The sequence below is a fragment of the Onychomys torridus genome, chromosome 19, assembly GCF_903995425.1.
Source record: "Onychomys torridus chromosome 19, mOncTor1.1, whole genome shotgun sequence".
In the NCBI taxonomy this organism is placed as follows: Eukaryota; Metazoa; Chordata; class Mammalia; order Rodentia; family Cricetidae; genus Onychomys; species Onychomys torridus.
In genome coordinates this window covers 28,880,218-29,168,575 of record NC_050461.1, presented here as the reverse complement: position 1 = coordinate 29,168,575, position 288,358 = coordinate 28,880,218, and the positions used below count along the sequence as shown (strand labels likewise).

At 41.1% G+C, this 288,358-nt stretch overlaps 2 protein-coding genes and 1 long non-coding RNA gene across 10 annotated transcripts; 2 read left to right on the top strand and 1 right to left on the bottom strand.

Annotated features, from left to right (window-relative positions):
- Positions 1–106,617: 106,617 nt before the first annotated feature.
- Positions 106,618–154,145, top strand: Samd3 (sterile alpha motif domain containing 3). Its single transcript, XM_036168683.1, is given in 11 exon segments — positions 106,618–106,696; positions 107,312–107,501; positions 110,664–110,768; positions 122,538–122,723; positions 123,305–123,389; positions 130,201–130,368; positions 145,896–146,096; positions 152,370–152,541; positions 153,580–153,687; positions 153,890–153,925; positions 153,928–154,145. Coding segments are annotated over 11 exon segments (1,548 nt in total).
- Positions 154,146–156,978: 2,833 nt separating this feature from the next.
- L3mbtl3 (L3MBTL histone methyl-lysine binding protein 3) lies at positions 156,979–262,696 on the bottom strand. 8 transcript variants are annotated; one of them, XM_036169057.1, is made up of 24 exons: positions 262,611–262,696; positions 258,464–258,540; positions 254,756–254,848; positions 239,445–239,562; positions 231,891–232,002; positions 231,454–231,528; positions 229,776–229,935; positions 228,436–228,565; positions 226,256–226,340; positions 224,698–224,789; positions 222,704–222,808; positions 217,552–217,687; positions 215,695–215,786; positions 213,163–213,314; positions 201,160–201,236; positions 195,290–195,375; positions 193,533–193,643; positions 187,902–188,016; positions 186,327–186,429; positions 176,511–176,660; positions 166,755–166,834; positions 162,008–162,450; positions 161,684–161,746; positions 156,979–158,778 (listed from the first exon to the last, which is right to left on the bottom strand). In XM_036169057.1, the coding sequence occupies exons 4-24, from the start codon at positions 239,544–239,546 to the stop codon at positions 158,635–158,637; spliced, it is 2,613 nt and encodes an 870-aa protein (XP_036024950.1). In that variant the 5' UTR covers positions 239,547–239,562; positions 254,756–254,848; positions 258,464–258,540; positions 262,611–262,696; the 3' UTR covers positions 156,979–158,634. The 8 variants fall into 8 exon arrangements, with proteins under 8 accessions (XP_036024950.1, XP_036024947.1, XP_036024949.1 ...); XM_036169054.1 differs by lacking the exon at positions 254,756–254,848; XM_036169056.1 differs by lacking the exons at positions 254,756–254,848; positions 262,611–262,696 and adding an exon at positions 260,941–261,027.
- Positions 262,697–262,725: 29 nt separating this feature from the next.
- Positions 262,726–269,363, top strand: LOC118570513. Its single transcript, XR_004943201.1, has 4 exons — positions 262,726–262,958; positions 263,636–263,874; positions 263,968–264,053; positions 268,991–269,363. It is a non-coding gene; the product is annotated as an uncharacterized LOC118570513 (long non-coding RNA).
- The last annotated feature ends 18,995 nt before the right edge of the window (positions 269,364–288,358 follow it).

The window sequence follows — 288,358 nt, the reverse complement described above, 5'->3', positions numbered from 1 at the left end:
TACTTGCTGCAACACATGAGTTAACATCTTCACAGAAAAGGGTAACAAGTAAGTCCAGAAAAGGGCACAGCATTAAGAATATAGCTTGTACCCTTTGTGGATAAAAGAAGAAAACCAAGACTATGACTGAGGCTTCTGTTACCATCTGTAGGCAGATCAGAAACAATAGCCTTGTCACAAATAGTTCTTTGTTCCCCTGTACAACATTTCATGTGTTTCTGCTGCTAGGTCCCAGGCCAGCCACCTCTGTCTTTCACAGCTCAGATGTCAGAGGTAAACATATATCTCCCCACAAGTAAAAAATGCTGTGAAGAAAAGTACAGTTTGGTAATGGGCTAGATAATGAATGACAATGAGTGACCTTGGGGTAGGAGGTAATACAAGGGCCAGACTGTGCATGGAATAAGGCAGAGACCAGCAAACATCTGCAACAGGATAGTTCAGGAATGGCCAATACGGGGGGCTGATCTTCTCAGAATTGTGAAGGCTGTCCCACATCTACTCTTGATTTGTAGTAAACCACTGTGTTCCTGTCATAGTCAGCTCCTAAAGGCAGTATGTGTTAGCTTTCCATTGTGGTAACAAACTGCCTCAAGAAGAGGAATATGTCTACTGATACTTTCTGAGGTTTCAGTCCTTCTCTGTTGGACCTGTGGTGGCATGGTGCAGCATGGATGGACCTTGTTGCAGAGATGATCTGGACATGGTTGGGATCAACTAGAGGGCCAGACTGGCTGAGCCACTAAGAGGGATGATGCCTCAAAAGAGGCGAGACACAAAAGGGAGAGTCTACTGACTGGCTAACTAGTGTTGTTGCCCATTGTAATTAACATGAAAAAACCAATGGCGAACTTTAAATAGGTAAATGACATAATCTTATCTATAAGAGGAGAAGGAGGGAGGGGAGGAAGAGGAAAGCAAAGCGAAGGAAACCAGAGTTCTTCCAGGAAGCCTAGAAGACAAAACAAAATAGACAAACAATCCCTCAGGACTGAAAAGACAAATGCAATTGAGTTTTAATTAGCATAAATCGTGTTTCCCCTAATATTTACCATTTCATGCTGTCCTGTCCCAATTTTGAGATGTTTCTGTAAATGTCACCAGGGTGAGATTCTTCTGTTTCTTCTCGTATAGTTTTGACCCTCCTCTTCTTTTCTTGCTCCTCTGGCTCACCCTGCTCTCCTGTCCCCATCCCAGCCACATGCCCTTCTCTTGTTGGGTGAATTTGTGATACATACATACAGAGTCTCCTTCACTCTCTGGTGGGTTTAGCATTTCTAAAAACACATATTTCCTAAGACTAACTGTGTCGCGCAACCACGACTCTCACCATTAGAGAAGAGCAGATACGTTTCAGTGTTCTGGACAACAAGAAGAACTGTGATAAGGAGCAATTGTAGATGTCCTTTGTGCTTGTCAGCAGGTGTCACTACTGTAGGTTGCATCACGCTTGGCAATGCACAGCCTTCAGCACCTTCAGCAGATAGACCGTGGGGTGCCGAGTGCAGTTCATCATGGAAATCACATGAGTCGGAATGATTGCTGAGGAGGCAGAGTCTTTGAAGGTGGGTCTCCAGTTCTTGGCAGTTCAAGTCCTAGGGAAGTGTGGCTCTGGAGTACCTCACTTTTAAAGAGAACTGATGTCTGAGAGACAGTTGGCAGCCTATGGCGTGAACGTGTTGGCTGTATGCCTCCTTCACGGTAGGGTTTTAGGCTGGTTATCCTGACCTCTCTGCACAGCACCTTCCACGCTCCCTTTAATCCTTGTCTCTCCCAAAAGGCATAGTTGAGATAGCTGGCATGTAAATAACCAAAAGGCACTTAAGACAGCCAATATAATTTTTCTAATAAATATAAGGATTACAAAAATATGAGCTAAAGAAGGGATAAAAGACTGGATGCAGTGGCATATATCTGTCGTCCCAGCTGCTCTAGAGGCTGGAGCAGTAGAGTCACTTGAGCCCAGGAGTTTGAGCATAGCCTGGGAAGTTGCTGAAGACTCTGTGTCAAAAGACAAGCCATTAAATTAAAAAGAGCTTGGGAAATCTCAGCCGAAGCCTCCGTGTGTGAAGGCAAATAAGTGAGTCCAAGCCATGTCATTTACAGTTCAGCCTTTATTTTCTAATTGTGAAGATGGAAATTGGGATTTATTTCTGGAAATCCATTTTCAACTATGGAAATAGAAAAACTAATAGCCCAAATTATATGTGTTAAATGTTGGTTTTCCTCTCCAGGGTTGGCAATCCTCCTGGACAGAAAACAAAACAAAACAAAACCCAGAACCAAGTAGGGGCTGCATCCTCAGCTTTATTGATGGTTCTGTGAGTACATTAAATGTTTCCAAAAGCTGCACTCCTCTGGCCCATATCATTCCGTTTCTTCTTTCTGTGCCACGAGATCCTCCGTTGCAGGCAGTTAAGATGAAGCAGAAAGGAAAGATGGCTGCAGACTAGACCACTGGCCTTTCCATCTGACCGTGAGCCGAACCTAATAAGAAAGGATTTACTCTCATATGTTCACTCTTTGCTGTTAGACCATAAACATGAGGCTATGGTGGTTGAAAGCTTCAGCTTCCTTCAACATTATGTTTAAAACTGTTAAGCAAAGCCTGGTGGCCTGGGTCTATGATCTCAGCTATGAGGGGAGCTAAACAGGAAGATTTTAAGTCTGGGGCCTGCTTGACTATTGAATGAGTTGAAAACCAGCATGGCTAACTTAGTAAGACCCTTGATGTTAAAGAGGACTTGACATACAGCTCTGTAGTAGAGCACTATGATGCCTTAAGTTCAATCCTTATGAGTGTTCAAACGCCTAAGTCTATGGCAGATGTTTAGCATACAAACCACGGCAGTGGGTCTCTGGAGTCCTGATTGGTAGAAAGTTGTTGATGAATATGAGGATTGGTGGTCACTAAGGGCAGGGCTCTGGTTTAATTTATACTACAGAACCTCAGGAGGGGTGGATGATTCCAAACCCTAAAGTTTAAAGTTATCTCCAGCCATTCTGTTCTGTGAAGGCCTTGTAAGCAAGAGTCCATTAAAATATCAGCAATTTCCTTACCATAGTTCCAACCTGGGTATGATTCACACAATGAAGCCGAGTAAATTTTTTTTTTTCTTTTATGAGCTGAAACTTATTCACAATTGCAGAGACTAGAAAGTTTGAAATCAGCACCCCGGCACCTGTCAAGGAACACCCTACTGCATCTTTATGTAAATGAACATGGGGACATAGAAAACATAGCAACTGCCCCCACACCCCATACCCCACCCCCACCAAGCTCATTATAATAGCATTCCTGAGCACAGACCCTATTGACTTAGACACCACCTACCAGGCTCAATCTCCAAACCCAAGCCATGGGGGATTAAGCTTCAACATGACTTTGGGAGGAGATAAAAATGCCAATGTGCGACTCATACTTGGGTTTTAATAAAAAATAAAGAAAGCTGCCGAAATCACTTTAATGGGCTTTTACTCATAAGGCCTTAAGATCCTTACTCATTAATATAGTTCTTTGATTTGAGTTGATCCCCCTTTCCTGCACAAATCAGCTCCATTAGTTTTTAATCAAATCACTGCCTAAAAATTTCTATGGCTGCCTATTGTAGTAAGATAAGGGAAAACAATCTAAATACTCAGCTTTACAAAACCACTATGCTTTTACCTTTCTAGCCTTTTCTAAGCCTCTTATATTCCTCATAGAATTGCCTTTCCAGAGTGTTCTGGAGACACTGAGAGTCTCCAAGTCCTTATTTTAGCATATGTTTATTTTCCTTTTGAGCTCTCTGGGTTCATATGGAAAGTCAGGAATGTAGTTGGAAGGTTTCCCATCTGACCCTGCATGTTGCAGACAAATCTCTCTCCCCTGTGGTCCCCCAAGTAGCGCACAAAGGCTTGTATTAATTATAACTGCTCAGCCATTAGCTCAGGTTTATTACTGACTAGCTCTTACACTTAAATTAACTCATAATTTTTATTTATGTTTAGTCATGTGGCTTGGTACCTCTTCTCAGTCCTGCCTTATTTTGCTTCCTCTGTGTCTAGCTGGCAACTCCTGACTCAGCCCTTCCTCTTCCCAGAATTCTCCTTGTCTGCTTATCCCGCCTATACTTCCTGCCTGGCTACTGGCCAATCAGCATTTTATTTATCAACCAATCACAGCAACACACATTCACAGCATACAGAATGACATTCCACAGCACAGGAAACCTAATCTATTTTGTGTCATTTGGGGAACACTAGCAATTTCTTACCTCCCAACTGAGAGAAGGGGATTTTAAGCTGTTTGTTTATTTACTCACTCAGTTAACACATGCCAAGGGCCTACCCAATGCCAGATGCCAGTTACCACAGGATTCAAAGGAATACCAAATCCTGCTGACTCTCTGGGGTGCCCATTCTCCATGTCTCTATCTCCCACAAATCAGGCACATTCATAGTTCTGTCTAACGGCTGTCTTAGGCTGGAGAACATTCTTTCCCTTCCCAGCTCCCGGCTGAGGGACGCCCTCACCAGCAGTACACGAAAATCAATTACAGGCATTCTAGAAATGATTAAAATTCCATTTCCATTTCTAAAATTCTATCTTCTTTCACAGTTTTCCTTGCACTCAATTTTAGAAAAGGCTTTCTCCTAATAGAAATCAATCAAGACCCTCCCCTCCCCGACTGCTCTATCTCTAACCTGGTCTAGATGTTCAAGGTTTGAAATCTACATTACCTCCCAAGGCATGGCTAATATTCATTTCTGTCTTGGTGGCTTTTCTATTGCCGTGACAAAACACCACGATCAAGGCAATTTAATCTGGAGACTAACGTGACAAGCACACGGCCGTAGGCATGCGTAACACTGGAGCCATTGCTAAGAGCTCACATCTGATCCACAAGTATGAGACAAAGAGAAAATTAACTTGGAATGGCAAGGGGATTTGGATACCTCGAAGCCCACCCCTAGTGACATACCTCCTCCAACAAGGTCACGCCTCCTAATCCTTTGCAAATAGTTCCGCCCACTGAGGACAAAGCATTCAGAAGTGTGAACCTGTGGCAGCCATTCTCCTGCAAGCAACCACGGTTCCCCTTCCTTTCACATTTTATAAAGCATCTTACAATTTCCCAAGACTTGAATATTTTTACTGTTGCAATTCAAGAGAGCTATTTAGCATCTTATTGTATGCCAAGAACACTTAACGTTGATTAAAAATGTTGAATTACATTTGAAGTTTACCAGGTAACAAATATTGAGTTTGAGAATTATTTTTCTTTTGATAATAGACTCTTGCTTTTTCATTGGAGTACAGGCATTTATTTTTCATATTATAAAATCATGACTAGATGATATGGTGTTTTAGATTATAAAAGACAGAAAATTCTTTGAAAAAATATATGCCATAATTTACATACCCCAAAAAATGAAGATTAAAAGATTAACTTTAATTATAATAGCTAAATTCATGAAAACAAGTAAAAAATCTCATGCCTCATGAATGGGTTGCTTAGCAATTACATTTTATTTTTTTTATATTAATTTTCTAAAAGCTGCTTCTCAGTTTATGCATGATAGATAAAAACAGCTCATTATGATTCCAAAACAATTTGTTCCTGAAGTTTGAAAGCAGTGTCTTGTTAAAATGAAAGGAAAAAGTTTGAACTCTTTCAGCCTGAACCATTCTGTTATTTATTACACACAAGGTCCTTTGAGAATCTACTGACAGTGATACTACAGTATCTTAAAAAGACAGATGCAGCCATATTCACCTTTTCCTCCCATGTTTGTAGATGGTTTACAGTTGGATGCCTGTCTTTGGACCATCCATTTATCTTTATGCCTACAGTTACCTTATCTAAAGGTCAGGACCATAACTGATGCTAAGGTCAAGAGACGTGTGCCTATGTTTTTGCTTGGAAGGAATTCAGTGCTCTCTTACCAAGGTCAGTTCATTGATAGAATTACTAAGAATAGTTTATAAATATTTGAACTTTATACAGCTAAATTTATAAAGGTATTTGGATGTGAAAAGCACATGATTCCATATTTAAACTTGAGGAATGTGATCAAAGTAAACAGAGAAGACAATCTAATATTGTCCTTGAGATGTTCGTTTCTGGAAAGACTCCCGAAGTCGGTGTCTTAAGAACCTGCTACAACAGCGAAGCTAGCTTCCACTCAAGAGTGCTATCCATCATCAGGGGACTGACTTCAGGATACCATACACTCCTCATACACCAGCAAATAGGAGCTACTTCCCATTGATGGAGATCTCTCTACAAACACATTCCTACTGTTCATTCCATGGCTGTCACAAAACCAGAATGCGCTCCTTCACTTTTATGTGACTTGAAATTTATGTGTTTCAATGAAAGCAAACTTCAACCACCCAGAATATACTTCCTTTACTTTTGAGGCAAGTAAAGCCCGATTTTATTTCCTATTTTATTCAATAAACCTGTTCAGTGTGTTCTTATGAAAGAAATTGGCAGACAAACTAAAGATTGAATTAAAAACAAGAACCATAGTAACTAGGTATTCCTGGGCATCTTCATCCTGAATCATTAAACTGCGACCATTTTGCATTGTGTAACTGTCAACTAGCTAAAAAGAAAAAAAAAAAAATCAATGTATGTGATAGTCTGTGTTAAAACAAAAGAGTGATAGATAATATTCATTATTATCATTAAAAATAAGAACCCTCTGTCCCTCCATCCTTTCTTCCTTACTCTCTGTTCGTTCTTTCTTGACAACAAGCTGTCCAACAGTACATCACCATTAACAGTGAATGCTTTAGACTCCAGTGTGAAAAGACTCAAGCACTTCAAAGTGCCTGAAACTTTATGTGCCCCACAAATTACTGGTAGCCATTTAAAGTCTCTAGCCCCACTTTTTGTCCCCAGTGGATTTCACACCTAGGTGACATACTCTGACTGCACTGGAGAAATCACACATCCTTGGAACAAGCAACACAAAAGACATCCCAGAGCCAGGGGGTGGTGGCACACGCATTTCATCCCAGCACTCAGGAGGCGGAACCAGGCGGATCTCTGTGAGTTCAAGGCCAGCCTGGTCTACAGATCGAGTTCCAGGATAGGCACCCAAACAACACAGAGAAACCCTGTCTCGAAAAAACAAAAAAAAAACAAACAAACAAAAAAGGTTCCAGAGACTGAAATACTCAAGGCATCTTTAGTTGCCATTACATGACCCCTCACAGCCCCTGACATTAGAAAACTTCACCCTAAGGAGTTTGTGGAGAGAAAAGGGCCTTCAATGGACATAAGCAAAACTGTAATTAGAATGTCCAATTAGATACGATCGAGTTTGCTTCATTTTAGAGTTTCTAAGAATTTTTTTGGTAGAATTACAATATGAAAATATAAGGAGATATGCTGATTGTATCCTAAGCAGGCTTACTTTGGATTTAATAAGTTAGCATGTATGGTAATCAGAATAATGCCTCCCCAGAGATGTCCACACCCCTGAGCTCTCAGGAACTAAATATATTGTTATATAGCAATGAGAATTAGTGTCTTAGATGAAGTTAAGGTTGCTAATTGTCTCATTCTGAGGTGTCTGAGACAATTTCTGGAATATCCCAGTGGGCCTACTAGGATGTACAGACAAAATAGGGAGGCAAAGACTCTGTCAGAAACCTAAAGACACTCTTCTTTTGGCTTCCAGGCCAAAAGACAAGGAAAACAATTTTCTCCCAGGGCCTCCAGAAGCCCTGCAGTCACCTTGTTCTAAGCACACATTTTGTAGCTATCTCTATGTTATAGATGAAGCCATAGTCCCTACTTTCCATAAGTTCAATGGAAGGTAGCATTATCTTTTTGGCATATTATTGAGTGAATCCTGTGAGAATCTTTCATAATACTGATTCTCATGCGTTTTGAGGTACTACTATATTAATAGGCTCTACTTGGACATACAAAGGGAGGGAGTTGGATCCAGAAATGTATGTGGGTTGAGAAGTCTGAAAGCTGGCATCACATCAGGATTGCTACTGAGCTATCTAGACTACTGGGTTATTTCCTTATTTCCTTCACATCCAGCCACCTGCTGTAGACTTATTCTTTATAAACCTTAGTTTCTTTTCTTTTCTTTTCTTCTTTTTTTAAAATTTTTTTTTCAAGACAAGGTTTCTCTGTGTAGCTTTGTGCCTTTCCTGGAACTCACTTGGTAGTCCAGGCTGGCCTTGAACTCACAGAGATCCGCCTGGCTCTGCCTCCTGAGTTTCTAAATTGAAGAACTGAAGAGGACAAAACGAAGGGGAAGAAACGGTCCTCACAGATGTCAGTGCTTCGTGCAAGCAGTGAATGCTTCTGACACTGGAAATCAGTATCTCCCAACAAATGTCTCAGGCTGCTCTTGCCGTCTTTGATGGTGAGACTAGCTACCACCCACTCTGAGGGCTTTATAACTGAGGCATAACAGCACAAATGGAATAAATCCAGGTCCCATTGCACTTGTGAAGTGGCTGGAAACCTGTGAGTGATCCTCACAGGGTTGTCTATTAAGGCGTGAAGTTCACATCTCACACCAAGGGACTGAGGTTTGAAAAGGAGCTCTTTCACATCCATATTACTACACTGTATGAAGAAGTCTATCCTCATCCCCTAGAAACTCAGGGCTTGTAGTGGTTATCTTCCCCTCCTGTTTTCTGAAACATCTGAGAATAGTTTTCTGTCCGTAGTCAGATGTTTCTCAGGTCCTGCCAAGCACCTGCTTATGGAATAGTCACTCAGAAGCTTATATTAATTATAACTGCTTGGCTATTAGCTCAGGCTTATTACTTACTAGCTCTTACACTTAAATTAACCCATAATTCTTATCTGTGTTTATCCCCACGGCCTGGCACCTTTTCTCAGCTCTGCCTTGTCATCTTGCTTCCTCTGTGTCTGGCTGGTGATTCCTGACTCTGCCCTTCCTCTTCCTAGATTTCTCCTCATCTGCTCACCCTTCCTATACTTCCTGCCTGGCTACTGGCCAATCAGCATTTTATGTATCAACCAATCAGAGCAATACATGTTCACAGTGTACAGAACGACATCCCACAGCACCTGTCTGCCACACAGACATAAGGAACAATGATAGCAGGTGCCCCTGACATCAATAGGTGACTCTTTGGGTGCTGCTCTCATGGCACAATGACCAGCATTTTTGATAATGAGATTGCCACCCTGACAGTCAGTCTTTCTGGGTTGTGGAGCATCTCTGGAGTACTACCCACTGCAGCAAGTCTCTGAATGCCTCTGATTAGAAATCACTACAAGGGGCCCATTTTACTTATGGCAAATATCTCAAACTCAAACTCACTGTCAAAAATCTTATTTTCCCCCACCAATAAATTCTTTACAACTGAAATTTATTTTCTTTCTATTTTTTTTTCAGAATGAAAATATCTTACAGACATACATTCCTACATACCAGTCTGAAGCCCTTGAAGATGTTATGTCATGCTTAAAGACAGATTCAAATATCTAGAATCATGGGACCAGGACTATCCCAGGTACACAAAATGACTTTTTAGAGCCCATTCCCTGTGGTGCGATGCTTTACTCAGCCGTGATGTGATGCGGCGGCAGGGGTTTGGGGGTTGGGGGGGCGTGTGCTTGGTTTAGCCCCAACTTGGTATGCCAGCCTGTGTTGATTATCCAAGGGAGGCCTTACCCTCTCTGAGGAGGAATGAGGGGGAGTGGAGGAGAGTGGGAGAAGGGGAGTGACAGGCAACAGGGGTTGGTATGTAAAATGAAAAAAATTGTTTTAAATTAAAAAAAATTAATAATAATAAAAAATATCCAGAATCTGGTAAGATGGTCCAGTGGTTACTATGCCTGCTACCAAGATTTAACCTGAGTTAGATTATTGGGACCCAAATGGTGGAGGGAGAGAATCCACTCCCACAACTTGTCTTCTGACTACATACATACATTATGGCATATACAGTCCCTCCTTACACACATACACACACACACACACACACACACACACACACACACACACACACACGATGTTAAAGTAAAAATACTCAAACCCCTGCTCTGCCACTCTGTTAGCCTAGGAATTAGATTATTGTTTTCATCATCTGAAAGCAGGGATATTAAAAACTATCTCCAAAGTGGTTTTTTGATTAATTAAAGACATAATCCATGTAAAGTACTCACTACATCAAATTAATAAATGTTATCTTTTTTTAATAGCCAATGCACAATAATCTGATGACACAGATATATGCTTGATAATGTTTATATATGTGAAATCTAGTCCCGTTAATGCTGGCCTAGTGGGTAAATGAATGAATAAATCTGAATCTGATCTGCCAGAGCCTGTGACACTGATTAAGTACACTGCTTCAGGACACAGGAAGATTCCAGATGTGATTGTGTTATTGGTGGTGGTTGGCTTAGGTTTTGCCATCACGTTTCTTAATGGGTTTGTCCTTGTGTCAGGTTATACACATTGATGAGTTGGTTGGCATGAGAGCTGGCCTTGGCTTTCTTTACAGAGTTTTCTGGTTTGTAGATGTATCTGTGCATAAGAGAAGGGAATCTACAACCTTGGCATCCTTTTCACTCTCCCTGGAGCATGACAAATGCACTAATTGTCTGCCTGCTGACCACTTGGCTCATCTTTGGGACTAGGAAAGCCAACTAGAGAAAATTGGCAGCTGAGAACCCAACCCTGTGTTGCCATCCAGCATTGGCCCATCCTCTGCAGCTCAGACACAATGATCTCTGATGATGCCAAGTGTTTTTGTAAATGTTATCAATATTTTAAATGAAAAGAGTGATTGATAAATAACACATGATTCTTCTAGCATGAGGTACACATGCTTCCTACCGCATGGCAGCCAATTTCTCTACTGCAAAAATGCTTTGCCTGTTCACATCCCGTTGTCTTCCTTGGAGGACCACACTGATGAACAGCATGCAAATGACTGCAATAGAAGCAGAATGTGTGCTTTGTTCAGACTCTACTACACACTGCACATGTGCTTTTGAGCAAGGAGGAAGAAACCACATAGCTGAATGTCTTCTGTGCACCTGTCTCTGACAAGATTCCATGTATGTGGGGCACTGATAAACCTCCCCAGTGACTCTGAATAATCACTCAGAAGCTAGATTTCCCAGGATTGCAGAACTGATATATCAAGGAATTCAAAAACTAACTTAGTCCTGCTGATTCCAACGCCTCTGTTGTTCCTACCACCACATGCTGTCTCTGGGACTTGGCCTGTGAAATAAAGTACATGAACTAAATGAGATATCATGTTTTTTTTTTTCAATAGAAATTGAAAAAACAAGATCAAAACTGAAGGTCCTATAGATTCCAATCCTTCTTCCCTTTCTCTCTCCCTCCCGTCTTCCTCCCTTGCTTCTTCTTTCATTCCTTCCTTTCTTTAAATTCTAAAGAATTTTCTTTAGTAACATACTCATGCCTTATGCAGAAGTATTTGCCATTCCCCAAGGTAGAAATCTATTTAATTGTGTTGTCTTCTCCACTGGTACAGTTCTACTTCCTTGGCTATTAAAGTGGAATAGGAAACAGAAGGCATTTGCAACACTCTAAACTCTTTGATATTCTTATAAGTATACCATGAGGTGATCAGAGAGAAATCAGTGTCAGTGGAGGTAATGGGGCAGCAGGGGTGGGAGGAGCCTTCCCCAGAGAAGGAAAAGGATGGAGTTCTACATGTGGTACCCTGAGTGTAGCATGCCAGGCAGATCCTCAGAGACATGGCCACATGTGAAGGAGTCCAGCTGTTCCCCTCTGAGATCGCAGAGACTATCTACCAAACACAGACATCATAGCCTTAGAAAAGATCCTGGGTCTTGACATGGCAAGGATACTGAGTGGCACAAGCTTGAAGTGGGACCACAGAACTCAGCTACTTAAAATGTGCACTGTGACCTCATATGAAATTACACGATTGAATTGGGGCTGGCAAAAATTTTTGGCAACACTAAAAAGCTTATAAGCACAAAGCAACCAAACCTTAGTAAAAAGTCAAGCGTGCCAATGGACATGTCAATCAAACAATCAGTAGTAGTCCTACTCAGCTGTAAGTCCTATGAACCACCAAAATGGCAAGCCCAGCAAGATAGTCCCAATGGTTCTATAGTGGCACTTTTATCTTGAGGGTAATCAGCAGCCAACTAATTGGACTTAAGGCTCACTCAGTGGGAGGGGATTTGTGCCTGGTACTATAAACCTAGGCAATACCTGTAACTAGTGACAGATGCCATGGAACCTAGAGGACAACTTACTGTTGCTGTTGCTATTTTTCCTAAGTCAGTATAATTCCTAACTGCATTCTAAATACTTATTCCTCATACCCATATCAGTATAGCTCTCATGCTTCCTCAAGCAACAACAACAACAAAAACAACAGCAAAAATTTCCTGCAACAGACAAAGGCTACTACAGAGAATAACAACTGGTCAAAATATAAAGGTGATAGGAGGTACCAGTCTCCATTTAGTACAAAAAGAACATGATTCACTCTATAACATCAAGGAATAGAGGAAGAGGAAGCTGAAAGATTATGAGAGTCAGAGGATTAGAACTTCTGTTGTGAGATAGTGTCTTCTAGACAGGGATATTGCCTCTATGAAATCTCAACAATAAGGTGGCCTAAACCAGACCAATATAATGACTGCACCGCTGACATGCCTACATGAACAGAGGAAATTTCATAAGGCTCCATCATTCTATCCCTCAATGAAAAGCTATACACAACCAGTGGCTGCTGAGAAAGGGAGAATCAGTTTCTCCATAGATGAGTTTTCTAATAGGTGGTCTAATTCTAAATGGTGAGCCATAGACACAGGTATATAAAAGCAACACTACATAGACTCAGTAGGTTACAGAGATTGTGTGTGTGTGTGTGTGTGTGTGCGTGCGTGCGTGCGTGCGTGCGTGCGTGTGTGTGTGTGTGTGTGTGTGTGTGAAACAATAATAATTAAAGAAGGGCTTGAATTTGGGAAAGAGTATGTGGTCATGGAGGGGATAAACGAAGGAATAGACATAATGCAAATAAAATATTCAAGTACAAAATTCTCAAAGAAGTTTAATGTGAAGAATTAAACATGTAGTGAAGCAGATGTTTTTGGCAGTTCTCACTCATGTTGCAAGATGTAATTCACCACAGCTTTTGTTCAGAATACACAAGCTGTATCCTTTGCACCACACATGTACAAATGACACACAACACCCCAAACACCTTGGCTCAGATTTGAAATGTTGGATATTCTGAAGTTCAGTGTTCTTACAGTACATACAAAGTTTTCTACTCTTGCAGGTAAGTAATGGTTTAATTATAGAAAATAAAGACAGTCATTCTTTAGCACATACCAAATTGTATTGCATTAAAATATTAGATTATAAAAGTTGCTCATCAGCCAGGCCTAGACAGAGAAACCCTGTCTCAAACAAACAAACAAACAAAAGTTGCTGATTGAGTTACTGATGAAGATTTCATTTAAAAAAATAGTTAGGTAAATTTTGTTTTGACATTAGGACAGAAATGGACCCAAACATATTTCCACCCTTTTGTACTGTGTATTTGTGCAAAGCAGTCTCTCAGCATTAAGTTACAAAAATCCAAGTATCAGTCAACTCTAAACAGCATTGATGATCTTCCATGTCCTGCAGCATCAAATGCTCATCCAAGATTTAATTCATTATATACAAATAAACAAGCACGCCCATCTCAATGATATATAAATTAGCTCTCATCTTTAATAAATGGTAAGGCTCTCTGGTGGGCCAAAGAATTATAAAATAAATGCCTTAGAGTTTATTATCAGTCAATGATTTATACAACTCTCATCTACCTATATAGATCCAAGATGGCTTAAAGATTTCTCTAGTGAAAAGGAGTTGCCAGTGGAAAGGGCTTAAGAAGCCCTGTGGAAGGAGCACATGATGAACTGGAGATACAGCACTCTTCCCTCTGTGTGTCAGCACTGTGAACACTTCCCTGATGTTCTACAGCATGACCAAGCTTGTTCTCACAGAGCAGGAACTTCGAGTAGGCCTGAAACTGATTTAAACTAATAAGTAAATGTGGTATTTCCTGCCACCGGTTTGCAGACTCAGTCATACCTGCGTAATACTGGTCATGACTCACATCTGTGTGTGGTGCATATGGAAGCTTTATTGAAACCTATCTTTCTTCTGCTTATAATCTCTCCCAGCACCCCAACCTCCCTTTTTCAAGGTGCAATTTTAAAAGGATTAAAAATGAGCTACTCAAAATTCTACGTGAAATTAAAATCAGCTTCCAGTAGAATTGCTAATAGCCCCAAGGCTTTTCTAACATTCTAATTGTAGTAGTCATTTGTGAGGCGAGCATACAGAGGAAGGTTATGATGTGCAGTGCCATTCATTCATACCCAGTTTAAAAAACATATTTCATAATCTTACTTGGGGGGCTATAAAAACCTAGATCTTGATTTAGATAGTGAAAACATGAATCTTTTCTTTATTATATGTGCTTCCTAACATGTGTATAATAAGCCCACTTTTATGTATTAAATATTATAGTAAAATAGTTTGAATGCTAAAAGTTCTGGAAAGATTCAGGTCACATTCTTAATATCTATCAATACAAAGCCTCAGAATTTGCTTCCTTGCTCTAAGAGAATATTGATTTATTCCTTAGCACTCTAAATCTCTCACCCTTTATACACACACACACACACACACACACACACACACACACACACTTGTGTATACACAAATACAATCTGCTGAGTCCATTTAGTGTTGCTTGTATGTATGTATATTTATAGATGAAGACTTGGGGTTGGATAACCTATTAGAGGCTTGTCTCCAGAGAAGACAGATCCTCTCTCTGACAAGAGCCATTGATTGCATAGCTGTTCATGTAGGTGTGGGACCTTGTGAAATTTCCTCCATGCACATTGGGCATGCCAACTGGTATTGTCTTTGTGCAAATCTTGCTTAGGTGGCCATATTGCTGAGGTTGCGTGGGTGAAGCTTCCCTGTCATATATGGAGATGCTATCTAGCAGCAGGTATTCTGGTCTCCTGGCTCTTACATCTTTCCTGTCCCTTCTTTCATGATATTCCCTGAGCCTTGTGTGCAGGGGTTCTGTTGTATATGTGTCAATTGTGTCTGGGAACCCCGTGGTCAGTTGTTCACTGCATTTTGACCAGTTGTGACTTTATTGCTTTGATGGTCTCCGTTTGCTGCAAAAAGAAGCTTCTCTGATGACGGGTGAATAGGTACACCTATCTATTGATAGAAGGATAAACATTTAAAGTGTAGTTAGGGAAGTTGGAGAGATGGCTCAGAGGTTAAGAGCACTGGCTTCTCTTCCAGAGGACCTACCGGGTACCAGCCTTAGCAGTTTCGAGGGTCTCGAAGGGCAGGGATGTCTGGCAGGAGCAAGAAAAGACACAGGAGTTGGTGCAAGTTGATGGGTCTTGTCAGATCTGGAGATGTGCATCTTCTCCGCCTTCTCCCAATCTGACTCAACCCCAGCCAGTACTTTATTCTAATAATACAAGGAGATAGGGGATGAGAAAATTCAACAGGTGATTGGGTTCTTCACAATAGTTTCAAAAGTTCTTTTTGGAAACAGCAAAGTGTACCCCATGTCCCTTGATTGCACATAAAAGTTCCCAGGCAGAAAGCCAAAGCATACCAGCTTATTCTTTGGCAGGTTAATAATTATCAGAACATCTGAGGTAATCACCCCAGAGGTTATCTACTTGCCATTTCTCAGAAAGCAGAGAAATACAAGCACTGGTTTAAGGTACCAGACAGCCAGCTTCCTCTCAGCTTAAGTCCTTCTTCATCACTCTGTAATTCATCAAGTTGTCTTCTAACTAGTTCTGGGCAACACTTGTCTTTTATCCCTTCTGTATGTCTCTCCATCTACAGTTTTCTGCCACCAGCCTTCTGGGTTTTTCCCATGACCTGCATAACAGCTTTAACTCCTGCCATTGTCACAATCTCAATATCATTTCTAATTTCATGGAAACCACTGAAGGAGAGAGAGAGAAAAATCATAAAGAACAAATAGAATGGGAGGATGATAAGAACCAGTAACAGTTGGATAGATGAAAACATGACATGCATACGCCTTAAAGTCTGTCCTCAGGACACAAGAGTTGTTTTCTCCCTGGCCCACAGAAGGCAGCTGGATAGAATATCCGGTGGGGCAGGCCTGGACTGATTGATGTCCTCACTCTCAGGTACCTCCAGCACAGATTCTACTGGCAACACGTCAGGCTTTTCATATGCCATCTCATGCAAGGACCCAGGTTCAATTCCCAGCCCTACGTCCCACATGGCAGCTCACTACTGTCTCTAACTACAATTCCAGGGGATCCAACACACTCACACAGACATACATGCAAGCAAAATACCAATGCAGATTATACACACACACACACACACACACACACACACACACATATATATATGTGTGTGTGTGTATATATATAAATTTTAAAAAGGCACTTAGGAAGTGCTGGTTTAAGAAAGTGCCAGTAGCACATTTTTGTCTAGGTTCCAGTTTCACTAGCTACAGGTTTGCCTCAGTTTATAGCATCAGGCATGGATTCCCTCCAAATGAGCAGCTTCGAAGTCTAATTAGATGGCTGTTGGTTACTCCCAAGACATAAAAACCATCATTGTGCCTTTGAAAGTGTCTTGCCATGCGGATCATTGCCGTGGTGCATAGGCTTTCCTTCATTGTCAGATGGCTTATTGCCTCTGGACATTATAGAAACTAGTCCTCAGGGAACAGTCTTCCAGGCCAGTTCCAGCTCCAAGTCCTGTGTCAGTAGGGTCTTACCTTCAAGTTCTGGGAAACAGCCAAGGGTAACAGCAATGTGTTGGGAGTCTCTTAGACTCCCCTGACCAGAAACTCAAGAGAGATTTTCCAGGCCTACCTGAGTGCCTTTCTTTTCCCATTTACAGAAAAACTTGGTTCTAAAAATCTATTCCTCCTCACAGCCTACCTGCCTTCCTCATCTCTACCTCTCTCCTCAGTTGACCTGGCTGCCGATTGCCACCCAAACCACTTGAGTCATCTACAGATGCCCTCCATGTTATCAAATTCAGTAGTCACTGCTGTGTTCACCACTGTCTTATTCAACGCGCTGCCACACTCCACTTACCTGGGTCTCCAGTCACCCCAGACGGTGTGTTGATCTTTTTCCAGCACCTTTTCTGATTACTCTTGGGTGCTGTGCAGCCTGGGACACTTCCTCTGACTTTACCTCTCATCTCACCTTTTTATTCCAGACTCCTGGATGTATCTTTTTATTTCACACTTTCATCTGAATACACAACACGTCCCACACACTTAACATTTCTAAAACACAACTCCCACATGTCCTCAGTCTTACTCAGTCCTCAGTAAGGAGCACCTCCTTCTACAAATGAAGCCACCAGAAGAAAAGCATGGGGGTGGTAACAATTCATCCATCCCTTGCCCTTCCCTTCCACTTCAAATTCCTGTCAACTCTACGGAAAGATGGCCAAGCCTATTTCACCTCTGCCCACCTCTGCCTTTATAGTGCTGACTTGTGTTTAGATTGTTCCTTTAGCCACTTAGCTGAGCTCTTTCTTATACTCCTATATCCTCATAGATGACCTCAAATGACAGCCAGAGATACTGTTGAGAATAAATTGAATCAAGTCACATCAGTTACGATGGAGAACTTCTGGTTTACTTCATCTCAGCAACTTTATCGTTGACTGCTCTCACCCCAAGCCAATCTGCTGCTTGTTCTTCTATTTATTAAAGCACGCCAACACACTAGCCCTTCATTTGGTCTCTTCTTATTGCTTCCTTGCTTGGCATAATTAGCCCCTAATCACTGTTGGGGTTATACTACTTTGATGTCTAAATATTGTCTCTAATATCACCTACAAGAGGATAACCTCACTACCTATATGTAAAAACATACATGCACAACAAAACAACCTCACTACATATATGTAAAAACATACATGCACAAACAAAACATAAATGCATCTTTATTATTAATTTTTTACCATTTCTAAAGATAGTAAACTATTTCAGTGCATAGTAAAACTTGATACATGTTATATACTTATTTCATCCTAAGATTGAAAAAATGTTTCTTGAATGTTTTATCCCCAAACCTTATTTTCTGTTTATAATCTGGCAGTGTCTTCTCTTTTACAATTATTTTTTGTCTTATTTGCCTTTCTGCTATTATTACTTTGGGCAGAAAATGTTCAGCCACATAGATAGTGAGTGATGATGTCAAGCCATATTCTCTTAATTTTAACAGAAACAGCTCTAGTGTGGCATCAATTACAGTGATATCTTTACTTTGGGCTCCATTCACACTTTACTGTTTCTGCTCATAAACTTAATGAGTTAATATTTTGGATTTGGCTACATATTCCTTTCATATACAACTGTGACTTGGATTAGTTTGTGTTCCCCATGACTTCAGTTTGCTTTCAAAGAAATAACCTATTTATTAAATTGACTTTGGCAAATTGCTAAACTTCTTCATATTATAGTCATATTTTTAGTATCAGTGCCAGAAGAGAACCTCTTTTTCAGATTCCTAAAAGCAGAAAGTGTGGAGGTGGTTTGAGTGTGTGTATGATGTGTGTGTGTATGTATGTTTGTGCATGGAGGGACATGAGCGTATTACTGTGTGTGTTGTGGAATATTAGTTGAAGATATGTTACATTTGTTTGTGCCATGGAATATTTGTTTAATGATGCAAACATGTGTTTCATTTTTTTTTTATGTTGCATTTGTTTAACTCTACAAAGCTGTGTTACCTTGCCTGACTACAAAACCTGATTGGCCTAATAAAGAGCTTGAATGTCCAATAGCTAGACAGGAGAGGGCTAGGCAGTGCTGGAAGACAGAGAAAATAAATAGAAGAATGTAAGACAGAGAAGAAAAAGGGGGCAAGAAAAAGAGAAGGAGAGAGGACACCAGGGGTCAGTCACTCAGCTACACAGCAGCCATGGAGTAAGAAGTAAAGAAAGGTATACAGAATAGAGAAAGGTAAAAGCCCAGAGACAAGAGGTAGATGGGATAATTTTTAAAAAGCCAGTTAGCAACAAGCCATGCTAAGGCTGCACGGTTATAAGTAACAATAAGCCTCCATGTGTTTATTTGGAAGCTGGTCGGTGAGTCCCCAAAGAGTAAAGAACAAAGAGTTAAAAAAAAAAAAAAACCAACCAACCAACAAACAAAAGCAACTATATGTGTGGTTGTAGAAGACAACCTTGGGGGCAGGTCCTTGCCTTCCCCCTTGGTTGAGGCAGGCTCTCTTCGATATTCACCTCTTTATACTTTCTTTCTAAGCTTTATACTCTAGGCACATCATGAAACCCAAGAGCTCCCAGGGATTCTCCTGTCTCTGTCTCCCAATTCCATGTAAGAATGTTGGGTTATGGATGTGCTATACTGCACATGGCTTTCTGTGGGTTCAAGGCATTCCACCTTAGGTCCTTACAATTTCACAGCAAATGCTCACTCATTGATCCATCTCCCCGTTCCTGGAAGGGTAATATTGGTTATCAGTAATATGTAGATAGGCTCTATAAGTGAGATGTTGGAAGACTCTCCTAGTACCCCAATGTGCCTTTGTATCTTTAAAAACAACAAAATAAAACTTAGTTGTGAATTTTAAGATTTATTTTAATTATTTTTAAGTGTGTGTGTGTGTGTGTGTGTGTGTGTGTGTGTGTGTGTGTGTATGAATGTAGTGTCTGTGGAGAGGCTTTGGAGCCCCAAGAGCTGGAACTATAGACAGTTGTGAGCCAGCTGACACTAGTGCTGGGAATTGAACTCAAGTCCTCTGGAAGAGCAGCATGTATACTTAACTGCTGAGCCACCTCTACAGCCCCACTACTGTTTCCCACTTACAAGCCTCTTTCTGGAATTTACCTCATCTCTAGATAACACCCCGTTTTCTCCTGGGATAACCTAACTTTCAGATAGCTATCTTGCAATGATTTAGCTTTGCTGCCCTTATTATGGTCACGGGGTCATTTTCCCTCGGTTTTTAGGACTTCATCTTATTGCCCTTCAGGACTTCATGCTGGGTGTTCAAGTCAAGTAGATAGCAAAGATGTCAGGCTGATGTTGCCACATCCCCAAATGAAAGTGGTTTCATAACAGAAGCGAGTGTGAGCAGCAGAGGCAATTCCTACCAGCTCTTTGTAACGCTGTTAATCTCTATATTTAGCCACTGGAAACAAAGCGATGGTAATGACAGCAGCTACCATCTCAGAAGATAATAAGTTAATCATGGCCTGACAAACTGAAACAGAACACAGAAACGAGTTAACAGTGATCCCAGTAATTAGATCACTGCTCCGTCCGTAGATAGATACATAAACGGATGAGAACTGAAGTCTGGACCCTCTTCCTCTCCCACACTCACCTAAAACGTAGGTCTTTTTTAGTTACTGTCTCTGTATTAGTTACTGTCTCATTGCTGTGACAAAATGTTTGGCCAAAGCGACTTAAACAAGGAAGGCTTATTTGGCTTCCTGCTCTAGGGTAGTCTCTCAAGCAGCGGGAGAGTGAAGGAGCAGCACACATGCATGTATAAACCAGGAAGCAGAGCACTATATGGATGCTGGTGTTCATCTTGCCTCCCCTTTGGATTCAGTTTGGAATCCTAGCTCATGACCACAGTCAGGGGTGGTTTTTCCCTACCTAGTTGAACCTTTCCAGAAACAGCCTCACACACATACTCAGCCATGCGTTTCCATGGTGATTCTGAATCTTCCTCAGCTAACAAGATTAACATAATACCCTCCAATACTCTCAGCCTTGTCTTGTATGCCTGCCATATTTCTTTCATATTCTCAACCCTATATTTCTTTCTTTCTTTTTTTGGAGGGGGGAGGCTGGGTTTCTTCTTATCTTCCCACTTCAGATCCCAAGTGGTTTTCCATATTTTATTCCAACAATTTCCTCATGTTTGACAAATCAGGTCAATGCTCTGCACAGAATCCTAGCAAACAAGGTCTGTGTTTGGAAGGACGGGAACCAAATGGAAGCCATTTCGGCAGTTCGGGTATGGCAATTACTGAAGCGAGCTTGGTCCTACAGCACCTGTGATACCAGTTCAATGGGGTGGGCTGACAGGACCAGCAGCTGAGAGGAGAGCACCCGATTTCAAGTCGATCCCATGGATAGTTGCCCGGGGTGGTCTGGGAATGTCAGCTTCATCCAAGGCTAATGTGACTATCTAGAAATTCTACTCTTATCTCTGAGGCCCTGACATCACGGCCTCATTCTGCCACCAGCAGTACGTCACAGTAGCATCTTTCTCCTAAGAGAAAGGAGGGACAGATGGTTTGAGAAGGTTTGAGACCTGGGCCTGTAGCATGAATCTTAAAAGGTCTTATTAATAAAAACAAACCTGGAGGCCAGTTATTGGGGTGAATACTGGAAGATTAGAGAAGCAGAACAAGCCTCAGCTTCTCACCTCGCCAGTTCCTCAGCTGATCCTGTTTCCTCAGCCTGGAAGCCTCTGAGTTCTCATCCAAATGGATGTCAGCTGAATTGCTGCTAAAAGCCGAAAAGCTTAACCAGCTCTAGTTCCTGGTCCTCATGCCTTATATACCTTTCTGCTTTCTGCCATTACTTCCTGGGATTAAAGGCATGAGTCACCATGCCTGGCTGTTTCCAGTGTGGCTTTGAACTCACAGAGATCTGGATGGATCTCTGCCTCCAGAAGGCTAGGATTAAAGGTGTGAGTGCCACCATTTCCTACCTCTATGTTTAATATTATGGCTGTTCTGTTCTCTGATACCAGACAAGTTTATTATTTACTATATTGGGGAACACAATATCACCACATGGGCCAGGGGTGCCTTTAGGTTGGAGACTGGGCTTAGCTTACTAGGAAGCATGGGTTGGCAAGGACTCAGCAGTTGTAAGGCTAAAGCCATCTGTCTTATGCCAGCAAACATAGCATAAGGTCATACAAATGCTGTAACATGAGTAAACTGAGGGCCTGAGTCCCCTACACAAGAGGCAGCTGTAGTGAAGAGGACTAGTCAACTGCCACAGAGTTTCACTTCAGGGATGTGCATCAGATCTGGAGCATGGACTACAAGGTGTATTCCAACCCTGTGTTTCCACAGCAGACTCAGAAAGGGAGTATAAAAATGGAAGAACACAGAGCACATTAGAGGGCCAGAGCTTTCTGGAATAGCTCATATTTAATCACATTTCAAGGAATCCATAATGCTCTCATTGATTTTCAGTGTTGACTTGACCACTCTCTACCATTTAATTACTTTTCATTCACATCTTCGTTAATTTCTTCTGTCTTTCCACATCTGCATGCTGTCTGTCATAGCAGGAGTATTGCAATCATGTCTTCCTTATAAACTCTGCGTGATTTGAGGAAGAATCTTGAAAGGGCTTGATAGACAGTGAAGTTCCAGACACACATCTTCCAGCCTGGCAGTTACTATAAAATCAATTCCATATGTATTACAAATATCACCTACGACTTGAAAAGCCTGCCCTAGGCTTCACACCAGGTTGGTCATTTAGCTAATTTTCATTTTGACACATTTTCAGGCTGTTTCACTAGTTTCATTTTATTGAAAGACTCCTCTAGTTTATTGTCCAAAATATTCTAGTTTCTAAATATAGAACATCCATCTCTTCAATCCAAAGTTTGAGTTCCTAAGTCCTGACTTCCTGGAGGAAATGAATGTCTTTTAAAAGCTATGAGTTTGACATTTAATGATAAATTAAATACAATTAATGTAGTTCTGGAGCTTGAGAGTGGTGCTGGTTCTTACTAGTGATTTTCTTTAAGATCAAGTTCATTCTCTGATTTGAAATGACTTTCCTATGTCGACACTCTGTATGACAGGGATAATGATATTTCAAGCCTGTACTTACTTTTCCTAGTGAAATCACTTGACTTGTGTTTATCTATCCAAATAAACTTCATGTTCCAGGAGCAGCAGATCCTTCTGAGGGAATGGGCATGTAGCTCAGGAACAGAGGGTCACTCAGCTCACAGTTTCTGAAGCACAGACTGGGAACAGGACCCCATATAAAGTCAAATGGTTTTCTTTGCAAAGAGGAGATATGCTGTGAGTTATAACGGAAATATCTGTTTAATAAGTGTAGACATGAGTTTTTAAAATCAAGATAAATCACAATTTCTAAATTTAGACATTGCAATTAACTCCTGTAGTTACTGCAGAGGACTCGCCTTTCTGGGTGACACATGACATCAAGTAGGCAGAACACACAGAAGGCCAAGTGGAAGGTCAGATACAGATGGGGGAAGTGAGAAAATGAAGTCAGCACAGGCCTACTTCCAGGCATCAATTTCTATAAAGTATAGTTGTTGTTTTTTTTTTAACAACCTTCTTTATTGCTAGTTGAGGTATATTGTGGAAGTTTCATGGAGGCAGCTTCTGTGTCATGTCTAGGTGACCCTACCTTGCAGCAGACATCCTGGGCCTCTGGATCTTACAATCTTTCCATTTTTTCTTTACGAGGTTCCCTGAACCTTAAGCGTCTAGCTTGTATTGTAGAACTGGGGGCTGGGCACCCCCCAGTCACTTGTTCTCTGTATTTTGACCATTATAAATCTCTGGAATAGTTTCCATCTGTTGCAAAAAGAAGCTTCTTTGATAAGGGGTAAGGACTTCACTTATTGTTGGTAATAGGTTGAGTATTGAGCACACAGTTAGAAATTATACTGGTTCAGGAAAAAAGGAGGTAGTGGGTTCTCCCCCTAGGATCTATGACCTGTCTGGCCATAGGCAGTTAGCTAGTTATCAGGCACGAATGCTCTCCTATTCCCTGGTAGGTTATGCAACCCCAGTGGTCAGCCTTTAAGCACATGCACACTTGAGCAACACTAAATGGATTCAGTAGGTTATGTATATTTATGAGTATGCATGTAACAATAATAATTACAGAAAAAGAGGTCATGAACTTGAGGGGGAAGACATAGGAGTAGCTGGAGGGAGAAGAGGAAATTATGTAAATATGGGACTTACATTCAAAGTTCTCAAAAATAAAAAATACATAATTTTTTCTTAATCTTTTAAGAGTGGAAGAGATAGCTCTGGTATTAAGAGCACTTGTTGCTCCTGCAGAGAACTGAGCTTTGGTCCCAAGCACTCATATCAGGTGGCTACTAACCCTCTGCAACACTAGTTCCAGGGGGATCTGACACCCTCTTCTGGCCTGCTCAGGCACCTGCGTGCATGTGGTGCACATACATACGCTCAGGTGGGCGTGCACACACACACATAAAATATGATGGAAATTATTAATGAATTTTCAGCTATTTTTATTGTGTGTGCTTTTGTAGTACACCGTGATCATTTGATAGAGGCATATGTGTTATGATTATATCAGGGCACTTAGCATTTTTTATCTTCTTACACCTATCATTTCTTCGTTGGAAAACTCCAAGAATCTCTCTTCTAGTTGCTCATACAATATAGGATAAATTGTTGGTAACCATATTCCCTTGAGGAAGCCACAGAACACTGGCACTTACTTCTCCTGGCTGTGTTTCTGCACTGGTTATCTGGTCTCCCTTCCTTCATCCTGACTCCTTTGCTTCCTGGCCTTGGGTGGCCACTGACCTCCACTCTGCCTCTATGGAATCATCCAGGCTTAGTTTCAGCATGAATTTCTTAACAAGAATACCAACCAGAATTAACAAATTTTTCATATTTATGGATTTTTGCCAAATTGGGATGACACTCTGTTTAGGGTGTGTGGGCAGCACTAACTGTTAAAGTCTCTCTTTCTAGTCTGAAAATAAGAGGGTTGCCTAATCATCTCAAAGGTACTTACCTGTAGCTAAATGTAGCCTACTACCCTAAATGGGTTTTTAAGGATTCCACTAATTATCCTAAAGAATTATCCTAATGTTTAACAACATTCGCTGCATCTACATATTTATATATTTTGAATTTTTACTTATTTATAAGGATTTATTTATTTATTACTATTATAATATGTCTGTTTTAAAATCATGCAAAATTAATATGTTCATAAAAATGTTCCAGGACGTTAAATGCCAGAGCACATTTATTAACTTATCCCTTGTGCAACTCATGTGTACCCTCATATTTTATTTCTTCACTTATTCATGCGTTAATTTAAATATTCATTGAGCATAAGCTGCCTATCTGGCACATAAAGGCACGCATGAAGCGGGCCACAAAATGCATGCTTTCTTCCCTTCTGGTCAGAAAAATTAACTCCTAATATGGTACCTAGTACTTATGACAGCAGTCAGGTCTCCTTCAAATACTGCAACACTCTATAAGACTGACTTTGCTATCCTATATTACTGATAACGAAAATGAAATCGAGAGAGGTTCAGTAACCTTGGCCGGGCTTGCACTGCCCAGCTGCTGAGTAATCATCCCCAAAAACAAGAAAGGAAAACTCACAAGGCAAAATATATTGTCCTTATATAGAAATTTAGGCAAATACAAATAAGTAATATAGTTCGAGGAGATGTTTTTCAGCATTTTTTTAAAAAAATAGCATTTAACAAGAGAGCACCAAGCACCCAATAAAGAATCTAGATCGGTCTATAGGAAGTGGGGTTCAGGGGCTATGAAAACTCCAAAGGAGGCCTCGGGAAGCCTGGCTCTGGTAAGGTTTGAGAAAGAGGTACCTAAGCCGTATTCTCTCATCGGCCTGTGTTTCACAACGCCTAGCATACACTTGTAGGGATAATCATTCTAGCACATTATTACATTGATGATGAACAGCAGACATTATTTGGTGTTTTGACTTTTCATAAAAGGCTCCATTGTAACCGCTTGTAAAACAGGTCTATTTTATGTCAATAGCTGTTCTCATGACTCTCACTGTTTGACTTCCCATCTATTATTTCACGAACACGTTCTATTGTAAACTTCTAAATGTCAAATGAAAAATCAGTAGCTTGAGATTCAACACGTCCATCTTCGGTTCACCTGCAAGTCGCGACCACACTGCCACCTAGTGGTTGCTAGCAGAGGCTTCCGCGATGAACAGAAATTCTATTCAAACACTGCAAACTCAACACATCTCTTCAGCTGGTTCTGGTTCGGTTACTTGGAATACACAGCTCATTTTACCACAGAGAAGATATCATGGGTGACTGTGAAGTTTCTAGTCTGTTCACAAAATCCCGCCATGGAACGTATACCTTCCGTGTATTGTTATCTATTGTTACAGGGGCAAAAATAAAAAAATGAAAAATTACTTGTGAATGTACCTGCTTAAGATAGCAACCATTTGTTCTTTTATTGTCCCCAATGGCCCTTTGCAGATGACCATCAAGATGCCCAGTTTTGCTGCAGTGATCCCCAAGGCCAGTGTGGACAGGGTTTGCTTGAGCCCATTCACGGAGCGGATAACAGCCCGGATGCGCCTGGTGGTTGATGGAGAAATCGTTTCCTTCCTTGAATACCTCCGAATAGATCAGCCCTGTGGGTTTCCAAAAAGATGGGTGTAGAAAGCTAGGAGAGTTTGCAAGATGGAAACTATCACGGCAGTGCCACCCTCTCACCCAGTCTTGTTCTGTTACTAGTCATAAGTCACCAAGCCCAGCTCAGACTCTGGAGAAACAGAATACACACGGTGGAGAACTCACTGGGGTCAACATAAGACAAACGATGTTGGATGAGGGTCTACAGTGCAGTAAGGAGCAGGTTCCTGAAGAAGGGTATTCATGAAGAGGGATGTACAAAAATGCATACTGTGAGACAGGAGCATTCTCTGTGTCTGCGATGAAAGCTGAGGAGGCCAGCTTGCCTGAGTCTAGAGAGCAAGGATTGGGTTATAGAAGCTGAAGTCGAGATACCTGGAGGTCAGAGACTGATCTGATTTATATTAATTAGACCAGTTTGAATTTTCCATAAATGGAAATGTGCTCGCACATAGATGGCAATTAGCATAATTATTTCAAGATTTATCTTTGCTATTGAGTTTATTAAGAGCCCATTGTTCTTCATGTCATTGTCTCACAGTCGATTCATCCACCCATCTGGAAACGGATGTTCCAGCTGTTTCTAGTTTTGGATAAAAATAGTAAGAGGCTCAGGTTGTTGCAAGTATTCAGATTTACAGATTGTCTATGTCGATATGTGCTCATTTAATTTGGATAGTTATATAGAATAGTGTAGCTACATCATACATTAGGTCTACTATCTTTTTAAAAACTGATAAACTGTTTTTCATAGTGGCAAGACCATTATGGAAAGAGAGTACACTGTTTCCATTCAATGCTGAGTTTCAGTCTCTCCACAGTCTTCTCCAGCCCTTGCTGTGGTCACTCTTTCTGGTTATCCGAGTAGATGGTTTAATTCCATCGTCAGACAGAGCTTGATGCTTTACCCTTTGTTCTTTATTATCTTGTTTCTTTTGTTGTTTTCCTATAGATTGGTTAAATTTAACACTACTCTGTTTTTATACTGTTCCGTAGTTTCTGTACATATAGGTGTTTTATTCTTTTTTCTCTCTTTGCCTTTCTGTTGGGGGCATTTTTATTCATTTATTTAAAGTTCACTGATTTTTTTTTCCTTTGCCATTTCAAATCTAAAAGTATTTTTGGCTCCTTTACTAAGATTTTTTTGTTTGTTCATCTTTATATCCCTTTAATTTCTTTCTTTATACCCCTTTAATTTCTTTCTCTGGTCTTACTGCACCAGCTATAAGCACAATATTGAAAAAGGATTGGGGAGAGTAAACAGCCCTATCTTGTTCCTCATTTCAGTGAGATTGCTTCAAGTTTTTCTCCATTTAGGATGATGTTTGCTGTGGGTTTCTCATATATACCTTTTATTGTGCCAAGGTATGTTCCCTCTAGTCCTATCTAGTCTTTTAGGACTTTTATCATGAAGGTGTGCTGGATCTCATTAAAGCATTTTTTTTTGTTTTTGTTTTTGTTTTTGTTTTTTTGTTTTGTTTTTGTTTTTTTTTTTGCTCCATAGAGATGATCATGTGATTGTCGTCTTTACATCCATTTTTGTGGTTTATTAAATTTATTAAGTTGTGTATTTTGAACTATCCCTCCACCTCCTGGATAAAGCCAACTTGGCATGGTGGATAATGTTTGACGTGTGTCTGTATTTAGTTTGCAAGTATTTTATTGAGCATTTGTAAATCTGTGTTTATGAGGAATACTAGCCTGGAGCTTTCTTCTTCTTGTGTCTTTACCTGGTTTGAGCATTAGAATGATATCAGCTTCATAGAAGGAGTTGGGGAGTGCCCTTTCTATTTGTATTTTTTCAAGTATTTTAAGAAGGATTGACTGTGAATATTCTTTCAAAGTCTGGTAGAATTCTGCTGTGCATCTCTCTGGACCTACCCTTTTTTTTAAGTGGGAAGATTTTATTACCATTTCATTTTCTTCATTTGCTATGGGTCTATTTGGTGAATCTAGAAATTCTTCCATTTCTTTTATGTTTTCCAGATTAATGAAGTACAGGTTTTTAAAGTATTCTCATAATATTCTGAATTTCTTTGGTGTCTATTTTAACGTTTCCTTGTTTATTTTGTTTCTGATTCTGTTAATTTGTATCCCCCCCCCTTCCACCTCCACTGCTCTTGCTCTCTTGGTTAGTTGAGTTAAAGATTTGTAGATCTTTCTTATTTCTTCAAAGAACCAGCTCTTAGATTTGTTGATTTGTGTTAACTTATTTTTGTATTATTTAAAGACACTTCACTTAGGCACATGTGACAGCTCCACAACGTTCCATAAACTTTGCTTTAAACAAATGAATATTTTAAAGAGATTTAAGTTATAAGAAGAAAAATGTTCTACTTACCTGTATATGTAATTACATTCTAAATATCTTCATTTCTTTGGGTAGTGCTGGGTTTCCAGTTGCTATCATTTACCTTCAGGTAAAAACTGTCCTTCACCATTTCCTGGACAGCAGGGCTGCTAGTATTTGTTTGCTTCAACTTAAGTGAAATTGCAACTTTTTTGCAAGATGTTTACCTTGTGAAAGAATTCCAGGCTGAGATTTTATTTTGTTTGATTTTTTGTGGTACTTTCAACATATTCTCCTATCATCTTCCTTTTGCATCAATTCAGTTAACAACCACGCCCTCAGCCTTTTCTTTGTTCCTCTGTATGTAGTATGATTGTTATTTCTGGTTGCTTTTAAGTAACTTAATTATGGGATGGATGGTTTTGTATGGTTTTCCCTATGTTTCTTGTATGGTTTTTCACTGTGTTTCTTGTCCTTGGGTCTTTTTTAATTATTTGACTTGAGAAATTCATCAAATTTGAATTTTTCAACAGTTTCAAAAATATTTTTTATACCTGTCATTTCATCTTGGGATTCAAATTCCCATATATTAGACTGGTGGAAATTTTCCACTGCCCAGTGACACTCTATTAATATTTTTAGAATTTTATCTCATGAATAGCTTCATTTTGGGTGGTTTTGTACTATCTCTTTGGATTCAGGAATCTTTTTATCTATGGACTCTATTCTCACCTGTTTCCATCTTTTTTTCAAATCTCATATGTGGTGATGTATGGTGTCCCCTAATATATTGTGCATCCTTATAAACTTATCTGGGGTCAGAGAACAGAATAGCCACTAGATAGACATAGAGGCCAGAAAATGGTGGCACTCACCTTTAATCCTAGCCTTCTGGAGGCAGCGATCCATCCAGATCTCTGTGAGTTCAAAGCTACACTGGAAACAGTCAGGCATGGTGATACATGCCTTTTTTTTTTTTCATTTTTCTTTATTAAGAAATTTTCTACTCACTCCACATGCTATCCACAGATATCTCCCTCCTCCCACCCCCAGCCCTTTCTCCCAAGCCACCCCACATCCCCACATCCCCCAAATCAAGGTCTCCCATGGGGAGTCAGCAGAGCCCAGCACACTTAGACTAGGCAGGTCCAAGCCCCTTCCCACTGCACCAAGGCTGTGCAAGGTGTCACACCACAGGCACCGGGTTCCAGAAGCCTGCCCATAGACCAGGCAGGGTCAGATCCCGATCCCCCTGCCTGGGTGCCCCCCCAAACAGTTCAAGCCAAACAACTGTCTTCCATATCCAGAGGGCCTAGTCCAGTCCCATGGGGGCTCCACAGCCACCAGTCCACAGTTCATGGGCTTCCACTAGTGTGGCTGGTCATCTCTGCACGTCCTCCCATCATGATCTCGACGTCCCTCATCTGCAGTATCTCTCCTCTCTCTTATCAATTGGATTCCCGGAGCTCAGCCTGGTGCCTGGCGGTAGATCTCTAGTGACACACGCCTTTCATCCCGGGAAGTGATGGCAGGAAGCAGAAAGGTATATAAGGACCAGGAACTAGAGTCTGTGAAGCTTTCAGGCTTTTGAGCAGCAGTTCATCTGAGATTCATTCTGGATGAGGAAACAGGATCATCTGAGGACTGGCAAGGTGAGGTGGCTGTGGCTTGTTCTGTTTCTCTAATATTCCAGCGTTCACCCCAATATCTGGCATCAGGTTTGTTTTTATTAATAAGACCTTTTAAGATTTGTGTTACACTCATACATTATAGTTTTTCTCTCCAGGAATTAAATTTAGGTCTTTTAAAGTTATATCTCAGCTTGGCAGTGGTGGTGCATGTCTTTAATCCCAGCACTCAGGAGGCAGAGGCAGACTGATCTCTGTGAGTTCGAGGCTAGCCTGGGCTATAGAGTGAGTTCCAGGAACTCGAAAGCTACACAGAGAAACCCTGTCTCAAAAAAAAAAAAAAAAAAAAAAAGTTATATCTCCATATCTATAACCAACCAATGTGTTTCAGTTCAGTTTCTTTTTTATTTTGTAAAATGTGCAATTTATTTTTATTTTATGTTCATTGGTGTTTTGCCTGCATGTATGTCTGTGTGAGGATGTCAGAGACCAGAAGTCATGAAACTACAGTTACAGACGATTGTGAGCTGCCATGGCTGCTGGGTATTGAACCTGAGTCTTCTGGAAGGGCAGCCAGTGCTCTTGACTACAGAGTCATCTCTCCAGCCCCTCCAGTCTAGTTTCTCAAACATATAGAATATATAGATTTTATTGTAACCATAGAATTGTCAATTATATTAATATTTTTCAGTGCCCTTGATTATTAATTTCCTGTGTCATTTCAGTCTCGTTTCTTGCTAGTTTGTGAGTCCTATTGTCCTGTGTCTACTAACTTTTCGATATGAGACATTGTAAAAAATGGCTATTTTGGATTATATTATAATCTCAAAAATAAAAGAAAATAAATCCTAAAGATTTTTAATTTCACTACTGTTGGTGTTACATGCTTCTTATAACTCTGACTATCTTGAAGTTTGCTCTGAGACACAGTTAGGTGAAGGTATATGATCCTTTCAAGTTGTGCTGTTAGGCATTCTTAGGCCCTGACAGAGCAGTGGTTAGTTCTAATGTGGGTCCCACTATGGAGACCAAATTCTTCTTTGTCCTTTATACAAATGCACAGTGAGTTAGGAGTCCTTCCACTGGGCCTGGTGGGAACAGGCTTCCTCTGTTCTTCATTGTATGTGGGCTCCAAGGATTTCCCCATCTAATCCTGTGAGTGCCTCCCCTTCTTTGGGAGGTTTCCTGACATGTATGTGCTGCTCACTTCTCAGCTGAAGACTCCACAAAGATCGTGTGTGGGGCTGTGGTTTTCTCTCTGGGTGGCCAGCTCCTCTTTGCAGCCTTTTTTTTTTTTTTTTTTTTTTTGGCTGCTAGAGTCACACTCAGTGTTTTAGGTAAGCGACATCATCCATTCAACTCAGTCTGTCTGGGCTGTTGCCTGTCTGCAGTGTGGATGTTCATATTGGGCTGTGACCTAAGATAGTTGTGGGAGTTCCTTGTTAAATTTGCATCTCTCCAGAGCCTCAGGTGCTTAGGAGCATTGGCCTAAGAACGGCTGTTCCATGTATGTTTTCCAGGTTTTTGTTGTTTCTGTAGAAGAGATGTCAAAGCCCTATCAATCTCTCTTGGTCAAAAACAGAAACTAAAAAGTCATTTATACAATAGCTATTTTGCATGCTTTGCATTTTTTTTGTCTTTTGAAGTTCATCTTTTGAGTAATGTAATATCAGCTCTATTTTCCCTGATTTTCTTAACACTCCCATTATTTCCCAAAACCCCCTACTAGAATAGTGATCAGGGTATATTCTAATTATGTGGTTTGTATGTATGTATTCGGATAAAAACTTTCATAGTTTTCATTATTTCATCAATACCAAAAATAGTACCTCACACATAATAGTTATTCAGCTAGGACTTTGCACATGCTCAATGAGCTAATCCCCCACTCTTCTTGGAGAGATGCTCATGGACAATCCTCAGTTCATTGTCAATCTGGAGACCAGTCTTCTCCTTATTGGTATTTCAGGAATCTAGAAAAGCATTGGGCTCCGCCCCTCTCTTCCTTCTCCCACCCACTTGCCTCCTAGTTCCTTGCTCATGGTTGCTAGGGGAAGTGATAACTCGTAGTAACAGTAAGGTAGATAGTTGGTGGTAGCTGTGAAGTAGAACCAAATGGTGTCTCCTGGGATTTCTCCTTCGTCCATCTGTGTGGAATTCTGAAATTATCGTAGCCTAGGAATCAGAAGACCCAGATGTACAATCTGCTTTTTTTGATTCTTGGCAGTATAAAGAAGAGCTATTGATTAAGCCCTGGAGCCATTTTCTCATTCATAACATGGAGTGCTCACAATCCATTTTCACAGTCTCTTATCTACAGTTGCATTATCCTAAAAGCTATGAAAACCAAATGTTCTTTCATAACTCACTTGACATGGCCACCTGACCTGTGAAATAACTAACGTGGAGCCCTTTAGAAATGTTTATGGAGGCCATTACGATTGTTCAGAATTCCCTGGGTTTATCATATAATAGACAGTAAAGGCACACAACTTGTCTTCGTTAAAACCAAGATTATGAATCACCAAATCTGGCCCCAGTGTACATACCTTAACATGGCATGCGTTTGGAGCACATGTTTGTTTTCTAAGAGGGCCACAGCCCAGGTTTGTGTGAGGTGTTCTAACACTGAGAATGAAAACTGTTACCACAGTGCCCAGACCCAGTTCAGCCGTGGAGAATATCAATGTTTTCGATCATGATCCCTTTGAGCCCCATATAAAGACACAGTTCAGCCCTGCTGAAAGAACGTGTGTAACCTACGGGTCACTCTACTCTAAAGGGCACACATACCTCCCTTTTTCCTCTTTTCCTTTTATCCCGGGTTCTGTGCATCCTTCCTCTCCTCCTCAAGTCCTACTGCTTCAAACTCTTGAAAACACAATGAAAGGTACAAATCCTCTCCCCAAGGACATCCCCTGAGCACAGCACACGCTGTCACAAGTACCGTGGGCAAGTCCCAAACTCCCCCAGGCCTGCATGGGATCCTGCTTTAGGGAGTTAATCATTAAGGAATAAAATTGTATCATATATCTATTGTTAGGTGGTGAATCGCTGTTTAGCAATACTTTAAAATCATTCCCAATTATTTCATATTTTTTAAACTGTAAAATTTTAAAATATGTAGACAAATGCAATCAAAGTAGCTACAAATTCTTCATAAATGACTATAACAATTAAGCACCCTCTAAGGACATGACCAGCTCTGTTTTTCACTGATTCTATTCTTCCTAACAACTTAAATTTATGTAATATGCAAATTTTATATTTTTACACATTATCCCTACAAATCCTCATGCATCTCTTGGGAATCAAAAAAGACATATTAACATCATTTTACAGATTTGAAATTATAATTTCAAAAAGGTAAAGTTACTTTCCTCTGGGGTCACATAACTTGATTTCTGAAGGTCTGATCCAGTGGCTGGTCACCATATCCAACCATCTTTGATGGAAAGTTATTCCTCCATATCCATCCTCCATCGAGTTGGACAACGTACCCCACATTTGAATTTGGTGTATTATATGGGAATTCATAGTCTACATTTCTGACACGATGGTGGCTCTGACCTTCTTTTCGTATCTCACATGTTGTTTGCTTTGCTCTTAGTTCATTCCTGTTAGTTCTAAATAACAAAATCAAGGACAAGAACATTGCATTCTTCTCAATGCCCACAAGCCTGAAAGTACAATATAACACAAGATCTTAGGGACTCAAATATTTATTTAGTGAGTGTGTGACAAGTAATAATTTTGAGTGTAATGGTATTTTAAAAGCACTGATTGTCCTTAGAATTTGCTGGGGAATATTTTCAGATCACACCTAACAATACCCTTAGAAAGCTTTAAAAAAAAAAAAAAAAAAAAAAAAGCAAATTTCATTCATATTACATTTAATTAATTTCAGCTGGAATATTTTCATAGGTTCCCTTTCTTGGGGAATGGTTAACACACACCCCCAGGGACATGGCAATTTTCCCAGAGCTAGCTCTATAAAGAATTTCCACCTGTCACTCCATTAATTATGGAATTCAAATTCAATATCCTCTCTGAGTCCTTCTTAGGTCTAAATCCCACCTGATCTCCTTGAGTCACGGGTTGGGCTTTATGAACAACAACAGGAGTTAGGCAGAAGGGAGTTTGATATGTCAAGAATACATCCAAAGGGGATCTCAGAGAGAAGCAACCAAGAGGTTCTGCTGATAGTAAATATTAATAACAACAATTTGAAAAATCTCAAAATACTCCAGGGGTGTGCTTAACTCAGTTTATAGCTATTTGAACTAGTTCCAGTGTTATTTTTGAGCAAATCCAACTGTAAGAATATACCTTCGGTTTTCTGAGTCAAGTTAAGACCTATAATCTTCATGCTTTTAAGGAAAGAGCAGTGAACCAGCATAGGTAACTATTGACATTTGCAAAGGTTTTTTAATGCATCTTGTCTTACTCATCAAGCATATCTGTTTTGGGGGTGGATCTTTTATTTCAAAATCTCTCCAGGGGTCTGTTTTCAGATGCAAATGTTGCTTTCTTGAACAGATGATAACAGTTTGGGGCAGAAAGAAAGAAAGAAAGAAAGAAAGAAAGAAAGGAAGGAAGGAAGGAAGGAAGGAAGGAAGGAAGGAAGGAAGGAAGGAAGAAAGAAATATGAAAACAATGTGCTTTGTCCCTTTGTTCCTCTAGCCTCTATCTTTATTTAATCAAGACCATTATAAGCATCTTCCCACCTCATCATTGACTTTTACCTTCTGTGTCTTTGCTCCTACCAAAACTGAATTCCAAAGAAGCATCTGGGAGTTCTGGCTACCCGCAGCAGACTAAACACACGTGTTTGCTGTTGTGCCTTTGCACCATTCCAAAATGAAAATGAATGTGTAAGAAACCTAAATCTTCAAATGCCAAGAGAATGAGAGAGTAGATAACAGTGGATGGGAGATGTCGACAAGGCTTTGGACCTGGGAAAGCAGATGGGTGCAGAGTCACAGATTGAGTGGACAAGAGAGGACTGTGAGCTGCTGCCTGAGAGGAAAGTGCTTCAGCTCTCCTAACGCTCAGAAAGAACTCTTCAAGATGATGGGTGCCCCTGAAAGTACCCATGGCGGGGCTGCAGACTGGAGGACGTGCTGAAAGTGCGCGTGATGGTCTGTTAGACCTGCAGATCTCCTCCCTGGGAAACTCCAAAGAGAGATTTTACAGCTGGAAATGGAGAGCCAGATGGCATTGGTGAAAGGCAATACAGAAAATGAAGCAATTAAATAGAGTGTACCAAGTGAAAGATAAGACTTTCAATCCCTGCCCCCCTGCTAGATTGCTCACAGCTGTATTTTTTTTTTTTTTAACTTTCTAGAAAGAGACAGTAGTCCCAAAGCAGTCAGTGGCTCTCAGTCCAGGAAAACATATCCACTAAGAGATGTTTGACAAGGAAAGGTGTTTATTGGTGTCTAATGGACAGATATAAAATGAGTGTGCTAAGAATTCTACAAATGCCTGGACCAGTCCCATACAACAGAGAATTGCCCTTCATATAATATTGGTAGCACCAAGGTTGAGAGTTCCTGGGCTAGACTGCTGTAATGGCACTTACCTCTAATCCCACTGATTTGGAACCAGAGGTAGAAGATCAGATTTGAGGCTGGTCTGAGCTACCTAGCAAAACTCTGTGTTTAAAAGGGTGCCAGGGATCATGCATTAAAACAAGGATGCTCCAAGTGTGATCCTCACACCAAAAGCCTCAGCATCACCTGGGAACTTGTAGCAAAGGACACTCTCCCTCCCCACATGGACCAAATGGCAGACTTTGGGATGAGGCTCAACTCTCTAGCATCTGTGATACAGCCATAGTCTCGAGAAGAGATGCTGAACTATTGCTCTGAAGAGACTGCTGCCCAGGAGAAACACCTTACAGCTGCTGAGAGTTGGTGACTCCTTGATGCTGACCTTGCTTTATGTCCTCTTCATATGCAGAACCTCTCCTTTGTTCCTTCCTATCATCTGCTCATGCCTTACTCTTTAAAAAGGAACAGTTTGCCTCAACAAAACGTATCTCACCCAAAAAATTTCCCCCAAACCTGTCCCTCCTTGAGTGATAAAGTTTAGCTAAAACCAACCTCAAGGCATATTAAATTGTGCCCAGTCTTGATATGTAAACACATTGTGACCTGGTCCAATAATACAAGTGGTTCTCAAACAATCACAGCATTCATGCTTCAGCCAACCACAATTGTTGACTGCTCAGCCTAGATTCACATTAAAGCCAACGCTGACCACAGCCAAAGCAGTCTCTGTATGCCACTTCCTCCTCTTTGTGCAGATGGTGGGCGGACATTCTGAACAATCTCTAGTCTGCAATGCCACCTTCTAACTGAAAGTTTTCCTTGCTGAAGAAAGCCTCACTCTTATGGTCTTTTCCTTTTTTCTTTTATCTTCTTACAATTAAAATGTTTGACAAAAGAAGGTGGGCTTCAAAAATAGGACACAGATCCAGAATAGAAATCTCAAAATCTGACTCACATTGCAAAAGAATAGCTTGATGCTAAGTTCCAGGTAAATGGTATGAAATCCCTCTCACAATCTCCTTCTCAGTGTAGAATTGGTCTTGGACATAGGAAACTAAAACAAGGCAAGATTCCAGTTCTGACTAGGAGAAGCTGTAAAAGGTAAGAAATACCTTATCTCGCCCTTTCCCCCCTAATATACAGTTTCTTTAGTGGAAGTTGTTTTCTGCTTTTGACAAATGTCTGACAGGTCCATGCTTTCATGATAAGACAAAATGAAGTCTCAGCTTGCACTCTGAATGTGTCTGCCAATGTATCAATCAACAATGCTGTGTTTGTTTGTAGAACGATATATCTTCCCCACTTCTGCTGAAAGAAAAGTATTTATTAGCTGTGGTTTTTCTCTCTGTCTTATTCTAGTTCTCCCATCCTTGTTAACTAGATTTTGTCTCCCCGGGTTTGGGGTGTGGGTGAGGGAGCATGCTATCTGGGTGTGATGGATGTTTCTGGCAGGTTCCTCTTCTCAAGAAGGATTACTTGTTCTCTTCATATCACTCTCTAGTAGAAATGGAACCAGTTCTAATTGCCGTGATTCTTGTGGTTCCTGTTGCTCCGGTGGGTCATCTAAGAAGATATGTGACCCTTCCTACATTTTGAAAACACCCAGGCAATTTTTTCCCTTGGGAAGGCCCAGAGCACTGCTTTCTGGACACACGATACAGACTGGGCACAGCAGCATCTGGGGAAGGACTTTGGACAGGTGTCCTCCTCTGGTCTTTTGGAAGGGCGCATACCCTTGCTGTGGTCCTAGACCCTTATTTCTCCTAAAATGTTATCATCTGTAAAATTTAAATGGTTTCCAGATAAACTCACGGTCTCAATTCTGGCCGTATTAAAGATGCTCTGCAAAAGGAGAGGTGGTGGTGCACAGAATGGGCCTGCTTCAATGTCATCTTTCTTATTCACACCTTTGCAGCATCACTTTGCCTGCAGTTACACAGCCAATAGTGCCTCAGAGGGGGGTTAGCACCCACACAGTGCTTCTTAATTTCCAAAGAATTTTAGCTTGATTTTTTTGTGTCTAAGTCTGATAAATCCAATATATTTCTTGGGCTACTGAATGTCTTACGTTGGGGTACCAAGCTAGCCAGTGAAGCGGAGAAAATGACATCAGCACTAATAAATATGCATTTTCAATGAGTCTTCGGTTTGTTGTTCTTGCAGAACGACTCAGATCCTTAAGCATTTGAAATATACAATCTACAATTGTAGGGCATAGGAATTCACGGGTGCTAAATTGTCGACATAGAGCACATTTGTGGTCTTTTTTGGATTCAATAGAAGTACATTACATATTGCCAGGAAAAATAATACAGCACCAAAATAGAATAAAATAAAAAACCTACAGAGTCCAGGAAATTGTGCTTCCCAGCTCCTAACTAGCACCATATATGTGCACAGAATATCGCAGTTTTTATAATGATATGGTATACTGTACTTTGCCTTTTTTTAATGAAAAGAGTATAAATATTGTAATTAACCAAAAGCTATTGTTAAAAGACAGAGAAAGTTAACATTGGAAAGCAAATAATTTCTTTGGTCCATGATGAAATAAAACATATAAAATATTTCTGTGAATAAGAATTCTTCCCATAAAGAGCCTGAAATTCACTAGAAATGAAATGATCTCAGGAGAAGATGCTGTGGGTATCTTTGAGATTACATTCATGTTACAGGTGCTACAGTACCCATCAGATATGGAGGCAGTTGTCATGGTGATGGCTTACATTTTTTGAGACAATGAAAACTGATGAACTGGGAGTACTTATCAGATAATTCTGAGATCATCCCTAATGTAAGGATAGAGAAACCATGAGGATGCTACTCTTATTTGTCTATGCATCTGAGGCCCATTTGAGGGTTGAATTTAGAACAAGAGGCTGTGCTGAACAACAGGCATTATCCTAATTGAATAAGGGAATTACCTGCAATTTTGCAAATTGGACAAAATTTTCTTTCTTTCCTCTGATATTTTTATGTGATTGCTTCCTGAACCAGAAGGAGAAGAGTGGGAGGGTTGAAGTATCCAATTAAGAGAGTGTTCAATGGGGAGATTTTACCTCCCTTGGCTTAGGCTTGGCAAGAGGCTGTCAAGGACAAGCACAGCAGCAGTGGAGATGAATTCCAAATCTCTCCTATCTCCTGCTTGCCTAGGCTGGGTACCAGGAGCCTCATCCTTTTCCATGATGTCCAGGCTTCTTGCTGCTCTTCAAGTCTTCTGCTCGGAAGCTTTGAGAGCTGTGACTTAGGTACTTCCCACCATAGTCACGTCTGTTGGGCGGATTTGGTTAGCCTGAGTCTAAACTAGTTACCTAGAATCTACTGTTTCTGAGTCTAAACTAGTTACCTAGAATCTACTGTTTCTGAGTCTAAACTAGTTACCTAGAATCTGCTGTTTCTGAGTCTAAACTAGTTACTTAGAATCTACTCATGAGCCTCTCAACTTATTTCGCCTGTCCCCATTTGAGGTCCAATGGGACGTTATCAAAATTGAGTCTTGGAATTTTGGCAAGGTGGATAAATCTCCCAGGTTAGCCCCAAATCAGGTTCTTCCCTGGGACCCTTCCTACATATAACACATAGTAATGACCATGAAATGGTTTGTGAACTTGCCAGATCAAGGAAATTAAGACACATTTATCAAGGACTCTTGATCCTCCCAGGGATTCAGTGGACTCAAAGGCCTGAGATTATCTTCCCTTCCTTGGAAGAGATGCTTTAATCCTCTGGGAACTGGATGGCCTTTCACTCCAGTTTCTCAAATGCCAGAACTAACATAGATCTAAAGTAAAGAAACCCAACTGAATGAAGGAAAATTCAAATAAAGCTGCTTGATTGCAGACCCGAGGTACAGTAGAGAATGGACAATTTCACCTTTAGAAACTTTATTTTCAAGTACCCTTTGGCTGCATACATTTCGGTCAAAAGATATGAAAGATATGGGTCTTCACTAGTGACTCAACAGTCGGCTTCTTGCAGGTCTTCATTTTGTAATAACTGTCTCCAACATGACAGATGCTAAGCCCTTTCAGACCAAAATCAATATACTCATATGGAATATTGACTTGGATGATTAAATTAAATGAGCATTGTCTCGCCACCTATTGTAACCAAACCTTTTTTAAAAAAAGGGTTGGGGATTTAGCTCAGTGGTAGAGTGCTCGCCTAGCAAGTGCAAGGCCCTGGGTTTGATCCACAGCTCAAAAAAAAAAAAACATTCTAACTTACAGGCATAATCATTAAGAGCCATCTATAAATTAATTTTGTAGTAAAAAACCCAATAAAACTGAACTGAGGATCATAGTTACTCAACTTTCAAAAGTAAGTTCTCTGTATTTCTCACATTGTACAGAACAATCCATCCATAAATATTAAACCCTCTTCACCTTTACTAAACTGCAAACCTGGGCCTCCTTGGTTGACATTCTAATTCCTCTCTTAAAAGAATATTTGACTAATATTTTTAATAAAGTCTTACGAGAGTGTTTACCTTTCCAGTTACTGAACATCTTCTAGTAATTAAAAACAAAGAAAGAAAAGATGGGGAATAAAAAGAAAACTCCAAATCTACCCTGCCCTCATGCTCAAAATGAAGCCAATTACTTAATTTGCAAGGATAAAAACAAAATAAAAATATGAAGACCTTTATTAAAAATTTTAAAGAGGCTAGAGAAATGACTCCATGGGTAAGAGCACTTGTTGCCAAACATAGCAAGCACATAAAGAGCCAGACAGGGTGGTGCACACACCTGTAACCCTGAAGCTGCGAGTGCTGGGCAGAGACAAGAGCGTTGTTGGGGAACTGGAATTGCTGGCCTCCAGTCTAGCTCTAAGCTCAGAGGGAGCCCCAGCTTCAAGATAGTGAGGGTGAGAATGATAAAGCAGTGTATCCAAGCATCCGTCACCTTCCTCTGCTCACATCAAGTGACACAAACATGTGTACAGATATGTACACACACCGGGGGGAGGGGGAGGGTGAAGAGATAGACAAACAGACATGGAGATGAGACAGACAGACAGAGATGGAGGGAGAGACACAGAGACAGACAGACAGACAGACAGACACACACACACACACACACACACACACACACCGGGGGGGGGGGGGGAATCAGTACAGCAGACTTTAAACTGAGTTCGGGGCCTTCTTAGTGTGGACCTGTGCAGGTCTTAGACTGCTGAAGCTAGCCCTGTACATAGCCCCGTCACCTCATAGATGATTTCTTGAACTTCCCAGATGCTTCCTTTTCTATTATTTTGATCATGTTTATAAAATTTAATCTTTATGAGTTCATAAATACCACAGGCTATTTAAGACACATTAGTATACATCTACAAATACAGAAGATACAAGGAAAAATACAATACAAATAATTACAGTCGTCCTTCGAGAAGAGAAGGAAGCAGGTTCAGCAGAGCACACAACTGTTGTCACACTGTGGAAATGGCACCATAGCAGTGAGCCAGAGCTCAAATCACTGGTCTAGGATTGTAGAAAAAGAAAGCACTTTTCCGGGTGGCTTATAGATATCTCTACCAAAAACTCTATGGACAATTAGTGCCATATTCACCAATTCATCGAGAGAATGGAAAGAAAAAGAACATTCTCTGGCTTACACTATAGATTTAACATACATCTTCATACATGGGATGGGTCATGTTCTTTCTCTGCATGACATTTTTTATTTGTTAAGTTGAAAGTTCAGCCTATATGTGCTTGCACTAGAAAGTGATCCTTTGGAAGGTGATTAGGAAAAGAGAACAGAGCCTTGTAATGACATTATTGCCCTTGTAAGAGAGATCTGAGACCAGAGATCCCAGAGAGTTTCCCCGACCTTCTAACCCCCAGGGAACCAATGAGAAGGCACCAGATACTGAGTCTGCAGCCATCTCCATCTCGGAATTCTCAGCACTCAAGGCATCGAGAATCAATGTTCTGTTGTTTTAAAGATACCCAGAAATACTATTTCTTCATCATAGTGTGTTTTACCTCTGCTGCTTCTTGATGTGAGCTAGGCTGGTTTTAATTAGTTCATCTTGCGTCGGGTTTTATGTTAATTGATGCTGAATACATTTGATGACACTGTTTCAATATGAAGTCATCAGAACAACTTGTGCAAAATTAAACATTCTTTGTGTATAAAAGTACTGAATGTAGGGCAGTCTATAACACGGGATTACTTACCTGCAGATGCTCCCAGATGGGTGGTTAGACTGTGGTTATTGGCTACTGGAAAGAAAATTTAGAGAGGAGAAGTTGGTGACATTCAGGGAACTTTATACAACTTTCTACAGAACCAAAACTCAGAATGTCGTGTAATTTTGAGTACTCATATCACAAAAAGTCAAATAACTCATTGCAAACACCAAAAGAAATCTTTAAAATTAGAAATGTTAATAAGTTTGTGATAGTAATGATTCATATTCTCTTCAGTTAAATACCAAATATTAAAGAAGGAATAACAAGGTATTACCTTGGTGCTCAAATATTAATTCTCCTTTTTGAAGAGTCTAAACAGCTTTATAAAGATAGACATTATTAACTAGAAGCAGAGTAAATTTCTTTTTTAAATACATATGAAGTGACTTTTTAAAGATAACTTTACAGTCATCTAAATGCTCCCTTTAAAAAGTCTTCTTCAAGACTCTGAAGAGATTTTTTTTTAATAGGTGCAAAGTATGCATAAAGCCCTTCATAGTCCAGTATGCAAATTTATTCCATCCTTTGGGTAATCTGAATTTAAATTAAAGAAGAAAAAGAATTGTTCAAAGCAAGCAATTACTTTAAAAATATGAACCTCCGATTGAAAAGTTAATACATTACTTTTGTTCCCTTTATCCAACTGTGGGCCTTCTAAACATATTTTAAATATCTCCCAATTTTTCCCAGGCTTCTTACTGGCAGAAGAGTTGAGACTTGGGTTAATCTTTTAATAGCAAGAAACTCTGGAGAAAATGAAAAAGTGGATATTCTAAAATATTCTGTGATCATTTCTGAGTTTGATAATTAGAAGTTCTGCTTCAAAACTAAATTATATGAATGTAGCCAATGAAATTCAGTTCTAAACATGAAATGAAACCCTCAACCCAAGTCAGAGTCTAATCACGGTGAGTCTCCCTAGTAAATAACCATCTCATCTGTATTAGTACAAGAGACACTAGCTTCATACTCATTCATGGTTTAGTAAACCCATGTTCAAATTTTGTCTTGAAAAAAGGTAAGCAGCAGATTAGCTTTAATAATATAGGTCACTTAACTTTTATAATTTTTAATTCCCTTTATCATTCCTATTTTCATTTTCTAAGCCAAATTAATTCTTAACTAAAGAGATCTAATGTGGGGACACTAAGAACCCACAGACCCTCCCACATGCAGTTATGCTAATGGAATTGGGAACTTATTAAATATGTAATTATGTGCCCAAAGGAAAACCCACAGTTGATTAATTCTGAGGGGAAAAAACAAAACAAAACAGTGAGAGTTTGAAATGGTAAAATCACTGGGGTATTAATAAAATCACTGATCAACAAATTGCATTTAAATAGTGCTGACATGCTCAAATGCAGGGAAAGAAACTACAGCCTTCTGAGATTACAACAAGGACTTAATGAAAAACGCTGCATGATATTACAAATCTACCACCAAGATACTGTCTGGAAGTCAGCATGACTTTGTAACTGACAGATGGCAAACTTTTAAGTTCTTTGTCAAGCTACAACATAAAACATGAGCTTGAGCAGTGAGGGTCAACTACCATCTTAAAAAGGTCAATTGTCTACACTTTTTATGAGCTGAGTTTTATCCTCAGGACTCCCACGGTGGAAGGGAGAATTGACTCATGCAAGTTGTCCTCTGACCTCCACACAAGAGCTGTGGCATGCATATTTGTACACACCACCATAAAATAACAGCAACAGTCCTTAGTGTCTAGTGATAATCATTTTTACCATGCATTTATTCTACACCACCTTACTCTGAACACAATATGCATATTGTCTAATAGATGAGGAAGCTGTGCTGTGGATATCGCTCTGTATAAATAAAATGCTGTTTGGCCAGTGGCCAGGCAGGAAGTATAGGTGGGACAAGAGAGAAGAGAATTCTGGGAGGTGGAAGGCTAGGGCAGAGAGACGCTGCCAGCCACCGCCATGACAATGAAGATGTAAAGGTACAGGTAAGCCACGAACCAAGTGGCAAAGAATAGATTAATAAAAATGGGTTGATTTGAGATAAAAGAACTAGATAACAAGAAGCCTGTCACAGCCACACAGTTTATAAGTAATATAAGTCTCTGTGTGCTTACTTGGTTGGGTCTGAGTGTCTATGGGCTTGGTGGGTGAGAGAGATTTGTCCTGACTGTGGGCCAGGCAGGAAAACTCTAACTACAAAGCTGAATCACAGAGAGGATTTAGTACTTATTCAAGGGCTCTTTGTTCCCCAAGGGCAGAGGTAGGGCTAAAGCTAGGCATCCTAACTCAAAAGTCCAAATACTAATCTTCATGCTGTATTGCAAGAGTTAATTTTATAGCCCTGACTAGGCAATTGCACATGCAGTTTGCTCATTATTTGGTATAAACAGTCTTTGTGCTGTTGTGAAGATATTTTTTAAAGATGTGATTGTTATTTAAGTCATTTAATTTCTATCCCCTCTTCCTATTATGTATATATGTAGGTCTCACTAGCAAGTTGAAGGCCTTGCAAGCAAAGACTTAGGTTCCCTTGGGAAGAAATGATTCTGCCTCAAGTCTGCAACCAAGAAGCTCTGTTCAAATTTTTAGACTGCAGTGTGGAACTCTGTAGCTATAGGCTTTTCTGCCTCCTGCCCAGTCCCATAGCCACTTATAAAACAATTACTCAGAGGCTTAATATTACTTATAAATGCTTGGCCTATTGCTCAGGCTTATTACTAACTAGATCTTACAACTTAAATTAACCCATTTCTATTAATCTATGCATTGCCACGTGTCCATGGTGTTACCAGTCTGCTGGCATCTTGCTCCTTGGGTGGTGGGATGGTGTCTATCCCTGACTCTACCCTTCTTCCTGTATCTCTGCTTGAATTTCCCACCTGGCTCTTATCCTGCCTTGCTATAGGCCAAAGCAGCTTTATTTATTAACCAATGGGAGCAACACATATTCACAGCATACAGGAAGACATCCCACATCACATATAATTCCAACTCTCCCTTGAATTTCCTGGCTGATAGCCTGTTATGTAGATTTCAGCCTGGTTGGCCTCATAATTATATGAGATAATAATTTAAAATAAACCTCTTTGAGAGAGAGAGAGAGAGAGAGAGAGAGAGAGAGAGAGAGAGAGAGAGAGAGAGAGAGAGAGAGAGAGAGAGATCCTATGTATATCTTATTTGTTCCATTTCTGTGTAGAACTGTGGCTAATACATGTGCATCTGTATAATCTAAAGATTATATTACATAACATTATTTGATTTAATCCTCTTTCCAATCCTGTGCTCTAGGTAAAATAACTATTGCAAAGATTTTTAAGATAAAGAAAATTAAGCCAGCACTGATGGATTATGTCCATATCATAGGGTTTAGTAATAAATCCTGAACCACTTCTGGAACAAGTGTCATGCTTGGCAGGTGCAAACATACTCCATTTGTTCAGGGATTGAAGTGGTCTGCCACATACCGAGGCCTTATGACCACTCTTCTGAAGAATCTGTTTGTTAAATCTTATTATTCCTTAAATGAGCATATACTGTTTGCCAGATAATTCAGAGGAAAAGAATAAAAGTTAATTAAAGCCATAGATAAATATCACCTTCCAGCTACTTTCCAGGGCTAATATAACATGCAGATAGACACATCTGTAGACAAGAAAATCAAGAAATCAAATTTTTCATGTGTTCATTCAGACACATATGGGGACATGACACAAGCTAGTCCTTCAAATGGTGACACAATAGTGTATGATTCTCAGGCCATGCAGCAGTGGATGTATGGTTAATGCCTACTACATATGTCTAGCATTGAAATCGATCTCAGTAACAACATTCTTAGCCTTAAGTTGATTCACTGTGTGACCTGTGTACCATGCTTTTATTGTATCTTTTATTGTATGTGAAATATCTCATTCAAGGTGAACAGTAGCAAGGCTCCCTTCAAAGCATGTCACAGTTAATACTACTGAAAAAGAGATTGCAGCGGGGTACATGGCCATTAACTAGAGAAACGGTGTGCAAACACTTTGAGAGATGTCATCTGAGATGATGTGAAATAGCTATGCAAAAAGTATTTATTAATGAGGTTGAAGTCACTCATACGATTGTAATCACAGCCCTTAGCTCTGCTCAACAATCTGATGCTTGCTCTTGGAAAGTTGTTCCAACCTGCTGAAGGCCTTAAGAGAGGATAGTCACCTGAAGAGCAAGGATCCACTTCCAGCCTGTCTTTGGAGTAAGACTACAACATTGAGTCCTTTCCTGCTACTCAGCAAGGTCAGCAGCATGGAACCTCCTAATCATCGACATCAGCACCCACTTTCCTGTTCACATCTGATCATCCTCTGCCCAAGGTCATTTTTTCACCTAGTTCCTGGCTTTCCTGCAAGAGGTGAATACATTTTTAATTTTATTTATTTAAATCAGTTGTTTAACACACGAGCAGCCCATAGGCAGAAGCCATTGGCTCCCAGAGCTCAAGACACTACAACTTCAATATACCTGTCATTGTTGTCTGCCGAACCATCTAGAACTCCTACTCACTGTTTGCAATTGCTTTCCTTTGTGTGCTCTACTTTTTGGTGGATTTTCAACAGTCAAAAGCTACCAAATTAAAAAAAAAATAAAATACGAAGTTCATATTCTTCCTAAATTACCACCTTAGTTTCTTCACTACTTCATATTTTTATAGTTATTTGATTTCTTCCATTTATGCTTGCTGAATGAATTTTAAAAGAAGAACAATGAAAGCAGGCATGCTAGGCACTGTGGGAACTATGAAAAATGTAAATATTTCTCCATTCAAAACAATGAGGGGGGTCTGGGGATACAGCTCAGAGGTAGAGGGTTGGCTGAACAGAGGAAGAGCTGGGATTTAATTCCAGAACTGAAAAAATACATTAAATAAAGATTAAAGCTGGACAATGGTGGCACATGCCTTTAGTCCCAGCACTTGGGAGGCAGAGGCAGGCAGATCTCTATGAGTTCAAGGCTAGCCTGGTCTACAGAGTGAATTCCAGAACTACCAGGGATATGCTGGAAAAACCCTGTCTTGAAAACCAAACAAAGATTAAAAAGACAAATATCAATAAATATGCATGTGTAAATTGATGCCATTATAAAATACGGTAAAGATCTGAATAGAAAAGAGCAGAGATTGTCCAGGGGTGTTCTAGGAGAAGAAACATTTAGATAAAGACACTAAAGAACATTCCTCAAACATTCATTTAAAGGTGGGGAAAAAAAGCAGTAAGAGCTAGGTAAGGAAAAACATATGAATATGAAACAAGGCACCTAAAAATAATTCAGGATATGAGCAAACAATTGGCAGAGAGAGAAATTTTTTGTTTGTTTGTTTGTTTGTTTTTCGAGACAGGGTTTCTCTGTAGCTTTGGAGGCTGTCCTGGAACTCACTTTGTAGACCAGGCTGGCCTCGAACTCACAGAGATCCACCTGCCTCTGCTTCCCGAGTGCTGGGATTAAAGGCGTGCGCCACCACCTCCCCGAGAGAGAAATTTTTTAAAATTCCTTTTCTAGGGGTAAATCAGATTCCATAAAGAAGGCAAGAAGGAAAAAATTGAAAAGGTTCACTAACATCCAAGAGAACATATGAAAGATACATTGACATCTAAACTGATATAATTTTCAGTTACAAGATCAAGAGTAAACACATGGAGAATGGTTTTCCAAAGGGAAACCAGGGCTGGAGAGATGGTTCAGCAGTTCAAAACATGTATGACTCTTGTAGAGGTCTTGAGTTCAGCTCTCTGATCTTGTACTGGGTCACAACCACCTGTATCTCCTATTCCAGAAGGTCTGGTGCCCTCTTCTGGCCTTTCTGGCATCCACACACCTGGCATTCACTCAATACACACATGCACATAAATTAAAACATATTTTTTTTTAAAAAAAAAAGGAAAAGAATAATTGAGGCAGAGACTAGGTTGTCATTGTGAGAGTACAAATGTTAGAGGTAATCAATAAATAGTACTTTTGGCAGCAGATAAACTTTTTATTGAATGAATTAAATACAGAGTAAATGAAGAAAATACAGTTAAATAAATATGTTTATGTCTTGTAAAGGAATCTGTGCAGTCTCAATGTCAAGTTTAACAAAGAGAGAGAATGAAAATGGGCCACAGTTTGCCTGGGAACACCACACAACTCTTTATTTTGGCATTTACAATTGACCTAAGAAACTATTCTGTTTTGAGGAAAGTGGCTCAGGATGAGCAAAAAGAGTGTAGATTCATGAAAGACATACAAATGTCCAAAGAGGCAGACAGGGTAACAGACATATCAACCAACAGGAGAATAGAGATATTAAATATTGCACATGCCTAATTTTTATAGTTCAGACTGCTTAGAGATGCAATAATTTCCTATAGATATCATATTTACATATATTTCATAACAGTTTAATAGATATTGTTCACATATATCTCAAGTCCATTTTATTGAATTTGACCTGTCACCAAAAATGTCCTACATTTAAATATGAATTTGCCTTTCAAGGAGCAAAACTCTGGCTCCAACCAAAGAAAGAAAATCAAACTCCTCCATCTATATTTCTCTTGGGTTAGAGCTGTCTGTCATATTGTCTTTTATTGCCATTTATCCTAAGACCAAACTTAATTCAATGCTACAAAAATTGGTCACATGCCGACTGGGTTGCACTTGCTATGCACAGTACAGCTTATTAAAAAAATGACTAAGACCATGAACAAGGAACGCCTCCAGATTCCTGATTATATCATATCTTTCCTCACTTATGCTCCCCTGGAGACAATTCACTGCTATAGGAATGGCAATATGGGAAAGAAAATACAAGTTTATGAAGGGAGTAAGCTGAGAAGAGATGCTTCTGAGCCTTGAAATGGAGATCTAGAATGAAGAGGAAGAGGGAGCCGCTGTGCAACTTCAAGTAGAAACTTAGAGCATGTCATCTAGGACATGAGAAATGAAGCAGATTCTTGGAGTTCATGACCTGGCCATTCATTCTAATCAGTAAACAAAATTAGTCTCCTCCTAAGACACCTGCAGCTATGTGAACACTACAGATGAGTTTGGTTTGCAAGGCTTATCTAGCTGAGGTTCTACGATGTGAGGTAACCCAGACATGCTACTAGTCTGATTCTCTTCCCAATGGTCATTCAAACAGCTCTCAATCATACTTTACTATGATAATTAGACATCCATTTCAGGCTACCTGCCACTCTCTTTGTCCGGTTGATCATATGAACCACCTCTCTGTTTGCCAGGCTGGTGAATAAGCCCGTCATCAATACTAACCATTTTTTTTAAGAAAAGAGATCTAATAGAGGGCTAATATCCAAAGCCTGTCATCAATACTAACTACTTTTTTTTTTTTTTAAGGAAAGAGATCTAGTAGATGGCTAATCTCCAAAACATAGAAGGAATTTTTAATTGATACAAAGAAAACAAATAACCCAACAGAATTCAACAGAGATGTCTCAAAAGAGGAAACTCAAAAGATGGAGAAACACTTAAAGAAATGTTCAACATCCTTACCCATCAGGGAATGCAGATCAAAACTACTTTGAGATTTCATCTTTCACCTGTCAGAATACTAAGGTCAACGACACAAATGACAGCTCATGCTGGTGAGGTTATGGAGTTTGGTGGGACTGCAAACTTGTACTGATACTAGGGAAATCAGTGTAGTGGTTCCTTGGGAAGTTGGGAATCAACCTACCTCAAGATCCAGTTACACCACTCTTGGGCGTACACCCAAAGGACTCTTCATCCTACTGTAGAGATGCTTGCCCAACCGTGTTCGTTGCTGCTCTATTCATAATAGCCAGAAATTGGAAACAAAATTGATATCCCTCAACAGATTAATGGATAAAGAAAATGTGGTACATTTGCACAGTTGAATATTATGCAGTCATTAAAAAATTAAAATCATGAAATTCATAGGTAAATGGATGGAGCTCGAAAAAAAAAATCTTCCTGAGTGAGGTAACCCAGACCCAGAAAGAAAATAGGGTATGCATTCATTTAGTTGTGGATTTTAGTTGTTAAATCAATGATTACGAAGCTACAATCCACAGAACCACAGAGGTTAGGTATAAAGTAAAGGACTGGGGTGGAGGGGCAGCAGGTAGATCTCCTGAAGAAAGGGAAATAGAAGAGACAGTTATGGATAAACGGGGAGGCTGAAATGGGAGGATCGAGTAGGAAGGGGGAAAGGAGAAGGAGAAGAGGGAGGGAATATGGGGAGAGACAATTAAAACTGAGGGCCATTAGAGGGACAGTATGGAAACCTACTACAATAGAAACTTCCTAAGATATATACACATAGGAAGGTGATCTAAATGAAATCATCACATCAACGGGAGGGACAGAGTCCCAACTGCACATCTCTTGTCACCAAATGAAGCTTCCAGTGCCAGGATTAGGTTACATCTAATTGAGTTTTTGGCCAAAGGGATCCCGTGCGAGTCTCCAAACAGTCCTGGCTGCTGCCGAGACTACCAGTTGCATTCTACAGAGTGATGGCAAGACCCCATTGCTGACGACAGCACGGACACAGATCACTGAACACGGAGAATTAAGCTGGTGCCTAAATAGAACCTTCACCCCTCTGTTCTAGTGTCTTTGGTACTCTGCAGGCTACTAAAGGAGAAAGGCAAACACCAATCCAGCTCTAACAGCTCCAAGCCCTTCGATCTACAATGGTGTCCTGCCTGCAGGATATGCTAGTGCACTGGTAGCATAAAGCCTGTGAAAGTAACCAACCAATACCTGATTTGAGTTAAGGGCTGCTCCATCAGATGGAACCCATATTCAATGCTGCTGCTTTTTTTTTTTTAACCGAGAACCCAAGATTAGATCGCCCAGGGACCAAGATAAACTATTGTTCTAAAGTAAATAAAGAAATAAAATTTAAAAGTATCCATAAAATGACTCCTAATGATATTCTGCTGTACATTAGACCAGTGCCTTGCTCAGCCATCATCAGAAAAGCGTCCTCTTGTAGCAGAGGGGAACAAATACAGAAACTCCCCAGCCAAACAATGTGCAGAGAGTGAGAGACCTTGGAATACTCAAATGGGATGTCTCCATCCGATCCCTCCCCTCGGTGCTCAGGGAACCTGTGGAAGAGGAGGAAAAAAAGAGTGTCAGAGCCAGATGGAAGACACCAAGAAAACAAGTCCCTTTAAATCAACAAGACTCATGGACAGATGAGCTCACAGAGACTGAGGCATCATGCAGAGTTTGCCCAGATCTGCACTAGATAAGGTCAGTCCTACAGATAAAAGGAGAAGTGGACACATGCTCTCACCCCTAACCCAGAAGCTACCTCCAACTGATAACCACTTGCAAATGAACATTGTTTTCTCTACGTGAGTTTCGCTATGGAAACAAACTATTCTTAAGGGTAGGCTGCATGCTCAGCAATAGATGGCTGACAGAAAAGTAACAACCACTTTGGAGGTTCCTTGTCTCATCATGTTATGTCGAGGTTTCTCCCCCATTTTTAACTTTAATTTTATCTTATTTTACTTACATATAGTTTTCTTTCTTTTTACCCTACAGGTCCCTTGCATATCTATTATTGCTTCCAGTTTAGCATTTTTGGGGAATTCCTGAGTGTGTGAATGAGTGGGTCTCTGATTCTATAGCTGATCCTTCTCTAGGTTCGTTTCCTGTTGCTTGTTTGTTTGATTCTAGTCGGAAGTGTTAGTTTTTGTTTTATCTTACTATATTTTATTTTATTTCACTATATACCTTAGAAGCTTGCTTGTTTTCTAATGAGAGACGGAATGGGGGTGGATCCAAATGGGGTGGGAGGTGGGGAGAAACCAGGAGGGATGGAAAACTTAATAAAAATGACTGATGTGAGGGGAGAAATCTATTTTCTACAAGGAAAAACACTTAAAGGGAATTAAATTATATATATCAATTCATGGATGAATTCAGTATTCTTTTCTTTGTAGAATTAAATTTAATTCTTTAAGAAGGAAAGAGAAGCCAGGTAGTGGTGGCGCACGCCTTTAATCCCAGCACTCAGGAGGCAGAGGCAGGCGATGTCTGTGAGTTCAAGGCCAGCCTGGGCTACAGAGTGAGTTCCATGAAAGGTGCAAAGCTACACAGGGAAACCCTGTCTTGAAAAGAAAAAGAAGGAGGAGGAGGAGGAGGAGGAGGAGGAGGAGGAGGAGGAGGGGGAGAAGGAAAGAGATCTGAGCAAAACACCACCATCCATTGATGCATCACCCAAGTCACGTTCTGAGAATCACAAAGTCTTGCCCTGCCTTTTTGGGTGTCTGCCATCTCAGCCCACCCTTTCCCCCTCCACTGCATCCTTTTCCCCGCTTACTGCTTTCCTCCTTGATGATTGCTGCCCCTCTCAGCAGGCTCAGGCCACCCTGTGCTGTTCCAGAGGACACAGAGGATGGAGGAAGCAGGAGGGACGCTGTTGTGAGACCCTGGCCCCCAGTTAAACAAGCCTGGTTTCAGACTTGCGCTGCCTTACCCTGAGAAAATCAGTTAATTACCTGAGCCTTGGCTTTCTTTAACCCATAAAATATGGTCACTACCTACCTTATTGATTTGCTTTAAGGCTCAAATAAAATAAAATCTGTTATAAGGACAGGTCTAGGCACCTGAGGTACTCATTCATTTTCATTGTGACACAAAATTCATGTTTCTAAAGTATTGCCTGTAAGGTCTCACATCTGCCATCCAAACATCTTCAAGGCCCTGCCATTTCTCATGGCTTTAAGTGTAAATATGGCATTGCACTTGATCTTAGCCCCAAAGGCTGCAAGTTAATAAATGAAAATGTCTCTCTGCCATGATCTCCAGAGTGGAAAGTTGGATTTGGTCACTGTAGCAATGCCACTGAATAGCTAATACATTCGTCTGAGACCAACCATCCTTTATCTGGAAAATTGATTTTTTTTTTAAGTTGTCACTGGGACAGAAAACACTCTAGGTGTCACGTAATAGAAAATGCTGCTATAAATGACTTTACAGGATAGGTACCCATCTGCTATACCAAAATTCTGGAGGTAGTGTTTCCAAATTGATCAGGTGACTCAACAGTGACAAGCCCTTCTCTGCTCCTAACTCCCATCCTCCACATAGTTTTCCTCCTTAAATATGCTCTCCTGGCTGGAGGTAGACTGAACAGAGTTCTCCAGAGAACACCGCTGGACTGCGCCATACCTTTCTCAGACCCTGCTACCTATCCCTTCATTTGTAAGTTACCCCACAAAATAAACCTCCCTTTTAACTACATGGAATGGCCTTAATAATTTCACCAATATTCCCCCTTCCACTTCCTCTCGCCAAACTCTCCCATATACACCTCCTTTATTTTTTTTCAAGTTCATGGCTTCTTTTTAAAATTAATTGTATGTATGTATGTATATATATATATATATATATATATATATATATATATGTATGTATGTATATGTATATATATACACACATATATATATACATACACACATATATGTATGTGTATATATATCCGGCTAAGTCTGTATAATGTCACTTGCATGTTTGTCCTCAGGAATGACTATTTGATATCAGACAGTCTTAAGGAAGACTACCTCTCTTGTTCTCAGCATCCCTTAGTTGCCTGTAGAGGCTAAGGCCTCGAGGGCTTTCCCCCATCCCCTTTGTCATGTGTATAGGTATCTTCCTTGTTCAGCTCATATTTAGGCCACTATGTTGGTGAGACTTTATGGGTCAGTTCTTCTGATCATGTGTGTGTTTACACAATCAAGTTCCGTTATTGAAATGATTATGTTGAAATTGTTAGTACATTAGTATTAATTTTAGAAACTAAAATGAATAATTCTAACCTTCGAAATAGTAATTATCCACTTTCCCTATTAGATACTATGGATCAGTTTTCTTGTATCTGTTCAATTTCCTGAGCTGGCAGCCATTGTTGTTGCCGTAGCTGGGAAGTGTTTTGCACTGTCCCACAAGTTTGCTTGTCTGTGTCCAGTCACCACCTGCTGTCTGTTCGTCTTCACACTGTTCTTACATCCTTAGGAGTGTTGTTTCATCAATTCTGTGAAAAATGTCTTTTTAATACCCTTTCACAAATGTTAGTTTGGGCCACTTATTTAAGACTACGTTAATTCCCCTTAGGGCTTTGCAGACAGACAGGAGAATTGTCTTGTAGGCTCCCTGCTAGCTGCTGGGTACACATCAGCAGAGTGTGTCTTTAAGGCAGTCTACTTTTTACTTTGACCGTCCTCAAGACCTTGTTATCTTTCTCTTTAGGGTTCTGAAACTGCATGCTTCGGTTTTATATGTGATATTTTAGTAGCTTGTGGCTCATAATATTTCTTTAGGGATTTCTATTTTTTACCAATTTTCAACATTCTTAGCCAATACTTTAACAAATATCGTTTCTCCTCTTTTTCTCTCAACTTCTTCCTTCTCATATTTCCACTGTAGAGCACTCTCCTTTCTAACTTCCATGACCTTTAATTTATCCTTTGTGTGTGTTTTTTTGTTTTGTTTGTTTTTGTTTTTTTTTGTTTTGTTTTTTTTAGTTCTTTGGTTCTCAATGGTGTATTCTGAGAAATCTTCTCCACCTAGCTATTCATTATCCTTTATTTAGTTGTAACTTGTTCTTTTTTAGGGCATCATCCATTTACTTTTTATTTTAACAAAGACTAATTTGTATTCTTTTTTAAGAGAGAGAGCATGAGTGTGTCACTCAAGTAGATGCATGTCATTGAGTGACCTGTGGTGGTCAGAGGACAACCTTGGGGTGAGTATTTGTTTGAGACACCATTTCTTTCTTGTTTCTCTGCTGCATTCACTGGGCTAGCTGTCCTTCGGCCATTGGGGATTCTCCTGTCTCTGTCCCCCTCCTTCTCCCTCTAGGAGTGCTGCGATTACTGACACTCTCACTACTGCATCCAGCTTCTACAGGAGCTCCAGGGATTTGAACTCTGGTCTTTGCACTTTCTCAGGGATACCCTCCGAGCCGTCTCTCCATCTTGATTATTTTTCAAATGTGCTATTTTTTTTTAAACAGCATCCTAGTGTTTTCTTATAATTTCAACCTATCGCAGGTTGAGCCCATTCTGTTTTGTATGCTCCCCCAGAATATTCCAGCAGCTGAGGTTACACTGAGGGCGTGCTTCTCTGAAAGAGTCTCATATTTGCTTTTCAACATGCCTGGTGAGTATTACCCTGGTGGGGCTACTTTTTATCAAACTTATTTCTATTAAGAATCCAGGCTTTGTGAGAAGACTGGATTTTTTTTTTTTCCTTTTTGCAATCACATGAAACATGGGCTGGGAGTTTGGTTTCTCAAAAAAAAAAAATGCCTTTACTTGCAGTTACACTTACACACATCTGTCTTCTTTCTGTACCAGTGGGTAGTCGTCAATTTTATTTACAATCCTTTTTTTGTGAGTATTTTCTTTGGCCTAGTATTATGAGGTTTCCCTATTTATTTTATTCTTAATTCAGCCTCCTCTCCTGACTACAAAGTTCTAAAAGCAGCTATTGGAAATATGAAACTCCCAGCCTGTGAATGAGCAGACAAAGATCAGAACCAAAAATATCCCAAGGCAGCCAGGGTTGCTCATGGTCTCCAACACTTCACTGACAAGAGATTAGGCCGCAACCCTTCTTTTATGCTCAGTCAAAACATAAACACACATATTTTATAGCAGTCATCTATTCAAATACAAATGTAAATATACATATTATATATGCATATTTACTTTATCATTGCTGTGAGTGAAAACAGCTTAGAGAAGGAAGAGGGTTTTTGGCTCACAGTGTGATGAAGCACAGTCCATCAAGGCAAGGAGTCATGAAGCAGGAGCTTGAGCCAGATCGTGTCCACAGTCAGAAGGAGAGAGCAAGGAGTAGGGGAGCTCAGCCCCTTTCTTCCTTTACTCAGTTCCAGACACAAGTCTACGGAATGGTGTCACCCATATTAAGAGTGGGTCTTTCCACCTCAACTAACCTATGTAGAAAATTCCTTAGAGACATGCCAATGGTCTGTTTTATGTGGTGACTCGAAATCTCAGTAGTTTGCCAATCAATATCAATTATCACACATTAAAACATTTTAGCATCAACCAAATGTTCCATCAGTCAATCTCTGTGTTTGTTTGGTATCCATCATTTGATGGCTACAGGCATAAAATTTTATACTTGTCTTTATCTTCTAGTTATCATCTTTCCTTTGTAGTGTCATCATTTTGGTTTGGCTTTGTTTTTGAGATAAGATACAACTCTCTTGTCCAATCTATCCACAAACTCCAGGCAATCCTCTTGCCTCAGATGATCAAATGTTAGGATTACAGGAGTGAGCCCAGCCTGTCTCTTTATGACTGGTCTATCTCTTTAATGCTAGAAATCTTTCCCTTTAAGAAATCAATTTTAAGATAAAAAATAAGACCAAACTTGTGTGTGTGTGTGTGTTTGTGTGTGTGTGTGTGTATACATGTACTCATGTGTGATTTATACCTTGTGTGAGTGTAAGTATGAGAAGCAATACATATGTCTCAAAGAGGGTTTTCATGAGGAGCTGCGTCCTGAACTAGGTAGAAGACACTCTGTATGTAAATACCTCAGGACCTAAAGGAGAACCAATTGTTTGGGTTCTCTAAGAAGGATTGTTCTACAGGAAGCTAAGCTAGCCATGAAAAAATGGCCAGAGTCAAAGTCTGGATCATGTAAATCCATTGAATTCATGCTAAGAAGCATGTGTTTTATCCTAAAGAGAATTAAGAGTCCCTGGAAGATTTCCAACAGAAAAAGTGGCACAATTTGTTTTCCTCTGCAGAATACCAATATGAAGAACAGGTGCAGGAAGGCATCACTGCACTGAGCCACGTGTCTGATTCTCCAGACTGTAAAGGACCAGATGAGGTCAATGATATCAGAGCAGAGCAGGGTCCTGATGCTAACAAGTGTGCCCAGGATACCTAATACCAAAGATGTACAAACCAAAGGAAGAATCACCCATGAGAGAAGTTGGACAGAGAATGTGAAGTTCAAGAGACAGAGGATGAATTATGGCCCATACAAACTATGGTGGAATCAAGAAACCCAGGTCAGCAAGATGTGGAACAGTCAATATAAATGAGCAACATGAAAAAATGAAGAAACTTGGTGATACTGTGGTGTGCTGTTTAAATAATGATACAGCTTCTGTTGCTTCCACTGTTCACACAAGATGCACACATACCCACTGCTTACTGTTAATTGCCTTTCTGACTGGCTCTCTGATCCATTAACACGACTGAAAAAAATCGTTCTAAAATACAACCAACAGTAAAAGTGGGCAAACAAACAGTGTATTAATAATGCATCATGTGTTTTGACTTGTGGGAGATACTTTTTCAATGCAGTATTTCTGTGTCTCTGTGGCTACAAAGATAGACCTATCATGCGGGAGCATGGCTGCAGTGTTCCTGCCAGAAGAAGCAATCTGGGCTGTCTTGATTCTCCGTTTGCTTTGTAAGAGGAGTCTGGCAAACCTCTAGATGCCCAGCAGGTGTTTATCACTCTGTTCCTACTCCAAAGAGAGAAACAGCATGAAGATGCAGTCTTCCAATTTTCAAGCAAAACCCACTTTATACCAAATGATGAGCTCCACCTGGTGACATTCCAAGAAGTGGATGGTGCTGCTGAGTTTTCGGGTTCTTTTGGAAGATGCAGGCTGTGTCTTCCCCTTCTTGGCAGCAGGACATGACTCATCCTAATTAAATAGGCAGTACACATCTAACCCTAATTAAATATCTACAGTGGTGCATGTCTGTTGGCCTTGAGATTTAAATACAAGTGAAATGACTTGATGCAGTAAAATCAAACAAATATGAAGTGATCCCTTGTACACTGATGATTCCTGCTGTGCTGTTAATGTTACAGCCCATTTTTATGCGAGTCATTATGTTGAAGTATATACTGCATGTATTATAACTATCAGACAGACTCTTGATGGCTGTAGAAATGACTGCTGAATTTTAATACTAAGAACAGAGAAAGGAAACAGAACTGGAGAACTGAAGATATCATCTACAACTCATAATCCAGTCAGTTTGGAATCTGTAATACCATGTCCCAGGTAGCTATAATCTACAACATTTTGCCAAAATATGATCATGAAATATTGCTATACAGGCACAGAATGAAATTTGGGATGCATTAAATTTGAAGCAGAAGAACAATACTACATGTGAAAGCTTAATTAGGCACCAGAAAATTGAAAAAGAACTCAAACAGTAGGCTGATGTCAAAGACGGGACTGAGGTTGCCCATGAGCAGGTGATATTCTGAAGCCTTAAGGGTGATGGCTGCGTGGCAACAGCAAGTGTGTGAGAACAGAGAAGAGAGCAAAGAGATGAACTTCTGGAAGGCACTGAGGAGGCAGCTGGTAGAAAGACTTAATAATGAGGGGTGTGGGGAGGGAGAGAGGAAGAGGAGAGGTTTTTTCCATCACTCAGACCAGAGTTATGAATGGGAGCCAGGAGGCCACCAGAAAGATGTGCATCTGAAAGTTCTCACAGAGTGGAATAACTCACAATGAGGTTGACTGGAATCTGTGAGGGGCTGGCTTCTGTAGCAGAAGAAGAAAAGGAAGATTATGGTAAGCTGGACAAGGCATTTGAACAGCAGAAAGAGATAGTGAAAAATAATTCATCACAAATCAAACAAGGAGATCCAGATGTGAATATACCATAGGAATATGTTTAGAAGAACAAGGCGGTGGGTTAATGAGTTCTTGCAAAGTGAGTATAAAGTCTCAGTTGTGTAAGGTAAGTCAATTCCAGAGACATACTGTACAACTTAGTACCTACAACTAATAAAGCATTCTGAAAATAAGAATGTTGTTAAGAAGTTGTATTTTATGCTATGTTCTTAAAACACACATATGTACACACACACACACACACACACACACACACACACACACACACACACGATACAGAAAATTTAGGTAGACACTAGATTAACATGACCATGACCATAGGGATGGTATCACACATACATGCATATGTTCAAACTCATCAAATTACACACATTAAACCTGGACATGTAGTTCCGTGATAGAGCATGTTCTTAGATAGATAGATATAGATAGAGCATTGTGGATTCAATCTCAGAAACACAACAAAGTGCAAATACTAAATGTATCCTTTTATATTAATTAAATCTCAATAAAACTGTAAGACATGAAAAAAATCTAGCAACAAGCAAAATGTGGTTGAATTAGGTTTTAAGCAAATAGAATATATAAAATAAAAACTTGCTTGGACAATTGGATTTTAGTTTATGCTGTTATTTTACATTACCAGATGAATTTGTGGGTTTTGTTCTACAGTGTCATAACTTGGCAGTGATAAGACAATATTCACATGTATGTGAAATGCATAATGATGCACAGAAGAGTGGACTACTATTTAAAAAGGAAAATGGGGATTTAAAAATTAATAATTGTCCTGTTTCAATGGTAGATAAATGGACAACATTTCATTTTCCCCTATTTTTATATAGAAATATTTTTTAGTTAAAAACAAAAGCCCTGAAGGAATGGACGCTAAGGATGAGGATGTTTATGTTAGTTTGCTTTCTGCTCTTGTGATAAACACCATGACCAAAGCAACTTGGAAAGAAAAGAGTTTGTTTGACTTCGACATCCTGATCACAGCTCATCGCTGAGGAAATTCAGGGTAGGAACACAAGCAGGAGCAGAGGAGGAACTGTGGAAGAAAACTCACACAAGCTTGTTCCCCAGGTTTGTTCAGCTAGATGTCTATACAACCCAAGGTCACCCGCCCAGCCCGGGACTGGCACTGTCCTCAGTGGACTGGACCATCTCACTTCAATCAATAACCAAGAAAACGCCACACAGACTTGCCTACAAGCAATCTGATGAGACTTGCCTACAAGCAATCTGATGGAGGCATTTTCGTAATTGGGGTTCCTACTCCCAGATGACTCCAGCGTGTGTCAAGCTGAAAAAAGCCAACCATGACAATACTCTGTCTCACCCACCAGACTTTTATGTTGTATGAATTTCCCTCAGTCTAACATTTTGAATCACCCACAGATGAGTAGCCATAATTAAAAGTTGAGACCCAATTATTTATGCCAATTAAAGAAACAAAAATTATTCTGGTGGTGCATGCCTTTAATCCCGGCACTCGGGAGGCAGAGCCAGGCAGATCTCTGTGAGTTCGAGGCCAGCCTGGGCTACAGAGCGAGTTCCAGGAAAGGCGCAAAGCTACACAGAGAAACTCTGTCTCAAAACACACACACACACACACACACACACACACACACACACACACATATATATATATATATATATATATATATATATATATATATAGAGAGAGAGAGAGAGAGAGAGAGAGAGAGAGAGTCTCTTCTTGCATCGAATCAGTCTACTTCATGAAACTTGGCAATACTTGATTACCAGTTCAGGATTATTTTCTCATCACCAGCCATTTGTCTTCCTGTAGTTTAAGGGAATATTTGTTTTTACAAATCAGAATTAGTGGATCTATCCCTGAGGAGCTAGTCACTCTGGGAACTATAAAGATGCAACTTATATATAAAGTAATTTAAAACACATTCCTCTATATTGTGGCTACCCCAATCTGGCTCCCAACTTTAAGTGCATATGAAGGAAATAGTGGATCTCAACTATGCCTTAATTTAATCTATTTAATGTATATTGATAAATCTTTATTTGCACAAAGGTACTGAGTATATGGAAAGGGTGACATTTCAAAATAGAGAAAAGATGGATATCTAAGAAGTAGAGATGGGATAATGGCCAGCAATTTAAAAAACAAATATAGCTCCCCTTTCCCCTTACTCTTCCACGGGAATAAATTACAGGCAGTCAAATCTTAAAGCATAACAGGACCAGAGAATTATTTATGACCTTAGAAAGGGTAAGACCTCCTAAGGCCAAACACAAAACTCAATAAACCTCCAAGAAAGGGGTAAATAATAAATTTGCCTACATAGACAATTGGGGATTCTGCCAATTTATTTATTTATTTATTTGTTTTTGAGACTCACCAAGTATGCTTACCCTAGGGATCTGCCTACTTCCACTTCCCCAGCACTGTGAGTACAATGTAGAGACTTGTTATCTTTAATGAGGATTCTGGGGATCAAACTCAGGTCCCCGTGCTTTCAAGGCAAGCATTTTACCAACTGAATTTTCTTCACAGTCCTGGAAATTTGGCTTGGAAAAGGTCATTTTCTCAGTGTCTACCAGTATCGTAAAAATTCATATCCTCTGACCGAGCAGAGCCACTTGCAGGAATGTTTAAAAGATATATCCACATTGATACTTTGAGAAATGTGACTTTACCATGAATCTTTACTGAAGTCTCATCTTTATATCAGGATGAATCCTAATGATATTGCTAGATCTGTTAGTAACGGGCTGACTACACAAAGGAGTACTTTTAGCTATTATAACGAATAAGATAGGTCTACATGTTGATGTATAGACCATCAGATGGGAAATATGGAAATGTTTGGGGAAGGGAATCTCTGAAAAAGTGATTTTTAGAGCATATGTTTTATATTTGCAAATGAACACAGTTTTGTTTTGTTTTAACTACACAAACAAACTCTTGCTTGTTTGCTTCTTACCTAACATCCCTAGAAGAGATTGTCAAGTTGAATACAAAGACTCTGACTTAGTAGCTGTAGTATGTACTGCTCTCGAAGAAGACCCAACTTCATTTCTAAGCACCCATGTCAGGCAGCTCACAATCCACTGTAACTCCAGCTCCAGGAAGATCTGACACTGATGGCTCCCCTCCCCAACCTGTGTACACACATGAGTACTCACATGCAAACCCCACACAGATTCACACACAAACACACAATTTAAAATAATTTAAAAAATAAATCTCTTTTTAGAAAAAAAAGAGATTTTCCAGGTTAATAAAAATCCAGAAAGCACTATGGGCTAACTTTTATGAATCACTTGCTTGAGAATTATTAAGATAGTTGGAGATTTAGCTCAGTGGTAGAGCGTTTGCCTAGGAAGCGCAAGGCCCTCGGTTCGATCCTCAGTTCCACATTTAAAAAAAAAAAAATGAAGATAGTCAATTCAGGTCTGGGGACGTGGCTCAGAGTGCTTGCCATTAAGTGTGAGGACATGAGTTCAAGTCCCCAGTCCCCATGCTGACTACATATATCATTGGTTCTATTCTCTAGACAACGTAGCCAGTATTTTTCTCCTTACTTTAGGAAACTACTTCTTTTAGCATCTCCAGATTCCATAAAAATAGAATTGGGTGAGTCTATACAAATAAAGTTGAGATATATATAATGTGTGTGTGAGTGATATGTGTGTATTAACTCAGAATAGGGAGGGGCACTATCTCACAAGCCTACCCCTCAAAATAAATTGTATTCTATAGTAAGTAGATAATAGCTGTTCGTGAATGCATTCTCGGACTCCCTGAGGATACTAAGGCCCACAGGGGTGTGTGTGTGTGTGTGTGTGTGTGACATATTTTTATATAGCATGTGCATTCTCCCATATATTTACAGTCATTTGTAATTGCCTATAATATGTAATTCCATGTAAGAAAGTGACATGAAAAAATGTTAAATGTGTTCGTTTAGGGAATGAGAAGAGGAAAGGTCTGTGTGTGTTCAGTAAAGATATATTACAAACTTCAGTACCTAGAAGGTTTAATCCTCCTCAGCACCTTTAGGCTCCTAGCTGATTGATAGATAGTTCATGAATGCTGACTACATATAACATAGGTTCTAATCTCTTGAAAACCTTAGCTAATGTATTTCTCTTTACTGCAAAAAAAAAAAAAATTCTCCTGGTATACATTTCAAATTACATGGAAATAGAATTGCACTGGTCTGTACAAATATAGTTGCCATATATATTAGAGATATAACTGTGCTCAATTCCTAGGCTCAAAGCTCTGTACCCATTAAATGCAGAATACACACAGACACTCGTATAATGTCATTATATCCCTTTCAAGAATCTTAATGGGGTTGATAGAATTTTAACACAACTACTAAAACAAAAAAAAAATGGTGCTTTCACATATGTTGTGATTAAATTAAGTTCATTCTTTCTTAATATCTTCTATAAATGCAGATTTCTTTTGGTAATGTTTAATGTAGCCCTATTTTTATATATTCTCTCATATATCTTTCTATAATAATTTATGGAATAACTAGTAAAATCTGCAAATAATATGCTCACCTGTGTTTAAGTTATGCTTTTTAAGAGAATTATCTTCCAATATAAAATTGCAATTAAAAATCTGCTTGCTCTTGTAAATTGGTATATCTATTTTGAGAAAGCAACGTGGGAGTGCCTCAAAAACCCTGGCACCACAATTCCTCTTCTGGGTCTATGTCTAAAGGAGCTGAAGTCAACGCTTTGGAAGAAGTTTGTGCTGCTGTGCTCACTGCAGCATTATTCACCACAGAACAATATAGAAACACTCAGGCATTTGGAAACAGGTGCATGAATTCTTAAATTTATATATATGGGAGAAAGACAGAGGGAACATATGGAATACTATTCTGTTTTTAAAAGTCAACAGCGTGGATGGAGTGAGACGATACTACACTAAGTGAATAAAGCCAGACAATGACGGAAAAGAGCTACATGGTTCTATTCATGTATAAAATCTAACAAATCAAACTTGCAGAAGTAGAGAGTAGAATACTGGGTACCAGAGGCTGGATGTGAGATGAGACTGAGGAAGAGAAAGAAGTTGAGTATAACATGAAGAGAGGAATGGCTTCTACAGACCTATTAGATAGTACGTCTATAATTGTTGATAATGTATTATATATATCATAAAACAGCTAAAAGAATAAAGTGATACACATTCATCAACACTGATATGCTAATTAGCCTGACTTCATCATTCCACTATCTATAGGGTTTAAAATATAACATTGTACTTTATAATAAATATATATATATATATATATATAGTTATTTGTCAATTAAAACCCTTAAAATTAATAGCAAAATTCTTAGTTATGAATAAGTAAAAGAAATTCGCTTGCCTTCAGCAGATGAAAATTTAACACAAAGATTTAGCTAATCAATAAACTTGTGCTGGGGCTAGAGAGACGGCTCAGTGGCTAAGAGCACTTGGTGCTCTTACAGAGGACTGGATTCAATTCCCAGCGCCCACACGGCAGCTCTCAACTGTCTGTAACGCTGATGACCTGACAGAGAGCACTGCACACACATGGTGCACATATATACATGCAGGCAAAACACCCATCCACATAAATATTAAAATATAAATAAAATAAATAAAAAATAAACTTTTCCTGCATGCAGTTTATTTGGGAAAAGAAAATAATTAAAAATAACCCTATTTACACACATACACAGAAACACACATACACACACACACACATACACACACACACACACACATATATATACACATATATACACACACATATATATACACACACATACACACATACACACACACACACATACACACACACACACACGCACACACATACACATTCAGTGCTTTGAGCTGGCCCACCCCAACATCTACCCCTGCTGGAGCATGAGCAGAGACAGGTCATGGAAAACCACAGCCGCTGGATCTCCGTGACTTGGGATGACAGCAGGATGTCCAAGAGAAGTCTGGTGAGGGTCCAGTACTGATGGTGGACCAGAAGCCAGAGGTTTAAACCAAACCAATGACCCACTACAATGAACATTTGCAAGTAAAGCTGTTTGGTATACTGTGTGACATACCACAGCTCCCAAGGCCACTCTGACAGAAGAGTATGTGGTGGAGAGGCAGGAAAGATGGAGGAGTGAGATGTTTTGTTTTATTTTTCTTTTGAGGGGACTGCTGCAAGGGTGGAGGGCAGACATGGAAAGACTGGAAAGTGAGTGGGACTGGGGTGCATGGTGTGAAACTCCCTAAGAATCAATTTAATTTAAAAATTTTTTAAAAAAGAACAAGAAAGCTAAAACCACTCTACTAAACACCAGAGGAAGCAGTGTCAGCTTTCTTCACAATGCATAAAACATCTCACTAATAGACATGAAAAATAATGTATCATACATTCTGTCAGTAGAATCCTCCCAAGAAAGAAGGAAAAGTTAATATACTATAATGTACAATAACAGGGATCATATGAACATGAACAACCATAACACACTGCTACAATCAACAGCTAAGAGGAGAAAATTCATGTATGGGAACACAAGACAGGATAATGGTACCTAAGAGTGATCAGTGGTGGGATGGGGAGGGGCTGGCTTCAAAGGTTTGGTACTTAGATGTGATCGACAGACATCTTTGTGTGCTTGATTGCTAGTTTGTAGGTGCATATATTTACTTTAAAATCCATTATTTTGCACATATGAAATACACACATTTTTCTTGTGTGTAACTTCAATAGACACAAAGGCATTAAAACGCAATAATTTGATAATATTTTGAGTAAATTAGATAAGATGATTCCAGACATAAATGGGGAGTACAGTTGGTATTAAGAAATGACAACTGTAGCTGGGTAGCAGTGGCACATGCCTTTAATCCCAGCACTCGGGAGTCAGAGCCAGGCGGATCTCTGTGAGTTCAAAGCCAGCCTGGTCTACAGGACCGGCACTAAAACTACACAGAGAAACTCTGCCTCAAAAAAGACAACTGCCATTAAGAACATACAAATTAGGACTTAGTATCTTTCTTAGTCAGCAGTCCAACTGTTGTCATTTACTGTGAAATCAATGAATGAAAACTACTTATGGGCATCTAAGTCCTCCACTATCTGTATACTGCTTTACACAGGTCAACGTAGTTGTGGGACTAAAAATCATAGACATTGGGACTGTTTTTGTCAAAACCATAACAAAATACTAGAGACTGGGTAGCTTAAAACCTACACATTCATTTTCTCACAGTTCTGAAGTTTGAAGAGCTGGTGCCAGTTTGGTTTCAGACGAGGACAGTCTCCCGGGCTCAAAGATTTCTACTTTCTTATGTCTTCATATGGTAGAGAAAGAAGGGGAAATCTTCCCGTTCTTCTAATGCTGCTACCCCATCAGATCGGGGGCCCTACTCCAGGGCTTTATTTAACCTCAATTACCTCTTAGAATCCAGGTAGAGTCACATTCCCAATACAAGTGAACCCTAAGTAAGGACAAAAAAGTCTCAAATAATTATTTACAGGGTGGTTCCTTCCAAAAGAATGTGAGATGCTAATTTTCAAGTATTTCTGAAATACCTTCATTCCATGCCATTTCATAAGTGTGAATGTCTTACATAATGATAGAAAATTGAACTCATCTATTTAATGGAATCTGGATCAGCTGGGACATCTGGTTTTGCTATTTAAAATAATTTGAAACCAGCAAATGTGTTGTGTTTTTATTGCAGTCCTGTTGCATTTATTTCAGTGGGGGGAAGAGCTTGGACAACAACATCTGTTTCCAAGAACACTGTGGGAGAAATGCACATAGACAAAACTGGCAATCGTGAGCAGACACATTGGGGACAGGGACTCCACTAGCTTAGAGGTGGAGTGATGTGCAGCAGTCTGAGCTAGAGCAGTTTGTGAGCAAGGAAATTTGTTTCCAAGAAGAGAGTCTGCAGTGAATAATAATGGCTGAGCATTCAAAAACAAACCCAGACAAACCAAAAACTCAGTCAAGATTGAGAGCAGAGCCCCTCACTGGTCTTGAAAACCTTCTGGTATACTGTTACACAGAGTAGCCTTAGAGTGAAACATTTAAAGACTCTAAAGAGTTCAGAGTGAAAACTGACCCACATTATAATGCTGTAGCTTTTGGCTACAGGAGACACTGCTGTAAGGTTCTCATTCCTAAATTGTGCTAAAGTGTAAGAAGTCTGGCCTTCCATGGTTAAGAAGTCTATGAATGAAAACAAGAATCCGTAAGAATCCATTCTCTCTCTGTTTGTCCACCTTTAACTTACCTGCTTTGTACATCTACCTATTCTCATGATTAGAAGCTGGTTGATTCCATCCTAAAGATGCACATACATCAAATGAAGAGGAAATATTTCTTCATATCACATACCACTTGGTTGTTGTTCTGTCTTTTAGACAAAATCTTCTCCAGATATGCCCCAGAAGCTTCCACTCAGCTTCCTCCAATAAAGGAGGTCACACTTCCAGGCCATTCACGAGAGCTGGGAAGGAAGAGACAGTCCTTATGCTGCTGGTGGGAAGAAATCTTTGTCATTGAGTACAAGAAAACATGACATTGCTGGGTATGGGTATGGTACCTACAGAGTTAACAGGAGCCTGGCTTCACCACAGATGAGCTGTGTGAGCTGAGGTTAGTCATCTGATACATGATTTGCTTGTGCATGAAAAGAACAAATAGTGTGCAAATTTTAAAACTGCTATAAAGGAGAATGTATTACACAAACCTCATGTAGACTGCTTGATATATAGCACATTCAGTAAATGATACTCATTATTACATTTTATTGAATTGAAACAGCTCTTATTAGCACAAAACTAGCAGGAATATACTCTTAAATGTTTCCTTATTCTGTGCAGGTTCATCCTCACATGGTTCCTAATTTCTAGGGCTAATGTTTTCATATACTGCTACACATCAAAAAGTAAGTTGTTACATAGAAAAATTCCTTAAAGTAATAAGTTGATAAGTGCTTGTATCACAGGGCAATGAAATATCACTACTAGAAATCCAAAACCATATTGCACCAAGAGACCTAATACATAGTGGATGTTTAATACTTGCAGGGAATGAATATAGGCTGGTGAGAACCAGTGACTTTCCTATGGCTTGTAGCTGCCTACTGCAGCCAAAAGGAGACTAATGACTTCCAAGTATTTATTTAATATGGGAACTGTTATGAGCTTCTTGTACATTCCCCTTTCTCCTGGGAATCATCTCAGAACATAAAAGAAAGTGGGTATAAAAGAAACCACATTCTCCTTTCTTCTGGTGCTGAAGACTGAGACTGGTCTGTTGAGCTGATGATCTACCGTTGAGCTGCAGCCCTATCCCAAAAACACATTTTAAAAATAAAACTGGGAGAAGCCAACATTTCCCAACCCTCAGTAACTACAAAGGCTCCTGACTCCAGCTGGGTTTGAACAAAGATCTTGAGAAGAGAAGAGAGAAAACCAGAGAGAGGAGGCTGAGGAATAAGCAGACACCAGAAATTCAAGAAATAAAGAAAAAGAGAACTACAATTTTTTATTTCAGTAAGTGTGTGTGTGTGTGTGTGTGTGTGTGTGTGTGTGTGTGTGTGTGTTATGTATGCATTTATGCATGCATGCTTACATGGATGTTGTCCTCAGTCATTCTTTACTTTATTTAAGCAATGTATCTGGATGAAACCTATTGACTACTCTAGCTAGCCAGCTTGTCCTGGGATTCCCATGTCTCTGACTCCTGAGTGTTGGGATTACAGTCACTACCAGGAAGGCTTTTATGTGAATTCTAGTGAACCAAACTGCAGTCCTCAGATTTACAGAGCAAGAGCTTCATCCCTTGAGCCATCTCCCAGCCTCCAGAGTGATATTTCTTGAAGATAGAAGTGTTAGCAGAATTGTCAAGGTCCAAAGGTGGGCCCCAGCCCTAAGTTAAGCTCAGTCACTGGTCTTAATGATGGCAATTAAAGAAGTGTAATAGTGGAAAGCAGAGAAAGGAGGTTTATTTAATGGGACCACATTGGTGAGAGAAACAAATGGGTCCGAGGGAAACCCCCCAAGTCCATCTTCAAAGTACTGACATGAAATTTAAGTTTAAATAGAGGGTAAGATCTAGGCATTACCAAGCTGCCCTGATTGCTGTGTGGTCCCATCCAACCAATTATCTGGCTCTCCGCCTACCCCTGCCTCTGTCCTGCAAAGTGATCTGGACAATTTTCAGAACTGTGTGAAATCTCTTTCTGGGCAACAGTGAGTTTCTCCCTTGGCTGACACTAGGCCTCAGCCTTTCCCTTCCCTTGGCATGAGATTCCTGAGAAATTCTACTTCCTTGAGATCTATTATTTCAATAGTCTAATAGAGAAAGGAAGAGGGACTTTATTTCTGCTAAGATGGTTACAAAAGGCTACAGTCAAAAGGTTCAGAAGCTGGCCAGGTGTGGTGATGCACGCCTTGAACCTAGCATTTGGGAGGCAGAGACAGGCATAACTCTGTGAGTTTAGATCAGCACAGGTCCACAGAGTAAATGAGACTCTGTCTCCTGCCCTCCCAACCCTAAATTTCAGAAGTTACTGGCAAGAGCTTTCTGTCTGTGAGGCACAGAGAATAAGGTGAGATTGCAAATTCATACACATAGCCATGCTGTCAGGAAGGAGTCTGGATCCAGGCAGAGGGAGAGTCTTCATATCGATTAATCTGCCTTCATCCCTTATATAATGAGAGACAAGAGTCTTGCAAACTCATACACAAAAAACCCAAACTCTAGTCTGCCTGGGATGGCAACTGAAACCACTGTCCTATACAATCTTTTTGCACATATTTTTAGTTAAAGTAGTCCTTCCAAGGACAATGGAGCAAGATTTTAGCTAGAGGATGATTAAAAATAAAATTAGTAGAAATAATGTTTAAAATTTAAGGTACATGAAAGTCACACCCAAACACATCTTCAATGAAGCTAACAATCTAATTGTGTTATACAACTGTTGTCTTTATTATCACATCAAAGACACGTAATTGAAGGAAGAAAATGATTTCTTTGGATTTCAAAATTAAAAATATTTGGATTTCAAAGAACACTATCAAGAAAGTTGAAAGACTCAGAAATTCCAACGTTATTAGTAATTAGTGTATAAAAAGATAAGTAATCTCATTTGAAAATAGACAAAAAATTAACTAGACATACCTCCAAAAAAGATAAACAGATGGCCAACAGGTGCCTGGAAGGATTCTTGACATTGTGGTCATAGAGAAAACGTGAATCAAAAGTAGAATAGAAGCTCATTGTGCACTCTCCATGTCCTTAAGCAAAAGGATTGACATCTGTGAATGTTGGCAAGGACGTTGAGAAACCAGAGCCCATATCCACTGCTGCTGGGAATGGAAAATGTCTCAGCTGCTTTAGTGAGCTGTTTGACATTTCCTCAAAAGGTTAAACACAGAGTTATCGTGTTACTACACTATTCCAAACTTGATTATATGCCCGAGATAAATGAAAATATGTCTACATTAAAAACTCACGCATGTTTATAGCAGCATTGTTCCACAGTGACCACAAACAAGAAACAACTCAAACGTCTATCGAGAGGTGGCTGTGTACAAAGTCAACAGGGAACTGTGTGATCCTAGAAAAGATTGAAGTACTGACTCATGCTATAGTGTGGATGGACCTTGAAAACATTGTGCTAAGGTTAAGAAGCCAGGAACAAAGGATGATGTATCCTCAGTTGTATAGCTTTTCCAGGAATATGTAAGTCTAAAGAGAAAGAAGGTAAATTGATTGGTTCTTGGAGAAATGATGAGGTTATGGAGAGAGAGAAAGAGGAGACTGTTCATGTAGGCAGTTTCCGGATTGAGTTTGTTTGTTTGTTTAGTTGGTTGGTTGGTTTTCTTTTTGAATGATGCAAATATTTTTAAATAGTTTTGTTTTTGAATAATGCAAATACTTTAAAATTAAACTTAAAGTTTTCTAATTCTTCATATGCAAAAAAGCACTGTACTACACACTTAAATGAGTGAATTTGATATTATAAGACACTTCACCTAACGAAGTTATAAAAAAAGGAGATCTTATTTAGTGAACTGAATTGCTTCTACAAGCCTGCTCTTCTCTGCATTTTTGCTGCTCGGAGAAGTTCCTTGTATCTGATTTTCTCTCAGATCATCCAGACTCAATTTGATCGTATTAGAACATGTAAGAACCAGACAACTTAGGGGCTGTATTGTGTGGGGGATGGGGGGGTTATACTTTTGTTTTCCTTGGGCAAGCATTAGTATTATGCCCAGTTCTATTCAGATCTTGTGTGTCTCTGAAAACGCTTCTTTAATAAATGTGCTCTTCCTCCATGCCACCAGTCCATCCATGGTGGTCTCTCTAAGCCACAACTCATGTGGCTTCTAGTCTGATAATGTTGAGAAATCAATATATATCATCATAGATCTGTTGACCATAGGAGGTAATCTTGCTCCAATATGATACCTCTTCTGCTGATTTCCTCTCTTATTGGTGCAGCTTGCATTTCATAAGAATGTACTAAAAACGGGGGCTGGAGAAATGGCTCAGTGGTTAAGAGCACTGGTCTTGCAAAGGACCTGAGTTCGATTCCCAGAACCTACATGGTGGGTCACAACCATCTGTAATTCCAGTATTAGGGGATCTGGCCCACTCTTCAGGCCTCCACAGGTACACACACACACACACACACACACACACACACACACTACACAGATGTACATACAAGCAAAACATCCAGACACATAAAATAATAAAAATTCTAAATCTCAAAATTCATCAATATGTTTTACATGTGTGTTTGTTGATAAATACCTGAGGCAGGAGCTGCTGTGCTGTCTGAATAGATGCCTTAGTCTCTAATTTCCTGCCTGAATTCAAGATGCAGAGCTGCCAACAATGAAATCACCTCTCCCTGCGAGGCTCCAAACACCATTCTTTTTCAGAAATTCAGCTCTACATGTATTCAAGGAAAAATGAGAACCAATTAAGAGAAAAGCTGCCAGTATTAGAGAAGATAATTGACGTGGAAGATGCACATATAGAGTGAGCGATGTGAGACAAAAGGAGCTGGGGTCCAGACCACACTAAGTATTTAGGCTCTGCCCCTTGGCCATCAACTCCTGGGAATGCTGACCCCGCCCCGCCCGCGCCGCCCTCCCCCCACCCCCCAGCTCAGCCCTAACCCTTCCTAAGGCCTTATCCCTGCTGTATTCTGCGAACTGTCCCAGAAGGGAAGAGGTATTCAGGAAGGGCGGATTTATGCACCATTAGCTTTAAAGAAGTTTTCTTTTGTTTCTCTTTTCCAAAGTTTCCAATCCTATCCTGTTTTTAAAAACTGATATTGAGCCTCATAAAGTATGTTCTGCGAGCCAAACTTAGATGGTATCTCCGGCCCCGAGGGCTGGTTTTAATCAAATTGAGCCCTGCTAGCCAGCTGATATCAATTTAAAATTTCTTGGGCAGGATTTGTTATTAAGGTTTGGGGAGGAATCTAAGCCAAGCAGCTTATAAATGGAGCTGGGGTCAGTTCTCCACGGCTTTCTCTCCCCTCCTTCCCTGTCCCCATGGGGATGCTGGCTTATTACTGCAGGTTTCTGCCTACTGTCTGGTCCGCGCAAATCTGCGAATCTCCCCAGTGTGAGACACTGTCCCACATGGACGGTCTATCTTCCTTCTACTTCTTTGCACACTGAGGCCCCTCCAGGAGCTAGGGAAAGAACAGGTTGAGGATGGCACAGGAAGGTATAGCGGGCAGACAGCTTGGCATCCCCCACGGTGGCAGCAAGCAGCTGCACTTCCTCTTAGTTCCTACCCTGCCAAATACCTCCCCTCGTTAATGATCTAGGTTCCTAAAGCCTTTGAAATGGTTTTCTTTCTGCATATTTTGGAACTCTCTCTGGGAGCTGGTGAAATAGGAGGAGAGGAGAGGGCAGTACTGGAGGAACAGAGCAAGAGCAAACTCTGCTTCGTGCGCCCTGGCTTCAAAGTAGACATTAAATGGCCGCTTATTAAGGCCACTGGTTGCAGTTCATGACTGACAATGGTTACCGTCCATAACTTTTCGTTAGTAAAGGAACAAAATCAAACCCTTTCAACTTTTCAGGTTTGATCATAAAAAATACTTGAGATGAAATGATCCATAGCAGTTCAAAACAGAGTGATCATAAGTATATGAGATGGGGGAGGGGAGTATATGAGATGAATGTTATTAAAAGAAGCCATGTGTAGGGATACTAATAGCAGCAAGGTTGAAATATTGCCAACAATTTCAACGCAGCGAAGAGCAATATAAAATGCTGCAGGGTGTATTGCACACTAGATATGACTCAAAAGCTAGGTCAGCAATAGTCATAAGAGAAACAGTAGATAAAGACAGAAGTACACTTTCCATTGGTACATAGCCGTGGTGCCTCTCTCTGTTTGAATATACACTTCCGGATTGTAGTCCATCATCAAGGGTCATTAGGGCAGGAGTTTAAGCAGGAACTGAAACAGGAACCATAGGGGAATGCCACTCAGTGGCCTGCTCACTGGCTTGTGCTCAGTTGGCTTTCTTATCCAGCCCTGACTCACATGCCTGGAGTAGGCCCTCCCACATCAATCATTAATCATCAATCATTAAGACAATCTCTCATAGATGTAGCCTTGGGCTAATCTAGTCTGGTCAATACTTCAGTTGAGATTCCCTCTTCCCAGAGAAATCTAGGTTGTGACAAGTTGACAGTGAAAACTAAAGGCAGTGTCTTCCGTTGTTGGTCCCATGGTTCAGTTTTAAATTCTTGGTTTTGAACATAACTGTGTTTCCATCTATTACAGTTATTATCCACACTGATGCTTACCTTGCACCGTCTTTGTTTGAAAACCTGTTCAGATTGGTCCTTGAGTCCTTGGGGCCTGATAACAATGACTTGTAATAACTCCTTCAATTTCTCAAATAATAACACATCTTGGGTTCACTTTATCAATTTCTTGCCTTAGGCTAAGCCATCAACCATTTCTCCAAGGAGACATATCTTCTCTGGAAATAGTATTTAGAAATCCTAAAGTAAATCCTAAACGTGCTCTTGGCTCTATGCCTTTTCAATGGTAAAAAATATTATGATTAAAGTAAACCATGAACTCACAACAGTATTTCCAGTGGAAAAATTACAAACAGGGGGCTTGTGCTTAGACATCCCAGTCTAACATTTATCTGCTTTTTTTTTGTAGCTAACATCCCATTTTCTTGCATCAACATAATTATCCACTTAATACACAATTATCTCAAAAACAAACAATATTCCATTGTACTGCTACCAGAGACATAATGACTGAGAACAGGTTATCATCTCTTTGTGCTTTTCTTGTTCTTTTTGTTTTCTAGACTTACCCGATAATAATTCAGAGTCAAAGGAGTGTGCTTTAAACCCAGATAATCCCCTGCCTCCGTGACTGTGCCACCAACTTTTGTTTCCTTTTACTGTCAAGTTTTTATGAGAGGATTTTATGTCAAAGATTTTGTTGTTGTTTTGCTTTTTTTGTTTTGTTAATTATTTGTTTGTTTGTTCATTTTTACATCTCGACTGATGTTTCTCCTCCTTCCTCTCCTCCCAGCCCCCCACACCTCCTCCCTTTCTCTCCAGGAAGGGGCAGGCCTCCCATGTTGCAGTGAGACTAGGTACCTCCTCTCCAAGGCAACCCAGTAGGAAGAAAGGGTTCCAAAAGCAAGCAATGGAGTCAGAGACAGTCCCTGTTCCCACTGTTAGGAGTCCCACAAGAGGACCAAGCCACACAACTATAACATAAGTGCCGAGTGCCTAGGTCAGCCTATGCAGGCTCCCTGGCTGTTGGTTCAGACTCTGTGAGCCTCTGTGAGCTCAGGTTAATTGATTCTATCAGTTTTCTTGTGGTGTCTCTGGCTCTCATAATCCTTCCTCCTCCTCTTCTAGAGGATTCTCCAAGCTCGGCCTAGTATTTGGCTGTGGGTCTCTGCATCTGTTTCCATCAGTTGCCAGGAGAAGACTCTCTGATCACAGTTGGGCTAGGCACCAATCTATGAGTATAGCAGAATACCTCAAGATTTTGTTTCATTTTATGATTTTGTAACATGCTTATATAGTTTCAAATTTAAATTTACAAAATAAGGTATAAATACACATTTACTAAAGGGCAAGGTTCAAGGGAAAGAGAGCTTAGGGGATCAGGAGATCCCAGCTGGATCAAGAGCAGAAAGGGAGAACAAGGAATAACAGACCATGATACATGAAGACCACATGAGAACAGGAAGAAGCAAAGTGCTAGAGAGGTCCCCAGAAATGCACAATGATACATCCACTGTCGACTACTGGCAATGGTCGAGAGAAAGCCTGATCTGACCTAGTCTGGTGATCAGATGGCCAAACACCCTAATGAACTCACATCCAACGACTGATGGAAGTGGATGCAGAGATCCTTGGCCAGGCCCCAGGTGGAGTTCCAGGTGTCCAATTGTCGAGAAAGAGGAGGGACTGTAAGAGTGTGAATTGTTGAAACCAAGATTGGAAAAGCTCAGGGACAAATAGCCAAACTAATGGAAACACATGAGTTATGAACCAAAAGCTGTGGAGCCCTCAACTGGATCAGGCCCTCTGGATAAGTGAGACAATTGAATAGCTTGAACTGTTTGGGAGGCACCCAGGCAGTGGGACCTGAACCTGTCCTTAGTGCATGAGCTGGCTGTTTGGAACCTGGGGCTTATGTGGGGACACTTTGCTCAGCCCGGAAGGAGGAGACTGGACCTGCCTGTACTGAATCCACCAGGTTTAAATGAATCCCCAGGGGAGCCTTGGCCCTGGAGGAGATTGGGATGGAGGGGAGGGGCTGTGGGGAAAAGTGGGGATAGGGGTGGGAGGGGGGAGGACAGGGGAACCCATGGCTGATGTGTAAAATTAAAACACAAATATAATAAAAAAAATTTGAAAGAAGAATTCTAACACCCAGAAAGTGAAATAAACCGAAGAATAATTGTAGAAAATATATATATATATATATATATATATATATATATATATATATATTTTATGCTTGAATCATGATATTTAATATATTTTCTCAAAGCTTATTCTTATCTTGGTTCTCTAGGATTAGCAACGGTTCTGTGACCAACTGAAAACCATTTTAAATGAACTCACTGATCATTCTGTTCAAACTAGATTATGTTGCCTGACACTAAAAACTCTGGTTCCGGGAAAACAGCTACGGGGGCCCGTGGAGTTGCCCACGAACTCTATTTGCAGGTGGACCTACATGTCCTAGCACTGGCTTTGCTACACAAATTAATGACAAATTCGGAAGCTATTCACGTCTCCTTTGCGGCAGGCTCACCTCTTACTCCATCAACATTCATGTAAATAAGGAAAAACAAAACAAGTGATTTGCCACACCAAGAAGGAAAAACGTTTCAGTTTCTCTTTACCTTTGGATGTCAAGAAGGTTGGAATAATGTTCAAGTATCTGCTCTCAGCTTGATCCTCACAGAACTTCTTTCTTTCCCTCTGTACACAGCACTACACATGGTCCACAGCCTTCATTATTTGTGTTGAGCCTTACTGTGGGATAACCCTGCTGTATGTTGGGACTCTGCTTTATTACCATTGGTTAATAAGGAAGTTGCTTTGGCCTAGAGCAAGGCAGGACAGAGCCAGGTGGGCAATCCAAGCAGAGCTACAGGGAGAAGGGCAGAGTCAAGGGCAGATGTCGCCAAGCTGTCACCAGAGGAGCAAAATGTATTAGAACACAGGGAAAGCCACGAGACGTGGCAAAAGAGATTAATAGAAATGGGTTAATTTAACTTGTAAGAGCTGGTTAGTGATAAACCTGAGCAATAGGTCAAACAGTTTGTAATTACTATTAAGCCTCTGAGGGATTATTTTATACACTGCTGTGGGACTGAGGGACCAGGCGGGACAGAGAAAAGGCTCCAGATACAGAACCTTCCTCATGGTTCTGCCCCAAGGAAGGCTAAGAATCTTAAGTCTAAGAAGGACCTTTCCTTCCTGAAATATGGCCACCAGTGCACCCTCAGAGAGTGGTTTCCTCTAATAGACAGAGTGCAGCCTAATCATTGAGAGAGACCTTCTACCTGAATGGCTGCAATGTGATGAGTGTGAGTCTACAGTGCTCACAGAGAAGCTGGAAGAGACATTTCCTCTCATTCTTTATCAGAGGTATGTGGTATCTGGAAAAATGTGAGTTCTGAAGTCACTGTCAGTTGGAACTTGTGAAAGAATATCCAAGTGGGATGCGAAAATGGCCTTGCTTGTTCCCTTTTCACAATAATGGTCCTTGGATAGTTTTCTAGACACTTTTGATCTTCATGTGTTTTCCGCTTATTCTCTGGCAACAGAAATACCTTGTAACAATCAAGCTGGTCTCACACCTTCCACACAACTTTCATTGTCAGAGAAGATGGTGATGGCTCAGATTAGGATTCCCAGTGTTCTGTTGAATCTTTTCCTTTGAGCTGTCATGAGTCTATGACCAAAATATCCTGAATATCCTAATAGATTAGGGAAGTGATGTAAAGAGTACATCTTGCGTGGAAATGTACATCTCCCAGCAACGTGGTGTCAGAATATTTTAGCCATGCCATTAATTACCAATCGTGTGAGAAGAACATTCTTTCCACCAGGGTTGCCACCAAAACATGCCTTGGAAATTGTATTAGTCAGGGTTCTCTAGTGGAATGAATCTGATAGAATGAATATATAGTAAAGGGGTGTTTATTATATTGGCTTACATGATACAGTTAGAATAGTCCAACAATGGCTGTTTCACAGCACAGGCAGAGAATCCTCCAGCTGCTTAGTCCGTAAGGCTTTGTGCTCAGTAGTTCCAATTTTGTGTCAAAGGTCTGGAGGATTCCTGGAGAGCGGCTGGTCTTCCTCTATTCTGGAAGTCTGAACTATCCACAAAGGAATCAGCAGCAGCAACAGAGTAAATGAACTCACCAGTGAGAGTGGAAGCCAGGCGAGCAGAAAGCCGTCCACGTGGCTTTCATGTAGGCTGCTACCAGACGGTGCCACCCACACTTAACGGTGGTTTTACCGCATCAATTAAAACAATCCAAACAGTCCTCCACAGATATGCCTACAGGCCCATGGCAACAGACAGTTTCTTCTTGAGACTTGTTTCCCACATGATTCTACTTTATATCAAGTAAACAAATTGAAACTAACCATCCCAGAAGTAAAAGTAGTTGACATTTACTTGGGGTTTGGGTGCCAAGGGCCATTCCACAGCTTTGTTCTATCCCGAGGTCTCACAAAGGTTCACTGCAATGATGCTTCCTAATGTGTGCTCTACTGTGCTGTTTTATGGGTAGAAAAACACAGAACTTCCAAGTATTTGGCCTGAGACCACACAGATGGTAAATGAGTGAGCAGAATCAAACCCAGTCACTATGACTTCTGTGCCCACCCTTAACTACATTATATCCCATCCTAATGGGAAAGGCTGCTTGATAAGTATGTAAATTACTTATACTTGATAATGACATGTCTTACGAGGTTAGTGAAGCTGTAAATTACCTTTCAAAAGGATAGAAGTTTTATTCATCTCTGTCAAAGGCACGAAATACTTTCCTCTAAATCAAATCGTCCAATAAAATGAAATTATACACTCCAATTAAAATGCACTTCTAACTTACTGGGAACAAGTTTACCAATCTTATTCAAACTGAAAAGGAAGCATTATCTGAAATCTTTACTTTATTTTATATTGCAAGAGCATTAAAATTTTATTAGTCATTTATCTAATGAGAATTTAATGATTACCAACTATTTTTATCCAGCATGATAAACAAGTTCAAAACCAAGTTTCAGAAAGTAGATAGTCATGAAATTATATAAGAAGAAAGCAGCATTTAAATATCAGGAAATGAATTCAAAACATTTTTTATATATCTAACAGTAGCTTTGTGCTATGTGGGTGCATGTGTATACCCATTGGTGCACATACATGTGTGTCACAGAGTCTGAAGGCCTCATTCTCCCTGAGTATTGGACCTATGGGAAAAGTATGAAGATTCATTGAGTCTTAGGTTTCTAAAAGTTGGTTTCTAAAACCAACTCTCATTTGAGAATTTCTGTACTTGAAAGAGACCAGAATTTTATAAAATGTCAGTCAAATCCCAGATCTGTCCTGAGTAGTTACCTGGGAAGCCACACAGAGGCTGTTTCTTAACCTGAACAAGTAAGTAAACTCTTCATCTTCCCAGAAGGTGTGGCAATTTAAACAAGACATGTCCCCATAGTGACAGACATTTGTTCTTCAGTTGTTGGTGTTGTTTCTGGAGACTTAGGGGTAGACCATCACTGGAGAAAGCATGTCACTGGACGTGGACTTTGAGAGCTCACAGCCTTCCTCTATTTCATGTTTACTCTCCCTACTTTGTGCTTGAGGGTCAAGACGTGCACATGCAGCACCATATTCCTGCCTTCATGCCTGCCAGTTGCCACCATGTTTCCATGCCATGATGAACTCTTGCCCTCTGGAATCATAAGCCAAAGCCAGAATATTCCCTTCCTTACCTGAGTTGCCTTCACTTATAGTATTTTATCATAGCCATAAAACATTAGCTAATAGAGAGGTCTAAAGAGGAAATGAGCTCTGTGTAAAATGCACAGCTTCTGACACATGCATACATCTGTCCACGTGGATGGTCTTCCCAACTCTGCCTTGTCTTTTATCTTCTCTTAAGAAACGAGGGGTCATTCACACCTGGGGAGGTGTGGTTTGGAGGGGCACAGGTATCATCTTCTTCAAAGGTATCTGAACAACTCAGCAAAGCCTGGTGGGCCCAGAAAAGACACAATAGAGAGCACATGTGGTGTTCAGATTGGATCCTTTAAGGAAAGAGAGAAAACAGGTCTTTAAAATCCCATTCTATCTATCCACCCAGGTCACTAGGACATCAAAGGAGAGGTTTGGACACAGACATGACAGACAAGAGTCTGTCCCTTGACATGGAGAAGCCACGAAGCAAGAAGATTCTGGAGTGTGTGGAACAACTCTACCTCTGTTGTAAGAGACTAAGTGAAGATCGGTGGGCAGATGCCTTTGCATCATGAGCATGTGTCAAATAGTCTTTGACCCCAGAGCCCCTAACTAATAAAGAACACAGCTAGTGCCACACACTGACAGCACACTGTTGATTCCTTTGATGGTCCAGCCCTTGAACTGAGGCTACCATCAAAGGATGCTAACTCAGCCAGCAAAGCTAACCATGTCTTCTGAGCTGAAGGGGCACAATTCAGAAGCCCTTTCTGCTCTCACTCCTGGCGGTGGGAAGCTTCTGTCTTGAGCAGAGCAGTCCTGGATGCCGCAGGCAAATCACTCCTGGATGCTCAGCCTGCAGCCTGTTCTTCCTGGGTTTTACATGGCTCCCTCTTTCTGCTACACAGAGAGGCCTTTGCTGCTAACCTGAAAAACATGAGCCTCATTTTTAGGTCGTTGTCAATCACATGGCCTATTTCCCTTTCCTTTCAGCTCACCACTGTTAAAAATTTCTTTACTCACTTTGGAGTGGTTGTTTTTCCTTTCTCTCTCTCCTAAAAACAAGCCTAGCAGAAAAGAAACTCTGCCTATATGATTAAGGAGTTAGCAAGTTACAGTGTGGATAGACCAAATCTGACCAATTGTCTACTTTTATAAATAAAGTTTTATTTAAATAGGTGCAAATCTGTTTAGAAACACACCATCTAAGGGGGCTTCTGTACACAGCAATTGTGTCGAGTAGTTGAAACAGGCACTGTCTGGCTCTGAGAGCCTGAACTTTGTGTTATTTTATCCTTATTAGAAAAGTTGGCCAACATGGTTTCTACTGCCTTGTAGAATAGTAGAACAGTGCTCTGTTCATAGTAGATGATGAATAAACACTAGAGACAAAAGTGAGGCCCCAGTGGTATAGAGAAATTATCCTTTGGATGCAGTTGCATGGAAAACTCATATTAATGGAAGGAGCTGAAAAATCAAATGGCTAATATTTCGACTTTTCAGGAAAGCTTCTGGTTTATTTGCTGCTGCAGCTGGGGCTGCTGAGAAGGAGTGAGGGTTAGTTTTAACTATATTATCAGAGGCATATTGTATAACTAGATTTGATCAAAGTCTGTATCAGTTTTCTGAAATAAAATTATTTTGCTCTATAGAGCTCATTTTAAAAGGTAATAAGTATATTTATTATTGAAAATGTAGAGGGAAGAAAAATAACATGTATTTCATTTCTTATTGTTTGTTTTATTTTTCGAGACAGGGTTTCTCTGTGTAGCTTTGTGCCTTTCCTAGAACTAGCTCTGTAGACCAGGCTGGCCTCGAACTCACAGAGATCCACCTGCCTCTGCCTTCCAAGTGCTGGGATTAAAGGCGTGTACCACCACCGCCCAGCCGTATCTCATTTCTTAAGGATATTCTGATTATGAGAAAAAAAAATTTAGAGCTGAGGATGGAGTTCAGCTGGTTGAATGCTTGTTATACACCTCCAATACCTCATAATACAAAATCTGGTGGAGCAAGGATTGTAATCCTAGCACTTAGGACATAGAGGCAGGAGAATTGGAGGTTCAGGTCATCCTCAGCTACACAATGAGCCCAAGAACCTAAGGCCAGCCTGGGTTACATGGGACCCTGTCTAAAAAAAAAATAAAACCTGTTTTTTTATTAAGATACAGATTTTCAACAATTTATAACAGTTTCTTGTGTATCATGAATAAAGTTTTAATTGATATAATTTTGGACACAGAGGCTATTAAGCCAAAAGTAACTTTACTAAAATTATTTGGGGTAGAAAGCAGAATTAAGTGGAAGTTTGCATAGTGGAGCAGGATCATAGGGAGAAGACAAAACAGATGAGCTGCAGCTGTCCCTAAGCTCTGCTTCTTGTCCCAATTTCTAGCAAAGAGAGTGTGGAGCATCTTGACAGACAGTCTTTCAAGGATGAATGCCCAGAAAGGAAACATGCCTCAAGACCATGAGCAGATGTAACCAATAAAGCACAAGCAGGGAAGGCAGAATCACACATCTACCAGCTTGGTTTGTTTTGTGTGGCTGTAAGAGACCAGTGGAGACTCGGAAACTCATAAAGTATAGAAACACACTCTCATAGTTCTGGAGATTGGAGAGCCTTAGGTCAAGGCATCATCAGTGTGACAGCTGTCTTGATGCGTCTCTACATAGCAAAAGACAGAAGTGCAAGAAAGGGGCAAACTGTGTCCTCATCTAGGAGAAGAAATGGAGAGAGTGAATGGATCCTGTCAAGCTCTTCTATCAGGATCAATCCATTCACAAGGGCAGAGTCATAGTAATCTAAATGGTCCCTAACACAAATGCACTGGAGATGAATGCCAAGGAGCACATTTGTCTGCTATGACTGACTATTATAAATTCTTCAGAAATAACTTCAGGACATGTAGGTGGAGTTTTCCTGTCCCAATTGCCTGCTCCCAAATAACCAACACAGAGACAATATAAATTCTAAATGCTTAGGCTTGTCACTAACTAGCTCTTACAACTTAACCCATTTCTACTCATCTATGTGCTTCCCCAAGGCTCATAGCTTTTACCTCTATCTCATTTTGTGTGTCTGATTCATTTGTGTGTCTGACTCATTCTCTGTCTGGCTGGGGAGTCCTCTGACTCTGCCCTTCCTCATCCCCTCATTCTCAGTTTGGCTTTCGCTCCTAACTTTATCCTGTTCAGCTATTGGCTAGTCAGTTTGTTTTTTTAAACCAATCATAGTGACATATATTCACACAGTGTACAGAGGATTATTCCACTAAGGACATTTATCACTGATATGGCTCAATAATTTTAAATGATATAATTTTTTATTTAACTGATAGAACTTTAATTTATTTGATTGACTTTTTCTTTGTCTTGGAGCCTACAGAAGCTGATGGTTACATTGCTTACCTCTGACATTTTGCCATCTCCAAGCACTCAACTTTACTCCATATGTCCCTCTTGGATGCTGTGGGTATTTTGACATTTTGAGACACTGTGTTTGTTGCTTGTTGTATAAAGTGGGGTCATGAGTAGAGGTACCCCCATGGCACTAAAAAACTCTACACTTCTATATAGTGTGGGCTGACCAAAATGCTTTGTTGGGAGGGGCAACTTCCAAAGCCAAGGGCAGAAAGAGATCATATAAGGAGCAAGGTCCTTTTCTGTTCTTCAGAGAGGGGCATGCTGATCCAGAGCACACAAGTCACATGCCAGGAGAGAGACTGGTTTCTCCTGTGCTGTGCCTTTTTATTGGGTTACTGTGAAAGCAGCTTAACAGAGAAGGAATTTGAAACCTACCTATTTATAAGATGCCAGCTGTCCAGGGTATTAGTACTGGGTGTGTGGGTTTCAAGAAAATGACCACACAATTCAAAGTATTTCAGCAAGGCTAAAATGTTGTTCATCAGTAAGCCACTTAGCTGCAATTAGTGTACAAGCAGGCAAGCACACTCAGCAGGAGTCCCACTGGATTTTTATTCCTAATGCAAAGGAAGTCTTGTGCTTCACTCTGGGTGGTCAGAGCTCAACTTCATATTCTTACATGACTGGCTAATTTGAAGGGGTGCGGTTGATAAGAATGCAATTTTGAGCACCTAGTGTAGCCTTGAGCACGTTTTGATTCCAAGAAGTTCTGACCCTGGAGAATTTTGAATTTCTGCCAAAGAGTGTCTTTACAATTTTTTTAAATGGAGTTTTGTCTTATTTAATCCACTGATAGAAAAGAGAGTACATTTCTTTTACATTGCCTACAATCCCATGTCATCTGTCTATCCATTCCCCACCTCTCATTCTTCTCCACTAGATTAGGAAGAAAGCTCCCTAGTCCCAACTAGGTGTCATCCAGACAACCTATCTTGAGTGTGTCCAGTGGCATGCCATATTTTTCCTGGGTCTGCACAGAGAGAGGCTCATAGTAAAATTTCCTTGTTTTCTGTCTCACGGATGTGAGTGTGTGGTTCTCGCTCTGGAAAGTGGTGTAGGCTGACTTGTAGTAACTTCCACTAACTGACTTGAGATAACTGACTGAAAAACTCACTTGCTCTTTCTCTTACCTCCAGCCTTAACAGTGCTCTTCCATAAAGTAGAGGTGGTTGGTGCTTCTTAAGCTTCTTCATCTTCTTCACTAGTATAAATCAAATCTATATCTAATATAGATATGATTTGGACAAGAAATGCCCCTGCTGGCAATGTTTCATTGAATTATGTAATGTTTTAAAATACTGTTTGAGGGCCTTTTGTCTATTATCTGGGTTTGATAAAATCAGGGAATATTTGACTAGTTGTAATGTAATAAGGAGGCTAATCTTTTATTGGTGCATTTTTTGTTTGTGTTCATGTAGAATGCATACAAAGAAAGTCTTTCAATAATAATAATACTGCAATGAAAAGAAAAACCATAAAGTGATACCAAAATATATGAGGTAACAGGCTAAAAGTATTTATTATGCAAATAACACACTGATGTCTTCATCCAAAGAAATGGAAAAGTAACCTAAACATTCACTTCATAATATTACTAGCAATCATAGCTTGGGTATTAATTTTTAAAAATATTTTCTTGCTTTTCTCTTAGCCAAAGGTAGGAAAATTAACCTGAGATCCAACCTGTAGTCATAGTTCAGGATGTTATAAGAAAATAACAAGGCTGTTTTACAGATATCAACATGCTTGAATATTCCACTATATTTAATTGAAAGTCCTACATGACTTTCAAAGCCAAAAAGTTTGGTGTATAACCATAATGCCAGCACTTGGGAGATATAGGCAGGAGGAACAGGAATCCAAGGTTGTCTTCAACTTAATAGTAAGCTTGAGGCTAGCCTGGGCTATATGCCACCCTGTCTCAAAAAAAACCAAACAAACAAACAAACAAAAAACAGAGGTTGAGTATTTGATGCTAAGGAGCATGCCACTAAAGCATGAGACAAAATACATGCTTAGACAAAATACAGGTTCCCAGAAACCCATGGAAATAGCAGGTGAACATGATGGGCTACCTGCAATTCCAGCCTTGTAGACAGAGACATCTATCTGAAGCAAGACGGATGCTTTATTTATATGTTACATAACAAGTGTGAGTCTAGCCTGGGCTGCTGAGCCCAGCCACTTTGGTGAGCTTTGGGTTTGACTAAGAACGCCAATCTAATTGGATAAGAGAAGAATGATCCAGTATGACTCCTGACATCTACCTTGGGCCTCCACATGAACATGTACACATGTGTAGTCATACCCATGCACTTGAGTGCATACATGCAAAAATGTGCGTACAGATACATGAACAATGGCAAAAAAAGAACAAACAAAATGCACAACAAAACCAAAAGCAACACAAATGAAAGTGGTTTGCAATTAAATAAAATTTATAAATACTTTACACATAAAAGTTTGGAAAATAAAATTAATGTATTCATTTTAAATTTATCATAACATTATCATATTACTTTGAGCATTTTTGAAGTCTATCATTTAATCTAGTACTTGTTTAGATAATTATTACTGAAAGCTGGCTACATCACTACAGCTCAACTATAAAATGAACACAGTCATACCACAACCTAGATTACTAATTGGCATAATGCCTATAAGTCACTTTTTACAGTACTTGGAACACAGAAGATACTCAGTACATATTCATCTTATCAAGTATGAATATTCTTAAATGTGAACTGAAAAAAGTAGCTTTCTCTGTATAATTTGAGTAAATAACCATCTGTATCTGACTCTGTATTTCAAATGTTTTCAGGCATCAAATAGTAACTGCTCTACTTCTAAGGAAGCAACATATTCACATTCAATTCCGAAGTCTTTTTATGTTTTGAGCCCCCAAACCTCATAGCTTTAACAGATTTAGGTGCAGTTTTATAAATTTAAGGCCATGGTCCAGGTAGAAAATCTGCCCTATCATTTTTTTTTTCTTTGTCTGCCGTTATCTTTTTTTCAGTCCAACAGAGATCTTGTTCTCAAAAAAGTCTGGGTTTCAGATCAGTGGACAGAAATTCAAAAGAAAAAGTTACATCATTAAAGAAGACAATATTAAATTCAACACTCACCACATGTTTGAGCACAGGGGAAAATCAAGTTATTATTTTCAAATTCAGCATAAAAAGTTGGAACTGGTTTGTAGAAAGCACAGAATACTGTATAGAGTGTGGGTTAAATCTGCCAGGAAGTAACGTGATTACATATATAGGAGAGTAATACAGCTTGCATAATGCTGCATTTATAGCAAACGACACAGTGCGCTAGGTGGAGATATATACATGGAAATATACATGTGTATATACCTTTTCCAGCAGCAGCTCTTTAAGCTAAAAGTAATAAGTTTCCATATGCTTTTAATAAAGCCAAAATAGAAATTTGGTTTTTCAATCCAAAGAACTACCATTTCTCCACTTTCTCTTAAAACACTTTTATTTCAAATGGTTTGTAAAAGTACATGGTTGCCTTTTGAAGAAAAACTCTTTTTTAATCCTTCTCCTAACAGTGAGCGAATATGGACACACTGGTCCCCTAAGAGCCGCCTGCTGGCCAGCGGTTCTGTGGGTGGCAGGACAGACCTCCCAACACTGTTCTTGCTTGAGCTTCCAGACAATCAGCTTTCTTCCTGGGTCAGGTTTGTTATGGAGATTCGGCAGCAATCCAGGGAATGAATGTATTATGGTGATGGTGAAGACGCCATAAGCATATAGGCACTAATATGGATATCATGGATATCATTCATGGATATCAAAATTCCTCATTTGTTCATTTTTGAATGCATAGTTTATTGGATGACATTTAAACTTTTAAAAAGTTACTTTAAAGAAGTTTCTTTGATATTGGAAATCAATAAACACAGGAACTAAAAGAGATGTGTGACTTTATGTAAAAGTAAATGGAAACATATCTTGAATACGTGAATGCGTGGTTGACTTTATCATAGTAAAACAATTAACTCTCTGCAAACTATGTTTTTTGAAAAACCTCCAATCCCAAGGTTTTGCAACCTCCAATAGCAAGAAGGATGAAAGCGATATTTCCCATAATTCTGATAGTAATAAAAAAAAATAAGTAAAAACCTGCAGAAGGCAATTTAGAGGATTCTTCCAAAAATGTCTGCCAAAATAACTAAGCAGTTAAGTTCTACGGAATTCATTTTACAAATTTCTATTTGAAATAAGTGACGTATACCAGCATGAAACATTGTTCTTATTAATAAGGTATGTACCTCTAACCCAGCAATCAGGAGCTGGAGGTCTAGCCTGGGCTACATGTGACCCTGTTTCAAAACAATAAGAAAAGGAAGGGAGAAAGGGAGGGAGGAAAAGAGGGAGGGAGGAGTAAACGGAGGGAGGCAGGGGGAGAGATGAAAGGAGGGAAGGAGGGAAGGAGGGAGAGAAGAAATGGAGTCTAGAGCTGAGTCTAGCAATACAGGCCTGTAATACCATGTCTTGGAAGACTGAGGAAAACAGATCACAAGTTCAAGGATTTCCTCAGCTAAAGAGTGAATTCTTGGCCAGCCTGAGAAAATTAGCAAGGCCTTGTCTTAAAATAAAAACAAACAAACAAACAAACAAATCAATAAATGAAATCAAAGAAGCCTAGGAATATAGTCAGTAGAGTTATTTCTTATCATGCATGAGTTCAAGTGCTCCTGCCCAAACAGAATTTGGAAACCACCCTTGGGGACCCAAGACCCAAGGCTCTGCTCACACAATGCACCTCTCTGCTGTAGCAAAGAAGGATGCTCTGTGCTCTGAGAAGAATGTATTTCTGTACCTTACTCTTCCTAAAGCACTAGCTACAGATTTGGATTACTACTGTCGACAAAAGGATGAAAACATAGAGAAGAAGAAATTGGCCAATGGAGCAGAATGGGAACAAAAACTTCTCCTTCATTTCTATCCGGGTTGTTTTTATTTATTTTAGTTGTGAGTGTATTTATCTGTGAAGTCTAGAGGACTTTAGGTCACAAAGTGGGCCCCACCCAAACTGGCAGTTTAGCTGACAATGTCCTAAGATGTCCCAACCCTGGGCCGGATTCTTACTGAGTAAACAAAAGGACTCATAAGGGGCAAATAGAAACCTACACTCAGCAGTCCTCAGAAACCTTGTGATGCGAGTTTCTGTTTGTCAGGAAAGCCACTATCTCACTTCTCCACCTCAACAGTCAGCTGCCCAGGGCAAAGGGCACCTGGTTCCCAATTAACCTGAAGTGTGATGAGCATCTTTTCAAAGACCCCCCAGCCTGCTGACCACCACACAAAATCCACTTGTTTTCTCTTCAAGCTGCTCCTCTCTGCTCTTGCGACACATCCCTGCCGTTTGTCCCCTGATAAACTGTTCTTCGGCCCTTAGAGGTCTGTTGAGTGGTTTCACTGCTCTTACTTACGAGGACCACTTGGGTGTCATTTCTCAGGAGCCGTCTGCCCAACATGTTCCATGACACAGGGTCTCTGGCTTTCCTGGAGCACTTTAATTAGGCTAGGCTGGCTGCCCATTGAGGTCAGAGATCTGCCTGTCTGCTGCCCCAACACTGTAAACTGCAAGCACCACTACATCCTGCTCATCTGTATGGAATATGAGAATTAAACTCAGGTCCATGTGCTTCCAAGAAAATCATTTTGCTGACTGAGCCATTTCCCAGTGCCCTCCACCTTGGTATTTTTATTTTTAATCAAGTGAATATTTTCCTAATTCAAAAATATTGAAATATTTCGATGTTTATTAATTTAAAAAAAAAGATGAACTATGTTATGTGGTGGTTATGAGTGGGTATTTGGGTGCTAACTTTGACTTTGGGTGTTTGCTTGGAGACGCGTGTTAGTGCTTGGTCCCTAAACGGCCACTATTAGGGGTGGCAGAAGCTCTGAGAAGCAGGCCCCAGGGAGAGCTATGAGGGGAGAGCACTGGACCCTGCAGCTTCCTCCTCACACATTGTTGCTTCCTGGCTATGAGATAACTAGCCTTGTTCTGCCATGTTTTCTCTCTTGTCTTTCTGACTCACCACATGCCCAGAGTGACAAAGTCAGCAATCATAGACTGGACCCTCTGAACTGTGAGCAAAATGAAACCTGTTGTGGGATATTTGTATATTGTGTGAAGGTGTGTTGCTGTGACTAGTGTAATAACAAACTGAATAGCCGCCGGGTGGTAGTGGCGCACACATTTAATTCCAGCACTCGGGAGGCAGAGGCAGGCAGATCTTTGTGAGTTCGAGGCTAGAACAAACTGAATGGCCAGTAGCTAGGCAAGGAGAGGTAGGTGGAACTTCTGGGCAGAGAGAGAAAGCTGGGAAGAAGGCAGAGTTGCCAGCCAGACGTTGAGGAAGCAGGATAGGCAGCACAGAGTAAAGGTAACTGAGCCAGGTAAAAGAATGTAGATTGAAAGATATGGGCTAATTTAAACTATAAGAACTAGTTAGGAACAAGCCTGAACTAAGGCCGAGTTTTCATAATTAATAATAAGTGTCCATGTCATATTTTGTGAGCTGGAAGCCCAAAGAAAAATCCATTTACACAAACCTTCTACTTCAACGTCGATTATCTCAGGCATGTGTTACAGTAATGGGAAGTGAGTAAAAATGGTTAATAACCAAGGAGCATAATCTAATCCTGTCAATGATTCAAAATTCACATAATTATACTCTTAAAAATATTTCTTTTAGGCATTCAGATATTTTAAGGGCTATCATGGCCCATTTTCTATTGAGACAGCAATGTTCTGACTGGGTGATTCATAAAGAATTGAGGTTGATTCCCTATCATTCTGGGAGCTAAGGACCTAGACACACAGAAGGTTTATGTGGGAACCTCAAGCTGCTTCCTTTTGTGGCTGACAGCAGAAAGGCCAGCAGGCATGTGAAGAAGAGACAAAAATATTAAGGGCAGCCTTGTTCTTCAAGAACCTTCCTCAAGGACCAAAGCGGAGCTGCAGAAGCCAGATCTCACTCCAGGAGAAAAGCGCCAGCCCTCTTGACATAGCTCATAGAGACTCTAGCTTGTGGTAACTGCCGTGGTGAGAAATTACATTTCAATATGCATGCTGGTGGGGACAAAGTACACCCAAATCATAGCAAGGGGCAGGCCTATGTTTACATAGAAATATATAATTTATATGGAAATATAAGTAAATAAATAAATAATTTTGAATGATAAATAAATACATTTTAGCTACCCCCCCCTTTAAAAAAAAAAACCAGAAGTGTTGAACAATCATGGAAGAAACTTATAAAGACTTGAAATAGTATTCGGGTTTTAATGAATATTGAAAGATATACACAACCTTACTCACTATTATGTCGATGATGATGATGATGATGATGATGGTGATGATGATGATGATGATAATAATGATGATTCAGCATTAGAGATGGAACCTGGTATCAAGCATTCTAGGCAAGTGTTCTTACCTAGAGGTATACTAGCACCCACAATCCTTAAATTTTATTTGTATCTTTTTTACCCTTATTTATTGTGTGTATGTATGTGTGTTGGACAGACACTTGCCATGGGAAACATGTGGGGGTCACAGGACAAACTGTGGAAATCAGCTCTCTCCCTTCACTATGTGTGCTTTTAACTGCTAAGCCAGCTCATTGTCCCAACTCTACATTATCAAAGAAAATAACACACCCTTTACTCTAAAAGCAATTAGCTTACATTAGAGATTAATGGTCTATAAAATTAATCTATAAAATTAAATTTATATATGCATGGTGAACCCTGGGTTCCTCTTGTGTTAAGCAAGTTAGCTTCTGTGGTGACAGATATTAAGAGGCTCTGTAGTTTACCTTTTCTTAAGTTTCAAAATCTCCCAGCATACCCCAAAGAACAAATGTCACCTTCCAGCCAATCTTGATTTTTAGAGTGATTCCTTCAGAAGACGTAGCTGTTGAGTAGAAATTCAACCAGATACTTGACATTTGTTCTTCCGTTCAGTGTGGGACCCTTAATGGCCTCATTTGCTTCCCATTCACCGTTCTGGCAGATTGCAGAGAGGACAATGTTAATCTGAAATTTAAATCAAATCCTTTCCATTTTCAGCTCTGAATTTAAATCCTGAATGATCATTAACAATCAAGACGGAGGGCGAAGGTCATCTAATTTTCAAGGACTTTGTATCAAAATGACATGTCTGCTTAAGGACCATTTCTCTTTCCTGACAGCGTTCACAGGGCCAATCAAAGCACCCAGGCAGCCTGTATGATCTCTGTTCTCAGCGAGAACTGACTAAGAATAATTCCTTGTACTGTTGTGGCTCCTAGCCCTTGCAAAAAAAAGTGAATCCTGGATATTATATGAAAGCAAATTGCCTTGTTTACTTTACATGCGCCCACTTGGATTTTAGCAGCAAATGGATCTTGTAGGTGCTTTTGTCTTTTAGAAAACAGGGGAAAGGAGGGATTTGGGTTTGTCATTTTGACCCTCGCTTGTCTGAACTTTCTTCTGAGATACACAGAGAAAATTAGGTTTGGAATATAAAGAAGATTCTTATACACATGCCCACCAGTGTCCTGCTTCTGTGTGAACTCGGCAATATGTAGTATGGCAAAACTATCACTAGGAAATGTCTGGTGTTCTATAGTTTTGCTCTGTTATGATTGATATAGTTCTCTTTGTGTTTTTATTTTCCTTCTTGGCTTTTGGAACCAAAGCATTCAGAGAGGGCAGGAACAATGAGGACACTGGGTACACACAATACATCCTACTGCCCCAGTGATTAAAGGCTTTATGGGCCTGATGCGTGCACTTTCTGGCTGGATCACAGAGACAGAGAATTTGGCTGCTCTATGTCCCTGGATGACAGCTGCTAAACCTTTGTGGCTTCCCTAGTGACAAAAGTAGCTTTGCTACGATTCAATCAAGAATGCCTACTGAAGGAGAACTCAAAAACACCCTACTGACTAAGGTTATGGCTCAGTTGGTTAAGTACTCGCTTGCCAAATAAATAAGTACCTGAGTTCAAATCCCCAATGCCCACATTAAAAACCTGCATGATAGCATGGTAATTGTAGCAGTGGGCAGGGACAGAAGGGTTTCTGGAGTTTGCTGACCATGAAGTCTAGCCTAATTGATGAGCTGTAGGCCAATGAGAGAACATGCCTCAAAGGATGTGGACAGCATTCTTGAGGATAGCACCTATATAGGGCTGTCATCCAGCCTCCTCATGCTTGTACACACACACAAATATTTATTTATTTAAAAACAACTCCAACACTGACTGGATGATTTGGTACTCTTTGAGTATTATCACATTTCAATATCAGAGTAGACCATATCACCAGGCACCGAGTGCACTCCATATCATGACTAAAATACATAATCAACAGCCGGGCGGTGGTGGCATATGCCTTTAATCCCAGCACTCGGGAGGCAGAGGCAGGTGGATCTCTGTGAGTTCGAGGCCAGCCTGGTCTACAAAGTGAGTTCCAGGAAAGGCACAAAACTACACTGAGAAACTCTGTCTCAAAAAACAAAAAACAAACAATAACAACAAAAAATACATAATCAACTAAAGCATCAACATATGCTAAGTGCCATTGATAATCAATTTGGGGCATTACCATGAGTCAAGCAAAGTTAATAGTTTTCTTTCTCACAGATAAGAATATTGAACCTTAGGATGTATAATTTGTCCAAAGCCACACATCTTGGTATGGCAGAGACCAAGAGCTGAACTTCACTTGTCTGTCTCCATTACTTGACCTCCTGAACTATTTGCTTTTGGGAAATAACACTTTCAATTATACAGGTGGATGGGTATGGCTTTGGAGCGAGTAGTAGTCTCAGCTTTTGTATCACAAGAAGCAGATCCCTGGAGAATCTGCATGCAAAGAAATGCCTGGAGAGTTGTGGAAAATAAAGCAGGAAAAGGCCATGCCAAAGTGTAGATGGATTAGCTTGCCCATTGTAGTTGCCTCACATGGTCGTGCTTGGGAACTCATGTAATCAGAATAGAACTTATACCTGTGTGATCTCCGCTACAGTATGAGGTGCAGATATTACAAATATATCAAATGCCACCAGTTAATGGTTAAGACTTCCATTTTGAGCTTATCCTGCAACTCCTGGCCTCTGTTGCTCCATGCTTCTGTATGTCACAGGAGGCTTTTCTCAGACCCTGACAGGTTATGGTTAGGCAGTGACAAATCCTGCTACTCCTTCGTTGTAATTAAAGTTTTAATGACACAGAAACTATGCCCCTGTAGTATCTGTTGCTGGGGTGACACATTTTACTTAATTAAAATTAAATAAAGTTAAAAAGAAATTGTGTTAGTCACATTATCCACATTTCAAGTGCTCAGCACATTACCCACATTTCAAGTGCTCAGCAACCGCTCGTGGCCGTGGGCTGCAAAGCTGGATAACACTGCAAAGAAGACTCCCATAGCTCAGAAGCTCCACTGTGTCTGCTAGTTTAGTTTACAAGACCACATAGGACCATTCTGTGGGATGTTTCCAAAAAGCCACATGAAAACAAATAAATGAATAAAAACATTTATAATTGTTTTTACCTCCACAATAGGGGAACCATTTATGAGCCATCTGAGAACAGGGTGGTCACCACATTATTTATTCATTATTAATCTCATATGAGTATCTGTGGTATACATGTGGGCATGTGTGTATGCATGTGCCTGATATGCATGTGTGTATGCATGTGTCTGGTGTGCTTGTATGTATGCATGTGTCTGTACGTACATGTGTGTATGCTTGCCCCTGTGTGGGCACTTGTAAATGCCAGAGGTTGTTAGAATGTCTTTCCTCAACCACTTCTTTACCTTATTTTTCACTATGAAGAAAAGTGAACCAAGAAAAATAAAAATATATGTGTGCATTGGAATCTTCACAGTATTAAAACATGTATGTTGTGGGGTTTAAATATGTTCCCATGCATCCTACATATTTTTGATATTTTCTAGACTGATGATGTTATTCCAATAAGTACAAATAGAAGAAAAATGAACACATTCATATTCAACCCTTGTAAGGTCTTTGAGATCTTTGTTCTCTTATTAAGCCATTGTTAATACTGTTGAATGAAACCTAGCCAAAGGCTGAATTGATGGAGAAGACATTGAAGAGCTTTCCCTGGATTCAATTTCACAGGCTTCAAATGTTTTCAACAGTCAGCTAACTTGTGTAAAAGTCCTATGTGCTGGCACCCAACCTTATTTCTTTCTCTTGACCACAAGATGTTAATAAGACTTTTTCAACTAGAATACAAGACCACACACCATGATGTTTATTCAACAAACATTTATTAAGGACCCCTCTTCTCCTGAGTTAAACAAGATGGATCCCATGGTTGTGTGTCCAAGAGGAGACAAAAGCTAGCTTCCTCCAAAGTGCATCAGCCAGTCACCTCGTGAACATGATCTGAGCAGTATAACAAGTTCTCTTTGGTTTAGCTGTTCTGGGGTGGCCTCAGCCTGCTCACTTGTGTCATGTACCTCTTAAAGTTGTGGTACAAAACTCTTGAGGTTGTGGTGCAAATATTTTGAGTGCAAGAGTTCCAGCATAAGAACTAGAAGACAGAGACAGCTCAGTCAAAAAAAAGTACATGCCTTTTAAACATGAAGACCTGAACCCCTTACTTTCCCCCCAAAAAAATGGTTTGCATGGTATACTTGTTGTCTCAGGCTGGCTAAACACAGATCACTGGATACTTGAGCCAATCAGCCTAGCTTTATTTGAGGAATTCAAGGCTAAAGAAAGAAAGAACTGTCTTTAAAAACCTGAAGTTAACTTCTGGCATGTACACACACACACACACACACACACACACACACAATATGTGGGGTGTCTTTCTCTTCCTGTATGCTGTGAGTGTGTGTTGCTCTGATGGGTTGATAAATAAAGTTGCATTGACCTATGGTAAGGCAGCTTAGAGGCAGGTGGGAAAACCAAGCAGATATTTGGGGAGAAGAAAGGAGAAGAGAGAGAGATGCCAGCTACCACCTACCACAGAACAACATGCCAGCAGACCAATAAGCCACAGAACATATGGCAAAACATAGATGAATAGAAATGGGTTAATTTAAGATGTAAGAGATAGATAGCAAGAAGCTTGAGCCATTGGCCATTCAGTTCATAATTGATATAAGCCTCTGTGTGTTTACTTGGGTCTGAGTGGCTGTGGGACTGGGCAGGACACAGGAAAACTTTTGACTACCCACACATCCACTCTAGTACCAATAGAACACCTTCTTCTGACAGACTCATAAAATTCTGTGGAAATAAATCTGCAATTTTCTTTAGTTAGTTGATCATCGGCATTGTTCTATATAACTTACACTGGACAAGAAAGACAGAACACCAAACATCTCAGTGTATTATAAACATCTGATTACTTGCACATATACATGACTATCTTATGAACTGTGACTAGACAAAGATTCCCCAGTTGTGAAGCTCGCCCACATTCCAGAGTCTGCAGTTAGACACTTGATAACCCATTAATGGTATCGCCAGCCGAGGTCTGCTGACTTTTCTGCTCTGCACTTTCTCTTCTGGCTCCTTTCTATGCAGTCTAATGACAGATCATCTGCTGGTGGCTTCTTAGGTGCCAGGCATAGCTGTAATGACTGAGAATCCAATTGCTGGATAGCAGAGCTTCCCTGGAAGAACTCCACTTAAAGGGGAGATCACAGATCAATAACTGATTTTATTTCTACATGATGAATGTCATCATAGAAGTATAACATGACATTATAGTGCACCTAGTTCCTACCATGTCACCTCCAATCTCTCCTAATACTTTATGACTTCATTTTTTAAGAAGTGTCAGCACACAGGTATAAATCTCAGTCCACTAACATAAAAGTACAAGTTGTAAATCTTTTATCATCTCATAGTGATTTCATATGACGTTTGGAGTCTGTTGGACCTGAGTAATGAGAAAAACAAGGAGCTTCACTTCAGTTGGATTTCCCTTGTCTTACTCCCTGTCACTAAGTCATACGTTCTGTGACATGAACTTGGCATGGAGACCGTAGTCAGGGGCAGTCTGGCTTTTAGTTATTGGGCACATTGTGTTCAGTCACAATACCCACTGTCTTTACTGAACCCCACTACTACATGTTTAGGCACAAGAAACTTTTTTCTTTAATTAAAAAAATTTATACATGATCATTCTCCCCTCCCTCTACTTTCCCCCCAGGTCCTTTCCACCTTCCCATCTACCCAACTTTATGTCCTGTCTTTCTCTCTCTCTTTAAAAAACAAACAAAAAATCACCAAGAAACTCACATCCAAAAACAAAACAAAAACACAAAACCTGCAAACCAAAATATACAAGCAAAAGATCAAATAAGATTTTAAAAAATGCCCAAACACAGTATGAAACAGTTTATAAAATACAGAGTTCATTTTGTGTTGGCCATCTACTGCTGGGCACGGGGCCTACCCTAAAATGTGGTTCACGAGTATCCACTGAAGACAACTAATTTTTTTTTTCCTTTGCAAGTAATGTCAATTACAGACAGCTTCTTGGCTAGGGGTGGGAGCCCCCCATCCACCTTGAGCCCGAGGCATAAGAAACTTAACCAAAGGCCTCTAGGATCCCAGACCTATGCAGATTCAAGTTCAGGAATGCTCCCTCCTTTGAAGTGCTACAAGGAGGCCAAGATGCTTGTCTTTCAGAAGCTTTCCAAGTCAGGATATTCTCTAAGATGGAAAAACACTTAAACCTTTTTTTGAGCTATGGGTTTTGCCTAAAAACATCAGAAACATCCATAATCATTTCTAGTTTCTGTTACAACATTGATCTCCAGGAGCAATGAGTCCAGAGTCCATCCTGGAGACAGAGGACAGTGAAGAGGAGTGTGGACTCAATGGTCCACACACACAGAGTAAGACCTTCATGCAGCACTAACACTCACGCTGCCTACCTGAGGGCCCCAGGGGCCCCTCCTTGTGTTGACTGAATATAGTTAGTAAGGTATCTCCATAGCAAAGTCTGATTTTTAAATGTCCATGTTCTCTCTGGCCTACTTCATACCAGCACTTCTGAACTCCAACTCATGCTAGCCTCATCTGGATGGAGAGCTTTTCCCAATACTCATGCCTGTGACCCACTTAGCAGCCAGTATGGAGGCTCGGTACCTGTTTATTTTTTGGAGTTCCCTGGAGATGGACATACAGTTAGAGGTACGACCCCAACTATCATGTGCCCATCCCTTCCTGTGTTCCTAAGCTCCATTTTCCAGCCTAGCTCTGTGCTTTTCAGATTTTTCTCATCATGGAATATATAGGGAAAAAAATAGAGCACGATGGTTTAAATGATAGGTTACTTGATGTCTCTAGAAATCTGGAAGAGGACACAAATAAAGTCCAGTTCTCGAAATGGTCCCAGGTTGGAAGTTCCCAGGGAGGCTTCCCTGACTTCAGACTCTGCTTGGAAACGTTCTCCCCTTTCTCACCCAGCACCCTGAGGAACTTCTGCAGGCAGGGGATTTCTGCAGAGTGAGCCCACGTGGGGTAGGCACAGCATTGAAGGCACAGGATGACAATAAAGTGGGTAAGAGGGAGTCCTCACACTTTACCTGGTTAACTAAGCTCTGGGATCACATAGACATCTGGCCCAGTACATATGACACCAATAGAATTTTCCTCAGAGCGCATTCACACAGTAATTCTTGGTGTGTCTCTGCTTGAAATGTTAGCTCAGTATCTATCCTGGTTAGTTTTTATTGTCAACTGGACACAACATAGACACCTCAGAAGAAGGAACCTCAATTGGAAAATTGCCTCCATCTGTAAGAGATTATCTTGATTGATGATGGATGGAGGATGCCCACTGTGGGCAGTGCCATCCCTAGGCAGCTGGGCCTAGGGTATATAAGGAAGTTAACTGAGCTTTAGTCAGGGAACAAGTGGGTAAACAGCATTCGTCCATGGTTTCTGCCTCAGGTTCCTGCGTCTTGAGTTGTGACGACCCTCACAATTTCTAAATCATGGCCTGGAAGTAAAAGCCGAACAATCCCCTTCTTTCCTTAAGCTGCTTTTTGTGGCGGTGTTTTGTCAGAGTAACAGAAAGGAAACAGAGCAACATCCTTTACCAGGCTGCTGTGTGTGGAAGAGCTCATCACACAGACATAAAGACAAGCAGACACAGTTGCCACCCCATCAGAGCTTCTAGCTTGTATTGCTCTGAAAAGGCTTTATTGCATGGTATCACTAAACACAACTCATTTTATTTGCTTTACCAACACAGTAATAGTTTATCTCAGGCTCAGTGGGTTAAAAATTCACTGCACAGTCAGGAGCCCTGAGTTCAGTGTCGTATACTTACATAAAAGTCGGGCGTAGTAGTAAACACCTACAGCCCCAGCAATGGGAGGTACAGAAGCAGAGGCATGGTGACTGGTTATTAGCCGGGAAGTCCAGACAAAAGAGTGAGCTCTGGCTTTGAGGAGAGAGCCCATCTCATAAATAAATTTAGAAAGTAGATAAATAAATAAGGTGGGAAGTGACAGAGGTGCAAAAGTGAACGTGTGCATACAGGAGCACAACTGTACACACGTGTACAAACATACACATACCATACATATACACCCAAACATTTTTAAATGTATTTTTATTTTGCTAGTTATATGTAGAGACATTTTGCCCTCCTGGAATTCTTTCTCCATCTAGGAAGTGAAAGGATTTTACCAGATCATCCACATGGCTTCACTTGTGCTGCTGACGCAGCAAGAAAGACAGTGTACCGGTGATTAGTGTAAGTTCTGTAGCACTAAAATCAGATTATGAAGACAGCTGTTCTGGTTCAGGCTTTAATCCCTACATCCAAAAGACCTAGCAGGATGATGGATGCAAATTCAAGGCCAGCCTTTGTGGTAGAGTGAAATCCAGGACAGCCTGGGCTAACAAGGGAGACCTTGTTTCCAAACCTAAAACTAAAAACACACAAAATCAGATTTCTAAAGCAGGAGCTTCAGGGGATACTTGTAGGATATCTGTAGCAGCACTATACACAAAGAGAGGGCCCAACCCAAGTATGCCCTCCCTAAGTAGTAGAGAAAACATGTGATAGTCCTCGGAGGAAAGGAGATTCTAATGTACTTGACAACATAGATGAAGCTGCTAGGAATTATTCTAAGTGAAGTAACTAGGGCTAGGAACATAGCTCAGCTGGTAAAGTGCTTCTTTAGGAAATGTGAGGCCATGGGACCATTTCCCAGCAGCACATAAGCTGGAGGTATAATTGATAATTTATAATGGAGGTATAATTAATAATCACACCACTGAAGAAGTGGAGGCTGGAAGTTCAAAACAGGGATATATGGTGAGTTTGGGACTAGCCTGGACTATATAAGACACACTGGTAGTTTTAATAAGAATGGCCCTCATAGGTTCATCTGTGAATGCTTAGTCACCAGAGAGTGGCACTATTTGAAAGGATTAAAAGGATGAGGAGACTTGGCCTTGCTGAAGGAAGTGCGTCACTGAGGCTGGGCTTTGAGCTTTCGAAAGCTCACACCAGCCCTAGTCTCCCTCATGTTCCCAGCCATGACGATAATAGACTAACCCTCTGAAACTGTAAGCAAGCCCCCAGTTAAATGCTTTCTTTTATAAGAATTTCTTTGATGATAGCTCTTCACAACACTGGAATAGTGAATAAGGCAGAAACTATCTCAAAAAAGGAAAGAGAAATAAACTAGACACGCAATTTTACGTCTATATGATTCTAGTTGTCTCAAATCTAGAACAGTCAAATTCAGTCATGAACTCACTGCAGTCATGTTTACTCACACAAGACCTGCATTAGACTGATCCTATCACCGATTCATCATGCATAGAGGAGGGATTCAGGAGGCTCTATCCTTATTGTTTATAGTGGGTTCTAGAGAAAGGGATATCATTGCCTTAAGCAATGTAGTCACTAATCTGTTGTCCATGTTCTAGTAAATAAACCACTCCTCCTGCAAGCAATCATGATTAAACTCAGTGGGAAAAAAAAAAAAAAAAAAGCAAAATAGGAGGGTCTTGTTGCAAGAAGAATTTCAGAATGATGTGAAAGAAGTTAACCGGGATTAAAATGTTCAACATAAGTACATACATGAACAAAACTGTCCAAAACTTTTTAAATTAAAATTTCATAGGAACAGAAAGTATAGTACTTGCCACCAAAGGCTGGGAATTAGGAGCTATGGCCAATGAACAGAGTTTTCAATGACAAAGTTTTTAAAATGGACAGTGACGCTCGCAGAGTCATGTGAATTTACTTCAAAGGGTTAAAACAGTAATTTCCTGTTGTATGTATTTGACCACAGAGAAAAACAACTTTATAATCAGGTTCCTGTGTGCACCTTACATACCCAGGTTTATAAACTCTAAGGACTGTTACAGGACTCACCCCAACCCAACTGAATCACAATATTTTTGGGAGAGGGACTGGGAGTCAATAGTCAATGTTTTCATGAAGAGTCTCCAGCTGACACATATGAGATGAGCTAGAAAATACATTTTTAAAAATAAAGGTTTTAATTCAATAGGGAGAGCAGCGTGGGTCAACAGCAATCTCACCCTCTTTAGTAGCACCTCGCCCCACAGCAAGAGCCATCCTCTGCACACTCCCATGCAGGAAATTCAGGAAAAGGAACTGAACCCTGTGCTGGAGAAACTGGTGCTACCCTGAGACACTAAGTCAATGGTTCTCATCCTTCCCACTGCTGCCGCCCTTTAATACAATTCCTCCTGTTGTGGTGACCATAAAATCATTTTCGATGCTACTTCATAACTGTAATTTTGTTACTATCATGAATCATAGTGTGGATATCTGTGTTTTCCAATGATCTTAGGTGACCCCTGTGAAAGAGTCATTCGCTCCCAAAGGGGTTGAGAGCCCCAGCTTGAGAACCACTGCTCTAAGTACTTCCGTAACTGTGGATGGAACTTGGCACCCAGGATAAAACAATCAGATGGGAAGAACCAACCATGGGACAAAAGTAGCAGGGTACAGAGTGATGTCATACTTTTACTTTATTATTGATCATGTTATTTTAGATGTATTGTCCCTGAACTATATACTTCGAGGCTGTTTCTCCAAAGTACTTACGATTTGCACAATATTCCATTCATTGATTAATTCACATGTTATTCTACATGTTGCTACGGCACATGGCCTTGTGTTCCTTTTTAGTTTATGTAATGTTAAGAAATGTTAACTGTGGGTAACTGGGTGGAAATATTTGAATGTTTTTTGGGAATATTGATAGGTTTTAAAATTGGTTAGATTAGAATGAAAAACCACCTTTTCTTTCACAAGCTCTAGAATTTTACATGAATTGTCTCTAAAAGTTTCAGGAATTTTACCCATAAAATGGAAATAACACACAGAAAAGCTCTCCTGACCTCTACTCCCCTGACAATGCATGGACACACTCAGGACCTGAATCCTTGCTGAGATTATTTTCAAACGGAATAAATCAAAGTGGAAATTAATTATCTTTATTACAAAGAACATGAGATATTTTATATTTAAAATTTAGTTCATAAATTATATATTCTTATTTTTATATATTGGCATATTTATCCTTTTGTTGGTTTTAAGGACTCACATATATATGTATTTTATTTTATGTAAGCATATTTTAAGTCACTTTAATTAATTTTCTATTTAAATGTTTAATTCATCTGAGTAACTTATTCGTTGTATAGGTGATATGAGCGTTGTCTTAACAAAGTGTGTTGAGTAATGCCTTCTCTCAACACTGATTTCAAATAGTGGTCTTAGCTCTCCCAGTTGTGAATTTCCACTTCCCTGTTCCCACTCAGCTTCCTGTACTTGAATGCTAATTCCCTTTGTTCCTTTACATGACTTGTATCTTAATTATAATTTATGTATTTATAATTTACTATAGGATATGTTTTAATATATCTAAATATTAAAGCCATTCTACAAAGCGTTTCAGCCTCTTTTTTTGTCCCCAAATGAACACTAGAACTTTATTTGGAATTTATAAATGAATTTTGAAAGGCCTGACAGCTACAAACAGCAGTTTGAAATGATGTCTCTGGCAAGAGCCAGGGAGATCTACTCTGTGGTTCTGATCCCTGAGCTTTGACCACAACGTGACCAGAAGTGGGAACAAGTCTGATGGAAAGGCCACGTGACCCGGGTGTCTGTCACTGGAGACTCTACCCAGGGCTGCTCTCATTTCTTGTTTTGATTAAACCTCCCAGATTGCTTCTTGGTGAATGTAAGAATATAAAATTTAAGGGGGAGCCTAACCACCTGAGTTCCATCCCTGGAACCCATGTAAATGTGAAAAGTGAGAAACACTTCACAAAGTCACCCTGCGACCTCCACTGCACACTGGGACGTGTACTCACCCCCGCCCCCCACAGGTACACATACAATAATAAATGAAATTAGGTAACTACTCTTGTGCTCATTCTTTTTCCTCTCCCTCCATTTCACACAAGTGGTAAATTATAGATCTCTCTGATAAGATCTGCTGGAGAAAATTATCAAAGACTTAGTTGTTTACAAAATCAAGACAATCAAAAATTCCAGTCGTACCCTTGAGGCATCATCAACTGTTTTTGCATGGGGGCTGAGAACTTAGCCTGATGTCTTGTACAGACTATACCAACGAATTTCTGTTGTGTTATCTCACCAACTGCCTTCAACCGCAGATGCTTATGTGTACAAAATCCAGCCAGCCTCGGTGAATGTATGTGTTTTAGGGGAAAAATGAAATATTATTCCTATAGGAGTTCAAGGCTTTAAATAAATGACTGAAAATTGATATTTACATTAATGCTGGGGGAAATTAAACTCTTCTAGCATGTGTGGACTTTTGCTTCAAGAAAGAATTTTTCTGACTTTGCTGCCTAAATAATCTTTTGAAAGATGAAACACTCTCTCAATCAATGACACTCTCATGCCCAAGCCTATCTGCAAATAGCTCAGAACTCCAAATGACACTGTCTACCATGTGGCTCCTGTTTAAGAAGCAGGGATCTACTTTCAGAGACCACACCTTTCCTAGCTCTTTCACTGTTTAAATTACATCTATCATCACATTCCAGATCAAGATTTTTTTTTCGTTTCCCAGACACTAAGGGGAAACTCAGCAGCTTGGTGTTTTCCAACATTGTTCCCCATCTCAACTGGCCCTGTCTTGTTCTGTTTCTCTGTTAATGTTGCATCTTATTTTTCTGGTAAGACCTTTGTGTATCTGCTCACACTGAGATGATCTGAGCTATCTGCAGCAAACATCTTGATAACTGAAGTAAGAAAGCATTCCAGTTGGCTATTCCAGTTTGCAGTCCATCCTGTTTAGTGATAGGTGAGATGAACGTTGGTCCAAGTAGACAAGGTGCTGACTGTGAAGGTCTAGACTTGACTTTACAGGCTCCATCTTAGGGAAAGGACCACCTAGACTTGAGTTTACAGGCTCTATCTTAGGGAAAGGGCCACCATCTCAGACCACCTGTTGTACTCAGGTTCAGGAAGAATCTCAGGAATGTGCCATGGCAACTTGAACAGATACAGGGCAGTAAAGTTTAACAAGATCCCGATAATCCTGTTCAGCTGGTTGTGGTTCCCCACCAAAAGTCTAACCCAAAGGTTTCAAATGTGGTTTCACACTCAAAGTCTAGACCAATAGTTTCAAAAAACACCTTGCCCCATATCCCAAGCATGTAATTCCCAGCTTTTGATTTTTCCCTATAAAAACTCTCTACACCTGGGCTTGTGGCCGCTGCCACGTTTTCTTCCATCTGCCATGTGGTGGCCCAGATTGAACCTGAATAAAAGAACCCTTATGTGCTTGTATTGGAAACTGGCTCCTTGGTGGTCTCTGGGGCTTTCGTGAAACCGGTACAACACTGATGAGTACCATGATGCCGTCATCTCAAATGCCACCAAGACTGCTGCTACTCAACACAATAGCTAGACATTGGACTGTATGACAGCTGTATCCTGGGTTACTTCTATCCCATGGCTTGTTTTGTCATGTCCATAAATTAGAAGCTCTTTGTAGGGTGGGATGAGGGACTATTCCAGATGTGGACACATGCTGTGTCGGCAAAGCAATCTTCTTGTCTCAGCTTTTAGATTGCAGGAAAATGAAAAATGGAGACAGAAAAAAAAGTCAAAATTTTTAAATATTTTATTAAAATATAAAAAACCGCTCCATTGTGGTTAATACTTCTGTGTTATATTACAAATTCTAAGTCATGCTCACAGCAGTCTATCTTATTATCTTCCTTGGAGTTTAACAAATTTATGAAATGAAATTCCCTCCTATGTAGGCTGCCTTATCTCAAATCTTACCTCTTTTTGGCTTTCATTAGATAGGCCCACCCCCTTTAATATTTAATACAAATTTGTTTCATGGCAGCAAAACTTAATCGAATTGGAGTTGTTGGCCAGTATGCTCACACATGGTACTAATTTTTTGTCTTTATTTTCTTGCTATTATGTGAAGTAAGCATTTAGAATTAGTATTTGCCCTTGTCTTTTGGTGTATTTTCAAGGTTTCAGAAACTTAACCTGGAGTTCCTTGATACATTTTCCCCCCACCCCCCCTCGTCATTGGATGTAGTGCTTTTTCTAACAAGACAGTGTTGAACTGGCTAGGCAACAATCAGATTTTCTTTGATATTCAGAAACACCAGAGTGGAAACTACCAGTTTTTATTTTCTTACATTTGTTTGAGTTCATTATTCAGTAATTGTTGTGTTTTTACCAGAAGCAGAATTAGACTAAGCCCCTACCAACTAAAAATATTTGTGTTTCCAAGTACTATTTTTCTTTCTTTTCTCCTATCAATGGCTGGCTGCAGGGCAGGACCTCCTACTCTGCATGCCACCTAATCTTGGTGTTTAGAGATTGCTTTTCTCTCTCTCTCTTTTCTTACTTATCTGTTTTTTTTTTCTGACTCTAACTTTTCGCAAGGAAGCCAGAAGTGTGACAGAAAGGTGTGATTTTTAATTTACACCAGAGTCTTGCAAATAATGACTTTTCACACCCCGTGGTTGCTGCTTGGCCTGGGGGAGGGGCTCTGTGGCTACTGTTTGTTGAAGCAAATTAAACCCACTGTTGAAATTCAAAAGGTGTTCTTCTGTATTTAACCCTTGTTTTCAGTTTTCCAGTCAGTGTTTGTGGATACTTGGGAGGATGTGGCCGTTCCCTTGAAGTTGCTTGTTTTCTAGGAAATTGCTGTTGTAGTCTGTTACTGTCAGACTGTCCTGAATGAAGGAAGGGTACATCTCTTTTCTTCGGACCTTTCTTAGTCTGATCTTGGCGACTGTAACTTACTTGAACACACACACACACTTACACACACACACACACACACACACACACACACACACGTTTTTTTTTTTTAAAAAAAAACTTTCATCAATAAAATGTAAACACATAAACTAATACATATTTTTATCTTTTCCTATGATTCTATTCCACCAAGGGGACCTTTTCCCTCTGTCTTTATAATATAGTTAGTATCATACAGCGAAATGATGTCATCTAGAATGAAAGTCAATATTGGAAATAATGGTGAAAGGTTAAAGTATTTTATGATTGTTTTTTGCTTTTGTTTTTTGTTTCTATCAATTCTTTAGAAGTCCCTTGTATTGAATATAAAGAGAGAAAAGGCCCTTCCTTGAAAAAATGGGAAAATCATAGAAGTTGGTAGGATAGGTTGGCAGCATGCCAAGTTGGTGAGCAGTTAAGAATATCCCTTGCCAACCTTGGGCTCTAGGGCCTGAAGAAGGCGGTGCTTCCTGCCGCTGTGCATGACCTCTTAAAAGGAGAGGGAGAAGGGCCACATGCCTTCTCCCTGCTCCAGCCTGCGAGGTAGATTTGCTCCCCGTCAGCTCAGAGGACGACTTCAGCTGTCTACTCCATTCTTTATTTGTGAGTGTATTTCCTCAATTTATATCTTAATAAATTCCTATTACCCATTTTTTTTAAAATGTACCTTGCCAAGTCTGTGCTTGTTCCTTTCACTTCGACAACATTAACATTTCAATTTTTTCTAATATTGAATCTGCCCAACTAACTAAAAAAAAAAAAAAGAAAATACTAGCTGCTTTACCAGTTATAATAGTGTTTGGTACCACTTGAGAATGCAATAGAATATTCAAGAAGAACACTGGAAGGATGGGAGAACGGTACTAGAAGGCATCTTTCCCTGAGAAAGCTGGCACTAATTTCTGTTAACTCAGAGCTGCCCCAGTGATGGGAAGCCTCTTTTCCTAGCTGGGAGCAGAAAGGGTTAAGCCATCCTGGTTTACTCATCTCTCGCAGTTGGGCTTTTATCTGATCCTTCTTTCTCCTTTCTTCCCCTGCCCACCCCTCGGTAAATGTCAACCACTTCCTGATGATTTCACACCTTTCTGTTCTTTGTGAAGAAACCTGGGTGTTAATGGTACAGGATTGGGTGCCATTGTAGGGCTCCAGCTGTTTGTTAGTTATGCTGAGGGATGCCTGTGGAAATAAAGTAGGAGAAGGTAAAGACATGAGACTAGGCAATAGACGAAAATCCACCTTTAAAGCAAGTGTTTGTTTATTAGCATCTTTTAAATGTGCATTGTAAAAAAAAGAAATTATTAATTTTTTAAGAGCTAAGTATTGGAAAGAGTGTAGCAGAGTAGGGAGCTGACTATTAAAAAAAAAAAGTCAAGGACCAGAAATCAGGGAAAAAAGAAGGAAGGAAGGAAGGAAGGAAGGAAGGAAGGAAGGAAGGAAGGAAAGCAGGCAGGCAAGTTATCCTCACCTTTCACTCTACAGGTTTATTGACAAGAATCCGGCAATGGAAACGTGGTCAGTTGATCAGGTCTGCACATGGTTGGTGGAGAAAAACTTAGGTGAGCTAGTCCCCAGGTTTCAAGGTGAGTTATTTATTCTTTCAGTGAATTTGATTTGAGCCATGCAGTTGTGCAGGGGCCCTCTCTTGGGAAAGCGGCTTGTGTTTCCCAGTGTCTGCCTGTTGTGGAAAAGGGGGTTGTTAGGATGAAGAACTTTATCTCTTTCCTATAGTCTGGGGCAGTTTCCAGTTTTACCTACCACCCTCTGACGAGAATACTATTCCTAGCCCATCGCAAACTCTTGGGAGTTACATTTGATATACATTGTGTTTTTCTTTTGATTTACGTCACATGTGTTTTATACAGTGTGGGATGTGCCAGTATTAAATATCAACTAGGAGGTATTATACAGATGGCTTCTCCCAAAGACCTTCTATTTCTTTTGACTGTTAATATTGGCCTGGGAAAGGGTGTTAATGTGCAAACAAAAAGTTTTTATTGGGACTCCATGTTCTGGTAATTTCTTAGCAAGCAGACATCAACTTGGAACTATGCACTTTCAGAGCTCTGACAGATAATGTTGTAACTACCATCACAAACTTAGATGATCCTTTTACTACTAGAATTAGCTTTATCTTTATCTTTCCATGCCCATGTTTTCCTGGGAAGTGATATGAAAGCTAACTTTCTTTTTCCCAGAGGAAGAAGTCAGCGGAGCCGCACTCCTGGCACTTAATGATCGGATGATACAGCAACTGGTAAAGAAAATTGGACACCAGGCTGTTCTGATGGACTTCATTAAAAAGTACAAGCAGAGCAATCAATGGCTGAAGCCCACTGGAAGCCCCAGAGAGACATCCCTGTTGACCCTGGCACAAGCTGCCCCCATGTGAGTACACGCGTGAACGGGCTTGGTTTCCGTTCCCTGTTTCGGCACAGCTCTTGCCTTGTGGCAACAAATCAAAAGCTCTTTCAAAACGGTGGCCAGTTGTCAGCTAGACAGTGTTTATATATAGTATTTCTAATATTTGACTAACTCTTATGAGGAACTGTACCGGGATTTGTTGGTTTTATTTCCTCTGTTCTTTAAACACTGCATGCTGTTCTTAGGGCAATCCGGCAGGCAGGAACTTCCCTAGCAAGCTGATGCAGAGCCAAGAGTAACCATGCATATATTAAGTGTGGAAAGGGGATGAGCTGCTTGCTGTAAGCGGGCTACCACAAGGACCTGTGGCTGTTCCTTTGTCTAGTCCCAAGCCCTTTGTTCATTTGTGTTTATTTGCTTAGGCCTCTCTGTGGTAATTAATTTGAACTCTCTTCTTTAGGACCTTCACAATAGAATTTGCTAACTAACCCCTTTGCCACAATTGAGTTTCATAATTCTTTGGGAGGTAGCCATAAAATATGGAACACTGTGACAGAATGCTGGAGAAATTATGTAGAAAGTAAAATCCTAAGGTTGGAGGGTGGCTTTATTTGTTTGTTTTTACCTCTGACTTTTCAATCTAAAGGAATGATAATAAGATTTATCGATTAAAATGTTCATTTCACCAATCTATGCCTCAAGATTCTTTCAGGCACTCTGGTTTAATGTTTCCCTTTTTAAGACTTATGAAGACTTTTAAGATTAAATATTTGCTATTGACCAATTACAATTCATTAAAAAAGTAAGATGTGATATTTGACAGTATCATTTTCTTTTTACCTTTCCTAAAACTAGGCCTGTAATTATAAATATTTCTCTTTTTCTTAATAAGCAATATCATGTTAGAGAGTCTTGGCTTAAGTGGCTTGATTTCTAGAGTGCTTAGATGTGTGGAACCAGTAGCCATGAAGGGCTAGTCTTACATTGGGCTGAAGAGTAGACATGGTTGATTTGTAATCCCAGTACAAATTGAGAGGCTGAGGCAGAAGGATTGCTGCAAGTTTGTGGTTGATCTGGACTACAGAGTTAGATGTTGTCTTTAAAAAATAATAATAATAAAAATAATTATAAATGAGGTCAGACTGGAAATTTTTGCAAGTGACTTATTTGAAGGATTTCTTCCATACATGGTTGCAGCATGGTCTTGGGTCTGTGACTTTTTGTGAAGTTCCCATTATAATTTTTTAATCCTCTCTAGCATAAGGGGGGGGGGTGAACTTCAAAGAGATTGCAATGTCATTTCCAGGAACTTTTGGGGTGGCTAGAACTTCTGAGCTGGAAGTCCCTTCCCATTGACTGGAATCTTGATTCTTCTTTGGCACAGTTCGGAAGAAAACTGGCAGCCTGTAAATCCACTTAGACTGCTCTGCCACACACTGGAGCTGGTTGAACTGCCAAAAGCTTGGGGTTTCATCCATTCTAGTTTTACCACTGATTTGAATTAATTTTGCTCCCATGTTGGAAATCTTGTTTCTCCATCTGCATGTTGAGAAAGTAATTGCACTCCTCACTGCCTGAATTCACACTATGAGGCACCATAATCTTGGGGCAAATCCACTTACCAGACCAACACAGTCCTTTGTTAATTATGAAGCTTTCTTAACCAGGTTATGACTGCTGCTTTCAATTGTAGCCAAGGCTGGGCATATTGGTTGCCCAGAGATTTATGAATGTGAGTTTATTGCTCTATCCAGCAAGTTCCCAACTTACTTTAAGGATTTGTGTAGTCTTGTGTTTAGGTGAAAGTATTCTTGTGTGAAATCACAAGTTCCCTGTTGGTTATATTTGCCAAGCATATTGTACTTAGTGAATATGTTGTCAGTTGAGGACAATAAGAAGCAGATATGAATACATGCCGTGGAGTCAAACATTTGTAGAAAATGCTTAATAAAGACAGGAAATTTGATGTAACCCTAACATGTGATTTCAGATCCCTGCTATATTTGCTGTTCATCAGACCTTGGACATTTATTTGATTTTTTTGCCACTTTTGATTTGAGCCTATTCAACTGTAAGATGAAATATAGAATAAATGATTCTTTGGACTCATTCTTTAAAAATCTATAATAGAGTTAGATCAGAGAGAGCAAATGGGTTTTAACTTGAATATTCCATTCAGTGGTTGGTTGCCTAGTATACTATTTTGCAAAGAAATGGCTGAACAGGATACATCCTATTCAGAACTACGCAGATAAAAGGAATGTGTAGCTTGCAGTGGCTTTTTGATTGCCATTTTCATTGGATCTGGTAGAGAAATCACTGAATGAGAAATTGGAGGGAGTGGGTGCAAATTCTGACGCATAGAGCCTGTGGCCGTGAGCAAGCTTCCTTTCATTCTGGGCTTCTGGTTTTCCTCACTTGGAAGAATGAAGTGTAGTTCTAAGATGAAAAGATTTTATGATAAAAAAAAAAAAAAAACTTCCTTTGAAAATAGAAGGGAGTCGAGGCGCAATCTGACATGGTTAAGTACTTGTTTTTACTGTAAGAATCTTAATTGAGAAAAACAGACTACTCTCACCACCATTTCTTAAAGGAAAGTCTTGTCTCAATGCCATTTAAAAACATTGGGAGCTGAGGACATGGTTCTGTTGTACAGCGCTTGTTATGTAAGCATGAAGACACACACTCACTACACAGTACCCACACGAAAGGGCAGGTGTAGTGGCACACAATTGCAAGCACTGAGGAGATGGAGAAAGCACGGTCCAGCCAGCCTAGAGTAATCATCAAGTCCCAATTCACAATAAAACAGCAGGAAGGCTCCTGAGAAATGACACCTGAGGTTGACTTCTGTTTTGCACACACACACACACACACACACACACACACACACACACACACACACACACACACACACACACACACACACACACACACACACACACCTTCTGCCAGATTGATGAAGGTAATAAAGTGAGCTGGCATCAATCCACTGCATAGAAAAGCCACTGTGTGAGGTAATGAATGGGTTCTTCTACGCAATCAATATTCTTAGCCATGAGTCTCATGAGCTCAGATAAGGATGAAGATGGGCTGAGCCTTCCCCCTCGAACGCCCTGAGATCGGTGGTTATTGCTTTTATTTAACAGCCCATGACAATCACACCACTCTTGCACTGTGCTGCAGGCATGAAGAGAACTCCAGTCCCACCAGCTATGGGAACCAGACATCTTCGCATCCAGCTGAATACCTTGATAATGGACTCATTGACCAAAGAGTATTGAAGCAGAGGTGAGACATGGGATTGGGATTTATATTTTAAAGTCAAATGGTGCTTGTCTTTGTTTATGAAATTTCATATGTTTAAATACATGATAATTTAAAGCTTTTTCATTGTCCTAGAAGGTGAGCTTTTATCAAGTGTTGAAGATACTGGGTAAAATATCAAGGCTGAATTGACAAAGGAGTTTTGATGATGCTATACAATTCTTTCAAGTGTTTATTCTTAGGTGGGGGAAAGTATGTTCCTTCATTATAATCTATACAGGGTAATTTGTAGATAATGTCCCGTAGAACTTAAATTGAATAAAAATCTTTGGTTTTGCATTTGGAGGCTGCTTTAACTTGACTATTCTAGAAGGAGGCGCTGTTCTCATAAGCAGTTCATTAAATTTCCTAGTGATATGTCAGTGTCTGGGTTCCACTGCAGCAAAAGGAAAAAAACTATGGACCTAGAGAATCACATGTAGAAATTCAGTGCTCAGACAAAACTGATGAGGGGTAGCAGATAAGAGGTGCCTCAGCATCCTCCTCTAGCCTCTTACAGCCACCCAGCCCAGGCGGTCCACACATCCACTGTGTACGGTAAGAAAGCCCTGTAGAGTGAAACATTTCAGGTGATTGGTACATCCACCACTCATGGTAGGAGTCCCTGCAGAGGGCAACGTTATGGTGGTCCATGTCATCCACCATATATGGTAAGAAGCCCTGTAGAGTGAAACATTTTCCAGGTGTAAAGGAAATATCCACAACAACCAACCAGGACTATGGTCCTGTGTGTGTGTGTGTGTGTGTGTGTGTGTGTGTGTGTGTGTGTGTATGTGTGTGTCTGTGTCTGTGTCTGTGTGTCTGTGTGTGTCTGTGTGTTTACAACCTCGGGCACCATTCATATTGCTTTCTCTTTTTATACATAGATAAAACTGAGAATTGGAGAAGTCAAAGGATTCCTAGGAAGTTTCCCAATACTTTCTGTCTTACAGTCAAGCTGACTTTATTCCACGATTCCTTTGAGGGGTGGTGAACCAAAAGATGGAAGGGAGAGCTGTGGTTGGTGGCACAGGCTTGTCGTACATAAGCAGCACCCTGGGAGGCTGAAGCAGGAAGAATCACAGATTCAAAGTCACCTTGGGCAACTTAGTGAAACCCTGTCTCAAAATAAAACAAATGTCTGGGTATATTATAGTCTGGGGAGATGGAAGGGAGATAGATACTAGGCAGAAAGTTTAGTTCCTTGGGTGTTCTTGGTTCAAAGGATGGTTCAGAAAATGCAGATCCATCTTCAAGGCAGCTTCATCCCCAACTTTCTGCTCAGGGTGGCCTTCAATTCCTTAAGTTTTCCTTCACTGATTTCCCGGGTGCTCTATGCAAAGCTGCTAGTGATGCTGTTGCTGCTATAGAAGTATGAGGAGAGCCATGGGGGTGAGGGTTCCTGCTGGTGGGATCTACCTTCTTACCACTGTCTCTGGTCCTCTGCTGCAAAACAGGGATAATGATCTTCGCATTTATCATTCTTCATCACACCTACCAAGTGGAAGAAATTAAAACAAGACGTCTTTGGAAGTAGAGAGAAATGGAAAGGCTTAGAAACCAGAACATATATGCCCATAACCATCACCTCAAAACATCTCCTAAGCTGTGGGCTTGAATATTAGATTACCTATTATCCATCCTTCTAGAAAAGAGCCTCAAATTATACACACACACACACACACACACACACACACATATTTGACTCACATATTCATCAGTCTTTCCTACCTTTAAGTACATATGAGTGTAAGAAACAAAAATCCATGAAAACTAAAGACAAAATGTGTTTGTTGTAAGAAAAAGAACTCACAGCATCTGGAGCAGAATCCTTAAGTTCCCCTGGCTCCAAGGGCCTGGTTCTGGACCCCTTCCTTCTTTTCTGCTTCCCTGCCTGCCTACTCCCTTTGCTTTTCCTTAGGAGGATGTATTATTTTGCTAAGTATGGATGTTCTGCTCCCTCTATACTGCCTCACCCAGCACCAACTTTGTAGATCTCCAACTCCAACAAAAAAATTCTCTTTGATAATAGCTCAGATCTCCAACGCCAACTGACCCAGTCCTTCATTATTGCTTCATCCATGTACTGGGGAAGGGAAACTCACTGGCCCTGCATGGTCAATTGCCTTCTTCTAGGCAATTGGCTCTGTGAGACAAGGTAAGACCACACTGGTCCTGTAGATTGGAGTAGGATAGAGATCCCATTGCTACATGTTTTGTCTCAGACAGTGACAGCCCCATCTAGCTGTGTGAACTCAAGTAATTGAAGGCATCCCCAACCTTTTTCTTCTACCCTCTGCCATTCGATCCACTTGATAGTTATGTATCGAGGGCCTCCTGTGTGCCTTTCATGTTAGACTGTGTAGTCCCCTCACCTGCCTGCCTGCCTAACACCTACCCATCCTTTAAAACTGTTTAGCCAGCCTCCAGTGACATCCAGATCATTCAGGTTCAGTCCTTCTATAAACACTGCCTTCTTTGTAACTCTTGTTCTGCTTACAAAAGTGGACAATAACCTTGGTTTATTAAAGTCTATTCCCTCTTCAGACTATAAACACCTCAGAGGCAATGACCACATCCTTTTATTTTATAGACTGAATTTATCTCAGCCTCTGGCACCTTAAAATCCAATCAGACTTTCAAAACTGAGCTGATGAATGTGAACCAAAGAAAGACAATATGCTTTGGGGAGACAGGATATTTGTTTGAGTAGCAGCAATTTCTTTTTAGACCCTTTGAGGCAATCGATACCAAATGTGGTGATCTTACAAACACAGCTTTGGGACTTATTTCCCATTTACTCATAGCAAGCAATACATTAGAAGGTATTGCCCACTAGAGTTTCAAGATGCCAACTTCTTTCAAGAGGTGGGAATGGGCGACAGAGCAAGTGCTGGTTTCGGGACTTCATTCCTTTCCACTTGCCTCCCCCAAACTGTTTCTATAACTACTTGGAATGGAAATACCTCCTGATACCCACAGGGACTTGGCGGGAGACATATCTAAGCACCTGACACTTGTCACCAGGTCACACAGAGGCAGTTGCAGTTATTTGGGATAATTTCTTCCGTGTTTCCTGACAGGGGCTTCAACTTTTCATGTAGACTATTTGCAGGTAAAAAGGAAAAGTAGGTCTCTTGAGGCTGTACACTCACCTGGCTTTGGTTGTAGTCAGTCTCTGGAAAAGTCTTTGGTTGCAGTCAAATTAAGATGTGTGTCCTAGGAGATGAAACACCATGGCACTCTGGAGCAGCAACTTTCCTTGGGTGACAGGTGATTCTGTGATTGTTTTGTTTTGTTTTGTTTTTCGAGACAGTGTTTCTCTCTATGTAGCTTTGCGCTTTTCCTAGAACTCACTCTGTAGCCCAGGCTGGCCTCGAACTCACAAAGATCCGCCTGCCTCTGCCTCCCGAGTGCTGGGATTAAAGGCGTGTGCAACCACCACCCAGATTCTGTGATTGTTACTGAATGGTTTAAATACTTCTCTAGATCATTAGGCGACACGCTAGGGGCTTCTGCACCGGAATTCTCTCTTTCTTTCTTTTTTTAATCTACATACTTAAAAACTGTTCATGTATTTTTTAGTGCTCAATAAGGCAAGAAATCAGATAAACTGAGGTTTCCTACTTGTTACTTTAAAGACTCTTGACTTGAACTTTAAGTACATGTACCATGCTTTTCTCCTGTCTTGGAGTATAATTACAAGTTAGTCATGGTTTCATGCATCTTTAAGAATTACATTAATGACTTTTCTCGTGGTCTGGCTACTGCTGTGAGATGGTGTAGCTTTTTCTGCCTCTGCTCTGTGAAACAAATATCAATGGATCCTCAACATTTCTGATATTTTAGTTGCATTTTCACATCGGTGTTTCAGATAAGATACAGCAAGCTGTGTACATATTCTATCCCAGACTGTAATGAAGGGAAGGCTTAATAAAGCCTGGCAGCCCAGATATGCAGTGAGTCTTCTCAGCAATGCTGGTTAATAAAATTAGGGGTTCACACATGCTAATGGAACACTTTATCAATAGGACCCAGCCTTGTGGTTAGCATTCCCAGTTCCTATATGCTTCTGTCCTCTGTTCTGTTGGCAGAGAGCCATGGGAAGAGACTAATCATACCTTTGTTGTGTCAATAAATATTCACTATGTAAGAGAACAACTATTTTATGCATTTTCTATGGTTTCTTCATAGTCGAGTCAAATCATATAACCACATTATAAAATGAAAGAATCAGGCTGGAGAGATGTCTCAGAGGTTAGGAGCACTGGCTGCTCTTTCAGAGGTCCTAAGTTCAATTCCCAGCTACCACATGGTGGTTCACAACCATCCATAATGAGATCTGGTGCCCTCTAATGGCTGGTAGGCAAACATGCAGGCAGAACACTGTATACGTAATTAAAAAAATAAATCTTTAAAGAAAAAAAGAAAATGAAAGAGTCTTGCAGAAGAACCTTGTGATGAGATGGGAGGTCTTGAGACACTCTACCACAGCTGCTGGCTCACACACAGCTCAACACGGCAGGTGAGTTGAGAAAGGGGTAAATGTAAGCATTAGATGAGCATGTCAACCCTGAGAGAGCAGAGTTAATAAGCATGGGGGCCAGGGGCAAGCAAATAGTTAAGAGCTTAGTTTTAGAGCCTGGCTTTGTCATTTGCCAACTAAGTAACAAGTTCTCCAGCCTAAGTGGGCTTTATTTCTCATCTGTAAATGAACAGAATGGTGAGTTAATATAGGAAGAGTTCTTAGGACCTGGCACACAGTTGGCATACACAAATTTTAACTATTGTTTGGATTATAGCAAGCAAGTGAGATTCAAAAGATTCTGTTCTCAATTCTCACAGGTGGTCTCAGGTTGAAGATCAAGGCTTATACCAGGATGTTTGGGGCAGCAGTCCCCTCCTGGGACTCGGGTTCTAGGACAGAAGAGGGAGCATCCTGTCCTAGAAGGTCTGGTCCATGGGTTGAAAGTTGTTGTAGAAAACAGGACAAGGAGTCTTGTGGCCTGTGTATACAATATAAGTCAGAGAGAAGCTTCCAAACCTCACAGACATCATTACCATTGCAAGGGTGTCAGAAAGCACACAGATGCTACACTGCCATATTTAGCTACTGAATCCCAGATCAGTGGAACTGCAGGATCTCAGTGAATCCACAGGCACTCCTACCCAAAGGTCTGTGTTGGAGCATATGACAGACTAGTCCTGTTCCTGGAGAAACTCCCAGTGTACAATCATATAGTAGAGACGATGAGGAATCCTGCAGGTAAAATATGAATTTACCTACAATTTTTTTTTGTGTATGTGTGTGTGTGTGTGTGAAATACCTGCTAGTTTCATAAAATAGGAAATACTTGTCTAAAGACTGCTGACCTAAGTCAGGATTACATCATCGTTCATTCCTCCAATATGCCAATGGCCCCTGAGCACTTGTTGCACACGAGGTACCGTTGAAAGCACTGGAGAAACAACCAGAGGCAATGTCTGCTTCACTGTGCTCATCATATCTTGCTTGGCTGTGTGGCGAGTTACAGGCTAACCTGAGCTACACAGAGAGAGACCCTGCTCCAACTCCAACTCAAAAATAAGAAGAAATAAAATGATACATAAACAAATAATAGGTTAATTCTCAACCAAAGATGAGTAACTACGGCCAGAAGCAGATTCAGGTTACTCTGAGTGACATGCCCACTGTGAAATAATCTATGAAAACTTTTAGAGTAAGGGAACAAAGGAAAGCATCAGATAGGCGGGCTACAGCAGAGCAAGGTAATCTCTTCTAGTGGATTTGGGTACTGTAACAGTCTTGGCTTTGGGGTTGCTGGAAGTCAGTGATCCCGCTAAGTTTAATAATACATTCTAAAGGTTTTACTTAACAGTCACAAGGATGTTAGGTCAGATAGAGAAGTGTGTAGCAAGTGACTATGGAGTTTGGCTCCTGGTCTGCAATATCCCATCTCTCCCCGCAATCATGATTCTACTCAGCCAACCAGTCCTGGGGGTTTTCAACAGGTGTGAGGACTTTCCAGAGAACTCCAGTTCAAAGGTGGAGAGAATTAGATGAAATGGAATGTCACATCATGGCAGCCTGAGGGATCCAGTCATTTAGTTCAGTCCTTGGAAGCATGAGGTGCATCTCACTTTCCGTCTTTGACAGTAGGAATGCTGCCTCTAGTGGTGGGTTCTTGTCACTGACATCCTGGTGCCTTACTAGTCAATGGTTTCCTTGCCATGTATGGACTGTTCTAATATAATGAATAGTGTGGTGACATTTTGTTTGTGATCTAACAAATAAAGCTTGCCTGAAGATCAGAGTGCAGAACTAAGCCACTAGTTAGCCATAGAGGCCAGGCAGTGGTGGCACATGCCTTTAATCCCAGCACTAGGGAGGTGGAGACAGGAAGTGATATGACTGGGCAGAGGGAGGAATATAAGGTTGGAGGAGACAGGAACAGAGGTTCTTTCAGGTTGAGGATTTGGTAGAGTTAAGAGCTCTAGTGGCTGGCTGCTCTGCTTCTCTGATCATCAAGCTCTCACCCTGATATCCAACTCCTGGTTTATATTAAGACCAATAAGAATTCATAATACATAATGGAAATCTGGTTTTTGAAAGATGTGAATTTTGTGTATTCAGTCACAAGTTTATAGAATTAAAGACTTTCTATCTTGAATGGCAGGTCTTTGGTTTGTTTGTTTGTTTTGCTTTGCTTTGCTTTGTTTGAGATAGGGCCTCTTATAGCCCAGGCTGGCCTCAAACATCCCCTTGAACTTTCTGCCTTTGTCTCCCAAGTACTGGGTTTACAGGCTTGCACCACAATGCCCAGCTTTTACAGTACTTTATATTTAACATCCTCTTCTTTGCACATCCCTAGAACTTCTCAGAACATTGTTATCACAATCCATCCCACACAACAAGGACAGAATGTTACTGCAGCCCCTGGTCACAAAGGCCTGCCTCAGGACCTGGTGGCTCATCTGCACCGAGGGAAAATGATGTAAAATATATAAAATGGACTTACTAACATTCTTACATTAGCGCCAATAGTGAAAAGGCTTCTTTCTGTCTCTTCCTTTCCTACAGCAATGTTTATAGAAAGAACGGGACAACAGCCAGAACACACACACACACACACACACACACACACACACACACACACACACACACGGAGAGAGAGAGAGAGAGAGAGAGAGAGAGAGAGAGAGAGAGATATTTAGCTGAGTCCCTGTGGGATGAGCTGGGAGGTCACAATTCCTACGTTTCAGGCTCTTGTTACAACCCTCAGAACCCAGGGGCCTGCGCTTTGGTGGTGATGACTTCCTCAGCTCTCAGTGTGATGTTCCCTGTGGACCTGGGCACGGGTGTGTGTGTGGGGGGGATAACTTGAAAAGTCCTGGTCTGCAAGGAGTTCTGTTACACAATACAGAGACCAAGATGGGCAAGAGTAATTGCAAACCTACATGAGGTGCTGGAGCAGGCAGTGTTGGTATTTCAGCAGAGGGAGTGCACAGTAGGGCTACAGGAGAAGATGAATACCCACCTGAGGAGAGGGAGTGAGGGGTTATGCCGCTTACACTGGGGCAGTGTGTTCCAGACTTTTTTGTAAGTCTGGTAGCTTGCTATTATGAAAGCATAACTCTGCTAATAAGACACTTGAGGTTGTACGGTCAAAGCCCAGATTAACGTGGGAGCATAAATCATCGGGAGACCCAGATGATACAAGAGATACAATGTAGAAGCTTTCAAGACACCCGAGGGTGAGGAACAAAGTTGAAAGATGTCAAGGCTTGACTTGCTAAGCTGAAGATACGTGGTAAAAGCCACCCGGAAATCGGACACTGTGTTAGCCACGATTATCACAGGCTGAGTAGCTTGCACAGTACAAATTTACATTCTGATTTTAGAGTCTCAAGTTTAAGGTCACAATGGTGAGCGGTTCATTCTCTGATAAGGGCCTACTTCCTGCTCTGCAGATGGCCGGCCCCTGTCCTCACTCGTTCTATGTCAACTTGACACAAGCTATAGAGGAGGGAACCTCAATTGAGAAAATGCCTCCAGCAGCTCAGGCCATTAGCAGACAAGTCTGTAGATTATTTTCTTAATTAATGATTGATGTGCAAAGGCCCAGCCTATTTTTGGTGGGGCCACCTCTGGGCGGTGGTTCTGGGTTCCATAAGAAAGCAGGCTGAGCCGGGTGTTGGTGGTGAAGAATGCCTTTAATCCCAACACTCAGGAGGCAGAGGCAGGCGGATCTCTGTGAGTTCGAGGCCAGCCTAGTCTACAAAGCGAGTTCCAGGAAAGGCACAAAGCTACACAAAGAAACCCTGTTTCAACCCCCCCATCCCCCCCCCCCCACTTTCCCCCCACCAAAAAAAAAAGAAAGCAGGCTGAGTGAGCCATGAGGAGCAAGCAAGCCAGCAAGCAGCACTCTTCCATAGCTTCAGTATCAGCTCCTGCCTCCAGGTTCCTGTCTAGTTTGAGTTCCTGCCCAGGCTTCCCTCAGTGGACCTTGCCTGATTCCAGATAAGTAAGCCAAATAAACCCTTTCCTCCCCAAGTTGCTTTGGTCACAGAGTTTCACCACAGTAACAGTCACCTTAACTAAGACAGCCACCTTCTCTCTACATCCTCACATAACCCTAAAAAGGAAGGTGCACTTCTGGTGTCTCTTCATAAAAGGATGCTAAGTCTCAGTCAACCTCCTTTACCTCATCTAGCTCAAGTTAGTTGCGTAGAGCCTGACCCCAAACACAGTCATGTCACATACAGGTTAGAGGTGCAATATGGAATCGGGGGAGAAGGGAGACACAAATGAGAATCTAGTGTTGTAGAATATTATTTTAAAATGTGCTACATTTGTTTCTGCTGTGGAACATTTGCTTACCAGTGCAAAGATGTGTTGCATTCTTTTCTGTTGCATCTGTTTAACTCTTTGAAGCTGTGTTACTGCACCTGTCTAAAACACCTGGTCTAATAAAGAGCTGAAGGGCCAATAGCTAGGCAGGAGAAAGGATAGGTGGAGCTGGCAGGCGGAGAGAATAAAAAGGACGATAAATCTGGGAAGCGGAGATGAAGGAGCAAGAAAGAGGAGGAAAGGAAGGCTTCAGGGGCCAGCCACCCAGCTATACAACAAGCAAACAGAGTAAGAAGAAAAGTATACAAAAATAGAGAAAGATAAAAGCCCAGAAGCAAAAGGTAGATGGGATAATTTAAGAAAAGCTGGCTAGAAAAAAAGCCAAGCTAAGGCTGGGCATTTATAAGTAAGAATAAGACTCCATGTAATTTATTTGGGAGTTATGTGGTGGGCACCCCCAAAAGAGCAAAAGAGTGAAGAGCAAAAAAAACAACCAACAACCATCTAGTATCTTTTTTAAAGATGATAAACTATTTCAGATGTGTTGAATGGGAGGTAAACAGAGTAAAATTGTTGGCAATACGGGGTAGAGCATGGAAAAGAGAATTTGGGAGCTGGAGAAATGGCTCAGCAGTTACCAGCACTTGCTGCTCTTACTGAGGACCCAAGTTAGGTTCCCAATACCTTCATTGAGCAGTTCACAACTTACAAGTTGAGTGAAGAGTTCCAGAGAATATGAAAGCTTCTTACAGCCTCCTTGGGTATCCACACATGTAGCATATACTCACATATATACATAAATAAGAATAAACCTTCAAAAAAGAAGGGAGACTTGATGGCAGAAGCATGGTTAAAACAGTGACTGAGAAGAGGTTAAGATAAAAGGATTTAAAGAAAGACATGAGTGCTTGGAGGCATGGTTTTGAGTTTCAGTAGGGAGTTGGATGCAAATTCTTTCTGCTCATTTTTTTTCATTCTTTTAAGAAAAATGCCACACGTTAACCTTGCTAAGCAATGGTATCCACACTATGCAAGGAGGTTCCTGCCCTTGTGTGACAGCTAGGTCTCTCTGCTTCCTACAGATGCTCAACAATGTTTTCTGTGTAAGTTTTTCCTTAGCAGGCTGATACTCCACTGGACCTGTTTCTCACAGAAATAGCTATTACCCTATGCGAACCCCATTAAGCTACAGTTAGCCTGCTCTTGGAAAGAGCTGAATGATTTTTCATTCTTATTACACTTAGACAAAGTTAGAAAATCAATGAGCCTTTTATGAGAACTCCCACCTCATCCTTTAAAAAAATTAGTGCACAATTTAAAAATATAATGTTTCAGTTGGGCAGGTGATATTAATGATGAGAATTGGAAATGATGGATAGGTTAATCTGCTTGACTCAATAATTGCACATTGTATAAATATACAATCGCTATACCACAGTATCACTTTAATCTCATCAATATATGCAATTATCATTTGTCAGTACCTGAAACAATTTTGAAACTGTAATAATGATACTGTCATTTGTCAAATGGCTCACTTTCTTATAAATTTTATTATGAATATATATTTTTATTCTGTGTGAACTGAGTGGTTAGCAAGCAGTATGTTCTCAGACTGGGGGTCCCATTAACATATTTTAAGTGGGTTGGAAGTTTATTTTATACCCAGGAGTGAAAACAGAGCTGCATTTGTGGTAGTAGACTTGTCAAAGAGCCCTAACTTAGAAGTGAGAAGTTGAGAGTTGCCTGTTGCTGTATTAAGTCCCATATGAAATTATTGGTGTGTTTATTATCACCACATTTTCCACCATGGCTACAGTGAATGCCAAAGGGTGAAAATGTGAGGGAGCTTACCATAAAAAGAGATAAAAAAAAAAAAATGCCCTCTGCTTCCCAAGTCCCCACCTTCCACGACAGCACATGCATTCTGATTAAGGATGGCTTACAATGCTAAGGGAAGCCTGGCTTTTGAAAATGCACCCGAATTTTATTTGAGCAACTAACCTCAACTGTGCTCAGAGAGTTAACTTCCCTAGACTAGTTTAAGAAACCTCTCTGTTGTCTTGTACTTGGCTGGCCAATGTCTCTTCACTTCCATCCTACTCAATCCTGTGAGTGAATTAGGTTGACAGCTGACTACTGCCATTGATTAACGGTGGTTTCTAAGAGTTACTTTGAACCCTTCTTTGTGTATACATAAGGTCTGGCCTCTGATGTAAGGTTTTAGTGTGATTCTGAAGCTCAATTTTATAAACAGTCTTATCCATGCTTAACTTACGTGGCAGATACTCCACCAATGTCAACTGTACAGGCAGTTGATTTTAGTAAATTTATGTTTAGAAGAAGTTTGTCCAGTCATTGACACAATCCACTGCAGCCTTAGGCAGTGGATGATTGACTTTGTAAAGTTCTACTTTCCTGTCACCTTCCATAGACTCAAGAATCCTATCACTGGACTAAGAACACTGAATCTTATTTTAGTGTAGAGACCACGTGTATAGTGTATAGTGTATTTCCCTTACTGAAATAGCCAAGGACCAAGTCAGGTGCATCTTGGATTTTGTCACAAACAGCAACAGAGTAGATGAAGAGAGTTTTCTTAACAAGGAACTAAAACTGATGTAGTGTGGCTTCGCTTGCTTGGCGGAATTGCAGTTTATCACTTCTGTCTATTAAATATTTTCTTCAATTTTGAGATATGTATTACAACTCGGCCCTTCAAGGAATATGGAGTAATATTTTCTAGCGTCAAGCTTAACTCTCAAACCCATGTGATTATGTGTATATGGTATATTTAAGTGACAGGAGGCGGTTTATATCCAAGGTTTTCAGAGTGTGGTGAACTGATTTATTACGTATAGATTCAACACAGAATTTTACTCTTGGTGTTTTTCATTCCACAGAAGAAATGTAAAGCACATTCTAGCAAGGCATAAAGCATTACAATGGACTAAGTCCTATGTCCTACCGGAGTTTCCCTATGATGTCAAGTGCATGCTGGCAGAACAGAGGCGCCCTGATCACAGCATGAGGATAAGGGTCATCGAGTTTCTGCAGGCAGATATGACAAAGTACCTGGAAGGCTCGCTGTGAGTAGTTAACAGCGAGGATGTACTCTGTGCTCAAAGGAGAGTAGGATTTGTTGGGAACCAAGTCTCCATGGTTTATGGATGACACAGTGAATAAAAATTTAACATGCAGATTTAGAAGAGGGGCCGTGGTTATTGTCTAAGTTGGTTAAGTGCTTGCTGCATAGCCCCCTACACCCATATAAAAATCTAGGCATGACAGCACATGTTTGTGATTATAGCTCTGCACAGGGAGGGTCGGGTAATAGACAGATGGGAACCTAGCACTTGATGGGCCAGCCAGGCTTGTCTAAACAATTAGTGGGCCCAGTTTGCCATGAGGGACCCTGTCTCAACGAACAAGGTCAACTGCACAGGGGAGCAAGGTTAACTTCAGGCTTCCATACCTAAAGATATAAACACACACACACACACACACACACACACACACACACAGACAGAGAGAGAGAGAGAGAGAGAGAGAGAGAGAGAGAGAGAGAGAGAGACACGCACACACACGGAGAGAGAGACACACACCACAGCAAGAGGAAGTTTAGAAGAAGCCTGCTAGACATGAACTCCATCTTATCTGTTGTGAACAGGTACCCCACCACCCAGCAGTACAACGATGTGGTCAATGCTCTGCTGCAGGCCCACCCTTTCCTGGATGAGGACGGCTGTGGCTTTGTAAGTGACTGTATGGCCCCATCACCCTGTCCATCTTAGTCCATTTGAAATGAGAGCTTTGAATTTTCCACTCTGGCTTTTTTTTTTTTCATTTTCTTAATTTTTTTCTTTTACTTTAAGCATATAATATAATTACATCAATTATCCCTTTCTGTTGGTGGAAGTTTCTGCCCCACAAGCTAGTAACCACTCAGAGGCTTACTTAATATTAATTATTACTAATTATAAATGCTTGGCCAATAGCTCATGCTTGTTACTAGCTAACTCTTACATTTTAAATTAACCCATACTTCTTATCTATGCTTTGCCACATGGCTTGGTACCTTTTCTCAGCACAGTATACCCATCTTGCCTCTTTCTGTGTCTGCTTGAGACTCCTCTGACTCTACTTCCTATCATTCTCAGTTTGCTCTCCTGCCTAACTTTGTCCTGTCCAGCTGTTGGCCAGGCAGCTTCTTTATTAAACCAATTACAGAGACATATGTTCACACAATGTAAAGGAATATTCCACACCTTTCCTTTCTTCCCTCCAATCCTTTTCATATACCCTCCTCATTCTTTCAAATTTATAACCTTTTTTATTGTTACATTCATATATATATCCCTAAATATACCCTGCCTAGTCTGTGTGATATATATATATATATATGTTTTTAGGGCTTACCATTTGGTATTGGAAATGAATTGGTATATTCTTTCCTAGGGAAGACTATTTCTCCCAATCTCAGCATTTCTTAGTTCCCTATAGTCCTTTGTGTAGTGTTGAAGTATTGTGGTCTTTCCCCTGTCCATGTGGCAAGTTTGGTGTTAATATTCTCTCTCTCTCTCTCTCTCTCTCTCTCTCTCTCTCTCTCTCTCTCTCTCTCTCTCTCCTCTCTCCTTATCTCTCCTTTCTATTTTCTGTTTCTCCTCTCCTCTTCTTCTCTCTCTGTCTCTCTGTCTCTGTCTCTGTCTCTCTCCCTCTGTAATTTATTCTGTCTCTGTCCCATGTATCTTTTTCTTCAGCGGGAAGTCACTATCTTTCTATCCCTCTCCTAACACCATCCTGGAGCTCCTGTGTAACTCACAGCTCCTGTGAATACCCAGAAGGAGGACATGGCTTCACCAGAGCTGTAGTTAATGGAATGCTTCTTGCTTTCTGATCTAATCAAAGGGGAAGTTGTCTGGGCTTTGAGATCTTGTCCCCTTACCTCATCCACCCTCTCACATCTCTGCTGTCTGGATTAGGTAGATTCTAAGGGTGCTCTAAGAAACAGTTTCATGGTGTTTGTCCTCCAGAAACAGCAGAGATTCTGATTTAAATGATATGAGGACAGATCCTGGCACCAAGGCTTTTGAAAGATTTCAAAGGCTTTAATGGATAGCAAGGGTTGAGAACCACTGCTCAAGCATGCTTAGGAACTGGCATACCAACTGAGGCCTTACCATTAGGCAGACTGGGGCAGGAGGACCAGGGGCTTGAAGCTAGTCTAGGCTACATGAGATGCTGTTTCACTTGAAACAAGAAGAACATCTTCATGTCTTCATTGTAACAGTGGAAATATGTTTATCATTTCTGAATGATAAACTTAAGAAATACTTTAAAATCCTAACAAAAAGTTGAACATTCTTGATGGGAAAAGTATGACTTAAGAAACAGTGGTGAGAAACTATAGGTATGTGTACCTGAAGATACGCTGCTACTCCCGTATCTGTCTTTATTTATTTTTTAAAGATTTATTTATTTATTATGTGTAGTGTTCTGTACTGCATGTATGCCTGCAGGCCAGAAGAGGGCACCAGATTTCATTACAGATGGTTGTGAGCCACCATGCGGTTGCTAGGAATTGAACTCAGGACCTCTGGAAGAGCAGTCGGTGTTCTTAACCACTGAGCCATCTCTCCAGCCCCGTATCTGTCTTTATATGAATCCACTTTGGTATTTATCTTTATACAAATCCACTTTGGTATCTATCTTTATATGAATCCACTGTAGTATCTATCTTTATATGAATCCACTGTAGTATCTACCTTTATATGAATCCACTGTGGTATCCATCTTTATACGAATCCACTTTGGTATCTACCTTTATATGAATCCACTGTGGTATCTATCTTTATACGAATCCACTTTGGTATCTACCTTTATATGAATCCACTGTGGTATCTGTCTTTATATGAATCCACTGTGGTATCTGTCTTTATATGAATCCACTGTGGTATCTGTCTTTATATGAATCCACTGTGGTATCTGTCTTTATATGAATCCACTTTGGTATTTGTCTTTATATGAATCCACTGTAGTATCTGTCTTTATATGAATCCACTTTGGTAAACATGGCTAAGATGATAGATGTGCTTCTGTATCTCATCTTCTCAACTACGTGCAGGGAAGAAATTTTCCCTCTGTCCCTCCCACTCCATCCTTCTCTCTTTTTACTTTTCTCCCTTCCTTTCCCTTTCTCTCTGTCGTCTTCCCATCTTCAGGTAAGGGCTTAGTATACACAGGTAAAATCAGAAGATTCTGAATGATAGAAGGCCTTAGGGACTCCCTTTTACCCTCCAAACTCAGAAAAGTTCTGGTATCCCATGCCTGGAAATAGCAGCTAGTCAAGACTCTTGCTAACAAAGGACGATACCCTAAAAAAAAAAAAAAAAAAAATGTGTTTCTGTATATAAAACATGCTATAAAAGAACCAGATTTTCCTCTTACTTAAAAGAAAATAGTGCAAGCCAAGCAACAACAACAAAATCTGGGGTCTGACAGTTCCAGTCATGAGAACACAGGTAATACTGACCCTCGGTGATCCTTCTCCATTTAAAATACAATATAACGATGGTCATCTGATCAGTGATAGGCACTTCTCTGTCTCTGTAAACCCCACACCCTGGGCTTCAATCAATCTCTGATACTGCACTATGGAGTTAAGACCAGGATGGTGCACTTGTATTGAACCTGGACAGGTTGCTTTCCTCTCATTGTCCCCAAGCAATGCCACTCTTACCTGACATTTGCATCATAGTATATATTCCAGGTAGCACAGAGATGCTTGAAATTAATGGGGAGTCATTCCAGAGAGTCTTACCTATATAAGCAAATAAATACCTGCAATATTTTTTAAATTATATCCTCTCTCTCTCTCTCTCTCTCTCTCTCTCTCTCTCTCTCTCTCTCTCTCTCTCTGACATGTGGATGGATGTAGAGGACAGTTTGTGGGAGTCAGTTCTCCCTTTCCATTGTGTGGGTTCCAGTAATCAAATCCAGGTCATCAGACTTGGCAGCTAGTGCCTTTACTCAGTAAGTCATCTCTCCCGCCTGCCAGTTACATTTTGACCTTTGCACTTATGGTTATTGAAGTGAGATACCTACAAAGTAATGAATAATGTCTACTGGACTCCTGTGGGCATGTGTTCTACATGTTCCCATGTATTATGTAGAGATAACAGAGAGAGACGTGGAAAATGGCTTAGCAGGTTGTGGCCTCATTTGTACAGTTTAAGAGTATAAGTGGAGACTGATGCATGGATAGGTATTTGCCCAGATTCTCATCACATCTGTATATGAGACGGTGGTCCTCATGCTAAATTGCATGATGTAAGAAATGTCTAAGAATATTGAGAGGGGTGTAGTGTGTGTGTGTGTGTGTGTGTGTGTGTGTGTGTGTGTATGTGTGTGTGTGTAAAAAGAAAGATGGAGGAAGAAAAAAAGAGGAAGAGAGAATACTAGGTCACTTTCAGAGATGATTTTTATTTTAAACTGTTTACCTTGTAAATTTTCAAATCTACACAGTGATTTAGCATAGGCCTTCCAAGATCAAGATTTCTCTTCACATGATTTATACTTGGTGCTGGATAATTACTAGTTTTCTGTATTGAGGATCATCCTGAGCATCGTGGGACAGTGAGCAGGACCCTTGACATCCACTAGATGTGTGTAGCACCCTTTCCACAGCAATCACAACACATGTCCTCAAACACGTGAGGTGTCTTCTGGGGAAGAGAAGGGAGCAGCATCAGCAGGCTGGTGAAGAGCTGCTAGTCTAGGTCCATTGGCTATTGTGGCATCTACCTTCCTCCTGAGTGTTGTTTGTGTTACATGATTGTTTAGAAGTTACTGGTGACATCTCTAAATATCTTTCTGCTGTTTGTTGCATTGTTTTTGTTGTACCGGGGATTGAACTCGGGGCTTCTTACATTTTAGGCAAGTGCTCTACCACAGAGCCATAGCCACAGACCTTTCAGCATAGGCCTTATATGGATCATGACAGTTTCCTCTATAGTAACAATACTGTTTTTATGCCTATGAAAATTAGTAATAGTTGCACAATGACCCATACAATCCATATTATCGATTGCATCCAATTCTTCTGTTTCTGTTGTTGTTGTTTCTAATTTAGACTTTTTTGTTTTCCTTGATATTTACTTTCTAGTCAAGTTGTTTTGGTTTTTTTATTCATTTTACATACCAACCACAGATCCCCCTCTCATCCCTCCTCCCAATCCCCCCACCCAGCCTTCCCTCTGGACCCAACTCTCCATCCCCTCCTCCAAAAGGGTAAGTCCTCCCATGGGGGGCCAGCTAAGCCTGGTCCATTCAGTTAAGGAAGGACCAAGCCCGTCCCTGCTGCCTCAAAGGTGAGCAAGGTGTCTGACCACAGGCAATGGGATCCAGAAAGCCAGTTCATGCACCAGGGTTAGATCCTGATCATACTGCCAGGGGCCCCTCAAACAGACCCAGCTATACAACTATCTCCTGCATGCAGAGGATCTAGTCTGGTCCCATGCAGGTTCCACAGCTGTCGGTCTAAAGTTTGTGAGTTCCTATGAGCTTGGTTCAGTTGTCTCTGTAGATTTTCCCATCATGATCTTGACCCCACCTTGCTCATAGACTCCCTCTTCCCTCTCTTTGACTGGACTCCCAGAGTAATCAAGTTGTTATTTCCCCAGGCATCATTTAAGGTGATGCACATGCTTCACTTATCTGAATGTTTCTCAATGATTAAATTTGGGTTTGCAACACAGGGTATGCACCTACCCAGTACTGCAGATTGCCTCACATGTCACAAGGAGCATGTAGCTTCAGAATGATTAGGAAAGCTGTGTTTGTGTAGGACTCTTCACATCTTCTTTAGCTGGAGAATATGGGGAAGGAGGGATGATTAGTCCACAGCTCAAATATCTCCCACTGAGTCTACTTACCTCACATAAGTGACTAACTCACAGTATGGGGCATATAGCAGGTGCTCACTAAATACTCATAGAGTGAACACTCAAATGGGTGATCATACTTAATTGGTCCTTTCCAGTTTGAGATATGCTGAAGAGAGTCAGAAGAACGTGTTCATGGAATGATACCCTAGCAATTGATGGCTATAACAGCTTCTTCTGGGTTCAGCACAGCTAGAGTCCTTTCTGAGCTGTAGGAAACACAGAGACAAATATATTTGAGCTAGTTTATATTTCAGGACTGAGAAAAAAGCACAAGCCATCTATTAGTTTTGTGCTGTTGTAAAACAATGGCAGAACATATAAGCCTGTGGGAGGTAATGGAGCATCTCTGACTCACACATACCCAGGGGCTTAATCAAAGCACAAACCAGCCCCCTACTGAGCCTACAGAATGCCTCACCAGGACTTTCGAACTGTCAAGGTGCTTTATGAATAGCACTTTATAAATATCTTCCACAAGTCACTATTCACAAGATATTCTCTCTCTCTCCCTCTCTCTCTCTCTCTCATTTTTAGAGAAAGGATTTCTCTGTATAACCCTGGCTGTCCTGAAACTCACTCTGTAGAACAGGCTGGCCTCAAGATCTGCCTGCCTCTGCCTCCTGAGTATTGGGATCAAAGTGTGCACCACCACCATCTGGCATCAACAAGATTCTCTTAAAAACACAGTTTAGGAGTTCTCTCTCTCTCTCTCTCTCTCTCTCTCTCTCTCTCTCTCTCTTTCTCACACACACACACACACACACACACACACACACACACACACACACACACATATACACACACATTTAGCTCAGTCAGTAAAATGTTTGCCACATAAGCATGGGACTCAAGTGTGATAGCCAACACTCACACCAAAAGCATGGTAATGCACACATGTTTATGATCCCAGTGCTGAGAAAGTGAGAGACAAACAGATCGCTGAAGCTAACTAGTCAGCCAGCCCAGCCTAGTCATTAAGCCCCCAAGCCATTGAGAGACCAAAGTGGGTGACTCCTGAAAAAAATGACACCCAACAGTGACCTCTGGCTTCCCTATGCATACACATACATGTAATGCACCCCTGCATAGGCACCTGCTTACACACATGGGAAAGGACATGCACACAGTGCATTGGGCAGGAAAGATCATGCTGTTCCATTTGGTAGCTAAGGAACCTAGACTAAAGGGTTACTTATGGAAAGTTACCTGGTCAGTACATCCTAGATTTAGTACTGAAATCTAAACCTTCCCAACCTAGGTTATAGAGCTTTCTGAAGATCAAGGCATGCTGGAACTTGAGCCATGAAACCAGAAATGGCAATAAGCTGAATGCCAGATCTTGGACTAATGTTACCTCAGTGGTTCCATTCGCTCACAAGGAAGTAAAAGTACATTTGTTCGCTTGTTTTGCTTCCTTAGCTCTAATTGGGGGATTATAACTTGAACAGCAACATCACAAAATTGTTGTCAGGCTAAGTCTAAGGATAGATTTGCGGCTTCTATTATAATAATAAAATGAAAATAATTTCAGCCCTCAGGTGACATACAAAAGTTGTGTTGTTTGATAGGATTATGCAACACTCTTTAAGGACTGATTGGCCTGCTTTGTTATTTTACACAGTTTTTATGGAAACGAGCCCTCAAAGATCGCTTTAAATATGTTCGAAGACCCATAGAAGATGATGAACAAGTAATGAGAAATAAATGTAAATTTGGACACCGAAGGGGCCAGACAAGGAAGTCTCTTGCTGACCTAGGATCTGATGAAATTAAAATTGTGCAGATAAAAGTAAGCCTGAACCCTAAACATTCTGACAACTACGGCTGATGAATGATGTGGAATTAAACTGTAGCATTAAAACAAGTGAGATGCCTTTTTAAGGTTACCAATAAAAAAAAATGACGGTTTGCATGGCTGACATAATGTTTCTTAAAGAGGGTGTCAATAAACACTGGGAGACCAATATGTTATTAAACATTTCATGACCTATTTTCTTCACAGACTTTGAAGAAACTGGGAAAAAAAACCCTTAAGCTCTGGTTTCCTGGGTTATTACTTTCCTTCTAATTCTACAATGCATTGCATATTTCCTTTTCCTCTTCGTTTTTGGAATGTCTCATGGAGCTCAAACCTGTTTCACATTTTCATATGTCCAAAGATGACCTCAAATGGCTGACCTCTTGCTTTCACTTCCCAAATGCTGGGATTACAGAACTGTACTATCTCATTTGTGGCTCATGTTGCGATGTTCATATTACTAAAGAAAGTTGGATTCTTCTGTTTTGTTGTTGTTGTTTGAAACAGGGTTTCTTTGTATAGCCTCGTCTGTCCTGGAACTAGCTTTGTAGACCAGGTTGGCTTTGAACTCCCAGAGATTTGTCTGTCTCTTCCTCCCAAGGATTAAAAGCATTCACCACCGCTGCCTGGCTTGAAAGTTGGATTCTTTATTTATTCACTGATTTTGAGTCCTGGAGTTTGAACCCAGGGCCTTGTGCATGTTAGGCAAATGTTTTCCCACTGAACTGTGCTCCTAGGCCTAGGGACATTTTAATACTCACATTGCGGAAGTTAGGTGGTCTCCAGTCCCAAGGTTGCAGGGAGGCAGTTATCCATAAGTATGGGTACAGAGTTCCCTACTAGCTTCCCTCCTCTGCTGGTCTAGAAGACTTCCAACCCCATGCTGGGAGTAGCTTCAAGTTGAGGACCAGGCAATGCCTAGAGATTCCTCTTCTACCAAGGGGAAATCCTAGGGCTCTTAATATGCCTTCTTTAACTGTCTCAGAGCCCCAGATGTCCTCAGAAAAACAGGCCCCTGTTTAAATTACTACTTACTAGCTACAATAATAGATTAAACTTCTTAGGAACGCTGTCCAAATTACCAAACACAGAAACTGAATCTCTTGCCCTCCCAATTACATTTTTCACTTTACAGGGATTTTGTAAATCCTCATTCTTTACGCATTTATATTATAGAATGTTTGTGATGTAAATATTCTATTTTTTTAGTCTGGTGTATTTGTTGATTGCTAATAGAGTAAACTATTTGATTGTATCGGCTTTAATAGTATTTTTCTATGAGCTCCAGTCTGATATCTTTTGTAAACCCTTCACTCCAGCATCATGCACCATGAAAAGTTGCCAGGCAGAGGTGTATTGCTTAAATACCTTATTGTAACTGTAAACGAGACTTTCACGTGCTAAGTCAGTTAAGAGACTATTCATTATGTGTCTTCTTTAGCAAAATGACAAGACCACTGACTGGTACCCTGAATTTATTGAGGCAATTATTTTTAAAGAAATTTTGCTTGCACAATTCTAGATATAAAGTAAAACCATAGTAGCTATAAAAGCACACACTGGTAATCCTAGCACTTAGGGGGCTCAGGCAGGAAGGCCAAAAGTTCAAGCTTGGTCTGAGTGATAGAAGGAGACAATGACTTTTGTAAAATGAGAGAAAATGAACAGAAATCATGATAAGATAGTGACATCGTCACGTGTTTTAAAATGTTTCACATATTCTTTTTTTTTTTTTTTTTTACTTTTTCAAGACAGGGTTTCTCTGTGTAGTTTTGGTGCCTGTCCTGGATCTCGCTCTGTAGACCAGGCTGGCTTCAAACTGGTCTCTGCCTCCAAGTGCTGGGATTAAAGGCGTGTGCCGCCACCACCCAACATTTCATGTATTCTTAAAAAGTCACTCTGGAAAAGAACTATCTATTAGGTTATTGCTGTGTGACACTATGCTTGGGGAGATGTAAACAAGCATTTCACCCTTGACAGGAAACTGGTGACAGACCTATTGGTGAAATTATTAAGGCCACTCCACGTAGTTAAAAGGGAGGTTTATTTTGTGGGGTAACATACAAATGAAGGGATAGGTTGCAGGGTCTGGGAAAGGTATAGTGCAGCCCGGCGGTGTTCTCTGGAGAACTCTGATCGGTCTCCCTCCAGCGTCCAGGGTCCTGGAACCAAGAGAATCCTCTCCTCTGGATCCTGGGTCTTCAGCGTCCTCCCTCAGCCCCGCCTTGTAGGCGTGACCATTACCGAAGCCTCAATGGGGGTTGGAAGTTCCAGGCCAAGGCTGGGATGGCTGGCTGCCCACTACACAGACCAAGTATGGATGTTACCAAAGTCTAACTTGGTGAAACCAGTGAATTTTATTTGTTTTACTTACAGGAATATGGGTGAGGTTTTTTTGTTTGTTTGTTTGTTTGTTTGTTTGTTTGTTTTGTTTTGTTTTGTTTTTACAGGAGCAGAAATGACTCCAAGCCAGCTACATTACCAAAGCCCAACGCAGCATGGGCGACATCTCACCAAGCTGGAAACCTAGAGCTTATTGTACAACTTGCAGGCAGCACTGTGGGTTAGACGGTGTTCTTTCCAGGTGGTTCATTTGGTCTGAGCCTCCTCGCAGTAGCTCACCTTGCCTGAAAGTCTTCTGGGCAGCTCAGATGGTCTCAGCTTCTCCCATGCAGCTAGGCTTATCTTCCAGTGTCTATGGGCAGTCTTTACTGCTTATAGCACCTTGAAGAGGGAGGGACCTAGTGAATCTGATCGGTTTCAGGGACTTCCTGAAGCTACTTTAAGGTGTTTACTTCCTGTCTCAATGAACATCTGTGCAATATGGAATGTTTCACCTCTCCTTAGAAAAGTCCTGTTGCTTCACTTCCCTGTAGACATTCTGTTTTAAAATACCCCATTGTTTTACCTCCCCTTTAACATTGCACATATTAAGTTTTTCTCCAGGATGAAAGGTTTTAACCTCAAGGACACTACTGCATAAGAACCGTGTGTAAATTGATCTCCTGACAAAAACTAGATTTTTTTTTGTTACATTGAAAGTGAAGTTCCTTCATAAGTGAATTTAAAAAAAAAAATCAGTTCCATTTTCCCTCTTTTCATGGTTCATGTCTCACTGAAATAATTTGGAACTGATGAGTGATAAAATTGAATAAATAACGCTTGTCTCCTGCATTAAAACCTAATGTCTCCATGGGATCTGAGGTCACACTGAGAAGCACAAGTTGATATTGAAGTTTCTTCTGTTCATATAACATCTTTGAGTCTTTTTTTGTATATTGTCCCTTGTCAAAGCACTTGTAAGGGTCCAGGAAAATGCTGAAGGAAGACCCCAGATTCAAATAGAATGCAAGAGCAAAGAGCATTTATTTACCAGCATATGTGGGGAGTTGTTCACCTATACAACATGGCGATGGCCCTGAGAGAAGTGTGCAGGGTACTTTTAAGCACAGCTAGAGGGAATTTAGGGATGGCTAGGTCATCTTAAACATAATTGGTTAAGCAAGCAGCAGTTACATTAGTATATTTTTAATTGGCCAAAGTTTTATCTTTGGACATACTTGGGTAAATTCAAGGGAGTTGCAGGAACTGTCCTTGAGACATTGAACGGTTGACCCAGGCCTTATCTGTGCTCTCTCCCTCATTTCCTGAATGTCATTTGTTGATAAATGGCCCTTTGTTGGAAGAGACACTTGTTTGCCCCACTCAGAGAACTGAAACCTAAATTTAGTTGTAAAAGCAGCAAAATTTAAACCCTTCACATTAGAATTGTTCGGAGCTACAGTATGTGTGGGTCTTCTCTTCCAGACCCTCAATGGTGCCTATATCATGGGATGGACCCCTCTAAGGCCTACACGGGGGCATTGTTTAAAATAGAACAGGGAATCAAAATTTTCAGGGTTAGGCTTTATTTTGTAATTAAGCTTTGAGTTACGTTCCTGCCATCTAAGCTAAAATGGTGATTGGTTATTTTTTATCTCTGAGGAGACAATATTTTTCCTGGGAAAGAAATCCCATTGGAAGTATTTACTTATCTCCCTTTTCAAATGTAGCTATAACTCACTGTTTCTTTAAAGTCTACAGCCTCTCTGTTTATGATTTTGTGTTCTATAAAGTCATAAGCTTTTAAAGAATACACAGAAGCCATGTATTTCTACACACACACACACACACACACACACACACACAAACACACACACACACACACACATTATATATATACATATATCCTATGGTAATAAAAAATGTATGAATTTGAGTACAGATGTTGGCAGAATCTCAATACATTGGATTTATTTTATGGCATCTACTATCTCATACTGATTACCTAAATTACTTTCAATCTCCATTTTGACCTTCTGATAGCTCTCTTAAGGCCTGAACATCAAAGATGTTTGGACTTAAATATTGTTGGGGAATTCTCATATTTAAAAAGTTCTTTGACTGGTTCAATATTTACACACTATGGACAAATAAATCTATTTCATATGCTGTAGAGATGCAAAATGTTGATGTAGGCAAGAAGCAGAAAGCTGCCCATGCATTTAAGGCAGGGAAGAGGGGTTGATCCCTTAGAGGAAGGAATGTGGGGGGGAGAAGGGATTGATTTCATTGGCTTTGTTTTCTGCTTTTTATTTTTTTAATCCCTTTTCATGATAGGAAACAACAATGGGGAATATTTCAAGGAACAAAGACAGGTTTCTTAGTCCTAACACATAGCTTCCATAGATAATCAAAGTCGCTTGTATGGCTCTAAACAGGGGCTACAGATCCTTTGTTCTTAATCCTTACCTTCTACAGTCTCTTGGTTTAGCTCTGCACAAACTATGCTTTTTGGCTACAGTGCCCAAAGCAAGAGTAATGTCAATGCCCTACCTGGGCGTGTGTGCTGGGGTACCTCTGACTGCTTCACCAACCCTTCTACTGTATCTTAAAGAGTGCCTTGCCAGGATTCTAGGCTACATCTTGAGACCCATCCCTCAAGAAGCTGGGTATTTTGCCTTTTTTAAAAAAAATTGCCTTTCCAACCTCCAGAGCTCATGGTGTTGCTTACCTGGTCTTCCAGCAGCAGCTACTCCATCACTTCTTAAGCATTTGACTTTCAGCGTCAAAAGAAATAAATTAAAACAGGAGAAAGGCTGAGAGCAGGGTCACGGTAACCTGCTGTGAGTCAGTGAACATGTCCAGATAATCCACAACCAAATAATTCGTTATTCCATGCATTGAACGCTATGCTTCCTCTTCTTTTTTTTTTTTAAATTAATTATTGGAGTGTATGCATGATGTTATGTGCTCATGTACATCCCACAGTGCGTGTGCGGAGCTCAGAGGACAACTTTGTGGAGTCAGTTCTTCTCTCCTTCCCTCTTCATGTGGGTTATGGGGAATGGACTCAGGCCATGTGCAGTATGCACTTTGGCCCAACGACCCACATTACTCTCTTGCTCACTCACTTTTTAAAAATTCTGTTTAGTTTCCTCTTAATTGTATTTTATTGTATATTTCTTGATGAATATGCTGGCTAGTCTCATGTCAACTAGACACACAAATGAGTTATCTGAAAGGAGGAAACCTCAACGGAGAAAATGTTTCCATAAGATTCAGCAATAAGGCATTTTCTTAATTAGTGATTGATGAGGGAAGGTCCAGCCCATGGTGGGTGGTTCCTTCCCTGGGCTGGTGGTCCTGGGTTCTATAAGAAAGCAGGTTAGGCAAGCCAGGAGAGCAAGCCAGTAAGCAGCACCGTCCATGGCCTCTGTGTTAGCTCCTAGCCCCAGGTTTCTGCCCTGTTTGAGTTCTCCTGACTTCTTTCAATGATGAACAGTGATACGGATACCGAAGTGTAAACCAAATAAACCCTTTCCTCTCCAACTTGCTCTTGGTTGTGGTGTTTCACTGTAGCAATAGAAACCCTAACTAGGGCAGTAAATTAATAAAAATGCTATAGATTCTCAAAGCAGATCATTTAACCTCAGCAACTGTGCACATTGCTCATGTTTTCTCTTCTACTCCGTCGTTGCCTTGGTCCCATGGCATCCCACACTGCATTTGCTTCTTAACGCTTGTGACTGAATGCTTGTCACCCGTGCTTTGTGTAAAGACAATTTTTATTGCCCGTGGATGATGAACTACTTCAGAATAAGGGGAAGGATGGCTGGTCTCTTGGTGGACTCATCCCAGGACTGCTTTGTGGTATGTGACTTCTCATGCTACAAAGAATCACAGACTAGCAGAGGGGTATTGCATCAAAGTAGGATCCCGGGGCCAGGAGAAGCTTCTAAATACTGGCCAGCCCAAGGAACCCCATCATCAATGCTGTCTTGCTCCTTTGGAGGCTGCTGTGACAGTGTGAAGAGAGCTACAGAGAAGCTCTGTTTGTGTTGGTCTCGTCCAGCAAGGGGGCTAGGGCATCTGCTGTACACCGAGACACTGGACCTTGGAGCCCAACACAGTATCACAGGCTGATGCTTACTCTTTTTCAGGTGTCTCTTTATCCAAAGGAACACTTGGAGACCCTCTGGGTCTCTTCTAAACACCCCCAACAAACCATTGGGGTATAAACACACTTTTAAAGAAAATATTTGTTTATTTTATTGAGAGAAGACCTTACTATGGAGCCTTGGCTGGCCTAGAACTTGCTATGTAGACTAGGCTGGCCTTGAGTTCACAGAGATCTGCCTGCCTCTGCTACTCGAGTCCTGCGATTAAAGGTGTGCACCACACCATGCCCAGATTTATTATTTTTAATTATGTGTGCATCTGTGTGCAGGTATGCACATGTGTGTGAAGGTGACCACAGAGGTCAGAAGTGTCTGATCTCCTGGGGCTTGAGTTACAAGTGGTTGGGAGCCACCTGGCATGTGTGCTGGGAACCCAACTTGGGTACTCTGTTAAAGTGGTCCATCTTCTTAACTTCTGAGCCATCTACTCAGCCCTCTAAACATATCCTTTGAAACAGCTAAATTCTTAATCCTTTTATTTGTGGAATGGGGTGCTTACTTAATATGCGCTCAAGTCCCTAGGTTCAATTCCTATTTTTTTTTTTTAAAAAAAGGAAGAAAAGAATAAAGAAAGAAAAAAATAGTTTAGAAACATTTGAATAGTATGTTTGATTAACACACACTTTTTTTTCTTTTTAAGTTACTCTTTTTTATTTGGCTGGAGCTGAGGACTGAACCCAGGGCCTTGTGCTTGCGAGCGCTCTACCACTGAGCTAAATCCCCAACCCCTTAAGTTACTCTTGAGAGCTCCTTTTGTAGCCAATAGTGTTCTCAGTCCATTATTGGTTGGCACTCATGGCAATAACCATGCCTGGCCTGAGCAGCGCTGGGGACTCCAGGCTTCCACTTGGCTTCTCTGTGACATTTCTGTCCCTCTGTCAGCCTCCTAGAGTCATGGATGTGTCCCCGAAGATCCAGCTGGCCATGCCTTCCTCCACATGGGTTTCAGTCTGTGTCTTTGTTCTGTAGTCAGCGAGGAAGATCTGTGAGAAGCATTGCCACATGCTGTAATAGAACTGCTTTAAAAGCAGAAAAAGTATTTTTTTTCTTTTTATAAATGCACCCACTTTTCATTTCCCCCCCTAAGACATTTGGAAATCTTTCTCAGCCTTCAGTCTAGAGATAGATTGTTTCCATTGTGACCTTATTTTTAAGGACACTTCTCAGAGTCTGAAACATGGAAGAAATAAAACGAACATTTGTCCCTCTGGGATGTGAAATTTGGGAATGTGGAGATCTCTCTCTCTCTCTCTCTCTCTCTCTCTCTCTCTCTCTCTCTCTCTCCCTACATATTATGTAGAATAGTGACATAGGAATTTAATAGATGGTTTTAATGGTGCCCTTGTATCCCAAACCTTTCCAAGTATTTGGTAAATAAATGAGAAAAGCTAACTAATTACCACTTGTTAAGTTACCAACACTATATTTACCATTCAGCTCTCTTTAAAGCATTTTCCTATTTATTCAGAATGTACGTACCTCCTGTATTTAAAGTTGTCGAGTGGTGTTTTGTGTTACTTGGTTTGGCCCAGAAATAAAATAGGTTGCAAGTTGTGCCAAAGCCTGCTCAGGAATCCTAACAGAGTCCCTGTGGCCATTTGTTTCACACTGCAGCTGACACACAGTGATTAATTGCATAAATACTCATTATTTTTATATCCGTCTCCACAGATGTTTCTCTCTTGGTCCAAAACCAAACTAGACAGCAGAAAATGAAGAAAACTGTTGACAGTTAGCTGTATTCTGGATAGAATGCAATTATTGCCATCAGCGGGCAGCTAATTTACTAATGCTGGGAAGTTTTACAAGTCAGCTGAATACTCGGAGGCACTAGGCGAGACTTATGGAGCAAACGGAGGCACTGGGCGAGACTTATGGAGCAAACTGCTTGCTGATCGCCTGAGATGCAGGTCGGCATGCTAGCCCAGAGGCTGATCAGAATCCATAGGGAAAACATCATTTCCAAATTCCACTTAATGACAATAAAATTAATGGCAGGCACAACTGGAACTTGGTATGAACAAACCCCCGGCTTCCAACATGACACTCTTCAACAGAAATATAAGATGAACCACATAGGGTGATTTCTGATTTTCTGGGAACCACACTATGAAAGATAAAAAGAAGCAGATGGGATTGGTGTTAATAGTATCTTTTACTAAACTGACTACAGTCACCATATTATCATTTCAGTGTGTAATCATTATAAAAAATCTGTGATATCGTCTACATTCTGTCCTTGCATGTGCCCTAGTATTCCCAGCATGCCCTTCGAATGAACTAGCCACATTTTGGAGATCAGAAGCCACAAGTGCCTAGTACCTACCATGTTGGGTCTCTCAAGTCCATTTAACCTTGGGAAAAAAATAAAGAATAAGAATGTGACACTCAATATAGGACATTATAGCAGCAGACTGCATTTTACACAGTGCCATTAAAGTGGATGTTTGATAACATACTGTACACAATGCCATTAAAGTAGATTTTTGATAGCACACTAAAGGAGAATGAAAAAAAATTTTTGTTTTTTTTTTTTTTGATTTTTCGAGAAAGGGTTTCTCCATATAGTTTTGGTGCCTGTCGTGGATCTCGCTCTGTAAACCAGGCTGGCCTTGAACTCACAGAGATCCACCTGGCTCTGCCTCCCAAGTGTTGGGATTTAAAGGCATGTGCCACCACCACCCGGCGAGAATGAAAATTTTTAAATAACATGCTTAAAGTTTTAAAAATTATATATGTGAAAGTGTTCTGCCTGCCTCTTCATCTGTGTACCACATGTACACCTGGTGTCCTGGAGGCCAGAAAAGGGCATCGGATAAACTGGCATTAAAGTTGCTCAGGGCTCTGAGCCAGGGTGCTAGGAATCCAATGCAGGTTCTCTGAATGACCAGTCAGTGCTCTTAACTGCTGAGCCATCTCCCCAGCCTCACTTTGTTTTTGATGCTGGCTTTCAGATAGCCCAGGTTAGCCTTGAACTCACTTTGTAGCCAAAGGTGACCTTAAACTCCCATCTTCCTGCCTCTACTTTCCAAGTGTTGGCACCCCACTTGGATGTGTAACACCACACTTGGCTTATAACAACACACTTTCTTTGTAGAATCATTCAGACTGAAGAGTCTAAAACAAAAGCATGTTTGGAAAAATGTAACTTGAGTTTATTCACCTCTGGGAGGAGGAAAAGGTTTAACTACATTTTAAACCACCCTTTATCTCCCCTTTTCAAAAGCAGTCTCAGTTGTCTCTTGGTATCTAATGTGGACATATTTATCTTCTCATTTCTGTCCCAGCCATCACCTTAGACTCCAGCATTCCAGCTGAGTCTCTAAAGGTTGCAGAGACCACTCCACAGCAATCAGTGAGGCTTAGGAAGATCTAGTGTGTCTTAATTCAACTGGAGTTCATGTGTTGATTAATTGATGGTGATTCCCTTGGGGCCACTATCCTATAGTGTCCTTTCCTGTTTCCTGGGGCAGGAGTGATGTCTTCAGTCTTCTCTCTTTCTTCCTCTTCCCTTGCCTCTGCTCTTGTGAGAGCACATCCCACATTGTCTTTATGAAAGACACCTCAATGGCAGTTCTGTGAGCATCAGATGTACTCATCCCCAAGTCCCCTTTGCCCAGTGTTCACTGCTAGGGAATGAGCCTTGGGTACAAGAGAAGCAGGTCTACACTAGGATAAACAGCCTCTTTCCTCTGGCCATCTCTGTGTTTGAAAAGTTGCTTTGTCTTTAAAGATCAATGTGCTCATTCCTAAGGAGAGAGACCTGGATCAACCAATTTCTAAATTCCTCCTGGCTCTGACAATATAAAGGTCATTAATAGTACATCTAATAACAGATGAGTCATTCAAAGAGCAAGAATATTGAGATCTTAAAATTCTGATGCACTCTTCCAATAAGTAAATACACTCAATCTGGGACACAAACCCTAAACATTGCTATTGGTAGCTCAAATAGTAGCTGTGTAGATATTTCACTGTCATAATGGGTAAGGGGTGACATAATGCATATAGTAGTTTATAAATGTCAATTTAAGCAACAACAAATTTTTATTATCTTTCAATGGCGGCAAGCTGTTCCTGTAACTCAAATTTAGATTCCCTTTTATTTTTTTTAAAACAAATATGACATTTTCTTTTTGTTAAAAGATACTTTCTATGCATTTGAGATAATACAAAATGTGTGGTGTGTGGCATATACACAATTTGTGAGACAAAATAGACACCAGGAGTGACATTTAGCTTACAAACAGATCACTTCTGATACCATTGTATGGGCCCGAGTTCCCCTTCCTTCCCACAGCGGTCACCTTGCCAACACCATGGCATCTGGAAGTAACTGTGCCTTGGAATTTTATGTTATTGCTCACCAGCCTTTTTTTTTTTTAATTTTTATTTTAGCTGAGGATGGAACCCAGGGCCTTGTGCTTGCCAGTCACGTGTTCTACCACTGAGCTAAATCCCCAACCTTCGTTCACCAGCTTTTGAAGACAATGACTTTTTTTGTCATCCACCCAAAAATTCCCAATGAATCTATTGTTCCATGTGGCTTATTTTTGAGACATGGAGTCATGAATATGACTGACTTGGAAAACTTCCTGTTTTCCACTTGCTGGAATGTCTTTGGGATCCAATCAGGGTGTTAAGTTCAATGGAGCATTTCTTTATTTTTCTAGGGCTTGGTAATCTAATGTGACAGGGAGCCTGGCTGGATATGGCTGCTCTCCCGTCCACCACTGTCTGACTTAGGTCTGGTTTTGGCCGTTAGGACATGCTATTTTGGTTCCTATGCAGGAGCTTTTGCCAAAGACTTTTGCTTATCGTGGAACTGCAGGCTTAGAGATTGTGCAAATATGCAACTTTGTGCAAATATGCAACTTTGCAAGACAGAGCTCAATTGTTTTTGTACGTGATTGTAGATATTTGGCTCCCTGAGCAACACTTACCATTGGATCTCTTTCACACTCAAAACTACTGGAAATAAATTGATGTTTTCTTGGTCCTGATTTTCATTATAACTACTTATGAATTGATCATATCTTCATATATTTGTAAATGGCTCACATTTACTTCTCTGTAAAATTCCTGTTCATGTTTTTGACCCTTTTTTCTGGAGATTTTTTTTTCTTATTTGCATGAATCATAAATATCTATATCTTTTATTTGTATTTCATTGCTTTATAAATTATATCTACTGTAAGTATTGTCTTTCGGTCTGTGCCTTCCCTTTTAAATTTCTTTCTGCTTGTGTTTTGACAGACAGTTGTCATTTTAATACAGCTATTATTATCAGCCATCTCTCTTTTGATTAGATGCCTTTAGGAAATCTTTTCCTAAAAAGATTTTTTTTAAATCACTTTGAAGTGATAAAAATATTCCTCCATTTCCTTTAATTTTTAAAGAGAGTTTTGCCTTTAACATTGAAGTCTTTAAACTATGGAGGATTTTTTTTTTTTCATTTGTGGACAAAATAATGCTGTATACCTTTGTAAAATAGCCCTTCTCTTCCCCAGGGACCTGTGGTGTGTTTTGTTGCTTCTCTGGTTCTGTGTCTGAAAGTATGTTGTACTCCATGGCTCTAGCCACCTACCTCTGCAACAACAGCAACATTCTTTGATTGCACAGCTGTGAAACATCTGGATACCGACCCGTGACTCCCTTTTTCTTTTTCAGAGGAGCCTCATGCTTGAATTTTAAATTGTTTTATTAGGGTGTGTGTGTGTGTGTGTGTGTGTGTGTGTGTGTAGGCACAAGCATGAAGTCCAGAAGACAAGTCTCAGGAACTGGCTCTTTCCTGACACTTTGTAGGATCCAGGGGTTGAGGTGAGATCATCTGTCTGTACATGGGTTCCTCCACCAACTAAACATCTCATAGGCCCACTCCTGGGTTTTTTATATCTTTTTTTTTTCCATGAGTTTTAGAATTTGATCAAGTTACTAGTTGTTTTTGCTTTTGATAGTTACCTTTATTTAAAAAGAAAAAGATTTATTTTCTGTTTATTTATGTGTCTATGTGCACATATATGTACTTGCATGCAAGTACCCATAGAAGACAAAAGGGGACATCAGATCCTCTGGGGCTGGATTTACAGGCAGTTGGTAGTTAACTGACATGGGTTTGGGAAACCAAACTCAGGTCATCTGAAAGAGCAGTAAGTGTTTTTAACTGCTGGGTCATCTCCTCAGCTCTGGATAGTTTATATAGTAATAGAAATGCGGTTGAATCTATAATTCTTCTTAGAAAAAAATGACTTCTTACAAGTTGAATCTTTCTAACTGTAAATGGTCAATCCACACATTCAGTTATCACTGTAGTTTTCTTCATGCACATGTCGTGTGTCATTTCTTAGATTTATTCCTAATTATATTAAAAGTACCTTATTATTATTTTTTGAAATAGTAAAAATATTTTCTAGCTGAGTGAAATGGCACATTTCTCAACATTTAAGAGGCAGAAGTAGAAGGTTTTAAGAGTTGAAAGCCAGCCTGGGCTACATAGTAAAACTCTCTCAAAACAAAATACACACACACACACACACACACACACACACACACACATATATATTTGTTTGTTAGTGCATGATGATTATTGATTTGTTAGCAGTTTGGAAAAATCTCCCCTCAGTCATAGGGTACATCCTTTTTTGTTTTTCTTAATCTCATAACCTAGGGTTGACAATTCTTTTCTATCTCTAGGTTTTATAACTTATATTTTTCTTTTTAATTTTATTATTATTATTAGTGTGTGTGTGTGTGTGTGTGTGTGTTAGTACGACTCATGGGGCTTGGTTCTCTCCTTCTGCTATGCGGATTCTGGGATTGAACTCAGACTGTTAAACTTGCTGGCAGGTGCCTTTACCCCTGAGCCTTCTTACTGGTGCCTGTTTCTCTTTTTTTTGATTCAGCAGACAGCTGTAAAAGAATATAATATAGCATATTTGATACGTCTCTGATTTTAAGGAGAATCCTTTTTAAAATTTCACCATTCAAAAATGATGATGGCTTTTTTTTTGTTCAATAACTATAGTTATTTTTTTAATTTATTGTTTTACGCTGATGAATGTTTTCCCTTAAACCATAAATAGATATCTATGAGGTACTCTTGAACATTATTTGAAATGATCGTGTTTTTCATCTCAAACTGGCTCAGGCACTATATAATGTTTATGTATCTTTGGACAGGCCACGTAAATGATGGAGCTTTTAATACACTACATTTCTCTTTTGTGTCTCAAACCTTTCCATAATAGTGGCTCCCAGATTGGGATTTCAGCATGATAACGTGTGAAATGTTAGGAGAAATCAATCACATTTCTCTTTAATTCCATAGTTCCTTTCCAATGTCAAATGATTGCTGTATTTCAGTGATAAGCCTGTTAGTTTTCCTAGTTCCTAGTATTTCAACCTCTTCCGGGAGTGTGATCTGAATTCCCCTTACACTGTTCTTTCATTTGAGGGTAATATCAGAGAGGCACTGTAAAATGGCTGGAGGCTTTCTCTTTTTTTCTTAATTCTCTGGCAAATTTTGCATAAATTTAGAGCACCCAGCCTCAAATGTCAAGTAGAATTTAGCTCTAAAACCCCTAATATTTCTTTGTGGAAAGATTTCTATCTTCTAATGGAATTTATGTAATACTGGAGAGATTTCATTTTAAGCTGTTGTGATGAATTATATTTTTATGGGAATTCTCATGATCTATGTCTGGCTAGCCATCCTGAGCCCACAGGCAGCAGGATGGACATGAAGTTTCCCTAGCATTTGTAATGTTTGGATGCCAGAGCACTCTGGCCCCTTAATGCTGTCTTCCTCACTTACAGACAACATCTGTTTGCATCCTGGAAGCTAGACTGCCGGGTAACTTTCATCCAGATATAGTCAGCTGAGTTCCTCAAAATGAATTGTTATAGGGAGGTTTCCCTCTTGCTCTCTCAAAGCTGTTTGTCTTAGTATTTTTTAACAAGGGTGTGTGAGATGTTCTGTAGCTACTCCTGACCTACCCACTGGATAATGAACAAGACTGACCCATTGATGAGTCGTTGTCACAGAAACCAGTTGTTAGTTGACCTTGGCAACTATTAAAAAAAAGCACTTTGAAAAAAAAAAGGAGCTGGGTGGACTTCTCAGTGGGTAAAGTGTTTATTGAAGAACCATGGAGCTGAGTTCAGTCTTCAGCAAGCATGTGGATGTGGTGTCATCTAAGTCCATTGATTGGCATGTAAAGACTGGAGGCTCCCTGGGACTCCCAGTCAGCCAATCTAGTCAATGGGTAGCTGCAGGTTCCGTGAAAGCCCTGTCTAAAAAAAAAAAAAAAAAAAATTAAGGACAATGATCAAGGAAGATATCTAATGTCAACCTCTGATCTCCACACTCATGTCCAAACATGTGTACCCCTACACACACACACACACACACACACACACACACACACACACACACACGTGCACACACACACACCTGCACAAAAGAGAAAAATGACAAAATCTTTATTAAAACCTTTTCCTGTCCTCTAAGAATTAAATGCAGAGGAATAACACTGTGGTATGTTGTGAATTTTCTGGATAGTCTGAATCCACATAACCAGATAAGTAGGATTAACGTAATGCTTTTAACCTTGTCAAGACCACAGGAGGCTGGAACGATGGCTCAGAAGCTAACAGCACTTGCTGCTACTGCCAAGAACCTGGGTTCAGTTTCAGCACCCAGATCGATCAGCTCACAACTGCCAGCACAACACCTCACACACCCAGACCAATAGACAGGCACACATAAACAAAAACAAATACTTTTTTAAAAAAAGCAGAGACTACAATTCCACTGTAAGTAACTATCTAATTTGCTTTCATGAATGACTATCCCTTGGTTAACCATGTTCAAGGCCAAGTGAAATTGCACATGGCAATAGACACCTTAGGGATACATCATAAAGAGTGCAATAACAACTTCTCAGAAAGCTGGGTTTCCGTAAAGTATTCAATTGCCTTGAAACATGAGATTAACTGATACTTTAAAATATTTAGCAGGAAGAATCTGTTTGTTTAGATCCAGACGTGAATGAACATATTCACTGGTTCCAGCGAGAGTATGTGAAAACAGACAAGGAATGGAGAGAAATTAACAAGTGGATGAGTCAGACTTTGGAAATCAGAAGAAAGATGATTGGCTGCCTAACACCTCTCAAGGACATTCTTAAAGTATTTCCTTTCCTGAAGTGCCCTTACCAGGTAAGCTACTCACTTAGAACAGTCTCTGTTCTTGGTGTCACATTCTTTTTTCTCCCTCTAGCCTCTGGAGTAGTGACCAGACAGCCTGGCAAGACAGTGGGTGTGAGTCTCCATAGGGTGTGAGCAGGACAGTTGAGCCAATCAGGAAGTCACTTCAAGACAACCAGCACAGCTGTCTTTAGGACCAGAGCTCCCAGTAGAGCACACTATAGGGGTGGGGCGGAGGTGTCAGTACTGTAGGGTATTTTGGTCATGTGAATAATTCCGTTTTGCATGCATTTAGACAGTTAAGTCATTTATGCTTAGAACTCTTCCCAAGTAACATTTTTCTGTCTTTTATAATATCAAATCATTTCATGAAGCATCTTAGGGTTTCTATTTCTATAATAAAATACCATAACCAAAAGCCAATTTGGGAAGAAAGGGTTTATTTGGCTTACCCTTTCACAACACAGTCTTTCACCAGGATTATGGAACCTTGAGGCAGGAACTAAAGCGTAAGCCATGGAGGCACACTGCTTATCAGCTTGCTCACCATGGCTTGCACAGCATGGCTTGCTCAGTTTGCTTTCTGAGCCAGGATCACCTGCCCAAGGTGTGGCACTGCTGTGAACTGGGCCCTCCCACACAAAGTGTCAATCAAGGCAATGCCCTGCACAGGCTTGCCTGTGTGCCAATCTGACAGGAATGATCTCCATTGAGTTTCCCTCTTCTCAGATGAGTCCAGGTTTGGATCAAGTTGAGAAAAATCAACCAGGGTATGAAGTGATCTTCCTGCTCCATGGTCCTGTAACTACTCAGAGCTGATTTGCTGGGCATGTAGGTGCTGAGGAAGAGAAGTGGCTTTTGTGAGGAGGGGCCCTGGCAGTCAACTGATGCTTCACCACCTCATAAACACTAGGATCCTCTCCTTCAAAACTCTTTCAACAGATTTTTTTTTTTTTTTTTTTTTTTTTGAGACAGGGTTTCTCTGTGTAGCTTTGGAGCTTATCCTGGATCTCACTCTGTAGACCAGGCTGGCCTCGAACTCACAGAAATCTGCCTGCCTCTGCCTCCCGAGTGCTGGGATTAAAGGTGTGCATCACCACCATCCAGTTCTCAACAGAAAATTTAAAAATTAAAAATAAAATCACATTAGATTGTGTAAAACTTCAACTAGGATTCTGTCCCTGGGCTTTGTGATGAAAGTCAAGTGAGGCAGGGATTTTGGAGGGAGGAGTTAAAAATTAAACACCTGAAGTTTCTAGAGACCCTTTGAGGTGCTACGACTTTCTCCTTCCTAGGAAGCAACCGCAGCAACTCAGTTAAGTGAAAGTGGGTTTTGTGGTCTGCAACTGTTGTCCCGTCCATTCAGAAGTTGGGGCAGGGGGAGTTTAAGGCCAATTTGGGCAGCACAAGAGGCCTTGACTCAAAACCAAACCTAAGCAAACCAAACCCATAACTTCACTGAAACACCTAAGAACCAAGCACATAGAGCATGGAAAAAGTTTGTAAAGAATCTGCGTTTTGCTTTCGCTCTTGTGGAGCAGGCATATGGACCTGGGCCTTTACCACCAGCAGCATGGATAAAGCTGAGGAACCAAAATAGATGACATGATGAGGTAATTGCCTGCAGGCCTTAGTTCCAGGCTTTCTTGGACTGGGATCCTTGGTAGAGGAGGCACTTGCAGAGCTACAGTGAGATAACTGTACTGACAGGTGGGGGCGAGCATTACTTAGTGGTCCCACTCAGCCCAACAGGCAGAGCCTGGAGTTGGGGAATGATAGAGAACTGTTGTTTGCTAGACAGGATTCTGGAAGAAGTGGGAGACATGGGAAGAAGCTCACTGTTTGGGGTCTGGTCTCCCTAATGCCTTGAAAAGTGAGGCTGCTACATGACTGAGAAGCACTGAGAATTGGTTGGGCCTGGTGTGGTGAGTCCAAGTGCTCACACACTCATGTAGCATCCAGAAGTCCACACCTTATGAGTCAAAATCAGCCCTAGGCTTGGTTTTTCCCAGTCAAGGGCAAAACTCAGAACAAACTTGCCCAAACAAATGATAAAGTCTGGCAGGCCAGGAGGAACAACCAGTTCTTAATTGACTGACAGTCCAAAATCATGCACCCTGTAAAGGGAAACCAGTTGATGCAAACTCCCTGCTAGTGGGTTGCCAGGTAACACCCAGGCAGTGTTGCTCCAGTTGCTAGGTTTCTGGACTCATGAGTCCTGACTACGGAAGAGCTAGCACTATATATTGAATACCAGTTTGGAGTGTAGACAGCCCTGCCAAGCCTTATGCCCACCTAACTCATATGGCCATTTGACTGGTCCGGCCTGCGACCCACCCTTCCAAAGGCCACTCCAGTCTGTCAAGTCAGTTGCTCCAGGGTGATAGAAGCATAGTAGGGGCCAGTGAACCCGATGCATCATGGCTGTGGGAAATCTCAGCAGACACAGTGACTATAGAGGGGGAAGAAAAAGAAGGAAAGAAAAAGAAATAGAAATTTAGAGTTGAATAACACATTATTTGAAGTGAGTGCCTCACTGGGTAGGCTGAACAGCAGAGTGAAAACCAGAGCAAGGGCGGACTTGAAGACTGGACAACAGAAATTTTCCAATACACAAACAAAGGAAAAGTGATTTAAGTTGTGGAGAAGCGCTTTTCCACATGTCATCCATTGGGAATTTGGTGACTGTATCTGCCCTGAGGATAGTGGCAGGCATTACTACTGCTGAGTTAGAAGCAGAGAAAGAGAAAGGCCAGAGAAAACTCTGTGAACTACGCTAGATTTCAAAGTGCCAGTGTGGTCGTATCTATTTATGTACAGGTACATAAACAGTTATTTGTTTTTCTGTTTCTCTACCTTGCCACTAAAATGGCAGATGGGAGGTTCTCAGAGGATACTGGATTTGAAAATGGAAACTGCAGTGCGATTTTATTGGCTATCCTGAGGAGTCGGCATAGTTAAAGAGGAAAAAAAAAACAGGATATAAAAATCAAAATGAGGAAGATCACATAAACTGCTTTTGAAATATAATCCTTGGCTGTAAGGTCACTATCAAGGTTAAACAGACAGCTAGCTAAGTGTCCTTGCAGAAAGAAGTCTTTTGTGTGAATAAGATTGTGGTGGCCTTTGTGCACAGTTATGGTTGTGACAGAGGTTTTGGTGGTGGCCCTTTGATGAGGCTTATATTAATGTGAAATCCTCCTTGGTGACATGTTAGCTTCTCTTCTGCTAGTGTTTGAAATAAGTTACTCTATTTTGATTCTAACAACACTCACAGTATATAGAACACATCCCTCAACATTGTTCTATGCGCAAGCCTACAGCAATAACATTTCTGTAGGAAGAGGCACATTTTGGGGGTTGAAATTTTAGTTTCAAGAGGACTGGCAAAATCTAGAAAACATAAAATTATATAAATATTTTGAGGATCATATTTGTAACCCTTTGAGTGAAATTTATTAGTATGTTGTGTTACAAATAAGTAAATAAGTGTAGAAGAGTAAATCCTACCTCATGGTAAGTAGAGTGCCAACTAATATATTTAGAAAAGACAGAGAAACGAAATGCTACTTGGCAGTGAATTCAGTGATATTTGCAGCAATGGGTATTAAATCTGGTAGATAAAGTTATGTGAGCTGGCCAGGTGTTCTGGCACTCATCTATAATCCCTGCATCTGTGAGGCAGGAGGCAGGTTGGGCTACATCATGAGCTCCAAGTCATTCTGGGCTCCACAGGTGAAACCCCAGCAAAACCTCATGTCAAAAATCCATATAAAAGACAGTTATTCTCAATACATTGTCTCTTAAAATTCAACAGAGTTCAGACACTGAGAAGTGGAAAGCTGGTAGATTCCAACTTAATCAATTGATAAAAGTTAGTATCTTCAGTATCAGGACAAATTCCCATTTACTGCTCCTGATTCAGCGAGAAAGGCAAGTATTTATTACCCAAATGCATAAGCCCTGGGGAAACACCATACAAACAGGGAGGGAGGGTATATACATAGTGATGAACCACTTTTCAAAATGTCCAAGAAATCCAGAGGTTATTTCAGGAAAGAGACCTGGTTTGAGACATGGTGTTGACATCATGCAAGTGATCCTGGGTCTAGAAAGAATATGATTGAAATTACTGGCAAATCTGAACGAGACAGCAAACTAGATCCCCCAATTTTAATTAATTGTCTTTGTACTTAGGAATTGCACATAGGAAAATGAAGGGGCATCATGTCTACAGCTTATTGTCAAGTGGGTCTTCATGAAGGGCATCTGTAAGCTCTACTGGTTTAAACTTTACTATCAACTTGAAATTTCTCAAAATAAGGAAAAAACAAAAACAAACACAAAAGCAAAAAAAACAAAAACAAAAAAACAAAACAAAACAACAGAACAAAAAGCCCAAAACCCTAGGCTCTGAGCCCAGGGAAGTTTTGACCTTCTTAACAGTTGATTTCCTGCCTGCCTGGTGAAAACTCTTCTCTAAAGATCAGTGCTCCATTGAGACCTGCTTGACCAGAGCCACCGTGCCTTGATGAAGATGAGTTCCAGCTTTGAATGACATAACTTTCAGACCTAATCCTTGGTCCATTTATGATTTACCAAAGTATCTAAGGAACTGTGAGGTGCTGTGGGTAATGTTAAATGCTACAATTTTAGGGACAGTGGTGACTAAATTAATTCATACTGGTCTAGATGACTAGGGGTCTGATGGCTTCATTCTGTCAATGAAGGGGGAGGGGTGGTAGGGGTGGAATTCTCTGGGAGGACAAATTTAGAACATTCTGAGAAAGGTAGGGAAAAGGAGTCAAGATGCTTCCATCGGGTTTTCTTTAACCTGGAGGTCAACTCCTCCACATGTTTGTTATTTAACTCATCTTAGACTACAGTCTCTGAAACACCCCCTTAGGGTCCTAAGATTGGGTATTTTTCAAGAGTCCTGTCTGAAAATCCATTAGTGTTTCTGTTTTGCCTCTTGCTGGATGCTGCTGAAGCTTAACAAGGTCCTAGTTTGGTTTCTGTTGCTGTGACAACACAGACCCAAATCAACTTGGCTTATTTGGCTTATTTGGCTTATAGGTTACACAGTCCATCATCAGAAAAAGCCAAGGCAGGAAGCAGGAGGCAGGAAGCTGGAGGCAAGAACCTGGAGGCAAGAACCTGGAGACAGGAACCTGGAGACAGGAACCTGGTGGCAGGAACCTGGAGGCAGGAACCTAGAGGCAGGAACCTGGTGGCAGGAACCTGGAGACAGGAACCTGGAGGCAGGAACCTGGAGACAGGAACCTGGTAGCAGGAACCTGGAGGCAGGAACCTGGAGACAGGAACCTGGTGGCAGGAAGCTGGAGGCAAGAACCTGGAGGCAGGAACCTGGAGACAGGAACCTGATGGCAGGAACCTGGTGGCAGGAACCTGGAGACAGGAACCTGGTGGTAGGAACCTGGAGGCAGGAACTGAATCAAAAACCTTGGAGGAACATTACTTACTAGCTTGTTCTCCTGGCTTGCCTTTCTTACAAAGTCCAGGCAGATGCTACCTGGGCCCTCCTACATTAATAGCAGTTAAGAGGATGACCACAGACATCCCCACTATGCAATCTAATAGAGGCCATTTCTCAATTGAGAGTCTCTCTTCCATGCTATGTCTAGATTTATGTCAAGTTTATAAAGATGAACTGTAATGGTAGCAATGTGGTTTATATAAAGAAATGTATCTAGAATTCTACAGGTGTGACCCAAACAGCCAGTATCCATGTGTATTCACTTTTTGTGATCCTCGTTTAGTGGAATTTATATCTAAAATTTTAATTTATAATTGGCCTTATTTTCCATTCTAGTATGGGAAAACATCCAGTTCCTTAAACTAGAACAAGAGGAACAAAAGTTTCCCTAAGGTTTTTGTTGTTGTTGTTTTATTTTGTTTTTCAAGACAGGGTTTCTCTATGTAGTCCTAGCTGTCCTGGAAGTTGCTCTGTAGACAAGGCTGGTCTGGAACTCAGAGATCACTTACCCTGCTAAACACTGGGATTACAGGTGTGTGCTACCAAAGTTTTAATTCTATACCTGTTATTTGTTTTGCTATTTACTTCAGACTTTCATTCTTTTCCTCCTTGTCTGCATTCACTAAGACTAAGCTACTAAAAACTCAGGTATATGTTCTAAGTCTTTTGTGAAATCTTGATATAGTCTAAGTCTTTTGAGAAAGTTAATGAGATATCAACTTCCTTATATTATGAAAGCTAATAACCTTTACACATGGCCTGACTTATATATTTCTTCCTTCTATCAGATATTCCGAGAAGTCCAACTTCTTACAAGAACAAATATTTATAAGAAAACAAGGCTTTTTCTGGAATCCTACTCAGAAAATATTCTGACTACCTTTTCAGTGGTGGACAATCCAATCAATACTGTGCTGCAAGAGGAGATGGAACACTATACAGATGAAGGAGTGTTGAAGTGTTAGTAAACTCTGGGGTGGGGGTGGGGTTGGGGTGGGGGAAATGCTCAGCCATTTCTGCAACTACAGATATAAGTGTTTCATTGCAATAAATGAAATTCAATGAGACAGGAAAGAATTTTTCAAATGAGAGAGCGAAAAAGATTTTAAAAGCACACTCAAAATTATAAAGTTATATTATGGGCACTAGTACCCTTTAATTTTATAAGACACACTGCAAGGCCAAGCACATTGAATCATCCTGGCAAGTGGACACAGCACAGAACTTGGCCTCTGCTGGCCATGACCTACTAGAGGGTAAACTTGAAGTTTGGAAATTTTCGTTAGAAAATCTTGGTTAAAAATAGTCATGAAGGGTGGGGAGATGATCAGAGTATTCATTGTGCAATCATGAGGACTGGAGTTCTGGACCTCAGAACCCATGGAAAAGCCAGGCAGATGTTCTGGCCATCTGTAATCCCAGCACTCGGGAAGCAAATACAGGATTCTGAGGCAAACCAGTTTACTGGACTAGCTAACTGGACAGGATTCTGTGCAAGCTCCAGGTGTAGCAGGAGATCCTGCTTCAATAAATAGAGGAAGAAACATTGGGTATCCACACGCCCTTGCATGCACACCCACACATACATAAAGATGCGTACACACATGTACACAGCCCACACATATGCATACAAAAAAATGGTGGCCGGGTGGTGGTGGTGCACGCCTTTAATCCCAGCACTGGGGGGTGGGAGGGGCAGAGGCAGGCGGATCTCTGCCAGCCTAGTCTCCAAAGCAAGTTCCAGGAAAGGCGCAAAGCTACACAGAGAAACCCTGTCTCAAAAAACAAACAAACAAACAAACAAACAAACAAACAAAAAACCCAAAAACAAAAACACAAAACAAAACAAAACAAAACAAAACAAAATGGTGGTGAAATACTTGCTTAAGGAGATTTGCTCTTCACAATGGAAGGTAACAATAATTTAACAAAAAGCAAGCCCAACATCTTCATGACAGCTTTTCTTAAAATTTCCTAAAGTCCATTTCATTTACTCAGACACGCTTGCTCTGACAGATATGAAGGTGACTGCCACATGTTCACTCCTCCCAGATGCTTTTGGGGATGATCCCAGCCTTTTTGTTGTTGTGAATGAGAAGGTATGCAGTATGCTTATGGGCGTTCATTTTATACCTTCCTATAACTCATTTATAAGGTCAGTGGTCTGTTCAAGTCCTTGTATCATATTCACTGTTAGGCTATATTGTAACTAGCTCATTCACTGTAGTATTGTATGAAGTCCAGGCATGCTTTATCATTTAGCTGTTTTACATATCAGTGGGTGGTGACACCATTTGTCTTTTCTAAGTGCACATGTCCACCAAAGTTAAAAACCCTTTGCACATCAAGGCTGTGAGTTTTCTCTGTACCTGCACAAAGAGAAGCTCGCCCAGGTTGGTGCCTTGGTGGCTGCCTTTCATATATTTGGGATTGAGCGTCCGAGATGACTGTCCCAAACCTTTAACTTCCTGGAGACATTGATCTTTGATGTGCAGAGTCCCTGTTCCCCATCTTCGGGGGGGGGGGGGGGGGAAGAAATCCGATCTCAAGCTTCCATCACTTAAAAGTAACCGAATTAACCTCCAGGGCAGCTGAAGCTTCATAAACAATTGCAGGTTGATTTAGGGTTAGTTGCCTTAGAGGTGGGGATTGAAAAAGTCATGTTGTCTCAAGTGTCCATGAATTTTTGATGCCTCTGTCCTTTGCTTAGATACATAAGCTCTCTGTTAAGTTTGGTAATAAAATACTACTTAAAAGCTGAATTTGATCTGAGTTCATATGAATTCTACGGCCAAGGTTACACGTATGTCAGGAGTGTCAGTTTTTAAAAGTCATGGTGAGGTAAAATCCTCCCAATTAGGGTCTGACCCTGAATTTAACTCAGGGTGATGGCTTGAAAACTGATGAGTTGGACAACTGCAACCAGCCAGCTGCCTCTTCAGTCTCTTTACAGACTGGTTAGAATAGTGATTGGAAACATCTTGACCTTCAATATTTTTTAAGAAGTACATACTCCTCAGTTTCCTTACCCCAGATGGCAGCCTCCTGGTCTGCTATGTTTTGGTTTCCTTCCTTCATGATTGAGCACAGGATAGCTGCAGTCCTGAAGCATCCTCCTTCATAGGTGGTCTTTGTGGTGCGGGCATGTCCATCTTCCATGGTTCCTTCTCTACAGGCTCAGCCCATGTGCAATGGTCACAATGGAAAAGTGTTTGTTCATTCATAATAGTCAGACAACACTTCTGGGATCTCTGTTTTCTGAAGAATTCCACAGGAAAAACTGTAAAACAATAGTTTAAGTGTGCCTTGATAGCGACATCAAAATAGCATGTTATTTCCTAATTATGAGAGATGGAGGAGGTGGGGGTCGTTCTGGATATTGCAGAGATTTCAATGTGTTAATACTTGCAGCACAATTGGGTAAGCATTTTCTGGATTCTTTCATCAAACAAACTTCTAAAAAAATGCTGAAAATTTTTAATTTTTTTCCCTTTTCGCTAAAATATAGTAACTTCCTTACAAGTTTTTATTACTCATAAAATTACCCCTTCTAATCCATTGTTTAAAAACTCCACAACCCGCCTTAAATCTGGGTTTACTAATTTCTGAGGTACGTCTTTCCTTAGAGGGTCATAGACTCTGTGGGAAGCTGAGTGTCGCTGTCATGCTCAGGCTGGGCAGAATGACAGGGTAGGGCTATGGGACAGCTGGGCTCTAAACCTCACAAATGAAAGTGTTGGCATGGGCCGAGTCATGCCTATGTTACTATCTTTCTCAGGGTGTGTCTCTTTGAGCCTGGTTTGGTACTAACACCTGGGAAACATTCAACTTTGCTTGGCTCATACACACTGTTTTCTTTGGGATGAGAGCCCACTGAATGTAGATGTAAATGTGGTCTGTGGTAAACATGGGTGGGTCCACAGGTTTCATCTGCCCCTGCACAGTGCATTAAATCTTTCAGAACTGTACGGACCGTCCCTATGCATCCCACACATGCATCCTTCCCTTTTGCCTCATCCTAAGCCTGTTTCTACTCCAGGGATCCCTTACCATTAGTCCTTTTTCCCCTCTTAACGCCTAGACCACACTTCAGTGATGGGACAGTGAAAGACCACATGCTTGAAGTACAGTGAATCCTATGCCACTCAAGAACATTCAGTGTTCTGCTTTTCTTCCAACACAACAGCATACTGCTTAGGAGTGAAATCTTTCTTGTTTTGTTTTTCCAGACAGGGTTTCTCTGTGTAGCCCTGAGTGAAATCTTTAATAAGATTTAAAAATCTCCTTCATCACAGCATACACTTTAAATTAGAAAGAAAAAAAATATTCTCAATGCAGATGAAAACAACTTGGGCTAAAAATGTGGGTTTTGAAGCTTTTTGTTCTTAAATACTTATCCTACCATCTGAGTACATTGACAAAAATACTCGATCTTACAGTCACTAGATTCCTATGTTGTCACCCGGCCACACACACCGACTTTTTTTGTGGCATGTATGTGTACTTGTTCATGTGTCTATGTGTGGGCCAGTGGTCTATCTCCTGTATTCCTGTGTCTTCTTGTATGACTATTCTCCACACCGACTTCCTTTTTTTTAAAAAAACAACTAGGACTGTTTGTCTGCATGTAAGTCTGTGTGTCATGTATGTGCCTAATGCCTGTGGAGGCCAGAAGAGGGGATGGGATCCCCTGGACCTGGAGTTACAGACAGATGAGAACCAAGTACTCTTAACCATTCACTTATTTCTCTAGACTCACTAATGTAGTGGGTATTTGGTCCACCTATGGCCTCTTGGCTAGCTTAAGACCTGGGAAGCACGTAAGTGGGCCCTTCTCTCTTGCGCTCTGATGGTGGGAACCGAATCAGGAGGTGTCAAGCAGCGTGGGACCTGTTCTCAGCCTTCTAGGATTCTGTGACTGAATCTGCCTTATCCTACAGTAGTGAGTTCTTCCCCCCAGTATAATCCTGGAATAAATAGTCCTTTTATCAATAATCTGCGTATTTCTTGCATTACGCTACCTATGCTCTTTGGAGGCATGGCTTCTAACTAAACCTGGAGTTTATAAATTCAGCTACTCTCCCCGGCCAATGAGCTTCAGGTACCTGTTTCTCTGCCCCCACAGCACTGGGGAGATGTGTCTGGTCTCTACATGGGTTCAGGTCCTCACGCTGTGGTGACAAACGTGTTAGCAATGGAGGTTTCTCCCCAGTCTTAAGGTATCTTTAATGTTGTTGCTGTTTTGTAGTGGAGCAGATCAAGCCCAGAGTCTTGCAAATGCCAGGTAGGTGTTCTAATATCCATCCAAGCCTTACATAACTTCTTAGATATGATATTCCTGTTTTCCCCTACCTCTCCTATTTAATAACCTCCTTACAAATTATACATATATAAAAAGAATCTGTACTTAAGATTTTATTTTATTCGTATCACATGTAACAAGTGCAAGTTAATGTACAAATACTGAACACAACAAAAAAAGGCAAAAAAAGTAACAATAAAAAGCTTATTTAGCAAATTCATGCAAAGAAATGAATTGGACACTGCAGATGTCACGGACCCTGTTTTACCTTGAATCATGACAAATGCAAAGGACTGATAATAAACTCCTACTATGGCACATCAAAGGAAGTCCTACATCAGAAAACATTAGTTTATGGAGAGAGGTGCGACTTTCCCCAGAGTTCCGACAGCATGCTACTGAACTCTCTATTTTTAAAGCAGTCCTTGAACCAATGTCTAATCCTGGAATTAGAAAGTACATCAAAAGACCGACAAAATAATTTACCTTTCCCCTAGAAGTGCATGCTTACAAAAGAAACACTGCCAGCTATGACTTTATAAATAACCAAGGGCTTTCATTTAAAGTGCATCCAGATGCTTAAAAATCAAGGCAAAATATTTTATAGGAGAAGGAATCTTTCCACATTGGAGGTTCCCGAACAATGGCTTTGGGAACCGCTTCCTCGACTTGTGAGTATGGAGAATTTTTTGGTCTGCTGGTGTTACTCTCTCACACCAGGTCTGTGCAGGAAGATCCACGCTCTATTTCTCAGCTCACTCTGAGGAAATCTCCTGGGTCTGGAGGGCCTGGGAGACTGATGGGATCTCTTGAACGATTAGTGTTTCCATCAACGAGATGAGTCCTTTTCTATGAAGCACCAGTTACTTCCACATCCTTTACAGAGATGCACACAATAATTTCATAAATCAAGCTCCTGGTCAACATCCCCTGGAATGTAACCACACAATCCTCTGATGCTGACTGCTGTAAACACATGGGCACCATGATGTACAAAACTGAATCTGCTCAGATACACTACCTCATTCAAATCTAAGTAGGCTCATATATTTTATTTTTCAATTCCGTACTTTTATATACATTTTTTTTTGGTAATAACAGTAAAGATGCTGGTGAAAAGTAATTTGTTTAACAATTCATAACGCGTGCAAAAGTAAAAACATGGATTCAAAGGTCGTATTTACAGTTCTTCAGTCCCGACAAAAGATGACACATAGTTAGGCAATATCGTGACTCGCAAAGTTACACTTGGCTAATGCTGCAATTCCAAATATGGCACAGGGCGAACACGACCGACGCCAGTCCCAGGCTAAACTCAGCCAGGATTCAACGGATTTGGTTTAGGTTGAAATTCAGTTATATAAAAAGTTTCTGAAAGTATTGAAAAAAAGAGAGTGTACATGAAAGAGAACCCAACAATGTTTACAAAATGCTGAAAGTTCGTATTTTGCCCCCCCATCCATAAATAATGAAGCCCCGGCGTCCCCACCCTCCTCCCACCTCCAAAAGATTTCCAAAGATACGTTTAGCTCAGTGAGCAGAACTTAAGATGACTGCTGTTGCACAGTAGCTGGTGAGAAGCCCAGGCGTTGCCTACGAATGCATACGCAGTCTGGAGGGACGGATGGGGTCCCGAGTGCTGCTCTTGGAGTCCTGAAGACTTCTCACTCAGGAGCTAGAACCCCTCTTGTGCTTTGAATAAACATGATGAGCTTGAAAGCGGAAGCTGAAGGTACCAGAATGTCCCGTCTTCACAGTTCATTGTGGGAATTCTTCTCTGCAGCTTTAAACATCAGGATGGAATTGAAAATTTTGAGAGCTGGGCCCAGCTTAATGCTCATGATTTTAACAATGTCTGTTTGGGTCATAAGTAAGAATGCCTCTCCATCAATTTGCTGGAATAAAGGAAGGAAAAAAAACAAACAGACAAAGGAATACAGATTAACCAGATGCATTGTTGTGGGACTATCCAAAGCTATATGCTGTAATATTGGCTGACTTCTCAGCAATAATAAGAAGGCATATATACCAGAGTAATGAATACAACATTCCCGATCTATGGATCTTTCTTACCTAAAATCACACACCAACGAAGTAAAACTCAATTGTCTGAAACTTCAGTCCATAGGAAAGTAGAAAGTGGCTATACTCTCTTATAACTTAAAATGTGCATGTGCATGCCCACGCGCGTGCGCGCGTGCGCGCGTGTGTGTGTGTGTGTGTGTGTGTGTGTGTGTGTGTGTGTGTGTAGGAGGCCAGAGTTCGATTTTTAATGTCTTCCTCTACAGCTCTCCATCTTTTTCTTTGAGACAGGGTCTCTTACTGAACCTAGAGCTTACCATTCCAGCTCCACTGTCTAGCCAGTGAGTTCCAGGGATCCACCTGTCTGTTTCTCAATGCCAGAGTTACAGACATATGCCACCATGCCTGGCTTTCTATGTGAGTTGTGGGGATTCAAAGGTCTTTATGTTTCACCCAATGAGCCATCCCCCTCTCCCCAAACCTTCTTGTGTTTCTCTGAATTAGGTACTGAGTCAAGAAGAACATGTAGGATTTTTTAGTTACAGAAGATAATAATGCTTTTTGACTTAAAAGAATTCTGGCAAAGAACCAGTTACACATAAACACCCAACAGATTTAGTCTTCTACCGTGAGGAAAAGAAAGACAGTATTTTTGTCTGGTCTCCCTCATCAGAAAAGAAATAACTAACAGTATGGGTGGAAGGATGTGAGGCCAGTGTTAAACATCACAGACCATAGGCTGTTTCTTCTATTATTGGGGTAATTGTGTAAATCCTCTTCTTTCTGGGCCCCTTCTAAGATGAAAAGCTGAATTACAAAATAGGACACTTCGAAACTCAAAGCTACAACATGATGAAAATGATTATTTGGTTTAGTAGGGCAACAGATGTGAAAGATGTGTGTGTGTGTGTGTGTGTGTGAGTGTGTGTGTGTGTGAGTGTGTGTGTGTGTGAGTGTGTGTGTGTGTGTGTGAGTGTGTGAGTGTGTGTGAGTGTGTGTGAGTGTGTGAGTGTGTGTGTGTGTGTGTGAGTGTGTGTGTATGTGTGTGTGAGTGTGTGAGTGTGTGTGAGTGTGTGTGTGTGTGAGTGTGTGTGTGTGTGAGTGTGTGTGTGTGTGTGTGTGTGTGTGTGTGTGTGTGTGTGTATGTGTGTATGACTTTCGGCCTTTAAGAAATTGGATGGTCTTAAGACACATTAATTAATTTCTTCTTCAATTTCCCCATTTTGAACAACAACAGAAAAAGAAAGACATTTCTTTTTCCGTCTCTGAGTAATTAGAAGTGTTGACCACCGTGAATGGCTTGATGGGGCTTAAACCGTGTCTTCCGAAAATTCGTTTTTGTTTGCTTTGTTTCTGTTTTATGAGACAAGGTCTCTCTACATAGCCATGGCTGTCTTGGAACTCATCATATAGACGAGGCTGGCCTTGAACTCACAGAGATCCACCTGCCTCTGGAATGCTGGGGTTAAAGGTATGTACCACGATGCCTAGTTGCAAATTCTCTAAAAAAATTTTTCTTTAGTTCTATTTTCTGTGTATTGGTGTTTTGCCTGAATGTATGACTGTGCACTGCATGTGTGCATTGCCTGTTGGGGATAGAAGAAGGTGTCTGACCCCCCCCCACACACACACCCCAAACCCCCGGAATGGAATTATAGACGGTTGTGAGTCTCCATGTGGGTGCTGGGAATCAAACTCTCTGAAAGAGCAGTGGTGCTAAGCACTGAGCCATCTTCCCAGCCTCTCCTTTGCAAATTCTATGTTGGATCCCTAAACCCCAGTTGCTCAGAATGTGAACTTCTTTGGAAATAGTGTCACTGCAACCGTTAAGTAACAACTGCCTAATATAAGGCCACACAGGTCAGGTGAGCTCCTGGTCCAGGAGGACTAGTGTCCACCAGATAAAACCTCATTCAGCCAACAAAGAAAAATAAAATTATGAAATTTGCAGGAAAAATAGTTGGGTCTGGAAATGACTATATTAAGTCAAGTAGGCTCAAAGTGGAATACTGCATGCCCTCTCATATACAATCCTAGCTTCTGATTTGAAGAGGTATTAAGGAAGCAGGAGAGGAAGCGTGATGGACTATATGTGACATGAAAGCTGAATGAGGAATACTGAGGACAGAATGGGACAAGTGGGGGGCAGCCATGGGGGAAAACCCTGTGTGGGAAGGCATGGGCCAAAAACAGTGTATGTGAAAATACCATAAGGAAACCTATTACTTCGTACACTAACTTGAAATAAATAAATGTTCAAAAGATAATCTCAGGGTAGATGGTCATAAATTCCTGTTCTTACACATATTACTGAGACATAGGTAAGATCTAAGCCTACTCCTGGCTCAAATGGTAGTCTTTATTCTGAGTACCAAATGGAGTCAATGTTGATACTGTTAGGATGGTATCTGAAATTAATAATTTCTCATTAAAATAATGAGAAAAAACCCACCATATTAAAATATGGCTCATTTCTTCCTTTGGCTTACTTCTGTGCTATAAACTATATAAGGGCATGCTATTAAGTTTTGCGGGGAGTTTTCTAATGAGTCTAGTGCTCCTGTGCCCGATCATGAAATGCTCATACAGGCTTTCCTTCAGACCTCATCTTCCGCAAGACATGCTAATTCAAGTGGTTAATGCTGCTTGTAATGCGACTACACACCAGGTGTCGACTTTGATAGAACTCATCTCTCCATGACTGCCCGTTTAACACATTTCCCCACTGGTGCATCTCTGTGCTCTGATCCCGTTAAGAAACTATAGTGGAACACTTACTTCGTCCTTAAACACCTTTCCATGTTCTTCACACCCAGGCAAGCTCTGAATGAATTCCGACACCTGTCAAAGACATCAAAACTTTAAGTTTTTAATAATAACAGTAAAAAAAAAAAAAGAAGAAGTTGGGATCCAAAATGCTAAGGTTCAAAAGTATTTGAAACATATAGTTTAGGTAATTCCCTCTAAACAAATGATCTTTTATCGGGAAGGAAATAAAAGGCCCTGGAAGACCAGTCAATGCATGATTTAACACATGATGCCAATATCCTTGCATTGTAGACAAAGTATGCTAACAAAATTAAGCAATGAATGCAAACATACCTCATCTGTGCTCCACTTGGAAACTCTACTGGCAGGGATTCCAGCAACAGTAGGAAGAAGCTTGCTTTGCTGCTCCCAGCGCAAGGGCAGGCATGGAATCGGGGGCTTAAAGGAGAGAAAGACAGCTGATCGCCGCTGAGCCTGCTGCTGGGCCTGCTGGGCCTGTGGAGGCTGCTGAGGCTGCTGGGCCTGCTGGGCCGGCTGAGGCTGCTGGGCCTGAGGACTCTGCTGTGGCTGCTGGGCCTGTTGTGCTTGTGGAGTCTGCTGAGGCTGCTGGGCTGGCTGAGGCTGCTGGGCCTGTTGAGTCTTGGATGTCTGCTGCGGAGGCTGCTGTACCTGCAGAGGCTGCTGAGCGGGCTGGGCCTGCTGTACTTGCTGTACCTGCTGAGGCTGCTGTGCCTGCTGTACCTGCTGTATAGTAGGGGTAGGCTCTTCCCGAACAACTGGTCAATGGAAAAAAAAAAAAAGAAAAGAAAATCTGTTATCTGAAAGGCAGGAGGACAGCCCCATGGGCCATGCATCTCACTAGATAATGACATCAGGGAGGTGGACAGAGATAAAGAAAGGCTTTGCACTTTCAATATCACACTCATTGAGTAATTATATTTACTAATGTTTGCCATGATAAATACACTGTACGCTCAATTGACACACACTATTGAAGACTATCATTGACTGTTGCTCAATGGTGCTTCTTGGGCGCTCTAGATAATTGTGCCTCAGAACAGAACTCTGTCCTTCAGAAATTCTGTCTCTTCCCTTATGCTTTAGCTGACATAATGGTAGCAGTTGCCAATCCCCAGCTGTTGCAATTTGTTCGCAGGTAGTTGCTTCTCCTAACTTGTTCCAGCCTCGGTTTCCTCCAAGTTACTTACAATGGTGGCATTGCACAACCATCAACGTTTTTAATGGAGATAAGACACTATTGCAATAACAGGAAACAGCTGACCAAGTGAAGAGAAAACCCACTGAATGAGAGAAAGTATCTGGGTTAAGCAAAGAACTAAAAACAAACCAAGACCAAAACCAGGTAACAAGGAAACAAAAATCCAGTTAATAAATGTGCAAATGAGCCAGGCGGTGGTGGCACACGCCTTTAATCCCAGCACTCGGGAGGCAGAGGCAGGTGGATCTCTGTGAGTTCGAGGCCAGCCTGGGCTACCAAGTGAGTTCCAGGAAAGGCGCAAAGCTACACAGAGAAACCCTGTCTTGAAAAAACAAAAAAGCAAAAAAACAAAACAAAACAAAAATGTGCAAATGAAATGAACAAACAATTTGCAAAGGTAGAAATATAATAGCCAATGAACACAGGGAAAAAAAATGCTCAATCTAACCTCACTAGCCATCAAAAAGATACAAGTCAAAAATACATTGAGATTTTTAGGTCAATCTACTCAGAGTATCAGTCATTAAGGAAAAAAAAATCTAGGCACAGTGTGGACAAAAGGAAACCCTTAGACCCTGTTGATGGGAATCAGTCTAACTCCTATTGACTTAGTGTGACGTTTTTTTAAAGAACTATGATCCAGATCTCCCACTGCTGGGTATCCCCCCCTCCCCACCCCAGGACATCAAGCAGACATGTTAGAGATGCTGGCACATCAATGTTCACTGCAGAACTATTCATAGTAGCTAACTCATGGAACCAAACTAGGTATCCAACAAGAGAGGAGAAGCTAAGGAAAATGTGATATATATGCATGATGGGAATTTTCTCAGCCCCAAAGAAGAATATTGTCTCCTCATTTATTGGAAAGTAGATGCAACAGGGCACAGTTATAGACATTACGATATCTCTTTCCATGCTTCATTGAATCAAGGTTTGGGTCCTTATCCTGTTTTTTACTGAATATCTCATATAAACCAAACACAAACACCACATTTACTTTTATTCTTTTAAAATTATTTAAAACCACATTTGTTTTTATTCTAACTTAAATTATTTAAGTTGAAAATACTTTGCTTATCAAAACAGGGGGTGGGGCTGGATGCAGCTCTGTGGCAGAGTGTTTGCTTAGAATGGACAAGAACCCAGGTTTGACCCTCAGTGCTTAAGAACATGTGGGAGAAGGTAGGTAACCTAAAATCTTCTTCTCAGATATTCCCAAGAGTTTAGTAAGTACTTGAAATAAACGCACACACAAGGCTGGCCTACATGAACTACTCTAAGGTTTTGGCCCCCACACTAGATCCACAGGGTAGAGATTTTTTGCCATATGTAAGTCTTCTACAAATGCATGTTCATCACATCCTATGATTTTTTGTGTTCTAATAACACTGACATTTGACTCTATCACTGTCGTTCCATTGACTCCCCTCTAGAAGCTGTCTGTATTCTTCATCATTCATTTCTAGTGCTCCCACGACTACAGCAAAACCCCAAGTCACCATGTGCCCCACTCTATGACACTGGGGGCACACAAAAAATCTTTCTTCCTCTAATGCATTCTGTACCATGGAGGAAAAAAAAAATGTCTAACACTTCTTCTCAGCCAGCAGCTGAGAACTGGTCAATTCCAAGACACAAAGTCCAACCCTCTGGCTGAACTTGGGATTACCTAAACCACTCAGTGTATTCACTTCAGTTCTCTGTACCAGGCCCATCTCCTAATTTTGCCCAACTCTGCTTCTTCCCCTAGCCTCCCTCTCAGTCTTCTCAGGGTCTGCTTCCAGGGAGCTGAATCTTCGACAACAGGCTGTCTCTGCATTAAGGACTGAGAGGTAAGAAGCCATCCCGTGACTAAGGTCTGAGGCATCCCAATGTCTCCAGATGAGTCTCAGCTCTGACTGGAAGCTGCAGGTCTCTGAGGCTCAGGTAAAGACAGCGACACAAGTACTGTGTGGTAAGCCAAGAACAGGAGTCCAAATGAAATATAAAACTAGTAAACTAGATGCTGAGTGAAAGCCAACAAAAACCTTTCTTACACATTAAATTAATTTTAAAGAGTAGTCTTATTCAAAATGTCTCAACACCACAAAAAACAAAGAAACAAAAATTCCAAAATTTCCAAAGTCATCGAGAAGGCCAGCACTGCATTGCCAGCCTAGGAGCACAATGTAAGAAATTCTGACAACGACTTCCATTGTGAAGCTCTCTTCACCAATTAAAAAGACAGCAAATGACACAAGCATATAGGTTTTCAGACAAAAACAAAGGAGAAAACAGGAAAAGGAATAATTGACTTAGCAAAATAAATATGGGTTCTACCAATCTTTCTTTTCAAGGAATCACTAAACAAAACTCATGTAACTCAAGTGAAGAACAACAGAAAAATAAGACGAGAAATAAACTAGATAAAAGGTAGCGGTATTAGAGTGTCACATGTGAACAGGACTGAAATTCTCCATTGAGTAGAGACAATGCCACCGTGGCAGCTCACCATCAGGAGTCCTCCAGCTACTAACACATTGCCAAGGAGGTATACTAGGACTACGTTAGGGTTATACAAGAAGAAAGTGAGGCACAGAGACACAGATAGTATATGTGAGCTGATGCCTGACTGTAAGCCCTGCTCTTGACTTCTGATGAACTAATGGCTTACAAAGAAAAGCTGAATTCTTTGTGTAAGAAGCCCAAACAGCTATGATAATAAAACCTTCCTAGGTTAAATATCTCTTTCCTTTATAAATTATAAGCAACACTGTAGATGATCAAATAATTGTGTAGGGCTTATCTCATCCCCTTATAAATTATAAGTAACATTGTAGATATTCAAATAATTGTTCAGGGCCTAGTATGGGACAGACACGTGCTAAGCAAGGAACAACATTATTGCTTTTAATCTTCCTTGCAAGCTCATGGACATAGACCACACCATTTTTCGGCACAGACAAGGAACATCAGTACCCAGTGGCTTCAATGCTATGGATAAAGCCAAGTAGGGACAGGTAGGAAAGGAGAGGCTATGCCTGGTTAACTGTAGGATCTGTATTTAGTGCTAAAGCAAGCACCATAAACCATGCTGACCATCGCCCTGTACACAGATTTCAATGGAATCATTAATTACTGTTCTACAATAATCAGGCTCATTACAGACAGTCACTAGTTTCCATCCCTCAACCCCAAAAACATCTAAACCAGAAAACACATATGAGAAGGGAAGTGAACAGGAACAAGCAACACAATGGTAGCCACAGTAGCATCTTCTTATGAGAAAAATAAACAATAATTACCCAGCTATAAGCAAATTACAAGTTCAATCTATATGATGACTAAGAGTCATTATGCCCTTGTTGCTTAAACTATCATCTTTGAAACACACAGAAGAATGAGTTAGCCTAGCAAACACTTGTTCAAGTGATTTTCTTTTCATTTTGTGCTTTTGCATCAAGACAATAGACTGGATTTCAAAACACATTTGAAGTAAGTGAAGCCAGCAATACTGAAGAAGATGTGTGGCAAGAGCCCCAGAGAATGTCTCTGCAAACCTTACATCTGATGCTGCACCAGTGTGTGAAAGAAACTGTGAACACAGGCGCCTGTTGAGTCTGTGCCATTGAAAGTCTCTCGAGATCTGGACTTCTCTTGTTTTGCATGAAGGAAGAGCCAAACCAAGTTTATCTTTAGTACACTGTGATTGTTATTTTCCAGTTGTTTCTAATTACTTTTACTTATTCTGTGGTGCTGAGAATCAAACCCACTGTCTTGTGCATAGACACTACTCTGCCATGGACTACACCCTGGGCTACAATGAAGTTTTTGGTTCCTGAATATTTACCAATAATGACATGATAGTGCTATGGTTACCTTTGGCTTCGGCTGACGTCCTCACTTCATTTTCTCTTTTCTCTTCAGAATCTCCTTTGACGTCATCAGCACGCTGTTCCCTGAGAAAAATAGCTGTCTCAGTATTTCATCATAGATGAATTTTAAAACATTTCAGAACTGTATCTTAGCAACTGTTATTTTTTTTTTCTTAACTTAAAGATGGATGCACGGTACTATTAAATGCTACTGAATGAAATACACCACAAAGCAGCCAATGCCAATGATATCCATAAATGCTCACTTTCTTCATGATCGCTTGGCGGCTGCTATTCAGAAAGATTCTTAATGGACAGAATGCTATGAAGATGAATTACTCTGGAAGATTTGGTTACTGAAAATTCCAACTACAGCTTGGAATATACCTTTAGAAGCAGTAACACTTGTACTGTTTGGTAAGACTCAAAAAAACCAAAACTTTTCTAAAGTCTGCACCATGAGATCAAATCACTCTATATGACTCACCCCTGAGACTGGGATGTAAGCTAAGACTGGCCCACTGGCATATATATAATCTTGGGGAAGCTTTTCCTGGCTTGACCAGGTTAATTCTACTGAAGTGAATTCTCCTCTTTTTGAGCAGAAATGGATTAATTCTAAAATCAATAGGCCTTGGATACTATAAAATGGAAACAACTTATTAAAACTTTGATTTAGAACTCTGACCCTGAGGTGAAGGACAAAAACTGGTTCTTTTAAATTAAAGTAATGCACTTTTAAAAGTAGAAATCTGTGGGACTTAAAAAATTTCAATCTAATGTATTCCATTCTGAAGGTCATACTAGAGCATACTCTTCTTTCTGTGTTGGCAATATTCTGATCCAGGCTGCACTTTTAAGGTTCAAGAACAAAGTAAATACAATTAAAAAAAAAAATTAATCTAACACAAAAGCTATTCTTACTTTTAATTCCAAAGGCACATACTCTGTCATTGAAACCATGGTATGGTAATACAATGAAACAACAAGAGGAAGCATGCAATCAATGTTTAGTACATTTCAGAAATATTGTTTTCAAGAGTACATGTGAACTCTCATCTGAACCTAAGCTCCTCTTTTAGTGTTTGACTAAAACATCTTGTAACTGCTGAAGACAAGCATCTAACTCCAAATGGGAACTTTGAGGAACCACATCCCTTGAGAGCATCCTGAACCTGTTTAGTCTAGTACAGTACCAATTCAACAGCTTGAGGATCTTACTCCACATGTGAGAACTGATGACTGACAAACGTCGTTACCCGAGGTGTTGACAGAAAAATCTTGTTTTCTCCATAGGAACAGTGGAGTAGCCAACCCTAATTACACAGGCCTGTAATCCTAGCGACTCAGGAGGCCAAGACAGGAGATTTACGTTGTAGCGTATGTTCAAAGCCAGCATGAGTCCACTTAGTAAGACCCTAAACCCAAACAAAAAATCCAAACAAACAAAACAACACACAAAAACTCAAAAAGGATTGCAAATACAGCCAGCCCGTGGGGTGCTTGGCTGGCACATGCAAGCACCCTAATCGCTAGTACCACAAAAAATAAGTAAAATCAAAATAAAACACCCACAAAACAAAAAAGATCCAATGAAGTCACGCTTCCTAATTACAATATGTCAAAGTCAACTTGCTGCATGCTAAACTGACTCACCAATTTCTAGACTTGTTTGTACTAAGCCAGAAATAGCATTCTTTGTGTCTACAAACTCTACATCCTAATATTGTGTGTGATTAATGAAAGAAAATAGCTTGTGTAGTGGCTATATTAATATCAGAAAAGAAAATCACACACTGTTGTGAAATAATTTAAAATTAGTATTTCTCAGAGTCAAAGAAAATAATTTCTCAACTAGCTCCTGTGCCTTTCCTAGGAAGTTAGATGAACAGCTGATTAATTTTTTAAAAAGTGGGGGAAAAAAAGTGAGACAAAAAGAGAAAGCCAAGTCCTGGACTTTTCTGTGTTTTTGTGTTTTCATGACCAGAAATATGCACTTATAACCAAAGCTACCCTCTCGTGGTTTTAATAAAGCATAATTACTCTTCAAAGTAAATTGTGTTAAGATGACTTTAATCCCAGCACTCAAGAGGCAGAGGCAAGTGGATCTCTGAGCTGTCTACAGAGATCTCTGATCTCTGTCTGTCTACAGAGCGAGTTCCAGGACAACCAGGGATACACAGAGAAACCCTGTCTCAAAACACCAGAAGAAAAAAAAAAAGACTTAAACATAAGAAAAACTCCTTTGTAGTCTATGTCCAAAAACAATGCCAATTATGTCTTGAGATGTAGAAAAGGAAAATAATAATTCAAAATGTTCCTTTATACCCAAATCTTCCAAAATGTACTCCAAAAGAAGAGTAGAACGTTATTACTTGTTTGCCTTTATGGAAACATGACCAGTTTTTCAATCCTCAAATGCAACTCATATAAATCTTAAAACTCGATATGTGACAGGCTCTCTTGTGTTCCACATGCTGTTTCCTTTAGCTGGGGGGATGGGGGTGGAAGAGTCAACATCTAGTCTAGTAGAACAGAAGCCATGAAACAGATGTGTAAATAGAATCATCAAGGTGAACAGATCCTAATAACCCATTCAGGTATGAAGAAGGGGTCAGTCAGCATTCCTAAGAACATACTGCAAGCCAAACATGAGCTGAGTGGTTGGCAGGATGGATATTCTATAGCACTCCCTGGTGCAAGGTCTGGTAGTCTATATAGTGAAACATAAAGACATCAAGTTCAGCTGGGCGGTGGTGGCGCACACCTTTAATCCTAGCACTGGGGAGGCCGAGCCAGGCGGATCTCTGTGAGTTTGAGGCTAGCCTGGTCTATAGAGGGAGATCCAGGACAAGCACCAAAACAACTCTGTCTCAGACACACACACACACACACACACACACACACACACACACACACAAACCAACCAAACAAACAAACAAACAAAAACAAAAAACAACAACAAAACAAAACAAAAGACACCAAGTTACCAAGTTCATATTTACAGGGGCAAATACACAACCAGGTCTTCCTGACACCAAGAACCTATACTTAGAACCAATACTCTTTAATGCTTGCACTTGGGTTTCTCCAAAATAAAGCATATGCCCCTGTTCCAAGACGGTAAAGGGTATGCTTCATGTCACACACTTATTCTCAAACTGCCCTTCCTTGAGAAAGCTGGGAATGAAGAATCTGCCTACATTTCTTAATTATCTTACATTTTATTCAAAATTTAAAAATGTAGTCTTAATTGGGGAACCATTATTCCTCTCCTCTGCCAGGTGAGAAATCTCCTTGTTCTAATTGCTGCTACTCTATAGGTTTTTTTCCTGTACGCAAGATGAAATCCTCCCGGAATTTCTGCTTCCTTAGCTGAAAGGTCTTTTCTGCATGCTCCTGTGGCACAGAGTGAGCAGACGAGGGGAGGGGCGGAATGCCTGGAGCACTCACTCAGAGACAGGTGGAGACCTGTGGACTGGCCAAGGCAGGCTATGGCAGGTAAAGAGGACCAAGGGATATTTCGCCCCCTCCCTCTACTCCCCCACACCACCAGTGGTCATCCAGCGACACACAAATGTGATCATACTACAATTTGAAAATTCTGGGATAAGCAATATTTTCTGTAGACAATTACAAGATAAGCTCTTGACAGAGTCAAAAAAATAGTAACAGGGATACTCTGTAGTGTATTTTAATATGACGCTGTCGCTCAGTACATTCTTGACTCAGTCTCCTTGATCATTAATTACTCTCTTGTGTCAGCAACGTCCCTTAAGCAGGAAGCATAAGCTGTGCTCACAAGCGTGTCCTTGGCGGGAAGCAGACCTGGTCCCCATTTCAGCTCTACTACTAACTCGTTTTGCACGAACATTAGCGGCAAGTTACTTAACTTCCCAAGTTCTCGGTTCCATCAGTGACAGAACAGGGATAATCAATCCTAACATGCCAATTTGAAGATTGAATAAAAATCTATTTAGAAAGTGCCCATGGCAGCTTCTTCAAGCCCCTGTTTCCCTCTGTGTTGAGATAAATGACCTGTTTTGTGAGCTGCTTTCTTCAAAGATACAGCAGACTTTCCATAGCCAGACAGCTAGACAGCTTGGGTTCTAAGCCAGGTCTTGACTAGCTGTTTGGGCTAAAACCAAGACAGAGAATGGAGTAATTGTGGTGGCATAAGTCTTTAACTGGAGGCAGAGGCAAGAGTATCTCCATGAGTTCAAGGCCAGCCTGGCCTACACAGTGATTTCCAGGGCAGCCACAGCTTAGAAACAAACAATAAAGATATAAGCCGGAGTCAGGCAGTGGTGGCGCACGCCTTTGATCCCAGCACTGGGGAGGCAGAGCTAGGTGAATCTCTGTGAGTTTGAGGCCAGCCTAGTCTACAGAGTGAGATCCAGGACAGGCACCAAAACTACATGAAAAGCCCTGTCGCGAAAAACCAAAAACCAAAACCAAACAAACAAAAAGATATAGGCTGGGAGGGTAGCCCAACATCTCCAGCACCAAGGGTGAAATGGGAAGCATAGAAAGTAGCTTGAAGAGTGCCCTGACTGTGCAATTTCTCCTGGCATTTTAGAGTTTTCAAGTACCAGTTTATTATAACATTTCTCTAGCTCAAACTGAATACAACCATAACAAAAGTTTACTCAAGAAAACCCACTCGGTGGCTTTAATTAAGACAGTAAGAAGTTGCTTAGCTGGGGAAGCAGAATTTTTTTTTTTTTGAGTCAGCCATCTCTTCCTGTGTAATCATGTGTCACATTTGCACTGTCTCGCTATCTCACTCAAATTATGCCTGTGGTAAATATTAGGGAAACAAACATGGGAAGAGCAAGTGCCTAAGAAAACAGGCGGCATTGAAGGCACACAGCTCACTTCCTTCAGCAAGGTGATTTTTCTTTTCACTTAAAAACAAATCCTGACTGGTTATGGTTAAGCCAGCCCCAGTCTACTGAGAATGACATTGAAAAAATATTAAATAATAAGTCACCTTGCCTCCATTCAGGGATGTGTTGATTTTAACCACTTCTCCAAATCCAGCATGGGAAGAGGCAGGATGTCAGGACACATAGGTAGAGACATGCCTATGAGTGAGTGAAGCACCTCCACAAATGGTAGGTGTTACTGATTTGAATGCCAACAAGTCACTCTTTGTAGGATCCACTAGCCCCTTTTAAAAACTTCTGAGCTAAAGTCATTCATAGATAAGACATCAAAGGTTAAGAATCTTGGATTCTTAACCTGCCCCCAAGACATCTTCTACAAATGTAGACATTTGACAAGCCTCAGAACAAGGAGGGTGCCCCTTCAAAGGGATTCGAAAACAGGTGGTGACTGAAACAGTGTCCTCTTGTGCCTATGGGTCCCCATTGGAACAAAGACGTTTGAAGTTCCTTTGGTAATAGCTCAGCAAGAGTTTTAACTAACCATGGCTCCATCAGCAAGATCTAGAGGATGTAACCATGGCTTAGTCTTTATCTGGTGACTAGAACTGAAGCATTCAGACTGCCCATCCTATAAAATTACAATTTCATATATAGAACATAAAAGGAATACAGCAAGTGTATCAAGAGGGTATCACTGAGATACCAAAGAAAAAGCCTCCAGAAAAAAGCACCCAGCAATTCACTAGTCAATCCTCCCCATGAAATAATGGTAGTTCTACTCATTAAGGTGAGCTCTCACAGGGAGACTGAGTCCTCAGTACTGGCTCGCTGTAAAAAAGACAACAGATGCTACTGCTTTGTTGTTGTTCCAAATGGAAAAGTCTCTTGCGTAGGAATTAGTGATATTCAAGAGATAAAATAAGATCTGTTACAATATTGTTCCGACAACTTCACACTATCTAGCAATGACACTCGCTTTTTCTTACACTTGCGATGGTTGCCTTGGTGTCACAGCGGTTGGCACCAGAATGTTGAGTATTTAACTCAAACAGTGCTTCTCTCTGGTGCACACAGCAGCAACACAGGCCCAGACTCAGATCACCAAAAGCTGGGAGACCTGAGCACTTGAACAGCTCCTAATGTGTACCTGGAAGTCTATTGAGAAGAGGAGGCAGGCTCTGGAAGCTGGGAAATGCATGCTCAGAGAGACGACTCTCTAGTCCACAGCAGGGCCCAGGACCAGAAAACCTGAGTTCCCCAAGACTGCTGATTAACTTTTGTAATCATTTATGAGTTTGGCTTTAATTAACTCTGATCTGCTTGGTGTGATCATTTTGCAAAGCACACACACACACACACACACACACACACACACACACACACACACACACCATCATACTTTATGTTAGCTCATTTCCCCATCTGTTTAATAGGGTATAGATGGGCTCTTGGCATGACTGGCAAAATTGAGTTCATGTGAAAAAGATTAACCAGATTGATGGCAACAATTCTTATACCAAGCACTATGTAATTTTCAGAATAGAAGCACTGGTCCTACCAATGAAAAGGCATTTGAAGAGCCTATAATGAACCTCACAGACTGAATTGTTTCATTAAATTAAGTTTAGCAGTGGGCACTTGCCTTACAAGGTAATACAAGTAATTGCCAGGCATTTTAAAGATGCTTTATTGTGTTTGTGTGGTTATATCTAAGCAGGTTTAGACAGTGTGGGTCTTAAAATACCAAGTGAATCTTTAATAGAAATAGTGTCTAATTTAGGTGCACACACAAGTAGATGCAGACAGACATGATGGGAATAAGACTAAGTGAGAGGATACCTTCTGTCCTTCCAGTGCTTACAAGCAATAGTCCTTCCCAAAGTCTAACACAGAGGATGCTTGCTCCTGTCACCTTGGAATGTTTTTGTCAAGCAGAAGGATTCCTGGGACGTACCTTCCATTGCCTGCATCAAAAGCACCATTTTATATAGGCACCCTAGATGATTCCATGCAAATCAAAATTCCTGGCCCATGTTTTGTTAAAACACATGGAGAAAGACATACACATTCTTTTACTCAGCTGGAGACATGTGGAGATGTAACTATCAATCCCCAAGAAAAGCTGCCATCTTACAGCCAGGGGCAATGAGAGGGTAGTGACTGTCCAAAGCAGGGACATTACCTCACAGTAAGCTCTGGGCCCAGCAGATGCTCACTAAATTTGTGACAGATGGGACGAGGGTGTAGATGGAAAAGGACTGTATGAACACTCTCATTTCTACTTAGAATGCCCTGGGAATTGTTCACACTCATTTGACCAGCCTCTAAAAGAAAACAGGTTCAAGTATTCAGAATCGAATGAAAAGACTTGAGGAGACCCTGAATCCCAGGTATAAAAAAGCTCTAGGATATAGTCCCTGAACCTTTTTCTCTGGTCATTAGAAGGCAGGCTCACCTCTGTCCTTGGCTTGCCAAATAAACAATGATGTCCATGTATCTTTCCTAATCTATGCAGGCTAGTATGGTAAACAACAAACAAGAAAGTCTCACCCTAATTTACAAGAGTACCAGTCTGTACTTGGAGACTCTACGTCATCATTTAGTAATGGTTTCTTAAACATCTGGTGTGGTACCCTTACCAAGGTGAGAATGTAGGGCTTGTAAGTAAATAGCGAGAAAGCTACAAACGGTTGTCTCTTAGGTCATATACCTAGCATTTCTCCTTTGAAACAGGATCACGGATTCGAAGCATTTACATCCATGCTGAGGGAAATGAAGGGAGACATGGTCTCTACCATGGTAGAGCTTATAAAGCAAAGCACAAAGGTTCCAAGAAAGTCTTTCAAAACGTAGTGTAAGGAGATGTGGAAACACATGGTGGCCTGATCCCACAGGCTGGAGGGCCAGCAAAAGCTTCTTGGAGGGCAGGAGAGGGATGTTAAAGAGCAGGGATTCAGTTTCTCTGCAAAGAGAAAGATGCCTGAAGCTGCGGCTTGAGGAAAGAGTCCGGCAGAGTTAGAGGGAATGCAGGACTCTATTTGAGCTACACTGGGAACTAAGGTCTCAATGCCAAGTATCAGGAAGTCACTGAAAGTTTTAAGAAGGGGGGTATTTAGTATCAGAAGGACTTTTAAAATTCAGACATCAAGGTTCTGTGGGTAGGCGCAGGTCCTAAACCTAAACATTAAGGACACTACAGAGCATCTGACACACAGCAGTTTGGACACTGCTGCTATAGAGTTATCAGTTGCCCATAAGCCTAAGTCAGGTAGAATAGTACCAAGGCAGGAAAGGATAGACATGTGACGTGTACTATTCATTTGATCTTGCCTGCTGGATTAACCCCTGAACCAAAAGTCATACAAGCACATCACTCACTTGGGGACCAGCTGGCATCTGGGACAGGTAAATGGGTACAGAGATGGCACAGTAGCGCCTATCAGCCCTAAGCCTGCACACACCCCGGGCCACCAGCAGCCTGTTTGGCACACACAGGCCTGAAGTTTACTTTCTTCATCTGGAGGACTCAGAAGGAAATTGGTGTGTGAATAGTTCTACTCCCCTGCCTCTGCCCAAGGCAGGCTCTGAAATGTGTGGTTTACACACTTCACAGAATATTCCCAGCAGGTCTGCACCATGCTGCTTGCAGCAGAAACTGGTGTGACAGATAAGCTGCTTCTGATTGTTTCCACTTCTGCTTCCCTCCCAGCTCCCTACTGATGTTTTCTGCACCTCACAAATAAACCACTTAGAATCAAATCCACCTCACAGCTTGCCTCTGGGAGTGCAAATTATCTAAGAAGTACAGATTGGCAGCTAAATTTTAACAAATTAAAAACTGACATACGGGAAATTCGCTAAACATGTGAGGTGAGCAGCGATCATAGGAAGACAACAGAACATGGAAATCAACTTATTTAAGCAATCTATGCCACATAGCCCAGGAATATTATGACTGCACTTACTCTTAGGAAATATTGGTTGAACATTTCTTTCAAAAAAAGTACTTTTTGGCTGAATAATTCTAATCCCAAAATCTAAAATGTACCCAAAGCAGAAATTTCTTGAGTTTTTCTTAGAGCATTTCAGATTAGGAATACTCAATTTGTAAAGTTTAGGCAAATGTAACATTTTTAAAAATCTCAAATTTGAAACATCCTGATGCCAAGTGTTTGGATAAGGGTGCTCAACCAGGCTTATGAAACAAACAGGACACACTGAAATTATTATAATGCACACATCCACAATTGAAAATGTAACAATATGAGTCTGAGAACAGCGTCACAGTTTTCTTAAAAGAGGGAAACACATCAGGGAAAAAGTAGATTCTCTCTACTCTCAGCTTCCAGCCTTGAGTCACATTCAACTCAGGGTTGAACTGATTTGCTGATTTCTTTATTTGGCATACAGTCTCCCTCTGTCGCCCAGGTTGATCTTGAACTAAGCATTTCTCCTGCTTTAGCCTTGCCAGTAGTGTGGTGCATGTTATCTCAGCCAAGTTCAGTGAAGGACTTAAGGATCTTTAGGGAAGTAGAAAGACTCTTTGACCTCTCGGTTAACTATGTTAGGACTGATCTTAGAGCCTTTCCAAGGATGGCTCTCCACTGTTGTTCACTGTAGAAGAAGCGCTGTTGTGCTTTTGTGTTTGAGGCAGGGTCTCATGTAGGTCAGGCTGGCCTTAAACTATGTAGTTTCTCCTGGTTCTACCTCCCAAGTGCTAGGATTCTGGGAGTGCACACCAACCTGGCATTTCTAATGCGTATTTCTAACAATCCACAGGAAAACACTGCCACAAAACATAAAGCATGCAAGACGGTCATCTCTTCAATGAGAGTGCTTCTGGACAATGTAAGCATCGTCCCTTTAATTACCTGGTTTCAGGAGATGATGAGCTGTCATTTGAGTCTATCCTTCTACTCCTTGGATATGATGGACTCGATGGAGGCATCTCACCACTTAGGCGGTCTGGAAAAATCCGTTCTTTATTCAAATTGATTTCTGAATAGGGACAGTAGGCACCACTAACCAATCAAAAGAAGAGAAAAGTACACTCCTATTAGATCATAATTATACAATTAAAATTGTAGGCTAGTGAATATGATTCCAACACTGAACCAAGCATGTTATATACGAGTGTGTATAAATGCATGAGTAGACATACAGCCATAAAATATATCTTTACAGATAATTTAAGTTCATTCCACTAGTGAACATATCTGACTTGAAGCAGTCTGCTGCAACCTCTGAATGGAGCAAGAGTCAGAGCATCCAGAGGATCGTTTCTGTACTTCTTATTGATAAGGCCTATGTCTGGGAATAATTAGTCACAAGAAATACCCATGCTTGCGATAGTCGTAACTACTTAATTTCCCCTGTAACATTTAGCAACTTTCAATGTCCCCATATGTCTTGGACTATTGATTTCCTAGAGAACACACAGATGGTTTGGAGCTGATTCTAACCTTGGTATGAAAAAGGGCCACAGGCCAACCACATCTCTCTGCCCTTAGCGGTTATGCTCTAAGGTCTCATGCGGTGATAACTCCCATCACCTAGGCAGAGGAAACTGAGTTCATTGAGTATTAACTGGGCATTAGCTAGCAGATACCTGGCCTGGGCCTTAGCATTGCAGCCTCTAGAACATCTGGGTACCAGGATTCCAATAAACACCAAGCTCCCCAGTTGACTATACTTCTTGCCCCTCTGCTTTGAGAGGCCTTCTTAAGTCTGGAAACCATTGGGACACAAGATACATGATATTGGTGTCATGTGTGTTTGAGAATATTAATAATCACCCAAGGGAACTTTTTAAACAGTGCATATGTGTTTTCTACCAAGAGAAGCCAAGGGAAAGAAGACAATAAGAAATGCTCCCTGGTAACTCTAGGGGTGACATAAAATTTATCTCAGGTATCTTGTAAGCAAAACTGTAAACTTTAGGAAGTACATGCTGCTCTACACTTGTTCTTTTTGTTTTGTTTTTCGAGACAGGGTTTCTCTGTGTAGCTTAGCACTTTCCTGGAACTTGCTTTGGAGATCAGGCTGGCCTTGAACTCACAGAGATCCACCTGCCTCTGCTTCCAGAGTGCTGGGATTAAAGGTGTACACCACCACCACTCGGCTTACACTTGTTCTTTAAGCAAAAGTAATAACACCTAATCACACTCTGACATAAATTTATATAATGTCTATCCAACAACAACCAAAACCAACCAACCAACCAAACAAACAAACAAAACCCCAAAACACAATTGATAGAAATCTTTATGGAGCACATACAATATATTAAGCACTGTGCTGTGCTTATACACACTGTTTTAATCTATAAAAAAGACATTTCGTGCCGGGTGGTGGTGGTGGCGCACGCCATTAATCCCAGCACTTGGGAGGCAGAGGCAGACGGATCTCTGTGAGTTCGAGGCCAGCCTGGGCTACAGAGCAAGTGCCAGGAAAGGCTCAAAGCTACACAGAGAAACCCTGTCTCGAAAAACCAAAGGGGAAAAAAAAAGAAAGACAAGAAAAAAAGACATTTTGTATGACATACTAGGTTTTCAAATGGTTAAGCAACTTCAGTCTTTTCTCATTATCAGCAAGTATTTATCAATTAAGTATCTTTTGTGTTAGACACCTTTCTAGGCATTAGGAACACAATAAAAAGTGAGGAGGTGAAAATTCTGGCCTCAATGAGTGGTAGTTTAGAGCAGTGGTTCTCAACCTTCCCAATGCTGTTCATGTTGTGGTGACCCTCAACCACAAAATTATTTTTGTTGCTACATCTTCACTGTAACTTTGCTACTGTTATGAATAATAAATCCTTGTTTTCTGATGGTCTTAGGCAACCCCTGTGAAAGGGTCATTTGACCTCCCCCAAGAGGGGGGATTGAGAACTGCTGATCTAGGGGAAGATGGGGAATGCCTAATCACACAAATAAGTGATGCAACTTTACACTGGAATGGCTTCTATAAAGAAAGTAAGAGTGTGGCATTAAGGAGGACATAGGATGCTCTGATTGGCAGTGAGGAAGAGCTTCCCTAGAGAGAACAAATCCCTAAAGTTCAGGACAAAGCTGCTCACACACACTTAGGAGGAAGCAATATAACACACGGGCAGGAGAGTGAGGCTAGCCTGGCTAGAAGTTGAGATCCCAGGAAGCAGGGGGTGCAGGGAGAGGTAGAATTATGCATGGCTCACTAGACCATAGTCAGTAGTTCCACGTTTTATTATGGGTTCAGTTTGAAGCCCTTGGGAAATCTCTAAACACGGGAAGTGGTAGGGATTGACTTGGGTGTATGTGATGGAAATGCAGGGCGGGGCAGGCTAGAAGACGGTCAGCATCTTCTGCCAACCCACGATGTCCTGCAGCCCAAGACAGTCTGTGACACACAGGCATCGAGATGCGCTTATTGGTTTGTGGTTTGAAGAACTGGAGGCAAAAGAGACACCATTTGAGATAAGAATGGCTGGTGGGAAGTAAATGTGGAACAAGCCGATTAATTATGGAAAGTTTATTATTAGACATGTAAATAAAAACGCTGTTTGCCTGAGGTCACACAGCAATGAAATAGCTTAGCAAATTGCATCTGCTCGTTTAATAACAGGCATGCTACTTCAGTCAGTCACATGATGAAGGAAAATCTAACCACATCATCCCTTCAAACACGGCATTGGATCCCGGTTGGATGCCTGAACTAATCAACAGTTCATGGGTACAAAGTATCAAAACTAGTTCTGCCTAATGCTACAGAGACTTTGAAGGAGGCAACTAGTAGCTAAGTTGGAAGGCAGACAGCCAGGTGTGGGCAGGATGCAGTATCCAGAACAAAATATTCCCTTAGGGACTATCTCCATGGGATGAGGTTGCTGGGGACAGCATACACATGCCACTCTTAGCTGTCCCCTACCTTGGGGTCCTGTCACATTGCTCAGTTTCACAGAGACTACAAACACAAAGCCTAACCTGCCTGCACTCCATTCCTCAAGTCAGGAAGCCCAGACAGCAGCTTTGTGTGGGAGCTTGGGTCTTCGGCTACCCTGTACCTGCCAAGGAAGCAAACGCGCTGTGCTGCCTGCCATGTGGCTACCTTACGGGACAACACTTTCCTTAATGCTGACCTTCAGCGCAGGCTGGGTACAAATGTGCAGTGAAATCCTATTCAGATAGCCGAGGCTCACCTCACAATTTATCATCTTCAATGAAGCTCCCTACGACTATCAAAAACTACATGTAACCAGCTTCTCCCAAGCTCGAGGCTCTGCTCTGACAAAGGAATTAAGTTGGTCCAGCCCCAGATCCCAATCATCTCTGATGCCCCGCTAGGCCGTTCTCTCTAGTGCATGTTTTTCACTGAATTTTTTAGCAACAAAAGAAAAATCCAAAGATAATGTTTTGTTTTTTTTTCTGACAGAGAGTATAGTGCTAATCCGGCAGCGGCATACGTACAGTTCAACTTCATTCACCCTAAAGATCCTGGCTGAACAAGCAGGGAACTCCAGTGTGTGTATTTACTTTGGATGGCATTGGGGTTGAAGGATACACCACCAGCTTCAAACAATGGGAAGCCATGCAGGAATTTTGGATGGCCTAGGTCCCCAGTGAAACACCAGTTACAAAGCAGACAACTGTGTTCAAGCTCTGGGAAAACAGCTTTTGTTGTTGACTAAACGAAACACTTGAGGCTAGTTCAGAGAAAGGCAAGATGCTGGTCAGGAGCCTTGCTGTCTAAATGCCTGTGAGTTGTTTTGTTTTGTTTTTGCAAACAGATTGCCTTAGCTCTTTCAACCTTTCAATTGAAAGAGAAACAACCCTGGCCTTCTGAAGAAATGCCCTAATGACCGAGGAAATCTGCCCTATCAAGGGAACCATGTGACAGTCATTCACAGATGTGCGCTAAGCCTCTCTCTTCCTTCCCACCCGAGGAACCCTCACTGTTACACCCGCACAGGGTGGAGAGGAATGCCAGCTGGCTCCTGAATGAAGTTGGAGTTGGTGACTTAAAGACACAGCAGAGAGCCACAGTAACTGGCAGAATGAGAAATGTTGGAGGTTGAACCAGGGTACCTGGCAAAGTGCTCTGGTGCCTCATCCATGCACAGTGATGAGCAAGCACAGTTTCTGAGGCTGAGTTTTCATTTCAAAATGACAATGCCAACACAGGTGAACCATCTCCTTGCCCAGCAGTCTTCCTCACCACCAGGAAGCAGCGCCAAGAGAGTGCTCACTTGCCAGATACAAAAAGCAAGGCTTCAAAGTGGACTTGTAGAGCATCACACTGCTCTTGGTGGAGTTCCATCATAAGCACTGGCTCCTGTTCAATGGCTAAACAATGTGAGTAAATATTAGCTGGGGTTATAGAAGAATTTCCTTATTCATAATCCGCGGCAATGACATGGATCGCACCATCAAAGAGCTGCCGCTGCCCACCTCTTACAGTGCACACAGCTCTATGTGTTGCAACTTTCTTGGTGCTGGGCAGGGTTCCAAGTCCTTTACATGAATTAATTCTTTCATCACACCACTCCTATGAATGCCACCGTCACCTGGGTTACAAATGAAGACATTGGCGGAGAAAGGTAAAAGACTGTTTCAAGATCCCAAGGCTTACCTGCTGCCTTTCAAGGCAGGCCAAGCTACAGATATAGGCGTTTTCCCCTATCTTGTCCCCCATTATCTACCCCTTGGGATGGGAATTACAGTAAAACTCATCATTATCCACTTTTTCAAGGGCTTGAGATCACTACCATGCCTGTTGTTTAAAGGAACAAAAGATATGCAAGATTCTCATCACCATTATAACCACTAAGTGTTCTATTCAATGTTTCTTCTGTTGCATTAATATTAAGCTATGTTTTTCTTTTTGTTGTTGTTGTTTGTTTGTTTGTTTTTGCTTTTTTGTTTGTTTGTTTGTTTTTCGAGACAGGGTTTCTTTGTGTAGCTTTGGTGCCTGTCCTGCCGCTGTAGACCAGGCTGGCCTTGAACTCAGAGATCTGCCTGGCTCTGCCTCCTGAGTGCTGGGATTAAAGGCATGCGCCATGACTACCTGGCTAAAGGCTAGGCTTACAACCAAAACTAAAGCCACATTTCTAAAGAATATTTATTTTTATTCTGTGTGCGTGTGTGCGTGCGTGCGTGCGTGCGTGTGTGTGTGTGTGTGTGTGTGTGTGTGTGTGTGTGTGCGCGTGTGTGTATGTGTGTTGGGATATAAACATGTGAGTACAGGTGCCTACAGAGACTAGAGGCATGAGCTGCCCCAGAGCTGCGGTTACAGGTAGTTGTGAACCACCCATTGTGGGTGCTGTTCCAATTTAGTAACATTTTGAACTTGGAAAACCTTTCAGGGTTTATTAACTTCTATGGAAAGAGCAGATTCTTGTTGGCCTTACAATGAAAAATTTCTAGTTTTTCACCTACTGTACTTAGCGACTGAATTTTCGGAAAGTTTGATTCATTACAGTGTGTTTGCATTCCATCATGGGTGTTCATTCTCTCATGCTCACTGCTCTCTCCCTCTTTCCCTTCTTACCCTTGCTCCTCTCCAGGTATTCATCCAAATAAAGTCCTTTCAGGAAAGAACAGTACAAATCCTGTGAGACCCTTCCCTAAAATGACTTTATTATGGTAAAAATATTAGTAAATTATTGTACACCAGCCACTTGACAAAGATTTGCCCCCAGAGCCTCTCAGGAGGCTGTTTGTAAAGACAAAGGGCTGCCTTGTCCTCTGCTCTCCTCTGCCATGCTAAAATCCCTCTTAGTTGTAACTACCATACTTTAACAACTAGGCAACACCTCGAGTTTAAGCATCCACATAGTTACCCTCAAACACAATCCTGACAAACACACAGGACAGGCTGTGTCAGGTGACTCTGGACAGAGGCCTGATGGAAGGAGAGAAGTAAAGGCTATTCTGGGCTGAACTGAGTTCTGCCTCTACCGGAGTACCGTCCAGGGCACTTACTCAACAGTTCAGACTTTTCCTAACCATCTATAAGTGGTGCTCAGCTCGTAGATTTGCTGAAAGGGTTACATGTGCTCATACACACAGGCTTAGAATAGTGGCTATGATAGATGAGGACAAACATATCCCACACATTATTACTACCCTACAAACGAGGTATTTGACCTGCACTGTGTCAGGAAAATAATCAGGAAAAATAAACAGTGATATGAAAAACTCCATAAAACGTATTTGGGAGAGCTCTAATCCCTTCAGAAATAGCTAATGCTTTACTGAGTAAGACCATTCCTGCTGCCTCAGATATGGGGCCCCACCAAAGCCCATTGGCCCAAAGCAGGCACTCAACGGTATATGAGAGCTAGGTGGATGGATGCCGAATGAAAACCAGTTTTCAGATGTGCAGCCATGGTAATTAATTTGCAAAACATTCCATGGATTTCAAAAATATTCTTTGGAGACTGGAGGAAATAAATGTTCCCTTGTTTAATTTCTAAAAGATCAAATTTTATATATCAAAGATATACTTCTGAAGGCAATAACTATGTAGAACAGCTACTTTTATGGAACTTCAGCTCTCTTAACCCCAAGTGGGCTTTTCCCATTCTTGGACCTCTGAGTGAGCCAGGAGTGAAACAAAGAATGCCAATGTCGAACTCCTATTTACACTTTCTTCTGGAGAGACAGAATCAAGAAAGCTGGCTATGGAATGTCTCCAGAGAAGAGAGTACCACCCCACACATCCAACGCTCGCTAATCATATTTCACCTTAAAGAAAGGTTGCATCCTCAAACTGTGTTACCAAATGCGTACTCTGCTTCTCACATTTCTTAGCTCAAACATAATGTATAATCTTCAGAGATAGTCACAAGCAAATGCTAGCCAAACTACAGCCTTTTGCTTATGTGCTCATAAAACTATCCTTACTGAAAGAGCAACCTTCTTTGTTATCTATGTAAAGAATGTATGTTTTGATTTATTCAGTTTCCCAGTAAATTAATCCAAAGAGAATTTTCTCATTATGTTTTCCTAAGCACAGCATTCTCAGCAAGGACAGAAATAATTGCCAGTGAAATGAACCTTTCAGAAAATATGTATGATGCAGCACGCTAATCCACAAGTGTACTGATGAGATGGAAAACAGGCTGGGCCCACTAAGGATTAATGTCCTGCCAAGAAGACAGCATGGAGCATTGTAAATTATACAGACTGCATAAGGAGTGTAGAAAACCTGTGCACAGGCTGGGAAGGGTGAAGTGCAGAACCTGGACCATGCTGTTAATTCTCACAGTTTTATTCTTCTGTCCAGAGACCCACCCCATCAACTCTGCACAAGACAAGAGACCACAGTAGCCACGCCATGCATGCTCAAGAAAACCAGTACAGTTTTTTTGGTCAAGCCTTGTCTTTTCAGTCACAAGCTACACTCTGCCACTCCTTCAAGAACATGAGCAGTTCTCGAGCATGGTTCCAATTTCTCCAAGTTCCAATTTCCTTACCACATTTCTGCATAAGTTATTCTCAGAGTCTTCCCATAATTTACCCCTTCTAGCAACAAACAAAATACCACCCGTCGTATCCAATCTATCAAGAAATTCCCCAAGGACAACCACTAGACTGTGGGAGCAGCTGGGCTAAAGGAGTCTGAGGGTAAAGGCTGTCCTGACAAGCGACCAGTGATGTGGTATGGTTGTCACTACAGACTTCGCTGCCACAGACTTTCCTATTTGGACCTAATGAGTCTACGAGCCTATGTACATGGTATGGTGTTCTCATCTCTAGAGATATTCAGTATGCACAGTGCTGTCTGGTGGGTTTCCTTCCAGAGCTAAATACAAATTTTATATAGCCAACTGGATCCTAACAACACGTCAGTATTTACCCAATTTAAAAATTTCTCAGTTCTTTTAATTTGAGGAAATTGCCTCTAGTCTAATGAACATCATGAGACTGTACAGTAGTAATGTAGATGAGCCAAAGGTCCTCATTTTAGTTATGATTTTGTAACTTATACTTGAAATTATGCAGTGTGAGTGGAGAGCCTGGGTGTGGGACCAAGTCATGGAGCGGTGCTATGAGGGATAGTGAGATGGCAAAGGTCAAGACCAGAGCCTTCAGCTCCCCTCACCAGTGGTGAGAGAAGACAGGTTATCACACCTATGGAGCACTACACATGGGCTCCCCACAGCTGGTGGGGCAAGAAGTTCCTATATACCAGTGTTGTTCTGAAAGCCAGCCCATTCGTATTAAGCAACAGAATGCAAAACGCAAAGTAGGCGAATGCTTGATAAATGTTACATGTTCTGATTGGGGAAAAAAAAAAAAAAAAAAAAAAAAAAACCTGTTTTTCAAAAGAAACCACCAAACAAAAGACTTTCTCAATTTAGGAAGTAAGTCATGCACTTGGGCTGATCTATTAGCTGAAAAGTGATCCGGCTGCTGTCATGAGATACAGCTAACAACGTCTACGCTGCAGTGTCTTCAGTAGAGTTTAAATTAATGCTCTATCTTCAGTTTGCAGCCATTTGAGTGGCACAAGGGTTTAAAAATGGGCATCTGCAAATGGGATCATCACCCTGTCTCTGTGCACTTTTTATTCTGGAACACAATGAAGATCAGAAAAAGAAAAAGAAGAAAAAAAAAAAAAAGGATGATAAGCAACACTTGTGGATGCAGAGAAACGGGGGAAGGTGGGGGAGGGGGGCTTTCACTGCACCCAGGTGAAAATACTACACCAATTTTGCAAGTCTTATTAATTCTTTCTTAGAAGAATAGGTAGCAATATTTCTGAATGTCTTTATTGTTACAGAGAGGGTACACAGGGCCATAGCATGTGTGGAGGTCAGGGGACAGCTCTCAGGGGCTGATTCTCTCTACCGTATGGATTCCAGATGGAACTCAGGTTGCCAGGCTTAGTGGCCCTTACCCACTGAGCCATCTCACTGACTGACAATTTCAAAAATTTAAAGAGCCAGACTCATAACCCTATACAAACTAGATATGAGATAATTTTCTCAATGAGTAATACAATTAGCATGTTTCCGTAACTTACACTATTAATTATTACCATTTTAAACCATATTCAAATGGGTGATGCTTTCGTCCCTTAGAAATCCCACTAAATCATAAGAATTTATTTCAGTAATATTTTTAAATGTTTATGAAGATCCCCAAATCACCTGAACATCAAGATTTTATTGTATTTTTGGGTTCTTTTGAAGTTACTTACAATTAAGAAAAAATACTGGGGAAAAAAAAGTCACTTTTCTGACTACTAAATCCCACATTTGGTAGTATCATTTTGTGATGTTCATTGCTAATCTACAATATCCTATCTTCTTATTCAATCTGTAAAGTCACCCAACCATATCATATGCCACTAAATAATTTCAACAGGACCTGCCCTCATTAATGGTAACCCCCAAATAACTATTTTAGAAGCCATGGATCTGTAAAACTAGCCAAACTAACAAAACAAAACAAACAAACAACAAAAACACCAAATAGCTAAAGTAAATCTATTTTAAACAGTGAATGAATGTTCTCTCAGGAAGATATAACTTTAGATATAGCCTTCATTTTTACAGTCTCCATGGTAACCACATTTCTTATGGCTCTGAATATAAAATCAGTTCACATCTGTTTCTTATAGAAGAAAATCTTCTACATTCATAGATAGGCACCTTCTATACAGCATGCACACAAGTCCCCATGCAAGCAGTGGCAAGTACGTACCTCTGATTGCCCAGGTACCTCGATTTTTTAAAATGACCAACCCCTTTGCAGCCTAGAGTTGGACATCCCCCAGTTTCTGATGGCTCCATTAATTCTGCAGGGCCTACAACAAAAATAATAAAAAGAGAAGGTAAAAAGGGGAAATTGAAGTTGAGTGGAAAGCTAAAGATCTAAATGTCCAGGATGAGAATAGGGCAGAGAAAAAATACTCCATTTCTGGAACCATTTTCTACATGCATTCCATGTAGAAAAACAAGTAGTTCTTATACAAATATAATTTTTTTTTTAATATCTCTATTTTTCAAGATATTCTCCATGGTTCATTCTGTCACAAAGTTTACATTTACTTAATACTGAAATGGTAAATTTTGATCTAATCTTATTTTAAGATGTCATTCAACAGAGATATTTAAATCTGACTTGACAGGAATATTTGAAAGAATGGTTATCAAATAAAAAATTGCATAAGAATGTTCAATGTGAAAACTTCAAACACTAGATCATAGAATATGAAATATAAACACCATATTGGAACCACCTGAGCCAACTGAGTGGCCAGGGCTGGAATACAGAGTAACAATCACCAACATCAACCACTCCTCTGTATTTCAGATTCTCTGTCATCCACCAATGCAGACGAGTGTCCCCCTAGCTATGGCTCCAACATTCCAATGCACAACTGTATCAAGTTTAGGATTTTCATTTGGTTCATAAAAGGAACAATACAAATGTGTATCTAAAATAGTCTCATCTGGTTTTGGACTCGACTGTCACATTTTATATAGTAATATTCTTCATGACTACGCTTTCTATAAAAACTATATGCCATAGTTTATTTAACTAACACTTGCTTCCAACTTCGTTACTTTAGACATTCTTCAGTTAGAAATATGCACATGGATGGCTATGCACCCTCAGTCTGCATATAGCTCACATGAATAAAGCTACTCATAAGGAAAAAACATTAATTTTTTTTTAATAAACTGACTATAGTATATTGTATTTCTCAAATTTTCTCATACAAAGTATATATTCTTTAAAATTGAGAACATGGTATCTCCCTCTGTCTGTCTCTGTCTCACTCTGTGTATGCTTTTTTATTGAACTCAATTTTAGTCTTTATTGAGTGAACTAAAAATCTGCACCTAGAATAAATCATAAGGCGGAAGGTGCCTTCTTTTATACTTTTACCAGTTTCTGCCAATGATAACATTTTCAAGGCTATAGTATCTGGTCCCTATTAGGATACTGAAATTTTAATAGTCTGACAAATTATCTTCTAAAAATTGGCACTAATTGTAAAAGATTAGGTTTATTTCTAAACAAAACTCAAAACAGCACATCTTACTTATTTAGGCAATATGATTTTTCTTTTGTAATTTTTTGTTGTGTGTGTGTGTGTGTGTGTGTGTGTGTGTGTGTGTGTGTGTGTGTGTATGTGTGCATGCACACTGCTGGCAATCAAAAGAGGAGAAATATATGGAGAAACAGAAATGGAGGAAGAGGAGACAAAAACTTAAGCACATTATTCAGAAAAATGAAAATGTTGATCATGACTATCTACATGTATCTTACTTAGGGGAGCCTGAAGAGGGTGTCCAGTCTTGGAGCACCAGCCTACAGGGTGAATATCTGGAGAGTCTGCATCTATCCAGTAGTCATAGCAACTGCTCCAGCCATCAAAGTGAACCTGGGTAACAGAAGAACACAGAGTCATAAGGATTCCTATGGTAAAACTTCCATCCACGGCATGAGCCTTCTGATTACACAGTATATTTAACACCCAATAAATCACTTCAATTATTTAAAATACTTCACTCACAACCTGAGGGAAAAAAAAATGCTTTCGAAACTACCAACAAATTAGACATCAATAACTGCCTTCCCAAAGATGCATCCGAGGCAGCCGTGCATACAGGTTTATTACACATATCCTTAAACGCTGTTAGCAAATGAAGACTAGGAACCATGGATAACATCTTCAAACAAGCAAAGGAAACACAAACACCACTGAGGTGATTTAAAAATCAGGGAACAGGGAACGGGAAAACAGGAAGAGCGGAAAGAAAGACCTTTGAGGTAAATATAAAAGGAAAATGTTTTTTAAATACATTGCCTGCTAGAAGCTCACCTGACTTACAAAACAACCCTGAACCATACCATTTTAAAATAGTCTTTCTCTTTTATAAAGATTTATTTTATTTTATATGTATGGGTATTTTGCCTGCATGGATGTCTGTGTGCCACATGCTCTTGCTCTCTCTGTCTCTCTCTCAAGATAAAAGCTCTTTGCTACTGCTCCAGCACCATGCCTGCCTGCCTGCTGCCCCACTCCTCTCCGTGACAGTCATGGACTAATGCTCTGAAACTGTAAGCAAGCCCCCAATTAAATGCTTTCTTTTATAAGTTGCCTTGGTCATGGTGTCTCTTCACAGCAATAGAAAAGTCACTGAGACAACACATTAAAAACAAATCATTAGTAGTGTTGATTTTTTTTATTAAATATCTAAAGAAAATAGATGCTAATAAATTCCTAAAGAAAATGGATCAAAGTACAGAACCAACAATTTTACTACTTAAATCAATAGTGTAAGGAAAAGAATACACTTTTCACCTAGAAGTATAATTTAGAGTCTTTATAAAAACATCCCATATGTTACAGATAATTTTAATATCAAAACAGCTAATACTTTTATAAAATACAATATTTCTTTAAAGGTCAGATCTGGTTGGACATTTTGTGAATCTGAAAGGTAACTCAGAAAAACACATTTTAGCTATGGACGCTTGCCTCTTCTGTCCTCTGATATTAAAGAGGTATCTGACTGGGAAATGGCTCCCATGTTTGTAGGATAAAAACAATGGGAGGAAGTGCTCATCCATCATCAGAACCAATGGTTGAAATGTAGGCTCTAAAAGTGGAGTTGGGACCAGAACATAGACTCTTCCTGGAAACTGTAAGTGTGTGAGAAGGCCCTCTTCTTCCCCAAGGCAGCCAGGATGCAGGGAGGCCCTCCCCCACATGTGCCAGGGTAATGTTCTTTTCGGCAATCCTTCAGTGGAGCAGAATGTTGTTTTTCAGGAAACAGAGAAAAATCCTGAACTCTAGGATACGACTTCCTAGGTTCTGCCTTCCCCAGGGGAAGGACCAGGATGCTGACAAAAGAGGTTTACCAAGGAGGGAAGGCTGGTTGGTATCTTGATTTCCTACACTATATCCCCCCCCCAAAAAAAAAACCAAAAAAAACAAAAAAACAAACAAACAAACAAACAAACAAAAGGCTGGAGAGATGGCTCAGAGGTTTAGAGCACAAGCTGTTCTTCCAGAGGTCCTGAGTTCAATTCCCAGCAACCACATGATGGCTCACAACCATCTGTAATGAGATCTGGTGCCTTCTTCTAGTGTGCAGGCATGCTTCCAGACAGAACACTATACATAATAAATAAATAAATCTTTAAAAAAAAAAGTCACACAGCATTCCCTCCTTACCCAGAATTTCGGTGGTGTAAAAATGCCAAAGAGAGAATTCCATATTGTGATCAAAAGAGAGAGCTCAGCTTTATACAACATTTTGTAGTATATTGTTATAATTCTCCTATTATTGTTGTTGTTACTCTAGTGCATAAATTATACTTTATTACAGTATATATGTATGCATAAATAAAACTACAGTGCATATGGGATTTTATGTTTGGATGCAGGCATACACTAGGGATTGTGGAAGATAGTAGGGATTGTGGAAGATAGCTCCCATAGACAAGAGAATACAGGCCCATTCATATATAGACAACAATATAAGCCTAGTCACAAAAACACCTCAAGTATTGTACCTTTTTCTTAATGTGAACAGACACCCAGGATCACCTGACACATGAGACTCAATATGAAAACAGAGGTCATGCTAGTTAATCAAGAAATTTGGGAAGGGGGAGCCTGAAGCAATGGCCCAAAGGTTAAGAGAATCTGCTGCTCTGGCAGAGGACCTGACTTTGGTTCCGAGCATCCACATCAGGTGGCTCACAATCAACTGTCAACTCTAGTTCCATGGGCCTGATTCCGTCTTCAGGCCTCCAAAGGCACACACACACACACACACACACACACACACACACACACACACACACTAAACAAACAAACAAAAAATATTTTAAGAAGAATTTAAGAAAATAATCAAGACAGAGAAGAAAAACTATCAGCAGTGTCCTCAGAAATAAAAAGATGCTTTAAAAAGAAGCAGGAACTAAATGACATTTAAAAAATTTTCTTGAAAAGCACACACACACACACACACACACACACACATCACAATTATAATTAAAAATGCAATCAAAAGTTTGAAAAAAGAGATAAAGGTAGTTAGTTCTAAGCAAACAGAAGTTTGGAACATCAGCAATGTATATAGAAACAGGAGTGTCAACCCAACAGCTGATATCAGAGCAGCAACTTCCAGAAAGAGAGCAGAGACCAGGAAGCTCAAAAGCAAAAGTAGAATATTTCAGAGTCTGCAGAACAGAGTGCTCCACAGTGTAAAGCCCCGAGGACTCAGTCTGACAAACAGAAAGAGGCCATCACAGAGCTTGAGACCCCCAGAGACAGACATCCCCCAAGTGCTGCAGAAATAAGCCCCCAGCCCACACAGATGCAATCAGAGTGGCCTTGGGTCTCCAAAAGCTCCAGGAGTGAGATGCAGAACAACGCAGCACTAAGGATAAAAGCTCCCTCCCTAGAACACCTCTCGTAGTAGCACTGACAGTCAAATATAAAGATGGACATTTTCTCAAATGCAAGGAGTGAAGAGATTTTTCTCTAATACCCTTTCTTAGGAAAACACAAAAAGACATGTTTCAGTGGGACAAAAGTACACTAAGCAAAAGAAGGCGTGTCATTCTACTTCGTAATTTTCAGGAAAATGAAACAGTCTAGTGTGTCAGTGAAAAGGAGTCTCAGGACGTAGGCTGTGAGCCTGGCTGAGAGTACCCACTCTGCTGTAGTGGGTAGCTGAAGAGTTGTGGGAAAAACAGTTCAAGGGAAAGAGATAGTTATCAGCTGCTGAAAAACACACTCACGCTTTTGATTCAAAACACATCAAAGCTACTGTAGCAGCTGAAAAAAAAAATCTAATAAGCTAGAAAGTGTTGGAAAGTAAACTACAAAAAGATCATTGACTACAGGAAAACCAAAGGGGGTAAAAGTAATTTAAAAAGACTTGACTTAGAAAATGAACAAGAGTTGTATATTTATAATAATAACACAGACAAGCGAAAAACAAAAACAAAAACAAAACAAAACATGGCAAGATCTAAATCCCGAGGTCCATCAACAGAAAGAAGACGAAGCAACTTAAAACGGAACTGAGAAGCCGGTATAGTGACGCACGCCTTTAATCCCGGCACTCAGGAGGCAGAGGCAGGAGGATTTCTGTGAGTTTGAGGCCAGCCTGGTCTACAGAGTGAGTTCCAGGAAATCTAGAGCTATGTAGTGACATTTTGTCTCAACGCAACAAAGGAAACTGAACTGAGAAACACCAGTGCACAGAAAGTGTTTTAAGAACTGGAGACAAACGGTCACACCCAGCTGAGGCAGACAGATGTGACTGAAGAGGGGTGCAGCTCCTCCTTCATGTCCTGTCCCCAGAGCAGAAGATGAGAGCATTCATTCTGGTCCTTGCCTTCACCAGCACCCAGCAGGAGCAGCAGCTACCTTATCCACTAGAGAAGCTCAAGGCATTAATGGTGGATAGAGGATAACTTTAAAAGTCGACCTTATTTGAGTTGACTTTATTCCCAAGACACTTAAAATACAAAACCACACCCATCCTCGGCATTTTCTGCACAAGGGAAATGACACTACTTGTGGTATTTTTCTCACAAGTTATAAGGAAAACCACTGCTGGATGCTTTTTGGGTTTTCAACACCTCTGCTGAATCTGAAACCCAGTTCCTGTTGTCAGCTGCCCCTCTGAGGTGTTTAGAAGCAGGTGAGACATCTGGACAGTGGTTGAGTTGAGCTGGTGACATTCATTCTAAAGACTGGGCAGTGATGATTATCCTCCATGCAGCCACAGCGGGCTCCTCTTTGGGTGCCACGGATTTACCAGGATGTTATTACATAAGACATCCAGCAACAAGTGAAGGGATGGGCTCCAGTCTCAAATTTTCCCATTCATTAGTGGAAACTGTCTCACAGTATTACATTCCTCTGGATCAAAATTCTCACACAAGTTAAAAAAAAAATTATTTCAAAATAACACAAAGCCTAACACTTCATAGTCTTAGTACTGTCATTATTTCTGATACATTTCTTTATGGAATCTACTATGAGTTTGTTGTTTTGGAAAAAAAAATATTTTAACATAATCATTTAAGCCTGAATATTTTGCTTCTCAGTATTAGATCTGTTGAAATACTCTGCATTAATGTAATGTAGATGCACAGTAATTTATTTTCCCCGTCAACTCATTACGATATGCTGATAATGACTTGCTGTCTTTAGAGACATTAGTATTCCTAACAGAAAAGTTAGCGGATTCTAGGAAAAAAGTAGGACAGGTATGATTCTGGCTAAAGAGAGAAATTAGTGGTCAAACCAGAAGCCTGTGAGGCCTTTGGGCATTGCATCAGTACTACTACACTGATTCCACATGTGGATGGAACTAGCAATATTTTCTATACACTGACTTACTTTAAGAGAGGTATTTGATGCTTACTAATCCAATTCTAGTAATTGGTTTTATTTATGAAGTTATTTATCTTACATTTTATAAACTACATCTAATGGAGTCAACAAAAAAAATGTAACCTCTTAAAAAGAGGATACTATTGGAGCACCATGTACTTATTTTCTTTTTCTTCTGAAGAGAATGTGTACCACAACATGTTATGTCTACTTTCTCCAAATACACATTCAAAATAAAACTGTCATTCATAATTTAGGAAAAAAATAGCTTGAGGCAATTAAAGGAAACACTTGGATGAATGCAAATCTTCAAAGCAGCAAAGCCACTTTGCATATTCCCATGGTTTTAGTAATTTAATTACAGGGCTTAAGTACACAGTCCAATAAGGTTTCCATTTAAGATACCGAGTAAGAAAGGTCAACGCCAAGCCAAGACCAAAAACACTTACTTTTATCCTGTGATCGAAAGTTTCCATTTAAGATACAGAGTAACAAAGTCAAAAAGCCAACCCAGGACCAGGAACACTTACTTTTATCCTGTGATCGTCCGTATCTGCTACAGTTGCTACTCTGATAAACAGGGGATTTCTTTTGTCTACCGCTTCAAGCTTCATTTTTCTCTGGAATCCATGTGGAGGTTTCTACCAGAACAGAAAAATGTCATGTCGTGAGGCAGAACAGCTTGATGGACAACAACAGCCACCAACAGTTGAATCGCTTAGGTTACCCATTCTTAGACTAGCAGTGAGTGACACTTTTCAGTCAACACACACAGCTCAATCAATACACATGCAAAGGGCAGCCTGAGTGTCCAGCTGAAGAGAAGACAGAAAGACAGAGGCAAAGGGACCATAGCTATTTATTTGATCAGCCACAGGTAAGACTAGACATTTTCCTTATGGGTTGAGGTGTCATGGTATCAGTCTATAGGCATGATTTTTTTTTTTTTTTTTTTTGGAGGGGAGTAAAAGGTCGTGATTTTATTGTCTTCATAACAAATTGGCTTAGAACTGGATCACTTGGCCTTTTCTCTTCTGATTGCCTCCCAGTTGAAAATGCTCGCATCTCTTATCTTACTAGCCAGCATCCTCTGCAGTCGGGCTCAGCACACTCAAATCTCTAGGAAGGAAAGCTTAACACTCAGAGGAAACCGTTCTGTCTCTGAGAAAGCCGTGGGCAGCGGGAAGTAAGGTGGTATTACATATGGTTTTGGTGCATTATATAAAATAATATGGAGGACAGAACAATTGCTGCAAGGATTCTTGGCGGCCAAGCTGGGGAAAGCTTAGTTCTACTTCTCACAGAGCAGCAGACACGTATCCTGCTGCTGCTGCTGCTACCTCCGCATCCAGGTTAAAAGCCTGCATGCTGAAAGGGGAGAGAAGAAGCGGCAAATCCTGAACTACCTGCAGGTGGAATCATAGAAATTCTTTCACAAGGTTTCTCTGTCCTTACTACGGCTTTTCTCTTAAAATTCATGATGTTCTTTCTACCTTAAACTATACTTACTTACTAACTAAGTCTACTATTAGAAACTCTAGCAATTTTTGCACAAAAAGTATCATCTATAAAGAAGAAAATTGTCTACGGAAGATAGAGTCATGTTTAAAAGAATGGTATTTTATTTTGAAACAGGATCTTCATACATAACCTGGACTGGCCTTGAATTGTGGGGTTCCTCATTCACCTCTCAAATATGAGGCTGATGAACATGTCCAGTGCCCGAGACTTACAAAGTTGTTTTCCCCCATAAATTCATGAGAAAATATCAAGTATAAAGCAGTATATTTGAGGAGCTGGGGAGATAGTTCAGTTGGTAAAGTGCTTGACTTGCAAGTTTGCTCCTTAGAATCCACACTTCAAAAGTGGGCATGGGAGTGCATCTGTGATTCCAGGTAGGGAGGTGGAGGTAAGCAGATCCCTGTGGCTCACACTGGCAAAATAAACTACTTGGTAAGTTTCAAACCAGTGAAACACCCTGTCTCAAAAGCCAAGGTGAACAGTATCGGAGGAACAAGATTCAAGGTTCTTCGGCACCCATCTTTATGCTTACCTCCCCAACACAGTGCACTATGCTTACCTCCCCAACACTCGTGCATCCACACATACAGAAACCACAGGGACAGTTTGACTTTCAAAATTGAAACACTTTGAAAGTATCTTCTTTGGCCTCCTGCTGCTGCTTCTCATTCTGAAGTCAGCTGACCAGTTTGGTTTCTTAAATGTTCGTGAATAAACAGCACCATCAACACCCACAAATCAAAGAGTACAAAACAAATTCTCTCACCACTTTGAAAGCTCTTGCAGGAGCAGGTAAAGAATTGGTTTCTTCTAAGTACTTATCCCAAGAAAAGTGTTTCATGTGTGAATAGCCTAGGAAATAAAGGAAACCATGAGTCCTATGAGGTTGTCATGAAGAGGAGACTGAAAATACAACTGTCCTAGAAAAATCATGACATATCAGCGGTGTGAGCCAGGAAAGAATGCATCCGTCCATAGGAAAACATGCTCCTCCAGAGCACGTCCACAAGGATAAGTTCCATTCTCATCATTGATTCTGACTCTCGTACTTTTTAGATGAGATTATAGGAAATAGCTTTATTAAAATAGTGAAATAATACATGGGGTTTGCAAGGATTACTTATGAAATATTTCAGATAACTCCTCCTTTTGTTAGGCTCAATAAAGAAAGAAGCCTATATCACAGAATATTTTTTAAAGTGTGTGTAAAAATAACCCCCTCTGCTCCTCCCCGCTGCCTTTGTTTCCTCTAGAGCCCCAAACCCATTGGGCAGGTACAACAGTGGCTTATTACGGTGCAAAATTTGCCACAGGACGGGGATTTACAAAATCTGCCACTATATTAGTTATGATGGAAGTCAGGTTTCTACCCAACTGAGAAATAGGTATAAACATGGACAAAAGAAAACTAAAATGAAGCCAATAGTCTGAGATTTCAATCAGGGCCCATGGTATCTCTGAGAGGTTTTTTTTTAAACACACACTATTGCTGAAATAGAAAAGAATATAAAGTTCTTCTTCATATGCTTAAGGATATCCTACAGTCACTGAGATCCTGATAGCAGTATCACCCTACTAGCACTAAGCAAATAGCAACCAGATCAGGTGTCTAAATAGCACTCTCCACTTTAAGAAAAAAAAAAAAAAAGCCTTTGAAGGAGTGACTATAGGGCTGGGTCAAGACAAGTGAGTATACAATGCTCTTAGCTGTTCCAGATAGCAGTTTGCAGAAACCAAGACCAGTGTGTGAAAAGGAGGTAGAAGCCAGCTTAAAAGAGCTCCTACTGGGTCCATCTTTAAAGATTTATTTATTTATTATGTATACAGCATATATGACTGCAGGCCAGAAGAGGGCATCAGATCCCATTACAGATGGTTGTGAGCCACCATGTGGGTGCTGGGAATTGAACTCAGGACCTCTGGAAGAGCAGTCAGTGCTCTTAAACTCTGAGCCATCTCTTCACGCCTAGGTACATCTTTAAAACACCTACATGAAATCAACAACAAACTCTTGGGTAAAGTTAGTAATCTACAGTTCTACTAAATACATTAACCAGATGAATGACTGGGAACTGGAAAAGCTAATGTTTGCAGAAGAATGTCAATTAATTATATACAAAAATAGATGGAATGAGAAAAATTACCATTACTCATTAGCATTTGTCAACTTAGACCAGTAATTAGTTCCAAATAGAAATATTAGCATATGGTATAACTACTGAAAGACAGATGAGATAGGAGGTAATTGCAAAATCTCAAAGATTTCTAGAAAAAAGTACTGCTAGAAAAGACTAGCAAATATCTCCTTGATTAATTCATGGTTCAAAAAAAAAAAAAGAGACTGAAATGCTGTGCCCTTCAAAAGATTATAATAAAAATACTGTGATATTTCTAAAAACAAAACAAAACAAAAAAAGTACAACTTGGAGATGTGTGTAAGTATGCTTTCCTTTAGTCCCACCACTCAAGAGGCAGAGGTAGCTGGATCTCTGATTTTGAGACCAACCTGGTCTACATAGTGAGTTCCAGGCCAGCATGCCTACCTGGTAAGGCCATCTCAAAAAACAAAACAAAATAAAAACAAACAAATGTACAAACTCGGGTCCAGTCATGAGGAAACGTCCATCATACTCAAATGACATCACTCTGTACAAAATGATTAGTCTGTAAGTCTCACATCTGCTAAGGTTGTAATTGTCAAGAAGAGTCTAGCTGGGGACCAGAAAAGCCTGCAGCTGAGCAGCAATGCCAGGTGCCTTTGCATAAATGACATTGTGGGGACAGCTGTCAGATCTGAATGAATCTCTGGCTCAAGTGGAAGTACAAATGAGTTTGGAAGTGGTCTTGAAACTTCTCTCCACTGGAGGATGTCTCAAAGTAATTAAAAAGGAAATATGCAAGCCTATACACACACACACACATGCATTTTACAGCATAATTAATGACCACACTTGCAGATAAAACACTTATATACATAAAATACATAAATAAATAAATCTTAAAAGAAATCCAGGGTTGGGGATTTAGCTCAGTGGTAGAGCGCTCACCTAGCAAGCGCAAGGCCCTGGGTTCATCCTCAGCTCCAAAGGGGGGGAAAAAGATAAAAAGAAATCCAGAAACATTCCAAATAAATTAACTGACAGACCATAAGTTCTTAGAAAGAGAAAAGCAAACTAAAACCCCAATGTGGCAAGTAACAAGATATAATAAAGATCCTAGCAGAAATTAATGAAATGGAAACTGAGGAACAATATAGTCAATCACTCCAGCAAAGAGTTGGTTCTTTGAAAAAATTAAACTGGATTGACAAATATTTTTTAGCAGCACTAACCAGAAGAGAATGAAGACCCACAACAGTAAAATTAAAGATGAAAACAAAAAGGTAAGAACAGACTACAAATAAATCCCGAGAATTATTAGTGAAACCTTGGAGCGCATATTCAAAACAAACAGACAAAAGACAAGGGACCTCTAGGGGGGGAATCCGACACATGTGTAAGTTACCTAAGTGGAAGGAAGAAGCTGTGAACAACAAAACAAACACACAAGCTACCAAAGCAGCCACACAGCCTCCCAGCAGAGGAAGCCCAGCGCGGATGAGCTGCTAATTCTTTCACATCTTTTAAGAAGAGCTCACTCCTGAAACTGTTGCACCACTACCAACTCACTCCACGAAGCCAACAACACTCTGATACACAAAACTTGGTAAACACACACACACACACACACACACACACACACACACACACACACGAGAAAAGCATAAACCAATTTTCTTGGTGAACAGAGACATAAAAGTTCTCAAAACATAAAAGAGTGAGCCTAAGTCCTTATCTCTCATCCTACATAAAAATTAATAGACTCAGATAAGGCCCTTTAAAACCTTAATGTCAAAATGAATAATATCAATATAACAGATATCAAGACATACTGGGGAGAGCAAGACAGATCCTTGCACACTGCTGGTGGGAATACACAATGGCACCGCCATTATGGAAATTAGTGTGCCGGTTCCTGTACAAACTATGAGTAGAACGACTATGAGGTGAAGCCACCCTTCCTGCATGTGCAATTTTGTACTTTTAAAACCTGGAAGAAGTACAAGTCTGGCTGCCAGAGATACAGGCATTGTGTTTAGAGCAAAACTACCCATATTAGCCAAAATATGGAACCAGTCTAGAGGTCCATCATCAGATGAATAAAGCAAATATGGCAGGTACACACAGTGGAACTTCAGCTAAATAAAATATTGACAGTCTTAGGAAAATGGGTGGAAACAGAGATCACTATGTGCTGGGGAATATTATTTTAAGATGTGTTACCTTTGTTTATGTTGCATTTGTTTAACTCTGTGGAACTGTGTTACTGTGCCTGTCCAAAACATCTGAAGGTCTAATGAAGTAATGAACGTCCAATAGCAAGGCAGAAGAAAGGATAGGCGGGGCTGGCAGGCAGAGAGAAAATATAGGAGGAGAAATCTGGGAAAAAGGAAGAAGTAGCCAGAGAAGGAGGAAGACTCCACGGGCCAGCCACCCAGCTATACAGCAAACCACGGAGTAAAAGTAAAAGTAAGATACACAGAAGTAGGAAGAGGAGAAAGCCCAGAGGCAAAGGACAGATGGGATAATTTACAGTTAAGAAAAGCTGGGTTGGGGATTTAGTTCAGTGGTAGAGCACTTGCCTAGCAAGCACAAGGCCCTGGGTTCGGTCCTCAGCTCTGGAAGGAAAGACGGAAGGAAGGAAGGAAGGAAGGAAGGAAAGACAGAAGGAAAGACAGAAGGAAAGACAGAAGGAAAGACAGAAGGAAAGACAGAAGGAAAGACAGAAGGAAAGACAGAAGGAAAGACAGAAGGAAAGACAGAAGGAAAGTCAGAAGGAAAGTCAGAAAGAAAGAAAAGCTGAGAAGAAACAAGCCAAGCTAAGGTCAGGCATTTGTAATTAAAAATAAGCCTCCGTGTGTGATTTGTCTGGAAGCTGGGTGGCGGGACCCCAAAAAGAGTAAAAGAGCAAAAACATCCAACAACAACTATGTGAGTAAAATAAGCTAGCCTCAGAAAGACATGTATCACATGTTTCCTTTCATATGCAGTACCTTGATTTCTATTTATAAGTGCATATTTGTGTATTTGGGGTGTGTGTGTGTGTGTGTGTGTGTGTGTGTGTGTGTATTCAAAGTTATTTTTAAAAGGCAAGGATTTTAATTTCAAAGAAGGGACAACGAAGACAGGCATATTTACAGAATACATGAACACAGTGTAGCCAGGAGAACTGGTCAGGAGATGGACAGACTGTGCATGATACTGTAAAGATGACAGAAAAGTTGTCCAAGGAAACTGAATGGTTAGACCCTTCTTTTCCGACAAGAGGTAAGACTGAGCCCTTAGAGGAAAAGGAAAGTGCATTTCTGTAAAGAACCATTCAAGTGCAGGCATGGTAAACTAGGTTCATAAGCCGATTGGGATTCTTTGCTACTCTTGCTTTTACATTTTTTTTTTAATGTGGTAAGATTTACATAAGACTGAATTTATCATTTTTGTCATCTTTGGTGTGCAGTTCTGGGCCATTAAAAACATCCTCTGGTATTTGGACATTTTCACATACAGTTCTGTGATCAAGGTGCTCCGCTTCACACTAATATCCACTGAGCCACCAGCTCCAGAGCAGTAGGGCTTCATGTCACCTGATGACCCTGCCTTTTCCTACCTGCAGGGAGCATGACACTTTCAACAGTGACACGTTAAAAAAAAATAATCCTTATTATGATGAGGCTGATGAATCTGTTTTTTGCCCTGCAAAACCACAAGGACACTGTTCATCAACAGTTACATTGTTTCTTGTCAAAGAGAAAGTGAGTAAAAAAAGAAGGCTCCACACTATTGGCAGACAAGCCCCCCAAAAAGCTTCAGGGAACAGAGATACTGGCTAGCACAAGCTACAGCAATCTGTGGTGGAACCAGAAATCACAGTGACATAAACAAAAGCAAATTCGGATGCTCTGAACTTAGTAGAAAAGTCTAAAGCCACAAGTCCTCACTTCAACAGGAACATCACACCTACCAGAATTGACCTCAACAATGCAGTCTGTGCTCCACTTACAACACCACATCTACTTTTCTTTCTTTCTTTTTCTTTTTAACTCTTTTTATTTTTGAGCTGAGGATCGAACCCAGGGCCTTGCCCTTGCTAGGCAAGGGCTCTACCACTGAGCTAAATCCCCAACCCCACATCTGCTTTTCTTATCTGACCAAGTTTATAGCAACTGTGCACTAACATAATTAAGTCTCCAAATGAATCTCAAGTTGAAAACAGAGAACTATTTTGACAAACTTTGTCAGAAGATGATAATGTAAGGCTGTGATATAAACAAAGCCAGTATTTAAAGTATGAGGCTCTAGCAGGGGTCAGGGAGTTTCCCCCAGCAGTGGCTGCAGGGCTTTGCAAAGTAAAGCTGCAACACTCACATTTATGTGTTTACTTATTTCCTACAGCTGCTTTTGGGCTACGACTGAGCTGAGCAATTGTGACAGGGACTCCAGGGCACACCAAACTTAAAGTATCTATGATCTGGCCCTTTACAGAAAAATGTGGTCAACTGTTCAAATATATGAAAAACATAGACACATTATAAATCCAAACCTGGTGGAGTAATCAGGGTTCTTCTATGTTCTTTACACCAGCCGACTGGATGGATGTGTGGACTGGATGATTCACACCTGCAAGTTATATAAATTAAAAAGCTATAATTATTAGAGAGACAGGCAAATACTGTTAGAAAGTTTTAAGAGGAAAATTAATTAGCAATTATGAACACATTCAAGAGTTCTATTTATTACAATCTACCCAATTTGAAAAAAGAATTCTAAAGGATCTTTCATCCTTCATATAAATATATGTATGAAGTTTTCACACATATAGTGTATTTTTGCTAGGTAAATATCATGTGGATTTGACACTATAGTTTTATTTTCTCACAAAAAAAATGTTGTTAAAGTCTAAAACTTCAAATGCAGAAAAAGTACCAAGAGAGCATCCTTTAGAAGCATCATGGGAGAAAATAAACTATGTAAAAGGAAAGCTAAAATTATTTTAGCATCTCTAAGGCTCATGGGTAAGATCACTATCAAAAACCAGCATGCCAGAGTACCTACAAAAATCAGGAAACTCATAAGAGGCCGTGGGAAAGGCAGTGTTCGAGGACTGAGCATGCATGGTGTGAAGAGGGTAATTGAACAAGGAGGATTAAACGGGGTGAGGGAGGGGGCAGGGCAGAGGGAGGGAGGAACAGAACAGGGAAGGTGAACTAGTGCTAAAGAACTTTAGAACACCATGCAGAAATCCATGGCTGCAGCAGCTTCCTACAAATTAAAATAAATAACACACACACACACACACACACACACACACACACACACACACACAGAGCATAAATGGCCTTGTCGTGTACTGGGAGTGTGGAATGCTTCTTCCAGATACCATAGACTAACAGAAGGTCCACTGCAAATAAACAGATACAGAAAGGGTAACAGCATGCTATTTCGGTTACTCCTTAGAATTGCAGATACCAGAGAATAAAACAAGGCGCCTCCCCCTTCCCTGCTTTCTCTTGCCCATCCTCTTCGAGATCATTAAGCACATATTTTTCCTATCAGCACACAATGCTGGTCCTTTGGATTCCTTGTTCCTCGCCCCACTCGTTCTATGAATTCCCTGCCTCAGCATGCAATGGATTTCACCCATTTATCTGCTCACTTGTTCTTTTAAGTGTCAAGTGAGGACAATGTGTCCAAACTTGATGTGCCAGACCCTGGACAGACCCTGAGGAAATGGCCATAGTACATTAAGTGTAAGTCCTTGTATCTGTAGCGTTTACAGCCTTGGAGAAAGGAACTGTAGGAATAGAAGCCCAGGATTCCTGAAGATAGATAACAATTCAGAGATGCTCAAGAACCTTATGTAACAAGGTGTGACATTTGGCTCTTCTGTATGTGCATCACCCCAGGATTACTTAAAACAGCTAGTACGATGTAAATATTACAGAAGTGTTACGGGCGATTATATTTAAGCTTGCACATGTTCAGTACCGTGGCAACCATCAAGGGCCTAAATTTATGAGCTATGGCTGGCACAGAGGAGAGCAGACACGTGAAGTAAAGGAATAGGTGGAGAATCCAAAGGTGCTCCTTTATAGAGGCTAGTCTAGCCTTTCATGAGGCAATATTTGAGCAGATACTTGAAGGATGTGTTGAAAGAGCGAAGTGAGTCACTCAAACATAGAGAGGAAACTATCCTGGGTAGAGACAAGGCCAAAGGTTCTGATGAGGGGATCCTAGCAGTGCTGTATCACAGGGAGGGAAGGACAGACCGAATGAAACAGAAAATACAAAATGATGTCAGAATGGAAGGCTACTCATTACATAATGAAGTGGAGGATTTTAATCAAGACTGAAGTAAAACATTGTGGAGGGTGTTAGGCAGAGGAGTATCTTAGTCTGATCTGTGTTTTAAAGTGATCATTTTAACTATTATGCGAACAGTAATCCTTCCTGGAAGCAAGAGGCAGTTAGAAGAGGACACAAACTGATCTCTGGCCTGGACTACAGCAGAGGTCATGAAAACAGCAAGGGATCGGGTTTAGATGAACAGTCTAAACAGAACTAAGAGCATTTGTCAGTACATTTAATATCGGATGTGATCCAGAGGAAGTCAGGACACTACAAGGCTCTGGGCATAGGCAACAAGAATGTAGCGGCCATTTCCAGGGCTAAGAATGACTGTTAGCAGCAGCTCTGACATCCCAAGTGGTGAATGAAAGCTCCTGCTGTCGGCATGATTAGCAAATACGTGTTAGACAAACACGAAAGAATGCCAAATAAATCACGGACATGAAAGTCTAAAGTTCACACAGAAAGAAGATTGGGGCCTAGTAACCCATGTTGGAGTTATCAGCATTGAAGTAACAGAAGCAATCAGCCGGATGCAATGGCGTTACAGATCAAGGGAGAGAAGCGAGGGCTGGTCGTGCGTGGGACCTGTGAGCAGAAAGGTCTCTAGGATCAGTGGCAAGAGCACAGCACAAAGGCTAGAACAAACGGGGTTCAGGGAGAACGGAGAGGAGGTGATGGAGACAGGGACAGCAGACATAAGTCGCTCAGTTACAACGGAGGCAGTGAAGTGAGGCCATCAGAGAGCAAAAGCGAAGATTTGTTTCATTGCTTAAGTTGGAAAATAATAAAAAAGGAAAGGACATGACTGGTCCCAGGTTTGGGGACCAGAGGAATTAAAAAAAAAAAAAAAAGAAAAAAAAAAGAAATTAAAAAGGAGGACATGGCTGCTCCTGGGTGTGGTGGAGGAGAAAGTTTATTATAGATATGTGGGAGAGCATAGCCAGGGGGCAGGGATGTCTGGGAGAGTCCAGAGTGGGCATACCCCTGAGCCATGTGAGAAGAGGGGAGAGGGGAGGAGGAAGAGGGGAACCAGGTGCAGCAGCCAGGAGGCCCCAAAGAGGAGGCCTAACCAAAATGGCTGGATTATATGGGCAGAGCATCTGTGGGAAGGACAGCCCAGCTCCTGGGCTGGAGACATTTAGGGGAGGGGGAGGGGCATGTCAGCCATGAGTGCCCATAAGGGACGGAGGAATTCAGGGAGAACCTGGAGGCCAACATCTGCTTTGATATGCTAAATAGGCACCCCAGCCATTTGTCCCAGTTTTGAAACCTAACAGGGTATGTATGGGGATTTTCTATTTTGTAGTATAAAATTACTTGAAAATAAAAGTTGGGTTTTTGTTTTGTTTTGTTTAAACAAGGCAAGAAGTATATATTAGTTAAAAAAAGAAATAGCTGCTGAACAAACCCCTGTGCCGGGGGCATCCCATATGCTAAGGATACATCGGGTTTTAAAACAAACTTCTCTTCCCTCAGGTGTGCACTGGTAAGAAAGATTCTTCAGAGAGGGTGATATCCTGGTGCCCAGGAGAGGTCAAGGAGTCAGTGGGGGGCAGGGAGGGGGGTCCCAAGGGAGCAGCTGAGCTAGTCAGCCAGGTGGAGATCAGGAAGGTGAGCCAAGGCAGGTGCAGGAGGAAGGCGTCTCTTCTCACTGGTTTTTCTCAGTTAAATAAGAAAGGAAACATCTGTTTGGAGAGGGGACAGAGTTAGAGGGTAAGAAGTCTGAGAGAGGAGACAGCCAGAAGGAAATGTAATCTGAAGGAGTAGACAAGGAGAAAGAGGCAAGGATTGAGGGCCCAGCTGGTGTTAACAGCCACAAAGGGAAGGTCACACCAGTCAGCATGGGGCGTCCCTGTCTCTAGCTCTATCCAATGGTCAGGCACAGACACAGTAGGCAGGAAGTGGATTCAACCTGCACTAGGATGCCAGGCAAGAATACAGGAAGAAGATAGAGACTGTTTTACAGGGGAGCAGTTACAGTAAATACTACAGAATGCCAAGAAGCCCATAGGCACACCACAGCATCATTCTTTAAAAAATGGTTAGAACCTTTCCCCCTCTGTGCTTTCAAAGATAACAAGTTTCTGAAACCTACACACACACACACACACACACACACACACACACACACACACAGAGAGACAGACAGACAGAGATGAGAGAGACAGACAGACACCAGACCAGACCTTACACTGGAGTTCAAATACACGTCACATGTCAAGATACTTCAAAACAGCACAAGATACTCCACTTTTGAGAATGTCAGTACATAGCCTATCAAAAGACTGTAAAGTTATACTATAAAGAAGCCAATTTGAATAATCGAAAGCAGCATTTCCTGGAGGTGATTAGTTATGAGACCGTATTTTATCAGGTAAACATGGAACATGACTGTTCTGCAAAACTCAGCTTGGGAAATAGTGGTCTAGAGATCACTAGGGGCCAGAGTCCAGTCTCCTTTTCTACCCAGATCTGTTGTGTCTGTACTGAGAGATGCTAGAATCTCAACCCGGCCTTCTCCATGGTAAACTAGAAGGTAGAACACCAGGAGTTCCTGGTAGGTAAGCAAAGCTAGTAAGTAGTAAAAGCTGAAGAACGTTCTAAGAACTATTCGAAGTGATTGAGATAAGTATGGTAGTCACCACCTTCCAAGCCACGCTCCTCAAGGGCACAGTGTTCAACAGTAACGTGCTGAGAAGACAAAACCACTATTGAAAGCTGCTTTTTTACTTCAGGAGAAAATACTTTTAACTTCAGGCTGGAGGGATGGCTCAGCAGTTAAGAGCACCACTGTTCTTCCAGAGGACCTGGGTTCGATTCCCAGAATCCATATGGTAGCTCACAATCATCTAGAACTCCAGTTCCAGGGGACCTGATGCCTGCTTCTGCCATCAGAGAGCTTGCATGCACATGACACAAAGACACATACGCAGAAGAAACACCCATACACATAATAATGTCAAGTTGGTCTATTTTCATAAAAGACACTTTAACATACAACTCCTTAGGATGGACTGTTAGAATTACATTAATAGGGTTATTTGGATACCCTCAGCTTTTCTTAATCATTTTGGTTATGGATTTTTACTGATGGTGTAGTACCTTTAAGGAAGTATTTCTAGTCCAGCAACTTGTGATACAAAAAGGGCTGTTTGTCTCTTTAGAATGAGGACCATGCTATATTCCCCTCCTCTGAACTCCACATTTTAGAAACCTCCAAAACCTGCTTTTCTCAGATTAGTACTCTCGTGTTGCATAAGATGCAAAAGTTTTAAAGTCGAAGCTAAGTTACAAAGTACCAGTTGCCATGTATCCAGACAGAAGCTCAGCAAAATCACGTCACATAACTGGAACTTACATCTTCCTTCTGAAACAACATTTTTTTCCTCTCTCAACCAATCTCATTTAAAAAGGGTACTGAAGCAATTTGTTTTAAAATTTACATTAAATTATATAACTAATGCACAAAGCAAAATACTGTACATATCCACGGGGTAGTATGCAATATTTCAATACATGAAATAATTATTCTCTATTTCTTTCTAAAATATTGTTATGTTATATTATACTAAATAGATTGCTATGATGTTTTAGCGATTTATATTTTCTCTTTACAATAAAAATACTTTGTAGGAGAAAAAAGTATTTATAAATAGCTTCATAAAAATGAAAAATATAAATACATACTCATTTAATTATTTCCTCTGTCAATCAAATATAACTGTAAAATGCCTACCAGACCAACGGTGATTATTTCAAAGCAAGAACAATAAATATCATTAGCTTTTGATTATACTGGATTCCTCTATAAATTACAATTAAGGGAATCTACAGCATATTATGTACTGCCTCAATATTACATAAGGCCTTACTCATAAAGATTGATTAAACTCACCATTTAAAAGAAAGGCACCGTCTCAACAGAGAAAGTAAGAATAGCCAGCCTCCTCTGACCTATTTTTCTCATACTCTGTCAGTAGCAAACAACGCTTCCCTCAGAAGCTGGAAGGCTCCAAACTCATTTCTTTTGCCACATCTTAGTCCCATCTAGTGTTCAAAGGCAGAAATGTAGCAAAGGGAGTAATAAGGAACTAACAGCACATCACTTTTCACTGTACCTCTCTATTTCGATCACTTGTGTTTTTATGTATGTCATGTCGGAAGTACACTGCAGAACTCTCTAAGTGAAAATGAATCACAAAGTCTGCTATGATCCATTCGGATCAAAGACTAGTCCCTTGTGAAAGACTCAGAAACAAAGAAAACAGTTCACACACACACACACACACACACACACACACACACTCATACACAAAACCTCATTATTTATGATTTAACAACAAAGTGAGAAAGACATGACTGAAGGTCATGTTATAGAAGTACAAACAGGCGAACCTCAACCCAAGGTTGAAAAGTTGTTGGCGGCCATCCCTGGAGTCTAGCCTTGAACTTGCTCTGAAGTTGAGGATGGCTTTCTTCTCCTAATCCCCCTGCCGCCACCTCCACCTCCCAAGAGATTACAAATAAGTACCATCATGTCACAGTCAAAAACTACATAAAATCACGTACATACGCACGGCTAGGCAGAGAGCTAAGCCAGAATATTTCCAGGAGCTTATGTAGGTAAACACTGAAGTCTCTTTCAAGCAACAATGGTTACAGATTTGTAAGAAACGCCGCCAACCTCTTCCACTGCCTCACCCCACAACATGATTGCCTATTTGCTAACCAGGACCTGACTGCCCAGCCACCCATCATAGGTGAACTCTCTGTTTTACTAATGAACTACAGTTTTCAACCAGCTGAATCACCTCATCCTCTCTTCCATCTTAGTTCATATTAATGTGCTTTTTTACTGAGAATCTCTTGATAACACGGTTAAGTTGGCAAAGATCAAAAAGATGCCATTTAGGCACCCTGAAATCGAACTTTTGTCCCCCGCCCCTGCTGAGAGAGAAGTGATTAGTGTGGCCAATAATCTAGTCTCAGATACTTCCACTTTCCCCTTCACAGTGCTTTCAGCCTTCCTCCAGCCAAGAAACCATACTCAAAACACTCTAGGTGCAGGGACCTCACCTCAGAAGATGACCTCACCACTCCCCTTTGGCTCAGTTTTTCTACTGAAGGTCCCTTACAGCCATTTGCAAACCGGTTTCTGTCCCTAAAACCCTTATTTGTGTCCTTGCAGCATGTGATGAAGTAGGCATTTGCTGACCCCTTTGCCAAGGGGGAACTAGGGCTTGAGGTAAGTAATCTACGTAATAAGCAGGTTGCCAACTTCTACACTCCCTAGCCCCAGGGCCGAACAAAGGCATTCTTTCCTTGGCCAGTGATTCTCCATCTTACATGTGCCCAGGCCTTATTTCACGGTGTAACTCTAACCTCATGTCTTCTGAGATGTGACCCCTCCAGTGAGGTTGAGTCAATCCTTTACTCCACATGCCATAGAAGACAGTAACAGTTGGTTCTACTAATTAAACACTAACCACCAGAGACTGGGGGCAAGTTTCTCTCCTACCCTAGAACACTTGCCCCCAGGGCTGAAGCTCAAGACCATCTGAATCTCATTCACACCCTCTCTTCCTGTCACCATTGACACCCAGTGCACCTCCAACTAAACTCAGTAATAAAAGACCATCACCTTTGATATCACTCCAAGACCCAGATTACAAATACATCAATATTACATTAGGGAGAAACAAAGTCATTATTGTTCTCAATCTATAAATATAAAAGAGATCTACTTTTAAAAAAAAGTTTGCAGTTTACTTAGGAAAAAAATGGGAAAAGACTGGGAGGTTTCTTGTAAATCACTAATTTGATGTTTCCCGCTCCGTAGATCTATTCCTTGCTAACTTCCGCCCATTTAGTGTGAGACACCACACTAAAATGAAGCCACAGTGCTAGTCACCCAGGGCTTTGTGCTGAACAACTAAGTCTTGCTGGCATGCTGTCCAGAATCCCCAAAGGCAAGGTCGCAAGAAAATCACCATTTCTTACAAGGAAGAACACTTCCCAGCACCTAAGGGGAAAGAAGAGGTGACTATTCTTATTATAGGTTCTGTCCCTGAAGCCCAATATCAGACAGCAGGAAGGTAAGAGGGAAAGAGGCCATGTGTACAATAGGTAGTAGGTAGGGTACAGGACTCCCAAGGTCACTGTCACAGGGCAAGACAATGCAGTTTCTTCCATCTTGTATGCTTGCTGAGGCCATTTCAGTTTTAACTAGAATTTGATCTCCTTGATAGAGACTACCATGGAAAATTACCCAACTTTATGCTATGGACCCTCAGTCAAGATGCCCCAGCTAACTTGTCTTTGCTTGTTAAACTGTCTACTTGTGCAAGCCTCCTCCTCCAGCTAACCACTTATCTTAGCTTCTGTTAAACTGCTTGCTTGTACTACTCCCCTACAGCTGTGGAGCATGACACCAGAAAGGAACTCTTGCCTTTAAAAACCCCTTACCCTAAGCACTCGGTGCTACACTTAGGTCCCTGAGTGTACTCCCAGCCGACTGGAATAAAGACTTTCAATTGGCCATAAGATGTATCTGAGTGGTTATCTCTGGTGGGATCCCTGTAACAGTCCTCACTTTCCTTCTGGCATCTTTAAAATAGTTTCTAGTTTTAATATTCTGTGATATGTAACTTTATTTCTAAGTCGAACAATCATTAAGAAACCCAGAGGGAAAGCTAGTTTATTTCTAGCATATACTATTTTCCTTTCTTTAGTCCTGGATAAGTTTTCATCATGTTCCTCTTTAGAAGGAAGAAATATTTTATTACAACTAAACATGTAGTATCTCGATGAAATAGACAGGTGCATGTTTTCCATTCCCTCTGTGTAAGATGGAATAGAGTATCCCTATCCTATTCAAAGGGAGGTAAACATTCTCATTTCAAAAACTACTTTGAATTGAAAAAGGAAAGGGAATCTGTAACTTCAATTACACACTGAAGTCATTTATGAAAAAAAAAAAATTCAGAGACTAGAGAACTGGAGAGATTCCAGAGCACTCAAGCAATTTTTTAATGTGCCTTAGCTACATACTGGGGAAGGGAGCACACTTTCTCTTTTCGACAATTCACATGATTTCATGTCAAGAGAGATATAAATCATCCTCAAAGGACAATTCCAGTCTAAAATTAAGGACATTCGTTTATGCTTTTAAAAGTGTCAAACCAGTAATAAGAGATCAGATGTTCACTTTGTTCTTTCTCAGAAGGAACCACAGTCCTTTTTGTTTATTCACCACGGTACCTGACATCAGAGAAAGTGCATGTGCCAAAGCTGCCCATGGTCATTACTTTATTCCAGAAATCCATGTACAGAGGCAATGCCATAGCAAAGAAGTAATTATGGCTTTAAAACTCCGTGATGTGCTGGGCATGATGGCTAAGACTTTAATTCCAGCACTTGGAGGCAGAGGCAGGATGGTTCTTGTGAGTTTGAGACCAACCTGGTCTACAGAGCAGGTTTCAGGATAGCCAGGGCTATCCACAAAGTGACCTTGCCTCAAAAAGCAAACAAAATAAATAAATAAATAAAATAAATAATGACGAAGACAAAATCACTGTGACACTTACATGGTCATACAAATAAACACTAATTCATTTTGTCTACAGAGAACAAAAGAGCAAGTAAGACAGTCTTTTGTAGGGGGGCTAGGGCGATGGCTCCAGAGATAAAACATTTGCTACATAAACAAAGACCAGAGTTTGGAATCCCAGCACCAACATAAAGCCAGGTGGGTGTGGCAGCCAGCCAGTAATCCCAGCACTCAGGAGATAGATAGGGAATCCCCCAGGCAAGATGGCTAGTTAGACTACTGAATTAGCAAACTCCAAAGATCAGTGCCAGATCAGTGCAAGGCTGGAGAGATGGCTCAGAGGTTAAGAGCACTGGCTGTTCTTCCAGAGGTCCTGAGTTTGAGTTCAATTCCCAGCAACTGCATGGTGGCTCACAGCCGAATACTCACTGTATAATTAATTAATAAATAAAAATAAATAAATCTTTAAACATCGGTAGAAGACTCCACTTCAGAAAACAAAATGAAGAGATCGAGGAAGAAGCTGACTTTAATTTAATTTCTAGCCTCCAGATACAAACACACACACACATACCCACACAAGAAAACACATAGGTTCAATGATTCCCCTTCTTAAATAATTCAAGTGAAACTGATATTGAGAAATTCAGTATGATCATTATTGACAGGTCTACTGAATATACATATTAAAAAGTGAACTACAATGGATAAAGGTACTTGTCACTAACCCTGACAACCTGAGCTCAACCCCTAGGACTCACATGGTGGAAGGAGAGTACCAATTCCCAAATGTTGTCCTGTGACCTCCATGTACACTCCCCTTAGTAAATATAAACATACGGAATACATTTTTGGAAAAGAAAAAAGTATGAAACATTTACACAAGTTAATGTTCACTTGATAATGGTCATGTTACATCTGAGATGTCTCTAAAATATTTTTATCTCACATGTTCTTAAGACAGAAACACTCCAGAGATGTTCTTCACCAGGAAAAACAATTCTAGTAATCAGCTGTGAAATCAAGTGCAATGGTTTAGGATGGGGCTGTAGTCTAGAGGTAGAGGACTTGCCTAGCATACACAAGAACATGGGTTTGATCATCACATCCATGAATATAAAAGTTAAATGCTCTGTTATAATGATATTATAATTGCATAATTTCATAGTATAGTGTTTTGTTTTGTTTTTTGTTTTGTTTTGTTTTTTGGTTTTTTGAGACAGGGTTTCTCTGTGCAGCTTTGCACCTTTCCTGGATCTCACTCTGTAGCCCAGGCTGGCCTTGAACTCACAGAGATCCACCTGCCTCTGCCTCCCAAGTGCTGGGATTAAAGGCGTGCACCACCACGGCCCGGCTAGTATGGTGTTTTTACTATTGGATGTAGTATATCTAAAAATGACAAGATTAAAAATAATGTTCTTTAATTGGTATCATTTATATTCAGCTATGTGAGTGGTTCAATTAGCTAAGAATAAAAATATAGAAAGATGATTAAAATAAATTCCTAAAAACTTACACAAGACGCTCAAGAGGAAAAAGAAAGTGAGTCTGTGAATGCATGCACACGTAGGTCTATGCTGGGAATACAGGGACACAAATTTCAATTCTATGTTATGAAGTCAAGTCATACACAAATCCTGAGTCATCTGAAAGGATGTTAATTAGAAGAAATACATGGGACAAGCAAAAGCTTAAACTCTGATATAATAGGAACAAGTGGAGCAGAACTTTGATTTAATCTTGCTTTTTCTTTTCCATTCTTTTCTTTTTCTGTGTTTGGGTATTTTGCCTGCATGTGTGTCTGTGTACCATGAGTGCAGTGCTCACAGATGCCAGAAGAGGGCATTGGAACTGGAGTTAAAGCAGGTCATGACCAGAGTTTGCAACCCCAGCACCAACCTACAGCCTGGTGGGTGTGGCAGCTAGCCAGGAATCCCAGCACTCAGGAGACAGATAGGGAATCCCCCAAGCAAGATGGCTAGTTAGACTACTGAATTAGCAAGCTCTAAAGATCAGTGCGGGGCTGGAGAGATGGCTCTGTATATCTTCATTGAAATACTACATGTTTAGTTGTAATAACGTATTTCTTCCTTCTAAAGAGGAACATGATGAAAACTTATCCAGGACTAAAGAAGTATATGCTAGAAATAAACTAGCTTTCCCTCTGGGTTTCTTAATGATTGTTTGACTTAGAAATAAAGTTACATATCACAGAATATTAAAACTAGAAACTATTTTAAAGATGCCGGAAGGAAAGTGATCCCACCAGAGATAACCACTCAGATACATCTTATGGCCAATTGAAAGTCTTTTGGGTGAGCTAATCAGCCCAGGTCATTTGGAAGAGCAAGCTATGCTCTTAATCACTGAGCCATCTCTTTAGAACCATCATTTTTATTTTTTCAAGACAGGGTCTCATACAATCCTGGCTGGTCTCAAAACTCCCTAGGTAGCAGGGGATGACTCTGAACTTCCGATCTTCCTGCCTCACCTCCCAAGAGCAGGATGACGCCAGCCACCACACGTAGTTAGAGCTTTTTTGTTTCATTATAAACTTCACATTGTTCCTTATTTTGAACTGTGTACTCACTTTCCCTACATAAGCATTACATTTTCAAAAGCACACATTAATGGAAAGGGTCTTACCAATAGTCATAGCTCTCATCCCAGTTGTCAAAATGGACCAGGAAACGATTGTCCACCATGTCTGTTACCGTAGCAACACAGATGAAGGAAGGGTTCTTTTTGTCTACAGCCTCAAGCTTCATTCCCACTCGAAAGCCTGATGGGATCGCTGTCTATAGAAACATGCAGATTTAATTAGAGATAAGCACACTTCACAACAGTGAGATCTACATACTCTGTGCCCCAGCTCCAAGGACACACATCCACAGCTGTAGTCACCTAATAGAAAATGCAGTGGGGTTCCTTTGCACTGGCAACAAGAAAAACAAAGCTCTACAGTTACATTCAATTAACTATCTGAGCCTCAGAACTGTAACATCGGCAACCTGGCAGAGTTTAAAATAATTACTTTCAGTGTGTGCTTTAATACCTTAGTTAGGAGAGTAATACAAGGCAGGCAACTTTTATTCACCACATGGCTGATTGCCTAGCCTTCTTTTCCTTGATTATAGATTGGACAATAAAAATTATTTCACACGAAAGATACACTTAATTGGGTTAAACACGCAAAGTCAGTACAAACTCGCTTCCACCTCTGAGAAGATCTCTCCGGTACTCTACAGAAAGTAGGTCACCATCATATATGAAAAGCGGCAAGCTATTACAGCTGTGGCTTACTTCTACAGACAGTTTTGATTCACAGCAGCAGCACAGGAGCTGGCTGTTAATACACGGTGTCATTAGGACTATTACGTATTTTAAGGCTATGTGCAGATTACCAGACATCTGGGATTTACAATGAGAATATTAGAAGTTCACTAAGCTAGTGCCTGAGTGACACTGAGTGTAAACAACCTTTACCATCTTTCATGGAAAGACATCCTAATCTCAGACTAGGACATGTTCATTGCGTTAACTATAAAACAATGTAAGTCATTTCTACCCTCCAATAAAACCCCTTCCTTCCAAACTGAAGCATACAGGCTACTCTAATGCTGTAAGCAAGCGTGCTACCTTTCATTTTACAGTAAAAGATTAAAGTGAGAGTAAAATTATATGGCTATGGTTGCAAAAACGTAAACAAGTATATCTGAAAATGCTGTGAGTCCTGAGTGAATTAAAGAGTACAAATAACCTACTGAAAATGTACCAGCTATTCGCACCCTGAAATTATATATCATTTATGACCATGAATATCTGAGTATCCTGATGCAGAGAAACTAGAAACAGGAAACTTAATTACCTCTCAAATACCAACAGACAGCCTAAGATGAGGTTGGATGCTAACCATGCCCAGAATGTAGCGGTGGTTCAAGGCAGTTAGTTCATCACACCGAGATGAAAGTCATCATTGAGGAACAGCCGTGGGGCAGAGACAGCAGGCTGCTGAGCTTCCAACCAACTGACCTTCCTCCAGGGAAATGTCTTGTCAGAGAATATATACTGACAAGGCAGTATTTACATTCCAGTGATTAAGCTGTCTGCCCAATTAAGAGATAATAAAACAGGCTGACCATCTTTTTTTCTCTCTCCTTTCATTCGTATTTCAACCTAGTTTATGTTCAATTTCATCAGAGAACATTTCTTCCATGAGATTTGCAGCCTCAAACCCGCTGCCTGATACCCTGGCCTGGATGGAAAGTTTCCCCCATTGCAGATAACTTGCTCCATTTAGAGGGAACCCTGATAGTGATGTTGCTGCCTCTAACCTCTTACTCCCTGCTACCTAAAGGATGAGCCTAGGAGAGGAGGGTGCTGTACTTTTAAGAGAGCCAGGCTCTGGGCATGTGTTCTACTCTGTCTGCTGTGGCTCCAGGGCTCTCCCATGATGCCGGAGTAAGGTGCGATAGAAAAGAAAACCTTTGATTCCAGGGCTCAGAATCAAGAGACTCATTTGTCTGCAGTGAAAGGTCGTATATGTCCTCCTATCTAGTCCTTGCCAGCTCTAAGGATGACATTTTGTTTGCCCCTGCTCTAATTAGATCACCTCTTGGGAAGGAAAAGTGTAATTCATAAGTCTCTCTCAGATATGCCCTGGGAGGAACCCCGAATAAAAGCAGAAAGACAGCAAAGAAAGAGACAATGCCTGCACATCTGCCTTCTCTTTTGCTACAACTACAGCAAAAAACAAAGCCATGAGCTGCAATAAAGCCATGGTGGGATCCCTGGAGACCTCCTGCCTGCAAACTCAAACAGGGCTGTATCCATCACACTGTGTGACTCCCATCTGAACAGCTCCTTGTTCGATGATGGCAACCGTACAATATTCCAGCCGATCTAATTTTTATGCATCTTAATTGTAAGTCACACCTGGATTTCCTATTATGTTGTCATACCATTCAATAAGACAACCATAATATGGCCATAAAATCGATATTTACTCATGAAGAATTTAAGCTCATTTCAAAGTTTAATTAAGATACGTGAATTCCACTCACTAAGGCAATAAAATTTATTATAGTTCCTTGTTATCACTTGTGATTTATCCTATGAGACACTTAAAAAAAAAAAAATCTCTCCTCCTGAAAGGAAAATTATTTTGGATACACTTACTATGTTCTGATTTTCAAATAATGACTTGGGAGCAGCCTGGGCTTTGCATGTCTTCAGGTAAGACTGCCAATTAAATTCTTCTTCTTTATACCCTAGAGCGGAAGCACACGTGGGCAGACTTAGGGAACGCACGAAGCATTACCAGCTAATGCCGGATCCTACTCTGCCTACAGCTGAAATGTGTTCAAATCAAGCAACCAAATGCCTTGTTCAACACATACAATTTAATCCACAATTGATAACTCTATATTTTTTTAGATACAGGTTGTGTTTACCTTCAACAAACTTTGTTATTATTTTTAAATTCTAAATGGAGTAAGGAAGCAAATGTATTTTGAGCCAGGTTGGCTTTGTCTTATCAAGCTACTTCCATCAGCATGTGGTAACAATTCCTCAGAAGCAGGGCTAGTGAACGGGAGTCATCACAGTCCTCATTCCTCAGTTTCCCTCACCTTGTTTACTTTGAGAGACTAATATGAACAAATAGGAAGTTGGGGAAAAATCATTTTAGTTCTTCAAAAGAAAAAATGGGAGGGGGCATGGATGATCCCAGGTTCATCAAAGGTTTTCATAAATGACAGTAAGAGAAAAGCCCTTGTCTAACATGGCCCATTCATCAGTCAGCATTTTCTTATTAGAAGTGAACTTCTAGATGGGCTTTTATATATCTCAAATGCCATACTGTCTTTAACTTGTAGTTAGAACGCAGGGATGGTAGCCTACTACAAAATAACCTCTTTGGGGCTGGTCAAGCTCTTCCCTAGCATGTGCAGGGGTCCTGAGCTCCATGCCCAACATTGCAGGGAGAGGGGACAAAAGTATCCAACTGATAGCTTAAATTTTTGATCTCTCAAAAAAGTTAAAAAGAAGCAAATATTATTAAATACATAGGGGATGAGCTGAAAGTGATAATATTTGTTTTTTCTGGGGGGTGTCTTTTACAATTATAAAACAGGTTTAAAAAAAGCAAACAAAACCCTGGCAGACTGTAATATAAAGGGTTCTACTGGGTATGTTGGTGTGTGCCTATCTCAACACTCAGGAGACAGGAAAGACAATGAAGAGACCATTTTGAGACATGGCTTCATGTCTCAAAAAAAAAAAAAAAAAAAAAAAGTAAAAAGCAAAGCACTCCATTTTAGCTAGGGGCATAAATCAGTGTAAAGCACTTGCTTAACATGAATGAAATCCTAAGCTTGATCCCTAGCACTGAAAAGTAATTATTACTAGCCCAACATCTACGCACGGTAGCTTTCAGTACTATATTTTCTTCTGCAATATCTAGAATATCAAAACCTGTAGGTTCAAGGAATAATTTCCCAAGATACTCATATTCATATTCTCTCTCTCTCTCTCTCTCTCTCTCTCTCTCTCTCTCTCTCTCTCTCTGGTCTTGGCCTTGAACTCACTTTAAAGCCCAAACTGGCCTCTAACTCATGATTTCCTACCGCACCCTCCCTAGTACTAGGATTACAGGTGTGTGCCATCATATCTGTCTTCTCAAGACTTTTTCATATAATGAAATAGCAGTAAAACTAATGTGTCAAATAATTTTATTCAACGCTAAGTGTATATATGTGTATGTAGTCATACATATATACAGATAAAATGGATCTGTATGTAAAAGTTGTTTATAGTCAATAATTATTATTATTCAGGTTTTAATCTATATGAAAATATGTATACTGAAATAATTCTCTTAAATTAGATTTCTTTGACTTTAATAAACATGTTTTACATTATGCGCAATAAACTTGACATAATTTTCATAAAAAATAACTTCTAAACATTCTAAGTTAGCATCTAAGAAAGTAAGATTTTACTGAATTCAAAGCGTGAAACAAAAAGTAGCAGTACCTTTTGGAGGCTGGAGTTTATGGCTAGTTTTCTCACACCACCCTACTGGGTGGATGTCCAGAGCATCTGCATTTACCCAGAAGTCATAGCAATCCGAATATCCATCAAAGTGAAGCTTTATCCGATATCCACAAACCTGAAATAGGTAAGCAGGTTCAGTAAGTTAAAATATACATACATACACACATACAATAATAATAATAATCATCATAATAATAATAATAATAATAATAATAATAATAAAATTAACTTAGGTATCAGGTATGACCTATCCTTGGGTTAAGGAGATGGCATTGTCAGGAAGGTGATTGCCACACAAATGTGAGGACCCCACAAAAAGCTGGAGGCTGAGTGCAAAGCCAGCACTATGACCCCCCCAAAAGTGAGGAAACTGTAGTTACTGCCATGGAAAGGCCTCTAAAACAGCCTGCCCAAGTGGCAGAGCAAATTATACAAGGTGAGTCAGTCTGTGAGAAAACCATGTGTGCACTTACATATATGTTGTACATCTCCTTCTAAAAATGTACGGTCATTTATACACATAATTACCTATATATGTGTGTGTGTGTGTGTGTGTGTGTGTGTGTGTGTGTGTGTGTGTGTGTGTGTGTGTGTATAGAAATTTATAAAGTCCTAAGGAACATGACAAAATACTGGCAATTATTACTTCTGGGAAGTGAAAATTATGAAAGGAGCCAGGTGTGGGGGTACACACCCTTTAATCCCAGCACTCAAGCAAGCAGATCTCTATGAGTTCAAGGCCAGCCTGGTCTACAAAGGGAGTTCCAGGATAGCCAGGGCTACACGGAGAAAACTTGTCTTGAAAAACAAAACAACAACAACAACCGACTCCTCTGGAAAGGAAAGAAAAGGAATAATGTCCTGTTTATGTTGTGTATGTGACAGTCTGGCAATGGGACCAGGATCTGTCCCTGGTGCAGAAGTTGGCTTTTTGGAGCCCATTCCAGTGGTGAGTTACCTTGCACAGCCTTGATGCAGGGGGAGGGGCTTGGATCTGTCTCAACTGAATGTACCAGGCTCTACTGACTCCCCATGGGAGGCCTTGCCTTTTCAGAGGAGGGACTGGGGGGTGGGTGGATTGGGGGGCAAAGGCTGTGGGGGGGGGCGGAGGAGAGAAGAGAGGGGATTTGTGATTGGTATGTAAAATAAATAAAAATTTTTTTAATTAAAAAGAAAAGATTCCAATAGAAAAAATGAATGCATATATAGCATATACAAATTCACAATTAAGCCCACTCCTCCCAGGATTTAGAGTCCTAGGTGACACTGAGGTCCCTGGGGAATGCAATTTCTCAGGAAGGCTGAGGGCTACTCCCACCTCCACTGTCTCATGCCCAGAGGGAGCTCAGGGGCCTCTGGTCTACCCTGTCTTGCAGGCAGCTGTCTCTGCTCCCCTCCTACAAGTGAAGCCATTAGTTAGTCATTTATAATCCCTGTGGTCACAGTACTCTGAGCTTGTCCTCCTGGACTCTCCTGTCCTCTGCAATCCTGTGCTTTGGTAAACAACCTCCTATATCTTCAGCCTCCCTGCCTAGAGACCGCCTTGCCTGGAGGCTTTTCATTCTCCACAGTTGACTCCTGTGACCTCTTCCTCCAAGGCTGGGGCCACAGGGTTACACGGTCCCTCACCCTGGTCATCCTCAGTCTTATACTCTATCATGCCCCCTCTCATTAAGCCCCTGAGCCCCAGCAGAGTCCTCCTCTCCATTCTGAAAGACTTACATATCTTTCCTTCCTGTGTCACACACAGCTCCTATGGAACTGGTTCCCACCAGGAACTATCAAGCCTCTCAACTCCTACATTAAAGGTCTAACCCTAGGGAGAAAGCCTCTGTCTTCCCAATTTCTGGCCCACCTCTTCCCAAGATTCTAAGAGTGTACCCATACCTAGCCTAGTGAATACTTCTGGGAAGGAAAAACTAAGTCACTTTTCATTATTCATATGTTCTGTACCTATGAATTCACTTGCTTGTTAAAATTTATTTCTAACCGGGCAGTGGTGGCGCATGCCTTTAATCCCAGCACTCGGGAGGCAGAGGTAGGCGGATCTCTGAGTTCGAGGCCAGCCTGGGCTACCAAGTGAGTTCCCGGAAAGGCGCAAAGCTACACAGGGAAACCCTGTCTCAAAAAACCAAAAACATAAAAAAAATTAAAAAAAAAATTATTTCTAACCCCAAATAATATGCTTGGTGCTGGTAGAGATGTGAATACAGAATGACAATATGTGAGTCACCCAAGATCCAGGTTCCTGGCAGGGACTGGTAGGGCCTTCTTATTGGGACTTTCCTCCTATGAATAAGTACCCTAGAGACTCTGTTTAATACCTTGTTTTCCGCTTCTTCAGCCTTTCTGATGGTAGTTTCACGCATTAACCTCTAAGATCCCAGAATGCTATGATGTACTTAACAGAGGAAACGTGTGTGTTATAGGAGCTTGCTGATGAATGAGAATTCAGTTTTAACACAACAATAATATAATTAATAAGGAGTCATCAAACAAAAGCAAGTGTGTGTGCTGACCAAAGCGTTGTGACCAGAGGCTCGTAGGAACCTAAGCCTTCATTTCCTGTAGGAGCAATGGTTTCCCGTGAGCTACTCTGAGGGACGTAATAACCTGGAGGAAGAAGAATGGAGTCACCAGAATCAACTACCTGGTGGTAATCCCAGCACTCAGGAAACTGAGGCAGGAGGGTCTGTGAGGCTAGATTCTCCACAGTAAGACTGTTAAGAAAAGAAATCAACTCTGAAGGAATGCTGGCTGTCTCCACTAGCTTCCTTTCTCATTATTCACGCTAATCTCTTCTGTCTTGCCACCCCCCACAGTTACTGCTACGCCTTTGACAACTGTTCAATACAAATGTCAAAGAAGCGACCCTGTCAGCTTCTAACAGGCAAGCCTGCTGTGCTCAGGTGGCCAGCCTTTCCCCTTCAGTCCTTGGAGTAGAGCCTGGAAGCCTCAGGTATCAGGACTCCATCTGCTCTTTTGCCCTCTCAGGGCAGGGGGTAGATTGAAATAAAGACAAAACTGTTATTCAGTCTTAGGTAAACAAATTCTCACACATTTTTTGGGGTGAGATTTAAGGACTGATAAACCCAAGGAAGGCCAGTGAAACCTAAAATGACCTCAGCAAGAACAGGAGATGGAGAAGCCGCTGCCCTGCCTTGCCCTGTCACACAAGCAGTAACAGCAACATGTGTCAGAGACAATGTATCCATAACTTTTCATTCCGGAGTGCCAGGGTTGGTTCTTAGAGGTACGCAAAGGCAGAAACGAGAGATGAAGGGATAAAAGACTGTCCATTCAAGAACATAGTTGGTGATGTTGGGGTTGGGGACAGGGTCCCACTATGCAGTCTAGCTTCAAATTCACCATCCTCCTGCCTTAGAGTAATAGATGCCCATCCAGTTGAGAACAAAGTGCAAGCAGTTGAAATGAACAAAAGCAATCCTGTGGGACAAGTGTTAGTCTACTAAGAACTGCCCACATTCCAGGTTCCTCCTCACCTTCCGTCAGCATCAACTCCCAATAGTCATCACTAATGGCCGACCACCAGCCTCCATCTTTGTATTTTCCTATGAGCATGCTCTATACTACCCCCGCCCCTACCCCAATAAAAAGCAATGTCATAGCCTGGTTTCCTGCAGTCTGTTTTCCATCCCTGCTCAGAGACAGCCATTTTGGTCCCCCACCCCCTAATAAATCTCTTACAGAAGGTCCATTGCATGGTGTGATTTTTGTGGCATTCCTTGGCCCCAGTCTCCAAGATACCCTTTTGTAGCAAAACTACAACAAGAGCCCATGATAAAAAACTAAATGTGTAGATAGGTCACAGAAGGAAGAAGCAGATTATGCATAATGTAACATTTACATGTAAAGGAGAATATATATATACATATACATATATATATATTCATATATATATGTATATATACATATATAATTTTATGTGCAGAGAAGGCATCTACTAGAAGCAAGCAGTAACTGATAAGGGTGATGCTTTCTGGGATTTGGCAAGAGGTAGATGGGACAGAGATCAGTACACTTAGACTCTGAAGTTTTCACAAAGAGCAAACAGCTTTTATAATCAAAAATCTACAGTAAGTAAAATAAACCTTCAAAAAACAAGATTCGGGCTGGGTTTATAGCTTGGTAATAGACTGGTTGCTTAGCAATGTGAAGGAAGCTCTGGCTTCCATCATCAATACCACAAAGAAGTAGTAAACACTGGAGTTAAAATCCACCCCTCCCCCCAAGGCCCTTTCTTTCACAGATAAATCTCTTAAAAGCAATCTAGATTTACTGAATTTTCAAAGTCAATCCTGTCCCCAGATCCATCCCTTAAACACTGAGGCCCAGGACACCAGGGGCCCAGGATACCAGGCTTCACCTTCAACAACAGCACCTGGCCTAATGGCTGCTCCCTCCCAAAATCCCATCTACAAGACAATCAGTCAGCACTGGGCGCACAGTATGCTCCAGGTAACGATAGTTACTGTGACCACCTCACACAATCATTGTATTCTCTGCCTTCTGCAGGAAGCGGGCTTCTTACAATCTAGTCACTGAGAACTCTAGTTCTAGTCAGTAATCTAGTCACTGAAACTAGTACCTACACCTTACTCCTTTGGGGAGAAGGTTTTGAAAGATCCAAAACCCTAATGCAGTGGAAGAAGTAAGGAGACTACCACAGGAGGAAAAAGAATTTAAAAATACTCTCAGTAATATAATGATACACTCTGTGTGTGTGTGTGTGTGTGTGTGTGTGTGTGTGTGTGTGTGTGTGTGTTTTGCTTGGTTCCGTTTGTCAAGGAACATACAGTATGTCAAAGTCTATGGAATCAGACGGACATCATTTCAAACCCTAGGTCCACCACCTTGAGACCGTGTGGCCTTAGACCGATCACTTGACCTCTCTGGTTTCATGTCCCTCCTCTGTGAATGAGGGCTGAAAAAAAATTATATGGGTTGCACAAGACATATCTCACAATGATCAGGAGAGGCAAGATATATGAAAAACACTGAGCATCCTGCCTCACAGGAAGTAAACACCCAGCCCAGGGCATTTCTCCCTCGTCATTACGGCCCCACAGCCACCATTTTATTTTCCAAGCAAACACAAGGCAAAGCTCACCTCAGCCACAGTGAGGACACAGTACACAGACTGATGCTCCGGGTCCACACCTTCTAGCTTCATACCGACTTTGAATCCATTCTTGCCGTATGGGAAGGACTGGTGCTGTAATATAAAATAACAGCAGCATTGCAGAACCACTAAGTGGGACCAGTTTCTATTCTTACAGAGAGCCCTTGGGGCTGGGGAGAGGGCTCGGTGGCTACCTGCTTCCCCAGCACAAGTAGGGCCCTGCATTCCATCCCTACCATCCCAAAGATGGATCTCACCAAAGAAAAGGGCTAATGAAAGAGGAAAAATTCCCCAAGGCTACAAACAAGTCATGAAAAAGAAATCTCATGATTGATAGCCTGCGTCTTTGACAGGTTTGAACAGACAGTCAACTCTGCCCATCAGAATCACACAAGATACATTTCCCGTTAGACTGGCAAAGATCAAAAAGCTTGATGGCTCTGTGATGGAAGACCCCATGAAGGCAGACTCACTGGAGCAAGGACCACTAGGGATGAAAGTCTGGACAATCAGTAGCTATTTCATGCTATCTACAAAAAGATGAGCCTTCCTCAGCAATTCTGACTCTAGGGAATTACCTAACAGAGATATTCATAGACATGCAAAATGTCAGGTGTGCAACCACATTCACTAAAGCATCTACCAAATGAATGAATGAATGAATGAATGAATGATTGAATGAATGAAAAACATACATCTGCCTGTAAACCAATAGAGAGCAACTTAAACTTTTATGGAATAAATGTGTTTAAAATTCCATGGCTTATCATAAAAAGAAAGATGGAGGGAATCAATGACCTCCAATGAAATAATCTCCAAACTATAAAATTAAAACAGCAAGTCTAACAAAGTATGGGCCAGCCATTGCCACAGTGTTTTAGACAGGGCAGGGAGGTGCTTGTGTGTGCTTATGACATTCTAGGAAGGAAACGTAAGAACCAGCAATACTGGCCCTTTCAGCGGAGACAAAGCTGGTGTTTAGAAGGACAAAGTCACAAGGGTCATACTTGATTGCCTTTTAGTACGGACACTTTAAATCATATGAATGTATTACTATTCAAGTGATTCATAAAAATATGAAAAAGTGGGGATGGAGAAAGAGCTCTGTAGTTACAGGCACTTGTTTCTCTCACAGAGGATCCACATTTGGTTCCCAGCCCCCACATCAGGTAGCTGACAATCTCCTGTACCTTCAGTTCCAGAGGATCTAATGGTCTCTTTTGGCTTCTACAGGCAACTCACATACATTATTAAAAACAAATATTTTTTTTTAAAAAATGTGAAAGGCTCTTCTGTAAAGGATCAAACTCATAGAAAATAATTATCTGGAACAAGTTGTAATTACTATTACATTTGCATTGAAATTCTCGGAGCTGATCTGCTCACTCTAACGTTCACTACACTTTCCTTCTGTTCATTCATAAATAGAAAGATAGCCATGGAAATTTATAGTTCATTAAGTGATTCAAATGAAGGGTCAGCAAACTACAGTCTGTGTGTCAAGTCTTGTCCACCACGGCTTTGTAAGAAAGTTTTTACTGGCACACAGCCATTCCTGCTCATTTACATGTTATCTGTGGCCACCTTCACGCATATTATGTAACAAGCTCTATTCTTATCAGTAATACATCTGGCAAACTATTTTAAAAGTTTCTTAACAGGATGCAAATCTCAGTAACTTATTTTCAGCCCCTCATAATCAGACATAATATGTATCTACTGGTGTTTCAGTAATAATATTCTGATAATGAAAAATAAGTGAAAATGCTGGGAAAAATTGTAATCATCTGTGAGTGTGTACAGTGTTGTAATAGCTGCCTTTTGAGAGATCTTCCACATAACATTCTCATGAAAAACAGTATACATGAAGCATTATCCCACATCACACTTCCTAAGCAGATAATGGAAATGACCATATGAATTCAGATGAGCATTCCTGCTCCTTCGCCTTTCACACACAGTGCTTCTAGAAGGACTCATACCTCTTTGAACAGCTTTGCAGGAACTGCCACAGCCTTCTCCTCCTCTAGGTAGGATGCCCAGCACCAAGTTTTCTTGCCTTTAGGAGGTAACCCTGAAAGACAGTAAACCAAATGATGGACTTTCCGAAGCTAAGAAATGAATGAAATGTTCTGGGACATTTCTCTTGCGCAAATACGATGTTTTCTGGCTCTTCCCTTTCCACAGCTGATACTTCTCTCTTTTTCTGGTTCCTCTTCCATAGAAACAAGAACTGAGATGTGAACTGTGGTATAAATATCCACTTGATGAAGACAGAAGAAAGTGGAAGAACATGGAATGCACGAAAAGCCCAGGAGGAAGCCCAGAGAAGCTACAGGAAGTAAAATCCTCCAGGAGCAAGTTGTTTAAGTGTGCTGTTTGTTTGTTTCCTTGGTGTCTAGAAGTTGAAGACTGAGAAAGGGCTGGTGCACTGAGTGTGTTGGGAATGTCTGCTCATCTTGGAAATGAAGGAAAACACTGGTGTGGTGAAAATCATATTAAGAACAGAAACTGCCTATGTGATAAAAACCAGAAGGCTATGGGTTAGACGTGACAGACAAGGAGCTGGCACAAGAGAAAGGCTGGAAGAGGTTGACCAGTAGCAACACTGGAAACGCTTGTGGGGTCCATTGGGATGTTCAAAGCACGCGGGCAGTTCACAAAGGAAGGAAACTGAAACATTTAAGGGGGAAAAATGACTGGAAGGTCTACAAGAGCTGAGAGTTTGGAATTTCATCCAGAGCAGGCATCAGGAGGAGAGAAGAGAAAGGCTGAAGAACATGGACATTTCACGTACAGTAACTACAGGATTTAATTTACTTCCCTTAATCACGGAAACAAACAAACAAAAAGGCCATCTGAGCTAGGGACAGGTGGAAGGAAATATTTACAGCTCCTTCTGGGGGATTAACAGAAGAACCAGCAAGGAGTGCCTCCAAGCGCAGAGAGGCAATGCTGGGGGGCTGGGTTCACAGCTCTGTCTTTCAGGGAAGAGTGGAAGCATGCAGGTTGGTAGCTGGACTGTACTGGTCAGAGTGGCCTTGATCAAAGGCCAGGCAGGGCAGATGCATTGGGCTATGTGTGCAAGGCTGCAAGGAGCTTCTATGGAAATGACCCAAGGTCCACACCAAAGAAGAAGAGTTTATCCAACGAAACAGCAAAGAGGAAGACTGGAGAACTGGACTTCCCAAGAGCATCAGGAGTGGCCAAGGAAAAGAAAAAAAAGAGAGAGCACAATAAAACTAACGTTTTGGGAAATGAGCAAGAACAGGGGTTTGGCAAAGGGGTAGAAGCAGGAACTGCCATCATGATGGATAAACCAGTAAACAAACATGCACAGTAACAACTTGAAAACTAGCTACTCTTCCTTTGCTAAGATGTTTCCTATAGCCTTTGTTTTTATGGAGGAAAACCGCACCAAAGAGAAACTCAAAGGAGTGCTCTGTGGCAGTGTGGAGAAACATAAAGACTGAAGCTGCTTCTCTGAACTTAGTTTTCAGGGCCACCGAGTCAGCAAGGGCGTTTACATCATCAGCTCACCCTGCTTTAGGACAGTTGAGTCCCCACGTCTTTTCCTTCTGGCTCTCTGGGAACCCCTCAGGATCCGTCCATCTTGTTTGTTCTCCTACAGCAAGAAAAGAAAATTTTTGACTTCACAAGTTCATGAAATTAGTCTCAAGGAAAACTTAGAGGTCTGTCACAAAGCTTTCTGCTGTTCATCTTTGCTTCCTAACTTTTAAAGCAGCAATAGGGTCCACTAGAGACCATGCTGTTTTTGAACTGAGCCATTGGCAAAGAACATTTCCATTGCTCTCTGAGAAGAATACAAGCCCCGCTCCCTCCTTCTTAGAATATGTCCTGATCTTAGCTCTGTGAACAGTGAGTGTCCTGCTGTTCCTTAGATCTCTTTCTTTAGGTTTTCTTCACAGGCTCTCTACTGATGTCTACACCCATTCAACCTCTGCTCCTCTCTAGCCCATAGGTTTCAAGGTCATGTCTTTGTGTGTCAGGAGGGCTGTGAAAGACATGAAGTGGTATTGAGATCAGAGGACAACCCTGGGTGTCATTCCCCAAGCTCTTCCCACCTCCCTGTGAGACATCTCCTGGGGACTGGAACACTTCATCAGGTAAGCTGGGCTTCAAGCCAGTGAGCTCCAGGGACCCCCTTGTTTCCACATCCTTAGCACTGGGATTAGAAGCAGGTGCTATTGCACCTAGCTTTTCGTAAGGTTCTGGAGATCTAAACTTCGGTCCTTATAGTCACAAGGCAAGTACCTTACTGACAACCATCTTCCCATCCTTCAAGGTCATTTGTACACTAAATAATTCCCCCCCCCTCCATCTCCAGCTTCCTTTCCCTGACTCCATGTGTCTGTGTTTGGCTACCTACCGACTTTGAGATGTGTAGGTAAGAAGCACAAGAAACTCTGCACACCCAAAGGCCTCCCAAGTCTTTCTTTACTCCGTCCTTGCTTCCTTCACATTGCAGGCATGTATTCAATCCAGGGACCTATGATTCATAGAATCCCTGACTCTTTCCTTTCCTTATATCCTCAGAACCCTAACTCTAACAGATTCACCTAACCTCTATCTTACATGGCCCTCTGACCTAGTGATTGCAAGAACATCTAACTGGTTTCCCTGGCTCTACTCCTGCTTACATAGGTCACAGCAAAGAACAAATCTGACCAGTGTCCCCTTGCCTTTAACTTCCCAGCATCTTCCCACTACACTCAGGAAGTCATCAAGTTGACCCGACCCAAATCACACAAACCTCCGCTTCCTCATTGCCTGCCCTCTTGCCTAATCTTCTGTGCACCTCAATGACTTTTGAGTATGCCCTCCAACAAAATGTGCTACAACTGATCTCACGTTAGGTATTCTCACTCAGAAGTTGTATTGTGCCGAGGGCTGAATGCGCGTAGCAGATTCCTCCTGACTGTTCACATCTTAGTGTTCCTGTCTTTTTAGGAGCTCTCCCCGCAAACCCAATCTAAACAGTCAGCCAGTCCTAATGCTCTACTTTAAATGCCAGCAAGGCACTCAGGATAAACTGGCATCTCTCTGGGTTTTTTTTTTTTTTTTTTGCTTGTTTATCATGTCTTCTTAGCCAGAACACAGTGTCTTCATGAAGAAGGACCTTAATCCTGCTACATGTCTTATTCACCTCCATATTCCCAGTCCATTGAATAGCATTTAGAAGATAACAACTGCTCGATAGTTGATCTTGGGTGAAATGCTTCAAGACCTCAAAGTTCTCTGTTCCTGTAAAACTACTAATACCTACTTCAGGGTGAAAGTAGTTACATTTCAATAAACACAAGTTGAATGATTTTTCCCCCTAGTTACATGTCATTTCCTATCCACTCACATAGTTCATGAGATCTGTCTGCAATTTACCAAAATTGTACTGGCATTTTGCTGGGAAGAGAATTTGAAACTCATCTACAAAACTTAAGGTTTGATTGTTGCCTCTCATCCCAGTAATAAATTTCAGGACATCCAACTTCTGAATACTGAAGGAGGGATACTGTTACTTATTGTTCTCATTGTTTTAGATGATGATAGTGAGGCATAAAGTGGTATAGGATCTCTTGGCATGAGCGGTCCCTGAACAAGCATTATCTAACTCAAGCAATTGACTCCAGAACCGATCTGGTGACTAGACACCCCAAGAAGACTGCCCATGTCTCTGAATCGACACACAAAGGGCTACTAACCATTTCATCATCTCTGTCTTCTCCATCCTCCTTGGAGTCAGCTTTCAGAGATAATTTTGGTTTTTTCTTCCGACTACACTTAGGATCCTCGTCCTCATCTTCACCGCCATCTCTTTCGTCCTTCTGATCTCTGTTGTGTTTATAACCCCAAAACAGTGACAGGAAACAATGCCTATCAAATATCTACATGTTCATTATTGATGCAAAATTATTTGAAAAAATTACTTTCCAAAGGAACATTTAATTACTAAGAGAAATCCATAGCATATAGTATGTTTAGGGAACCTTTAAAATCATGTTTCATAGATCTTTCTAGGGGTAAAAACTGAAAATTATTTTATATATTAGCTTCAAAAGGGAACTATCAATGTATGTAAAATGGATTCTAATGGGTTTATAATTATTTGTCTCCCATAATATTAAAAGAATCAATTATGTAGAGATATATGGTTCCAGGACAATTTGAAACCAATGAACTAACAATTTTAAGATTGGCAAATCCAGTAGAAAAGACCGTTTATAAATTTGTAAAGAATCCCTTTATCAATACTAAACAATCAGCAGTTTCTATATTAAATATGATACGAGAGAATCTCCAATAAACACAAAAGCCAAGGGGCTGGAGAGATGGCTTAGTGGCTAAGAGCAATGGCTGCTCTTCCAGAGGACACAGGTTCAATTCCCAGCACCCACATGGTGGCTCACAACTGCCTGTAACTACAGTTCTAGGGGGAACTGATGTCCTCTTTTGCCTCTGAGGCATACATGTGATGCATAGACATACATGCAGACAAAACATCCATACACATAAAAGTTTTTTAAAAATTTAAATTTAAAAAAATGAATGTCAATTAATTTACTTTGTCCTATGTTATTACATGCAAGAAACACACCTTTTTTGCTCCTAAGGTGCACTTTATTAGATAGTCCCCAATACATCACTTACTGTATTTCCACTGAGGTCATCCTACAAGGACTCATTACATTATCTACTATGGACATTTCCACAGGGGACCTTGGTTCCCCATGTGGCAGTAAACAAGTGTGTTGTCACAAATATCAGTACCATCCTAATGTGTGCATAGGTCAGAAACACTTAACAGTAACAGTGGTCGATTATAGAGACGGAACACCGCTACTAGAACAGACCTTCTTGAGAAGGCACAAGGTCCAATGGAGAGGTCAAGGGTCATCATCTGTCACCAGAGAGAAAGTCTAGCAAATAGGTAGGAGACAGGGACAGATGTCCCACGGCACACTTAATGCTCCGTCTCCTCAGATACTATGATCTGGAAGTCTCTGACCCATTTCATAGACCGACCGAAGGGAAGGAAACCTACTTGTCTTTGACATGCCGAGCACAATTCTGGCTGCAATAGTTTCCTCCAGAAAGACACTCATCTCCATTGCCATACTGACAACAGTTCTCACAAAACTGAAGCCCATCTGCTTTTGATTGTTCCTTCAACCTGAATGGTACCCCAGTCTTCTCTGAAAAGACTAGAAGATGGGGGGGGGGAAGAGAGAGGAAATTAAAACCATGTCAGCAGGCACTTCAAAGTATATGTAAACTTTTTCTTCTACTAATTTTGTTAGCGACACAATAAAGAGTGATGTTTGTTGAATGAATCAGTGATTGAACTAAAAAGTTGGGGGCTAAGCATGGCAGGAAATCAGATGAATCACTTCTGTTTAAAAAAAAAAATCTAGATAGAGAGCCAGGTGTTGTGGCTTTCACCTTTAATCCTACCCTTTGGGAGGCAGAGGCAGGTGGATTTCTTTGAGTTTAATACCTGCTTGGCCTAGTAAGACTCTATCAACAACAACAACCAATCTCCAAAAGGGACAAACAAAAAATTTACATGAGACCTATAGAGTGAAACATGGAATGAAAAAAGATTCATTAGTTACTGAATTTCAGATAACACTATTGGTCTAAAAGTTCTAATCTATAGGTGGATCTTTGATAATGCTAAAAAGGTCATCTAAGTTACCTCATGTTTATAACATTTTGATGAGTGATTTTTATTTAATTGATTAAATCAACACATATAATTTTTAAATGTAATTGATCTCCTGGATCATAATTACCCGAATCATTTAGGAACTCCTATTTTTCCTTCTGCCTGAATCATTCAGCAAACATTTATTAGGCACCAATTTATGCTGGACACTGATTATGTCAGTACAGACCTCGCCCAAGACAGCTCACAGTCTAGAAGAGAAGCCAGACAAGAAACCCAGGACCTCTAATCATGGGGGATGCATGCAGTCATAGAAGTTCATAGAAGTGCAAGCAAGTTCTAGGACTGCAGAGGAAGAGGTGATTCATTCAGCCATGGGTAAGGTCAGGAAGGAGTTTCTCACGCAGCCCCTCAACAGGGTTTTAAAGGCCAAAGAAAAATAGACAAAGAAAGAAATGGCATTTGAGCCCGTAAACAAAACAAAACAGCCGGAACAAAGGCAGGGAAGTAGAAACCATAGGGTGACTGGGAAAATGACATGTAGGTCCATGTTGCTTGAAGGGCCAGAGCACAATACACAGAGAAGAGGATAGAGTGGGTAGATAAAGCAAGCAGGTGGGTGCAGGCCACCTGATCTTGGACGGCTTTGCTAGGGTGGCAAAGAGACATTAGCAAAGCAGCAGGTGAGCAGTCTGCATAAGTCCCACTGACTTCAGGGTACAGGATAAATTGGAAAGGGGTGAGTTAGAAGCGGTGATCATTTAGAGACTTCTGCAGTAGTTCCAGGGAGAGGTAGAGGCCTAAATTAAGGCAGTGGCGGTGACAACAGGAAAGGCCAGATCTGAGACTTGTTTAGGAAATAAAAATCAAGAGCATTAGGAACAGGGAGGAGGAGGGATGAATGCAGGATGACTCCTAGACTTCTTGATTATGCACCAGGGGGATGGTGCTACCGTCAGCTGACATATGGGTTACGGAGGAAAGAGTAGGTTTAGGGGAAGGGAGAAAGAAAAAGAGAATGAATTGCATTTCATACATGTGGAGTTTGAGGTACCTGTGGGACATCCGGGTGGAGATGTCCAGTAGGCAGGTGGAAATACGGGCCTGGAGCTCGGGGGAGAGGTCGGGGCTGGAGATATAGATTTTGGAGTCGTCAGCATATAGGTGTTAGTTACAACCATTGGGGTAGATGAAAAAAAAAAAAAAAAAGTGCCAGGCTTTTTGGCTAAATCACCTCAGCAGGCCATTAGCAAGTTGGATTTACTTGATAATTTGCAACTAACCTTGTGCTATTACAGATATGGCATTAGAAATAAAAACAGGGTATAATTATTTTAAAATGTAAAAGCTGGTTCCTCTGTGCTGCATTACAAAAATTCATGTAGGGACATGAGACACAAAAGTAATCGAAGTTTGGCCCTCCTAGAAACGCTTAGACTGATTTTAAATCTCGCAAGAAGTAGAAGCAGGCAGTGGGCGGGCCGGCCTTACCCTCCTGGGCAGTTGGGACCATCCAAGTGGTGGTGGCAGTTGCTTTCTTGACACTATCCATCTCACTTTCATCTGTGATAACTTCCAAAGCTCCAAACTCATTCACCCTAAACTGGCAAACAACACGGAAGGGGAAAAAAAAAGCAAAATTTACAAAATTCCTCAAGGCGTTATCGATTTCATGACTGACCCACAGTCTTGAAGCAAATTAGCCACATGCAAAGGGTTAAACAGTCCTATCTTGGATAAGCGGTTTAGTAACAATGAACCCTTGTGTTTTATGAATTTTGGACTGAGGAAGAATGGACCAAAGTAGTGGGTGTCACTTCTATTTGTCTCTTCAGACATGTTTTCACTAAGATTTTTATTTATTGAATATTACTATTTAGCAAAGTTACTAGAGGGGAATTCTCTTTTTTCCCCCCAAGGAATCGATTCATCTCACTAAAGCTGACCAAATTCAAAGAGAAGGACATAATGGCCTGTCACCTTCCTCCTTATAGTCCCAGACGAAAATGCATAAACCATGAGATATTGTGGTGATATACTGTGTACCCTAATAAAACTTGCCTGAGGATCAGAGGACAGAGCCAGCCAGATTAGACATCGAGGCCAGGCAGTGGTGGCACAAACCCTAATCCTATCACTCAGGAGGTAGAGCTCCTGTGGATCTCTGTGAGTTCAAGGCCACACTGGAAACAGAGCCAGGCAGCAGTGGCACAAACCTTTAATCCCAGTGCTGGGAAGCACACACATCACAGGAAATGATGTCTGGGCAGAGAGAGGTATGTATATAAGGCGTAAGGAAACAGGACCTCACTCTCTTGAGGCTGAGAATTTCATAGAGATAAGCTAGTAGCTGGCTGTTCTGTTTCTCTGATCTTTCAGCTTTCACCCTGATATCTGGCTCTGAATTTTTTATTATAAGACTTTTTAAGATTCCTGTTACAAGATATTCCCTCCCCAGGGCCACACTTCCCTTTTCCTTCATCACCTTCAAAACTTCTCCATGTACTTCAGACTCTGTTTTCCCCAAATACTGGGAGGTAATGGAGAAATAACTGTAAGAGCAAACAAGTCTGCGACGTGCATTTCATCACTAAAGAGGAAGGTCACGGAGTGCTCATGCCTGGTCCTACAAGCCTCCCCGACTTATGGCAGCTGCAGATAAAACGGGTTTCTGCATCAACCCACTTATATTTGCGTGGAAGGCTTAATTGTTGCTACTGTACTACAGCACGGACCCTGTTATCTCTCAGATTCAAGAATTCATGGATCTAAATGGTTTTTTTCCCACTCCTTCTATTTTCCACAGAACAGAATAGCTGTCAGGATTCACAGGTGTTAGCAGGGGGAGAGGGGAAGAAAGCTCAAATGTGAAATGATAATACAACGTTTCAGATCGCTCACTCTGTTCTCTGTAATTTCCACACTCGTTGTATAAAAACATTAAATACTTTCTAGATTGAAAGAATTGTAATAGCTCAGGAAGATGAGAATGTTTTCTTCCTATTATATAGTCTGAGTACAAATTCACAAGCAATATGTGTAGCATGCCTAGTGTCCATGTCAGTTTAGAAATGGTAAAAAAAAAAAAAAAAAGTCACAGACAAGAACTAAAAATAACAACTTTAAAAAAAAAAAAAAGAAAGAAACCTTAAACTTCAAAAAAAAAAATTAACTAGCAACTCTTCAAAATAAGGCTGACAGTACCATCTACTGGGCAAGAGTAGCTAAAACAAGCTACCAAGATCATTATTTAATGATATTAAAGAATGTGATACAAAAATCAATTCTGAGTTCAGATTATTTTTAATAGCCACAAATGACGATTCACTTAAGCTGAGTAATTCTGCTTCCATGACTTGCTATCTACGCTAATGTATGCTCACTTGACAAATGTGAGATGTGAGCAATAGCCTCGGACATTTAGAGACGACAGAAAGGATCGTGATGGCTGCCACACTGCAAACCACCCCGCATGATACACGCCTGAGAAAGGACGCCAGGCCTCCAGGTGGAAAGTGCAGGCCTGACACTTGCAAGGGTTTGGCTCAAATACCTGCAAAGTTCAAAGGTCGTATGTCTGCAAACACAACATTTAATCTTAGCCATCTTCTGCTAACATTGACTGCCATAATTGACAGTCTCAACACAAAGCAGACGTGCGAAGTCACCTGGGGACACCATGAACAGCCGGAAGCCAGAGACCAAGGATGGACTTCAAGGACTGATGCACGAAACAGGGGTAAAATGAAGCTATGTGCTCACTTGTGAGACTAGGATTCACAGGATTCACTGTACCCCAAAAGGCACCCTAAAACTCTGGAACTCGGAGCACATCTGCTCCTTCCTACGGTCACTCAGCTCAGAAATCAAAACCCTCTGAGAACTTTCAGAGCATCGCACGCTTCGAGAAAAGACGGAGGGAATCCATTTTGCTGTGGCTTCTCAACCTGCATTTCGTGTCTTTCATGACATTCCTAATGAAGAGAAATGTTAGGAAGAATAGGGATGCTGATGGAACTAGAGGTCCAAATACAGAATTCCAGAAAGACTGATGCATTTCCCTTTGTTTCCCCAATCAAACACCTGGGTCCATGTTTTTATGAATGACTTTGGCATGCTATGAAATTTCTCATGTATTCCATTCTCCAACTGAAAAGATCAAATTATAAACTTTACAAAAGTAATCCATTAAGCAAGGCAAACATAAAGTTGGCAGGGCAGCTTTTTCTACATATGAATCTATACAGTAAAACTAAATAAATAAAAATAAAGAATTATGCCTCAGGTTTTGTTTTTTTTGGCTTGGCCAATAAAACAAGTTACCTACTCTGCTCTTTATTTTTGCTTTTAGGGGGAAAAGCCCTCTCCCTCTTTGGGGTCTCTTTACTAATAGATCACTAAAAGACTCTATTGAGGTTATGATTTCCATTTTATTACTTTCGATGTTGACACCTGAATCCCAATTACCAATATGTTTTAAGGGCAAAGATATCTGGTCACTAAACTGTTTTAAACATTCATTGAGACAAGGAGAACCCATGCATTAGGAAGAGGGGCTGAATTTACAGCTGGCCTCTGCCTTGTTGTTACAGGTCTTGCTCTCTGTGAGGAGCAATTATTCTTACTCGATAAGATGCTATCACTCTCCAGGGAGCATCTGCGTTTTACTGAGGGACTCTAAAAGACTAACTCCTTCTGACTCACAGGACTAATTCTCTCTGAAGAAATACTTCAGATGCCATTAGATATTCAGGTAGAGAAAGGACTCAGGCCTGGGGAAGCCCCACTAGGTACCTTTCTACTGCCCTTTAATCAGTCACCTCTCCTATAGACATTACTCTACTAAAGCTTATTTGCATTTTCAAAGACCAAATCAGGTAAGGGCAAAATTCCTGAAGCTTGTTTAGGCAGAAACGCCGGATAATGACCACACTCTCTTTTTTTAGCACTCTGCCTGCTAAAATGACTCGGCCTCTGGAAACCCCGCTCTGCTCTCTTCCCCGACACCTTCCAAGAAGTCTTCACAAAGGACATTTTCAGCTCAAATGTTGCCCAATTTCTGAAGGCTTCCCAGTCCCTCCCACCCAAGGAAGTTCCCACCTCTCTACATGTGTACCATTTTCCTTGTCTGCTGGTCTCGGTCGGCAAACACTCTGCCTGTAGACAGCCATGCACTAGTGTTAAGAGAATCAGTTTCAATACCGTTCTGGTCTCCTCCACCCCAGAGCTGCAATGACTGACTTGAGCAAAGGAATAAACACTCTGGTCCTCAGTTTCCCCATGTGTAAACTGACCAAAGATGGACAGAAGGAGCTAAGTGAAAGGATGAAGCACTGCTGGGAAGGTGCTCCCTTGGAGAGCCAATTTCCTATTTCTCTCACGTCTGCATCCAAAAAGATATTTGTGCTTTATTTCAAAAAAGTATGGTTAAGTGGCCCAGTGTGGAGAAGGCAGAACATACCAGGGACAAAGACAGGAACACGTGCCCAAGATAGGAGAGAGGGAGGAAATAAGGAGGCACTGAGGTAAAAGGAGATGAGGCCAGAGAAAAGTGGAGGCCAGAAAAGCAAAAACCTTCAGGAGCTCAAACTTGGACAATGGTAACTGCTCCAGAAGTTTCACCAGAAAAATAACAATGTAATTAGCCAGCAACCATGAGGCTGTCACAGAGGAAAGTTCTTTCGAAAAATCCACAGAACATAAAACGTGTTTGCACAACGGGAAGTTGACCTCTACCTATGAGGCCAGGCTGTATCAGCTGGATAAACTTGAGCTGGATGACTTAGGTACCAACTGTTAGGAAATCCACATGCCTATAAATTCACAAACCATTGAGAAAAGATCTTTCCCTAAACCTAGCTAGGCTGGTCGCCAGAAAGTTTGGGCAATCCTCCTGTCTGCTCCCTTTCTCCAACTGGCCTCATACACGGTGCTTTGGGTTCAGATTTAGTTCCTCTCTGGTCGTCCACTAAGTCACCTCCCCAGCTCTTCAAATCATTTGTTAAAACGAGGTATCAAACTGTCTACTGCTCATGAAGTAGATGGGACACATCGCAATTACCCCAGTAATTTACATGAGTGTTAAAGTCATATCAAATAACACTGATTATAATACCCTAAATGACTTAATTACCTGATTATCTTAATAGAAATAATAGGTTAATTTCTAAAACCCATTGCTCAAAAAAACTTTAAAGCAATCCAGATTTCTTAGGGATGGAAACTCCCCTTTGTTACCAAAAGCTAACGAAAAGAAAGTTACAAATTTCATCATGTACCTGACATGCAAGAGGCATCATACAGTAAAAATGCACAAGAGTATATGCATATGAAATAACAGAAAAAGGCAGTTTTCATAATATATGACAAAGTCCAAGAATGCATACCCTAAGTGTTTGTTTACATTCTTTATCAGTCCACAGCTCCTTTTTAAAGTTGTGAATCTTATGGATCCTAGCAACCCCCATTTTTTTCAGATAAAGCTTACAAAGTGTAAGGATTCTAAGTAATCAGTCATAAAACTTAGTTTATTATTAATTATGTGTCTGTGGCTGGGATTGGGAAGCTGTGAGTGCAAGCACCCTTGGAGTCGGAAGACTGTTGGATCCCCTGGAACTGGCCTACCAGGCACTGGGGAGCTGCCCAACTATACTAGAGTACCCTGCAAAAGTAGTCCATGCTCTTAACTGCTGAACTACCTCTCCAGTCCCTGATAACTTGACAAAATTCACATGGCTAAGATATGGTTGATATTATCAGAGCTTGAGAAATAGGGTTTTTTTTTTTTTAAGTTAAAACAAAACTTCAGCCTTCTATCTCTATCTTGTCTCATGCAGACAAACACTTGGAGAATGTCAGAGCAATTCAATTCCTATTTGTTCTTGTATTTATTTATTTTACTGCAATCTTGATCCTGAAGGATTAACTTACTCTATGACTTGTCATCACATAAAACTAAAACTGAAAACTTCTTTTTAATAATTTTAAGTGGATTCATAGTATGTGAATATTTATGAATACTATAGGCTATTTCTACATACACCTATAATATGTAATGTTCAAATGAGGAAATTAGCTTTCCTACCTCCTCAAAGTTTTCCAATTCTACATATTAAGAACCTTTGTAATCTTTTTTTAGTTATTTTAAAGTATACCATGCATTACTTTAGACTATAATTGCCTTATGGCATAGAAGAATACCAGAATTAAAAACCTCTGGCCGGGCGGTGGTGGCGCATGCCTTTAATCCCAGCACTCAGGAGGCAGAGCCAGGCTGATCTCTGTGCGTTCCTGGCCAGCCTAGACTACCAAGTGAGTTCCAGAAAAAGGCGCAAAGCTACACAGAGAAACTCTGTCTCGAAAAACCAAAGAAACAAAACAAAAACAAAAACAAAACAAAACCTCTGACTATATTTTGGTACCCACTTTTAAAAAAAGAAAAAGTTTCTCTGGATTTCACTAAACCTCACTGCAATCATTTTATTTCCTTAAACTTGTACACTGGCACTTTGTGCTTAATTAAACCTAAGCCAACTAAACTCTCAAACACTTTTTCAACGGCAGACAGATGTTTAAATTGTGCCCCTGAGGATAAGTGAGGCAGGGACTTGGCTAAGATATTTGTCAAGCAGCCATCAAAAGGATTAGATTTCAAGAAGCCTAAGTTAGGAGCAAAATTTTCCTATTTGAGACAGCGCAGCACATCAAGTATTACAGAGACAGGCCAAGTGACAGCCCGTTAGAGAGACAGAAAGTTTAAACACCTAAAGGACTGAGTACAAACACAAAGTCTAAAAGGCCATAGACAGGTTCAAGGTCCCAGAGATAGGAACACAGCTAAACCAAATTAGAAATGAGAAGTGGGGGTGGTTTGGTTTGAGCTTGCACAGCTGTGTTTCATGGAGCAGCAGAGGTGGTCCTAATGTAGACTCGATGAGGCAGGCACATGTGGGCGGCACATACACAGTGGGCAGACTGAACCCCATGACAAGTGGAGACAGTGGCGGACAGCACATATAGAGCTAGCAGACTGAACCCCATGAAGAATAGAGACACACAGTGGTCTAGCACATACATAGTGAGTAGACTGAACTTCATGAACAGTGCCCTTTCTATAAGATCACAGTCTGATGCTGGGCAGTGGTGGCGCACGCCTTTAATCCCAGCACTTGGGAGGCAGAGCCAGTAGGATCTCTGTGAGTTCGAGGCCAACCTGGTCTACCGAGTGAGTTCCAGGAAAGGAGCAAAGCTATACAGAGAAACCTTGTCTCAAAACAAAACAAAACAAAACAAAACAAAACAAAACAAAACAAAACAAAAAGGATCACAGTCTGACTTATAGGAAGAGCTTGCTGCTGAAAAAAATGATTATTCAAAAACTCCACCTTTAATCCCAGCACTCAGGAGGCAGAGCCAGGTGAATCTCCATGAGTTCAAGGCCAGCCTGGTCTACCAAGTGAGTTCCAGGAAAGGCGCAAAGCTACACAGGGAAACCCTGTCTCAAAAAAACCAAAAAAAAAAAACCCTCATGTTCATAGTATAAGTAATTTAAAAGGCAGTGAATAGTTCTATTGATTCAAATTTTTCATATTATTTTACCCGGTTTCTGTATAAGAACACTAGGACCCAGGGAATGAGGTTATCCACTCAAAGTTACAAAGCCATTACTAAAATATCCCCCCCCCAAAAAAAAACCAAAAAAAAAAAGACTAGACCTTCTAAGTCTGCCATTTCCATATATATTGGCCATTATCATAATCGAGTCAAACAGACAGATGATCCTCCTCAGAGCTATGAACTGATTTTATTAAACTAAGGACATTCTAAACATATTCTTCAGTTCCCTAACTCAAATGACAAAATCTGACAATCTATCAGTATTTCAAGTTGTCTTACAAATTTACTGCAGAAGACCATATACTATCTAGAGCCATAACACCACATTTAATGCTTCGAATTCTTATTCCATGTATGCAGTCACTGTGAAATAAAGCTCACACGCAGATACACACCATATATAATTCACACATGACAAAGAAAATCTACCTTTAAGTCACTTCCTGGTAAGGTACCAACTCCATCCTTCCAGTCCATAACACTGAATACGTCAAACTCTTGACCACTTGTGCTAGAGGCAGACTCAGTCATGATTTAGTTTTTTAACCTGGAAGAGGAAAAGGGGAGTGTAAATATTTCATGTGCACATCATTTTAATTTAGTGATCATTATTACTTGTTTCTTTTAGTTACATTATTTTCTTGATTCATCCATCTAGAAACAACTTCTTCAAAAGTATCACTAGCGGGGCTGAGCATTTGCCTAGCATGTGTGAGGCCCTCCAAACCCTCTTATATTATGTTTCTGTTTTACTTTGTGGTGTCAGAAACTGCGACCAGAGCTGGGGAAGGCACTCACTCTACTACTGGGCTATCCCACCAACTCTGTGCAATTTTGTTCCCAAGCATATGTTCCTACAGTAAACTTTAACTTATAAATGAGACACTGTAAAAGGTTAAGAGCAACAACGGTCAGTGATTTGGCATGATTCTCTTTCCTTGTTAAGGTGAGAATCTTCGCCTTTTTGTCTAAACAATAAATGACTTCTCTTTGGCATATTCAAGTCATAAGCATCAATGCTCTTGCAGCCGGGCATCAATGGTGAGTAAGATGAAGTTCACTTGAATACAAGCCTGGTGAACCTGGACAGTCTGTCTGGTAACTATGACAGCCAAGTCACCAAGTACCTAAGTAGGGGAGGGAGGGGGACAGGGCGTACAGTATGGACTTGCTGGACCCAAAGGGGACTCAATTCCTAAGCAGAGTGAAACAGGACAGCCTCAGGTCTTACGCTCTGCAGAACAACATTTAAAACTGATGGACTGTTTGTGGCTGGGCAGTTCTATTTAGTATGTTTGAGCAGCTGGTGTCCTCAAGTAACTGAGGCCTCGGTTAACTATAATCTCAGAAAGTAGAGCCAAAGATAAGAGAACTACTAAATAAAAAGGGGATTTAAAAGTGGAGTTTGATAGTGGGAAAATAAAAGCAAATGAGTCCATTATTCACTGTCATCTATATTAACCTATCTACATGTTTGACCTACTAACATAACAAATGTGAATGTGATTGTTTCAGAACAAGATCATGTTTGTTTGATTCAGCTGAAGCATCTACTCTGACCCCAGTGGCTTCGAAATAGCCACGACTGACAGAAATGAGCACAAAGTCTAAAAGACTCCATGAGCTATGATGAGATTTGGAAGATTCACAGAGTCCATGGGAGAAATGTTCTCCGAATGACTAAGGTATACTGTTCCAACACTGAGCCCAGAGAATGGATTAGTTCCAACTCTCAGATCAATATGTTTGAATACAGGGTGAAAGCTCAGTGATCAGGTTTCAACTGCACACCAACCTACCTCGAAGATAAACCACCCTTCCTGGAGTTTTGTTGTGATCAAAGATTTCCACTATTACTGAAAGACTAGCAAAATATTCCTTTCTTTTCCAACCGTGTATCTAGATGAACCCAGACTTTCTTCATATACTTCAGCCAAAACAATAAACTGGAATAGACTAAAGGCAGAAACAGCTGTTAAGGATTCAGCTATCGCCTATAAAACCAGAGATTAGGCAGATTTGCAAAAGTTGAAACTATGCCAACTTCTCTCATTTTTATTAATACTATTATTATATATTTATTGCTCTTTCATAAAAATTGTGTTTATATGAATTGTCATATAGTGAGTGTACTACCAGTATTTTTTAAATAAGTAATCAATCTATTTTAACACAGTATTGATATGCATAGGATATTATGAAAATATCTACTTGAGTTTTCAATCATGAAGGATATTTAAGACCAAAAAGTCTGAAAGTCACTGCTGTACAGAATAGTAACTTGCTTTTCTCCATAAAGAAGAAATTGAGATTTTTTTATAAAAAAAAAACCATTCATTCATTCATTGAGTGTATGTGTATCTTTCAGGGCACACACATGCCACAGTGCATGTGTGGAAGTCTAACAATAACTTGCAGGGAGTCAGTTCCCTCCTTCCATCATGTGGATTCTGTGGGTTGACTTCAGGTCATCAGATTTGGTGATACTGAGCCACCTCTGGCCCATCTTTTATTTTGTTTTTCTCTTGAGACAGAGTCTTGCTACTATGCAGGCTGCAAACTCATGATCTTCATGTATCTACTTCCTAAGTGCTAACTAACATCACCACACCAGGGAGTATGTTCTTTTTAGTGGGAAGTGCTTTACATTGTAGTGATACAAACTCAAATGGATAGGTGAAAAGACATGTGAGAAATCTGTCTTAAACTAATCAATGGAGTCACATGGTCAAGTAAAACCAATGTCGTGCTGGGAACTGTCCAGATGTGGGCAGGGTCTTTGGTGACTCATTCTATGTACTCAATTTTACATATGCGTAGAAGAAATAGTTCAAGGTGTTTTGTTTTTTCTTTAGACAGAACCTTGTTATGTAATGCACTATCCACAACTGGCAATGAAGCCCAGGCTGGCCTTGATCTTATCCCCCTGCCTCAGCCTCCCAAATGCTGGGATTCCATGCTTGCTCCCCAATGCCAGCCTCAAGACTTTTTAAGTGTGGTCCTTTAACATATGTCATATGCATTTCTAAATAGTATGTAAAAACTCTGTGCTTCTTTGAATGAGAGACTATCTTCCACTGAGAATTTCCAGATGTGCCAATATTCTTTCTGTCTTCTTTGCTCTAAATAAAATATCAGCTAGAAGACATTTCAAACTGTATGTAGTGGGAGTCATAAGAACCAGATCTCACTATTACTGAGGCTTAATTCTCAGAACAGGAACTAGGCTATGATTATCAGGGGAGAATTATGTGAGAAATTTTGAAAATATTAAGTGAATTAAGACTTTGTTCAGAGTTTCTATCACAGTAATAAAACACTATGACCAAAACTGGGTGGTGGTGACGGCGGTGCACACCTTTAATCCCAGCACTCGGGAGGCAGAGCCAGGCGGATCTCTGTGAGTTCCAGGAAAGGCACAAAACTACACAGAGAAACCCTGTCTTGAAAAACCAAAACACTATGACCAAAACAACTCTCAGAGGGGAGGATTTATTTTATCTTACAGCATCACTGGGAGACACCTGCCAGGAACTAAAGGCAGGATCTGAAGCAGAGACCTGCTTTCTTATATCACCCAATCCACAGGCCCAGGGGTGATACTGCTCTCAGTGGGCTGGACCGTCCAACATCAATCATTAATCAAGAAAATACCCTACAGACTGCCCTAAAAACAATCTAATAGATGTGATTTTTTTTGGGGGGGAGGGGTTGGTTGGTTTTTTTTTCTACACAGCTCTTTCTATGTAGAGAGCCCTGGCTCTTCTGGAACTCACTCTGTAGCCCAGGCTGGACTCAAACTCATAAAGATCCACCTGCCTGGCCTCCTGAGTGCAGGGATCAAAGGCATGTGCCACCACCACCGAGCTGGACGTGATTTCTTAATTAAGGTTCCTCTTCTCAGATAACTCTAACTTGTGTTAGGTTGACAAAGAAAAAAAAAGAGAGAGAGATGCACTTAAATTGTGAATAAACTTCCCATAGACTCAGTGCCAATGGCACTGGCTCCCTTTGAAATCATATAAGAGTGGTGTTTCCCTGACAGAACACTTTCCCCTGCTGGGTAAACAGTAAGTAAGCGGGGTGTTTCGTCTTCCTCTACCCAAGAGCCATGCAAGTACAAACTCCACAGCAGCAGAACAAATCTGAAAGACGGCCCTATATGAAAGTTGTGGTAAATGTTCACTGTGTACATTATGAAATGCCTGAATACGCTTCTGCTTTGTACAACACCAACAGTACACGGCAAACTCAGCCCGACGCATTCATCAAAACTCGCAAATACGGCTTCCATCCACGTCTTTCACAAGGTCCGTGGAGGTGCTGTATAAGCTATTATAGTAAGAGACATTTCCCTACACTGTCTTTCCCATCCTCTAATTGTGGAGCCCCTGGCTACTCTGTCACAAGGAGTCTGAATTAGACAGAACAGATTCAATATTTTCCCACCACCTACTAATCAGGAAGAACAGCGGGCAACCGACATTTCACAAAAACTGTTTCTTTTATGACACCCAAGGCTTTCTTGTTTCATTCTTACCCTGTGCACATGGACAACACACAACACACAAAGGCCTTTACTTCTTGCTCCTGCAGTGGAGGTCACCTGTGCGGCACTCTCAAAGGTTTTAGATTTATTTCTTTAATTACTACTTGATATTATTTCCTAATTCTATGTATAAGGTAAATTATATCTACAGGGGACTGATACACACACACACACACACACACACACACACACACACACACACACACACACACACACACACACACACACACACACACACACACAGAGAGAGAGAGAGAGAGAGAGAGAGAGAGAGAGAAGCCACAAACAGCATCTCACCCTGCAAGTATGCTATTCCCAGTCTCTTAGTGAACAGCACTGAGATTTCCTCAGGAAGTACCACAGAGGTGCACCATGAGAGGTGCTACCAGGAAAGAGACAGTATTTTCTTCCTAACCTGACCTTTCTCAAGCTTTCCAGCCATGAATGATGTTCTATGGGGCACTTTGGGGGTCCATATGGCCACCAAATATACCAGTGAAGCTTTTGATTCTCAAAAGTGTCTATGACAAAGAGGCATCGTTGCCCAATGACTACTATGGACGCCTTATCAAAAAACTGATGGCACTTGCTGAAGCAGAAGATTATTACTGCTGGCACCAATACCATGCATTATATATATCCCAACGTCCCCTTTTGTGAACATTTCAGCTTTGCCCACTTCTACTACAACCTTCTTGACCTAAGTTTCTAGGGTAGGGTGACACATGGCAGTATCCTCAGAATTACCTCCTGTCTCTCTCTCTCCTTTACCACTTCCTGGTCTCCCAATCAAAGCTGTACAACTTGACCCTCCCTTGACATCATCTACCTGTTGAATACAACACCACAGTTTCTCATGTGAACAAGTCTTCGGCAGCCCCAGGCTAAAGAACCTTTCCCACAAGATGTTAATAAAAGTATTCCATTAGATGTTAATAAAACTAGATTTTTTTCTTCCTTTTTCTTGTTTGTTTGTTCTGGGAGGAATGTATGGACTGAAATTGAAAGCTAGGCTTCATACAGTACTTCTAGGTAGGCAAATGATGTCACCAGTTAGTATCTGATATTTAAAAAAAACAAAAACAAAAACAAAAGCATGTTTTAGGGGCCGAGAATACAACTCCATAGTAGAAAACCCCTGGGACAAAACAAACAAACAAATAAAATAACAAACAAATGTTTATGTGATGAGGCTGGAGGGAATTGGACCTCTCAGAGTCACTGTTATATAGTTAAAACTGCCATGGACTAATAACCCAGACCTCATCCTCTAGCTCAGAAAGTCTACTTCTAGAATATTGTCCTATTAGATACTTCTGTGTGTATAAAACCTGTAACAATCCATGGCTTCATCATGGGTATTCCATGCCATGGTATAAAACGCCACAAGGCAAGCCTCTGTACTAATACAGAAATAATTCAAGACATGGTTAATATGACTAATGCTAAGCAAAGTGCAAACATGGTGTGCTATCCTTTGTGTAAAACAAAAGGAAATATGAAATATGTATCGTGTAAGCACATAAAATATTTTTAGACGGATCTGTCAGAAACTGGGAACTCTAGCTGTGTCCAAAAAAGGGTAATGGTGCTAAACAGCCATGTTGAGTTTTCTATGTGTATCTACTAATATTAAAACAATACATTCAAAAATTATGATATAAATATAATATATAAATTTTAAATTCTGCTTCACATTTATTTAAAAGTATATTATAAAAGGCATGTCTTCAAAAAAAAAAAAAAGGCCTATCTTCCCATGGAAATAGTTGCTACTGATGTCAACAAGAGAAAGTATGGTCTAGAAGTCGCTAAGGGGAAATAAGCCCTGTGAAGCTCTTGGGTAACTTACTGAGAAGTGTTAGTGCAAGTATATCGGCAGAGCAGATGGAGGATAGGAGAAGTGCAGGCTCGCTCCTTCACAAGACAGACCATATGCATCCCCAGAGCCAGCATTTACAGTTCCCACCGTTCCTGAGCAACACCTGAAGTTCTGGTGACATTTCCTAATCTATCCTGCCTCAGAGATGTGATTCTGAATCATTTCTGCCATAGAGCCGAGGGGCAGGAGCACATGGCCAGGCCTGGCCAAGGGCCAGGTATGCGCTTAGTCATAGAACTCATACTTACTGCTACGAACACTGCAAATAACATGATTAAAAACAAAAACAAAAACAAAGATACAGCCGGGCGGTGGTGGCTCACGCCTGTAATCCCAGCACTCGGGAGGCAGAGCCAGGCAGATCTCTGTGAGTTCGAGGCCAGCCTGGGCTACAGAGCGAGATCCAGGAAAGGTGCAAAGCTACACAGAGAAATCCTGTCTTGAAAAAAAAAAAAAAAAAAAAAAACGTTTCTTTTTAAGAAACCAAACAACCAAAATTAGCTGCTAGTTGAGTCTGGTGTGGAAGGCAGAATAAAGAGAATATGGAAATGCTTATGAAAGTCATAGACCCTGGCCACAAGATAGGCGTTTCGGTTAAATTGAAGACTGAAAATGTCAAATGCAATGACTCAGACGCACTGTGTGAACACAACGACTAAGCGTTCTAAAAGGAAATCAGTAGAAAAGATGTGCACATTTATTTCCGTCAGTGCTCGACACCCTCAAGATCGCAGCAAGTGAGATGAGTAGTTAGGCTCTGGAGAGATGATTTCTGTGCTACTTTGGTGATTTTACAGAACTTAGGTGTCACAATGTTCTATTTCTTTCTTTTTTTAAAAAATTATTTTTATTTTTTTTTACAGTTTGGCTTGGGACCTACCCCTTGCAAATGTCATTGAATCGACTCATCTCACTTTGACTAAACGTAAGCAGAGCGTGTGTGCTCCTCTGATTCTTTCGTGACACTTGTTTGCGCTCTCTGCCATGAGCAGATACAAGAGAGGCTTTGCGGGAGAGAGGAGAGCTCCTCTGGTGCTGGGAGCAGCCTCTGTGAGATGGAGAGAAGGTAACAGTCCTCAAAAGACAAACAGCACAACCTGGGTGGCTCAGCACAAAACAAAAGAGTGGCCCCCACTCCCAAAGGAAGTCTGGGCCAGCAGATGGAGGGAGCAGACAAGGATGACATCGGTCCAGCATTGGGTGTCGCTTGGCCATTGCTGCTCCAAGCGTTTCCTCTAAAAATTACATTGACAAGAATGGCAAGTCAGTGCTCCTAAAGAGCAAAGAGACAGGGAGGGGTTAAGAGTGAGGCCCAGAGTTCAGAGCCACAACATCCACATAAATGCCAGGCGGGCATGATGCTTCACTCTTGATCGTTAACACTCAGCAAGTGGAGACAGGGGAACCCTGGAGCAAGCTGGGGTTCAAGTCAGAGACCTTGTCTAAAGATGCAAAGTTGAGAATAATCAAGACAGATACTCGATGTCATCCTCCAGCCTTCACACACATGCACACACGTGAGCTCACAGATGTGAACACACACATACCACAAATAGATTTTTATAACTAAACAAACAAACAAAAACCATCAATAAGGGCTGGAGGGTTGCCCAGCAGTACAGTGCTTGCCTAGAACGTTAGATGCCCTGGACTCAGTTCTTAGGAACACAAAACCAAGAAACAAACAAACAAAAGACAGTTAAGCAGCCACAGTCAATTTATTCTTGCTTTCTTTGAAGCTGCACTTTATAGCTTTTCATAGAACAGATGCAATTTCAAAATTAAGGTACAGAGATGCTAAGGCTGTGAGCCCAGAGTGGTTATACAAAGGGGCAAACACATCACATCAAAGCAGGATCCCATTAAAATTCAGAGAACATGATTAAAGGTGTGTGACTGACACAGAGGCCTGAGATATTACTTACTGCCTGATGTTGATAGACTGACCTTTCCAGGCTTTGGTTAAGAAGACAGCATACCTTAATACCTTCTATGGAGAGTCAGAAGCACTAAAATCATTACCATGAACCAAATAATATGACAACTATGTCAAAGAGTAACCGGACAATGACCAAAAGCCATACTCAAGAGGTAGGAATCCAATGCCTTCTTAAGATCATTAGCTGAAGAAGGCCTTTTGCTTCCTTATAGAAACCAACATTCCCGCTGGCTGTGGTGTATTTATACATCCTAGCACTGGGAAGGCAGAGACAGCTGGATCTTTGTGAGTTCAAGGCCAGCCTGGTTTACGAAGTTTCGAGAATAGGCGGGGCCACCTAGTAAGACACACTCACAGAAAAAGAGAAAGAAAAATGATAGGGGAAATCTCAGAGGGCTCCCCCCCCAGAGTAAGAACTGTAGGCAATTAAACTCCGAGAGGGAGAATCAGTCTGCCCCAGGCATGAGCTTCCTAATTGGTTATCCAATACCAGTACCAAGAAGTCAGTGCTAAAAGCATACACATGAAAACAACACTACACGGACTCAGCAGATTGTATTTGTGTGTGTGTGTGTGTGTGTGTGTGTGTGTGTGTGTGTGTGTGTATGTGTGTGTGTGTGTGTGTTATGTGTGTGTGTAACAACAATAATTAAAGAAAAAGGTCGTGAATTTGAGAAGGTGTCGGGGAACAAGAGAGGAGTTAAAAAGAGAAGGGGGAAATAATGTAAAGTACTTACTCATATGAGAAGTTCCCATATACCTTTGTTTTAAAGTGGCTCTTTCATTGTTCAGAGTTCCTCATTTTAACACCCTAGAAAGACTACTGATCTCTTCCCAAAGCAATTCTTCTGCCATAATAAAGATGAATGTGTCAAGGGGAGATGGAGAATCTGATGTCCACACATCTCAGGCCCAGCCCCATGACTGTCCATACTGCCACCGAACTGGTCCAACAGCACTTGAACAAGTCTAGACTAAAGCCAGGTAATATGTCCCAAAGTCTGCTCCCTCCAAATGCATTTTAGAAAGCCATTTACTCAATGTTAAAAGATTTTGTGATTAAAAACAAAAAGTGAAATCCCTAGCAGCCTTTGGAAGAAGCAAGGTGCACACAGGAGTCTTGCAGACACATGTAAGGTATTCTCTTGATGTTCTCCATAGACACTTGGCCTTGGGCTCTTTATCACAGTACATGGAGTTCCACAGAATCCTCACTATGGAACACACTTTTATAGAACACAGCTTATTTATTTTCAGATTGGACTCCACTACTAGGATGCTGTCTTCAGATCTAGCTCCCGGTTTGTATCCCTGTGCTGAGGTCTGCAGTGTCTAATACTGGGAATGGCCCTAGACCTATAATCCCATAAGTCCAGTCTTCAGAAAGTGATCCTGAGAAAGATTTGGTCCCTACATTATAAGACCTGCCTAGAGGTCTCAGTGACCTTCCAGACCTCCTATATGGCCTTTATTGGGACATTTCCCATTCCTCAAAGTACCACATAGATAGTATTTTTACCCTCATAAATAGTCAAAGAGGGACACAGACATATTGAGGCAAAAGGGACTCTTATTAAAGAATGTCACCAACACAAGCCAGCTTGAACCCCACAACTTTCTTTTTAAACCGATAAGGACTATTATCTCCATTCTAAAACTAAGAAAATTCAGGCCATCTGGATAAGAAACAGTCTTTTATTTTCCAAGACAGTACCCAAAGTCGTTTGTTTGTTGTTTATTTGTTTTTTGAGACAGGGTTTCTCTGTGTAGTTGTGGTGCCTGTCCTGGATCTTGCTCTGAAGACCAGGCTGGCCTCGAACTCACAGAGATCTGCCTGGCTCTGCCTCCCGAGTGCTGGGATTAAAGGCCTGTGCCACCACCACCCAGCTCAATATCTTTGTTTTTTTTTTTAATTTTACACAATAGGAAGGTAAGCATCAAATAAGTGTGGTAAGCAAAAGCTTGGGAACCACAACCCTTGGGATTAAACACCAGCCTCACAGTTTACTCTAGGCAGGACCTTAGGCCGGGCATCAGGCCCTGTCTCAGCCTTTGGCTCCAAAACAGATAGGAATGTCCACTTGCCAGGGACACAAGAATTTCCTTTTGCTACAGTATTCAAGTGGAAATGCTCTGCAGAGTGGATGGTCATCCAGAAGAAAGGAAAGCAATCTATCCTGTAGTGTTCCCGCCCCTCCCAGCCTGAGGATGGAGGTGTTGTAAGCAGTGCAGGGCCAAGGAGATAGAATCCCTCTGCAATTATCCAGCTGTTCAGAGAGGAGACAAAGAAGCCCCAGGACTCTTGAGATTCCATGGACATTTCAAAGAGAATGTGGAAGACTTTGTAACATCTCCCAAATATAAGGTAACTTAGTTTTGCCAAAATCTTTTACCAAAAAAAAAAAAAAAAAAAAAAAAAGAATATTTTAACAACTCAAAAGCAAATAAACATAATGAAGACCTAACTTGTGAACAACTTCCATGAAGCCACTGGCGACCTTTCTATGATATTTATGCTAAGGAAACGTTAAAAGGTCCTCTCTGCCAACAGCGGTGCTTGTGAGAGCTGTTCTTCAGAGAGCAGGTGGAAAGACAACAGAATGCACTGTACACACTGTGGTGAGAAGGTAGGGGGGAAGGAAAGATAAAGGAGGTGCCACCCACCCAGACAGGGCGGCTGTGAGCACAGGGAGAGTCTCTGCATGAGCCCGGCATGTGCCCATGGTGCACAGGGAGATACCAGGGGAAGAACTGGAAGACAGAATCTGCCCTCTAATGATAACACCCACAGGGTGTCCTGATCATCCACAGGGAAGAAGGCTTTGAGCAAGAACTTGATTTGCTAACTTTTAAAATCCCTCAGAAAGATGCGTGGTAGGTATAACATTTATCAACTGCGTGAACCAGGGCTGGGGAGATGGCTCAGTTGGTCCAGGGCTGCCCGGTAACCGTGAGGACCTCCGTTCAGATCCCCAGAACTCACATTAAAAAGCACAGGCGGGGCGGGGGGGGGGGGGGTGGGGGTGGTGGTGGTGGTGGTGGTGCATGCTGAAATGTAGCAGGATGAGATGGAGGTAGAGGAAGGTGGATCCCTTGGGTTTGTTGGCTAATTAAATGCCTATCAGACTTGCTGAAAGTTCTAGGCAAATGAGGCTGTCTCAAATCAAAGAGGTAAGGGGCCCAGAGTAAACATATGCAAGGCTGTCACCAGACCCCCACATGCACCTATGCACAGAGAGAGAGACAGACAGACAGACAGAGACAGAGATATAAAAAAGGAGAGCTGTGGATGCAGCTCAGAGGTGTGGTGATTGCAATGTATATATAAAGTCCTGCATTTAAGCCTCAATACTAAAAAAAAAAAAAAAAAAAATGGCGGGGTATAAGGAGTAGAGGGGCAATAGACTAGTGGAAGAAAGCACTGGGGAGACTGGAAAGCAATTCACTTCTCCATCCATGTCATGTTCTCCACTGGAAATACTGCTGGGCAGAAGCACAGCCTTGGTGCTCCAGGAAACTCCCCTCACTTAAGCGTCAGCAGAACACGTCAAAAGACGTTCGATTCAAACCTCTTAAATGGGCTTATTCAATAAGGCTAAGAGAGATCTAAACTCGCACCTCTCAACAAACACATACTGCTACAAAGAAAAATTTCCCTTTCAAATCAAGCATGACAGGCACACGCTTTGATAGTCTACTCGTCCGGCCTGATAAGAACTCTGAGTTGCACACATATTGGAATTGGGATCTGTAGTGGAGAGATGATAAATTCCGCCCTGAGGGCCCAGGTTCACATATTGCGAGCAGACAGAAGTCTAGATTATTATGATGTGAGAACTGAAACTTTAGTACAATCAAGAACCAATCCTGGAGGCTATCAAGCTCCCTATTCTCCACTGGCCCTGAGCAACCAAATATCTATGAAGCCTTTAAATACAAATTCCATAATTAGGATGGCCAGGTCTTGCTCTTCCCTCCCTACTTGTCCTGCTGGCCGGCCGGCCTCGCTGGAGTGAGAACAGCCATATTTACAGCATAACAGAATTTCTGTGACTTGCTGCCTCTGCAGTCATGAAGACTGTATGCAAAGCAGTCGTCACCGGGGCAACCTTCACAAAAATCTCAACTTCCTGCCCCTTCGCCTGTTCCTGTAAGAAGGTGAAGTGTTTGAGATTCTGTGGCCTAACCTATTTACTTCCTCTAAAGGAGGAACAGAAAATGAAAAATGTCTTTCAAGAAAGAAAAAAGAAATATACACAGAAAGTGAAATCACATTAACTGACATTAATGGGCCGGTGGCCTGTTTAATAAGCTCCCACCAAACGCTTTTGAGTTCACATTCAATGTACAGACTAGGAGACATCTCAGGGCAAAGAAGAAATGTTCTGAAGAGCGCCATCATCTCATCAGCATACTACACTAGAATGTCAGTAACAGAAATTCTACACCCATTTGAGAGATCCAAGGGCCATAAAAAGAACAGGAACCTGTCTGACACAGACACTTCCTTACTTTTGCTACATATGCATGAACCGAAATTTAAAAGAAAAGAGGCTAAAAGTAGTGCCTTGTTCTTTTTATTTCATTTCATAATTTTTTAAATGCTAAAAACAGTATCTTCTTACTCTGCTTCGTATTTTTATAGCGCATAGAACTAAAATTGAAGCATTTACACTCTCTCTTTTTCATGTCATTAATTAGATTTGACCAGATTTTCTTTCTCTCATGGAGGTCATGCCTCCAGGCTTATCTCGATAACCAGTTGGAGCCAGCCTCCCTATCAACAGATTGAGCAGCTAAACTGTATCCACCAAGTAAGACCATACCAAGAGGGTGAATTATTTAGATTATTTAACACCCAGATGCAATTAGCCACGCAGACCTTCCAATTCACTCTTCGGGAGTCAATGGTGAAACAGATGGGAAAAATACTCAGTTGCTATTGCAGACTAATACAATATACAGAATAAAGGTATGGTCCTACTTAGCAGGGGTGGGGGTTGGGGGAAGACCATCAGATTTGAACAGTCCATTACTCTGTAATGTGATGACAACTTTCTAAGCCGCACTAAAGACTTGTTAGATATGAACAACTCCTACAGCAGATACATGTGGCCAATGCAACACAGAATCCCTGAAGAAGGCAAAAGACTCTTCTCTTTCCTCACCATACGCACGGTCTTCTTCTCAGAATTTAGCGCCAGCAATTAAAGCGCTGTTTGCTGAAATATTTCTAACCCGGGTTGCATCCACCACCACCACCACCCCTATGTGACATCCACTCCCCCTCGTGTGCGTGTGTGTGTGTGTGTGTGTGTGTGTGTGTGTGTGTGTGTGTCCCTTAAGTTTCTTCTTTTGCAATCCTGCCAGTTGAGTAAATTTCATGATGTTTTCAGATTGCATCAATAAACTTAGGTTCCACTTTTTTCTTTGCTAAAGAGGATTAAAGACAGGGTCTCGCATATGCTAGGCAAATGATCTACCACGGAGCCACAGTCTTAGCCTCTGTACTTTTCCCCTATTTTACTAATACTTTGGGTCATTTCAAGGCAGAGGACAGTCAGCATAAACCAATATCAATGATCTCAGTTCTCTGCTTAAAAAAAAATGGGATAAAAAGATAAATAGTTTCTTCCCATCAGTCCTTCTTTATTGTTCATTAGTATGAGCCAATACATTAGGGAAAATACATTAATCTGGAACTAGGTTTCTATTTTAATTCCAGGAATTGCTGTTTGAAAACCAGAAATCTAAAAATAACCAAACAGTCCTAAGACTAGGCAGTCATTTTCTCTGGCCCTTCCCCTTTCAAACAGTAGGAAATGAACTTGGACAAGTTACTAAGTATCTCTGAGGACACACTGACTTTGGAAGTAAATAACAGGTGGAAGTGGAAGATGTATCAGGAGGCTGAAGCAGGAGTACTCTGGGTTCAAGGCCAACCTCCCCTACATGCCGTGTTTCACTGTGTCGCCCAAGGCAGCAGGTGACTTTACCCATGGGTCCATCTCCATGGCCCCCAAATCTACTTCTGTCTCCAAGGTCACCCACTTCAACCAAGTCCCTTTGACACGTTCTTTCCCTTCCTCCAAACTACCTGTTTCTTAAATGCCGTTTCCTCAACCCCATATCAAATTCAACTCTACATCAGGGCAATCTTCCTGGTACCGCCTTTCCTCCACCCGCTCCATAACGGCCGCGAACAATCCCTGACTCTCACCCCACACATATTACTAAGATAATTTAACCACTGTTAAAAGACAACCACTGAGAATATCTCCACTGGACAATGAAGACTACAAAATATGCATCTATATTTATAAAGATATATATTAAAGTAAAGACTATACAAAAAAAAAAAATCACTCCTACAGATCCCTTCAACTTCAAGCCATCATACACAAATCTGGACACATGTGAACATGTAATGATTTTAAATACAGTATCTTCATCTATATTTTAATAATCCCCAAATCCTAAGGAGGCATGAGTCCATCCAATAATAGCAAACAGGAATAGTGGTAGAACAGGTCTTCACCAGCTCATCTTGTGAACACTCTGGTCAAAGAAAATCCATCACTTTTACTAAAAGCACAACTAAGGTGTACCTCAGCCCTGGTTAGACAGTGGCTTACTCACGTCTAGAAACTAATTAAAATGGGGTATGTAGTGTCTTGTGTCTAATGTTTGGAACCATCAGTCAGCACCCAAGTTCCTGTTTCCTGACTCACTGGCTCCTACAACACCTGGAGCATGTGTTCTCTTCCACGGCACAATGAACCGTGCACTGGTTACACTATTACTATACACACACTAGAACAAACTCCAGCAGTTGTTACAATTGGCAGAGCTCTCTTATCTCTCCTCCTGGACTGAAGATCTTGGGAGTTCCAAGGGAACAAAACCCAGCCTTTCAGATTTCACACACTGTGAAAACCCAGTAACAACTAGTTAAGAAACCAAAAACACTGCTTGGCAGAAGACTCCATGACCTATTTGTCCTTGGGACCCCATGGGTTCCATCCACTGTCACATACCACATAAAGTGACTTCTCATATAATTTCCCTATCCTGACCTATCTACCATAAATCACAGGTATCTTATCTATGACAGCACATGATTCCTCAAAATAAAATACCACGGGCTGGAGAGATGGTTCAGTGGTTAAGGGCACTGGCTGCTCTTCCAGAGAACCCAGGTTCGATTCTCAGTACCCACATAGCAGCTCACAATCATCTGAATCCGGGGGATTCTAAGATGTCTTCTGTGCTCACTAGGCACAAATGGTACACAGACATGCATGTAGGCAAAATGCCAATAGGCATAAAATTAAAAAACAACAAAACCATGGAGTTTACTCAAGAATTACCTCACAGTTACTCCAGGATTAATTAAATGGACAAGTACATCTTCTCTCCTTCACTACTGAGTGTTTAGGCCCTCGGGATATTGATTGGATAATCTATAAAAAGGAGATGAAATAAAACTAATAAAACCAGAACATGTCAGGGTTTGCTTTGTCAGGTTCAGTATCATTAGGATGAAAATAATAACATAGTATTGCTCTCTCTCTCTCTCTCTTTTTCTATCTCTATTTTAGAGTTAGCTATAATGAGCAACACAGCAACAAGGATGTCTGAAAGCATGTGGGGAGAATCTTCTTTGAACTTTTCCTTAACCCAGTCATTCTCAGGAATCAATCCTGTCCTCCCCAGTGACTCCCATCACCACCTCCACAGTCACCAATTTCCTCACCATCTTTCCCAGGCAGACTCACACTATACCATCAAAATGTTAACTACAGTAAACAAACTCCCCTCACACCAATCCATAGTTCCCTCACCCTACCACTTCCACCAGCAGGCATTATTTTTTAAACCTTCCTTTTATTTTCATAAGCATTTTACTAGCCCTTCTATTCATTTGGGACAACGTTCAGGCTTCGTAACCAGCAGCATGATAGAGCATTGTTGCTTCATTCAGAAACCAATATATTTTTTTCTTAAGAAACAAAAGACGACTAGCTGGAGAGTTGGCTCAGTGGCCAAGAGCACTTGTTGCTCTTGCTGAAGACCTGGGTTAGACTCCCAGCACCCACTTTCAGCCTTACAGGATCTAACGCCTTCTTCTGACTTTGGAGTTCACCAAGCATAAATGCAGTACACAGACATACATGCAGGCAAAGCACACAAGCATATAAAGTAGCAAATAAATAAATAAATAAATAAATAAATAAATCTCTTTTTGTGTTTGTTTGTTTGCTTGCTTGTTTTGGGGGGGAGGGGGAGGACTTCTCTGTGTAGCCCTGGCTGTCCTGAAACTAGTTCTATAGACCAGGATGTCCTCAAACTCACAAATATCCACCTGCCTCTGCCTCCTGAGTGCTGGGATGGAAGGTGTGCACCACCACTGAGAGGCATAAACAAATCCAAAGGGGGAAAAAATGTAAATAATAAGGAAAGACAGACAGACAAAGCCAGGCATGATGGAACACAACTTAAATCCTAGCACTCCTGAGGCAAATGTGGGAGGGTCTCTGTGAGTTCCAGGTCAGTCTGGTCTACATAGGGAGTGTCAGAGCTACAAAGCCAGGATCCTGTCTCAAAACACAAACAAACAAAACAAAACAAACAACATACACACACACACACAAAAAAAAAATTTAAGAAAGAAAAGTGAAGTAAAGAAAGACACTCACTGCTGGATACTTGGGCAAGTCTATGTTCTATATGTCCTATAAAGTCAGGAGCTGACGCCCCCAGGCTCTGCACTAGCCAACCTGCCTCTGGTCCTCACAAAGCCTAGTAACAGTGACGGGGGAAATGCCCAGCACACACGTGAACACCTCTTTACAGTTCTCAAAATCCTCCTTCCTTTACAACAAAAGGCAAATGTCGGCATTCCCATTTTCCAGAGGGGAAAATCCAGGCTGAAGGAGGCCCAGTAACTCATACGAGATGATATATTAGATTGCAGAGTTGAGTTTGCTGATTCCTGGTCTAGCTTGCTATCCCCAGCACGTGTGACTCCTCAGATGAAGACTAACAAGCATTGTCTTCAACTCAGCACACACATACTACACTGAGTACCCCAGAAAGCTGGGGTACTCCTCTCCCTGGAATTGTGGCTCTTGTTTGCATGGTCAGGCAGCTGTTCTTGTTCACTGTCTCTGTAGGATCACCCACACAGGTACAAGGACAAAATCTATGAATGCGACTAACTGCACTTCCTAAGTCAAGCCACAAACAGAAAATGACAATAAACTACTGTTCATAGTTACTTTTATTCTTGTCATTATTCAATGTCACTTGTAACCACACCTGATCCACAGAAGGTAATTAGCTCTGTTCGTTTAAAAAAAAAAAAAAAAGGCATAGGCCAGTGAGATAGTGAATAAAAGCATCATTTGGGCCTGACAACCTGAGTTCAAGCCCCAGAACCCATATAAATATGGAAAGGAAGAAATAACTTCAAAGCTTTCCTCTGACTGCCATACATGTAATATGACACACACACACACACACACACACACACACACACTGGAATACTAATAATAAATACATAAATTTTAAAAGGAAAGCTAACTTTCATTTCCTTTGGCTTCTGCCAAACAGAAATTAAAAATCTCTTTAGTACTCAAGACAGAGGAGGCAGGAAGGCCAGTGGGAAAGTTGAAAGGAAGAATAAAGAGTGGAAAGGGATGCTGGGCGGTGGTAGCTCTCAACTTTAATCCCAGCACTTGGGGAGGCAGAGCCAGGCGAATCTCTGTGAGTTCGAGGACAGCCTGGTCTGCAGAGTGAGCTCCAGGACAGGCACCAAGACTACACAGAGAAACCCTGTCTTGAAACAAACAAACAAAACAAACAAACAAAAAAGAGTAGAAACAGAATAAATACAGAAAGCACTACTTTGGAATTCTACCCCTGCTGTGGTTTCCCCCACCAGATGGTCTTGATCCTAAAGGTAGGTCCTGGATTATTTACTGGGGTTAAGCCAGAACCCTCCAAGATGAGCAAAAAGATATTATTGGACAATAGCTAAATATCCCAAAGAAATGTTTTCAAAAACTCACAAGTCTATGCTATATCCCTAAGATGTGGTATGTGGCAGAAGTAAGGCCTTCTTGGATTTAATCCATAGGAGACACTTAAATATTAATTACATATTAATTAACCCCCCCACACACTGTCATAAAATTTAGCTACAAAATTGTAGCTCAGACTCCAAACACATTTAAAGTTCCCATCTCTTCGCTACTATTGTATATTTATATAAGATATTAATTCACAATCGTTTTGTTCTTGTTCTCACTTTTTCAATTGAAAAGAAAAAAATTACTTCACTTTCAGTAGAAAATGGGGTGCTGAAATGCTAATTAAGAATCCAGTAACAGCGGGGCAGCGGTGGCGCACGCCTTTAATCCCAGCACTCAGGAGGCAGAGGCAGGTGGATCTCTGTGTGAAAGGCCAACCTGGTCTACAGAGTGTGTTCCAGGACAGTTGGGGCTACACAAAGAAACCCTGCCTCGAAACACACCCTCACCCCCACCCTTGGCTCGCCCCCCCCAAAAAAAATGGGGTTGAGGGGAAGGCTCAGTTAATAAATCGACAGCCACAAATGCGTGAAGACTTGAGTTCAGATCCCGAACTCTCCCATAAAAGCAGGGTCCTCTGTATCTTGAGCACTGGGTGGGAGGGTAGCAACCTAAGAAGCCCTGTAGCTCATTGGCCAGCCAATCTAGCCAATCAGTGAGGCAGATTCAAAGCAAGGGACCAGGTTTTTTAAAAAAAAAAAAAAAAAAAGTAGCCAGCAGCACAGGAAGACAAGTACTACTCCAGGTGATCTTTGGCCTCTCCAGCTCCATGCACCCACACCAAAAACACACACACACTCTAGCACAATCTCATTCTTCCTAACTTTTCAAGCGCACTTGGTATCTCCTTGTTCATACATTCAAAGCAGTTCCCACAAACTTAGTTTTTTATTTCCCTCTGCCACACACTCTCCTTGATTTCCAAATGCAGTGTTCAGCATTTCTAGTAGATAAAAACAATTGGTTGCATCAAGTGGCTCTTACCTTGAGCTCTGGTGAAAGATAGAACCGTCTGGTGGCCTTCACCACTGCCGAGTACCCCAAAGACTTCTCTTATGGATCTAGCAATGATTTTAAAAGAGGAAAAGGAAGAAAGAAAGAGAAAAAGAAAAAATCAAGGCACTCTCATAACACCTTCACATCTACAGTCTACAATTCACACACAACACGCATCATCCCACACATTGCTCTGTGTATTAAAATAAAATTAACCAGTTCCACATGAGGTGAAATTAATTTTAATCATTCACATCATCCCATATTCTAAGTTCACACAATAAAAATCCACATTGTAAATAAAAGTGATGTTACCCAAGCACTAGGGACCCTGAGGCAGGAAAATGTAAGTTCAACCAGCCTGGGATACCCTAGGTGGACCTTGTCTCTCTCACTGTATACATGAGAGACAGGGGGTAATTACAAGGATGATTTGACACAACCATCATTTCTCTGGTTTTTAATCTTTAAAATTCAGGATCCTTTACAGTACACACACACTGGGAAATAGTTAAATAACTCATATAATTTTTACCCTTATCAATGTTTTAAATCATCAGTTATACAAAGTATCCCCGATATAACTTTTTACTCAGTGAATCAAAAATAGATTCTTACAAAGAGAAGGTACTATTTATTTTATGAGTATATATGTAGGTTAGTGAATAACTTGTTAGCCTGAAATTACGTGTATCAGAGAACAAAATGATAAAAAGCAAAAGCAAATTTCAAAAGCTTTTTTTCACTTTTCGAAAAGTTTTAAACACATGTTTTATTTTGATTTCTCCTGAACATTCCAGGTTAAGCTACCTGCTGATTCCTTACTTAGAGGGGGAAGAAAGCGGTGAAGGATACAGATGATGGTAAATATAAAACTAATTTCCTTATCTAAGGTGTGCCAATCTCAAATCTCAGAATAAAAGAGATTTGTTTTTTAATGTAAGCAAGGAAGGGTGGAAATCAAAGGTCCCGAAAACTCAGACTTCACTGTTCTCTGATTTACAGAACTTTCTATTTCTGATCAGCATCCTTTCCCACATCTGGCTGCTAACTCAGGTCCTCTAATTACTTCCACGTCTAAACGGACTACGTAGCTACAAGTAAAGGCCAAACTTTGCTCTCTGCCTCGCGAACTTAAGATGCGTTTAACCACTAGAGGTCCCCCCTTGGCCAGTTTTGCAGGCTCGTTATTTTGCTGCACTTGAAACTTTCCGGAGAAATGCTCTCTGCTCGACTCAGTGTTTTTCTAAAAACTTGCGCAAAAATCTACGCGACCGAGGTAGCCAGTACAGAGCCTCCCGGGCTCCCCACACCAATAAAGACATCACAACCAACCATCTACGAAAACCGAAATGAAAATTCAACGCTCCCCCCTCCCACACACACACCGTTGTGTTTGTTTGTTTGTTTTTTTTGGTTTTTTTTTTTAAATCATTTCTCGTCTCAGTTTCCCTTAACTTAGAACAATTTTTTAAAATCTATTTTTGTTCTTGGGCACTTTGGGTGATCTCAAAAGCATGTTTCTGGCGGTGGCCCCGAGGTGGCAAAGGAGCGGGCCAAGGGATGCAGAAGACGGAGGGGGAAGGGCCGTGCAAACGGCGCCCGAGGAAGTTGCATAAGGAAAGAGACTCCGTTTTTTCGGGTCCCCTCTTGAAAAAAGAAAAAGAAAAGAAAAAAAAAAAAATCAGCGGGGAAAGAGGAGGAAAAGGAAGCTGGGCGGTGGCTGCCGGAGGACAGAGAAGGGAAACCGAAGCGTCGTTTACCTTCGTGTCCCCGTGGAAGGGTGGGGCAAGAGCCCTGACCCACGCGACCCGGCAGTGCGGCTCGATCTCCCACCCTGGCTCTCACGGAGCGCGGACGGACAGACAGACACCTCTGCCAACGCGCGGGCCGGGCGCGGAGAAAGCCGCCCCCGCCGGTCAACTTTCTCTCACGGTGGCGCGGAGGGCCGTGATCGCGGGGTTCGGATCCCAGAATCACCCCCCGCACCCCCCCTTTTTTTTTGTCTTTTTGGGTTTTTTCCCCCCCACCCTCAGGAGGCGATTAAAGTTTTCCCTCCGCCAGCCAGCGCGCCCCTCGCCCCGCCACGGCCGCTCTCAAGTTTGCCTCCTCCTCCGGTCGGCGGCTGGCTGGCGGGGCGCGCGGCGGATGCCTCGGCTCCTGCGCTTCCCGATCCCCACCCCCGCCGGCCTCTACTTCCCCCGCCCCGCCGCCGCCGCCGCCGCCGCTGCCGCCGCCGCCGCCGCGCGAGGCCGGCCCCGCCGGGCCCAGGACGCGAGCGTGGAGCAGACCGCAGCCCATGAGCGCAGATCGGCGCACGCACGCGGCGCCAGGCGGACCCGGGTCGCCGGCCTCGGCCACCGCGGGCGGCCGTAAACAAGTTGCAGGCACCGCGGCCCCCGCCGCAGCCCGCCCGCCGCCTCGCACGCCCGCGCCCGCCCGCTCGCCAGCTTGCCAGCCCGCACCGGCAGCGCTGCACTAAGAAGAACGCCGCGACGGCGCGGGTGCCCGGCTCGGCCCGCGCCCTCCTCCCCGCGGGGACGCCGATGTCGGGCCCGCGCCGCCGCCGCGCCGCGCTCCCCAAAAAGCACTTTCCTGCCTCGGGCAGGAAAAAAAAAAAAAAAACCAAGCGGAGGCTTTATTTCTTTTTTTTTTTTTTTTTTCCGTGCAACTTTCCCAAAATGGCGGAAATTGGAGGCGATCTCTAGGAAATTCTCCCACAGTCGGCGGCGGCGGCGGCGAGCGGGGAGCGGGGAGCCGGGAGCGGGGGAGGTGGCGGCGAGCGGGGAGAGCACACACGCAAACTCTCGGCCGCCGGCCCCGCCGCGGCTCGGGTTGTGCGTGCGTGTGAGGGTGCGTGTGCGCGGTGCGAGTCGCGGAGGCCTCTCCGCGCGCGCTCACACTCACACACACACACACACCCGACACACACACACTCACTCACCGACACACACACACACACACACACACACGCACGGCCGCGCCGCCCAGACGCGCCTCCGCTGCCACATTCAACCAGTCCGTTCTCCGCAGCCGCCGAGCCGGGGAAGCAAAGTAGCCCGGCCTCTTTTTTTTTTTTTTTTTTTCCCACTGCCTCGGTCTCCCGTACTTGGACTTCTCGCGCTCGCCCGCCCGCCCGCCCGCTTGCTCGCCCGCTCGCCCGCTCGCTCGCTCTCCCGGTGCGCGCCCGGCACAAAGGCCACAACGGGCGGAGGGGGGAGCCGCAGGGGCGGCGCGCCGGGGCTCGCGTCCTCCCGCCGCCGCCGCCGCCGCCGCCGCCACTGCCGCCGCACCGAGTGGCGACCGCGATCGTGCCCACGGTCCCCCTCCGGTAGCCGGCGCCCCCTGCCTCGGGCCGGCCGCGCTCGCCCGCCCCCCTCCTCCGTACACACACACACACACACACACACACACACACACACACACACACACCCCGGGGAGGCTGCGGCTCCGCCGCGTTCTCCCCCCCCCTCCCCCCCAGCGCCGCCCCGGACACGCAGCCCCGCGGCGCCGCGCTCCCCCCCTCCCCACCCCGCCTTCCACCGCCGCCGCCACCCCGCGCCCGGTGTCAAAAAAGCGACCAAAGTGACAAGCTCGGGGAGAGGGGGGGCGCGGGGGAGGGGACCCCCACACGCATCCCGCCGCCTGCGCGCCGGCGACGGCCCGACGCGGCCGCCTCGGCCCGCTCCCTTCCGCACGGCCCCCCACACCCTTCCCCGTGTGCGCGCAAAAGGAGGAAAAAAAAAAAATACAAGTCTCTCCTCCACCACCCCCCCACCCCATTTTTTCCTTTCTCTTTTCTCTCTCTTTTGTTCCTCTTTCGCACTCGCACTCACTACTTCGGAGTGAGATGCCCACAGACTCCCCCGCCAGCCGCTTCCGAGTCACTTGCCCACTTTTTTTCCCCGGGATTAAGTTTTCTCCTCTTTCCCAGAGGCGCAGAGAAGTGGGGGAGAAGCCCCTTCTCTCCTTCCCCCTCCCCTGATCTCTTTCCCAAGACGAGGGTGCGCTTCCTTCCCTCGTCGCTAAGGTCTCGGAACTTTCATCCTCACCCAGAAAAAAAATCAATGAATGGCTTGGGCACGGGCCGAGCTGCGGATTAATTAGAGATTAGATCCGATCAGCCGCTTCTTACCCCCAAATTTTCTCTCTTTTTTTTTTCTCCGTCTCACGAGTAGTCCTGACAAATGGTCCAGGGCTGCGGGCGCAGTGCGCATGTGCGCGTAGAGTCAGGGCTGGGGAGAGGGGAAACTGCGCTGGTGCCGGTGCCGCCGCCGCCGCCGCTGCCGCCGCCGGGGAGGCTCGCGCTGGCTGCCCTGCCACTGCTGCTGCGCCTTCGCCGCTGGAAAGCAGCAGATTGAGCGGCTCGGCCGAGGCGGCCGCCCGCAGACACTGGTTCAGGTGCATCTCTTTCGCGATCCTTGTCGCCGCTTCCCGAGCTGGCTCAAAGAACGGCCCGAACAAATGGGAAAAGACTGAGAAGGTTATAGATTTCTTTGTCTGCTTTTTGCACTTTACTTTTTTTTTTTTTTTTTTTTTTTTTTTTTTTCCGAGGCAATTCGCAGAGCAGCGAATCCACCATGTGCTGGTTAAATGTGTGCATTCAGCCATTAAAGAGTGGGCCCTGGTCTCACACCATTGCTACCCGGGGGGGGGGGGGGGGGGGGGGGTGCTAAAGACATGCCACAGGTCAAGAAAAATAAGAAATAAAGTTCTAAGCTCGTACGGAGTTTAATTTGCCCCTTTCGAGACTGGAAGAATGCATAATAAAGTCTGAAACTTGTGCGTTCTTTCCGCATCCTAAATGGGGTTTGCATTGACAGCTTCAGCGGGTTTAGGCCTCTGTTCTAAAGGATGCTGGGAGTTCTACCTCAACTTAGAAATCCCTGGTAAAGTGCCTAGGCAATAAGACGCGACCGCCCGCTTGATGTATTCAGTCAAGATGGCTGAGCTTTCCTAAATAGCAAACCCAGCCTTTGTCAGCGCGTCAAATCTGGATCAAGCTAGTATTGTATTTCGATATTGACAGCCTTCTGCTTGCGGACTGCAAACTGGTTTTGGGGGGGGGGGAGTTTACGCTCCCCCTTTTCTACAGGGTTCGGGGACAGACAAAACATTTCGAAGTCATTAAAGTTGCGATAAATATGTTGATGCCAACAGGAGAGTTTGCTGGGAAGGGAACAGAGGGAGAAAAAGCAGTAACGTGTGACTTCTGAGATGGTGAAGCCAGGCTAACACTTCTCGGAGGGAAGTAAAGGAAAGCTCCGCCCCCAGCGTCTACGATTTGTTTTGCATCTCGTGAAGGGTGCAGGGGCCTTTCTCTGCTATTGTTGCCTGAGGCCTAGAATTTAAATATATCACAGATGGAAATTCCATATTAAAAAGCCTCCCCCTAAAATGTAAGTAAGATTATTCTTGATTGATTTTTTTTTTCACTTAAGGAATGTTCCTTGAACTAGTTGCAGAAAATAAACTCTTCATTCTTTCCTCAGGCCTGTGAAATTGCCCCAGAGAGACAGACCACACCACCCATTTCTTCTGTTACTGTAGAGACCGGCTCTCCAAACCCCAAACCGAGGTACATGGCTTGACATGTGCTTTGGGACACAGGTGCTGACTAACCCTGCCGAGTTTAGACTAGTTTGTAAAATAAGCTTCATGTGTTGCCATGGTTCAGGGGTATGCAGCAGGAAAAAGGTCTGGTTAGTGAGAGCTACTGATAAGATAATCTCAGGCCACCACCTGAGTTTACTCATTACATTCTACCTGCTTCAAGGCTGTGCCAGGATGCTTCCTTAGCAGACAGGAATTTCAGCTCCCGTTGTTTTCTCCCCAACTTTTGAATAACAAAAAGTGAACCGGCCAAAGGCAGACTACCAGAGAAAGAAAGAAAGGCCATGAGTTGTGTGTTAACCTAAGACCTTGCCCCCAAGAAAATAAAAATTAATCTCAAATTCCTCTTTCTAAAACTCCATCCATCTTAAAATCATTCTCCAGATAATTTTAGGTGATATTTCTATTTCTATTGTGTGTGTGTTTTTATAGACATTAATTTAATAGTCCCTTTTTTTAAATTAGATTTTTTGGTTTGTTTTAGTTTGGTTTTGGTTTAAAGCCTTATACTGCAACCCAGGGCGGCCTTAGGTTCACAGCAGCCCTTTACCTCAGCTTCCTAAGGGGTGGGATAGTAGATGTTTGCTGCCATGCTCACCACTCTTCCTGCAAGGTGCCTGAGCTGAAAAGATGGCCAAAGGTAACATTATGTGCAACTATGTTAAGTAGTGAATACCACGGTAGCATGAATAATTGAGGAGGGCCTTTAGCAGTATGTATGCCCAGGATGTATGATAACCCATTATCCTGGAAGGAGTCTATGAAGGACAACCAATCAGAGAAGGCCTATTAAAGCCAAGGGTTTAGAGAGCATGCCTTGCGTGGAAACCTGCCCTGGTGAGGGTTGGCCAACAGAAATGGGGATGGTTTGAAGTTCAATACGATACATTGTATCTCTGCTCCAGAAGTCCCTGTGGAAACTTTGTCTCAAATTGTTACGGCCCAACATGGCGGAGATACTGAAGATATTGAAGACCTGTGGGGATAAAGATCTTAAAAACTGCTGCCCCTCTCGGCCCCTACTCCCACAAAACAATTCTGAAAGGACACCATCACAGACAAGCAAAAGTGCCATTAGAATCTAGATGTCAATTTTATTCTTCATATAAGTTGGTACTGTCATCAGTGCATTGGACCACTTGTACCCCAGGAAAGTAATATACTAATAGAAGCTTCTATGCCCTGACTTCAACCTTCCAAACCAGTAATTTGCTGGATAACTGGAGAACACTTTACGCTTCTGGTCAGCATTATTTAATCTCCTCCTGCTCTACCTCTTGCTTATCCGATGCCTCATCCCAGAACACGTAAATGCCAAACTCAGTTTTCAGATGTAGGACTACCAGTCTCCTGATGTTCCAATCAAGGTGATAACCTCAGTTCCTTATTTTTTCTACGCTTTTAATATCAAATGTCCATCCATACCACCCCAAATGTCCATTCCTAGATATGCTGAAGCCAAAGTAATTTTGTGTGGAAAATATTTTAAACAAATGACGACGTTCACTCTTCAAAGTCATTTTGAGGCTTCTCACCAGCTGCCAAGTGGCGGTCATTCAACGCCTCCTACTTTACATCCTGTAACTGCCACTGCATGAACTTCAAGTTAATAACTTTCACTCCCTGTCCCCAACACAAAGCATGTCCTGCCTTTTAGGACACAGGCCTGTGATGGGCCTCCTCTCTGAGCCGGTGCCCCCACCCCACCCCCAGTTTAAAGATGCCTGAGAATAAAGTCCAGTAGGTTAGTGTTCTCTCCCACTAGTACCTCCGCCATTGGGGACCACTGAGCAGGCCCATCCAACATTAGGGGGCTTCCCTTCTCTCCTTAGTTTGACAGTGAAAACAGACTAACTGATTTCTGAGCCTCTTTAAAGCCCACATCCCTCCGCCCCTCCCAATGACACAGGCACATGTCACTTTGTAGCACAAATGATATAGAACCCAGAAAGTAATTGAAGTCAGGAGTGAGACTTCATCCACCATCCAGGTACCAGAATATTGTCAATGGAGAGCTCATTCCCTGGGCTTAAGCCCTCACTAATGAGATAAAGGTCATGGATTCCATTTCCCTAAGGCCGGTTAGATTTGATTGGCTTTATAATCACAAAACTGCTTTTCCTAACCCAGGACCTCATGTTGCCATGTATGTGATTGGTCATCAGTCTTATGGTAAAGTTGGCTATTTCTAGAAAAATTGTCTAAGTGAACAATACTAAAAATTGTGGGATTTTTTGTTTTGTTTTTTGTTTTGTTTTGGTTTTTTTCGAGACACGGTTTCTCTGTGTAGCTTTGCGCCTTTCCCAAAACTCACTTGGTAGCCCAGGCTGGCCTCAAACTCACAAAGATCGCCTGGCTCTGCCTCCTGAGTGCTGGGATTAAAGGCGTGTGCCACCACCGCCCAGCTCTAAAAATTGTGTTTTTTTACTGAATTGTCTTCCTTTTAAATATGCATTGAGTGATCAGGTGTTTGTTGTGGGTTTCTTCCCCTCCCCCCAGGTAATTGTGTATTCCATGTTATTCCAAGGGTGTAAACTTTGGTTTCACCCAGATTCTTACTATTGATTCTAATAAGAGCTCAGTTTGATCTTCCTCTGAAACAGGACTTCTTACATTTTTTTTCCACTTGCAACCCATTTTTTCTCAAAAATTATTTTATAGGACCTTGGATCTATGAGTATATAAAATAGGTAAATAAATCAAGCATTTATTTATAACAAATTATAAAGAATTTTGTTTTTAAAAATTCCTTGATATTATAACCATACCATTTAGATAGATGAAAGCAAATTTGCATACTAATGCAATGAATGTTCTTGTTTATCAGTACATCAAGAATTAAATCTCATCTGAATATTTAATATTGCAGGATATAGAGCATCTTCATGATATTCCAGAGTTTATTGACATTTAAATTTTATAATCATCAATGCTGAGAATGCCATTCACATAAATATGTACTATAAAATGGCAGAAATATGTTTAGGGCCAAGATTTTTGAAGATTTTATTCTAATTCCAAGTCAAAATGTATTTGACCTTTTTTTAAAAAAATGAAACTCAAGTCAATAATGCAAGTAATAACATTTTTTTTGAGCTGAGGATGGAGCCCAGGGTATACTAATTTGATACTTATGTACTGAGGGATAATAGGAAAATATTAAAAGTCTTTGTTCTCTCTCTCGTTCTCTCTCTCTCTCTCTCTCTCTCTCTCTCTCTCTCTCTGGTTTTTTAAGACAGGGTTTCTCTGTATAGCCCTGGCTGTCCTGGAACTCACTCTGTAGACCAGGCTAGCTTTGAACCCATGGAGATCTGCCTGCCTCTGTCTTCCGAGTGCTGGGATTAAAGGCATGCTCCACTGCCACCACCACCCGGCAAGTCTTTGTTTTCTATAATTATACATTTATGCTTATTGAAGTGCAAAAGTTTTGTATGTAGAACCAAAACACTCTAGGTCATAGCATATAACAGTCTCAAACCTAAGCCTTGGTGTTTCAGGTGACCTTTTCTGGCATTCCAGGGTGTAGCTGGGAACTCACTGCAATGTGCACATGCAGTATGTTCAGAACCAAGGCTGCAGTGAAGTCATGATACAAGACTGGCAAACACTTCCAGATATGGCTTAGATGCATGTGCTGCATGTTTGATTTTTAATTAATCTCTGATTGTTGCATGATCAAGAACCTTGTGCTGAGCTGGGCCAGCCTGGTCTACATAGTGAGTTCCAGGAAAGACGCAAAGCTACACAGAGAAACCCTGTCTCAAAAAACTAAAAAAAAAGAACCTTGTGTGCTGTTACCAATTGTTTTGTGTATATGACTTCCACATTCAATTATGTAACCCAAAATGGAGTTGCAATCCATAGCTTGAGAAAATGAGTCTACACAACACTGAAAGGTTTGTCCAAGTACTTTAACTCCAATCCTGATTCTTGTTCTTGTGACACATCTGCATATGTTATTAGCACAAAGCGTGTGATCATGAAATACAACTGAAATTCTGAGAACATGCTGGATGTCCCAGCACTTGAGTCACACTGAAGCACAGGGATCAAGAGATCACTCAGCACCCATCTGGACTACATATGAGACTGTCTGAAAACTAACAAGGCCAAATTTAAGCATCTTAGTGGTAGAGCTCTCTCACCTGCCACACAAAAGAGCCATCCAATCACCAGCACTGCTAAAAATAAAAGCACTAAATAAATAAAGTAGAAAAGAAAACTTTAAAAGGAAAACCTTAATCCCAACTCCTCAGAACTAAGCAATATTAATGAGAACAAACCAGATTTCAGAATATATTAGTGGCCATTGTCCTGTTATTTCCTTAGCAATTCACTTTAGAACCCCCTTTGCTTTTTACCTGGGTTTCCTGGTAACAGGTGATTGGATCAGGAGTTAACAATTCATCTACCAACTGAATGGAAGGGGCAGTCTAGGAGTCACTAGAGAGTGCTTACCCTTGCCAATGGCCGGTCACACTTAGCCATAAGGACAAGAGCTACCAGAGATGAAGGTAGCTGATAGGCATTGCAAATGGTAGATCATTCATAGTCAGAGGAAGATAAGAAAGATACCAGCCATTATGCACATGTCTGTAATCCTGATGCACCAAGGAAATGCAGGCAGGAAAACCACAGTCTGAGGCCATAAGCAGAGGCAACGGAACAGAATCCTGTCTCAAACATGCAGTTTGGACCATCTACTGTACCTCTTTTGCTCCCTTTCTATATTTGTGAATTGAAATGGTTAACAATACCTAGCCCAGAAGGGTGTTATAAGGATTTTATGGATGAATGCTAGAAGTCCTCAGTATTTAGTTGTAACTGAATAAATGGTAGAGAATTGCCTATGTTTATTGTATTTATCCACTATTAGGAAATGATAATTGTATATATTTACAGGTGTTATGCTTTGAATATGAAATGTCTCCAGAAGGCTAGTGTCTTGAGGACTTGGTCTCCAGGGCAAGGAAGGACTTGGGGAAGTGACTGGATCAGGGGACTTCTGTTTGACCTGATCAATGATTTAATCCTTCAATGGGTTCATAGTTGAATGGACTATGGGGAAGCAAAGGGAACTGGAATGCAGTCTTGACTAGCAATAAGCAGGTTAGTAGAGTGTATCTTCAAAGAGTATATCTTATACCTTCCTCCCTCTGTTTCTGTGTCCTGCCTACACTGAAAGTACCAGCCTACACTGCCACCATGGAATTCTACCTCATCTCAGGCCCAGAGCAATGAAGCCCCTAGGGAAAAAGAGCTGAACCCTCCAAAACTGTGAGCCAGAATAAATCTTCCTCTTCTAAATTGTTTCTCAGGTGTTTTTGTTACAAACAAAAAGCGAACACAATTAGTTACAAAGTTATTCTAATATGTCTATCAACAGGGGATGATTGAATCAAGCTAATTAACTTATCCATCACTTCAGATACTTTAGTCTTGCTTTCCTCTTAACTGAAACATTGTATCCATTGGCCTAATCTCCACATTCTTTCGTACCCCAGGCTCTGAGACTCACCATTCTACTCTGCATCTGTGTCAGGATTCTGTTAAAAGAAAATTTGAGGTTTATCTATCTGTGTCAAGTGGATTTAACTTCGTGATGCTATTGTCTCACATGAAACAAGTTCCCAGCTTCTAAGGCTGAATAGCATTCCACTATGCCTATGTGTCACATTTTCTTTATATGTTTATTGGCAGGTGGATACAAGTTGAATTTACTAGTCAACTATTACGAATAGTGCTACAATAACCACAGGAGTGAGTGCAAAAACCTTTGCTTACTGTCTTCAAATTCTTTGGGTAAATACTGAGAGGTAGCATGGGTAGAACAGTAATGAGTAATAATTATAGTTTTAGTATTTTTTAGCACCTCCATGCTGTTTTCTGTAATGACATTACAGAGCGACATGCCCCTGGTGTGCAAAGATATGCTCTATGTCCTGTCCCACACTTCTCTTTCGGTTTTTGACAATGGTCTTCCTAACTCGAGTGTAGTAACAGCTAATTTCATCTCCCAAATGATTAGTGGTGTTGAATATTTGTTTCGTATCCGTTGACTGGATGTCTTTGTTAGAGAAGTACTGGTTGAAGTCCCCTGTCAGTCTGTCTGTTTGTTCCTATGGTGTGCCTATCATCTAGAAATGAGAGCCTAGGCACCATGAGCCAAGACAAAGTCTTCACAACTACTCATGATTGTGCAATAAACATTGATTAAGCAATTGATAGAAATACTATGACACATATTATTATACCACCCTCTTGCTTGTTCCTTTCTCGATGGTCACCGGGCCATAGGTATCAGGCTATAGGGGTATTCGAGGGCAAGAGGGTCCTGAAAGTTGCTAAAAACACATAAACAGAGTGATCATGGAATCCATAGGCCCCGTTTCTAAGGAGCTTGCTATTCAGAATATATTGTCTTTATTTAGCATTTATATTACACTTTACACTCTCCAGGCCTGTTCAAAATTTTAACTAAATATTTGTTTAAAGCATTCCCTCATTATCTTTCTTAAGAGAGATAACTGAGGCATGGTTCCAGTTGCTAATACCTATATTTGGTATTATAAAATGCCGACTTTATCATATAAATGCAGTAAATCTCTCTCTCTCTCTCATTCTCTCTCTCTCTCTCTCTCTCTCTCTCTCTCTCTGTGTGTGTGTGTGTGTGTGTGTGTATGTGTGTGTGTGTGTGACATTATATTGTGTAGAAGGCTCTGAACAGGATGTCACTGTAAGAGAAGAAGCAATCCGATACTTTACATTATACTGTGTCTTGCACTTGGTTCTATTTCAGAAGTAGGAAACAATAGGAGAGTTTTAAGCTGAGGGTTTTCAATGACCTTAACATTTTCACAGAATGTAATTTTGAAATTTCTTATTATTATGCTATTTCACCATAGTTTAGTAATTTCTCAATGTTTGCCTATGACAAACTGTTCAGAAACGTAGCTCTTGGGGCTTGGGGGATGGCTCAGTGGGTGAAGCTTGAGGACTTGAACTTGATCCCCAGAAATGGTGTAAAAAGCTAGGTGTAGTGGTGGATGCTTGCAAGCCCAGCACTGGGGAGGCAGAGACAAGCAGGTCTCCGGGGCTTGCTAGCCAGCCAGCCTAGACTGATTGTCAAGCACCAGGTGAGAGAGACCCTGTCATGACAGCAGGAAAGGTCAAGGTGGATAGCACCTAGGGGACAAAGGAGGCTGAGGTTCTCTTCTGGTCTTCACACACGTATTCTCCCACACAGATGACTATGCATATCACACACACACACACACACACACACACACACACACACACACACACGCATGCATACACATGGTAGCTCTTTCTAATGCTTATACATAGGGATGGGGGAGTTAACTGCAAGTAAGCCCCTGGAATTTGTTAACAGTAAAAATTAAAATGGATAAAACTCAGCATTCCACTGATGAAATCAGCAAAGATTAGAATAGTGTAAAGGTCTATAAATATACTCAGGTCATTTGGGAAATACTCAAGCCCAATCATAGACAACTCTAGAGTTTCAGGAAGTGGACACTGCTCTGAAAGAGATACTGGCCTTTGGTCACTGTTCTTATAGACTGAAATGTTACTAATGCAGAGGAGCTGTCAGCAAAGCTGGAAGACTTACCCATTTGGCCCTAGGTGTTGACTACCTGTTCATCAGGGTTTATGGCACCAAATCAGCCTTCATCTGAGAATCTTCTCATTCATTGGGTTCTCTCTTCTCTCTCTCTCTCTCTCTCTCTCTCTCTCTCTCTCTCTCTCTCTCTCACACACACACACACACACACACACACACACACACACACGCACGCACACACATCAAATACCTCTAACTTTTCTCTTTAACTTCTAAACTTTCTCTTATTTCAAGAGAAACGATATCCTTATTTCTTACCCATGCCATGCCTTTAAATGTATTCTTGTTTACATCCTCTGTGCTGAATAGTTTTATGTCAACTTGATAGAAGCATCATTTTGGAAGGAGGAAACTCAATTAAGAAAATGTCCCCAACAGATTGGTCTCTGGGCGAGACTGTGGTGCATTTTCTTTACTGATGAATATGGGAGGGCCCAGCTCACTGTGGGTGGTGCTACCACTGGGCTAGTGGGCTGATGTACTATAAGAAAGCAGGCTGAGCAAGCCATGAGGAACAAGCCAGTAAGCAGCACCCCTCCATGGCCTCTGCAATAGCTCCTGCCTCCAGGTTCCTGCCTTGAGTTCCTGCCCTGACTTCCTTCAGTAATAGGTTGTGACCTGAGAGGTATAAGGTGAAATAAACACTTTCCTCACCAAGTTGCTTTTGGTTATGGTCTTTATCACTCTAAGACACCTTCTCTTTAACCTATGAATTGTCATCATCCTCTCAATTTTCCAGACTATCATTCTTTAGAACTTTCTTCATGGCCTAAAGCCATTTTTCTTCTTCCAAATGGTAGCCAGACAGGAAAATCTTTCCTCATTTCTACATCCCTTCAAACTCTGAACCATAATCTCTCCCCTTTCTTTTCTTCCAACATTTTTTTTTTAGGTTTAGTTTACTGTTTTGCCTGCATATATATATGTGCACTGTGTGTATGCCCAGTGCCATCAGAGGTCAAAAGAGGGCAAACCCAGAAGCAGGAGTTACAGGTGGTTAGAAGCCATGTCCACAAGGTTGCTTATTCTCTACAGGAGCAACAAGTGCTCTGAAAACCTGAGCCATCTCTCCCGCCTCCCAATATTTGTTTATTTGTTTGTCATTAGTGTGTGTCCATATATGTCAGAAGACAACTTTGTGGAATTGCCTTTCTTAGTCCACCTTTATGTGAGTTCAGGAGATTGAACCCTGGTCTCCAAGCTTGCATGTCAGGCACCTTTACTCACTGAGCCATCTTGCTGCCCATCTCCAACATTCTTGAGCAAGTGGTTCACACTTACTTTCTTCATTTCCCTACTTCTTAGTCATTTTTCAAACCATGGACATCTCTGTGTATGCTTCCCTCAGTGGAAAGTCCCCCAGCAACATCCTACACATCAAATATACAGGCCACAGTCTACTTCCTCCTTAAGATTTTGGAATCACTTGGCAGTGCTGAATAATCCTTTTTATACCTGTCTTCTCATGTAGCATCTCTGCCAATTTGCTGTTCTACTCTGATACCTCAGGCCCTGCCCGCTTTCCCCTTCTCATGTGATGAATATGCATTTGCTGTTTAAATCAGCATTCTGACTGGATTGAGGATTTTCCCAAAGAGTTGTAAGGCTTTATCTCTGAGTATGTCTGTGAAGGTTTTCAGAGGAGAGGCATCATGAGTTGAAGGACCCACAAGTTATCTACATCAGGCAACCCTAGTGCAATACTGTAAACTACCATCAACCATCTGGGAACCTGGATAGAACAGAAAGATCACTCTCTAGCTCTCTCCTTGAGATGGGATGCATGAGTCTTCTCTGGCTCTTAGATAATAGAATTACAGGGTTTTTTATCTTTACACTCCAAAACTTACACTGTCCCCTTTCTACACCCTCCTCTTAGTCTTTGGGTCTTGGGCCATGATATACCACTGACCTCCTTGGCACTAAGGTCTTTTTCTCAGACTGAGCCACATAGCATTGGCCTTTTAGGAAAGTTCTTCCTAGTCATGTGAGCTCATTTTCTAATTAACCTCCCTCGTCTATCTACCTATCCATCCATCCTCTGTATATCAGCTATCCCTCCTCCCAATTGGTGCTGTCTCTCTGAAGAACTCTGAACTAATACAATGTGCTTCTGAAACCCAAGTTCTGACCTTGTATAATTACTCTCTAGTAATTCATATTGATTGACAACCGGACAGAGTCTAGACTCACCTTAGAAATAAATCTCTGGGTATTTCCCTGAGAAAGTGTGTAGACCTGGTTGATTCAGCGTGGGTGGTGAGTCACTTTAAACGTGGGCAGCACCATTGTATGAGGTAGGGCCCTGGAGTGCATCAAAAGGAGAAACTGAGCTAGATTTCCAGAATCCCTTGTTCTCTGCTTCCTGGTTATTGATTCAATGTGACCAGCTGCCTCATATTCCTGTCACCGTGGCATTGCTGCCAGGATGGACTGCATTTCCTCAAACTGTGAGCCAAATAAACCCATCTTTCCTTTTAAAATTCATTTATTGTGTTTATTATTGTAGATATATATGATGGGGTGTGTGTGTGTGTGTGTGTGTGTGTGTGTGTGTGTGTGTACCATGTTGTGAGTATAGCAGGGTTGGTGGGGAGGTGATCAGAGGAATCGGTTTTCTTTCTCTGCTTTCATTCAGGTTTTAGGAATCAAAGTCTGATCATCAGACTGAGCCTGACAAGGACCTTCATCTACTGAGCTACCCTGCTGTCTCATTCCCTTCTTTACATTGCTTTATTAAGGTATTTTTGTTACAATGAGAAAAGGAACTAAAACATTGTCTGAGTTAGGGTTTCTATTACTCTGAAGGGACACCATGGCCACAGCACTCTTATAAAAGAAAAACATTTCATTTGGACAGGCTTACAGTTCAGGGGTTTAGCCCATTGTCATCATAGCAGGAAGCATGGCGGCACGCAGGCAGACATGATGCTGGAGAAGGAGCTGAGAGTTCTACATCTTGATTGGCAGGTGGCAGGGAAAGAGAGAGAGTGACACTGGGCCTGGCTTGAGCATCTGAAACCTCAAAGCCCACCCTCAGTGACACACTCTTTCCAACAAGACCACACCTACTCCTCCAAAACACCACATTCTCCTCCCTGGCCCCCATAGGCTTGTAGCCATATCATCATGCAGAAATGCATTCAGGCCAACTTCAAAAGTCTCCATAGTTTATCAGTCTGAAGCCTGTTCAAAAGTCCAAAGTTCCAAGTTTCTTTTGAAGTCACCACTCCTTTGATTCCATTTAGCCTCAGGCTTTTCTTCAGTCTCTTTACGCTTCCTGGTACTCCTTTCCCCCTCCAATTGTACATTTTGTGTTTTTCCTTGCTCAGCTTGTTCCTCTTCATTGTAGATCTGCATAAGACTGGCCTCTAATAGCCACACAACATAGTCAAAGGTTGCTTTGAAATGGCCTCTCCTAAAGCTGTTAATCCATAATTCTTCAATTTAGGATCAGGCAGATTTTTTTGGACAAGGGCAGAAAGCAGCCACATTCTTAACCAAAATATCACAAGAACAGCCTCCAGGCCACATACTAATATTCTTCTCCTCTGAGACCTCTTGAGCCAGGCCCCACAGTTCAAGTCAACCTCAACACCACTGTCTTCCATGCTCCTACCATTATGGCCCATTAAATTCTTTTTTTTCTATGTTAGAGGTTTATTGAGGGGAGGGGAGAGAAGAGGCAAAGAAAGGGGCAGAAAAATGGGCAGAGACCAGTCCCTGGGGATGAGAGCAAAGGAAGAGAAAGAGAAAGAGACAGGAGGTGTACAAGGCCTGCCTTTTATAAGGAAATGTAGCAAATGTGCACAGGGGGTGCTCTTAGTGGCTGTAGCTGAGGTTATATACTGTCAGGACCCTAAGGGCAGGCCAGTATAGATGCCTGAATGATAACAGTGGCCGGTTAAATTCTGCTTAAAGCTTCAGTTGCTTTTCTAATCCAAGGTCCCAAAGTCCACATTCCTCCAAACAAAAAGCATGATCTGGCCTATCATAGCAATATCCCAGTCTCTGGTACCAACTTCTCTCTTAGTTAGGGTAATTGCTGTGAAGACACACCATGACCACAACAACTCTTATAAAGGAAGACATTTTCTTGGGGCTGGCTTATAATTCAGAGGTTTAGTTCATTATCATCACGGCAAGAAGCATGGTGGCATGCAGGCAGACATGGTGCTGAAGAGTAGCTGAGAGTCCTACATCCTGATTTGCAGGCAGCAGGAAGAAAGAGTGGGCCTGGCTTGAATTTCTGAAACCCCAAAACCCATCACCACTGACACATTTCCTTCAACAAGGCCACACCTCCTAATAGTGCCACACCCTATGAGCCCATGTGGGTCATTTTCATTCAAACTACCACAGACACTGTTCTAAGTGAGCCCTTGTATTTTCTCAAGGGCATCTCAGTACATCTTTGTAGACTGGATAATCTACCAAGACTGCTCTACTGAGCTTTGAGTATTAGGTTCCCAGTTTCTAGAAGTAAATTTCCAAGGCTCGTCTATGTATTGGAAGACAAAGAGATAGTGTGTTTGACTAAAAACAATGTTTGAACTTTGGAGTTAGAACTAGGTCAGTCTCCATTTTAGCTCCTCAAGAGATATTAGGTCATAACACTCTATGTAAACTGAGTTTTTTCCCATTTACAATAATCCCCATTTTCCTGGGATATGTTTTTGCTTTCATGAGATAATATATGTGGGCTCAACACATGGGGCAAACATGTAGTTTTTGCTTGATTTTTTTGCTCTGCATTCTTCATCCAGTTTACAATGCCACTTAGGCATAGATTTAACAATGACTTCCTCTTCCTGTCACCCACATCCAGTTGGTCAACAAATCCCATTGATTGTTCCTCTATAATGCCTCTCCACCCTTCCTCCCCCTTTTACTATTTCCTCTGTCACTGCCCTACTTTGTCTCCTGCAGGAATTCTGACCTTTTATGTATAGCTACATTTTTGCTACAATTACACTCCGCAGCAATGTTACTCATTCACCTGCCTCAGCCCTTACATGAGTTCTACTAAGTTTAGAAGAGCTCTGTCTGCCTGTTGTGGTACTCAGTATACTTCAGACTTAAGCAAGGATACCACAGAACCTTGTTTACACCAAATAAGCCAGAGTCTGGACACCTATCATTGCTACCTTTTCTCTACTCCCTAAGCTTTAAATGCCCTATCTTAGCCTATCAAAATGTCTAAGTCATAGACTGGGAGAGTACCACAATGGTAGAGCATTTGCCTCTTTTACATAAATCCTGGGGTTTGATCTCCAGTGCAGCCACAAACAAAAGGGCTTAACTCATTCAATCAAATGTTTGTACCTCATCCTTGTTTCATATCTCTAGAAGCCAAGTTGATAACCAAATTTACCTCTGGTAGCCGAAAGTTGAGAACAACCTACCCAAATATCTATGAACAGACGGTAGTATATATGTGTGTGTATGTGTGTTTGTGTGTGTGTGAAAGAGAGATACAGAGAGAGAGAATGAGAATGTGTATGTGTGAAAGCGAGAGATACACAGAATGAGAATGTGTGTGTGTGTGTGTGTGTGTGTGTGTGTGTACATGTGCCATACATACATGTGTAATATATCCTATCCTTAAAGAGAAAGGGATTTGGGCAAATGCTACAATGTGGACAATCCCCTTTAAGACATTACGGTCAGTGAAATAAGCCAAAAAGGAAAGGACAAATAGAGTTTAATTCCACTCAAGTGAAGCACTAGAACTGGAAAATTCCTGGAGACAGGGGACAGAGAGGCATTGCCGGGAGCTATGAGGAGGAAGCAATGGGTAAGATGTTCAGCTTTGCAAGACGACTTCGGTACATCAGCAGCACAGAGCAACGTGAGCGCACTTTCTGTCACTAGGCTGTGCTTTAAAATGGTTCAGATGGAAAAACTTTATGTAGAGTTTTATCGCAGTATAAACAATTTTGAACTAATTTTTCATCACAGGGATTAAGAACCAAGGCCTGTGCCAGGCCCTGGGAATACAGAAATAAATAAAACATCCATGGTCCTTGGAGCACCTATGATGAGACAAGACCCACATCCTACCTCTGCCGGGGAAATCCTAGTTGACCACACTGGAAATCTACGTCTTTCTTCTGTTCCGTATCATTTTAGCACTTGTCATATCCTGCTCTGCATTGTATCTCGTCCCTGTAACATTAGTCTCTCTTTGGAGATAATAAAATACCCTAAGGTCAGGAGCTCCATCTTATCTATTCATTTTTAAATCTATCAAAGCACTTAATACAGTTCATTGCACATAATGGGAGCTCAATAAATGCTTGTGGAATTGAACAGAATGGAGTGGAAGTTAACTCCAGCCATCAGTGATGTTCAGGGCCAGAAATGACACCTTCCTCAGAAAGGGAGTGCCAAGGGATGGCACCCCCAAATGAGAAGATCACAGAAAAGCCTCTAGGGCTAGGGATGCTGCTAAGGGTAGAATTGCAGCTTAGCATATGTGAGGTGCTCAGTTAGAACCCCCTGAACCACAAACAAAGCAAAACTCACCACCCTCTGCACTAGGGATCCCTAGGTATTATGAGCTTAATGGATAGGGCCAGATATGAATAGGCCGAATGCTAAATTTTTACAGTTAAAGCCATGATTTAAAGATGGAGGACTGGGCTTAGGTATATAATACCATGTGTGGACCTGTAACTTCCTCATCTCTGATAACTTCAAGTATAACCCATCTGGGTATCAAGAGTGACTGAAGCCTCTCTCCTCTCCTTGAGTGGTGGAAGGTTTTTTTTTTTTTTTTTTTTTTTTTTTTGTTTGTTTGTTTGTTTGTTTTTTTGGGAGCTGAGGACCGAACTCAGGGCCTTGTGCTTGCTAGGCAAGCACTCTACCACTGAGCTAAATCCCCAACCCCGGGAGGTTTTTATTATTTTCCTTTTCTTTCCTTTTCTTTCTTTCTTTCTTTTTTTTTTTAATTTCAACAAGCTGAATGACCCCTCTTTTTAACTTCAGGGCCAGAGTTTTTGTCTTACGGCCTAGATGAGGGCTAGGCTTCTGGATACTTAATAGTAATGGTTCTGATTCAGTGAAGATTGCTATATGTCAAGATCTATGCTAAGACCTTTACTATATTCTGCCATGCTTTTTGCTAACAGCCCCAGGAGAGAGCAGGATGCCTTTCTTCCCATGTGCTTGCCCTCAGTGTCTTTACTTTTCTTTCTTTGCAAGATTAACCCTTTCCTTTTAGGAAGCTGTATTTCTCATCCTTGGAATTCTCAACAAAGAACTTTGGTGTGACAAAAAACTAGACCAACTAGAGCCATCTGATTCCTAAACCCAGAGACAAGGTCAGATACACGTAGATCACTTCACAGTGCACAAACACACACCTGAATGCAGTTTGCTCTTGTCTCTAAAACGCCATCATTCACTGTTCCCTTCAGTTCAGTGGCCTATCAAGTCTTGTTCTAATAAATTCTGCTTTTCTTCTGTCTTGGCTAATAATCTAAAAGCCAATGTTAGTGGTTCTCAATCTGTGGGTCACAGCCCCTGTGGGGGGGTCTAACAACCTTCTCTCAGAGGTCAAATGTTAGTTATTCTGCATACCAAATACTTACATTATGATTCATAACAGTAGCAAAATTACAGTTATGAAGTAACAACAAGAATAATTTTATAGTTGGGAGTCTCCACAACATGAGGAGCTGTATTAAAGGGTCACAGCATTAGGAAGGTTGAGAACTGCTGGTCTTTGTGATGCAATAGGGTTTTTTTGGTTGTTCCTATTGGTGTTTAAGCAGGTGTGTAGGCATGAGTTTCCAGCCACACATGTTTATTATTTCATCACTTATATGTACAGAGCTCTGGGTACAGCTCAACTATGTCCCTGCTGAAGATCTCTCCAAGGGGGCAATCAAGGTCTCCTCTAAGGTTTAGATTCCTGTTCTAAGCCGACCGAAGAACTGGTAAAACTCCATTCCTGCCATATATAATATCGAAGTCCCCTTTCCTCTTCTGCTCAAAACCTGGATCTGTCTGCTTGTAAGTCTAGAAGATCTCTCCACCCAAGATTTTGCCACCCAACCCTATCTGTAGTTCTGTTGCAACACAGTTTGTTTTTTTCCCCAAGACTCTGTAAGAGATGTCAAGGCATTCAACAAATGTCAAGAATCAATGTACAGGAATCACCATGCCAGATGATATGATGAAACCCAAGGTTGGCTTCAAAGAGTCCACTTTGTATCAGAAGACACAGGCAAACATGGAAGGTAGAGTATCTAAGAGGAAATGAGAATTTGGCTTTAGAGAAAAGTTGGCAAAATGGCTTCCTGGATCTCTGTTCTGAAGGGAATTTCTCCCTGCTTTGACATTGCTCTTTTTTTTTATTATTATTATATTTGTGCTTTAATTTTACACATCAGCCATGGGTTCCCCTGTCCTCCCCCTCCCGACATTGCTCTTTATAACTGAACACAGTAAACTTCCATAATTAAAATATTGTAATGAGTTACCCCCATGTCCTGTTTTCTTGGTTAGTGTAAGGCAGTGGTTCTCAATCTATGTGTCATAACTCCTTTGGGGGTCAAATGACCCTTTCACAGGGGTCATCTAAAACCATTGGAAGACACAGATATTTGCATTACAGTTCCTAACAGTAGCAAAATTACAGTTATGAAGTAGCAACAAAAATAATTTTATGGTTGAGGGGGGTCACCAAAACAAGAGGAACTGTATTAAAGGGTTGTAATATTAGGAAGGCTGAGAACCACTGGTTTAGGGAATTTAGGAACCAAGGAAAAGAAATGAAGTTTGGTCATCCTATAGAAAATAAATACTGTTTAATTTAAAAACACATTTTCACTGAGGTGCAATCTGACTGTTATACCAATTTATTGACTGCTACTTTTCTTGGATGATGTATCTTATTTCCACTTGTAGATTCTGTTCTTTCTCTTGGGCAAAGGTGTTACTGGTAGCCAGTAAGGCTAATAACACAGAGGTCATCAAAGAGCAAAACTAAGCAAAATATACAATAGCAGTCTATAGTCTTTCAATTATAATACATCTATATTGGACATATGAAGTTTTAATTGTTAAAATTTTTATATAAAACAGTAAAGCAAATAATGTGATCATAGTACTATTATGTAGTTCCTAAGAGATATGAGTTTTTAAAAATAATATTGTCAGATAGATAGAACCAATACCCTAGCTCAAACTTTCCTATTTATTCAATAATTCAGCACATATTTATTAGTAATCCCTATATGTCAGGTATTAGATTATGTTCCAAGAGTAAAGCACTAAATAGGACACATAACTTCACTCTCCTTAGGACGTAAAGTGTAGTGGCTATCAACACAAAGTGGGCAATTACAGTATATCACAGAAGCTCTGTGGGAATGTAAAGGAAAATAATTTTGTCTCATTTCAAGAAACCATTTGAGGTTTTCTAGGTGAGGCATTTAAGTAGAGGTGTGAAAACAGAATGGAAGATATGGGTCACTTTCCTCCAACAGCCAAGCAAGAACTCAAGAATTTCTCTGGCTTATCTGAAATAGCCTGCCTGGAACCCACCCCCACCAGCTCTGAGATCTTCTGCAGTGGGTAAGTGTCACCCCTGGCACTGGCCTCTGTGAACTGGGGGTTTTAGAATGCGGGGACATTACGTTCTTTAGTGTAGCCAGTACCAGCTGCTTCAAAACTTTGAGCAAAGGTTGCTTCAGCTATAAGTCAGACAAATGCCCCAAACTTATGCCTCCTCCCAAATTACACTGATGATACATGCAGTCAACAATACATTTTATATAATAGAATTAATGACTTCATTTTATTTTATTTTTTACCTTCAGTTTTTTCTTCCAAACATGTAAATTATATACATGTAAACATACTTACCAGTCAATTTCATTGTGTTCCTCAGACCACAACTTGCCTATGATATTGATGTGGACTATTTTTATAAGACTGTAATATATTCCTTACTTTTCTTTTTAAAAAAGCATGACCTTGTAGACTTTGCAACATATATAACAAATTACAAATGCACTTAGTTTTTGACCAGCATCTATATACATCTGTCCTATGGACCTTAGATGACATGGGTATAAAGTTATTCAGTGTAGCAGTGCTTATAAGAAAAAAAAACAACTTTGGGATTGAGAATATAGCATTCAGGCGGTCCTGAGTTCAGTACACTCAACACCACACACACACCTTTAATCCATTCATCACTAATATTTTTTATAGGAGAAATGAAGGTTAGCCATTAGAAGAGTAGGGCAATTCTATGAGAGAAAGACATGGCAAAATTCTGAAGATGAATTGTTCACAAAGCAGGGTGCAGCAAAAAGTATGTACAGTGTGTTATTTTGTTATTTGGTTTTTCGAGACAGGGTTTCTCTGTGTAGTTTTGATGCTTGTCCTGGATCTTGCTCTGTAGACCAGGCTAGCCTTGAACTCACAGAGATTCGCCTGGCTCTACCTCCCGAGTGCTGGGATTAAAGTCATGCGCCACCACCCTCTGGTTTGTATTTTCTTTTTTTTTTTTTTGAGCTGAGGATTGAACCCAGGGCCTTGTGCTTGCTAGGCAAGTGCTCTACCACTGGGCTAAATCCCCAACCCACCGGCTTGTATTTTCAAAGGAGAATACATTGCAGAATTACAGATACAGACAGATGGAGGGCAACCCATGTAGAAAGAGTTTTCAAAAACAATTTTTTTTGGTGGTAGATCACTATACAAAAAAAAAAAAATAGAGTGAGTCATCTTTCATATTATTTACCAAATAAGAATTTGAAGCTTGGCACTGCTTAAGAACATGGAGGAAAAGCTCCCGCTGTATGAGTTGGCTATTGAGAAGAGTCAATATAAAAACAAATGGGAATCAACCCTGAGCCGCAGGCCCCACCCATGCCTGAATTGATGGAGGACACAGAATGTGCCTCCCACCCCCGACATTTTGGTCTGGGGGTGGTGGGTGTCACTATTAACCAGGAATATCATACCAAGTGCTGCTGGAGATTTCTAGGGCTGGGAAAAGGAGAGAGGAACCACAACTCTGCACCATTCCTTGTGGCTGGGCCAGGCAGTAATCAACCCAGCACCACCTGCCACCTAACCAATGCCCTGGCGCTGGTGGGAGAGTACAGGGTGGGGAGGTGGAAGAGAGGGAGGGGTGGAATGTTTTGTGGGCTGGGGAGAGAGGCGAATCTGTAGAGGTGAGGCTGGTGAGGAACAGGCTGACTTGAATGGCCAGTTGGCCAACCGAGTTCAGGGAGATGTCTGGGGCTGGGCTATGGCGATCATCATAGAACCCAACAGCTCTAGTCTCTTAAAGATGAATTGTAGTGTGGTTTCGGAAACCACGTCAGAGCTCACTTCATACTCTCACTCTCTGTGTTAAAATCCACCAATTTTTCTTACACTTCAAAGAGCTTTTTTAAAAATTATTATTATAATTGTGTTTTAATTTTACACTTCAGTCATGGGTTCCCCTGTCCTCCCCACTCCCGCCCCTGCCCCCATCTTCCCCCCAGCCCCTCCCCTCCATTCCCATCTCCTCCAGGGCCAAGACTCCCCTGGGGGATTCATTTAAACCTGGTGGATTCAGTACAGGCAGATCCAGTCCCCTCCTTCCAGGCTGAGCAAAGTGTCCCTGTGTAAGCCCAAGGTTCCAAACAGCCAGCTCATGCGCTAGGGACAGGTCCTGGTCCCACAGCCTGGATGCCTCCCAAACAGTTCAAGCTATTCAATTGTCTCACTTATCCAGAGGGCCTGATCCAGCTGGGGGCTCCACAGCCTTTGGTTCATAATTCATGTGCTTCCATTTGTTTGGCTATTGTCCCTGTGCTTTTCCAATCTTGGTCTCAACAATTCACGCTCTTACAGTCCCTCCTCTTTCTCAACAATTGGAGTCCTGGAGCTCCACCTGGGGCCTAGCTGAGGATCTCTGCATCCACTTCCAACAGTTATTGGATGAGAGTTCCAGCACGACCATTAGGGTGTTTGGCCATCTGATCACCAGACTAGGTCAGATCAGGCTTTCTCTCGAACATTGCCAGCAGTCTACAGAGGATGTATCATTGTGGATTTCTGGGGACCTCACCAGCACTCTGCCTATTCCTGTTCTCTCATGTGGTCATCATTTTTCATGGTCTGTTATTCCTCGTTCTCCCTTTTTGTTCTTGATCCAGCTGGGATCTCCTGCTCCCCTAAGCTTTCTTTCCCTCAAACCTTGTCCTTCATTACTCCCACTGTTGTCTAGGTTGTTCATGTAGATCTCATCCATTTCTCTGTCATTGGGTGATCCCTGTGTCTTTCCTAAGGTCCCGTTTTCTAGGTAGCCTCCCTGGAGTTGTATAGCAGTCTAGTCATCTTTGTTTTACATCTAGTATCCTCCTATGAGTGAGTACATACCATGTTTGTCCTTCTGAGTCTGGGTTACCTCACTCAGGATGATTTTTTTCTAGATCCATCCATTTGCCTGCAAACCTCATGATGCATTGTTTTTCTCTGCTGAGTAGTACTCCATTGTGTATATGTACCATATTTTCTTTATCCATTCTTCAGTTGAAGGGCATCTAGGTTGTTTCCAGGTTCTGGCTATTACAAACAATGCTGATATGAACATAGCTGAGCAAATGCCCTTCTGGTATGATTGAGCATTCCTTGGGTATATGCCCAAGAGTGCTTCAGCTGGGTCTTGGGGGAGATGGATTCCCAATTTAATAAGGAAGCACCATATTGATTTCCAAGTGGCTGTACAAACTTGCATTCCCACCAGCAGTGGAGGAGAGTTCATCCTCTCCAGTATAAGCTGTCTTCTGTGTTTTTGATCTTAGTCACTCTGACAGGTGTAAGGTGGTATCTCAGAGTCGTTTTGATTTGCATTTCCTGGATAATTAGGGATGTTGAGCAATTTCTTAAATGTCTTTCAGCCATTTGAACTCCCTCTGTTGAGAATTCTCTGTTTAGTTCTATAGCCCATTTCTTAATTGGACTGTTGGGCATTTTGATGTCTAATTTCTTGAGTTCTTTATATATTCTGGATATCAGCCCTCTGTCAGATGTGGGGTTGGTGAAGACCTTTTCCCATTATGTAGGCTGTCCCTTGTCTTGTTGACCATGTCCTTTGATCTACAAAAGCTTGTCAGTTTCAACAGGTCCCATTGATTGACTATTTCTCTCAGTGTCTGTGCTACTGGTGTTATATTTAGAAAGTGATCTCTGGTGCCAATGCGTTCTATACTACTTCCTACTTTCTCTTCTATCAGGTTGAGAGTAACTGGATTTATGTTGAGGTCTTTGATCCACTTGGATTTAAGTTTTGTGCACGGTGACAGATATGGATCTATTTGCAGCCTTCTACACATTGACATCCAGTTATGCCAGCATCATTTGTTGAAGATGCTTTCTTTTTTCCATTGTACATTTTTGGCTTCTTTGTCAAAAATTATATGTTCATAGGTATGCGGGTTAATGTCAGGGTCTTCAATTTGATTCCATTGGTCCACATGTCGGTTTTTATGCCAGTACCAAGCTGTTTTTATTACAGTAGCTCTATAGTAGAGCTTGAGGTTGGGGATAATGATGCCTCCAGAGGTTGTTTTATTGTACAGGATTCTTTTGACTATCCTGGGTTTTTTGTTTTTCCATATGAAGTTGAGTATTATTCTTTCCAGATAAGTGAAGAATTGTGTTGGTAATTTGATGAGGATTGCATTGAATCTATAGATTGCTTTTGGTAAGATCGCCATTTTTACTATGTTAATCCTACCTATCCATGAGCATGGGAGATCTTTCTTTCCATTTTTCTGACATCTTCTTAAATTTCTTTTTTCAGGGACTTAAAGTTCTTGTCATAGAGGTCCTTCACATACTTAGTTAGAGTAACCCCAAGGTATTTTATATCATTTGTGGCTATTGTAAATGGCAATGTATCTCTGATTTCCTTCTCAGTCTGTTAGTCTATGTATATAGGAGGGCTACTGATTTTTTTCAGTTGATCTTGTATCCTGCTATGTTGCTGAAGTTTTCTATAAGCTGTATCAGTTCCTTGGTTAAATTTTGGGGGTCACTCATGTATACTATCATGTCATCTGCAAATAGGGAAAGCTTGACTTCTTCCTTTCTAATTTCTATCCCCTTAATCTCCTTATGTTGTCTTATAACTCTGGCTAGACCTTCAAGTACTATATTGAATAAGTATGGGGAGAGGGGATAGCCTTGCCTTGTTCCTGATTTTAATTGTATTGCTTTGAGTTTCTCTCCATTTAATTTGATGTTGGCTGTTGGCTTGCTGTAGATTGCCTTTATTATGTTTAGGTATGTTCCCTGTATTCCTGATCGCTCCAAGACCTTTATCATGAAGGGGTGTTGGATTTTGTCAAATGCCTTTTCTGCATCTAGTGAGATGATCATGTGGTTTTTTTTCTTTGAGTTTGTTTATATGGTGTATTACATTGACAGACTTTCATACGTTGAACCACCCTTGCATCCCTGGGGTGAAGCCTACTTGATCACAGTGGATAATTGTTTTGATGTGTTCTTGGAGTCTGTTTGCCAGTATTTTATTGAGTATTTTTACATCAATATTCATGAGGGAGATCAGTCTGTAGTTCTCATTCTTTGTTGCATCTTTGTTTGGTTTAGGAATCAGGGTAATTGTAGCCTCATAGGAGTTTGGTAATATTCCTTCTGCTTCTATTGTGTGGAACAATTTAAAGAGTATTGGTATTAAGTTTCTTTGAAGATCTGGTAGAATTCTGCACTGAAACCATCTGGTCCTGGGCTTTTTTTGGTTGGGAGACTTTTAATGACTGATTCTATTTCCTTAGGGATTATTGGACTATTTAAATAGTTTATCTGATCTTGATTTAATTTAGGTATGTGGTACCTATCCAGAAAATTATCCATTTCTTTTAGATTTTCCAGTTTTGTGGAATAGAGGTTTTTGAAGTATGACCTGATGATTCTCTGGATTTCCTCATTGTCTGTTGTTATGTCCCCCTTTTCATTTCTGATTTTGTTAATTTGGATGCTCTCTCTCTGTCTTTTGGTTAGTTTGGATAAGGGCTTGTCTATCTTGTTGATCTTCTCAAAGAACCAACTCTTTGTTTCATTGATGCTTTGTATTGTTCTCTTTATTTCTATTTTATTGATTTCAGCTCTCATTTTGATGATTTTCTGGCATCTGTTCCTCCTAGGAGACTTTGCTTCTTCCTGTTCAAGGGCTTTCAGGTGTGCTGTCAAGTCACTAGCGTGAGATTTCTCCAGCTTCTTTATGTGTGCATTTAGTGCTATGAATTTCCCTCTTAGCACTGCTTCTATAGTGTCCCATAAGTTTGGGTATGTGGTGTGTTCATTTTCATTGATCTCTAGGAAGTCTTTAATTTCTTTCTTATTTCTTCCTTAACCCATTGGTGATTCAGTTGAGCAATATTCAGTTCCCATGAGATTGTAGGATTTCTGTAGGTTTTTGTTGTTGAAATCTAACTTTAAACCATGGTGGTCCGATAGAACATAGGAGGTTATCTGTTGAGATTTGCTTTGTGGCCAAGTATGTGATTTTAGAGAAGGTTCTATGGGGTGCTGAGAAAAAGGTATATTCTTTTTTGTTTGGGTGGAATGTTCTGTAGATACCGATAAAGTCCATTTGGAGACATAACATCAGTTAAGTCCATTATGTCTCTGTTAAGTTTCAATTTGGCCCATCTGTCCAGAGGTGAAAGTGGGGTGTTGAAGTCTCCCACTATTAATGTGTGGGGTTTTATATGTGATTTCAGCTTTAGTAATGTTTCTTTTACATATGTGGGTGCCCTTGTGTTTGTGGCATAAATGTTCAGAATTGAGACTTCATCTTGGTGGATCTTTCCTGAGATGAGTATGTAATGTCCTTCATCATCTCTTTTGATTGATTTTAGTTTGAAGTCTATTTTGCTGGATATTAGGATGGCTACACCAGCTTGTTTCTTAAGACCATTTGATTGGAAAGTCTTTTCCCAGCCTTTTATTCTTAAGAGGTGTCTATCTTTGAATTTGAGGTGTAACAGAAAGATGGGTCCTGTTTTTGTATCCATTCTATTAGTCTGTGTCTTTTTATAGGTGAATTAAGTCCATTGATATTAAGGGATATTAATGACCAGTGATTGTTCGTTCCTGTTATTATTTTTATTTTTTGGTGGTAGTGTGTGTGTACTTCTCTTCTTTGGGGTTTACTGCTGTGGTGTTATCTATTTCCTGTGTTTTCATGGGTGTATCTGTCTTCCTTAGGTTGGAATTTTCCTTCTAGTGCTTTCTGTAGGGCTGGGTTTGTGGATAAGTATTGTTTAAATCTGGTTTTGTCTTGGAAGGTCTTGTTCACTTCATCTATGATGATTGAAAGTTTTGCTGGGTATATTAGTCTAGGCTGGCATCCATGGTCTCTTAGTATCTGCATTATATCTGTTCAGGTACTTCTGGCTTTCAAAGTCTCCATTGAGACATCAGGTGTTATTCTGATGGGTTTGCCTTTATAAGTCACTTGGCCTTTTTCCTTTGCTGCTCTTAATATTCTTTCTTTATTCTGTACATTTAGTTGTTTAATTATTATGTGGTGAGGGGACTTTTGGGGGGGGTCTAGTCTGTTTGGTGTTCTATAGGCTTCT

Coding starts and splice junctions, on each gene's coding strand:
- L3mbtl3 (XM_036169057.1), bottom strand. CDS start 239,546: ATGACTGAGTCTGCCTCTAGCACAAGTGGTCAAGAGTTTGACGTATTC. Junction 224,790..226,255: donor CTCAACTGTCCTAAAGCAGG/GTGAGCTGATGA, acceptor ACTGTCTTTCAG/GGTTACCTCCTAAAGGCAAG. Junction 201,237..213,162: donor GATGAGAGCTATGACTATTG/GTAAGACCCTTT, acceptor TATAACTTGCAG/GTGTGAATCATCCAGTCCAC.